This window comes from Lynx canadensis, chromosome A3 (genome assembly GCF_007474595.2).
Source record: "Lynx canadensis isolate LIC74 chromosome A3, mLynCan4.pri.v2, whole genome shotgun sequence".
In the NCBI taxonomy this organism is placed as follows: domain Eukaryota; kingdom Metazoa; phylum Chordata; class Mammalia; order Carnivora; family Felidae; genus Lynx; species Lynx canadensis.
Window position 1 is genome coordinate 73,335,361 of NC_044305.1, and position 288,358 is coordinate 73,623,718.

At 36.7% G+C, this 288,358-nt stretch overlaps 5 protein-coding genes and 1 pseudogene across 20 annotated transcripts; 3 read left to right on the plus strand and 3 right to left on the minus strand.

The window, feature by feature from the left end:
* Positions 1-6,606: 6,606 nt before the first annotated feature.
* Positions 6,607-47,719, minus strand: CLHC1 (clathrin heavy chain linker domain containing 1). 5 transcript variants are annotated; one of them, XM_030310610.2, is made up of 12 exons: positions 47,629-47,716; positions 42,704-42,962; positions 38,403-38,590; positions 34,712-34,845; positions 33,084-33,285; positions 32,860-32,972; positions 31,676-31,760; positions 30,066-30,172; positions 22,299-22,473; positions 15,343-15,545; positions 8,687-8,866; positions 6,607-6,915 (listed from the first exon to the last, which is right to left on the minus strand). In XM_030310610.2, exons 2-12 carry the CDS (start codon positions 42,878-42,880, stop codon positions 6,719-6,721), a joined length of 1,761 nt encoding a protein of 586 aa, XP_030166470.1. In that variant the 5' UTR covers positions 42,881-42,962; positions 47,629-47,716; the 3' UTR covers positions 6,607-6,718. The 5 variants fall into 5 exon arrangements, with proteins under 5 accessions (XP_030166470.1, XP_032448533.1, XP_030166477.1 ...); XM_032592642.1 differs by lacking the exon at positions 47,629-47,716 and adding an exon at positions 40,472-40,762 and having other exon boundaries at positions 38,403-38,680; positions 42,704-42,765; XM_030310617.2 differs by lacking the exon at positions 42,704-42,962 and having other exon boundaries at positions 38,403-38,680; positions 47,629-47,719.
* On the plus strand, positions 36,181-50,738 carry RPS27A (ribosomal protein S27a). 2 transcript variants are annotated; one of them, XM_030310625.1, is made up of 6 exons: positions 36,181-36,185; positions 48,231-48,295; positions 48,956-49,010; positions 49,406-49,491; positions 49,859-49,990; positions 50,553-50,738. In XM_030310625.1, the coding sequence occupies exons 2-6, from the start codon at positions 48,248-48,250 to the stop codon at positions 50,700-50,702; spliced, it is 471 nt and encodes a 156-aa protein (XP_030166485.1). In that variant the 5' UTR covers positions 36,181-36,185; positions 48,231-48,247; the 3' UTR covers positions 50,703-50,738. The 2 variants fall into 2 exon arrangements, with proteins under 2 accessions (XP_030166485.1, XP_030166484.1); XM_030310624.2 differs by lacking the exon at positions 36,181-36,185 and adding an exon at positions 48,046-48,101.
* Positions 50,739-51,721: 983 nt separating this feature from the next.
* On the minus strand, positions 51,722-81,499 carry MTIF2 (mitochondrial translational initiation factor 2). Of its 7 annotated transcripts, none has more exons than XM_030310603.2 (15): positions 81,388-81,499; positions 80,940-81,093; positions 78,879-79,104; positions 78,400-78,511; positions 72,244-72,415; positions 71,623-71,783; positions 70,308-70,484; positions 68,370-68,509; positions 65,084-65,208; positions 62,928-63,132; positions 57,061-57,313; positions 56,125-56,265; positions 53,824-53,988; positions 52,563-52,703; positions 51,722-51,921 (listed from the first exon to the last, which is right to left on the minus strand). In XM_030310603.2, the coding sequence occupies exons 3-15, from the start codon at positions 79,095-79,097 to the stop codon at positions 51,749-51,751; spliced, it is 2,184 nt and encodes a 727-aa protein (XP_030166463.1). In that variant the 5' UTR covers positions 79,098-79,104; positions 80,940-81,093; positions 81,388-81,499; the 3' UTR covers positions 51,722-51,748. The 7 variants fall into 7 exon arrangements, with proteins under 7 accessions (XP_030166463.1, XP_030166467.1, XP_030166461.1 ...); XM_030310607.1 differs by having other exon boundaries at positions 80,940-81,026; positions 81,388-81,485; XM_030310601.1 differs by having other exon boundaries at positions 80,850-81,026; positions 81,388-81,485.
* A 10,564-nt stretch (positions 81,500-92,063) lies between these two features.
* On the plus strand, positions 92,064-93,806 carry LOC115510590 (prolyl-tRNA synthetase associated domain-containing protein 1). Its single transcript, XM_030310626.1, has 2 exons — positions 92,064-92,223; positions 93,285-93,806. The coding sequence occupies exons 1-2, from the start codon at positions 92,140-92,142 to the stop codon at positions 93,714-93,716; spliced, it is 516 nt and encodes a 171-aa protein (XP_030166486.1). The 5' UTR covers positions 92,064-92,139; the 3' UTR covers positions 93,717-93,806.
* Positions 93,807-95,674: 1,868 nt separating this feature from the next.
* CCDC88A (coiled-coil domain containing 88A) lies at positions 95,675-239,012 on the minus strand. Of its 5 annotated transcripts, none has more exons than XM_030310629.2 (33): positions 238,121-239,012; positions 237,924-238,024; positions 201,802-201,910; positions 188,364-188,433; positions 186,338-186,396; positions 179,161-179,244; positions 177,459-177,599; positions 169,490-169,662; positions 156,032-156,113; positions 153,464-153,622; positions 151,877-152,023; positions 151,144-151,288; positions 147,448-147,632; positions 142,835-142,972; positions 140,593-141,663; positions 139,071-139,198; positions 133,452-133,593; positions 130,116-130,280; positions 125,602-125,763; positions 124,020-124,297; positions 123,692-123,835; positions 120,385-120,571; positions 116,180-116,325; positions 113,009-113,101; positions 112,672-112,886; positions 109,086-109,169; positions 107,892-108,095; positions 107,199-107,270; positions 106,144-106,224; positions 103,492-103,760; positions 102,842-103,304; positions 99,262-99,361; positions 95,675-98,708 (listed from the first exon to the last, which is right to left on the minus strand). In XM_030310629.2, exons 1-32 carry the CDS (start codon positions 238,181-238,183, stop codon positions 99,297-99,299), a joined length of 5,625 nt encoding a protein of 1,874 aa, XP_030166489.1. In that variant the 5' UTR covers positions 238,184-239,012; the 3' UTR covers positions 95,675-98,708; positions 99,262-99,296. The 5 variants fall into 5 exon arrangements, with proteins under 5 accessions (XP_030166489.1, XP_030166492.1, XP_030166491.1 ...); XM_030310631.2 differs by lacking the exon at positions 95,675-98,708 and adding an exon at positions 98,715-98,952; XM_030310632.2 differs by lacking the exon at positions 109,086-109,169.
* Positions 171,744-174,699, plus strand: LOC115509807 (annotated as a pseudogene).
* Positions 239,013-288,358: the final 49,346 nt, after the last annotated feature.

The window sequence follows — 288,358 nt, forward strand, 5'->3', positions numbered from 1 at the left end:
TAGCTGTGGGCTTTTCATAAATGGCTTTTATGATGTTTAAGCATGTTCCTTCTATCCCAACTTTCTCGAGGACTTTTATTAAGAAAGTTGCTGAATTTTGTCAAAGGCCTTTTCTGCATCAATTGACAGGATCATATGGTTATCTTTTCTTTTATTAATGTGATGTATCATGTTAATTGATTTGTGAATGTTGAACCAGCCCTGCATCCCAGGAATGAATCCCACTTGATCATGGTGAATAATTCTTTTTATATGCTGTTGAATTTGATTTGCTAGTATCTTATTGAGAATTTTTGCATCCATATTCATCAGGGGTATTGGCCTGTAGCTCTCTTTTTTTACTGTGTCTCTGCCTGGTTTAGGAATCAAAGTAATGTTGGCTTCATAGAATGAGTCTGGAAGTTTTCCTTCCCTTTCTATTTTTTGGAACAGCTTGAGAAGGATAGGTTATCTCTGCTTTAAACGTCTGGTAGAACTCCCCTGGGAAGCCATCTGGTCCTGGACTCTTATTTGTTGGGAGATTTTTGATAACTGATTCAATTTCTTCGCTGGTTATGGGTCTGTTCAAGCTTTCTATTTCCTCCTGATTGAGTTTTGGAAGTGTGTGGGTGTTTAGGAATTTGTCCATTTCTTCCAGGTTGTCCAGTTTGTTGACATATAATTTTTCATAGTATTCCCTGATAATTACTTGTAGTTCTGAGGGATTGGTTGTAATAATTCCATTTTCATTCATGATTTTATCTATTTGGGTCATCTCCCTTTTCTTTTTGAGAAGCCTGGCTAGAGGTTTATCAATTTTGTTTATTTTTTCAAAAAACCAACTCTTGGTTTCATTGATCTGCTCTACAGTTTTTTTTAGATTCTATATTGTTTATTTCTGCTCTAATCTTTATTATTTCTCTTCTTCTTTTTTTTTTTTTAATTTTTTTTTCAACGTTTATTTATTTTTGGGGCAGAGAGAGACAGAGCATGAACGGGGGAGGGGCAGAGAGAGAGGGAGACACAGAATCGGAAACAGGCTCCAGGCTCTGAGCCATCAGCCCAGAGCCTGACGCGGGGCTCGAACTCATGGACCGCGAGATTGTGACCTGGCTGAAGTTGGACGCTTAACCGACTGCGTCACCCAGGCGCCCCTATTTCTCTTCTTCTGCTAGGTTTAGGGTGTCTTTGCTGTTCTGCTTCTATTTCCTTTAGGTGTGCTGTTAGATTTTGTATTTGGGATTTTTCTTGTTTCTTGAGATAGGCCTGAATTGCAATGCATTTTCCTCTCAGGACTGCCTTCGCTGCATCCCAAAGCGTTTGGATTGTTGTATTTTCATTTTCATTTGTTTCCATATATTTTTTAATTTCTTCTCTAATTGCCTGGTTGACCCACTCATTCGTTACTGGGATGTTCTTTAACCTCCATGCTTTTGGAGGTTTTGCAGACTTTTTCCTGTGGTTGATTTCAAGCTTCATAGCATTGTGGTCTGAAAGTATGCATGGTATGATCTCAATTCTTGTATACTTATGAAGGGCTGTTTTGCGACCCAGTATGTGATCTATCTTGGAGAATGTTTCATGTGCACTCGAGAAGAAAGTATATTCTGTTGCTTTGGGATGCAGAATTCTAAGTATATCTGTCAAGTCCATCTGATCCAATGTATCATTCAGGGCCCTTGTTTTTTTATTGACCATGTGTCTAGATGATCTATCCATTGTTGTAAGTGAAGTATTAAAGTCCCCTGCAATTACTTCTTATCAGTAAGAAGTAATCTTATCAGTAAGGTTGCTTATGTTTGTGAGTAATTGTTTTATATATTTGGGGGGCTCCCGTATTCGGCGCATATACATTTATAATTGTTAGCTCTTCCTGATGGATACACCCTGTAATTATTACATAATGCCCTTCTTCATCTCTTCTTACAGCCTTTAATTTAAAGTCTAGTTTGTCTGATATAAGTATGGCTACTCCAGCTTTCCTTTGACTTCCAGTAGTATGATATATAGTTCTCCATCCCCTCACTTTCAATCTGAAGGCGTCCGCAGGTCTAAAATGAGTCTCTTGTAGACAGCAAATAGATAGGTCTTGGTTTATTTTGTCCATTCTGATACCCTATGTCTTTTGGATGGCGCATTTAGTCCATTTACATTCAGAGTTATTATAGAAAAATATGGGTTTAGAGTCATTGTGATGTCTATAGGTTCCATGCTTGTAGCGATGTCTCTGGTACATTGTCTCACAGGATCCCCCTTAGGATCTCTTGTAGGGCTGGTTTAGTGGTGATGAATTCCTTCAGTTTTTGTTTGGGAAGACCTTTATCTTTCCTTTTATTCTAAATGACAGATTTGCTGGAAAAAGGATTCTTGGCTGCACATTTTTTCTGTTCATCACATTGAAGATTTCCTGCCATTCCTTTCTGGCCTGCCAAGTTTCAGTAGAGAGATCAGTCATGAGTCTTATCAGTCTCCCTTTATACGTTAGAGCACGTTTATCCCTAGCTGCTTTCAGAATTTTCTTTATCCTTGCATTTTGCCAGTTTCACTATGATATGTCGTGCAGAAGATCGATTCAAGTTACGTCTGAAGGGAGTTCTCTGTGCCTCTTGGATTTCAATGCCTTTTTCCTTCCCCAGATCAGGGAAGTTCTCAGCTATTATTTCTTCAAGTACACCTTCAGCACCTTTCCCTCTCTCTTCCTCCTCTGGAATACGAATTATGCGTAGATTATTTCTCTGTAGTGCATCACTTAGTTCTCTAATTTTCCCCTCATACTCCTGGATTTTTTAATCTTTTTCTCAGCTTCTTCTTTTTCCATAATTTTATCTTCTAGTTCACTTATTCCCTCCTCTTCGTCTTCAATCCGAGCTGTAGTCGCCTCCATTTTATTTTGCAGCTCATTAATAGCATTTTTTAGCTCCTCCAGGCTGTACCTTAGTCCCTTGATCTCTGTAGCAATAGATTCTCTGCTGTCCTCTATACTGTTTTCAAGCCCAGTGATTAATTTTATGACTATTATTCTAAATTCACTTTCTGTTATATTGTTTAAATCGTTTTTGATCAGTTCGTTAGCTGTCGCTATTTCCTGGAGTTTCTTTTGAGGGGAATTCTTCCGTTTCATCATTTTGGATAGCCCCTGGAGTGGTGTGGAACTGCAGGGCACTTCCCCTGTGCTGTCTTCAATAACTTGTGTTGGTGGGTGGGGCCACAGTCAGATCTAATGTCTGCCCCCAGCCCACCGCTGGGGCCACAGTCAGACTGGTGTGTACCTTCTCTTCCCCTCTCCTAGGGGCGGGATTCACTGTGGGGTGGGGTGGGGTGGCCCGTGTGGGCTACTTGTACACTGCCAGGCTTGTGGTGCTGGGGATCTGGTGTATTAGCTGGGGTGGATCGGCAAGGTGTACAGGGGCGGGAGGGGCAGGCTCACCTCGCTTTTCCTTTGGTGATCTGCTTCGGGAGGGGCCCTGCGGCACCAGGAGGGAGTCAGACCTGCCGCTGGAGGGATGGATCCGCAGAGGCACAGCACTGGGTGTTTGCGTGGTGCAAGCAAGTTCCCTGACAGGAACTGGTTCTCTTTGGGATTTTGGCTAGGGGATGGGCGAGGGAGATGGTGCTGGCGAGTGCCTTTGTTCCCTGCCAAGCTGAGCTCTGTCCTCCGGGGCTCAACAACTCTCCCTCCCGTTGTCCTCCAGCCCACCCGCTCTCTGAGCAGAGCTGTTAACATATAACCTTCCAGATGTTAAGTCCCGCTTGCTGTCCGAACACACTCCGTCCGGCCCCTCCACTTTTGCAAGCCAGACTCAGGGGCTCTGCTTGGCCGGCGGGCTGCCCCTGTCCCGGCTCCCTCCCGCCAGTCCATGTAGCGCGCACTGCCTCTGGGGCCTTCCTACCCTCTTCCGTGGGCCTCTCGTCTGCACTTGGCTCCGGAGAATCCATTCTGCTAGTCTTCTGGTGGTTTTCTGGGTTATTTAGGCAGGTGTGGGTGGAATCTAAGTAATCAGCAGGACGCGGTGAGCCCAGCGTCCTCCTACGCCATCATCTTCCTCAAGTCTTTAGAACTAACTTCCATTTATAGGAAATATGGGAAATAGAATAACAAAGTAATACCTTAAGGTCAAATAGCAGTCAGACAAATCTAGCAGGTGGAACATTTTTGGTAACAACCACCCAGTCCAACCAGTCAATAGAGAGAGAAAAAAAGGTGAGGGGGGAGGCATACTCTAGATACGGAGATACAATAACCAAACAGAACACACAAACCTTGTTTAGATCCTAATTAGAACAAATCAACTATAAAAAGGTATTTTTAAGCAGTTGGTGAAATTTGAATATGGAGTGTATATTAGATGATACTGAGGAATTATTATTTTTAAAAGTAAAATAAAGTAAAAGATACAGCTGTGTCTCCACTGAAGCTGTAATTTTGATAGCAGAGACCATACACAAAGTAGGTATTCAGTATGTGTTATTGATTCTGATGTTGAATCTATCTTGCTTGGTGTTTCAAATTTACGCAAAAGGTCAAAAAGTACTGGGGAATCATTTGTACCTTTGCAGAATTACAGAATTTTTGAGTTATAAATGATAAGAGGAATTATCTAGTCAAAATAAACTTATGAAGAAAAGGACACAAAGCCAGATTGTGGTAGAGCTGGTCTCGCATGCAGGGTCCTATGCCAAGAGGCTCATGTTATGCATCTCTTCAGTGCAGCCTACAGGAGGCTCCGACTGCTTCCAAACCTTTTGTAGCTCACAGCTCCACTCCTCCTCCTCCCCCCCCCCTTGACTTCATATTCTTTCTTGCTCTTCCTCCCAACTCCATCTCTAGACATTTTGATTTATATTCACTTGACAAGTTTCGCATTCCTTGGGAAAACTGCCGCAGGTAATGCTAAACAGAGGAGGAACAATAATGAGTGGAGGAAAAACATTTTAAAATAAAAGCAAAATTAACAGTAACAACAACAGCTGCTGTTCCAAGCTTTTTCCACATTTAAGTTCCTACTTCATCCTCCTGGCTTTCAGGGATACTTTTTCCCCCTAAGTTCTGTCAATGGACACATAATAGCTTTCTATCAATTATACAAGTCTCAAAGAAAAAAGGTTTCATTGGTATATTAAAAATCAATGCTGCTAAAAATAAACAAAAATTCAAAATTTTTTTAAAAATAAAAAATCAATGCTGCTGAAATGCCTTTTCTCTTTCCCTTTCTTTTTTCCATCCTTCATCTTTTCTTTTCAAAAAATCACAGCTAATGTGATGGCCAGAAATAAAAATATTATTAGTTACTATAAGCCTTTTAGTAATACGTTGCTTTTTAAATTATGTACATATATTACTTTAAAAAATATTGTTTTAGAAAACTCAATTATAATTATGCTTTACTGTGTTTAGCAATGTATGGAAAAACTGAGAACGCAGCCAGTACCCTCTGGATTTATAAGATAAGCCAAGAAACCCTAGCATAGACAGATCACTTACTTTAGGAATAAGGTATGTCAGTATTATCAAATACACCAAAGAAGGATAATTATACAAATAAAGACAGATAGATATGTGGGATTTAGTAAGTTTAAGCCAAGCAGAGGAACATATATTTCTGGGACCTATTACATAGAAATAACAGTTACCTTCTGCAAAATTCCTCTATTATGTTATATACTTCTATTATACACACATATCACTAACCTTCATGACAAACCTTTGGAGGAGTATTACCGCCCATATTTTACAAAGATGAAGAGGTAAGACCAGAATTTAAATACGAGGCTACCTGATTCCAAGTTCATATTCTTTCAACTATAGAGTAAAAAAACAGACATTCAATTTAAATTTAGGAGGGGAAAGAAGCTTGACTTTTTACTCCTACTCCATCTCATAGCAGCTCACTGTTACCAAGTTCCATGATCAAGGCTGACATTTAGCTGGTATGCTCTGCCGTGGCATAAGGGCTGAAAGCTGTTAAGATTAGCTGGGGATCTGTTCTGTTTGACTCATGGTGTCCGTACCATGTGGATCACTAAATATGTTGAATATCCTACCCATCCATGACACAACCTGAGTATTACAACAAATACTTACTCAGACATTTGAAATCATCCCAAACCACCTATGACATATGTTCCATACCTACAGGTATCTCAGGTCTACATCCATGCAAAATTTGGCTGGTCTTCTCTCTAGGTAAGAACATGCTAGGATTCCCAACTTTTAGAGTAGAAGCCTAACATTTGCCATTTACATTGACCAAAGCATGGGGCACATCTTTAAGTCAGTAGTACAAAATTACTATACTTGGGATTTCACCAGTGAGTCCAACCTCAAAATGGCATCCTGTCTTTCTTGTTAAAAATCAGGCTCATAGCATTCAATATTTGGGAAATTAGTCTGACAGGATATTACCCACACCTTCCCCAGTTCTTACTATGAAATGTGATCACCAGAAAAGAATATATCTAGATGTTAGCTTATGCCTTTAGATAGAAGTATATACCTAAACTGAGTTACATTCTTGGATTTTATCAAGATTCAATGTAAGAAATGACCATATGGAGAAAAAGAAAGCAATAGTCTAAATGTTTGAAGGACAAATCTAAATGTCAACATAATAAGAGCAGCATGATTTCTGAGAGCTTCACACTTTGGATTTATTTATAAGTTAGTTATGCCAAAATCAGTTTGTCCAACCAACACACATAAAATGTTATACAAGCTCCCTCAACTGGTTAAGATGTAGCACTACCAAAAAACATGTTCCATTAAGTTGACTGTATCATCTTCTTGAGAAATTTCTGTAACTCCAGCCTGAGATCGAAGAATGGACATGATGTCACGAGATAATTTGTCAAAGCCATTCTGTAAACATATATTTGCTACTTCTTGCCAGTTTTCTAATGAGCAAAATGGATCATTTATCATAAGATGTTCGACTATACCTAAGGAAAAAAATTATAATATTATAGTATGTCACCTATTCTTATTTGAAAATCCATATTTAGCAATTCTTCAAAAATAGAAAGGGGTATCATTTCAACTCACTTACTATTAAACCTGATTCCTATAAGTTTAATGTGGAGCGCTTCATCCAACTCATGGTAAGTAATCAAGTGTTAGTTTCTTCTGCTTTTTCATGAACCTTTTCATGCCTCACTTCAACCCTCTACCATGTCTCACATTCCCACACCTTTACTCATCTCCTTCTTGGTAAGGCTAGCAGATATTGAAAGTTACAAGGAAGGGAGCTTAGAAAATGAAGAATGAGGGCTCAGCCTTATTCAGAGTCTACAAGGTACCATTAGACACTATCATGTAATTGAGGGCTTACAGGTCTAGTTTTCATGATCCTTCAAATTCTTTTATAAATTCCCTAGTAGTGCTGACCCAAGTGCTTAAAAACCTCTTCGGTAAGCCCTCCATCTTATCTCTGATAGAGAGAGACCTCTTAATGATGGGGCTTCTGTAACAAATATTTTTTCTAAGGATATAAAAGAATGAGTTTATTAAATAAAACTAAGGAGATTATTTCCTTTTGAAAATCAATTACAGTGACCCCCTTGGAATATATTTATTTAGGGAACTCATTTCTTATCTATTACCTGCATTACTTATGATACTTAATGAAAGATCTTCTTAAAACATTGTCATCACTACTATTTTATTTCTACCATAACTCTGTCAAATAAAATAATTTAGTTGATATCTATAATTTCAAAATTATCTTCCCAAATATGTTTTAATGTAATCTGCTATTCATTCTTAAACCCCATGTAGTAATTTAAAGTCAAATTGTCTGCTCAAGTTCCTATATTAGAGAAAGGAAAGAAAAAAATGAGATTTCATTAGTAATTCTTGACCCTACTACAGAGTTATGTTCAGAGTAAATATCATATGTAAATGACACATACATATATATTTAGTTTAAGATTAAAATATAGAAAGATTATTTCCAAGAGCACCTGGGTGGCTCAGTAGATTAAGTGTCCAGTGCTTAATTTTGGCTTAGGTCATGATCTCATGGTTTGTGAGTTCAAGCCCCTTGTTGGGCTCTGCACTAAGAGCACAGAGCCTGCTTGGGATTCTCTCTCTCCTCCCCTGCTTACAGTCTCTCTCTCTCAAAATAAATACTTTTTTAAAAAAGATTATGTCTAAATAACACTTAAAATATATAAAAAGTTATTAAATATAAATATTTATTAATATACGTAAAGTTTTTAGAGTAGCGTTAGCTAATATAATTATTAAAATGTTCCCCTAAATCTTCACAAAGATTCTCTCTTCTTTGTAATTCCCTCAAGAAATAAATACTATTGGGGCACCTGGGTGGCTCAGTTGGTTGGGCGTCCTACTTTGGCTCAGGTCATGATCTTGCAGTTCATGAGTTCCAGCCCCACATCAGGCTCTATGCTGACAGCACAGAGCCTGGAGCCTGTTTCAGATTCTGTGTCTCCCTCTCTCTCTACCCCTTCCCCACTCACACTCTGTCTCTCTCTCTCTCAAAAATAAATAAACATTAGAAAATTAAAAAAAATACTATTGTTAACAGACTATTATTGACATGGTAGTCTTTACATTTATAAACTCCTAAAGTCAATTCCTGCCAAGAAGGAATTCTTAGGAAGAATGAGTTACCTCAAACATAATAATCTTGAACCTTTCCCTAAATAACCCAATACTTTTTCTTCTACAACAACATTTTACTATACTTACCTTTCCCACCTTTACTTATCTCTTGAAGTAGCTTAATGCCAACTTTTTTCATATCTACAGAGAACAGATGAAGTATAGCAAGACCAAAAGATAAAGATGGTGGTTTCCCGTTCCATTCTCTAGTGAGACACTGAATTAATTCAGTGTGAGGACATAACTTGATTAGGTCCATCAGGTCATCTGAAAGCAAAATTCAAAAACTATGTCTCAACATCCTAATATGATACATCACCTACAAACTGGGATTAGCTAATATCTATACCTGCCAATCAACATTTCTTTTTCCAATCCTTCCAAAGTCCTCAGTGAACTCAACACTACTATCTCCAATCAAGAAGAAAAAAAAATCATGCTCAGCATAGCAAAAAACGAAAGAAAACTACTTATAGCAAGGACTACCAGGAAAACAAATTATCAAAGAACTGTGGTAGAATAGAAATAATTAGATTGGCAATCAGGAAACCTGATCTAACCACAATTCCATCAGTCCCTTATTCTTTTGGATCCCAGTTTATGCATCTTAAAAGTGCTAGCATTAGGGCTCCTGGGTGGCTCAGTTGGTTAAGTATCGGACTTTAGCTCAGGTCATGATCTCACGGTTTTTGAGCTCGAGCCCCACATCGGGCTCTCTGCTGTTAGCTCAGAACCCACTTCAGATCCTGTCCCCCTCTTTCTCTGCCCCTTCCCTGCTCTCTCTCTCAAAAATAAATCAACATTAAAAAAAGAAAGTGTTAGCATATCCAATTTCTAAGGTTCCATCTAACAATATTATGTTTGTCTATATCTTGCTGTTCATATTTGGGCCAACTTCTAGTGAGTATAATTTCTTTCTTCCTGTGCCTTGCACAGAAAAAGGGGCTCAGTAATTTTTTTCCTAAAAATATTATTTTAGAAACTCAAAAATGAAGACTTTAAGAAGCCATTAGCCCGTTCAAGTAGCTAGTAGCTGAGCCATATGAAGTTGCCTACGTTTGACCATGCTTTACTACAAAAAAGGATATTTCATATGGTTTAATATATTAGATAACTACTGAGTTGATACTACAATTATGATTTACATTTAGAAAAAATTTTTTTAATGTTTATTTATTCTTGAGGGAGAGATAGAGTGTGAGTGGGGGAGGGGCAGAGAGCGAGGGGGGAGACACAGAATCTGAAGCAGGCTCCAGGCTCCGAGGTGTCAGCACAGAGACCCATGCGGGGCTCGAACTCACAAACCATGAGATCATGACCTGAGGTGAAGTCGGACGCTTAACCGACTGAGCCACTCAGGCACCCCCATGATTTACATTCTTAAATTTATAAACTTTGTATTAACTAAAGTTTTTCAAGTAAAAAATTTACTTTCTCAGGGTGCCTGGAAGACTCAGTGGGTTAAGCATCTGACTTTGTCTGAGGTCATGATCTCATGGCTCATGGGTGCAAGCCCCCCCCCCCCCCCCCCCCCCCCCCCCCCGCATGGGGCTTGTGCTGACAGCTCAGAGCCTGGAGCTTGCTTTGGATTCTGTGTCTCCTTCTCACTCTGCCCCTCCTCCCCAGCCCACACTCTGTCTGTCCCTCTCTCTCTCAAAAATTAACATTAAGCATTAAAAAAAAAAATTTTGTTTTTAATATTATTCTTTGGTCACAACAGAGGTAGTATTCAGAATAATTCCTGAAAGCCTTTTAAGAACTACCATAAACAGGGGCGCCTGGGTGGCGCAGTCGGTTGAGCGTCCGACTTCAGCTCAGGTCACGATCTCGCGGTCCGTGAGTTCGAGCCCCGCGTCAGGCTCTGGGCTGATGGCTCAGAGCCTGGAGCCTGTTTCCGATTCTGTGTCTCCCTCTCTCTCTGCCCCTCCCCCATTCATGCTCTGTCTCTCTCTGTCCCAAAAATAAATAAACGTTGAAAAAAAAAATTTTAAGAACTACCATAAACATAATTTGCAATTTTTTGACTGATAATCAGACTGATAATCTAGTGTTTATTAAACACATATTTACTGTATTAGGAACTTACATATATCAAATCACTGCATTTAATATTCAGTATAAGTGAGATATTATTATTCTCACATTAAAAGTGAGGAAACAGGCTTAGAGAAGTTAATTTTCCCAGAATTATACACATGATATAAAGGAGAACGAAGTTCATCTAATCCACCCAAGTCCATGACCTTCCAATCTTTAGCGATGCTCCTCCAAAACAATAAGTATATGTGTGATGCACTGTATGTATGTACATATACACACACATGCACATACACACATAAATAAAAGAGAGATAAATGATAAAAGAATAAGCAAGGAATAGCAGAATATAATTCTGTATCAATAAAGTCAAACAATTTTTTTTAATTTCCCTAGAGAAGAGGTAGAAGAAGTTTATGATTTGGGTCACTCAAACTGGCCTTCACTAAGGTGAAGCTATTTATATAGCATCCCCCAGCCACCAGCATTTCGTAACTCACACATTTTGCTGTTTCATTCAATCAGGCATTCAAATTCCCCTCTCCTTGAATTGATTAATTAACCACTATTTACTTAAGTATGTACAAGATATGGCCTCTGACTAGTTCAAAGGAACACAAATTCAAATCCTATGACCTTTCTCCTCTGCTTACCATGGTTTGGAATCCATTTCGTCATTTCTTAGTTTGACAGGTTATTAATCAATTTTTATCTCATGGATGTTCTTGGGGTTTTTCTCCAAATTTTTATTTACATTTTACTTAGCTAACATACAGTGAAATATTGGTTTCAGGAATAGAATTCAGTGATTCATCATTTGCATACAACACCCAGTGTTCATTCTAACAAGTGCTCTCCCTAGTACCCATCACCCATCTAGCTCATTCCCCCCCCCCCTCACCCTTCAGTTTGTTCTCTATCATTAAGTCTCTCATGGTTTCTCTCCCTCCCATATGTTCATCTGTTTTGTTTCTTAAATTCCACATATGAGTGAAATCATACGGTATTTGTCTTTCTCTGACTGACTTATTTCTTTAGCATAATACATTTTAGCTCTATCCATGTCATTGCAAATGACAAGATTTCATTCTTTTGGATGACTAATATTCCATTGTGTATATATATCACATCTTTATCCATTCATCATCAGTCTGGACATTTGGGCTCTCTCCATAGCTTGGCTATTGTTGACAATGCTACAATAAACACCAGGGTGCATATATCCCTTCAAATTTGTATTTTTTTTTATCCTTTGGGTAAATACCTAGCAGTGCAATTGCTAGATCATAGGGTAGTTCTATTTTTAACTTTTTTTTTAAGTTTATTAATTTATTTTGAGAGAGAGAGAGTATGTGTGTGTGAGCAGGGGATGGGCAGGGAGAGAGGGAGAGAGAGAATACCATGCAGGTTTTGTGCTGTCAGTGCAGAGCCCAATGCAGGGCTTGAACTCACGAACTGTGAGATCATGACCTGAACTGAAACCAAGAGTTGACGCTTAACAGACTGAGCCAGATGTCCCTATTTTTAACTTTTTGAGAAATCTCTATACTGTTCTCCAAAGTGGCTGCAGCCATTTGCATTCCCACCAACATTGCAAGAGGGTTCCCCTTTCATGGATATTCTGTTTTAATATGATTATATAAAGGCCGATATGCCAAGTGTGATAGATGTTTAACTCACGAACATCTAGAGCAATGGTTCTCAAAATATGGTCTAGGGTTTATAAAGTCAAAACTATGTTCCTAAAAATACTAAGCTGTTATTTGCCTTTTTCATTCCCATTCTCTCACAAATATACAGTGGTGTTTTCCAAAGACTATATGACATGTAGTCTTACAACAGACTGAATACAGGAGCAGATATAGGAAGCCAGCTATCTTATAGTAATCCAGATATTGTAGAGATTTGCAAAAATGTAGAAAATGCAACTCTTTTCATGAAATTCCTTGGTTTTGGGAAGTTTTTTTGTTTTTTAAAGTTTATTTATTTATTTTGGAGAGACAGCACGTGCATGTGTGGGAGGGACAGAGAGAGGGGGAGAGAGAGAGGATCCCAAGCAGGCTCCCCACTGTCAGCACAGAGCTGGATGCGGGGCTCAAGCTCATGAAACCTTGACATGATGACTTGAACTGCAATCAAGAGTCAGACGCTTAACCGACTGCACCACCCAGGCGCCCCAAGGAAAAGTTATTTCTTATAAAAAATATTTTATTATGATAACAAGTGATGGGTTTATTGTTGTTTTCTTTAAATGAATAAATATTTTAAAATTTTGTTTTAATTTCTAATAGGATAAATATCAACAGATATAACCTATATAAATATAAGCTCTTTGGGATGTTCAGTGCTTTTTTAAAAGTGTAAAAGAGGGGTGCATGGGTGGCTCCGTTGCTTAAACATCCAACTTCAGTTCAGGTCATGATCTCACAGTTTGTGAGTTCAAACCCCTCACCAGGCTTTCTGCTCTCAGTGCCAGAGCCCACTTCGAATCCTCTTGTCTCCCTTTTGCTGTCCTTCCCCTCCTCACTCACTCACTCACTCTCTCTCTTTCAAAAATAAATAAACATAATAAATAAATAAGTAAATAAAAGAAACCTGAGACCAAAAAGTTTGAGAGCTTCACATTTAGAATAACCCAATTTCCACTTAAGTATATTCACTTGTTTAATGATAATGGGGAAGGTGAACAAACAAATCATTTCAGGTTTCATTCTAAATATTATTGGGGGGTGGAATAATTTTTATTTCTAAAACAGATGCTCCTTTAGTCAGATTTATGCTTTTGGAACAAAACTTTCTTATAATTTTTGTTTTTGTTTTGTTGTGGTTTTGGTTTTTGTTTTTTAATTTGTAAATGTATAACTGATAGTCTAAATCTGAGAACATTCTTTTCTGAAAGTATAAAATTAAGTCTTTCCCTCAAGGCCCCATGATACCATGGAAAGCTGTAGTTGTTTCCCATTAAAAAGTAAAATAAGCAAAGCAATTTTTCAGGGTTTCTACTTTTTCTCAAGTTATTATTTTCATCTTATGATGTGCTAAATAAATTCTGAGGATAAATATCAAGGTTCTAATTATAGAGAGTGTCATTACTTCTTAAATTATTATAATAACATATAATTATTTTAGATTATAATGCAGGAGCAGAACAATACAATAATGAGTCAATCACATTTCTATGCATTTATGCAAGGCAAATTTTGCAAGCAAAACAGAAACTTCATTCACATTTCAGTCAATATAAATTCTAGAGTAATCATTTCTTACCTGTGGAAAAATAATACTTAAAACAGAAACTGAACCTGTATACTTAGATAATAAAAATAAAATATCTAATTCATTCAATAAATATTGAGTAGTACCTACTATGCCAGATTCTATCCTGTTGCTGTGTGTACGTAGGCAAATTACTTACCTCTTTGAGCCTTAGTTAGCCTCTCTGTGGAAAGTTTTTTTTTAAATCTATAAAATAGGGATAATAACAAAACCTACTTTATAGTTAATGTAAGTATTAAGATAATGCAAGTAAAAAGCCAAACTATAGTATCAAGTGTGCTGTTAATATAACAAATGAAAAAATTCATAACTTTAAAAAATAGATGCTAAGTAAAATTAAATTTATTGTTTGAAAATAATCAGATTCAACTGCCATAAATGATCCTCTTTCCCGGAAAAATATGAGCTAGAAGTGCTGTAGTTTGTCTTATTTGCAACTTCTTAGAATTGGGGTACAGAGCCTGCAAATAAGAATTCAGACATAGACCTGGGATATGCGAGAGGTCAGGCTGCCGGTACACGTAGGTTAGTGCTGAACTAGATTCATAAGAGATCAGCTCATTCAACTATAGTTACCCTAAGGTTGACAATGCTCTCAGATCACTGCCTACTTGTAACCTAAGTGTTTCAAAATTTTGAAATGAACATTATTTTACTAGTTCTTCATTTTTAATGCTCATATCATAGTTTACATACACTCATATGTAACAAATAAGTGCAGCTATTTAAAAAAATTCTCTAAATAGCATGGTCTAAAATATCTGCAAAATAAACTGTGTACTTCAGAGGGAGAGAAGCAGAGACACCCAGACATCTACCTTCTTGAAGGCTGCCAGGTCGTCCCCTCAGGACAGCCTGAGGCTGTCCCTCATGCCTCTGCCAGACATGGGAGAAAAACAAGATCTCAGCAACAACTGACCTTAAGGCAAAGACCACTCTGACTGGGCTGGCCACAGCTACCCAGGACCCTCCGTTAGCACCAAGGACTTGGTGAACTTCACTCCCTCAGCTCAGTGTTCCCTCTGTGGATCTCAGCATCTCCACTTGTACGACAGGCCTAGCAATGACTACCTGATGGGACTACTGTGAGGACTGGCTAGAAGGGTGTGAGAACATCTGGCACATAGTAGGTTCTCAATAAAAGCTAGGTTTTTTTTAAAAACAGACAGACAAAAATTGTATGTTTCAGGATTCCACAGTTTACTAAACGTTTATGTAGTGAAGAAATACTAATGTATTTGAATGTCTAGCATGAAAGTCAATCAGTTCTAGCTTAACTGTTTTCACCAAAAATTATTAAAATCTACTTATTAGTATATGTAAAATAGACTTTAAAATGTAAATCCAAAATATTGCCTACTATCATGTGTGATCTTACCAGTAAAGTCTAGAATTCGAATACGTACCAATAAGTAGGCTTTTTCACTTACCGGAAGTAAAGTCCTTGAACTGTTGTATGTATTCCATGGCCCCATGAATCTGACCCTGTTTACATAGGCAAAGAAGAGCTTTCTTGTGCAGGCCACATTCAGTGTAGATCATCTGAGCTAAAGCCAGGCACTTGGCCTTGTTATAAGTATCCTGCTCCCCATAATCATAAATGACATCCCCAGCCTCCTCAGAAAATGTGAGCCTAGAGCAAGCAGATCAATAGGTATACTTTAGAGAGTTCATGGTGAGTGGATGAGAATAAAATATTTTAAAATTCAGCACAGTAGAATTGGATTTTCCATGGTCTGTAAGAATTACAAGTTAATAGACAATTGATGTAGGAGAAATTAAACATATCCAAGATTTAACAAAAACAAAAATAATCACATATTCTTTTGTGGTGGGGGAGGGGGAGGAGACATTTTGGTGAAACTGACCTCAAGTTTTTTCAAAAATCTACAAACATGGTTAAAACTCTCCTAAAAAAGACTGGTGGAATTTAAAGTAACAAGGTAAATAAAAATTATTTTATAATTGAGGATCTCAATGTTCTCAGCAGTTATACAGATTTTAAACCCTGCAGAATGTAAGAATTCATTAAATGTTGGTTAAAGATAGTGACAACAAATTTTAGCTCAAAATTAGTGACAGATCTTGCAAGTGTTTGCAAGAAACGTGTGACATCAGTGTTATTTTCTAAATTGTTATAGAATTATAAAAAACAATAGGGGTAAAAAAGGATTTAAGATGTCCCAATTTCCCTTGTCATCACATTTTAATGCACATCTTCAAACACAACTGGAGTGAACTATCTGCACATTAACTCCACCTAGAAACGATCAGCATAGGCCAAAACACATTTGGGTATAATTTAAGATATCACTTCCAATCACTGGTTGTACGGACACTGTGCTTTAGTTTTATTTTAAATTAATAGCTACAGAGTAACAGTAATCATGTAATATTGATATCTGTACACATGTAACAAAATACCAGTAACATTCAAATAAAATCCTGAAATCCCTATAAAATGTGTTTACTGAAAATTCAGTAAATAAAGCCTGCCATGTTTATTGGGGTGGCCAAAGAGAAGTGTGTCTGAAATCAAAAGGCAGCTTCTGAGTATAAATCAATTATTTAATAAGCAATTTACCTAACTTTTACATTTTAGTACCAAAACATAGGTTTTGGTAGCTATAGCCACGATGTTTCCGAAGGCTGAACAAGGAATTATTTCAGTCATTTTAGTGACTGTATAACCAGAGCAAGATGATAATACCAGTATTATAGTATTTCTTTCTCTTATTAATACCATTATTTTATTTTTGTAAGAGGTCACCGCTAACATGATGTGGTTCCACCTGAGAAAAGGGCAGAGCTGAGGACTAAGGTTGCTTTATCCTGGTTTGTCATTTTCCAAAAGGATGATGTATGATTTAAAAAATATATATATTGAAAGGGAGGAAGAGGGGGCGCCTGGGTGGCTCAGTCGGTTGGGCGTCAGACTTCAGCTCAGGTCGTGATCTCGCAGTCCGTGAGTTCAAGCCCCGCGTTGGGCTGTGCTGACAGCTTGGAGCCTGGAGCCTGTTTCAGATTTTGTGTCTCCCTCTCTCTGACCCTCCCCCGTTCATGCTTTGTCTCTCTCTGTCTCAAAAATAAATAAAGGTTAAAAAAAAAAATTTTTTTTAATAAAAAAAATTTAAAAAAAAAGAAAGGGAGGAAGAGGGTCAAGCCCCAAAAGAATGGAACTGGCCCTGAAGAAAAAAGGGGGGGGGAAAAAAACAGGGATTCTAGCCCTGGGGAAAGGGAGGTAGTCAAGCACCCTGTACCCAACTGGAAAATGAGCCTGGGAACCTCTGTCCCTGTTTTGCCCCTAATCACCTCATTACATCCCTCTTTCTGTTTTCTCAAAGTCTCCTTCTTGGCTCTCCCATCCCTGTTTCCAATTCTAAGAAGACTTCTGAAAGTGGATCTCTAGACTGGCTCTGGAGAATATATATGACTAATAAATAAATAAATAAATAATGTGCTTAACTCCATTAGTAAACTAAGGTATATTTGATTATAAACCAGATTATAGATTTTTTTTTAATGTTTATTTATTTTAAAGAAAGAGAGAGAAGACACAAGTTGGGGAAGGGCAGAGAGAGAGTGGGAGACACAAAATCCAAAGCAGACTCCAGGCTCTGAGCTGTCAGCAGAGCCCAAAGTGGGGCTTGAACCCACAAACCTTGAGATCATGACCTGAGCCAAAGTCAGACATTCAACTGACTGAGCCACCCAGGCACCCCAGATTGTAGATTTTTTTAAGCCAAAATAAAGGTAATATACAATCACTAAATCTATGCATCATATTTATTTACTGTTATTTTGTAGGATTGGGTTTGTCAAGTTAATATTTCAGAGGATATTTTCCTCTTCTGGGAGCAATATCTGCAATTTAGAGAGCCAATGCCAACAAAACATTTCTTAAGTTTAGGCTTTCTGAGTCAAGTGATTAGACTTTCCCCAGGTAAGAATGACTACGAGAGCCAAGATTAGTCTATAATCCAGGCTGTTTTATGGCTGGCTCTGTGCAGGGCTTCAAGGAAAGAACTGTAGAACTTTTTAAGGTAGCCATATGGTAGAGGCCAGGTCACTGGAGTCAGAGACAAGAGGAAAGAGGCTAAGAATAAAGAATGTGAATTACCTTCAGTATTCTGTTACATCATCTCAGGATCCTTAAGACTGGTGGTATTTTCCAAATTTATGCAGTCAAGGAATTGCAGAAGAATTTAAATTCTTATAATTAAGAGGTAGAATTGGCCAAGAACAATCACTATATGTGGGGAAATTAATCTTGTCTTATGTGTCTCTGCACGAGACAACAGGTGTTAATGAACACCATTTCTAATGGTGTTCTCATGTCTGAACCATTTCCAGTGCTCCCTGACAAGTACTTTCTGTAGAGGGCGTAGAAGGTGGGACCAGGTAGAAAAAGAAAGAGGCAAAGGGTAAAAAGAGGGGTATATGTACGAAGAAGTTTCCTAAAACAGAATTAACTATTACGTGAACAGTAAGTGAAGGCCATAACAAGAGGGGGTGGGAAAAAGATACTTTGCACTGGTAAACAATAGTGCCATCAATCTAGGACAGTTTAGGACTCCCCGGTGTCATGCAGGGGAAATGGTGAATTTGAAATGGGTGGCAGTAGGCACTAGTATGCAAACTTGCCATTTTTAAGTCTGGGACATTTAGAAATCATGAATTTGTTATTTAGGGAGTGCTTACATTAGTCCTTCCATCTCCCTTATGATATACTTCTTAAATATGAGAACTGTAACTACTCTCTAATATGTAGCCTACATCTGTATGTATCTAGAACCAAGCAAGCATAGTCCTTAGACTGAAAAATAAGCAGGCTGTGGCTACCAGACAGATGACAGGACTTTCCTCACTCTGCCTTCCAATACTCACAGCCCAACCCATGTCCACCAGACCCAGCAAAAGTAGCTTGATCTTCATAAATAGGCAGACACTGTTTTAGTCCCCTTTACTGGACCAGTGACTCTTCCCCAGCTGACTACTAACAGCTCACAGCTGTTGCCTTCCCCAGAGAACAGCCTTCCCCAGCTGTTGCCCTAAGCTGACTAGCTACCTTGCCCAGAAAATTATGCTTATCTTTCAACCCCCCAGTAGTGTAGAGCTGACAACTGATTAGTAAGGAATACAAAAGGTCAGTACCATAATTCAAAAAGAAGCAAGTCTGGCAGGATTTATGTTCCATAGTCCTCCCCCTGTAATACTAGCTAATACTAGATTTTAACCTGAGTTCACATTGTAGCTTGGTTCTTTCCGCTTCCCTATCCCATCTCACTCCTTCACTTATATTTCTCGAGGAGTAGTCTATCAGTAAATGACATGCACTCAAATCCAATTATCACGCTCTCTTTAAGGGAATAGGGAACCTGAGGGCCAAACATATTCCTCTCTGCCTTGTTATGTAACAATCTTACCTTTTCATGATAACCCAAGTTGACTATGACTCACAGAACCTAAATTTGCAGGCATGAGAATTTTATGTGTCATCCTGACTGGCCCATAGAGTCCCCAGATATTTAGTCATATATTATTCTGTGTGAGTCCGTGAGGATGTATTTGAAAGAGAGTAACATTTGAATCAGTAGACTGAATAAAGCAGATCGCTATGAATGTGGATAGCTCTCAACCCATCAGTTGATGGCCTGGAGGGTACAAAAAAGGCTGACCCTCTTTCATATAAAGCGGAACTCCTCCTGCCTGACCGCTTAGCTGGGACATCAGTCTTTTCCTACCTTTGGACTCAAAAAGAAACATTGGCTCTTCTTGGGTCTTGAGCAGCCTGAAACTTACACCATTGGCAGCTCTCTTGGGTCTCTAGCTTGCTGACTGTGGATCTTAAGACTTATCAGCCTCCATATTCACAGGAGCCAATTTCTTCATGGGTGTGTGTATGTATATATATCCTATTGATTCTGTTTCTCTAGAGAACCTTGATTCCACCAAGTGGGTTACTGGGGAATCAGCTGAGAAGAGCCACTCTTTTATCTCCCAGACCCAAGTATTCTACATACTGGAGATATACCATACAATCATCACTAGTTTAAAGTGTACATTTCATCCTGAAGGATGTTACTATGTCTTCAAAAGATGGAGCGACAAGCTGGCATCACCTGGACACAACCTGAACCATTCATGAACCAAGTTTGGGTTTTTTTCTTCCTTGCCTGCTGGTCTTAGGTCACCCCCAGCCCTGCATGAGGCTTTAGGTGTGAGCTGTGGAAGTTGTGTTGGTCAGTTGGTGGTAGTTGACATGAATTCTGGGCCACCTATTCCTGAAGCTAACTTGTGTAGTCTGGATCTGCTTGAGCACTATCTTCACCGTACCTGATTTTAGATGGACTCTCTGAGCCCACCTGACCTCATGACTTGGTGTTTCTGTCAGAATCCAGTTCATGATGAGCTGTTCTAATTCTAAAGTCATTGGTGTTCTCTGGATAAACACTCCAACTTTAGCAGGACTCAGTAGGCACTTTTGGAATCTTAAGTGCCTACTTTGGAATCTTAAGTATATGGTTGCTTGTTACAGGTGGTAGATGATCTACTGGGATATTGCTGGGTAGTCCCGGGCCAGTTAAAAACTATTAGTGGGTAAATCAATAATCATGGTTTGATAAATGCATGGAAACCACAGTCATCCTACCAGACAAGCCATTAGGACCAATAGAGTGAGAAGAATATAAAATGGATGACAGAGGAGAAAAATGAGTAATAATTAATGTGGATGAATCTCAAAATAACTAAAGCAAAAGAGGCAGAACAAGAAAAAAAGAATACATAATGTATAATTCCATTTATATAAAATTCTAGAAAATGAAACCTCATCTAAGGTGACAGAAAGCAGATCAGTGGTTACCTGGAAATGGTGGTGGGGGTTGGAATGAGGTTGATTATCTTGACTGTGGTGATGATTTCATGGGTGTATACGTATGTCAAAACTTGTCAAACTGTACACTATAAATATGTGCAATTTATAATGTCAGTTATATCCCCATAATGCTTTCTAAAAACTCATCATAATGTACACTTTAAATATGTAGAGATTATTGTACATAAATTCTATCTCCATAAAGGTGTAAAAACCAAATTATAGCCCTATGATCAATTGTCATGACAAGGGCTATATATAGTTCATTCTACTAACCCTTCTAAGTTTCCCCCCAGAATTTTAACCACAGAATCCTAGAGAAGTTGTGCCTAGATGGAATGAAATTAAAGTGAGAAGAAAATACATTTGTGTTGTGCAAATGGTTGACTACAGTAGATGCTGATTTAATGTTCTGCCCGGATCCTCATTACTGAGACAGCATACCCTTCCCCTCTGGGTGCTGGCTGTCAGTGGCTCACATGTCTCTCCCTTCTGTAGCAAATTGCCCTTTGCTGATGGGAGCCACGAGGCCTAGGAAGTTATGCCCCATCCAGGCAGCCTATAGCCCTAATAGAGACTAACAGAGAGGTACAAAAGACTGATCCCTTGCCTCAAAGGGGGCAGCTCTTTGGTGTGGTTTATGCTCCAGAGCCATCCATCTACAAATAAGACCAAGATTAGAACGTGCCTAAGATCACAACCTTTCTTGGCTTCCCAAACATACACATACTCTTTCCTATTTTGCTTCACTCACTCCCTTATAGGGTTTTCTTGACAAGCCCACCTTCTATCAATCATGTCTGAGGCTTTGGTTATAGGAATCCAACCTAAGGGAGCTCTAGTACAAATCTGCCTACATATACTGAAATCCAACTCCAAGAAGCATTTCCTGCCTGTCCTTGCTGGTGTATATGTTTTTATTTTTTTTTAATGTTTATTTATTTATTTTGAAAGAGAGAGAGACAAAGAGAGGGATGGGGAGGGGCAGAGAGAAAGGGAGAGAGAATCTCAAGTAGGCTCCACACTCACCATGGAGCCCGACACCAGGTTCACCATGAACCAGGATGTCATGACCTGAGCCAAGATCAAAAGAGTTGGATGCTTAATGGACTGAGCCACCCAGGCGCCCCTGGTTTATATATTCTAAATGCAACATGGGTCCATATCCATCCTGCTTATAAGTTTTCTCCTAGGTATATCCTTCACATGTAACCATAACCTCTCTGGATCCAAGTTCCTGCCTTATCCCTCTCAGTAGCATGATACTGATAAATCCTTTTCTGTCCTGACTGATGAATTCATGGGTCATGAATAATCCCATGAACCACTATTACTCAACTCCTGATCTGGGTTTATGTGACTAGGCCCCGTTACTCCATGAATGTTTAGTAAATCGTCTCTGAAGGATTAATTGTTCAGGATAATGTGCTGATAAAAAACTACTGAAATGTTGAGAACAACCTCATTAACCATATATCAAAATTAAGTCAAAAGTTTAATTTTGCTTACCTTTCCTGAGTGACCCAATTGATAACTAAATCTAAACGTTTTTCAGATAATCCACATTGGATTCCTTCCAGGGTCAGTTCTGCATCAATAGGACGTCTGCATGCATGACTTGTGCTAAAGATGGCCTCAAAAAATAAGAGTAATGGAAAAGGCTTTCCTCTAATTTTTCCAACAGCTACAGAGAGAAGAAAAGTTTTGAGTTGAATACTTTAAGTAACAGTTTGCTTTTTCTTACTTCATATTATTACTTTCATCTCTTTGCATTTTCAAAAAATTTCAGTCTACAATTATGTACTGATAATGTTTAACTAATGCTTATGGATTAAACTTTCATTGTGGGTAATAACTAAATATTACATGCTATATGAAAACAGAGGCAGAGATTAGAATGATGTGTCTCTAACCAAGGAATGCCAAAAGTTGCCAATAGCCACCTAGAAGGTAGGAGAGAAATATGCAATGTAATCTCCCTAAGAGCCTCCACATGGAACTTTTAAAAGTTCAAAGAATATACCACCAGCAGACCACTGTAAGAGATGTTAAAAGAAGTCTTTCAAGCAGAAGGAAAATAATACCAGATAGAAATATGAATCTACACGAAGGAATAAAGACCAGAAATGGTATATCCCATGAATGTAAGTATTTAGAAGCATACTGTTTTATATAATACATAAAGTGGTATAACATCACATAAGGGTAGAGTATGAGAAGTAAAAGTTATGATCTATAAACCTTAAAGCAACAAACAAAACAACAAGGAGTTACAGCTTATAATGAGCAAAGGAGAAAAATGGAATCATGAAAAAATTCAACTAATCCAAAAGAAGGCAGAAAAAGAGGGAAAAACAGTAACAAAGAAGAGATAAGAAAAATAGAAAACAAATAAAACTCAACCATGTCAACAATCACATTAAATATAAGTGATCTAAACACTCCAATTGAAAGGCAAAGATTGTCGGAGTGTATAAAAAAAGTAGAATCCAAGTATATGTTGCCTAGAAGACACTGACTTTATTTATTGGTCTGTTTATTTTTATTTCAAGTTATTATTTTAAATTCTAGTTAGTTAACACATATGGTAAAAATGGTTTCAGGTGTAGAATTTAGTGATTCATCACATACAAATAACACCCAGTGCTCATCACAAGAAGTGCCCTCCTTAATACCCATCACCCATTTAGCCCATCCCCTGCCCACCTCCCTCCAACAACCCTCAGTTTGTTCTCTATAGTAAAGAGTCTCATGGTTTGCTTCCCTCTCTTTTTTATCCCTTCCCCCATGTTCATCTGTTTTGTTTCTTAAATTCCCATGAGTGAAATCATATGGTATTTTTCTCTTATTTCACTTAGCATGATATACTCTAGCTCCATCCACATCACTGCAAATGGCAAGATTCCATTCTTTTTGATAGCTGAGTAATATTCAACTGTGTATGTATATACCACATCAGTTGATGGACATTTGGGCTCTTTCCATAGTTTGCTATTGTTGATAATGCTGTTATAAACATTGGGGTGCATGTAGAAGACAATGACTTTAAATACAAAGATACAAATAAATCAAAAGTAAGAATATGGGAAAAAATACACCATGCTAATACTAATCAAAAGAAACATGGAGTCACATTTCTATTTTCAAAACCTACTACAAAGCTACAGTAATCAAAATAGTATGATACTGACATAGGATGGATATCTAGAGAAATATAACAGAATCAAGAGTCTATAAATAAACTCTAAACATTTATGGTCAATTGATTTTTGACAAAGGGGCCAAACAATTCAGTGGATACAGAACAGTCTTTTCAACAAATGGTGCTGGGATAACTAGATATCTATATGCAAAAGAATGAATCTGGACCATTATCTCACACCATACACAAAAATTAACTCAAAGTAGATCACAGACCTAAATGCATAAAACTCTTAGAAGAAAACACATGATCTTAAGTTAGGCAAAGATTTCTTAGATACAACAACAAAAGCACAGCCATAGAAGAGAAGAGGGTAAATTAGTCCCCATCAAAATTAAAAACTTTTGTGCTTCAAAAGCCACCATCAAGAAAGTGAAAAGAAAATCCACAGATTGGAAGAACATATTTGCACATCATCTGTCTGATATGAGATTTTTATCCAGAATATAAAAAGAACTCTCACAACTCAATAATAAAAACACAAATAACATAATTTTAAAATGGGCAAACAGTAGACATTTCTCCAAAGATAAATAAATGGCCAATAGGCACATGAAAAGATGCCAACACTGTTAGTCATTACAGATATGCAAATCAAAACCACAATCAGAGGGGCGCCTGCCTGGCTCAGTCGGTTTAGCGTCTGACTTCAGCTCAGGTCATGATCTCACACTCCGTGAGTTCAAGCCCCGCGTCGGGCTCTGTGCTGACAGCTCAGAGCCTGGAGCCTGCTTCAGATTCTGTGTCTCCCCCTCTCTCTGCCCCTCCCCTGCTCATGCTCTGTCTCAAAAATAAATTTAAAAAAACATTAAAAAAAAAAACACAATGAGAACACTTATCTTGATGAGCATTGAGTAATACATAGAATTGTTGAATCATTATATTGTACACTCAAAATTAATATATAACAATTTTGTTAACTATCTGGAATTAATTTTTTTTAATTAAACAAATAAATCCACAATAAGATACTTCACATGGTTTAACAAGGCTATAATCAAAAAGACAGACATTAATAAGTGCTGGTAAGGATGTGAAGAAATTGAAATCCTCATATATTGTTGATAGGAATGAAAAATAGTGCAAATAGTTTAGCAGTTCCTAAAAGCGTTAACACAAAGTTACCATAGAGCCATCCATTCCCCTCCCAGGAATTTACCCAAGAGAAATAAAAACAAATGTCTACACAAAAATTTGTACACAAATATTCATAGCTGCATTATTCATAATAGCCAAAAAGTAAAAACGACCCAAATTACTATCAACTGGCAAATGGATGAACAAAATGCAGTATATATCCTGCAATGGAATATTCATGTTCAGCAAGAACGAAACTCAAAAACATTATGCTAAGGGAAAGAAGTCAATCACAAAAAAACATGTTTTGCAAGATCCTATTCATATGAAAGGTCCAGAATAAGGAAATCCACACAGACAGCAAGTGGATTAGTGGTTACCTAGGGTTTGGAGAGGGAGCAGGAGGTAGAAAATGAGGAGTTAACGGTTAAAAATTTATTTTTGGAAGGATGAAAATGTTCTAAAATTAAGTTATGGCAATGTTACACAACTCTGTAGTTATAGTAAAATTATTCAAAAACATGGAGTTTTCTCCAGGAACACAGTAAGTTATATTAATAGGCTAAAGGACAAAAACCACACAATCATTTCAATAAATGTAAAAAAAGTATTTAGCAAATCTAACATTCATCCCTGATAAAATTCTCACCAACCATAGAGAGGAATTTCATCAACGTTGAAAAATCTACAGCTAATATGATGAAAAGCTAAATACTTTATCTCTAAGATCAAAAACAAGGCAATAATATCTGCTCTCACCACTTCTATTCAACACTGTAATGGAAGAGCCAGTGCAATAAGGCAAGTAAAAGAAATAATAGGCATCCATACTGGAAAGGAAGAAGTAGAACTCTTTCTTAACTGATGACATGATTATCTATGTAGAAATTCTAGGACTATACAATAAAAGTATTAGAACTAATAAATAAGTTTAAAGATGTCACAGAATACATGATCAATACACAAAAGTCAATTGTATTTCTATATACTAGCAACAAACAACTTTGGAATGTGAAATAAAAATTATAATAATATAAAAAATATAAAATATTTAAAAATAAATCTGACAAAAGATGTATAAGACCTAAACACAGATTAAAAATCATGTAATTCTTTTTGTTCCTGTGTCCCTTACAAAACTACAAAGGCTCTATGGTAGAAACCTCTTCTGTCATTACATTTAGACTTTGGCTACTTTTATAAACACCAATTTAAACCTCAGACTTATAAAATTAAGTTGTTTTTTTTTTTTATTTAAAAATTTTTTTTTCAACATTTATTTATTTTTGGGACAGAGAGAGACAGAGCATGAACAGGGGAGGGGCAGAGAGAGAGGGAGACACAGAATCGGAAACAGGCTCCAGGCTCTGAGCCATCAGCCCAGAGCCCGACGCGGGGCTCGAACTCACGGACCGCGAGATCGTGACCTGGCTGAAGTCGGACGCTTAACCGACTGTGCCACCCAGGCGCCCCTAAAATTAAGTTTAATACCCAAAATGCAGAATGTCATCATTCACTTCTGCATGGTAACATGACCTCATAATCAGTTATCAAATTGTAAATAATTGTTGGAATGGTTTCTTGACTTTGAGTTCACTGAATAAAAACTATAAAATTACACTGCTACATCCACTGGGATAAAATATTGAAAACTGTGCATGCAAAAATGTAAGATGGGCCATTTACACACAATTCACAATCAAGCAATCTCTGTAAATACATATGATCATATGCATTATGTATATGGCAACAAATTTTTGTGTCCTGATAAACATAAAAGAACATTTTTTTCAAACTGTTGAATTTAAAGGGTTTTTTGGGAAATTTTTATGAAAAACAATCTGTATATATTTGACATCAAAAATTTCCATTTAAAATGAAAATAATTAGAAAAATTATCTGTATCTATAAGCTCCATTGAGTATATCTCTCCTGTATTTATACCTCCGTATTTCCTTCTGAGCATCTCATCTTTTAAAAACAGTTTAGTTTTGGGGCGCCTGGGTGGCGCAGTCGGTTAAGCGTCCGACTTCAGCCAGGTCACGATCTCGCGATCTGTGGGTTCGAGCCCCACGTCGGGCTCTGGGCTGATGACTCAGAGCCTGGAGCCTGTTTGCGATTCTGTGTCTCCCTCTCTCTCTGCCCCTCCCCCGTTCATGCTCTGTCTCTCTCTGTCCCAAAAATAAATAAACGTTGAAAAAAAATTTTTTTTTAAATAAAAAAAAATAAAAAGTTTAGTTTTAAAATAAAAGGATTTAAAAAAATTTTTTTTAACATTTATTCATTTTTAAGACAGAGTGTGAGCAGGGGAGAGGCAGAGAGAGAGGGAGACACCGAATCTGAAGCAGGCTCCAGGCTCTGAGCTGTCAGCACAGAGCCTGACACAGGGCTCAAACTCAAGAACCATGAGATCATGACCTGAGCCGAAGTCAGAAGCTTAACCAACTGAGCCACCAAGGCACCCCTAAAAGGACTTTTTTAATTCTGAGCAATACTCAGTTAAGTGCCACCTGTCTAATATTGGTGAATTTCTCTTTTTTTTCTTAATATTGGTGAATTTCTCAGCATAAGATCCACATGCCTAGAAAAGTAATAAAAGTTGGCTGTTTTCCAATTTTGCTGGTAATTACACCTATTTGGGTATTAATTGCAAGCTTTGATTTCTACTAAAACTTATAACCCATACTTTGAACAGATCCAGTCAAGGGGAGAAGAGAAAAAAACCTTAGGAATGTACTAATATCACTTTTGACTTCACCAATTTCAGAACACATCCAAAGAAAGAGTACCTGGGTATTTGTAAGATGCCTGACTTTTTTTTTTTTTTTTTTTTTTAATTTTAGAGAGAGAAAGTGCAAGTGGGGGAGAGGGGCAGAGAGAGAAAGAGAGAGAGAGAAAGAATCTCAAGCAGCCTCCATATTCAACACAGAGCCTGATGCAAGGTCGTCCCATGACCCTGGGATCAAGACCCGAACTGAAATCGAGTCGGACACTCAACCGATTGAGCCACCCAGGCGCCCCATGGATATCTGAAAATTTTTAAGTAAAATACTAAAATTTTCAATGTTAAAAAAAGACCTGAAAACTGAAAATTACAAAATACTGATGAAAGAAAGTTTTGAAGACTAAATAAATGGAGACATATACCAAGTTTATGGGTTCATTGAACCAAATAACCAATATTGTTCAGTGTCTATTCTCCTGAAGTTGATCTATAGATTAAATGCAATCCCCAGCAAATTTTTTGTGAAGTTTACAATCTGATTCTAAATATTTAAATAGAAACATGAAAGAACCAGAATAGCCAAATTAAATTTGATAAAGAAAAACAGAGGTTAAAGTCTAACACTCTCTGTGACTTCAACACTTACTATAAAGCAATAGTAATCAAGACAGTGTAGTATTAGCATCAAGATAAACAAATAGATCAACAAAACAGATTAGACCTAAAAGTATACAGACAATTGATTTTCAACAAAGGTATGAAAGCAATTACGTGGAAAAAGTCAACTATCCGGGAACAATTGGATAGTTATAGGCCAAAAAAATACTTTGACCCATATGTTACATCACATATTAAAATTAACTCAAACTTAATCATAATGTAAACCTAAAACCATAAAATCCTTACCAAAAAAAAATAATAGGAGTTAAAAGCTGAAGATTAGACACAGATTTCTTATGTATAACACTAAAGGCATGATCCATAAAAGAAAAAAAATTCAGAAATTGGATTTCAACAAAATTTAATACTTTTCTTAGGAGGCACCTGGATGGCTCACTCAGTTAAGCATACAACTCTTGATTTCTGCTCAGGTCATGATCTCACTATTCGTATGATTGAGCCCCATGTCTAGCTCTGCACTGACAGTGTAGAGCCTGCTTGGGATTTTCTCTCTCCCTCTCTCTGCCCCTCCCCTACTCCTGTTCTCTCCCTCTCTCTCTCTTTCATGTGTGCACATGTGCTCTCTCTCAAAAATAAATAAATCAACTTAAAAAAACAACTTGTCTTAAAAAGATACTTCCAAAAGACTGAACAGACAAACCACAGACTGGGAGAAAATATTTTTTTTTTTTTAATTTTTTTTTTCGACGTTTTTATTTATTTTTGGGACAGAGAGAGACAGAGCATGAACGGGGGAGGGGCAGAGAGAGAGGGAGACACAGAATCGGAAACAGGCTCCAGTCTCTGAGCCATCAGCCCAGAGCCGGACGCGGGGCTCGAACTCACGGACCGCGAGATCGTGACCTGGCTGAAGTCGGACGCTTAACCGACTGCGCCACCCAGGCGCCCCGAAAATATTTTTAAATCATATATCTGATAAAGGATTTGTATTCACCCAATGGAATACTACTCAACAATAAAAAGGAATGAACTATTGATAGACACAACACATGGATGAATTTCAAAATAATAATGCTGAATGTAAGAAGTCAGTCAAAAAGATCACATACTATTGTAATTCCATTTATATAAAATTCTAGGAAATGCAAATTAATCTACAGTGACTGAAAGCAGACTAACAGTTGCCACTAAGGGGAAGTGGCCAGATAGAAGGAGATGGGAGGGGTGAGGATGAATCAGAGAGGGATAGCTGAGAGCAATGAGGGAACTTTTGGGTGATACAAATGTCAAAACTTATCAAATTGTGTACTATAAATATGTACAATGTGTTGTGTATATGTCAATTTATAACAACAAAGCTGTCTTAAAAGGAATTAGAGCAAATTTGACAAAATATTAACATTTACTAAATCTTGATAGTGAGTACATGGCTGTTGTATATTTCTTCATACTTTTCTGTATACTTGAAATATTTCATTTAATTTAGAAAAACTAATCATATTCTTCAATGTGACAGCTAAAAAAACAGTAAATGGAAGAGATAGGGCTGGAAGCCTAGCTCTTTAGTCCCCACTTCAATACTCTTTCCATTCTATCAGGGTAAAAAAATGCAATTTGCATACATACATAAGGTTCAAAGAAAAGTGCTTACCCTTAAATTTATTCACTGTCCCAATGTTTTGAAGAATTCTTCTAGGACTGTGTGCTGCAAAACAAGCTGCTTTTTCATATTCACCAAGCAACATTAATTCATTGAACCTACAACCATTGAATTTTGTTATATATTATAATAAATAGTACACACAAAAAAGAAATGATTAGAAATATCTATAACAGACTAAACACAGTAACATAGAAAAACTATAACTACGTTCATTCATTCTGAAAGATGCCCTTTCACTTCTTTCTGTAATATTCTGTCATTTTTTACAGCCTTTGAACCTTACCCTGTACTTTATTCCTATAGTACTTATTGCAAGACACAGAAAATGGAAAAAACTTGAACTGAATTTACAATGGGCTCAGATTTTTTTCTCTCGTGTTGTCTCTAGACGAAGAGATATTGGGAAAAGAAGGGCAATCTGCTTAGAGACTCAACGTAGGGGAAATAGTAATTGAAACACAATAGCTGCAGAACTGGAGATCAAGAGGTGAAGCTTATGTTGCTCTGCCACGAATCAGACTCCCAATTAAATATGAGACTAACACAAGAAGAAAAAATAATAGTTCAGATAACTTAAGCCTCTACTCTTCCTAGGGTAAAATGTCTTCAAACCAATCCTTACCCCACAATTAACAAAACTATGGCAAACAGGATTTACAGTGTTGCAAATGAATTTGAAACCCTAGAGGAGAAAGACCAAAGTCATACTAATGAGCAAAATACATAAAACTTTTAGCCTCAACAAAGTTTCTTCCCTCATGTCTAAAGCTGGTAGACTTGAAGAAGCATACAGTGTAAGGAAATAAAACAGGCTTTGGTGCTGTCCCAAAATGATCTTTGCCCCTTCTCTGTACCACATCAATAGGACAATTAAAAATTATTTAACATATGAAACTAGGAATATTACATATGTTCCTTACATACTGGCCTCACAGGCTATGAATTAACCTCTTAAAGAATAAAGTCTTAGATCTCCTTAAGCCTCTATTATGCACTATATAATAACTTAAGTATGAGGGAGAAATATACCTTTTTAAAACATCATAGGATGGAAATGATGAGGGAAAAAAATGACTAAATTGGTTAGGATAATCTGACTCAAGAAGACATTCTCAAAAAATTTTTGTTAACATCAGACTGATTGTTAGGAAATGCAAAAAAAAAAAAAATACAGTATACATAAAATTTAAATCAACACTCAAGTCACCTATATCCTCTGAAAAATTTCCTAGACTACCAACCTAATATTTTTTACATAAAGAATTTTTTAAATTCTAGTTTATTTTCTAATTTGTTTAGTAGAGTAAAACTGTAAAAATACAAAATCTAGACTATAACTCATCAAGATGCTAAATAAGTGCTATACATTTAATAAATATTAAGTATTTACTTAATAAATAAATAAATATTACATAAACGTGATAACATTTTCACAAGGAAAACCAAAGCTTTTAAAATAATTTGTCTTTCATAGGGTGCCTGGGTGGCTCATTTAGAAGAACATACAACTCTTGATCTCGGGTCGTGAGTTCAAGCCCCATGTTGGATGTAGAGATTACTTAAATATTTTTAAAATTATTTATTTATTTAATATTTGCCTTTCAATGTAGGAAAGCAAAATTTCAGCTTCTTTTGCCTTGCCTGGATCATCTTCAAGCAGTTCCTCAATAATGCCTTGGTCACCTGTAAATATTGAAAGTACCACAGAATATTTAAGATCAATCAATAGAAAATGTCAGCAACTTAATGCTATGGTTTCTAACAGCACCAACCTCTTTTTCTTTTTCTAATTAACTCATCTTTTGGGGTATTTTTCTTAAAGTTTATTTATTTTTGAGAGAGAGAAAGAGAGGGAGGGGCAGAGACAGGGGGAGAGAGAGAATGCCAACCAGGCTCTGCACCATCAGCGTGGAGCCCAAGGTGGGCTCAAACTCACAAACCATGAGATCGTGATCTGAGCTGAAATCAAGTCAGACTATTTAAGTTTTTTAATGTTCATTTATTTATTTTTATTTTTTAAAATATGTATTCATTTTTTAGAGACAGAGAGACATAGTGTGGGGGAGGGGGGGGAGCAGATAGAGAGGGAGACACAGAATCTGAAGCAGGCTCCAGGCTCTGAGCTGTCAGCACAGAGCCCAATTCAGGGCTGGAACTCAAGAACTGTGAGATCATGACCTGAGCCAAAGTTGGACGCTCAACCAACTGAGCCACTCAGGTGCCCTAAGTCAGACTATTAACTGACTGAGCCACCCAGGTGCCCCAACAGCACCAACCTCTTTTTTTTTTTTTTTTTTAATGTTTATTTATTTTTGGAGAGAGAGACACAGAGTGTGAGCAAGGAAGGGGCAGAGAGAGAGGGAGACACAGAATCTGAAGCACGTTCCAGGCTCCCAGCTGTTAGCACAAAGCCTGATGCCAGGCTCAAACCCACAAACCGTGAGATCATGACCTAAGCTGAAGTCAGACACTTAACCGACTGAGCCACCCAGGTGTCCCCAGCACCAACCTCTTCTTAAAATGAGTGGCCTCCCTGTCCCTCTCTCCTTTATTATCAGGTACATTTTTAGCTTTCTCCCTTTGGCTTACCACATCCTCTATTTACCAATTATGTGTTAGCTGTTGAAGGAAGAAGCCCATAGGGTAATAGAGAGCTAACAGAAGTAAGTACATTTTTTATTTCTTCAAACTTAGCCTAGAAAAGTCATCACCCTTTAGCTTTCTGGGGGAAAAGATGATGTTTTCCATTATTTTTGGTAATTAAAAAATACAGATAAATTACCATGTAAATCTTTAGTTTTCTGAATTTGCTCCACGAAATCTTGAAATGAGCTGCTCATATCAGATTTTACCCATGAAGTAAGTGCATTTGAAATAATCTGCAGTCTTTGATGACTACAAAGAAAAAAAAAATCAACAATACACTGAACCTAAAATCAAATACAATATTAGAATAAACATAAATAAAAGCTTCAAACTTAAAAAATATACAAGCAATCTTCATACCGAAACTGTAATTCTTTGTTTAAATTTTCAGCTAAATCTCTCCGTTTTAATGTCACCATCATTTCCTCATCTAAATCTGCCTTCCTCTGAACCGGTACATATTTTTTCAACATAACCTGTTTAATTTCGGCATATTTATCTTCAAGATGTTTCAAGTATTTAGTGAGAGCATCTAAACTGACGGATTCTTGGAGAGTCATGCCTAGGGAAAAGGGAACAAATCAAACAAGCCAAACCATGCGGGGTAACTAGTGCTCAAACAGCAAGTTTTAGCAAAATAAATCAGTTTACTATGTTATGAAATAATTAAAAAATGATAGCATGAACTTATAACTTACAGAACATAAACAGAATTAGCATACAATTTTAAATGTGTAGCAGTTTTAAACATATCATCAATGAAGACTGTCCAAACCTGAGTATCTTAAAAAGTTTTAATGACCTCATTGACACACCTTGCAAGCCTCTTAAATATCAATGCGACTCAATACCACTAAGAGTTTCTGCCTAACGAGTCAGGATTTTTGTCCGAAGATTTCTCTCTAGCCAAATCTTTCATTCATCTACTATAGTAAGCCCCAGGGTAATGTTTATTCTTTCCAATGCAAAGCTTATAACATTTGCTAAACCTTCACTCCTCTCTTCCTTATTGCCCCCTGTATTCGTTATTCTTAACAACCCACTCACACATACTTAAAATGATTCTCTTATTCAGGCCAATTGTTACCCTTATTATTATTATTTTTTTAATGTTTATTTTTGAGGGGGTGGGGAGAGGGAGAGGGAGAGAGAGAATCCCAAGCAGGTTCTGAGCTGTCAGTGCAGAGCCTAACTTGGGGGTCGAACTCATGAACTGTGAGATTCCAACCCTAGCTTAAATCAAGAGTCGGATGCTTAACTGACTGAGCTACCCAGGCGCCCCCAATTGTTGCCTTTAAAAGGCAAACCTCAAAATTCTCTCCCAGAAACTCCCCTGGATTAATGCTACTCGATTTTTAATCATTCCCTTACCCTGAATCCTCTCAGCATTTAATCAATTTGACTTATTCTCTCCTTATTCATATGTACCTTATTTGTAATTTGATAATCATAATTTTATATTTGAAGTGAATCTAGTCCCTGCTTCCACCAAACACAGGATGATCAACCAAACTCAGGTGAAATGCTATGTTATGGAGCAGCTCATTGTCTTCAAGACATAGCTTCTTCTACTGAAACCAGAGTGACTTCCTAAAATTTCCACCTATGGACTCTGCCTCTGGATAAACACTGGTTGAAACGCTTAAAAGTTTTTAATACAGTTATCTATTCTCAAAGTCGTCCTTTTCTTCAGGATGAATATTTGCAATTCTTCTATCCATTCATCATAAAAACTTGTCAACTCCTGATGAATTCCAGGATATACTCCAAAGTTTCTTAAAATGTGACTTAGCTGAAGATGAAGAACCAGTGAATACTGACATCAATGTCAATCAACCTGGAGTCCTGTCTAAAACTGTTTGTAAAGTCTGGCTGAAGTCCTGGTACACTTCAAGATATACACACTGCAGCACATATATACTAATTTGTGTAATAGGTAATAACTGAAAACAGTTGGAATTTTAAATATTTTAAACAAAATACAGTACCTGGAATAGGTTTTGAAGGATCTTTGGAGAAAGTGTGATATTTTGCTTCTTTTGCATCATACTCTGCCCTAAGTTGCTTCATTTGGTCTATTTGCAATTGAATTTGTGAGGAATTGTTTTCAATAACCCTCATTCTGAAAAACAGAAAGGCTTTCTTATATTTCTCTCAATGAATTTAGTTACTTAATCATAAGATTTAAAGTAAAACAGGTTAAATCATTATTTTGGCTAATTATAATTTTGAACCATTATGGACTTAGGTGGAGGTTTATAAAACAATGCCCATAAATGGGGCGCCTGGGTGACTCAGTTGGTTAAGTTTCTGACTTCGGCTCAGGTCATGATCTCATGGCTCATGAGTCTGAGCCCCACGTCAGGCTCTGGGCTGACAGCTCAGAGCCTGGAGACTGCTTTGGTTTCTGTGTCTCCCTCTCTCTCTGCCCCTTCCCTGCTCATGCTCTCTCTCTCTCTCTCAAAAAATAAACAAACATTTAAAAAATTAAAAAAAAAAAAAAACAATGCCCGTAAAAAGTTAATTAACCTCACTAGTGAGGAACAGTTTTCTTTCAGAGCATCAATAAAATCTTACACTATGATTCACAACCTCACTGGAAATTTGTATGTGTAAAACATAATAATCTGGCCACAAAGTACTATGTCTACTTCCAATAGTTGAAAATTACCTTTGCAATTAAAATTATTTTTATAATTGTATTAGTTTCCTGTGGCTGCTATAACAAATTGCCAAAAAACTTATTGGTAGCTTAAAACAACAGAAATTTATTCTCTCACAGTTCCAGAGATCAGAAATCCAAAATCAGCAACACTGGGCCAAAATCAAACGGCTACACTTCCTCTAGAAGCTCTAGGGAAGAATCTGTTCCTTGCCTCTTCCAACTTCTGGGGGCTGCTGGCCTTCCATGGCTACATCACTTCAATCTCTGCCTTAGTGGTCACACTGCCTTCTCCCCTTCTGCCTGTCAACACTCCTTCTGCCTCTCTTTTATAAGAACACTTGTGATTGTATTTAGGGTCCACCTGGATAATCCAGGATAATCTCCCTATCTCAAGATCCTTAATGTAATAACATCTGTAAAGGCCCTTTTTCCAAATAAAGTAAATTTCCAGGTTCTCAGGATTAGGACCTGATATCTTTAAGGCAATTATTCAGCCTCCTATAGTAATTTTGATCCTAGCGCAGGAGGAACGATGGTTACTTGAGATAAAACTGACTTATTCCAGAAATGGGGATCTTAAAGACCAAGAGGTAGATATAAATTTCTTTTAAGCATTATTTGAAGTTCACTGCCTATCTTATCACTGATATGTTGGCCCAGGGAAGAAGTAACAGATTAAAATAAGTTAGATACATAAATGTCAGAGTTTTTGGCAAATTAAAAACACATTTGTCAGTACAAAACTGCTGCCTACATCTGATTACTATACAGAATTCCTGGTGACTACAGATGGCTGAGTAAGAGCCTGCAGCATTTATGAAAGAGGGACTGTAGAAATAAAACATCCTTTGGCTTTCATCCAATAAAGTTAAGCTTGTGGAAGAAGAGCATATTAAAAGTAAACAGACTTCCAAAAGAATTGAAAGCAGGGACTCAGATACTTGTACATAAATGTTCAGAGGCATTGTTCACAATAGACAGAGGTAGAAACAACCCAAGTATCCATCAAAAAATAAACAAAATATGGTATATTCATACAATGGAATATTATTCAGCCATAAAAAGGAATGAAATTCTAATATATGTTATAACACTAATGCAAAGGTATCTAATTGTTGCTCCTTTCTATAACTACTTTTAGGATCTTTTTATCTTTGACAGTTTCACTGTGATAAATCTAGTTGAGAATCTCTTATTTATAATGCTTGGGATTTTGGAGGCTTCTTGAATCTGTGAATTGCTATCTCCCACCAGGTCTTGAAAGTTTTCAGCCATTATCTCTTCAAACATTGTCCCATTATTCTTTTTTTTTTTTTTTTACTTTAATCCATTATAGTTAACATAGTGTTATTTGGTCACAGATGTACAATATAGTGATTCAACAATTCCGTACATCACTCAGTGCTCATCACAAGCATTCTCTTCTGAATTCTTTTTTTTTTTATTTTTTTTAATGTTTATTTTTGAGGCACTAAGAGACAGAGCATGAGTGGGGGAGAGGCAGAGAGAGAGAGAGACAGAATCGGAAAGAGGCTCCAGGCTCTGAGGTCTCAGCACAGAACCTGACGTAGGGCTTGAACTCACGGACTGCGAGATTGTGACCTGAGCCCAAGACGGATGTTCAACTGACTGAGCCACCCAGGTGCCCCTCTTCTGAATTCTGATTAGCCAGGACTTTCTCACTCCATCCTCCATGGATGGATCCTCCTTTTTTTATAATAGCTATATTGAATATCATTCATATACCTTAAATCCACCCTTGTATACAACTCAGTGAATTTTAGTATATTCAGAGTTCTAAGACTATGACTTCTGGATCCAGAATATTTCATCACCCTAAAAATAAGACCCACATTCATTAGCATTCTGCTGAACAGAAGGCAACTTTCTATGCAGTCCCCAAGGGTTGAGCAGTTTACTTCTGGTTCACTCTACAAGGGTATAGCCCTTTAATGTCCCAGCTTTATATGATGAGGATTTCCCAGTAGACTGGACCCTTGGGTAGATCCTAGGCTTTGTCTTTTGTCCCCCTGAAGCTTATAGTCACTAGTTTTAACAAGGGCTCTCAGGGCCAAAGAAGCATTACTGCTCCTCTTACCTTTTATTACAATTTCGCGCTGATAATCTCTTACTCATTTGCCAGCTTCCTGTTTACTTTTAAAAAGATTTTTAAAAAATATTTTAGGTAGCATTTTCCCCAAATAAAAAGATCTATCTCAACATCTAGCCAACTTTATTACCAGAAATGGAGGTCAAATTTTGCATAGTTTTCCAAGATGATTTGATATAATCTATAAAAATCATGTACCCATTATTTACCAAATGGAACACTTGAAAATATAACACTACTCAACAAGAAAGCATCTTATCCCTTCCCAAATTACGTACTGTTGTGCTTCAGAGGATTAAGTGCTCTAATTCCGACAGTAATCGTGAAATTGTACTATCAAATCTTCGACATAAGAAATTACCTGGAGAAATTATCCGCATCCTTCATTTTATAATACTACAATGTGCCTCCAATTATCCTAAGAGATATTAAAAAATTCTCCAATAAAATTATTATTTTTCACTTGAAAGAAGTAAAAAATTTAGTTATTTCAAGTTGGTAGGAAAGGTCACCTAAAAATACAGCTTTAAAATAAAATTGAGGGGTGCCTGGGTGGCTCAGTAGGTTAAACATCCGACTTCAGCTCAGGTCATGATTCTATGGTTCCTGGGTTCAAGCCCTGAGTCCGGATCTATGGTGACAGCTCAGACCGTGGAGCTTGCTTCATATTCTTTGTCTCTCTCTCTCTACCCCTCTCCCACTTGCACTCTCGCTCTCTCTCAAATGGATAAACATTAAAATAAATAAATAAAGCCATATCCAAAAAAACCCAAATCTGTTTAAAACAAATAAAATTAAATTAAATAGAAATTCACAAAGACTGAGAACCACTGGTTTTAGTTACAGTGACTAGTTAATATAACCAAGTAACATCATCTTTTGGGCTACTTACTAATATACTTACTTTGCTTCAAGTTGGATTGTTCTTTTCCTGTGATATACCAATGCTATGGGCTCTGCTGCCAAAGCTTTAAGTTTTCCATGAAGACAAAATGCAGTCTTTTGGCTTTCCTTTATTGTCTCAATAAAGTAATCATATTCTTTTTTGATTGAAGTAAGAATGGATTTGTATGCAGTGACATACTCTATTACCTGAAATATGATTTTTCTGCCTATGGTACTCAATTTTTTTCTAGAAGATGATGGAACAAAAAGCCTTGCAAACAGCATTGTAGATTATTTCTTAAATAAAACATGATGAGCAATTAGAAGTCTTAAACTTTAATTCCCAGTCAAATGTGACTATTAAAGACAATTAACATTTACTGAATATGTATTTTGTGAATCATAATACTGTGAGCTTAAATATTTTTGCTTTACTTAATATGAACACAAACATTATATGATGTCAGTTAAAACCAATATGAGATCTAATTTTTCAATTATAGATATTTTAAATATAATTACCTATCATCCCTTACTATTTCTAAATTTAGTTTCTGACTTCATTCAGATCTTAAAATCTTGGATTCCCTTTACCTCTCTGTTTTTCTAACCTATGAGCTCCTACTAATACTCTCAATTACCAAATGGTACCAAAACCCACTACATATTCATGGTTTCCTATGGTGTATACAGGTACAGACTATCTCAAGGATAACAAAAGAAAATAGAAACAGTGGGTGCCTGCAAAGAAGCAAAGAAAAAGCAGGGTCTGAGACGAAAAGGACCTGACTTCTTTCCATTGTCTATTCTTTACTGGTTTTCTAGTTCTTTTCCTTTCTTTCCGTGTTTCTTTGTTTCTTTCTTTTTCTTTCTGTTAATCTTGTGTATGCATTACCCATGCAAAAGTAAATAAGAAACATTTTAAGAAAGTTAAAAAACAAAAAAAGTTATAAATTTATGGTTTACAATTTCTATGTACAGGGAATAGATGTGATCAATTCATAATTTTCTCTGAAAGCTATAATAATGCTATCTATCCCTGCTACATCTTTAGTCTCTGTTATCCTCCATTGGTTTTCTGTTAAACAATATCTAGAAAATATTATCTGGTCTACAAGATATCTGGTCTATCAAGAAATAATGTAAGGAGATTACTGATCAATGGTAAATACCAGGAGAGGATATGTGAGTGGGAAATACTGGTTGTCTTTTTTTTTTTTTTTTAATGTTTATTTATTTGTGAGAAAGACAGAGACAGAGTGTGAGTGGGGAGGAGCAGAGAGACAGAGGGAGACACAGAATCTGAAGCAGGCTCCAGGCTCTGAGCTGTTAGCACAGAGCCCAATTCAGGGCTCAAACTCAGGAATGACGAGATCATGACCTGAGCCAAAGTCAGATGCCTAACCAACTAAGCCATGCAGGCACCCCCTGATTGTCTTTTTGACATATTTACCATATTTTTGACATACTTTACCATATTCCCCAGCTATTCAAATCAGGAGAGCAGCCACCCAGGAACTTTTAATAAGACAGAGGGCATTAGTCTGTAGTCTTCCAAATTAATACCCTCCTGTTCCTGGCCATCCTCCACTTCCCATGCCTCTAGGACACGCCACAACAATCCAATATAACTAAGATACATTAATGGTAAGAAAACAGACGTTGTGACACTACAATCAGCTCCCACATCTGTTGCTAAAAGACACAGATTTCAGAGGAACACTCATGGGAACCTTTAAGAATGCATAGAAAACGCATAAAAGTCAAGGAAGCACACTGGCATGCTACAGGTAGAATCCAGTTTTGCTTGACTCACAGAGTATTTTTAAATGTAGGAAATTTCACCAAAAACTGTATTTCTAGCTTCTCTTGAAAATTCTGAAACATCTACCAACAAGAACCACCATTCCTTAACGGCAATAAAGAGCTGGAGCTTTCAATTGAATTTGTTCATTTTACCAGAGTCCTCGTGATTTCTTTTCTTATAGCCAACCCACGTAACTCTTTTATATGGCCTATTGGCCTCTATATCATTTAAGTTTGACACTCAAATTTGCATTAAACTCAAGAAGCCAGAGCTATACTTACCAAGTACAGAGATCTGAGGGAGAAGAGGAATGGCAGCCATTCCACCTCAGCCCCTACTGATGAACACAGACTATATGTACGTGCTTCCAGAGACACAAAAGCTAGCCACTTTCCAGAGCAAGTTGCCTCCATAATTCACCATTTCTGTAGAAGCTCACTCCTCCTAGCTTTGGTCTTCCTTGCTTACTAAGTCTTTGCCTCTCTCTAAACCCACACTCAATTCTTATTATCAGAATAGAATCTCAGGTGCTCCTTGTTTTGATTCAGGCACTGTTCTCCAGGTCAAATCCTCTGTGATTTTAAGCAGAATTTCGTATCAGTTCTCTGATTCCAAGTATTCAGAGATGCAAGTTAATACTTTCATCTTTTCCCAATTAGATCCTTCCAAGAGGGAAGGAAGATTAGAGAAGGCAGTCATTAATAGTTAATTAACAATCAAATATGCTGGAATAACATGAAAATGGAAAAACAGATTATCTAGATAAAGCAGAAGAAAAGTTTCTTTAAGCACCAAATAATTTCTATTTCAGATACCCTCTCAGTCCTGAAGAATAGGATTCTTTACAAGGCACAAACGTATCATTTATAACTGTACAATGGACAGATAGTCCACATGGAAATCTTGCTAGAAAACACAGATTTCAGAGGAACACTGAAAAGGCTAGGGAAAACAGGACTATAGATGTAGTCTATTACCTTTTATATAATCTCATGTCTTTTCTCTAAGAATTAAATTTATCAACACCACCTCCAGAATGACTTCACTAGAACCATGCTAATTTAAAGCAGACAATTCTTCATGTATGAAAACTTCTGACAAATTAGCAGAGCCCTCTGCAGGTCCTCTGTCCCCCTCTCTCTCTGCCCCACTCACACTATCTCTCTCAAAAATAAATTAACATTAAAACATTTTAATTAAAAAAGAAGAAGAAACCTTCTGACAAGTGCCAGCATTTGGGCATGCAAAGATAAACATGTCACAGTTATAACTCTCCTCTGATTTCAGATAAGTAGAGTCTTAGTATGATTCTTGATATTTACGAAACCCATTCAAAACACTACTTTTAAACATTTATCCAATACATTCCTTAATGACTCAAAAACCAAAAGCAGTATCATTGATCATAACATACAAAATGAAGTTAATTTGCCAATGTATCAATTCTGAAAGATAATTTTTCTAGATGACTTAAAAGAAAAGACTTGTTTCTGGAATGCCTGGTGGCTCAGGTGGTTAAGCTTCTGACTTCAGCTCAGGTCACGATCTCACAGTTTGTGAGTTCAAACCCAACAACAGGCTCACTGCTGTCAGTGCAGAGCCCGCTTGGGATCCTCTGTTCCCCTTCTCTCTGCCCCTCCCCAGCTCGCACACACAAGCCGTTGCTCACGTGAGCTCTCTCTCTCTCTCTCTCTCTCTCAACAGTAAGTAAATGTTAAAAAAAATTTTTTTAAAGAAAGAAAAGATTGCTTCTGGGGTGCCTGGCCGTGTCAGTCAGTTAAGTATTGGACTCTTGCTTTCAGCTCAGGTCACAATCTCACAACTCCTGGGTTCAGGACCCAAGTTGGTCTCTGCACTGACAGTACACAGCCTGCTTGGGATTCGCTCTCTCAAAATAAATAAATAAACTTAAAAAGAAGACTGTTTATACTCTTATGTATCTGCGTGAATTCTATTTTTAAAAAACATTTATTCATTTTTGAGAGAGTGCAAATCAAATGTTATATAAAACCATAACATTTTCTAAACTCATCTCTGTATTTCCAGTGTTGAGTCCAGTCAAACCTCTTGTTTACTGGACCTATCTAGACCTCTAACTCACAAGGGGTTCCAATTTAATATGCTAGATCAAATCTAAGCCAAGACTCTAGCGATATCAGAAACCCAAAACACCACCAGGTTCCTGCCTTGCAGCCCAATTCCTAACAAGTAAGATATTTTCAGATAGAAGGCCAAAATGATGTTAGAAGATACCACTAAATTATTGTTCAAACACTGATAGCCTGCACTTAAGCTAAAACAATCAAACCACTCGATATCTATGATAGAAATCCAGCACTGTACTTTCCCCATTAATCCCTTTCCAATACACTGGATGAACTTCTCAAAATTGACAAATGAAGTTTAATCAAATAATCAGTGATGTTACTAAGGCAGGAATATTGCCTCAGTTGTCAAGACAGACCATTTCTACCACAAGAAAACTCCATAATCTTAAAATAGCATTATGATACCTTATCAAAAACATTTCGGTATATGATGTAATATTCATCAGCAAGTCCTTCCTCATTACAGCCCACTCTTTCAGTTTCTGTAATTATGTATCTTTGCATACTTTCCAAAAATTCCTTGTCACTTCTACTAATGATAGGAGGGAGAACTGCATGTTTATTTATTTCTTGGACTGACATATGTCACAATCTGCACAATGGTTCACCAGAGAACAGTTAAGCCTCGACCAGCTTTTGCAACAAAGCCAAAACTTTGATAAGCCTGAAAGAAAAAAAGACCAACGATTAATCTGAAGCTTAAAATTAATATTTATTTATTGAAATAAATTAAGTCATTTCTAATAAATTTATAAAAAATTAAATCTGGCCTAAAAATGTATTTTTCATGGGAAAAAACTTCCCATGAAACTCTGAGATAAATATTTCAACCTATGAATTAAAAAGTCTATTTACTGTCAAGTGCTATACCTCTAGGGTAGAAATACCAAACACCAGTCAATAAAGAGCTCTTAGTAACCAAGCCTCCGTATCATGTAATTGGATGATTCTGTATGTTTAATTTAATATCTCTAACAGAACTTTTACCATTTTGTTTCACATGGGAAAACTAATTTGGAAGCCTCCTCGTGACACAAACAAGGTCAAATACTTCTCTACCTGTGTGCTTAGTTGGCCCAGGCATAGTCACGATAGCTACAAATAACTCATGACTTTATTTTATAATAAACTTTATTATAATTCTATCTTTAATATAAATGTACTAACTAAAAGTACGAAGTCAGACCTTCTGCTAAAATCCATCCATCAATGATACTGAAGACAACAAACAGTCTTTTTCTGAGTACAGTTTCAAGCAGCTACATTCCATTGCTCTTTTAGTAAAGAATCAAGGGGCGCCTGGGTGGCTCAGTTGGTTAGGCATCCGACTTTGGCTCAGGTCATGAGCTTACAGTTCATGGGTTTGAGCCCTGCATCAGGTTCTGTGCTGACAGCCTAGAGCCTGAAGCCTGCTTCTGATTCTGCATCTTCCCCCTCCTTGCCCCTTCTCTGCTTGCACTCTGTTTCTCTCTCTCTCTCTCTCAAAAATAAACATTAAAAAAGAAAATAAAGAATCATTATCCAGTTAGAGTTAGATACAGAAGTTGGTTCCTGAAAACTATTCACATTAACATCAAACAGAATCCATAGCTTGCTCAAAAATGCCTAACTCTTCCCAAGTCCCATGAACTTGCTCTCTTACCTGAGGGTCTCATGTAATTCTCTACCCATTTCTGTATTCCTTCTCTCCATCCTTACCACGCCCTGTCCCCACCAAGATACACTCGTACTACCACTCTCATTCACTTGCCTTTACTCATTTTTCAGATTTCAGTTTACACAGCTCTAGGAAAGCTACCCTGAATTCCCTTAAACTTGGTCAAGTTGTATATTCTCCCATAATACTGTGAACTTGCTCTATCATGGTATTATCACTTAGCCACTCTGTAATAGAAACTTTCTGTTTATATTCTCTATCTCTACCAGTAGGCAGGAACCAAAATGTTCATATTTCCCAATATCCTTCCCTACCTATAAGCATTCCAGTGCATAGTAGTTTCTAGTAGAATATGTACTAAAAACATGATTAATAATCAATAATTACTGAGCAATAATCTGGTCTGCTCAGAAGACATGACTTGTGGTGCTCTCAAACCAGAACACGGCTAAAGTGACTGTTCCTCAGCATGTACAAAATGCCCCAGAGCCACATAAAACAACTCAGATTACCTTTCACTCATTCATTCATGTTAGACACATAAGGATACAGAGAAAACAAGTGACAAATGTTCCCAGTCAAACCTATTGGGTCTAGTTAAATGAGCCATTGCTACAGAGCAGAGAGGGCATTGTGACAGAGGTGGACACGTTGCACTCCAAAAGCCCTGAGAGATACCTCACTAGTCTGTGGGAGAGGGCAGGGAAACATCAGGTAAAATACCTAATGGAATCGTCCCAAGTGCAATGTTTATGTTGGGCTGCATGTATTTATTCAATAAATGTTTGGGCGGGGTGGGGGGGGTCACCTACTGTGTCTGCCACTATTCTAGACATTAGAGATACAGCATCAAACAAAATAAAGTCTCTAACCTCCTGGAGGTTACATTCAAACCGAGAGACAGACAACACACAAAATACAGATGACACATGGGAGTAAAAATTGTATAAATAAATAAATAAAACAAGGAATGGGAACTAGAAAGAAAGGTGGGAGGATGCTACTTTATACAAGGCATTAAGTTGGGAAAGAGGAAAGCCCTCACTGGTAAGGTCACATCTTAGAAATCTGGGGGCGCCTGGGTGGCGCAGTCGGTTAAGCGTCCGACTTCAGCCAGGTCACGATCTCGCGGTCCGTGAGTTCGAGCCCCGCGTCGGGCTCTGGGCTGATGGCTCAGAGCCTGGAGCCTGTTTCCGATTCTGTGTCTCCCTCTCTCTCTGCCCCTCCCCCGTTCATGCTCTGTCTCTCGCTGTCCCAAAAATAAATAAACGTTGAAAAAAAAAAAAATTAAAGAAATCTGAAAAAAGTAGTGTGAAGATTCCTGAGAAGAGTGGTTGATGCATACAGAGCAGCGAGCCCAAATCTTCAAAGCAGGACAGCATGTGTGACAAACAGCAAGAAGGCCAGCAGGGCTGGGAGAGAATGGGAAAGGGAGAGAAAAGATAAGGTCAGAGAGGTAGCTGCCAGATCACGTAAAATAGAAGCCCTCGAAGGCAGGACCACTCCCAGCCCACACAGCACCTTTGTGCAGGTTAGAAAAAGGTGCCACTTTCACTAGGCAGACTTGGCAAGAGGAATAATGAGCTGGATTATGGCCTTGTGGTTCCAGGGCTGGAGCAACAACCTCACTTATAGGAATTTATTCTTAACTCTGAATGAGATGGGAAGGCACTGGAGGGCTGTGAGCAGAAGAGTGACATCTGACATACATACATTTCCTGCTGCTCTGTGAAGACAAGGGTCAAAGCTGGAAGCACTGTTAGGAGGCTATGCAATGATCTGGGCAAAAGATAAGGGTGGCGTGAATCGGGGTGGTTAACAGTAGAGGTGGTGAGAAGTGTTCTGTACATTGAAAATAAAGCCAAGAAGATTCACTGTGCATATGAGGGTAGGGGGATATGAGAGAACAATCGAGGATGACCATAAAGTTTTCGGCCTTAGTGATGATAAGATAGGAATTTATCAGTCATGTGCATACAAATGGTATTTAAAAGTTATGAGACAGAATGAAAATGACCCGGGAAATGTCAACAAAGCAGAAGTCCAAGGAATGGGCCTTGGAAGCACTCCAAAGTTTAGAGGTCTGGTAGATCAAGAGGAAGCAACAAAAAAGCCTGGAAAAGACCGTCAAGGGAAGGAGAAGTGAGAGACGTATCCTGGAAGTCAGGGGGAAAAGCATTTCAAAGAGGGAGGGAGTAATCAACTGTGTCAAATGTTGATTTGATCAAATAAGATTAAATGACCAGTGAATTTAGCAACATGGGGGTGATTAGTGACCACAAGAGCTATTCCATTGCTTGGTAGAGACAGAAGCTTGATAGTAGATTCATTTAATGGAAGGGGAAAACTGGAGACAATGAGCACAGAAAACTCTTTGAAGGTCTTTTGTTGTAAAGATGGGGACTAGCTGGCAGAATATGAGACGAAGAATGTTCTAAGAAAAAGAAATGGATTTTTTAGAAGCGCCAAAGCATGAGAAAGCATAAGTTAGGTACCTCAATTAGCTCAGTCATTAAAGCGGAAAGTATGTAATGGGTGTGATAGATTGGGCTATAAGGAAGGCAGAGTCTGAATATCATATTGAAGAATTTGGATTTTATCCTTGAAGGTGAAGTAGAATATGACATAATTACCTTTACTTTTTAGAATGTTTTGGAGGCAAAAGTGAGGGTCGGTTAGAAAAGGAGAAAGACTGAAGGCAGGTTAGAAGTTAGATTGACCCGGGGCACCTGGGTGGCTCAGTCAGTTGGGTGTCCGACTTCGGCTCAGGTCATTATCTCATGGTTCGTGGGTGTGAGCCCCAACTTGGGCTCTGTGCTGACAGCTCAGCTCAGAGCCTGGAACCTGCTTCAGACTTTGTGTCTCCCTCTCTCTCTGCCCCTCCCCCACTCATGCACGCTCTCTCTCAAAAATAAATAACCATTAAAAAATTAAAAAAAGAAAAAAGAAGTTAGATTAACTTTTCCAGGAGAATAATAAGGACGGCCTGAATTTGAGGTTGAGGATGGAGATGCAGAGAGGCATGGAAAGATAAAATGAGAAGGCATTAGGGAAGGTACGTTAACAAAGGATTCCGTGGTTCGCACAGTGAAGAAAGGCCAGAGGAAGGTGTAACTTGCTTCTAATTGGTCCGCGGAACTAGGAGAGAACCCTACACATACTCCAAAATCTTCCTCTTGGTACCTTCACAAACGAAATGTCCCCACCTGGAAATTCTACAACTAAATAGTCATTCTGCAGTTTCTTTCCCACATGACTTCATTTGAAAAGTTGAAAACTCCTGCGATTTTCAACATGTTAAACTGTTTCTCACTTAGGAGTCCTACACCACCTACACAATGCCCAGAACCTTACTCAAACTAGGACAGATTTGGGGATTGAAGACGAGGAAGGACTACAGGACAGAAAAAGATAAACCCAAGGGTTTTAAGATACTACCTATCTTTCGGTCTGCCTGGAGCTGGCCACAGGAATTCCCTTCTCCTGGAGGCCAAATCATCTGATGGCTGGTCGCTTATCCTCCGCCCCTCACCACCTCTGTATGTAAGTGAACGGTACCTTCGTTCCCCGATCCCTTCTTCTCCCGACTCTTAACCTTTCCTCCTAGTCATTTCCGACCCGTTTCCACCTTCCCCGAAACCATTACTCCCCCTGGGCCTTGCACGCTTCTCACCTTAATCCCTTTCTCCAAACACTGACTCCAGCGCTTGAAGACAGTAACTAGGGAACGGCGGGTGTGGAACTGCATCTTGGGACAAGTAGTCCAAACTAAAAGAAACCAGTATAAAACTACAATTCCCAGAAGACACTTCCTTTTCCTCCCCTTTCCTCAATGAGGCCCCCTCAACCCCACCCCCTTTTAAAGACCCTACTAGCCTCGTGGCTTGTATGGCAAAAGCCTTTTAAAGCCATTGTTATTTGTTTAAATCTACTATTTCGACAGCATTCTGAGGGTTAAAGTGAGAAATAAGTTCATGGTAGAGAGGAGAAATGAGGTTCGCGCCCTAGTCTGGCATGTTGTTAGACAGCCGCCGTGACAGCAGTACGGCATTTGGTGTGGCCACCTACGAGGTGGGGCCTCTGGCGGGGGCGCCGGGAAACCCCGTGGGCCGGCGCGTAGCTTTCTTTTCCGATCCGCCATCTGCGGTGAGTGTGTGCTCCTGGGCCTCTCTCCGCCCAGCGGCCTACAGGGCGCTCTCTTCTGTTTCCCCAGGTCTGACTTCTCTCTTTTTTCTTTTCTTTTCTTTTTTTTTTTTTTTTTTGGCTCAACCTCAGGTGGAACCGCCGCCAAGATGCAGATTTTCGTGAAGACCCTTACGGGGAAGACTATCACTCTTGAGGTATGGCCAGGTGGCGTGAGGAAGTCAAGGCCTGAATGTGGGCCTGAAGTGGATTTAGGGATACGTGCCGCTTTCTGTAGCAGAATGTTTAGAAGTCTGGGTTCAGAAGACTGGCTCTGAGTTGAGGCTTTGCTGAGTAGGGGCCTAGGGCTGACTTTAGATAACTGAAGAGTGGGCACTCCCCTCTCCAGTGGTTCTGGCCAGGTAGTCAAAGTCGGGCTCCTGTGGAGGGGGAAGGAGGCGCTCCCACGGGTGGTGGCGAACACGTTGTGGCCCAGCCGCCGCCGCCCGCCTGCCCTGGGCTCAGGAAGTGTGCACGCCAGCAGCGGACCTGGCAGGGGTTGCTTGCACCCTGGATAAGTGGTCAGCTCTGTTGGGTAGGCTTCCGCCCTCCACCAGCTTGGTTTGGGGGTAACTTTAAAGTTGAACTGGGTAAGAGGGGTCTGGGTGGTTCAGTCGCTTAAGCTTCCGGCATGGGGCTCTTTGCTGACTGCTCAGCCTGCAGCCTGCTTCGGACTCAGTGTCTCCCTCTAGCTTTCTGCCCCTCCCCCGCTCGATCGCGCTCTCTTTTCTAAAAAAAATAAACATTAAAAAAATTAAATTGGCCATTTATTCTAGTTTCTTAATATTATCAATATATTTCCATTTTAAAATTCCTAGGTCGAACCTTCAGATACAATAGAAAATGTGAAGGCCAAGATTCAGGATAAGGAAGGCAAGTAATACTGTCCAGTTCAGAGAAATTAACCTGTACTGGCGCCGGTCTACTTACTAGACATACCTGCTGTGGGTGGGATGGAAAGAGGTCGAAATGACAAAGTCAAATGCTTTTGAAATAATAAACAAATATTATGAGCATGGAGCCAAAAAGGGGTGCACTTCACATGTGTGAATTTGGGCGAGCTATTTAATTCTCTACATGCATTTGTTTAGCTGTAAAATGAAGATACTATTAATACGTATGGTCATTAGAATTAAATGAGTTAACTTATACAAGCATTTAAAACCATGCCTAGCTTATAGTGACTGCTATTAGTACCCTTTATTTGATTAAGGATTATTTATAAATCTTAAGCAGATATGCTTTTTCTGATGTGACTGTTTTATTAGGAATTCCTCCTGATCAGCAGAGATTGATCTTTGCTGGCAAGCAACTGGAAGATGGACGTACTTTGTCTGACTACAACATTCAAAAGGTCTGTTTGGAGGACAGAGCAGTCCTTTAAATGTAAATCTTATTTTGTAAGTTTTGACCACACAAAAGTGGGGGCGAATCGCATTAGATTAGCAGTAGGTCCTTAGTGATCCCTGTGTTAACATTTCACAAGCACTGTTATAGTTTCTCACATTCTGGATTTTGTGGATTGCATTCCTGGTGTGATACAATGTGTTCTTTGATCTCCCTATAAACAAGTAGTTAATATTCCCTCCACAACTTCCTGTTCTCTGGTATTGTGTCTTCTTAGCCATCCAGTTATAAGATGCATGATGCTAGTTGCCCTTTCTTAATGGAATGTGAACATTAATCATTTTAAAGCCTGTTTCATACTCTTTCATTAATAGGAGTCCACTCTTCATCTTGTGTTGAGACTTCGTGGTGGTGCTAAGAAAAGGAAGAAGAAGTCTTACACCACTCCCAAGAAGAATAAGCATAAGAGAAAGAAGGTTAAATTGGCCGTCCTGAAATACTATAAGGTGAGCCAACTTAGAATAAGTTTCTATCTGTAGATTTATAAATTTTGTTTGCACCTCTGGTTTCAAACTCTGATTAATTAACTTGTAATATTGGTTTCAGGAATAGGATTTAGTGATTCATCACTTACATATAACACCCAGTGTTGATCATAAACAAGTACCCTCCTTAATGCCCATCACCCATTTAGCCCATCTCCCACCCGTGTCCCTCCATCAATCCTTTTGGTTCGCTATAGTTACAGTTTGCTTCCCTTCCCCCCCCCCCCCCCCCCCACCCCAACATGTTCATCTGTTTTGTGGTATCAAACTGTTTAAAAGCTTTGTTCCTGTTTGGTGTTTGAACAAGCTTCATATGATGGGCTTCACTTTAAGCTGCTTGTTCCAAATTAAAGTTCTGATTTTGAAGTCAGATCTGGGTTTAGGTCTTAGATCTGTCCACCACTTGCAAGACTGAACTGTACTGAGTGTGTGAACTTTAATGAGGTTGAATATTTTGAGTCCCTTAACTTAGACATCAGAATACATTGTAAAATTACCTTAACAGCAGGTTTGTACTTTTTAGGTGGATGAGAATGGCAAAATCAGTCGCCTTCGTCGGGAGTGCCCTTCAGATGAATGTGGTGCTGGAGTTTTTATGGCTAGCCACTTTGATAGACATTATTGTGGCAAATGTTGTCTGACCTACTGCTTCAACAAACCCGAAGACAAGTAACTGTATACGGGTTAATAAAAGACATGAACTAACATTCAATTGTTGAAATTTTTTAGTCACTTAAAGAGTGGTTTTTAAGTGTCAAATTGAAGATCACACCATTTTCTTTGATAAACTACATATACTTTGGCAGAATTAGGTTGTATTTAATATCAACTGTCTAGATACAAGCCAGTTTGTATTTCTGTTAGTTTTTAACATCGGCACTGTTAACATTTGGACCAGATAAATTTTTGTTGTGGGGGTTGTGCATCATAGGCCTCTCTCTACCCACCTGATGCCGGTAGCACATCGTTTCCACCAAGTGTATCCAAACACTGCCAAATGATCCTGGGATGGTAGGGTGGAGGCTCTCCATTCCCCCCACCCCCGCCGACTTGAGAAACACTGGTATGAATGGGTGTTACACCTTGCCTTAAAAAGAGACTACAACATAGTTGTTTCATATATAAGAAATATAAAGGCTAAGTTCTCCTGAGTCCCTGGGTGGTTTGGCTGGTGTATTTGCAGTGTACAGTACATGGGAACATTCTTATTGAATGTTGAGTGTGAAATCTTAGAACTTTATGTTAATGTTGAGACAGTTTTAAGCAATATTTGGCACTATAGTTTGCCCATGAGCTAAACTGAGGGAGTTTTGCTTGTTTTGATACCACTCAACGAAAACATGCAACGGACTTACTACATTCAATGGCACTGATAATGAACAATTCCCTTTTACCATGTCATACCATTCTTAACAGGATTTCTACTTGGAGGCATCCTTAAATAACGTTTCCTATCTCTGTAGCGTTTTGACAAGTTATCCATGTTAACACCTGGTAGAGCTACTTGGGTATTTTTTGGCCAGAAGTGAATTCTTCCCTTCACTAAAGCATAACTAGTCGTTCTATAATAAAGCAAGATACTTGTTTTTAAATTTATTTTTTAAAATAATCTCTGCACCCAACATAGGGTTCAAACTTCAGACCCTGAGATCAAGAGTCACAAACTACCCACTGAGCCAGCCAGGCACCCCATTAATTGTTTACATTTTTAATGTAATTTTAAAATCCTGGATTCCAAGAAGTCTTAGCTGGAACTTCTTTTTCTTCATAACAAACAATTTCATCTCCCACTTTAAATTCTACCTTTTCTTCATCCAAACTGAGACCACAGTCCATTCCAGTTTTGATGACTGAAATGTCATCTTTATGGTGTTTCAATGAAGTTAATGAGCCTTAAAATATAAAAACAAAAAAACAAGGTAGGTATATTCAACAAATTATACCTGCTAAGTGCTATACAGTCTGGTGTTAAAAGGAAAATTACCCTGAAAGTCCTAAATTTTACAGTCCTATCATGTTAAATGATGGAACTAAATACTAGGGAAACCAAAGAAAAATGGTTTGCTGTAAGCAAGATGTGGTTTATAGGGAAAGAACTAAATCTCCCATTTCAAAGGTTAGACTAACTTTGCAGAGGATGGCATTGTACTCAAGATTTAAAGAATGAGATAATCCAGGATAAAAGACATTGCAGGCAAAAGGTCAAGGTAAGCCAAGTACAATGCTGTAGATCAGGGGTAGGAGACAGGTGGAAGGGTAATTTGCGGCCAATTTTTAGAAGCTTAGGAAACTAGATTACTGATTTATCAGCCTTGTTACAGGTTATATAGATTAGCAGGCAGGACTAAAAACCCTGGAAGAGACATCAGGACTAGTAAGGGAGGGAGCCTGTCACCTGGAGACGAGGTTTGAGTTAACAAAAGGTAACAGCCTGAACCAGGATATGGGAGTGAGATTTTAGGTGGTTACATGGAATCAGTAGGTTTGGGTGACTGGATTTAATATTACAGAAACAGATTGTGATCTTGCTTACCCTTCCAAACAACATGTCCATTACGGATTAATTTAAATTTTTTCTGTTTTTCTAACTGACCCTTTTGGACTCTGCAGCCAGCCACAGGAACTTTTTTCTTCCCTTCTGTTACAGAGAAGGTAGCTAGTATACAAGCCTCACCTTTAGAAAGAAGAGAACATTAGATGCACACAAAACAAAAGATTCTGAGAAATACATAATTTCACATATTCTGCAGAGCAAGAATTAAAGGTGTGAGAAAAATACAAACTCATGTACTGAAATCCTGTTTTTCTCTGACTCTACAACTTTATTTTCCTGACCGCTCATAGAAACAAACATGAAAATCCTTGGGTTTTCTTGGAAAAGAACCTGCTTGCCTAAAAAAATGAACAAGGGAAAAAGAAATTCACTTTTTTAGCTGAAAATGCACTAGAAGATAACAGTTTACTGCTTTATGAAAACCTAGTTTTCACCTGTCCCTCAATATATTATTCTTGAAGAGAACATCTGTCATCACCTAATTTTAATCTCCCCATTGATAATTTATATTCACTTAAATACTGATTCTGTGACTCAGCTTAAAGCTTAATTAATTTTTCACTGAAAATTAAATTCCAATAATGACATGGTTATCACACACTATAATATACCGATTTACTGGGGTTAGTGTTACTTGGCTGATGGAAACCCTTGTATGACTCAAGTTTTCCAAATTGTGCCTTAGCACAAGAACATACAAATCTCTGTATGGTCATGTTTAGCACATCAGAAAAGCATAAAATAAATCTCTGGACCATAAGAACAGATAAAACGATTCAGTCCATCTCAAATAAATTTAGGCTTCCATCTGGCCAAGGGATATGCTAGAAAGAATATTTCTAAATATGTGATATTTAAATGTAAAATTAACTACTCTCATGGTGGACTTCTCGGCCAACTCCAGGACAAAATCAGTGGCTTCTTCCAGAACACTGTATATAATCTTTATGCATCCCATCCCAGTCTAATTTGTGTTATAATTAGTTGATGTCTAAACCTTAGGGCAAGTTCTTACTGCCTAACTTGCCTTTGTATCCTCAGGGCCAAAGCATAGGCTGCAGAGGGCAGGTTTATAATACATAGGAAGTTACATTGAATATATCATTTTTTCTAGGACACAGGCCATTTATTGGAACAGTGAAGGTATTTCAACAGTGAACTATAATTCCCCTAAACTTTGCTTTCAAGTGTTCTTCACAGCACCTAAGATATGAATGTTTAATATTCAGTGAACACTCACCAATTGGATGCTCTTCCACAATGCAAGGCAATCTGCTGCTCAGTTCTTCCTGCAAATCTTCAATTAGGCGGTAAATGATTTTGTGAAGTTTAATTTTTACTCCTTTTTTTGTAGCAGACTTCTGGATAACATTGCCTGCATTCACATTGAAGCCATATATAACACCTGGGAAGCAGAAACAGAATCAATAAAGTAGCACAAATATTGTATTAAGGACTTTTCTTTCAAGCAGAAACTTAAATCTAAATAGTTTTATTTCGGGCAGCCTGAGTGGCTCAGTAAGTTAAGCTAAGTGTCGGACTCTTGGTTGCAGCTTAGGTCATGATCTCTTGGTTTGTGGGATTGAGTCCCGTGTCTGGCTCTGTGCTAACACCATACAGCCTGCTTGGGATTCTCTCTCTCCCTCTCTCTCTCTGCCCCTCCCTTGCTCACTTGCATGCTCTCTCTCAAAATACACTTAAAAACAAAAAGGTTTTAGGGGTGCCTGGGTGGCTCAGTCAGTTAAGCGTCCAACTTCGGCTCAGGTCATGATCTCACAGTTCATGGGTTCAAGCCCCATGTTGGGCTCTCTGCTGACAGCTTGGAACTTGAAGCCTGCTTCAGATTCTGTGTCCCTCTCTCTCTGCCCCTCCCCTGCTCATGCTTTCTCTCTCAAGAATAAATAAACATTAAAAAAAGTTTTATTTCCTTCTATGTAAATTAAGAGGGGTGATGAAAAATTCTGTAATTTTTTCTCATGAAAACTAGTAAATTTTCAAATTAACCAAAGGATTTTATAAATACTATTGTAGCTTGTTTAACAAGGAAAACTTCTTTATAATTTTTAAACCCATTAATTTAAGAGACAAAAGTACCCATACTGTGCAAGGCAGTACGCTAAACAAAACTTTGATTTTTATACCAGAGAAATAAGAAAACGAAAATTGAATAGGGCTGAAATATTTTTACATTATTTTAATAACAATTGTATTACTAAATTATAAACTTATTGTCTACAACTTTTTGTGGTTTATTCTTAGATATTCAGCTGGCCAAAAGATGCTCCAAAATAGTTACTAAATTGGTAAAGTTTAAGAGTTATTTAAGAAATGAAAGAAATTCTATGGAGTTGACTATTTTGCCAAAGAACAAATAATATATTTAACAGCAAATACCTTAGAGGGAATAAAAAGCAAAACACTCCTGGCCTTAAACAAGTGATAAAAATGAAAGCAAACAAGTTAATCAAGAGAAAAACACAACCACCTTGAAAGTTTTATCATTAAGAAATCATTTAACACACTACCTGCATTACATAGTATAGTGCTAGGCTGGTCAATGCCTAGAAAATACTTTGAATTAGCCAGTACTGGGGCACCTGGGTGGCTCAGTCAGTTAAGCGTCCGACTTCAACTCAGGTCACAAGTTGGAGCCGCACATTAGGCTCTGTGCTGATAGCTCAGAGCCTGGAGCCTGCTTCAGATTCTGTGTCTCCCTCTCTCTGCCCCTCCCCTGCTCATGCTTTGTCTCTCTCTCTCTCTCAAAAATAGATAAAAACATTAAAAAAATTTTTTTTAATTAAAAATAAAAATTAAAAATGAATTAACCATAACCAGCATTAGTATTTAGTAGAAGTAACATCTAATTCTAAATAAGTACAGTCATTAAGTACCTCCTTCCTAAGTGATTCATTAATTAATAAAATGTTGGTGCCTTGCTAGGTATTAAACTTAAAGTGAGTCATGAGTCACCTTTTTGTATATCGTAAGTTCAACTAATAGTCCAGTCCCCCTACCTTCTAGGCATTTAATTAAAGCTAAAAACTGTTTGCTTCAATAGTGCATATACTAAGCTAAAAACAGCTTTTAATCTAAGAAAGATTTATATAATTATCAATAGACAAAAAACAGGTAGACAAAAGTAAAAGATGAAGTAAAATACTGAACAGGCTGATTACAGTGTCAGGAGCATTCAAAAGTCTAAATAAAAGATACAGAGAACCAACCTTGGATTGGGTGGGGAAATGGGAAAGGCAGTAATTATCTTTATTTATAAATAAATAAATAAATAAATAAAATCAAAAAACCTTCTGGGACTTGAAAGAGTTCCCCAAGGTTGTAGTGTGAAAACAATGAGTGAAGTTATGGCTGCAATACTGCGCATCCCACTGAGCTCAAAGGCTGGGACTCCACTAGAGCAGGAAGGGTGATGCTGATAAGGGCAAAGGGCAAGTTGATTAGCCAAGCTACAAAAGACTGAAGGTAATGGTTCACAGTGTGTTCTAGGGAACACAGTTAAACAAACAGGAAATAGAAATCTTACCATGAAATGTTTCAGCAAGGTTAACATCATTTTCACTGACATCACCCACACCAAAATGTACTAATTCAAGTTCACACTCATGTGAAGCATCATAGGTATCCATAATGTTCACAATGGCCTCAACAGAACCATCAACATCACCTAAAAAAGTTTGAAATTACTGGTGTTAAGAGTTAGACATTAACAGACACAAAATGACAAAAATCTATTTAAAGTCATAATAGGAATGGCATTTACCACTTTTATTTAGGTTTAGCATTATAAACATCTATTTAACTTAAGTATTTAGAACCAAAAGTACATTTACAACAAAACATCAAGAAAAATGTTTATTAAAATCTCTCCCAGTGAGTCATCCAGAGTTCATGAGTTCAAGCCCCATATCAGGCTTTCTGCTGTCAGCACGGAACCCACTTGGGATCCTCTATCCCCCTCTCTGCCCCTCCCCTGCTTGTGTTCTCTCTCTAAAAAAGAAATAAACATTAAAAAAAAAAAAAAAAAAAAACCTCTCCCCCAGTGAGACATGGGCAAAAAGGAGGGCAAAAGGTACAACCTTCCAGTCATAACTAAGTCATGGGGATGTAATGTACAGTACAGTGACTATAGTTAATAATACTATATTATACATTTGAAAATTGCTGAAAGAGTAGATCTTAAAAGTTCTTATCACAAGAAAAAAAAGTTTTGTGACTGTGTATGGTGATTAGACTTACTGTGGTGGTCATTTTGCAATATATACAAATATCAAATCATTGCTATATACCTGAAACTAACATAATGTTATATGTCAATTACACATCAATAAAATAAATCTCCCCCAAAATACCAAAATAATTTTAGCTTAAATTTAATGGCCCAAATTAATTGTGAGAATGAAGAAATATACATATTTATAATACAAAAATGAGTAATGAAGTAAAATCTTTCCAAAGTCACCTTTAATAATTATAGGAAGTACATTTGAATCCTTTTCTTCTTTCTCTTTTGTCTTTAAGGGTTTTTGTTCTTTTTTTTCTTGGTACTTTAGAAATGATCTCTCCTTCCAATGCAAAGTGCCATATTTCTCACGGGCTTTCCGATGTGCTTCTTGGTGTTCCTTTCGCTTTTCTTCTATTATTTTCAGATTCTCTTTGTTTTTCTCCTGTTCTTGCTCATACTTCCGCCAGTCAACAACTTCACGTGCCCTAGGCTTTATAGGGGAAAAAACAGGCATTATTTAACTAAATAAAAACCAGCATCTTATGGATTAAAAATCTTGATGTTTTTCCCCAACTTAGCTTGGTCTAACTCATATATGAAACCACTAATTTTATAAATTTTGATAAACTTATAAAACTTTAATCTAGAGTCTTTGTATACACAGATGATTTAATTTTTAAATATTACCTCAAATTTTTAAAAATTCCATAGCCAAATTATAAAATGGCACCACTGGCCCTCTCATAAGCCTTTATAGTCTATACTTATTTGTTAACACAAATATACTTATTTGGTAGAAAATCAGAGAATATTTAAAATCACTGTATCCCACGATATATCACAGTGAAACTGGCAAGATACAAAAAAAAGAGAGAATTCTGAAAGCAGCTAGGGACAAACAGGTCTTACTTAACCTACAAGGGAAGACACATAAGGGTCATAGCAGACCTGCCCACTGAAACATGGCAGGCCAGAAGGGAGTGGCAAGAAATATTCAATGTGCTGAATAGGAAAAATATGCAGCCAAGAATCCTTTATCCAGCAAGGCTGTCATTCAAAGTAGAAGGAGAGATACAGGCTTTCCCAGACAAACAAAAACTGAAGGAGTTCATGACCACTAAACCAGCCCTGCAAGAAATCTTAGGGTTACCCTCTGAGTGGAAAGCAGCAAAGACTACAAAAGACCAAAGACAACACCACAAGCATGAAACCTACAGATAACACAATGACACTAAATCCATATCTTCCAACAATAACTCTGAATGTAAATTGACTAAATGACCCAATCAAAAGACACAAGGTATCATTGTGTCTAAAGACACAATGGATAAAAAAAGAAGATCCATCTATATGCTGCCTACAAGAGACTCATTTTAGACCTGAGGATACATTCAGATTCAAAGTGAGGGGATGGAGAACCATCTATCACACTATCGGATGTCAAAAGAAAGCCTGAGTAGCCATACTAACATCACACAAACTAGATTTTATTTATTTAAAAAAATTTTTTTTAATGTTTTAATTTTATTTTTGAGGGAGAGAGACAGAGTGTGAGTGGGACAGGGGCAGAGAGAGAGGGAGACACAGAATCTGAAGTAGGCTCCAGGCTCTGAGCTGTTGGCACAGAGCCTGATGTGGGACTCGAACTCACAGACCGTAAGATCATGACCTGAATTGAAGTCAGACGCTTAACTGACTGAGCCACCCAGGTGCCCCCCACACAAACTAGATTTTAAAACAAAGACTGTAAGAAGAGATGAAGAAGGGCATTATATCATAATTAAGGGGTGTATCCATCAAGAAGAGCTAATGATTATAAATGTTTATGCCCCTAACTTGAAATGCCCAAATATAAATCGGTTCATCACAAACATAAGCAAGCTTATTGGTAATAATACTGTAATTGTAGGTGACTATAATACTCCACTTACAACAATGGACAGATAATCTAGGCAGAAAATCAATAAGCAAACAATGGCTTTGAATGATACACTGGACCAGATGGACTTTGACAGATATATTCAGAACTTTTCATCCAAAAGCAGTACATTCTTCTCAAGTACACATGGAACATTCTCCCAAAGAGATTACATACTGGGTCACAAAACAGCCTTCAACAAATATAAAAGGATGGAGATCATACCATATATATTTTCAGACCACAACGCTAAGAAACTTGAAATCAGCCACAAGAGGGGTGCCTGGGTAGCGCAGTCGGTTAAGTATCCGACTTCAGCCAGGTCACGATCTCGTGGTCCGTAAGTTCGAGCCCTGCGTCAGGCTCTGGGCTGATGGCTCAGAGCCTGGAGCCTGTTTCCGATTCTGTGTCTCCCTCTCTCTCTGCCCCTCCCCCGTTCATGCTCTGTCTCTCTCTGCCCCAAAAATAAATAAACGTTGAAAAAAAAAAAATTAAAAAAAAATATATTAAAAAAAAAAAAAAGAAATCAACCACAAGAAAAAATTTGGAAAGCCTCCAAACATATGGTGGTTAAAGAACATACTACTAAAGAATTAATGGGTCAATCAGGAAATTTAAAGAAGAAATTAAAATATATATGGAAACAAATGAAAATGAAAACACAACAGTCCAAACCATTTGGGATGCAACAAAGGCAGTCCTCAGAGGAAAATACATCACAGTCCAGGCCCATCTCAACAAGCAAGAAAAATCCCAAATACAGAATCTAACCTCACACCTAAAGGAACTAGAAACAGAGTGCAAAGAAACCCCAAGCAGAAGAGAAATGATAAGGATTAGAGCAGAAATAAACAATATAGAATTAAAAAAACAAAACAGTAGAACAGATCAATGAATCTAAGAGCTGTTTTGAAAGAACAAACAAAATTGATAAACTCCTAGCCAGACTTCTCAAAATAAAAGAGAGAGGACCCAAATAAATAAAATCACAAATGAAAGAGGAGAGATCACAACCAACACCACAGAAATACAAACAATTATTAGTGAATACTATGAAAAATTATATGCCAACAAACTGGACAATCTGGAAGAAATGGACAAATTCCTAGACACCCACACACTCCCAAAACTCAAATGGGAAGAAACAGAAAATTTGAACAGACCCATAACCAGTGAAGAAATTGAATCGGTTATCAAAAACCTCCCAACAAGTAAGAGTCCTGGTCTAGATGGCTTCCAAGGGGAATTCTACCAGACATTTAAAACAGAGTTAGGGGCGCCTGGGTGGCGCAGTCGGTTAAGTGTCCGACTTCAGCCAGGTCACGATCTCGCGGTCCACGAGTTCGAGCCCCGCGTCGGGCTCTGGGCTGATGGCTCAGAGCCTGGAGCCTGTTTCTGATTCTGTGTCTCCCTCTCTCTCTGCCCCTCCCCCGTTCATGCTCTGTCTCTCTCTGTCCCAAAAATAAAATAAACGTTGAAAAAAAAAATTAAAAAAAAAATAAATAAATAAAACAGAGTTAATACCTATTCTGCTCATGCTGTTCCAAAAAATAGAAATGGAAGGAAAGCTTCTGGACTCATTCTATGAAGCCAGCATTACCTTGATTCCCAAACCAGACAAAGACCCCACTAAAAAGGAGAATTACAGGCCAATTTCCCTGAAGAACACAGATGCAAAAATTCTCAACAAGATACTAGCAAATAGAATTCAACAGTATATTAAAAGAATTATTCACCATGATCAAGTGAGATTCATTCCTGGGCTGTATGCCTGGTTCAATACTCACAAATCAATGTGATTCATCACATTAACAGAAGAAAGGATAAGAACCACATGACCCTGTCAACAGATGCAGAAAAAGCATTTGACAAAATACAGCATACTTTCTTAATAAAAAGTCTCAAGTAAGTTGGGATAGAAGGAACGTACTTTAACATCATAAAAGCCGTATATGAAAGGCCCACAGCTAATGTCACCCTCAATGGGGAAAAACTGATAGCCTTTCCCCTGAGATCAGGAACACGACAGGGATGTCCACCCTCACCACTGCTATTTAACATAATCTTGGAAGTCCTAGGGTCAGCAATCAGACAACAAAATGAAATAAAAGGCATCCAAATTGACAAAGAAGAAGCCAAACTTTCACTTTCCACAGATGACATGATACTCTACATGGAAAACCCGAAAGACTCCACCAAAAAACTGCTAGAACTGAAACATGAGTTCGGCAAAGTCACAGGATATAAAATGAATGTACAGAAATCAGTTGCATTTGTATACACCAATAACAAAGCAACAGAAAGAGATATCAAGGAATCGATCCCATTTACAATTGCACTAAGAACCATAAAATATTTAGGAATAAACCTAACCAAAGAGGTAAAAGATCTGTACACTGAAAGCTATAGAAAGCTTATGAAAGAAATTGAACAAGACAAAAAGAAATGGAAAAATATTCCATGCTCATGGATTGGAAGAACAAATATTGTTAAAATGTCGATACTACCCAAAGCAATCTACACATTCAATGCAATCCCAATCAAAATAGCACCAGCATTCTCCTCAGAGCTAGAACAAACAATCCTAAAATTTGTATGGAACCACAAAAGATCCCAAATAGCCAAAGTAATGTCGAAAAAGAAAACCAAAGCTGGAGCCATCACAATCCCAGACTTTAGCCTGTACTACAAAGCTGTTATCATCAAGACAGTACGGTATTGTCACAAAAACAGACACATAGACCAATGCAATAGAATAAAGAACCCAGAATTGGCCAACTAATCTTCGAGAAAGCAGGAAAGAGTATCCAATGGAAAAAAGAGTCTCTTTAGCAACTGGTGCTGGGAGAACTGGACAGCAACATGCAGAAGAATGAAACTGAACCACTTTCGTACATCATACATAAAAATAAATTCAAAATGGATGACAGGCCTAAATGTGAGACAGGAAACCATCAAAATCTCACAGGTGAAAAAAGGCAGCAACCTCTTTGACCTCGCCCACAGCAACTTCTTACTTAACATGTCTCCAAAGGCAAGGGAAATAAAAGCAAAAATGAACTATTGGGACCTCATCCAGATGAAAAACCTTCTGCACTGCAAAGGAAACAATCAACAAAACTAAAAAGGAACTGACAGAATGGGAGAAGATATTTGTAAATGACATGTCAGATAAAGGGTTAGTATCCAAAATCTATAAAGAAATTACCAAACTCAACACCCGAAAAACAAATAATCCAGTGAAGAAATGGGCAGAAGACATGAATAGATACTTTTCCAAAGAAGACATCCAGATGACAAACAGACACATGAAAAGATGCTCAACATCACTCATCATCAGGAAAATACAAATCATAACCACACTGAGATACCACCTCACACCAATCAGAGTGGCTAAAATTAACTCAGGAAACAACAGATGTTAGTGAGGATGTGGAGAAAGGGGAACCCTCTTGTACTGTTGGTGGGAATGCAAACTGGTGCCCCACTGTGGAAAACAGTGTGGAGATTCTTCAAAAAATTAAAAATGGAATTACCCTACAACTCAGCAATAGTACTACTAGGAATTTATCCAAAGGATACAGGAGTGCTGATTCACAGGGGCACATGTACCCCAATGTTTATAGCAGCACTATCAACAATAGCCAAATTATGGAAAGTGCCCAAATGTCCATCAACTGATGAATGGATAAAGACGATATAGTATATAACAATGGAATACTACTTGGTGAGGAAAAATAATGAAATCTTGCCATTTACAACAATGTGGATGGAACTAGAGGGTATCATATGTATGTCTTCACTCATATACAGAATTTGAGAAACTTAACAGAATACCACAGGGAAAGGGAAGGAAAAAAGTTACAAACAAGAGGGAAGCAAACCATAAGAGACTCTTAAATACAGAGAACAAACTGAGGGCTGATGGGGGTGGGGGGTTGGGGGTGCAGGGAAAATGGGTGATGGGCATTGAGGAGGGCACTTGTTGGGATAAGCACTGGGTATTGTATGTAAGGGATAAATCATGGGAATCTACACCTGAAGGCAAGACTATACTGTATACCCTGTATGTCAGTTAACTTGACACTAAATTATTAAAATAATAAATAAATAAATAAATAAATAAATAAATAAATAAATAAATAAAATCACTGTATCATGTATATAGGAATTAAGCTTGATATACCTCAGATTCTACTTCAAGAATTTCATCTCCTGCAGAAGGGAGGTCTCTCCAGCCTACAATTCCCACTGGCATGCTGGGACAGGCCTCATGGATTGTTTTTCCATTCTCATCAAACATTAAGCGTACTTTTGCCCAACTCTTTCCAGCAACCAGAATGGAGCCTCTCCTCAAAGTTCCTCTTTGAATTATAGCTGTAGTAACAGGCCTAAAATGAAAATAAACATATATATTCGTAATGCCATAATCAGGAAGTAAGCACTTTCTTAAGTAGAGCAAAGATATCTTTACGAGACTAAAATATATATACTATGTACACACAGGGTTAACCCCACTACTTCTCAAGCAGTTTTTCATACTATAAAAACATTTCTACATAATTGCCAAAAGGTAGAAGCAAACCAAATGTCCATCAACTGAATAATAAAGAAAATTCAGTGTATACATACAATGGAATATTATGCAACCTTAAAAAAGAAAGCCCTGTCACATGCTCCAACATGAATGAACCTACCATGAGGACATTATGTTAAATTAAATAAGCCAGTCAAAAAGGACAAATGCTGTATTATTCTAGTCATATGAAGTACCTAAAGTAGTCAAAATCATAGAAACAGAAAATCTAAAGATAGTTGCCAAGGGTTGGGGGTTGGAAGGAGGGGAAATTACGGTTTCGTGGGTATAGAGTTTCAGTGGGGGTTTTTTGGTTGTTGTTGTTTGGGGTTTTTGGGGTTTTTTTGGGTTTTTTGGTTTTTTGAGAGAGGGTGTAAGTGAGTGAGGGGCAGAGAGAGGGAGAGAGAGAGAGAGAGAATCCCACGAGGGGAGAGAGACAGAGAGAGAGACAGAGAGAGAGAAGAGAGTGAAGCAGGGCTCACCCAAAGCGGAGTACAAGCTCACCCGAAGCAGGGCATGAGCTCACCTGAAATATGCACAAGCTCACCTCGTGTGGGACTTGAACCTAAATTGTGAGATTATGATGTGAGCCAAAGTCAGATGTTTAACTGACCGAGCCACCCAGATGCCCCAGAGTTTGTTTTACAAGATTAAAAAGTTCTAGAGATCTGTTGTACAACAATGTGAAAATACTTAATATTACTGAACTTAAACATGGTTAAGACAGTAAATTTAATGTTATGCTTCTTTTATCACGCTTTTTTTTTTCCAACGTTTATTTATTTTTGGGACAGAGAGAGACAGAGCATGAACGGGGGAGGGGCAGAGAGAGAGGGAGACACAGAATCGGAAACAGGCTCCAGGCTCTGAGCCATCAGCCCAGAGCCCGACGCGGGGCTCGAACTCGTGGACCGCGAGATCGTGACCTGGCTGAAGTCAGACGCTTAACCGACTGCGCCACCCAGGCGCCCCATATCACGCTTTTAAAAAAAAAGGAAAACAAAACACATTTCTTATCAGCTTATGGCAGTGGAGGATGCAGTTAGCTGAGTGTTCTGACAGAATGCTAATGCTCTTTCCGTAACTAATTTGTTAAGAAGTGAAACCTCTTGCTGATAGGGAGAAAAATTAAAGAGAAGAAAAACCCAAAGACCTTCCTGGATAGAATATTAATGGGTAAGGACATAAAGAATTTAGAAACCCTGAGGGCAACATTTGCTATTTCATTCCAATTTGTTAGTCTATGAGGCTTTATTTATCAATTCAGTTAAGTCAGTGGAGAAAAATATTCAAACAAACTGAACTACTTACACCATTAAATGTGACTAGGAGATATATAGATAGTTGCTATGGCTACTGGTAACTGCATTTAAAACAAATTTTTTAATGTTTATTTATTGTTGAGAGAGAAAGTGTGCAAGGGTGGGGGGGGGTGTGCAGAGAGAGAGGGAGACACAGAATATGAAGAAGGCTCCAGGCTCTGAGCTGTCAGCACAGAGCCCTATGTGGGGCTCCAACTCACGAACTGTGAGATCATGACCTGAGGCGAAGTAGAACGCTTAACTGACTGAGCCACCCAGGAGCCCCTGATAACTAAATTTTTATGTTCCATGTGCTAATGCAATAAAATGCTTTTCAAAACAAATGCTTTGAAAATATTGTCCATGTCTAACAATAATATGCAATAAAATAATGCATTGTTACATAATCAAGCCACAAAAACAATGAAACAAATTATTAAAAAGCAAGCATTTTAACAGTCCTACCCTCTTCCTTTGTCCGTGAAAGATTCTATTACTGTTCCTTCTACTGGACCATTGAGGTCTGCTTTCAGTTCTAACATTTCTGCCAGAGCAATTGTTGCCTCTGCCAAAGCCATCAGATTATCGCCCTTTAATAACAAAAAAGGGTGTTAAGATACATAAATAAAATATTATCTGTAAATGTAAATACCAGTGTCAGAAAGCGAAATAATCCTAAACAGTTATATCATACTTTTCTCTTTAAGCATTAAAAGCATGAATCACCCAATCAGAAAGAAGGAAGGAGGCCAGGAAAGGAGGAAGCAGGGAGGGAGGGAGGGAGAAAAAAAAAAGGAAGGAAAAGCAAGAAAACCTGATCCAGGGACATATCTTTCAAGGAAGAATGGCGATTTTCTTTCCTTTTCTTTTAATGTTTATTTATTTTTTAGAGAGGGAGAGAGAAGAGAGAGAGACAAAGCACGAGTGGGGGAGAAGCAGCAAAACAGGGAGACAGAATCCGAAGCAGGTTCCAGGCTCTAAGCTGTCAGCACAGAGCCTGACGCGGGGCTCGAACTCATGAGCCATGAGATGATGACCTGAGCCAAAGTGTGATGCTCAACCAACTGAGCCATCCAGCCACCCCAAGAATGGTGATTTTCTTAAAAGGAAGCCCACTAGTGGTGCTTATTAATACCCCTTCATAAATACATGCTTCATGCATTCTCCTCCATCTGTCTCTACCATTGCGTTCTCTTCCTCTCGCTTTCTTTACAATGCTACTTGACATTTGAAGTTCTAGCCAACTGAATAAGCTTTCACATCTATTATTTCATTCGATCCACTCACAAATGCTGTAAAATAAGTAAATCAAACATTACTTACTCTTATTAATAAGGAGAAAAAGTACAAACTAGACCCAGTGTCTAAGATACACTCTGTAATTACCCAGCTGTGTAACCTTGAAGAATCAGTTCACCTCCCTGGATCGCCTTTCCTCAACTGGAAATGAGGAAGCTTGATTAGATGATTCTCTCACCTTTAATGATCTATGGTTACTAGGCATTCTAGGGCTCCAAGATCACACAGCTGATTAACTGACGATGGAACTCAAACTGATGGGCAAGGGATTTTTCCACTCTCTGTCAGTTAAGACGCTGCTCAGTTGTCAGAGTATAAAACAACGGAGACAAGTTGTTTGTAAACAATACAAAACAATACTTTCCTTACCCATCCAAATATTCCCAGTATTGATTTAAAGTTACAAAATGCTACTCTGAAAAGTAGAGCTGGGGTGTTTCTTTGCATGAAATAGTCCTCTATCTCTACTTGGAAAAAAAGGCCTCATCTTTCTTTCTGCCACACCCTCCCAATTCCCTCCATTCCCCAGAAATCATCTCTGCCATGCGTAAGCAGCTTTACATTTACCTACTCATCTCAAGGTATCTGGGCAGAAAAGGTGGCTGTGTCTTCAAATGTTTTAATCTTGCCATCTGGCTTTCAGAGTGCAACAGCAATTGAGGTATAGTGGAAACATAATAAAGCAAGGTGGCATTTCAAAGTTTCAGAGAAAAAGAGGCCTGGCTTCAGTATCAATGAAGGCATGATTGCTAAGCATCCTAGAAGTAACAAATTTAGGAAAATTAAAGATAAAATGAGACTTAATTAGAGGAAGGTGGCCAAATACAGTACCATCCCCTCAGTAAGCGATCTGGAAAAAAAAGTATTGTAGATTATATATGAACCATGGAACATGATAAGAATGGACAAAAAAGGAAATTGTTACTTAGCAGCAACCTGTACAGGAAAAGAGAACTGCAAAATGCTGCACAAAGCAGGTACTCAGCTTCCTTGGTGTTTTTCAATCAGAAAAGAATAATTGGTCATTTAAAGGAAAATGGAGAGGCACCTGGGTGGCTCAGTTGGCTTTAAGCATCCAACTCTTCATTTCTGCTAAGGTCATGATCTCACAGTTCCTGGGATCTAGTCTCACTTCAGGCTCTGCACTGACAGCACGGAGCCTGCTTAGGATTCTCTCTCCCTCTCTCTGTCCCTCTTCCACTCACTCTTTCTCTCAAAATAAATAAATGTTAAAAAAAAAAAAAAGAAAATGGAATTCATCATAAATAACAAAACTTATGGCAATTTAATTCATGGAAACATTGAATCAATCAATAACAAACTGAACCCAAATGTTTTATCTTTGTATTAGTGAAATTTTTATGTTTAAATATCTCTTAAATGCCCTAAAACCTATTCTGTAATTTTTCAGTATAAAAACAAGTACTTTTGGGGCGCCTGGGTGGCGCAGTCGGTTAAGCATCCGACTTCAGCCAGGTCACGATCTCGCGGTCCGGGAGTTCGAGCCCCGCGTCAGGCTCTGGGCTGATGGCTCGGAGCCTGGAGCCTGTTTCCGATTCTGTGTCTCCCTCTCTCTCTGCCCCTCCCCCGTTCATGCTCTGTCTCTCTCTGTCCCAAAAATAAATAAACGTTGAAAAAAAAAAAAAATTAAAAAAAAAAAAAAAACAAGTACTTTTTATTACAAATTGGATTTCATTTCTGCTTAAAATAGTCTTCAGCAGCTTACTATTACGCTATGCCTACAACATCCACCATGTGTTCTCATACTTAGAATAAGCATTAGGAGGCACCTGGGGTGGCTCAGTCAGTTGGGCATCTCACTTTGGCTCCGGTCAGGATCTCACTGCTCATGAGTTCGAACCAGCATTGGGCTCTGCGCTGACAGCTCAGAGCCTGGAGCCTGTTTCAGATTCTGTCTTCGTCACTCTGCCCCTCCCCTGCTCGCTCTCTCTCTCTCAAAAATATAAAAAACGAAACATAAAAAAATTAAAAAAAAAAAAAAGAAAAGCATTAGGTCTGGACTTGATCCCTGACTGTTTGTTGTATAACCCTAGACTGGTGACTGACCTCAGAAAGCCTAATTTCTTTTTTTCTTTCTTTTAATGTTTATTTATTTTTGAGGTAGGGGACAGAAAGAGAGGGAGAGAGAGGTTCTGAAGCAGGCTCTGGACTATCAGCGTACAGCCCGACAGAAGGCTTGAACTCACGAACTGTGAGATCACGACCTAAGCCAATGTCGGACAATTAATTGACTGAGCCACCCGGGCACCCCAGAAAGTCGAATTCCTAATCTGCCAAACCAAGATAATGATGCTAGCCTTGCCTAGTACACAAAGGGTTTTTAAACAACAGAAATTATATATGTCCAGATGTTCTTTAGGTATAGTCCCCTATGTGCATTATGAACAGCAGTCCCAACCTAACACATCATCTCTGAGATGCCTGCACTTACCGTGAGTGCAGAGATGTGCACTGCTTGAACGTCACCTCCATAATCCTCACACACTACATCATGAGCTAGCAGTTCTTTTTTCACTTTTTCAGGATCAGCCTCAGTTTTGTCACATTTGTTTATAGCAAGGACGATAGGAACTGAAGAGTTAAAAAGAATGCAAATGAGGATACCTTCAATTCCAGGTATTCACAGTGAAAGACACCAACCTTTTCTAGCTTTCTCTTTACTGAGTAGATGTACTAAACTACAAGAAAGACCTAAAAGACCTGCTTTAGACCCCCTCATCTTTCTGCACATAAAGGAGGATTCTGGATGTGAGATGTCAAAATTGTAATTATAAGCAGATTCTGAATTAAGAATAGATACCTAAGATGAAAACAAACAAACAAACAAAAACAGAATTTGGGTAGAAAAAGGCCTATCTGTAAGCCTGAAAGCAAGATCAGCAACTACACTGAAGATAATCTGCAGAAAGAAAATTAAAAAGTCCAGAAAAGATTCTAATTCAATTCTAACACCACTAGATCATTTGCCTCTTCTTTTGAGGAGCTATTAACTCATTGAAACCCAACATCTTACCCTGGGCTGAAACGAAGTAGCACTGTTGTAAACTTTCTTTCAGGATTTACGGCAATTCTTTATTAATATACACTTTAGTGACTGACATATAGCAGATTCTCAATAAATGTTTACTGAACAAATGAACCAAATAATCTTATAATCTACTTGTCTTGATCATTAGACAAATCACATAAAATGCTAGGAGATAATTCTCTGGTTGGGTTTCACCAACTGTGCTACAATTTTCTCAGGTATCAAAGGAAGAAAAATTGAAAACAGAAACAAAAAAGTTATCCACAACCTACTATTATGAAAAAGTACATTCCATATGGATGAGATGGAACTTAAGGGACAAGAGAACAGGAACAGAAAGCATGATGTAAGAAATTTATCCTATCTCAACACTGCTTTGCTATGGATCCCTGGCAAATTTATCACCCTCTTCTTTTTGTTATATTCCCTATGTTCATTAAGAACATAGTCCATTCCACAAAGGCAGTTTTGAAGAATTAAAAAGAAGAAAGTAACACTGGAAGCTAAAAGAGCAGATTTCAAATGTGGACATGTTGCAAATTAACTGTAACTGGAGGCAGTTCCTGCCATTCTCGGTTCTTAGTTTTCATGCTGTTAAGAACTGGCGTAGACAGTGATTCTCAAACTTTTTTTTCTCTTGCCAACAAACATAAGGGAATATGATGCACTCCATCAAGGTACATTTTCTCAAGATAACAGTAGTTTCTTAGTGAGTGTAGGGTAATATCAGAATAAGAATGAATGAACAAAGTATGTGTGTGGGGGGGGGGTAGTAGCTATTACCACAGTTTCTAAATGGAGAAGCGATTTTTAAAAAGTTTCAATTTTATACCTCTAAGAATTTATGTAAAGCATACGAAGAAAAAGTTTCTCTTTAGAGAAGAATTCAAGATAATAAATGAATAAGGAATAACAGAATTAGAATATAACCATTTTGCAACTCCTAATGTTAACAGATGATGGGTATGTAGTTTATTATTCTATTCTTACCTTTACAATTATTTAACATTTCCATAACAAAAAAGTTTTTAAAAAGTCATTTGCAGTTATTACATTTTCACACCATGCCAACTAAGTAAACAGTATTAGAAGGACTGTATTTATGGTCACAGGTCCCCAGCTGACTCCTGCTACACTCTTTTTAGTAGTTACATCTGTGGGAAAACAATTCAATCATCTTTGAGCTGTATCTGTAAACAGGCATAATAATCCTGGAATTGCCAGGTAGATTAAATGAGCTACATGTACAGGGCACCAGATTAGTGACTTTTTGTAGATCTTTAAAAAAAAAAAAAAAAAAAGCAACTGCTTTCCTGATACACATAATCAGCCACACAGTACCTTGAGCATCTTTGGCATGCTTAATAGATTCTACAGTTTGTTTCATCACTCCATCATCTGCAGCTACGACCAATATGACAATGTCAGTGACCTGAGCACCTCTGGCCCTCATTGCTGAGAAAGCAGCATGTCCTGGAGTATCAAGAAAGGTGATCTTTTCCCCAGAAGGCAGAGACACTGTGGAAACAGAAATCCAAAAATACTAAGGACTCAAATGTGCGCTTTTTTTTTTTTTTTTTTTTTTTTAGCGTTTATTTATTTTTGAGACAGAGAGAGACAAAGCATGAACAGGGGAGGGTCAGAGAGAGGGAGACACAGAATCTGAAACAGGCTCCAGGCTCTGAGCTGTCAGCACAGAGCCCGACGCGGGGCTCGAACTCATGGACCGCGAGATCATGACCTGGGCCGAAGTCGGCCACTTAACCGACTGAGCCACCCAGGCGCCCCGCGCTTTCTTAATACAAAGGAATATATGTGAAATTATCAAATAGAATCAATAATTCCTTAAAATAATTTATTCCTCCCATTAATTTTAATTGGGAACAATACAAATCATTATTTCACACTGAAAAATGATAACAAAGCAGTGAAACCTTTAGTGTTTTCTTTTCATGTTATAATTTCAAAGTAAAACTTTTTATATTTTTAGAACATATTTTCATAAATGTACCAACTGGTATCTATTCTGGAGAGAGAACAGACTGATAGTTATATAGGAAGTTTCCCCTTCATTAGCTACACAATTGCCTTAAGCAAAAGGCAATTTAGTACATAGTAGCTCAGGATTTGAGCCCAAACCCAGCCCAAACCCAGCCCAAACCCAGCCTTGGATGTAAATCCTAGCTTTGCCATTTATTAGCTGTATATCTCGAACAAATAACCTATCCAAGCCTCAGCCTCCTTATCTGTAAACAGGGGTATTAATACGTACTTCGTGATGTTGTGAAGATAAAAATAAAGCATATAAATAAGGGGCTCACCACACCACACACCACAGTGCTGGGCACATGCTAGTTGCTCAGTAATGGTAGCTGCTATTTAATTATTATTATGAACATTATTGTAACCAGGCATTGAACAATTTTAAGTTCATTAAGCCAAACTAAGAATAGCCAGAATAAAAATATAATTTTCTTCTTATAGAATGTACAAAATAAGCTTTATTAGCCAGCTGCTCGATATTTCATCAGACCAACAGCCTTAAGCTTTAGACTTTCCTTTTACTTTTAATTTGTGTATCTCATGTTAGGACACTTGGTTTAAGAAAACAGTATGTGGGATTCCCAAGCACACTGTAAGGTAATTTGGGTCATACCAAGAAAGGCACCAATGTGCTGAGTGATGCCTCCAGCTTCCATTGCTGCCACTTGAGTTTTTCGCAGTTTGTCGAGTAACGTCGTTTTCCCATGATCAACATGGCCCATTACGGTAACAACTGGGGACCTTGGGGTTAATAAAGCTGGATCTGCCTGAGGCCTACAATTAACAGCAAAGGAGTTTCATTTCTTAAATATCTTTATAGCCAATGAATTGGTTTGCAGTCATCTCTGTGAACTACCACTAACAATACAATCCAACATTCAGCTTTGATTAGATATAACTATCTTCCCCTTCCACACATATAATAACCTATGACAAAACATGTAATGACTGCCCATGCACAGTTGGCATCTTCAAAACAACAAGCAGAACTGAATAAAATTTTTAAATTCAGGGTCAATATATACACTCAACAAACTAAGAGAAACAACCCTTAGAGTTTGATAACCTGAATATATTTAAACACTCTGATGTTTTAAACACTTTGAAGAAAAGTTTAATCTATATTCCCATGTCACTTTAATTGCAAAAAAATTTTTAAAGCAAATCTTTCCATTATAAAGTGTAAGTAAAATTAAGTGGTCTTCTTTCCGCAATATACATGGTTAAGTTTTACCTTCTTACAGCATCTTTATTTTCTCTGACTTTGTCCTGTTTTAATTTGCTCCATTTTAACTTCATCCCCGCTTTCTTTACCACTTCTTTGATCCAGACTTCATCTAAATGTGAGTGTGCTTCTAGTGAATCTATGTCAATAGCAGTGTTCATTAAAGCTTCATACACACAATCTGGGTGGGACAGAAAAACCTTTTAGGATCATGAAATAAATGTTCACGAAAGTGACCTCTATTAATAAATCTCAATATAAACAGTATACTCAATGAGAGGAATTAACTATGTAAGCTGTTCCTCTGTTAACAAACCACAAGTAAGCTGAAAAGAAAATAATCTTTAAAATGATTCATTTATATTAATATTTCTACATATTCATAAATATGTGAATATGTACCCTATGAATGATCTGAGCCACCAATAAAACATTATTAGGCATATTGTATACATTTAATACTGAGCTACATATGTCATGTCTATACAAATGTGTATGTATATATAGTTGATATTCATTATTTGCAGCAGTTCTGTTCTATAAACTTGCCATGAATATTGAATTAGCAACTACTAAACCATCATTCCAAGGAAAAATATAAGGTTAGTAGGTTCCTTCAGCTCCTGGTCACATCTTCATTAGCAATCAATACATACCTAGTTTTATGTGTTTCTGTTTTTTTTTTTTTATTTTTTTTTTCAACGTTTATTTTATTTTTGGGACAGAGAGAGACAGAGCATGAACGGGGGAGGGGCAGAGAGAGAGGGAGACACAGAATCGGAAACAGGCTCCAGGCTCTGAGCCATCAGCCCAGAGCCCGACGCGGGGCTCGAACTCACGGACCGCGAGATTGTGACCTGGCTGAAGTCAGACGCTTAACCGACTGCGCCACCCAGGCGCCCCTATGTGTTTCTGTTTTAAGACACCTTATTTAATGTATTCTGTTGATTCATTAATACTGAACGCCCAGCCAAAAGCACTAAAAACAGCGCATGAACAAAGCTTATCTAACACATGCATTTTCTCTGTAAAGCACACTACAGCCTTCTTGCAGTTAGTAACACTTCACCACTATGCTTAGGAGCCATTTTAATCAGCAAAATCAACAAAAAGCATAAAAATGTAAAAATGTGGCACTGAATAAGCCACAAAATGACACTTGTTTGCAGCATGAGAGCTAAAGCAAGAAGGCAGAATGTTGCCTTGTTGAACCTCAGCTAGGAATGTGTAATTGGGTAACTCAAATTTTTCACTGCTCCACACATGTCCAGGAATGACTGCAAAAGCAGTGTGAATACTGATTTTGGGGCTACAAATACATTTTAGAGAATCTTCCATTACAAAATCCTCAAATAACGAGGATCAACTGTATGTACACACACACACACACACAAACACAATCTCCGTATATACACACACATATAATTAATTAATTTACTTATGTTATCTATGGTCTCCAAAAAGTCTTGAAATGTAAGAAAAATATTTACTTGGTATTCTATTTTACATACTTTGTTTTCATTTCAGTCATACTTCCTTGTGGATGATAAATGAATGTATCGGTCAATGAAATAAGTTTTATGTTTGCAGATGTTCTATCACCCTTTAAATATATATTTTGAGGGCCACCTGGGTGGCTCAGTCATTTAAGCATCTGACTTCAGCTCAAGTCATGATCTCATGGCTCATGAGTTCCAGACCCGCATTGGGCTCTGTGCTGACAGCTCAGAGCCTGGAGCCTGCTTCAGATTCTGTGTCTCCCTCTCTCTCTGCCCCTCCCCTGCTCATGTCTGTCTGTCTATCTGTCTCTCTCAAAAATAAACACTGAAAAAAATTTTAAATATGTATTCTGAGAGACACATATGAAAGAAAGGCATCCTCAAATAAACAGGACATTATACTAAAAGAATATCCTATGCAGTAGTGCGCAGGTAAATGTTTACTCAGAAGACTCTCCAAAAAAAAAACAAAACAAAAAAAAAAAAAACACCCTGATTATTATAGCATTTCCCAATTTCCACAGTGCAAATACTCCCAGATGGTTGATTTCAGCTATCAACATGAAATCACTGAACACAGAGATGTAAAGAGATGCACAGTAGCATACCATTATATAGAATTTCCACCATATAGGTACATAGGCATAAATCACCTCAAAAACACATAGCAAAATGCAGTAAAATAAAAAGAGGTTTGTTTGTTTTTTTTAGTTTACTTATGTATTTTGAGGGTGGGGAAGGGCAGAGAAGGAGGGAGAGAGGGAGAGAGAGAGGAAGGGAGAGGGAGAGGGAGAGGGAGAGGGAGAGGGAGAGGGAGAGGGAGAGGGAGAGAGGGAGGGAGAGAGGGAGGGAGAGAGGGAGAGAGGGAGAGGGAGAGAGGGAGAGGGAGAATCCCAAGCAGGCTCCAAGCTGTCCTACATGGGGTTCTATCTCACAAACCATGAGATCAGGACCTGAGTCAAAATCAAGAGTCATATGCTTAACCAACTAAGCCACCCAGGTGCCCCAAGAGTGAAGGGGTTTAAGGAGTATTTATTACCTTTGTTTATGATTTATGTTACCTTTGTTTATGTTTATGATTTTTAATGGAAGCTCACATACTTCCTTATAAATTAGCAACTGGCTCAAAAGTTGGTGCAAGCCAGCTCCACATATCACTGATCCTATTCTGTAATAATGCCAAGAAATCCTTTCCTATATATAATCCCACAACATCCTTTCCCAAGAAAATATATTTTAAAAGAATGATACAGGGGCATCTGGCTGGCTCAGTTAGAAAAGCATGCTACTCTTGGGGCGCCTGGGTGGCTCAGTCGGTTGAGCGTCCGACTTCAGCTCAGGTCACGATCTCGCGGTCCGTGAGTTCGAGCCCCGCGTCGGGCTCTGGGCTGACGGCTCGGAGCCTGGAGCCTGCTTCCGATTCTGTGTCTCCCTCTCTCTCTGCCCCTCCCCCGTTCATGCTCTGTCTCTCTCTGTCTCAAAAATAAATAAACGTAAAAAAAAAAAAAAGAAAAGCATGCTACTCTTGATCTCAAGGTCATGAGTTCAAGCCCCACACAGGGTGTAGAGATTACTTAAATAAATAAAACTTAAAAAAAAAAAAATGATACAATGCAAATTTTCTATATGGATATGCTCTCATAGAACAATAAAATTCTAAACATATACATTATAATGAATACAATTCTAACAATGCTAAAATCCCTAATAATCCAGTAAATACTTTTCCAATATAATATCCTAAACTTTTTTTTTAAATGTTATTTATTTATTTTGAGAGAGCGCAAGCAAGTGAGTGGGCATGCACATGAGCAGGGGAGAGTAAGAGAGAGGGAAAGGGAGAATTCCAAGCAGGCTCTGCACTGTCAGCACAGAGCCCTATGCGGGGCTCGATCTCAGGACCCGTGAGATCATGACCTGAGCCAAAATCAAGAGTCAGATGCTTAACTGACTGAGCCATCCAGGCACCCCTGATATCCTAAACTTTTGAAAGGTAGCTTATACAAAGATAATCTCTTTCCCTTTATATTAAATGCATTTAGTATTAACATATTATTTTATCTTTATCTAAGACTTAAATATTTACAAATAGAAAAGTACCCAAAGCATTTCAACCACAGATATTACATCCTAAGTTATTTTAATTGACATAAAGGAAAAAATATATACTCACATTGCTAATTTAGTAGTTAAAAATATTCACCATCTTTAATTCAAATGAGAAGTAAATATAATATTAAATAAAATTCAAATAGAGAGCTTTTATTTAAATCATGGCATATCAGTTTTGGGTCTAGAACACTGATCTGTGATTAAATTCATATTTCAATTATACTATTTACTTGGTAACACAGAGGAATTATTATAGTTATGGGAGTGTGTGAGGGGGGAATGTTAAAAAAAAAGAATCCTCATCTTTTAGTGATAAATACAGAAATATTTATGGAATAAATGATATATTAATAATTGTCACTGGCTTCTGCATACATTATACTTATATTCCATTCTTACAGCTTTCATATATGTATGAAAACTGCCAACAATAAAAGTTTTAAAAATCAAGTATATTATCAATATTATCTATAAAATCCTACCAATATAGTTTTCCTTGGAAAAAATGTCAATGATACAGTCATATCTATTTGTTCTCTTAAAGTTTTCTAATAAAATGATTATATAATCCAACTGCAAAGTTATAAAAATGCAAGACTGGGCCAATTTTCTATTCTTTGTGAGGATGCACATATACAAAGAGTGGTGGCACTTTCAGGCTGGAAACATATTACAGTTCTAGCTCTGCCCTAGAGCTCTGCTCTAATTTACAAAATAACAATTCTTGAGAGATAATTTGGTCTGTGAATAAAAGCATGACCTCTGTAGCCATACTCCCTGAATTCAAATCCTACTCTACCATATACTAACTGTGGCAAGTATTCATCCTCTCCATGCCTCAGTTTCTCAACCTACAAATAGGGATAATAATTACACCTAACCCTTGGCATTATGAGAATTACATGAGTTAATATAAAGTATTGGTACATGGTAACAGCTCAGTAATATGATTTACTATTATTAATTGTTTTTCTTTTTGCCAAGAGTCTGCTTCACTTGTCACTTTATTTCGCTACAATAATAGGCTATTTCTTATTTACTGAATTTTATTGTCAGCTTATAATGAAAACTCAAATTTTGTTCCAATAATCTTAAATCGGTAATAAATGCACCAAGAGTGCAATGAAGGAATTTAAAAAATGACAATGATGCTATACATTTATAAACAAAAACAGTATTATTAAAAGTTATTACTATAGGGTGCCTGGGTGGGTCAGTCAGTTAAGCACCCGACTCTTGGTCTTGGCTCAGGTCATGATCTCATGGTTCATGACTTTGTGCACTGTGTCCAGGCTCTGTACTGTCAGTGAAATTCTCTCTCTTCCTCACTCTCTCACTCTCTCCTGCGTTCGCACTCTCTCTCTCAAAATAAATAAACTAAGCTTTAAAAAAAATTTACTACTACAAATATTTTTCTGCTGGCACTACAGATATTGTCACAATGAGTGAAAAAAGAAAATCAGGGGCGCCTGGGTGGCTCAGTTGGTTAAGTGTCTGACTTCCGCTCAGGTCATGATCTCAGGTCATGGTCTCACAGTTCATGGTTTGAGCCCTGCATCGGGTTCTGTGCTGACAGCTCAGGGCCTGGAGCCTGCTTCAGATTCTGTGTCCCTCTCTCTCTGCCCCTCCCCGGCTCGTGCATGCACACACGCTTTCTCTCACTCTCTCTCAAAAATAAACAATAAAAAAAACAAAAAGAAAATCAGAAAATTATAGAACAACAAAAGGATAGTGAGTATAAATAGAGTACTTCAGACCAAAAATATTCCTTGGACTCGGTCTGTGTTGAGCGTGGAGCCTGCTTAAGATTCTCCCTCTCTTCCTCCCTCTGCCTTTGCCCTTCTCCGGAGTGCTCTTTGTCTCTCAGAAGAAAAAAAAAAACAAAACAAAACTCGGGGCACCCGAGTGGCTCAGTTGGCTAAGGGTCCAACTTTGGCTCAGGTAATGATCTCTTAGCTGAGTTCAAGCTCTACCATCAGGCTCTGTGCTGTCAGTGCAGAGCCTCCTTCAGATCCTGTCTCCCTCTCTCTCCACCCCTCCCCAGCTCGTGCTTTTTCTCTGTCTCAAAAATAAAAACATAAAAAAAATTTATTTTTTAATTAACCCATTAAAATAGTCTGGGGTACCTTGTTGGCACAGTTGGTTAAGTGACCAACTCTTGATCTTGGCTCAGGTCATGATCGGACAGTCTGCGACATCGAGCCCTGCATAGTGCTGACAGCATGGAGTCTGCTTGGGATTCTCTCTCTCCCCTCTTTCTTTCCACCCTCCCTCGCTCATGCTCTCTCTTCTCAAAATAAATAAAGAAACTTAAAAGCCTACAGAATTTCTGAGAAAGAAGGGTTACTCCAGATAAAATCTTTTCCACCATTTTTGGCAAAGACAGAAGAAACTAATTAGAGTTTGTGACCTAAAGTGAAAACTAGTAGAATGATTTGATATCTTTTTAAACCATCAGTCTAATTTTCATCTTTGAATGCCTTAGTCTCAATGAAAATAAGATACCAGGTATCCCATGTTCCCATATTTTTCCTTATAAAAGTATCTGACCCACCTATGTCTTTTTCCATTGCTCTGGCCAGTTCCTCAACAGTCATTCCAATCCATACCTCCACTTCCTTTTTGAATTTTGGTGAGGACAATGGAGATTTCTGTGCTCTTTCTTCCTATTAAAAATTCAGAATGCAACAGAAGAAAGAAAAAAACTTTAAGTGACAATGTAGATTTATTCTGGAATATCTACCACAATCACAGCTCCTATTTCTACCAAGTAACACTCCCATAAGTAGTTAAACCTTAGACTAAAATTTAAAATCCTACATCCTTAATTCACTATCATACACTGATTTCCAGGTAATCAAATTCATCCACATTACTGAACAACAAAATAAAACTTCCTTTCTTCACAAAGATGTACTGCCTCAAGTGTAGCATTAAGGAATAAAGACAAAACACTCAAAATGAATTTCTACTCAGAGCTATAGGAACTTTCACCTCAGACCAAGTAATACAGCAACTAAAATCTGTAACTACCTTCTTTGTTACTAAAAGCCTATATTGAGATAGAGCCGCGCCAACGAATGGGTCTATTTGCCAGGGTCGAATGCAGAGCTGAGCTGTCCCCACTGGGTAAGCAGATGAAAACACAGGACTCCACTGTGCTAACATTCTTCTTTGACACAGGCCGTGCAGCTGCCTAAAGACAGTGTGAAATCGTATCAAGTTCTCCAATTTCAGTATCTTCTGGTTCATGTTTCCCCTGGAAAAAGTTTTAAAATAATATTGGGTTAATATTAAAATCAAGTTAGCAAGTATTAATTAGATATCTACTACATGAAAAGCATTGTGCTAGAGTTACATGAGTAAAGCTGGGTTTCTGCCCTGAAAGAATTCACAGTCTAATCAGATGGAATTCTAGTCAGGTACAATATCTAACTACTCTTTTTTTTTTTTTTTTTTTTTAATTTTTTTTAACGTTTATTTATTTTTGAGACAGAGAGAGACAGAGCATGAACGGGGGAGGGGCAGAGAGAGAGGGAGACACACAGAATCGGAAGCAGGCTCCAGGCTCTGAGCCATCAGCCCAGAGCCCCACGCGGGGCTCGAACTCACGGACCGCGAGATCGTGACCTGGCTGAAGTCAGACGCTTAACCGACTGAGCCACCCAGGCGCCCCAACTAACTACTCTTTAGATGTTAACCATCATTATTGTTAATGTCTCTACTATGATAGAACTGAAATAAAACTTACAAAGGGATTTTTTCATTCTTGAAACATCAACTAACAAAATCACGAGAGTGATTTTTCTAAAATGCAAATTTGAACTCATCAGCTCTTTTTGCTGAACATCCTCCAGTGGCAGGCCATTATCCCATTTCACGTGCCACTTCAACACGTGTTATTAAGGATTATTTATCTGCCCTCTGCTAACCTCTCATTGCATCGCTTACACCCTTATAGCACCTCACTCCTATCTCCAAGCTTTCGTTATTTTGACGCCCTCCCCCCCGTAATCGTCAATGGCTTGCCATCTCATTTTTGAACCTTTGCATATGCTCGACTTGAAATTGTCTTCTTTCAACCCTCACCATTTTTCCCTCTTCCTACCACCCCCTCCCAAAAAGAAGATGCTTTAGAGTGGGAAGAGAACACTTCATACATATCTATTGAATAATGCCTTTTGAATATCATTCTTGGAATGACAGAAGACTTACTTGAGAGAAAACTGCAACAGAACTCAGTGTAGTTCAGAACTAACAAAAGTATAATTACTTTCCTCCTCGAATTTTCTATTCCTTCTGCTCTCAGGACTGCATTTCTACAGCTTTGCTTTACAGTTTTTGAGGAAAGGAGCAACTAAAATAATGTGAGGTGTACACATTCTCCTCAGCAAACATTTCCTGAGTACCATCTTTCAGACATTGTGTATGAGGATGTTGATTCAAAGTTTAATAAGCCAGAGTCCTGTCGTTCAGAGTTTACTGTTCCAATATAATGATTATCAGGCACATTAAACACCTCAAGAATGGCACATTTAAAAAATTTTTATTTAGGGGCGCTTGGGTGGCTCAGTCGGTGAAGCGTCCGACTTCAGCTCAGGTCACGATCTCGCGGTCCGTGAGTTCGAGCCCCGCGTCGGGCTCTGGGCTCATGGCCCAGAGCCTGGAGCCTGCTTCCGATTCTGTGTCTCTCTCTCTCTCTCTGCCCCTCCCCCGTTCATGCTCTGTCTCTCTCTCTGTCTCAAAAAATAAATAAACGTTAAAAAAAAAAAAAAACTTAAAAAAATTTTTATTTAGGTATGAGTCCGTGGACTAAGAAGTAAAGGGATTCCTTTAGGAAACATTTTTAAAATGAGTCTAAACCCAGACCTGACAAGGGCATGGATTGATGGAATGGGAAGAAAGGCCCTACATGGAGATTAACCAAAGTACAGAAAGCTAACTGAGGCAGGAATTAGAAAACACACTGGTGGCAATAATCCAGGTGTGGAAACTGGAAGTTACCTCATTTACTACTTATTCCACGCTCCTCATTTTATAGAAAAGGAAAACGGGGAGTCCAGAGAGGTCAGAAAGATTTCTCCAATGTCATACCACCAATTAATGACAGTCAGGCCTAGAACCCAGGCTGTCTGACTCCCAATTCGGTGTTCTTTCGCAGCTAGGATCTCGTCATGGAATCTGAAAAAAGATGTTGGTGCGTTGGTGGAAACGTCTGAATGTAAGACCTGTCAGCCTTGGACCTTATCTGAAAGGTAAAAAGAAGTCATTGTATAAGAATGACGGCTCTGGGGTGGCTTCGCCTCGAACCGGGCCCAGAAAGCCTTGGGCCCAGGGCAGGAGGGACGTGCGGGAAGAGGGGGGCAGCGGGCCGCTTCTGGGCAAATAACGCTTTCGCTAAACCTCAGCTGGGGTCACGCAGGGATTAAATGCAACGCGGAAAGGCTTCCGATTGCTCCGTGTTTACGATCGGTGCCACTGACACTTCAGGGCAAACAATACACGCCCCCTCGGGACGACCCGGCCAAGGAACCCCACTCACTTTGCTGCTACGTTAAGTCCGGGGTGTCTGGATTCTGAGGTAAGGCGGAGATCACCTTGCGGACCTGGACTGCAGTCCCACGGTCCGTTCCCGAAACGGTCCCCGTGGAACTTCCGGTACCGCCGGAAGCGGTCCTTTCCGGAATTCGGAAGTCCGAATCAGACATAGTGGCTGCGCCGGCGATGACTGGGGTTGCCAGAGGTGTCCCGTTGGAGGCCGCGGAGTGGGGTTGGGGGTGGGGGTGGGTAAGCGCTACTTCAACCAGTGGCCGCCTCCGTGGATCAGCCGCGCGCGTCGTCGGCAATCACTTGTACACTTCCCTTCCATTTCTGAGAAGTTACTATTACTCTGGGGTTTGAGGGGCCTTGGTGCTGAAGTGTGGAGAAATAATACGCTTTTGAAAGACACATACCTAACAAGAAGGAAAAAATGCGAGGAAAGTGGTGATAGAACCAGTTTGTATATTCAGTTAGGCGCTTTCTCTTTCAAATGTCGCCTGATTTGTGGATACCCAGAGCTGGTTCCTGTGTCAGCTCCTTCCCTGTGCGTAGGCTTGGGGACGTTATGTAAACTCTGTGCTTCGGTTCTGCACTCTGGCAATGACAGCAGCTACTTCATAGAATAGCAGTAAGGTTTATAAGAACACCTGGTTCAGGGGCGCCTGGGTGGCTCCCTCGTTAAGCGTCCAACTTCGGCTCAGGTCATGATCTCAGGGTTCGTGGGTTCGAGCCCCGCGTCTGGCTCTGTGCTGACAGCTGGGAGCCTGGAGCCTGCTTCGGATGCTGTGTCTCCCTCTCTCTCTGCCCCTCCCCCGCTCGCACTCTGTCTCTCTCAAAAATAAATTTTTAAAAAAGTTAAAAAAAATAATACCTGGTTCGTAATAAGGGTTTGCTGTTGCGAATATTACAGCCTCCTCCCAGAGCATTTCCACACCTTGAATGGACATTATGTCTTTTGGCCTGTCCCCTTGACCACAACCTCCACCTCTTCTCAAGAGTATAAGTATTGTTTTATCTCTGTCCTCAAGGTCTAACACTACCCTAGGCTAATGATACGGTACAGAAGAGTTTCTTACTCAAAAGCATACTTACTGTTACCTCCCTCCCAAAATTTGGCCTCTTAACTCATGCCCCCTCTCCCCTTTTTCATTTTTGTCTTTCCAGTGCCTGCCACAGGTGTGCAATTAGTGTGGCTGAATGACTGAATGGAAACCTCTGTCCTGGAATTTTTTTTTAAATGAACCTGACACCCAAAAACTTGAAAACTGTAAAAGTTCATTCCATTTTCTATCATTTCACTTACATTTACAAACATCCACTGCGGTGCAATTTCTGCAAGAAATTGTTCTTTGCTCTCTTATTTGCTTTACCGAGCACTTGAAAAACAAGCAGAAGTTCATTGGTAGAATACCAAAGTAGGGGTCATATCTTTTTTCCCCAATTTTAAGTGAAAATAATTGATACTTTTCTAATGAAGATAATACTAAGATAGAAAGTTCACACAGTACCCCCCCCCCAAATATAGAAAGAAAGTGGCTAAAAAGCAAACAAAAGAATGAGGGCAGTTAAAAGAGCAGAGGAGCCAACCTGAAAGACCTCCCAATGGCCAAAGTTGGAAATGTTTGAGCAACAAAATAAAATAGTATTAGATTATAACCCAAAGCATCAAATAAGTATACATGCATTCATGCTGATATGAATGAATGAATGAATGAATGAATGAATGAATAGGGGAGAAGGGACAAATCCTCTCTACAGAAGAATTCTATATAATACATGTATATAACTGTCACTAGGAGGTTAAGCTTAATTCCTCTCCTCTTGAGTGAGGGCTGAACTTAGTGATTTGCTTCCAAAGAATAGAATGTGGAAAGGGAAAAACAGTAACACCACCTTAACCAACTATGTCTCCCTCTATTGCTGCCCCTCCCCTGCTCACACTCTGTCTCTTTGGCTCTCAAAAAAGAAAATAAATGAACATTAAAAAATACATACATACATACACACAGCATTATAAACTAGAGCCACATTTTTATACATTAGATCCTCAGACCTTACTGAGAGAATGAATGCTTGAACAAGATTGCTAATTTATTTTTAAAAATTATTTTAATGTTTATTTATTTTTGAGAGAGAGAGAAAACAAGAGAGAGAGATAGAGAGAGCAGGGAAGGGGCAGAGAGAGAGGGAGACAAAATCTGAAGCAGGCTCCAGGCTCTGAGCTGTCAGCACAGAGCCAGACGCAGAGCTCAAACTCATGAACTGTGAGAAAATGATCTGAACCAAAGTCGGACACTTAACTGACTGAGCCACCCAGGTGCTCCAAGATTGCTAATTTAGATACAAAATTGGTTAATATCCTAAAGCACAATAAAGCTATAACTTTTGGGGTTATCTTTTCTGTGGGACAAAAATCATTTGCATCTCTTTGGGACAAAATTCATTTGCCTTACTATCTGTTTTCTACACGTTAAGATCTACCCTTACAGAGTTATACAATACCTGTATACTAAAAAATAATAAATACCAAGTCAAAAAGGTGAACATTCCTAGAGAATCAGATAATCCCTAGAAGTGAGTGCCTGCTAAACAAAACCCAGCAGGACACTGAAAGGGCAAACAGTAATCCCTGCACTTATTTCCAAGTTTTGGGTAATTTTTCTTAATAGAACTCAGCATCCTACAAGCTTTTAAATTCTTTTAGGAACCAGTGCCAAAAATGTAATGCCACTAAGAATTACAACTCTAATACATGACCACTGAGCACACATTGATTAAGTGTATTGTAATTAGGATTGCCAATTGCTATTTTAAGCCACCCAGGACAAGTGAAAGGCTAACTATAGTTTCCTGATATTTATTGCTTCAGGCTATAAATGTATTTTTTCATCTTCCACCAAAATTAGAGAGTTAATTCAATAATTTATAAATATATATTATGAACCCATCATGTACCCATCACAGTTTTAGGATAAAAGAGAGAAATAAAATAGTTGTAGACTCTTGTCCTCTTGGAGATTACATTCCTGTGGTGGGAAAGTCTATATGTATTAAGTGTTCAAATGTTAAACAAAAATTAGAAGATAATGTAAATGATATTCTCCATAAACTTATGTGGGGAAAACCTTTCTAATCATAATTCCCAAACCAAAAACTATAGGGGGAAAACTGTTAGATTATACCAGCAGTTCTCAAACTTGAGGAGGCATCAGGATCACCTGAACTACTGGGTGAAGCACAGATTGCTGGCCCACCCCCCAGAGTTTCTGAGTCTATAGATATAAGGTGAGCTGTCACTGGTAATGTCACAGATGACAGTGGTACTGATCTGGGGACTACACTTTGAGAACCTAGATTAGACTACAGTTGACCCTTAAACAACACAGGTTTGAAGTACACTGGTCCACTTCCATGTGGATTTTTTAAAATAAATACAGTGTAGTACTGTAAATGTATTTTCTCTTCCTTATGACTCTCCTAATAATATTTTCTTCTATTGTAAGAATACAGTATGTGATACATATAACCTACAAAATGTGTGCTAATCTACTGTTTATGTTATCAGTAAGGCTTCCGGTCAACAATAGACTATCGGTAGCTGTTTTGGGGGAGTCAAAAGTTGTCCATGAATATTTGACTGTGTGGGGGTGGGTGGTGGTGTTCAAGGGTCAACTGTAGATAAATATTTTAAATATTATACTATCAAAATACTAAAGGGGTGCCTACGTGGCTCAGTCAGTTGAGCATCCGACTTCGGCTCAGGTCATGATCTCATGGTTCGTGGGTTTGAGCCCCGTGTCGGGCTCTGCGCTGACAGCTCAGAGCCTGGTGCCTGCTTTGGATTCTGTGTCTCCCTCTCTCTCTGCCCATGCTCTGTCTCTCTGTCTCAAAAATAAATATAAACATTAAAAAAAAAAGATTTAAAGATACTAAAAACAAAATTAAAAGAAAAGCTACAACTGGAAACACATTAGTAATATATAAACAATTAGGAATGTAAATTAGGAACATTTCTTCCCTACTCTTGAAGTTCTTTCCTGTGAAGGGAGCTCTTTTCATGCAATTTTGGCTCTTTTTCTACCCCTTTACACATTCAGATTCTGAAGGGGAGATGGATCTGATCACTGAACGTGGGGCAAACTCAAGTTCCTTTCTCTTGGGAGTGTTGCCTGTCATCAGGAGCACAGCAGACAAAAATTGCTGCACTCTACTGAACTTACTTCTCCTTACAGTCTAGTGGAGAAGTTTATATTTTATCTTGATGGCATTAAGTTGATATTTAATATGTATAGATATATCATCCTCCATCAGTAAGCATAATATTGATACTTGTATTTTCCTAAAATTAAAAACAGTGCAAAAGCATGTTTGCTTATTTAATATCCTTGACTCTGGTAATCAAATAACTGTTAATTAACATGTGGAGAATAGAACATTCTTATACTGTAAATTGATAAAACCATTCTAGAGGGCAATAGACAATAGCTATCAATTTAAATGTATAAATTGTGTAACTTTGCAGACTCTGGGGATTTATTCTATGGAATAAATAAAATAATTATGCAAACATAGATATAGGAATATAGATATTTATGATAGACTTATTTATAATGTGGAAATTTTTGAAATTATTTACATGTAAGTCATTGGACATTGGACATTTCCAAATTTGGGGTTGGGTGAATAAGTAGAATACTAAAGAAACATTGCCAGTAACAATGTTGATCTCTACTGACTTGAAAAGATACCTATTGGGTGAAAATAAAAAGCAGATCATAAAATATCATATGTTGTATAATTCTGTCTTGATCAGGTAAAATTAGAAATAAACAGCATTATATAGAATTTACATACACATTATATGTGTGATGTGAATATATGTATAATACCTGTGACATATTTTTTAAACATTTTTTGATGTTTACTTATTATTGAGAAACAGAGAGAGACAGAGCATGAGCATGGGAGGGGCAGAGAGAGGGGGAGATACAGAATCTGAAGCAGGTTCCAGGCTTTGAGCTATCAGCACAGAGCCCGATGCGGGGCTTGAACTCACAAACTGTGAGATCATGACCTGAGCCGAAGTTGGATGCTTTACCGACTGAGCCACCCAGGTGCCCCTGTGACAAATATTTTTTAATCTTTTTTTGTGTGTGTGATCTAATTTTTTTTTTGGTAAAAACACATATATTTTTAACTTTTGTATTTATTTTTAAGTATGATTATATAACATTTATTTAAAAAATAAATTCATGGGGTACCTGGGTGCTTCAGTCAGTTTAGCATCCAACTCTTGATTTCTTGATTTCAGCTCAGATCATGATCTCATGGTTCCTAAGATTGAGCCTGAATCAGACACCATGCTGACAGCACAGAGCCTGCTTGGGATTCTCTCTCTCTCTCTCTCTCTCTCTCTCTCTCTCTCTGTCCCTCCCCCTATTCACACGGCCTCTCACCCTCTCTCTCAAAATAAATAAACTTTTAAATTAATAAATACATACAAATTGTTAAAAACATTAAACAATATTTTTATACTCTGAAAAAACTAGTTATTTTATATTTTGGAGATATAGTGAATATGAGGTTCTTTCTGATTGAACTGGCCCTTTTTGTTCTTGCGTTACATCCAGTACATTTCAAAATGTGTTTATTAATATTTACTCAAATCAACATTCGCCATAAATAGGTAAATCAAATCAGCAGGAGTAGAGGAATAATATGTGATTTCTGGTCTCAATGTTATATTTTTATTGAAATTTTTGCAAACATATTCCACTTGCAAGTTAATTTAATGTATTAAAATCATGGGAAATTTCTCTTGTTAGCCAGTAAGGCAAGGACAAAAATTCCAAAGTAGTTCCTTGAACCGTATCCAATCAAATTAATTATTCTGAAATGCTAGACTTAAAATATCCCAAGTCCCTATGCAAGGTAGGAAAAAATAATCTATGTTATAGTACTTTTGTAGAGAAATCAATTTCCTTGGCTTGCTGTGAGAACTGCCTACAGACCACGTAATAACACTGAATATAAAGCTCTTTTCATCTCCACTCATTAATCTGGTGATCTAAAGTTCACTTGGTCCAGAAAGTTAGAACTGGTTTGCAGAGCAGCTAGCACGGAGCTCACTTCGATGGCCAGGCCTCCCTCGGCAGGGGATCCTGAATGACAGTAATTGCTGCCTAGGGTCAGGAGGCCAGGATTACTCACAAGGTGTTTGCAGCAGGGCCTGGGGCTCAGGTCAGCGTCTGGAAGCAGTTCTGCGTCCAGAGCAAAGCTTCCTTATGACCACCTAACTTAAAATGAGTGTTGAAAGTGAACAAAAAGGAAACATGTTATTTCTCTGCTTAATCGGCTGTCATCTACTACATGTGTTTTGTTTTGTTTATGTTGTATGAAACCAATATTTTTCCAGGCAGGAAAACTGAATGTTTTCACCCATTTCATATTTTAACTTAGGGGTAATTAAATTCAGTCTGCCCACTTACTAATTTTTTTACACTGTAACTTTCTTCTGTTTTGAAGTCTTTGTTGAAAATAGCTTCATGTGATCTTATTTGTGGAGACGTGGTTTGCATTTCTTTATTTTTAATACCTTATTGATTCCCCCCTCCATTATAAAAATAACATATGTTCAACATAGAAATTTTCAGAAGATAGAACTACAAAGAAACATTTTTACAATACTTGCAGTTCCATTAGCCAGAGATAACCACTTTGAGAAATGTATTTTTAGCAGGTGAGAATTTTAGTTCCCACCCGCATTGTGTGTGAAATGGAGCCATGACTCTCCTCCCCTTGCCTGTTGCACGCCAATCCCACTGACCCTCTTCCAATGCCTTTTCCTTGGTTTGCTTCCTCTCACCCTTGCACACAGGGTCATGCTGTTTCCTCTGCCTGATTCACTCTTCTCTTCTCTCTCTGCCCTCTTAATTCCATTTCAGTTTAAGCTTCACTTCCTCAGAGAGGCCTTCCTTGATCTGCTCCTCAGTCCCCAGACAAGGTCGGCTTCCCTGATTATGGACTCTTAGCATCGCTTATATGTCTTTAGCACTTGCTACCCATGCAATTTAACACTTGTTTCTGTGACTATTTGACTAATATCTGTCTCCTGCAATATACTGTTTGCTCCACCAGGGCAGAAGCTCTGCCTGGTTTTGCTCATCATTACACCTTTAGCCTGTAGCTGATCTTCAATCATATTTTGAGTTGAATATAATACGGCCCATGTCCCCACATATTGGAACTGCAAGGAACATTAACCTGAGGCTATCAACTGAGATTTCCTCTCTTCTCCACGGAATCATCCAGGAACCTGAGTCTCTGGAGGAGCCAGGGAACTGGACTGTGGGGTTATTGTCTTTTTTGTCACGGCTCCTCATTGAGCAACGATACTCAGATGTACTTGTGGCTCATCTGCTTAGGTAGTGCTGGCCCAGGTGGACTGCCTTCCACTGACAGTGGGTGTCTATCTTTCTACCCACTGGAGGGACAAAATGCCAAGAAAGGGACTGTTTTCTACCCTTCCATCCTTCCCACTCTGGTCTTCACCTTCTCTTCTGACTTTGAGGAAACTTCAGTTTCCTCCTAGATCCTCTCTTATCTAGGAACTAACCTCCATCTTCTCCTGACCTAGGAATAATCCTATTCCATAGACCTTTAGAAGCCAATTTTTGTGAAATAGGTTTAGGGAACAATTCTAGTACTAATTAGTTTTTAAGCTACTCTGTTATATAGGTATGTGTATTTAGAAGCAAAAGTGGGGCTGTGTTGTCTATCCTCTATAATTCATGTTCTCCATTTAGTAAATTGTGTTTCCCTCTATTTTCAAATATTGAGAGCATGATTGAGAATATGGAATTCCCTAGGAAGATGTCACCTAATTTATTTTGCATGGCCCTTTATGGTGGGACATACCTGGTTCCTTAATACAACAGGTAACGATTCTTTGTGCCTACTTCTCGCCTTCTACTGACAGGCTTCTAGTTCTGCTCTACTGCCACAATGAATTATACTGCCCCAGGACATACTGTGCTTTTCCTCCGCCATCTCTCAGCTCCTGGGTTTCCTCTTTTTTTCTGCAGACTCCTACTTATTCTTCAAACTGATGCCATGTTTCCCTAATGCTTTCCTTGGTGCACCTGCCCAGTCTTAGCACCCTTCCTCTGGGCTCCTAAAGCATCCACATTATGCTACTATTGTTGCACTAGTCACACTTTCTTGGATTTATTCTCTGTGAATGTTTCAGTCCTCTTTGCCAGATTTTAAGGTCTTTGAGAGCAGAGAGCGTGGCACATAGAGATGTTCCAAAAGATATGTTCAAGAGACGTAGATTGCAGCAAATATTTTTTTCCCGATTGTTTCACTTTTTTGGAGTATGTACTGCTTCTTAGGATGGCTTTCAACTTATCTGACCTGGAATTGCCCTTTGTTTCACTCAGTAATGGGGATCTCTAACATACTTCATCTAATAAATGCAATGATACCCAGTTCCCATGGTGCTGATAAATGTTTTGGCCTTTTTATTTCCTTTGTCAGATAGGCTACAGTTGTAGTTATTTCTTTACTTTGAGCAGACCTATATGTGGACCTATATGTGGTCCGTTTTCGTGGACCCTAGTGTAACTCCATTTTCCACCTCCCTATTTCAGATTCTGTCCTTTTCTGTCCAGTATCCACACTCCTCCTAATGACAAAAAGTCTTTCCCTCAATACTTTCTTGTAGAAATGCCACAAGACTTCTTGCTTATTCTTTTCCTGTTTGTAAAATTATTAAATAAAATGTATTTATCAGATATGAACCCTCTCCTAGAATTGTGAGATTTCTATAACATTTTAAAATTCAAGTTCTGTGACTAGATATCTAGTTCCTCAAGCTCATGCTGATCATTTTTAATATAACCTGTTTCATGTTGTGTCTGGTGTAAATGTGAGATTGTATTTGCCTTGAAGACAAAGGACGATAGCGAGGATAGCATTTCTTTTGTAATTAATACAATGCTGACATATTGCAAGATAAATATTGTATTAACCCTGGGCTAGGATAGTTTTTAAGCAGTTACTGCATTAACCCTGGGTTAGGATAGTTTTTAAGCAGTGATATAAAGTTCTTTTACCATAGACAGATTTGGCTCCATTTTATAAAAAAATCTTTGGTTGTAAGGCTCGCTTAAAGCAGCATACTTGGTCATTCCACCACAAGTAGACTAAATTAAGAGAACATTAGTGTCAATCAAGTGGGAAAATGATAGTAGTTTAGGCTGGGGTGATGGAAGTGGTAAGAAGTGGAAGGACTTTAGAAAATGAACAGTGATGGAGTAGCTATAGGGGTGTGTGTGTGTGGTGTGTGTTGGGGCGAGAATTCATGTCTCAAATAACTGATGGATGGCAGTTCATTTCCAAAGAGACTTCTATGACAGAAAATTCAATTGCCTAGACAATGTGTGAGATGCAAATGCCAGTTTTTGCTCTTTGTGTTCTCTTTTGCAGCTGTCATGGAGATCTTACCCTTGGTTAATGTGTTCCTACTTTTGGACATACTTACATGTCTTAGTTACAATCAGATTCCAACTCTTCTTTCCCGTGTTTACTCTTAGCTCACCATGATTGGATTTGGGGTTTCTTGAACATCTTCAAATATTTAAGGACAATTATTTGGGATATGCCATATCTCCAAATGGGTGATCTTTCCTATTCTGCTTCCTAATTTGATTCTTAGAAAGAAACCTAGTGGGAAAAAAAGTGGTGAGTGAGGGTTTCAGAGGATAATGGAAAACATCCCACCAAGAGGTAGGCAAACTGCCTCTGAAAAAGGTGAGATGCAGTTGCCATCGTGAATTACTTGTGATCGAATCATATGGAAAGTAACTTTCAGGAAAGGTCAAATGTAAAATTGTAATTTATAAATGAAAAGTTGAAAAGTTGTTGAAGAATAGGGATTTTGGAGCCCTCCTCTCTCCCTTTTGGTTTAAAACCTCCTAAGTTCCTCAGGTAAAATCTGAAACTGCTCCTCTCCCCACACATAGTAAACGCAAGGAGAAAGACTGGAAGAAAGAGGCAGACCATTCTATACTAATTAGTGACAAGTTTAATAAGCAACGAAACTTAATAGGAGGCTTGACTTGGGCAGCCACAGGACAGCGGTGATCTCTGCACGCACCTGACAGAATCTTGAGTTTATACAGAGGCCTTAAGGGAATTTCAGGCAAAAAACTGTCCCGATGGTTTCAATAGCACATTACTCTCCCAAGTCAATGTCCTTTAAGTGGCTCCCGGTACAGGAGCAGTGGGCAGAAGGTACATTTCGAAGGCAGGGGAAGAGGTAAGGAGCTTCTCTGCCTGGGGCCAGCCCACGGTCACATACTCTCCTGATCTCCAAAGCTCCCCACACTTAACTTTGTTAGGTGGCCCTGATTCTGTTTAAATGAAAGATATGCTGCACCTAGGGAACCTCAAGAGGAGTTAGGGAAGGCTATGAAAAGGCAGGTGCCTTCCTCCTGTGGAACGCGGAACAAGGAACGCCGCAAGTCTCGCGCAGCAGTCCCAGAAGACGACTTCCAGAGGGCGTGGCGTCCGTAGGAAGGGCGTGCGAGCACTGCAGGACCCCGCCTCCGGAAGGCGCCGCACTGGGCTTCCGGGGTCGCGCGGGTCCCTCTAGGCACTTCCGCTCCAGCCTCCAGTCGGCCTGCCGCGCGGGAAGTCAGGCCTGTTTGTTGCGCTCTTCCGCCCAGTGTCTGCGGGCCACGACAGCAGCATGGCTGGTGCCGAGTTGCGGGCGGCGCTGGATGAGCGGCTCGGCGCCTTGGCCATCCGCACAGAGGTCGTGGAGCACCCGGAGGTGAGGGGCTCCTGCCGGAGGGGTGGGCTCCGCTGCGGGGTCTTGGGCGGGGCCGTGAAGACCAGATGCCCCAGCGGGAATGTGCCGCAGAAGCGACCGTTCTAGGACCTTTCCCGGGTTCCAGAGCACAGAAGGGACCCGACAGGCACATCAAAGGCCTCTCGGGACTAATGTTATCGTGGGAAAACTTGAGTTTTCTCTTGGAGCGACCTGGTCACATTCTGAAAACTAGTGCATCTTAAATTGGTCTGGAATATTCGATCAGTGTGTCCACTTCATGTGTATATAGTTAGCAGGCAATAAACTGTGTAGTGCCTACCATGTTTCAGGCATCATGCATATAGCAGGACACCAAGCTTATAGAGTTTGGTATTAACATAGTATATTGATGTGAAGATTTGCAAACATTTCACAGAACCAGTGTAACTTGAGTGGTGCAGGGACATAGTTTTTATTCCAGGGCTGAATGACAGCTAATGATAACTAAATATGGTGACCTTTAAAGGGTAGACAAATACAGTGTCTTCAACCTTACACATTTAACATCAAGACTTTTACCATTTTTTCTGACCTTCTCTCCTATATAGTATACGGAACTCTCCCCCTTCTTTACCTGTGCATATTGCCAGCTCTTTTAATGTTGTTAGTCCAGAGTCTCATTGTCTTCCCTGCTCTCCCACTCTCATTATGGTTTTAGATTTGTAAAGTGGAGGTTGCCACATGGTCTGGATGTAATGGGATGCTAAGGAATAGGAATCTGGGCTGCTATAAACTTTCAGTACCAGAAACTTAAAGAAAAAAATAATCACTTGAGGAATGTGAGGGCTTGGCCAGCACATTGAATAGAGAACTGGCCTAAGAGGTCCTCACAGTAGGGATTGAGGTAGCAAGGTGTGTTATTTGGTAACGGGCTGGAAATGGGTCTCTACCAGTGACAATCTATGGCATTGAGTACTCCCCTAACCTTGCTGTTTTCACCCAGCAAGCAGAGTACATATAGCTGTGTATATGTGCAGTGTGTACATGCATTATTTTAAAACTTTTCGTGTGATATTTTACAGGTGTTTACAGTTGAAGAAATGATGCCTCATATCCAGCATTTGAAAGGAGCACATAGTAAGAACTTATTCCTTAAAGACAAGAAGAAAAAAGGCTATTGGCTGGTGACAGTTCTTCATGATAGACAAGTTAATTTAAATGATCTTGCTAAGCAGTTAGGTGTTGGGAGTGGAAATCTTCGGTTTGCTGATGAAACAGCCATGCTAGAAAAACTAAAAGTTGGCCAAGGCTGTGCCACACCTTTGGCACTCTTCTGTGATGATGGAGATGTGAAATTTGTTCTGGATTCTGCTTTTCTGGAAGGTGGACATGAAAAGGTGTACTTTCATCCAATGACCAATGCTGCAACCATGGGATTGAGCCCTGGAGACTTTCTCACATTTGTGAAGAAGACAGGACATGATCCCATAATACTAAATTTTGATAAAAACTAATTGGACTGATATTTAGAATACACTTCTTTCTGAAAGTTGTTTTTCTTATTTTTTATTTATACAAAGCATTAAAAGTGATAAGAATATTTAGCACCTTTGTTTGGTGACTAATTTTAGGAGGGACATTTCATCTAAAAGGAGCTGCTTTTTAAAATTATCTTTTAAGTAATATACACCCAATGTGGGGCTCAAACTCACAATCTTGAAATCCAGAGTCACATGCTCTACTGACTGAGCCAGCCAGATGCCCTCTAAAAGGAGCTGCTTTTGAAAAGAGGTATTGAGGGGCTCCTGAGTGGTTCAGTCAGTTAAGCATATGATTCTTGATTTCATTTCAGGTCACGATCTCACAGTTCATGGGTTTGAGCCCCATATCATGTTCCGTGCTGACAGCATAAGCCTGCTTGGGATTCTCTCTCCCCTCTCTGCCCCTATTCCTCCCCCCTCCCTGCGCCCCATAAATAAATAACTTAAAAAAAAATGTATTGAGGTCGTTTTAGCTCAGATTTCACCTCCTATCTCTCCCATGACAACTACTCATTAAAGGAATGGCTTCCACAATTAAGAGTAGATTAACAACAAAATTAAGGTTAGTTTAACTAAGATCAACTATTTTACATCTTTAGGGTGTTTACTGTACTTGAAAAAAGCAACTTGCAAAAACAGCATATATGAAATTATACATATACTGTACATAGAGAAAAAATACAGGAATAGATTAAATTATTGATAGTGGTTATCTTAGGGGAATGAGGATTAAGGAAAGATCTGTTTAGTCCTTGAGAGGTTAGAAATGTAAACATACTTGGAACAAGTTTTTTCTGTCCTAAATTTTACTCATTTCCCCCTTCAGTTGTGGAGAAACATACTTTTTCACTTGAAACAAAACATTAGTTGAAGGTCTGAGGTAGACTAAACTACACAAGTAGTCTAGAGATCTCGTCAAGAAAATTTTCACATTTTCCTCCAGTACAATCAAATGGGATAGTCTATTATCATATTATTATGTTTGGTCAGTCAAAAGTAATTTCCATCTGGTAGTGATAGTGTACTCTGTACCAATTTGTGTTATTTAAAGGCAAAATGAGAGTAAAAACTTGTCAGTTCTTGATATATATGATTAGAACTACAAGTTTACTTGTGGCAGAGTTTCTATAAAGAATGAATTTAAGAAATGGGGAGTAAGAAATATTTTCCATAAATGATAACTTATTTTAAGGTGCCATGTTACTTTTTACCTACTGTTTACTACATCTCTAAGAGGAAATTTTAGGTTGATTTGCACATAAAATGAAGGCTTAATGAATAATAGAGGCAAAGACACTAAGGCAGTTAGTACCCTCCTCATCTTATAGTGACAACAGGCTCAGAAAGACTAACCTGCCCAAGAAAACACAGCTGGGAGCCTTCTCTAACATTTTGCCGCCCAAAGTCTTACATACGTGAAAATGAAATTGCTTCCTGCAATGTATTACTGTATTGACACCTATGTGAAGATTGACAGAACTGATAGATGCGATTCTCTTCCTAAACCTCCAATACTCATCCCTGAAAGATTTAGACAGAATCATCTAAACAAAGTTATGGGTTATGTCTGAAAAAAAGTTTTCCAGGGTAAAGGAAAAGGAAAGATAATACTTAGCTAAATTGTATCTTACGATTTTTAAATGATTATTAACCACTTGTTATAAAAATCACCTCTTTGTTTTATTTCTTTTTGTATCAATCAGTTTAAGTGAATGTTAAACCAACTTAATTTTTTTTAGGAGTAATAAAGTTATAACTAAAAAGTAATGAAATGTTTTTAAAAAGACAAATCAACCATATGATGGTTTGTTACGAACTGGATTTCTGTGGCTGATAATAGGTATTGTCAAGTAAAAATCACTGCCATTCAACTCCAAATCCCTTAGTAGCATTACTTTTAAAGGAAATGTTACAGCTTTTGTATTATTTGATTTGGTATTTAATAACAGTTGTAAGTACAATGGCAAACATTGAAAGAGAACCCTTAGAAATGAAAAAGACAATTTAAAATCAGGTTTTGTTAAAGGGTGCTGTTATAAGTGCAACTTTATCCATAAGCATTCCTTTTAAGGCATTTTCATTGTTGTCCCAATATCTCAACATGTACATCAAGGTTTATATCACAACATGGGCTCCTTTTGTATTACTCATTCAAGGCTTAAAGAAAAAATACATCTCAGGACTAAGTGAAGCAGAAAAAAACACAAAAATTCACTTTTCTCATAAAAAGTCACTTAAAACACAAAGTCATTTAGCATACATTATTACTCCTCATTGTAATTCCAGATTTGGTACAGTATCTTTTTCACTTCCTGACATAAACTGTTAAGACAGTGCAGGCTCTAATACTTCATTTGTGAGGTGGCTGCAATTCTGTAATATGCACAGTGATTTTTTAATAGGCTCTTACCATGCCTTGCATGAAAGGTGCTACATACAAACCTGTTACGTGAACTCTTTGGTAACCACCAGTTCAAAACGTGGACCAAACATTTCCACATGGCCAGATCTGAAGCACTTTATTGGAGCTCTTTGCCGAAGCTATTACCCTGTATATTAATTTTTCAGTTTCCTAAGGGGTTAGGTGTTGATTTAGAAGACAGCCAGATAAAAGCATGTCAGGCCCCCTTAAGTTTCTAGGTGGCCAAACATTTTGTTTGGTAGAAGCAGTTTAAGGGAAAAGAGTGACCTCCTAGTAAGTTTGCTTCTGAATCTTTTGGAGAAAGTAAAGTATTCATGAGGTTATTATCTAGTCCTTCCTTGAGATGGTATGAAAAAGGTTATGAATATAATTGAGAATATTCCTACTTTTGCGGTCTTAAGTATTTCCTTGGTTGTCTCTAACTGCACTTTCTCAGGGTCAGCATACTGAGTCTCAGTACTATATAGGCTGTCCCTAAGCATTTTCTGCATGAAGCAATAATGTGCTGCTTAAATCAACAGGTTCTCTATTTTAGGACATTAGTGTTCTGGAGAGGTCAAGCTGTGGTATGATTCATCTCACTGGGCAAACTCCTACTCATTAAATTCCAACTTTTAGTAACTGTCCTGGGATGTGTCCTAGTTGTGCAAATTAGATGCTAGTTAATATAAATCTAAGTTACCCACTTACTGTATTTAGCTAAAACATAACTTCTATATTTACTTTCAATTTATCCACCTAAAAATGAATTTACATTTTTTACATGCAAGTATCTCTAGACTGCCATGATGCCCATTATCAATTTGATACTTGAATCTAGGGAGTCACAATGGAGATGTTTCAAAGTCTAGAGATTAAGTTTTAAATATGTCTGTTGTGCAATATTTGTATTTTAGTAAGAATCCTTTGTATTTACATTTACATAGCACCTTTCATCCAAGAGTTTACAGCATTATTTGGCGGCAAAACCTAAGTTAATGGTGGCATTAAGATAAGTCCAAGTTCTCTAAATTCCTTTTTAATTTCTGGTCAACTATACATGCTGTCTTTCTTTTCATTAGTAAGTCTTTCTGAAAGTAGACTATGAACACAATACTGCTACTGGCCTACCAAAAACAGAGAGGGAAAGGGATAGAGAGTGGGAAAGAGAGAGAGAGGGAAGGAGAGAATGGGGTGGGGGGGAGAGAACATACACATTTCTCACAGTTACTAGGTTAGTGATGAAACACACAGTTCCTAAACCACACACTATGAATATGGAGTTGTTCCAAAAAGATTTTTTAGAGCTGGTAATGAGAGCCTAAGAAGTACACTGTTAAAATAAAAAAGTCACTATCTTTCTCATTTCAGACCTTTAAGATTATTCTGATATTTATGTTAAATAATGAATTTGCATTAATAAGTATCAATGCCTTTTTTGATTTCATAAGAAAATAAAACTGTGATATAAAATTGGAGCTACAAAAAAACTGATGTTTCCCTGGGTTAACTAAATCTACTTTTTTTGTGCTTCTTTCAAATGTTTAAGGTAACAAATGCATACAAATATTTCAAAAGTACCAATAACAGTTACCAACTTTAATGCAATATTATAAAGGACAAAAACAGAAAAGTTCTTATTAATATGTGATAACCTTAAAAATAAATGAGTTCCTGGCAAAATGCAGATCATAGTAAATTATTTACATTTTTTTTTTGCCATAAGAAAACTTCTTAAGCAATAGTCAGCTCTCATGTTAAAAAAACAAACACACATATATAACCCAATACTAAAGAAGGGAAATGAATTAAAACACAACAGTTTTATCTTGGGAATGCAATTTGCTGGAAAACCACCTTACTAAAAAAGTTTCAGAAAAACACTCTCTTTAATTACCTTGGATTGTGAATGCTTAGTGTTGCTTAATGAGGAATATGGAAATATTAATATTACTGTAAATTTTTTATAACTCCTATTTTTCAGATTTATCTTATAAACTGAATTTCTTTTGCAGTGCATCAAAATAATTAGTTAAAAAAAAAAAAAAAGAATACCAACACATGCAGTCTGCTAACCAAATAAGGCTCTGACATGCCAAAACAATGTTCTCTGTATCTTGATATATAGTACATTCCACAACATACAGCATTTTAGATTTACACAACTAAATATAAATGGCTAGATTCTGGCTAATACTTAGCAGAAGCATTAAGCAAACATGGATAAATTCATAAACAAATGACGAAAGAAGTAGATTGTTCTTGGAGTACTTCTTGAAACCTTAAAACACTTGGTCCTTAGAGAGAGAACATCCTTTATTCAGTAGATCTTAACAATACAATGTATAGTAAGTCCTAAAACCTTCTAAAAATTTTGGCAGTTGACTCCAGTAGTGCTCCTTGATTCAAGGAAGGAATGAAGGTTTTGTATTTCTTGCCTGCTCTAGTCACGAAGGATTGTTTAAAGTCTCCTTAAAGATTTTTAAAATGATTCCTATAGTTGGGTGTCTTGTTACTTCAGAAATAAAGGCTTCACACTGAGAAACTGAAGGACACTTTTCTCTCTGTATTTAGTTGGAAGGTAGAAAGAAGAAAGAAAATGTAAGAAAAGCTTGAAGATAAGAGAGATATAAAATACAGAGCAGGCACTATACGAACAACATGCACCAGATAGGTCTTCTATAGAAATGAGAGAGTGACAGAAAGAGACAATTTTTCTTTGAGTGGCTCTTCACAGAAAAGGTACGTAATTTACTGTTTATTCTCAATTATCAAGAACATTGTGGGGGGTGGGGGGGGAGTGGATTCCTATAAAAGAAAAAAAAAACAACTTCAAATTAAAAAAGGAATTCCGAAAACATTTACTAGTAAAATTAAATTTAAATTAAGAAAAAAAAATAAAAATAATTTTTAAAGGTTTGTTTCCTGCACTGATAGGCAAAAGCTTACATCAAGCAATAAATCTTCCTCAACTAGTAAGTAGGACAGAAAGTCGTGAATTAAGCAAGCAATATTTACATCTGTTAATGCAATGTGCACTTGTTCTTGTACGTAACATGGTTAGTTTGTATAAATGAGACAGACTAATCTCATTTACATTGTAAGGAAGAAACTCACCACTTGGCCCACATGTCATGTAGTGGGTAATAGAATTAGGAGCTTTGTTGCTCCCTAGACCTGCTTTTTGAATTTCTGCTTTCTTGTACTTTGTCCACATCTGCAGGAGAAAAGCATTTCATGTTATTTAATCAAAGGTTAAACATAATATAATTCATGAAGATAAGAAACTAATGAGCTCTTGTTGAGTAGGGCAAGAAGAAAGAATCTAACTGGGAAATTTATTAATATTATAGACATCTTATTATATAAAGACTGATTGTTATAGTTCAAAAGCCAGAAATAATATACTTGTGTCCTCTTACTATGTTTATTCACTAAATAGTCACAAATAGTTTTAAAGTAAAAAATAATCTTGCATGCAGCCACAGAGACATCCACAATGAAGTATTTATTTACTGAGAAAACCAGGTCTTATGGCAAATTTTATAGGCAAATAATATACCTACTTTCACTGTTACAGCTAAAGTTGTTTTGGTCAAAGGGAACCCAATACCTAACAATGTCAGTTTACAATGTCAGACAAATAATAAGGGTATAATTTCTAGAAACCCAGGCCAGGAATGTGAATGCCATGCAGTTTCATCTAAAATCAGGGTAGTGAATCTCCAAATAGTTTTCCAAATAACCCTTTATGAATCATAAGATATTTATGAGATGTCTTAGAGGAAGAAAGTACAGCTGCTCAACTGGGTCAGAGTTGCTTCATTTTTATCTTAAAAAAAAAATTAAAAAGTTACAATATTGGTGCTTCTTTGTAAGACTCATAGCAAGTAGCATGTTGATTTCTTACAGCATGGGAAATGCTGGCTGAATAATATTTCTAAGGTTCTTCCCATGCTAAAAATTTGATTCCAAGTGCTATGCTAGTGTTTTGAAAAAAATTTAGGCCTCCACAACTGGTGGTAGTCTCTAGAGGAAGTGTAGCCTGTATTCTCAAAATCCTCAAGACCTATGGACATGGTATGGACCTGTCTTACAGTACAATGTGTATGTTCCTTTTGAAAACATGTTATAATATAAATTATAAACTATAGCCATTTGTTTGTATTGGAAATACTTCTTTCTGGTAAGTCTAATTTTGTAAAATAATCACAATTTTATGATACAACAATTTCTGTATTTTGCATAAATAAATTTAATATTTCAAATTTAAAGTGCATGGCCAGATATATAATATCTAAAGAGTTGAAATGGTGATGAAATAATTCTTGGCTCAAAGTGGAAAAGTAGTAACACTAATTATTCCATTTTAATCTATTTGGCTCCAATCTAATCTCACTTATATTTACCATTAAGTTTTATTATTAGGTTATTAATAGGTTATAAAAAAGAGATGCCAAAAACATTTTTAATGTTAGGACTGACTGTGAAACAACCAGCAATAAAACAGACGGATGTATTCATGGAAAAAGTATATTAGGTGGTAGTAAAAAATATGAAAATTTTCTGATTGGAGAGGGCCTACTCCCCACAATGACCTTTTGTAAGTACAAGAGAATAGTTTAATTTACAAAGGATACAAATTTCATTATGCAAAGATTCTTTACAGATTCTATTTCCACGGCCCAATTAATAACCATAATTTAATATAACAACATGTATGAAATAGTAATCCCCCTCACCCCCATTTAGAAAGTTACATTTCAAAGCATTTCTTCCAGATGCCAGGCTGAGTTATTAGCAGTAATATTTAGGCTGAATCAAAATGTCAAAAACATTCCAGAGAAAGAGCTAAGGTATACTTCTCTCCAGAAGTAAGTGAATCAAGTACGTGTTTTGTTTTGTTTTGTAAAATTCTGGGAGTTAGAGATTCAAGTTTAGCTTATTTTACTTTAAAAGTGTTTTGACCACAGCAAGATAATTTTAAAGTTTATTGACACTTAAGTCAGAATTATGAAATATTTTATCTTATATGGTTATTTTTTTAGCTAAAAGTTTATATTTATTTTTAGTTCTAAAATTTGTTCCACTAAAAACACACTTGTTTATTTAAATAGTTACAAATTCTAACATTAATTTTATTTTAGCACAATGTACTCTTTTAAGAAATTATTTTAAGGACAGACACGTAATTTAATAGATTATTGAAGCAACAATCTTTACTACTTTGTAAACTTGCTATCCTTTTTGAACAGAAGTAAAAATGCAAATTTTCAACACACTATTATTTATTTCTTTTACCCTATAAAAAAAGAACTGGCAAAACTAATATATTAATTGATTCCAATTTAAAAAGTCATCTTGAAGGAAAGATGGTCCTTGAGCTCTTACACTTAACAGATGAAGGAAAGTGAAGAGAAGAAACAGAATTAATACAAATGCTCCTAGTCACTGTGTAAGTAACAGGTAAATTTGATGGGGTTTTTAAAGAATTACACTCAATTTATGAGTAACAACAATGTTCTAAATCTGAACAAGTTTATAAATATGGGCAGTAGTTAACATTTGCTACAAAAGTGTTAAGGGAGTGACTATTTCTTTGAAAATAAAACAGGAGGACAGAAGACATTAAATGGCAAAAAAAAAATGACATCTTTTTACGTATTTTCCTTAATGCTGTACATGTGCAATGTGAAGTGCACATTTGGGGGGGGGAGAAGGAGTGAAAAGAACAGCGAGGGAAGAGGAGCAAAGAGGAGGGAAGGAGAAAATGAACGTTCCTTTTTGGGAGTAACAAAGTAAATATGACTTGGAAATGCCTTCTTGGTAATTATAGCATGCAACTATTTTAATATGCTTCCAAGGTATCAAAGTAACAATCTCTTATCGGGTGACAAGAAATGAGAAAGAGGAGCATGTATTGTTAAGGATTTTAAAGTCATGCAAAAAATGTACAATGTAATTAATATTTCATGCAGGCTTTGGTGTGGTTACACATTCATATTTATATACATGCCACCATGTACAAATGAACACTATGCCACAATTTAAAAATAAAAATATAAGCCTAGCCAAATGATACTTTTCAACAGCAGCTCTTCAAATCAGATTAGAGAAGCACAGTGCATATCAAGTAACATCAGTATTATATTGTGCAGTTTTGGTCATACACAACCATATTCATACCAAACAGTCTGATTATCCTCAGAAACCAACAATGCAGATTCTGTGTCATCAGGATAGAGGCATGCAGTAGTGATAAGATTATTGCTATCTGCAGAAGACTGTGGGTTACTGTTACTAGGGTTCTGATTATCAGAAAACTGTTCATTATCTTTCTTTGCAGCTTTATCCAAAATGGCAGAAGCCTGGTCAGTTACTCTGGCGATTGGCCTGGGAGGTAACCCACTTATGTTACTAACTAGTTCTGTATTCAGAGATAAAAATGGCTGAGATGGATTAGCCATAGTAAATGACTCTACGCTATCTTTAGCTGATATTCCAAATGCATCATTAGACATATTAATAATGGCAAAGGTTTCGTTTAGAAAATGTGACTTTTCTGTTCTTGAGTTTCTAGCCTGGGCATATAGCGACTTGGGCTTATCTGGAGCTGAATTGTTTTGTGCATGAGAACCCACAGCATGGGTTGTACTGTGAGGTGCATGAGAGGACCACTGGAGTAAATGGTACTCACGAGATGCTGCAGTGATGTTGCTATCAGCAGTAGCTGGTGGAGAATCAACTGATATAGGTAGTCTACTGTCCTTGGTCAGAAAATCATGGATGCTTGTCCTTCGAGTAGTTCCTTCAGCAGTAGAGATCACACTGCTTGCACGAGGTAAAGTGGCATAAGGATTACTATCTTTTGATTGTCGTGACAGAGAAGTTTCTTTCACTAATTTTATCTTTCCTTGAGTGCCTAAGGTAGGTTTTCCTGGAGAGCTAATGAAGTAGGCATCTTCAGTCTTTCGAGGACTGGGTCTCATAAATTGTTCAGGCTTACTTGTCCGTCTATCGTAGAAGTCTCCTGGGGTTTTTCCACTTACTGACCTGGCCAGACCACAGCTAACTGGTTTGTTTTTTCCCAAAAAGTCAGAAGAGACAGACAAACTTTTCATTACTTCATCTAAAAGATTCTCTTGACTTGAGGACTTTATCTGTTAAAAAAGATACCACAGCAGATTAGTGAATGCAGCCAAGCTTTTACTTTCCTGATATATTACACTGTGTGCTATAAAATTGCTAGTATCTCTTTATAAACATGTCTTGATAGAAGCTCTATAGTTCAAAGAATTTTAACTTCTAGTGTCCATCTAAATGAATGTTACCATAGACAAAACTAACCTGTATTGAGGTAAGCTTGTTGCTTTCTTCCAAAAACTGTTGTAGAGTAACAACTTCACTTCCAGGAGAACCAGTTTTGATCTTGTGATGTGCTCGACTCTCTAACGTTTCAGGCATTTTGTGCTGGAGCATTGGACTTGATCTGGTCTGTCTTTTCAAGTATTGGATTGGACTGCTACCACTGCTGGACCAAGCTTCATGATCATGAAGCAGGCTAAATTCTCCACTGCTGTGGCTTTGTGGCCTGCTTTGGATATTAACTGCACCTGCTTTTGGAGTAAATGCTGTGTTAAGAGTTTGGTAACAGAAATGAGATTAAAACTATATAAGTAATCACATTTGTGGACTGGATTCTTATGAATAGCTAAACTGACTTTCAAATTTCATTTAGATATGCTTACTAAACTGTGTTCATCTTTCAACAGTCTAACACTATCTACCACAGTCTCTTTATTTTGTTAAATTGACAGACAGTAGTTCCACAAGGACAAATACTTGCTTTTACCACTACACCCAGAGCCAAACATATGACGCAGGCACTCATTACATTTGATGAGTAAGTGAATAAAAAAATAATACATTTTTTCATTTTTATTAAAAAAATTTTTTTTTAATGCTTATTTATTTTTGAGACAGAGTGCGAGCAGAGGAGGGGCAGAGAGAGTCACAGAATCCAAAGCAGACTGCAGGCTCCGGCCTGTCAGCACAAGCCCAACATGGAGCTCGAACCCACAAACCATGAAATCATGACCTGAGCTGAAGATGGATGCCCAACTGACCAAGCCACCCAGGTGCCCCAATAATACATTTTAAAAACTCAGTTCAAGTCACTGTAAAACACCTCACAAGTTAGAACAAAACAGGATGATATGATTTTTAAATTACATCAAAATGTTAAAACCAGAATAAAAATTCAGAGGTTAAAAATTCGAATTCCTTGCCTCTCTATGAAATCTTCATTCTTTACTTGAAGCTTCCTCATTCATCCTAAATGAATAACCTTAAATAAATTTTTTTAATTGAAACAGCAGGCATATATAAAGGAAAATCAATGGAGATATGATATAGTTACTTAGCAAATTCCAGTAAAAATATCAAGTCAAATATGTTTTATTTTGTTCTTTAATGTCTGAATCACCTGATTGTTCCTGCTTTACACTGTTGGTATGGTGGCTATGTAGTCTTAAAAAACTCAACTGAGGAGTACCTGGGTGACTCAGTTTAGCATCCAACTTTGGCTTGGGTCATGATCTTATGGTCTGTGGGTTCGAGTCCCACCTCTGGCTCTGTGCTAACTGCTCAGAGCCTGGAGCCTGCAGCAGATTCTGTCTCTCCCTCTATCTCTCCCCCTCCTCCACTCATGCCCGTGCTCACTCTCTCTCTCAAAAATAAAAAAAAATTAAAAAAAAAAAAGGCTCAACTGAGGTTAAGCAACTGTATAGAATGCAAATTACTAGTTCTGGAAAAAAAACTCCCTAATGTTTATGTTATTCCTTGGATTCTAAATGACAGCAAACTGTATAGATATAATATCAAGATGGACAACACAATAATACAAAGTAAAGTGGGTCACGAAAGAATTTGGCTCAAGTTATGTAACATTTTACAAAAAAAAGATTTCCTTGAATTTTCAAATCAGAAAAGAAATACTTCAGTTTTCAGACTGTATTCTTCTACTACATACAAGAATATGATTATAAAAATGAAAAGATAATCCCTTCTTGAGATCAGATTTTTCAGACCACTACAACAGAGTCATAGCATTAACGATAAAATTACAACTGAGACAAAATGATTTTATAATACAAAAAGCAGAGGCGCCTACATGGCTCAGTTGGTTAAAAGCATCTGACTTTGGCTCAGGTCATGATCTCATGGATGGAGCCTACTTCTCCATCTCTGCTTCTCCCCCTCTCCCACTCATGCTCTCTCTCTCTCAAAAATATAAATAAACATTAAAAAATTTATAATACAAAAAGCAACAGAACACATGCACTCATTATAATGGGACAATTCTGGACTGTAGAGAATACTTTAACCAACTTTTATAATCAATTAAACAATTCCAGAATCTGAGTAGGCAGTATACCTTTAAGGAAAAAAGTATTAGTCAAAGCCTCTAGACATTTACATAAAACCTCACCTTGGAATGCATATTAAAAAATTAATTTAAAAAATCTTGCATTCTTTATAGAAGCTATGTGCATCCATCTGGGTCTTGTTCTACACACACACACATTTGTTTTCTTTAATTAAAAAAATTATTTCCCCCTATTTCATGAATAAATAAAGCTGAAAGTATTTCTAAAGCACCTTCTATAGAGTTCAATGTACATGCATCATGAGAAAATTAAGGACAACCATTTTCATGACGAAGACAAAACATAAGAAAAATAAGGACCTACAGATATTTTTGAAGTTAAAGATGCCATAAAAACATTTTATCTGTGAAGATGAAAAATGGAAAATAACTGCTCCTGTTTTTACATTTATATACATGGTATCACAATGCTAAGTATAAAATATTCTAAGGAACTATGTTCCAAACATAGATGATTTGGATTTCATACTTTACCCCAGAAACTTCATCGATCTTCTATTATAAAATCTGGAAATGGATGGACAATATTAGTAAATTTACCTACAGCGTACCTTTGACTTCATGGAGTGAAGCATTATTATTACTATTGCTAGTGGATGTTCTGCTACTATCAAGGCTGGCTGGTCTTGAAGCTAAATGAAAAAATCAGGAGACAGTGTGATAAACTTCCAGCTAATGACATTGAACTTTACATTCTGATCACAGAATGCTTTGAGGAAGCAATCATGCATACTTTCACAGGCTAAGCATGCCCACAGAATTGAATCTTACAGATTAGAGAAGAAAGGCATTTACAGCACTTTAGAATAAGACATTTCTGAAACACTGAGATTCAAAGAAAAGAAAAGAAAATATATATTTAGATTTGGAAATGTTTTCTAGATGGATACCAGAACTGTTTGAATAGGGTGACACGCCAAAAAAATAAAAATAAATAAAAAAATAAAAATAAAAAAAAGTGCTAATGATTAGGTCACTTACAACAGATCAGAAAAGGAACCCTGCACACTGCAGAAATGCCATGAACAGGAGGAACATGAGCATCTGCAGTTGATGTCCTGTATTCCTACCCGCACAAGGGAAAACAATTGCACAGTTAACACAACCCTACCCTGTTTCTTAAAATCTTGCTTACATATGAAATCCCCTGAACATGTTATCCATTTATTATTAATAATTTAGTTTGGCAAGATATGACTTTGCAGATCTCTCCAGAAACTTAACAATATGATATACTCAACACTGCAGAAAATGTGGTTTCAGAAGAGTTCATCCCTTTACCTAAGTATTTTTAAAACCAATAGTAAAATGTGTTTCTCATAACTTTAACCTTATAGCATAATGGCAACAAAATTACATTTAAGCATTGTGCAGGTATATTTTATAAATGACCTTGACCAAAACAGAGACTACCTAGATGAAGCAACAACCTCCAGAGGGGCAAAAGGGAGTATTAGGTTTTGAAGAAATGGCAGAAGAAGCTATGAGATGCAGGTTAGAGAACACATGCTTGCTGGCAATGCAACATTCACCAAATTGATGCGAAAGTCTTAGCATTCCCATTCTGTATGTAACATGTGCTCTCTAAATAAAGTTCATATCTTACCATGAACTCTTGATCCCGTACTAGAATCATCACTAATACCTTGTGGACTTATGTCTTCAAAGGATGTAGTATCTACATAAAATAACAAAATGGATATAAAAATATTTTTAAACAAACAAAAAAAAACCCTTATAAAATTTCCCTTACGCAGTTATGGATACTGTTTTTCAAGCACATATAATACATCTTGGTTTAACATATTTCATAGACTCAACCAGAAACTGGAACTAGGAATAAGAACAGAATGGCTGTGATGAAAGTTGACTCGCTTAGGGAAAACACCAGTAGAGTGAAACAATCTCCCCAAGGACCCTGCAAAGCAAATCAAGAGCCTGGGCTGTTCTACGTGGTTCTCTCTGTTTAAAGTTTTAGTGTTTTTAGTTGTTTTTTTTGTGTTTGTTTTTAAGCTCCTATCATCACTTTTTCCCTTTCTCACTTTTTACATGGTTTACTTTTCCTTTCCTTGTTAGTTCACAAGCTGTTTATTATGAAAGGCCTAGGAAAGATTTTAATTATTTGTAAGATGTTTTATATTTTTGAAATGAAGTGAAATTGAAAATTCTCTCAAATTAAATCGATTATTTTGATAATTATTTCAGGTTGTTGCTGTCAAAAAAGTACACATGGGAAAGTCAAATTAAAATTCCTGTTGCCAACAGTTACACCACAGTGCAAAGAGCAGACGGCCTATACCTTTATTATTAACCAACTGCTTGGATCTGAAGCCTGTAGAAGAGTTGACAGTTGAAAAGTTGATGGCTGTAGTAGAGAAGGCCATAGCTCCCAATTCTTTTCTCCTTTTACCCGTTGAAATATCATCAGGAACCTCCAAATTCTCAGTACTACCTGTCCACTGTCCTCCTGCTAGGACCATGGACTGCACCAGGTCATTCATGGCTGGGATGCAAATGAAAGCAAATGAATCAGCATGGTTAATGTATCTGCTTTTATTCCTATCTTGTATTATAAATGATCTGGTTTTTGTCTATGGATTAATGCAAGTGAACATCGAAAACTATAACCACAGGTCATTCAAATTATGACATGCATTCAGCTGAATGAAATGAGTAGGCCAAAGGCTGATAAATTTCAGTCAATACTTTTATCCCACCTCCACCCCCTTTAAAGATAGGAAAAGGAATTTTACTCTGTACAACTGCCATGCTTTTGCGCAGTGATGTGCAAATATAATTAGAAGCCTTCATAATGTGGTTTTGTGATGACAGAAATGGAATGAATAAAGGTAAGATGGAGAGCAGTTCTTATACAGCATCATTATTGAAAATGACAAAGAGTCCTTGGTCAGAGCAGGTTACTGAAGAAATCATTCATTTTGTGAATCAAATAAGTATACCATTCAATAAAAACCTGAAAGAAATGATATCCAAAGTGACAGACATTTAATGTGATTATGTAATTACCCATTCTTCTTAAAAAAAATAAAACTAGAGTATTAATATATAAAGAATGACAAATGTTTTCAAGGGTTACAGGCCATTTTATTTATTTATTTAATTTACTTCATTAAGAAAATAAAGTCCTAATGCTAAAGGTTTTGTTATATTTTAAGTAAATTTCTTTGGGAAAAAATTTCTATGGCATAGAAAATTAAAGTTTTTTTTTCTGCCAACTTTTAGAAAGGACTGGAAATGTATATTACATGTATGACTAAACATATGCATGTATATGTACCAGTGAATATACATATAATGCAAATTAAGTGCCAGTTTTGAAAAAAAAATATTCTTCCAGCTCCTTGGATTAGAGGAAGACTGCACTTTTGCAAAATAAAGACAGTTGGCACCGTCCAGAGAAAGGTTAGTGAAAAATTAGTAATGGAAGCCAGTGTGGTCATTTGAAAGAAGCTGAACTGTCATAAAGTCTTACACATGGAACGACGGTAGCAGGCCTTCATTTTGTCTTTATCCTTCGGTCTGTTCCTCAAAAAGGGCAGTCTTTTCAGTGCAACCACTTTAATGTCAGAGCATGAGGAAAAACAGAAACAGAAAAATGAAAGAAAAAAGGGAGAAGAACAGATGGCAGTTAAATGTTGAAATTAAGGACAGAAATGAATGTCTGAGTTTCAGCTATGTATGCTATACTAAAGCTATTACTTTTGTGCTGCTGAGTGATAATGAAATATGAAATATGTACTCTGATACTTTAAAATACTTGGAAAGCACTGAAGACAATGATGAGGAACATATACTTTGAAAGCTTGGGTTGGCTAAAGTCCTACAAATATAGGAACTGTTTAGAATTACTGAAGGAATATTTTTCCTAGTTAAGTTGTAAAGGTGTACCTTTAAAATCAGGGCTATTGGTGGGCCACAGTATACATGATGAAAATACACAGGGCTTTTCAATCCTCGGTCTTTACTTTTCAAATTATAAGACTTTATTTTGGAAAAAAATTACTTAGGAAGATGCACATTCTATAAGAATATTCTAGCAATATCTATCAACAAAAACTAGGGTGCCCCATCGATGTTTAAAACTTAATCTAAAGAAACTTTAAAAACTTTCATTATTTTCATGAACCGTAACAAAGAAAGTAGGGAATTATTTTTTGGGATAAACTGAATTCTGGTGCATTATTTAGTAGCACCATGAAAATATATATTCTGAGCAAAGTCTTTCAAAAGATGACATGAGTAATTATATTCATTTCATTTTGCAAAAGGTTGGTGAGGGAAAAGAGAAAAACTAGCACTAAGTTCTTTCTATTAAGTCTAAAGGAAAAGGAGGCACCCTAATGCAAGAAAAAAATGACAGAAAATATGTATTTATAACATTTTTAGGTATTTTGATGGGCTTTTTTGGTGAGTTTATTTAAAAAAATCAAAGGTAGCACTGTGCAGAAAAGTTCTGTAAGTGAAAATTAGGGTTGTAACTACAGTAGGTGTCATTAGCATAGACATCCAATGTTCACTAGAGTCACTAACATTCTTGAATTATATTTTAATAAGATTTGAAAACAAAAAATTGTTACACCTTTTCGGAACTGCAATTTAGGAGTCAGGGCAATGATGTGAATAAAGACCTAGCCTTACACAGCCTTAATAACGATGATCCTTCTCAGGGTTTGTCGTCATCTTGTAAATAATCAAAGTTCTTCCAACAAACTGACAAGTGTCATCCATTAAGGAGAATGCAATGGACATACAGTTTTTTTTAACTTAGTTAACAATCATGATTCATTTAAGCTTTTAATTTGACCTATTTCTTTTCTATCTTGGTAAACACAGCTGTTTTTAATGATTTAAAAAAGAAATGAACTGAAAACAATGTAAAAATGGACACTTAGCTAAAACAAAGCTGAATGGTTGCAACATGCACATGTTGTCTTATTTAGATACTGCTGTTTCAACTGTTTTCCAAAGACTGCTTTACTGACAGACACTCTTCCAAAAACAGACAGGATAAAAGGAGTTTTAAACTTGCCAATGGTGGAATGTGATCCTTCTTGTGTCAACTAGTTTGTAGATATACAATGTTCTTTTTCCAACATACTAAAATTAAGGGAACATTAACATTGCTGGGTTTTGTGTTTATTTAAAAAATTCTAAAACTGGACAAATGCAAGAAAGGACAGTATTACTGCCTTCTGATCCTTATTCTGGATGTTTCAATTCTGGATCCAATTCTGGATCCTTATTCTGGATGCAGGAATGTCAGATTTATATTTAAAACAGGCAAGAAGACCTCAAAGAAAGACTGTCATGCCTTTCTTGTGTACGTTATCCTATCTGAATGGAAACATCTTTTTTTAGGGCACCTGGCCTGCCTCAGTCCGTAGAGCAGGCAATTCCTAATCTCAGGGTTGTGAATTCAAGCCCCATGTTGGGCATAGAGCTTACTTAAAAAAAAAAAAAAAATCAATCTCTTATGAAATATCTTTCTTTAATTGGAAAAAAAATAATTAGACCTATTTCCATTTCTCATTTAATAAGATGTCAGATAGTTTATATCTAAAGGTAGCAGTTAAAACTGAATTATCTGGCATCTTTTTAAGGTAAACCTGATGATCTCTCCATAAGAATGCTCAGAGATTTCATGTAGATTTGGCTGATAAGACTAGATTAAAAACAAAACAAAACAAAACAAAAACACCACCACCCAGGTTATGATAATCTTATGTGGGATTTAATAACAAGAATTTAACAACCTTCTTGAGACTAACACACACACACATATGTATGTATGCGTGAATATTTATGGATTCTAGTTTTTAGGGTGGTATAAGTTGTATTCTGAAATACACCTTATAATACCTAATCTATACCCTAAAATACTGTCTTTTCAGAGATAATTCCTCTGAGGACAAAACACTATAGTTTTTTGAGTGTTTTGAGAGTTGCAATAAAGAGAGACTATCCCTGGGGGAAGAAGAAGCAGTTTTTGCCTATTTACTTCAGAAGAATGGCAGTGAGATTATATATATAAATATACCTACATTTAATATAGATATACATATACACACACACATAAATATGTATTTTTTAATTTAGTGACTCTGGTGATAGTATGAGTGGATTCAAAGTTGTCTTGTTTACATATTCTCTAAGAACATTGTTAGGAGTCAGCCTGTTGGACACCTTCAAAGGGCCTAGCACTGAAAAGACGTTCTTTTATTCTTTTCTCTTTCTCTCAAAATATACTTCTTTAGGCTCTTACTTTGTTCTTAGTTAAGCACACTAGTAATAAAATAAAAAGATCATAAATTGTATAGGGCATGTTATGATGTAATACTTCTGTATCTGTAATTTAAAAATTACGTTTATATACCAGTTTATAAATTTTATACACAAACTTTTATCTCCACATCTATTTTAACTGATCCTTAAATTAATTAACCAAGCAATTGTTCAATAATTTTTATAACCTTCAATTACCTCTAAATCATTGAATAACATTCTCTTCAAATTCATATCTAGTTTTCTTTGCTTCTCCCCAATGTAGCTTTACTCCAATTCGACACCAAAGTATGTGAATAGAACCCCATTATAAAATGTCTTATTATAAAATGTCTTATTATTCTATTTCATTACAAATAAGCTCATAAATGATGAGCTCAAGATGAGCTCAAAAATATTTCTCACTTGCTCTTCAAAATCACCCTGTATAGTAGGACACAAAGGTGAAAGGCGTGCCCATATAAATAGAACTAACAAGTGGCAGAGATATTCTGGCTCTTATTTCAATGTTCTTTCAACACTTGTTTTACCTTCCTGGCTAAATGATGGTAATTCTGTGTTTGGTGTATCTCTAAACACATAATATATAAAATCATGTGGTTATGCAGTATTGCAGTATTTAGTGAATTTTATAATCATATAGAGTTAAAAAAGAAATGCATTCATCAGACTATTACCCCAAAGGACTATGGAAGTTACAAGTTAAAGAAATCTTTTTGAAAGGATTCTAAAGCAATACTAGAGATCACAAATGTTTAAAGAGTTTAAGCACTCACTGCTGCTTTTCTTGGTCCCCAAAGTTTGGCCATCTTCTAAAGAATTTGAGCCTACTGAAGAACTATCTTGACTATCTTGATGGGGGAGTTGAAGAAATCCTTCACTGGAGTCTGAGCGGGTAGGTGTTAATGTAAGAGATTTCTGACGTTCCCGATTAATATCTTTCTTAGATTTTATCAATTTTCTCATTTTTAGAGTAATCCAGTTGCCTCTCCTAATAGAATAATTTAAAAAGCTCTTATGAGTCTAAAATTCAACATATAAATTCTTCACAAAATTAGAAGTCTTAACTTTTTTTTTCCAAAATAAAAATGAGTAAAACTTGGTTAACAGTACCTTCTAGGGGGAGATGGGTCATAAAATTTGTATTGATCCATTATTTTCTCTTCTAATTTCTCCTTTTGTCGTCTTAATTCATTTAACTTATCGCTATAAAAATAAAAACTGCATTTTAGGACATGCACCATTATTTTGTACAGTTATGAATATTAAATTATTTTGTGACTAGAATCTAATTTCTCTCCAAAACATAAACAAATACAGATGCCATAGTCGACAACTAAGAATTTATTAGGTATTCACAATGGGATTTTTTCCAAGTTTCTCCTTTTCTTTATATTTTCAAACTTACTTAATAAAAGGATATAGAATTCAATTCTTTAATACAACTTACTTGTTTGAAGAAAAATTTCCTTATTACATTCTCATCCTGACAAAGGAATTCTCTCAACATCTTTTAACAGCTATCAAGCAACACCATATCAATAGTGACTATTCTCTTATTCTTGGATCTTTAGTATCTCACATCACTGTTGGTGATTTAGTATAATTTATGTAAGTAAAAACCTTTTCAATGGTTTGCTTACAACTGTAGATATGATAAGTGATCTTATAATCACATCTTCATGAAAACAGACTTTTTTCCTTATGGCAGAATTATTTAGGCTTAATTTATGTCTAAAGAACTATTTTCTGCCTCTAGCAATACATGAATTACACTAGTTTCACCACATCTTAGTGTCATTTATGTTCTTGGTAGTATATATTATATAGGGAAACATCAAAGACCAAAGTAAAATGATCTTTCTAAAAAAAAAGTGTGATGCCACAGTGATGCTGTTTACTCAAAAACATTTAGTGATAATTTACAATGAGGAAGACACAGAGGTCATATAAAGACAAATAACAAACAGCTCAACTCTGCTTATAATACAGTAGGAGAGAGAACATAAACACATAAATGACTATTACAATCCAAGTCAGTAGTGGTACCAAAAGAAAAGCTCTGTCTAAGTATGAAGAACTTACAAAGGCAAAATATTTCTATCTTGGATGACCAAAGAAAGTCTTGTGGAGAAAATGCCCATATTAGAAAGACTGAAAAGATAAGAATGCTAAATTAAGCAATTTAGTTGAGGGGAAGCAGTGAGGGATTTTCAGGTTTAGATTTTGCTCAACAGGAAATCAGAAGCACTGAAGGTTTCATTACAAAGTGACATTATGAAATCTTTGCCTCAGGTACCCTTAACTCCCTAATGAAAAAGAACTTATCAAAAAGGATGCGGGTAAAGAAAGCAACCAGGAGGCTAATGAAGTAGTCAGTATAGTTGAGCTGTCAGGCTGAATTAGGAACCAGAATGAATGGAGCCGGATCTGAAAGAATTGTTTGAAGATGCTTTGTGAAAAGGCATCACCAACAATTATAGCACAGCACAACAGCAGATGGTCTATACCTCCCAACTGTTTTCTCTTTTTATCTGTTGAAATATTGTCAGGAACTTCCAAGTACTACCTGTTCACTGTCACTTCTTCTAGGACCATGTGACAGAGGCATTTAGCTAAAACTGACATAGAATATGAATATTTTTAATTTAAATTCAAAAAGTCAGGGGGTGCCTGGATGGCTCAGTCAGTTATGCATCTGACTCAATTCTAGCTCAGGTCATGCTCTCATGGTTCATGGGAGCAAGCCCTACTTTGGGCTCTGTGCTGACAGTGTAGAGCCTGCCTGGGATTCTCCCTGCACCCCCCCACCCCGCACTCTCCAAAAATAAATAAATAAACATTAAAAAAATAAATTCAAAAAGTCAGAATAGATATTAATGTTTTTTGTCAGTCAACAATTACTGAAACTTTGGAAATGGGTTATTCATCGAGGGCCAGAATATTAAGATGATAAAATTTTGGAAAATGCCTCAAAAAACTCAAATGTCAAGAGCTTTACATACAGTTACTACTTCTTAAGCTAAAAGACCTCTATGGCAGAGAGTAAAAGCATACATACCCCTGAAATGATTAAAGGTGTAGTCCAAAGTGGCCAGCCACTTGGACTTGGACATTTCTTTGAAGTTTTGCATTTATCTTAAGAGCTCATGCAAACTCTGCCTTTTGCTCCATAAACATGTGTTAATATAAAGATCATGTTCCCTGCCTCAAATTTTATAAGAAAACTGATGCTTCAAAAAATGTCTGATATATCCTGGTTTCATATGTGCCCCAGCTCACCATCTAATAGATTAGGAGATGCCTCATTTCATCATCTGTGCTATTTCTATTATACTGTAGTGTTTTACATTCAGGGAGGGAACGGGGGAGAGAAGAATTTAGTAAAGCTGAATCTTGGTGTAATACAAAGATCATCCACTGAGCTGCTCAGGCCCAAATCCCTGATTTAGCAGATCCCTCTACTTAATGGAAACATAACTCACCAATATGAAGCCTTGCCAATCTCTCTCTTACAACTCATATTTGATCTCAACTACCACTGCTTATGAATTATGTTTCACTAGATTATTGCAACAGTCTTTCTAAAACTTACTCCTTGTCTCTCTATTCTCAGAACCTCCAATCCGTACTCTAAAATGTCATCAGTGCCTTTTAAAAAAAACACAAATCTAATCATTTTACTCCCCGGCTTGATTTTTTTCAGCAACTCCTTTGTATGGCACAGAAAAGCCTTTGTGAAATGGTTACTAAGTTTTTAGCCACTTCTCTATTGCTCCTTATTCCTCAATTTTGCTCCAGGAGGAACTATTAATTTTTAGGTTCTATATCATACCATAACACCCCTTCAATACACCTCCATGTTACTTCATTTGTGCTCTCTGGCCTGGTATGTCTCCTCAGGCAAACTCCCATGACCCTTTAAATCTTAGCTCAAGTAATCATCTTTGGAAAGTCCACCTTGCCTCTTTCAGACTAAGTTACTCCTTCCCCCTATATTTGCTATATTTATATGGCCTCATATACATACTTCCGTTACAGCAATTATTTGTATTTCTTGCTTTATGTTACTAGTTTCTTAGGAGTAGGACCTATGTGTTTTCATATTAGCATTTCTGGTTACTAGCAGAGTGCCTGGAACATAAGCATTAAAAAAAATTTAAGTAGAAATAATAATGTCGAAAATTAAAAACAGTAGCAGTGACTGTGACAGTACGGTGACTATCTCTGTCACCATATGGCAATGATAAAATGATGAGCAATATCTTAAAATTTGGTACCTACATGTATTGTCTTTGTTCAACATGAAAGAGATCTTTGCTTTCCATATTTTGCTCCAATAGTGTTCTGTTCTGTAGCATTAATGTCTGAATTTGATCTAGTAGATGTCGATTTTCTTCTTCTAAATTTCCTTTAAGTTGGCTTAGCAACTGTTTAAACACAAACATTTTTAAAAAATCAACATTTACATTTAACAGAAATCAGCTGAAACATCTGAAAAATATAAAGGGCTTCACAAAGATTGCAGTCTTCTGCTACTTGAATAATTAGATGGTTGCACTTTGATCAGAACATGAGTGATTATTTTAGTTATAATGACAGCCAAAATACTGAGTTATGTGCTGTGCACACATTTTTAAAAATTCTTACAAATAGTGGGTTTAACATACAATAAATTATCTAGTTTCACAAACACCTGCTTTCTTCAAACCGTTTAACTTCTAGTCCAAAAGCTACCTGGCCTTCTATTTAAGGAGCTATGAAACACTGGACAAGTTAATTAATTCTCTGGGCTTTAATGACCTTATCTATAAAATGATAATAACTCCCACACCAGACTGTTGCAAGGATTAAATAATATATGTAAAGTATCTTTTGTCATACCTATAACACAAAGTAGGTACTTAATATACCTCATTCTTTCCTCAACCACTGTTTTTTAGGAATCTTAAAAGTGTATAGTCTTTATAGCTTGATCAAAGGGACTCAGGTAGTCGTGTCAATGGCTGGTGTTACTAGGCTGATCCTATTGGTAGTTGGGCTGCCAGCAGCACTGGGCTGCTTCTTTGTAGCTAGAAGAAATTAGAAATATGCCTTAGTGAGGCTAGAGGTTCCCATAGAAGTCAGAAAGCCCAAAGTAGTGACTTTCAAACTTTAACATCACTTGTAGAGTTTATTTAAAAATGTGGATTTCTGGGTCCTAGCATTCAAATTCAGCTGGTCTGGAGTAGAGCCCAGAGATCTGTAGTTTAAAAAAAAAAAAAAAAAAAGCCAACAACAAGCCCTCCTGTGGGGGAGTGGGCGGGGGTGGGGAAGGAAAAGAAACATTTTGAAAACTCTCATAAGATACAGAAAAGCAGATAGTATAATACTATGAATATCCATAAACAGACATTTAGATCTAACTGCTATTAATATTGTGCTGTATTTGTTTTATCAATATATTGTTAAATTGAAATACAACATGTGGTAGATTCGCTGCAAGATTGAATGCAGTTATTCTCCTCCCTGTACCTACACCTTCTTGTGCTGCGACTTCGTACTTTTACCATCAAGAAGTGGAACTTATTTTCTGTCTTTTTGAATTTGGAAAGTCTTTGTCCATGAAAAGTAAGTGGTAGTGATGGAGGCTCCAAGCCTAGGCCTCAAGAGCCTTCTGTGCTTCCACTTGGAATTCTGCTGGAGGATGAGAGACAATGTGGCACAGAGAAGAGTTATGCCAGCTAGGGCTACCTTAGGCCAGCCAGCCCACTCTCAAAGAATGTACCAGTTAAATGCAGATATAGGAGCAACCTCTACTAAGATCAAATGATCTTGGTCCACACATCAATACATGCTATCAGCACATCTGCTCAGCCAATCCACAGATCATGAGCAAAAATAAGTATTTATTGTCCATTACCAAAGGTTCTATGTTGTTATACAGCATTAATTACTGTGTCAATAGACAACTGATAAAGCATATATATAGAAAAGGGAAGAAATTTTAAGTAGATATAGCTCAGTGAATTAGAGCAAAGTGAACACATGTGTGGAAGGAACCAGCACACTGATCAAGAAACAGCTCGTTAACCGTATTCCAGAAACACCTTGTGCTCCCTTCCAATCACCATCCCTTCCCACAAAGATTAATTGCTATCCTGGCCTCTAACACTATGGATTGATTTTCTCCCTCTAAATAATGTTATTATATGACTTAACCCATAGTCAAGGGTTAACATTTGACTGGGTTGGGACAATCAGCCAGAGATAAGTAGTTCGCTAGGGCCCTGTCTGGTCTCTCCTGGATAGCTTTTTGGACCACCAGTGTCATGTGGAACTTGATCAAGATTCACTGTGGCTGAATATCTCATTCCTTGATTCTCCTAGTGAAATTTTTGACTAATTTGCCAATCTATTACTTGCCTCAACCAATATTCCAACCTCAGGCCATCTGAAAGTTGACCTTTGACAACTCTCTTGGGGATGGGGACTTTTTTGTGCTCTGCTCAAATCAAATCAATCTGCTCTGGTAGCAAAGTTGATGGTTTTCACAGTATGCCCCTCACCTAAACTACCAGGTGTTGGAACTGGGAAAGGGGGGAGGGGAATGGGAGAAATCACAAGATAAAATGCCTCAGACAACCAGAGTTCCTATCCAAAGTTGAGTAGCTGTTCTTGAATAAATGCTTCTCAATTTGTTGAACATCTTTCCTTGAGGTCCAGAGTCCTGTATTGGTTGTTTTTGACAATTCTGCCCAATTTTATTGTTTCTTAGGGAGTTGATTTGCCCTATTCCTCATTCTGTAAGTCCATCACTCCATATATATTTTATTTAGACTTTTATAAATCACAGGCAGAATGAATTTTCTGTACTTTCTGAGCCTTGTTGGATAATTAAATGTATATGATTTTTATTAAACTAATTTTTCTTTCTATTGGTTTATCATTTCAGACAAAAAACTTGTAAGTACTATTTTCTGAAAATCTATTCCTATTTTCCTTTAAAGACTAGCTTAAGTGCTTGTTTCTTAAAAGTGCCATGAAATTCAGGTGTTAAGCTATATTCAAACGTCAATGATTTGGGGACCAACTAATAAAATTTAAGGATTATTTAAGGTTTTCAGTATCCTTTTATATTTTAAAACTTTTATTGCTTTATCAAACCATCACAAAGAGAGGCATGGGGATGTCTGGGTGGCTCAGTTGGTTAAGTGTCCAACTCTTGATTTTGGTTCAGATCATGATCTCACAGTTCGTGAGTTTGAGTCCAAAACTGGGCTCTGCACTGACAGTCTATAGAGTCTGGTTGGGATTCTCTCTCTCCCTCCTTCTCTGTGCGCACACACACACTCTCTCTTTCTCAAAATAAATAAATAAACTTCAAGAAAAATAAATAAAACCTAAACAACAAAGAGAGGCATGGAATTATGTTAAGAACACAACTGTATACATAAGGCCAATGTCATTTCTGTTCAAAATGCTCAAATGGCTCTGGTGTTTTACTCTGAATAAAGTTATCTTTGTTCAAGGATGCCTATTGAAATCTCAATCTATACTCCTTCATCCACCCTGGAAGTCCTCCATATCCCCTTTTACTCTACTTCATTTTTACTTGCACATAACTTATCTACCTTGTAACATATCATATGTTGCAGACTAATTTTCAAAATAGGTAGAGCAGTATTTCCAGTCCATATGCTCTTGTAGAACCTTGACATTCTCCACCAAGAGGCTGAGTCTATTTTCTCTTTCCCTTAAATCTGAATGGAATTTTGACTGCCTCAGTGAATAGAATGCAGGGGAAATGATGCTGCATGACTTCTGAGATTTGATCATCAAAGCAAAGATGGCTTCTGTCTTGTTGTCACCATGTTGTGAGAAAGCCCCAACCAGTCCTCAGAGACACTACGTAGAGAGAAAACTGATGCCTCCAGCTGATGGCCAGCATCAACTATCGAACATGCATTCACCTTTCAATCTTCAGGCTAGGGGCCCAGTGGCAAGTGAAGCAGAGATAAACTGGTCCCGCTATCCCTGTCCAAATTCTGATCCACAGATCGGTGAGCCTAATAAATGATTGTTTTACCACCAAGTTTTGGGGTAAAGTGCTATACAGCCATGTTACAAAACACTGAAACACTATGTAGTTCACTTACTTGTGTTTGTCTATTTCCTTCCACCAGAATAAGCTCCACAAAGGGAGAGATTTTTACCTTTTTGGTTTCCTAGTACATGCTAGGTGGTAAGTAAACATTTTTTTCATTAAACAAGGGCACAGTTTTACATTTTCAAAGTATCTGGACATGTCAGTTTAAACTAATAGTAAACAATGTTGATACTAATAATAACAGAAGTTTTTCTGAATTAGTTGTGAATTTCAATTATCCCTGATCACTTCTTTTAGAAATACCCCACAAAATATATACTGCTATCATCATTTTAATATGATTGTTTACTTTTTAGGCATGTCTTGACTCCCAAAATGAAAAAAACTTGGTAAAGCTCACCTCACACTGGTTATTGAGCTTGGTGGATGTGATGTCCAACTGTTGGTATTGTTCCTTTAACTTTGAAAATTCAGCTTCTAATCTGGTTTGTTCCAGTTTGGAATTATTTAGAAGACTTTTCAAGTTTTTATGGTCAGTTTGTAAAACTTCAGTTTCTTTTACAAGCTGATTATATGTATGATTCAACCTATTTAGAAATCATGACAGAAATAGAATTAGAATCCTTAATAGCTTTCATTGTAATTTACACAGTGTGAAAATGCTGTGGATCACAGACATACTTAAAGAATTTAAGACTCTTGCCAGTGACTAAACTCTTAAAAAATCAGCTTCTATTCTGTAAAACTAGATTAAAAAATTCAAACTCTCTTCTTTTGAATCTTCCAGCATTTAAATGTTTAAGAAGACACTTATAATTTTATCATTAAAATGTGAAGTACTAATAAGAAAATATTTAGCTTAAAGGACAAAAGAGAAAATAACCAATCCTGTTTAGATCTCATAGAGAAGTTTAAAATTCTAAAATTCAACGTGAAAATTCAAGAAAGATCAAGAGAATCAATCAATGCAGTACAAGAAATGATAGTCCATCAATCTGTTGCCAGATAATGGACTTAAACCAGAATTTTAGTTATTGAGATTTCCAGAGCTGTGACAAATTATCCATGTTTATGTAGTCTCCACTTATTGAGAAATTGGAGATTTTTTCTGAAAAAAATTTTAGATTTTTTATAAAAAATCAAACCATACACCTAACTTATCTGTTTCTTTCCATTATACCCTCAGAACAAAGTCCACTGACATCTAAGAGCAGAGGTCAGCAACTTTTTCTATAAAGGACCAGAGTAAATATCTTAGACTTTGTGGGTCACATGCAACATACAGCAAACTCTTTTCCTCTATGTGCTCCCCCGCAACCTTTTACAATGTAAAAACTATTTTCAGTTTGGGAGCTGAATCAAAACAGGATGGAATTGTTAAATTACTATATTGTACTACTGAAACTAATATAACACTGTATGTTAACTAACAAATTAAAATAAAAACTTAAAGTAAAAAAATAAAAAACAGAAGAGCTATATAATAAAATTTGTTTTTAAATGTGGAAAACAAAAACAAAAACAAAAATCAGAATGCAGCCTGGATTTGGCCCGCTGAGCTAGCTGCCTGTAGTTTAACAACCTTTATCTTACAGCATTAAGAACAGGATGGGACTTGTTCAAAACACCTAACAATCTGCTTCAACTCATTCCCCAAAGAATTGAGTAAGCTTACAAGAATTATAAATAACAAAATAGTATGTTTAAAAATCAAGACTTGGTAAAAAATAAATAAATAAAATGGCAAGACCAGAAACATACAGAAAATGTTCCATAAATAAGTTGAATCCATGAATGAATGTATGCCATGAGTTATTAACAGCTGGTCAGATCTGAGACACACAATCAGCTACATGGTATATGTCAATATCTATGGAGATCAAAGATTTACTTAGACGCTTCATGGGGGTGGGATATGAAGAGATACAATATACAATGTCCTCAACACCATCTCCCTGGCAAATGCTAAAATGAGCTCTTTAAGAGAGTTTTTTACAATATCCCTTAAAGCTGAGAACATTAACACCAAAATGCAATTCAGTGAACACAATACTAAAGAGGCCAAAACAAACCAGTCCATATAATAAACATTCCTGATTTGGCATTATCAAAGATTAAAACTTAGGTTATTTAGAGGAATGGATAAACAAACTATTGTTCTTCAGAATTTTTTTTTTTTTTTTTTTTTTTTGTGAAAGAGCTCTTTCAAGGTTTTGCTTAAAACCTTTTCTTCCTTTACAACATAGACATGCATGCATAAAAGCTGGGATAGAACAGCTTTGAGAGAGAATACTCAGAATCACACTTCCCTTTCAAGCCTGCAGAGTCTTCTGGTTCAAGATCATCATGCTCAATTTCTTCTTATCATTTAGGCTAAGCTCCTTCTCAGAAGGCTCCTCAGAAATGAATACAATTAGATTCCTAGAAGGCCTATCCAAACTCACCAACTGTCCCAGTTTGTTGCAAATTCCAACAGTGGAAAAAGGTTAGGTTCAAGATGGGACTTTGATATTAAATGCCTTCCTCAATGTTATGTGCGTAATAAAAAAGACCCTGTCTTGGGGTGCCTGGCTAGCTCAGTTGGTTGAGCGTCCAACTTCGGCTCAGGTCATGATCTCATAGTTTGTGGGTTCGGGCCCTGCGTCGGGCTCTGTGCTGACAGCTCAGAGCCTGGAGCTGCTTTGGATTCTGTGTCCCCCTTCTCTCTGCCCCTCCCCCAATGGCACTGTCTCTCTCTCTCTCTCTCAAAAATAATAAAATAATATTTAAAAAAATTTTTAAAGACCCTGTCTAAAGGTATTCTATAACTTGTCACAATTTAGTCTTCTACTGAACATACCTTAATATCCTTCTCGATTCTAGCTTGGTGTTGAGCTTATTGAAATTCAAATCCCCTAGTACACTATTTCTAGTTATAACAATTACTAAATTAAAAACTATTGAGCATGAATATGAAAATGGCTCCAGAAACTTAGAGGGATTATTTTTTTTGTAAAGGAAAAGAAATAGAAATCGAAAAATGGATTATATTAAATTCATAACAGGACAATAGTCAATGAATGACCCCCACTTGAATTTTTTTGTGCTGCCTTTTAGCACTTCAGCTATGGTTAAGTCTAAGTGCAGTGCCAATGTTCAGACTGCTTACACTGTCAAAGGTTTCTAAAAACCCTTTGAAATGTACCCTTATGAAGCAGGCAAATTACCAGTTGGCAAGTTTTGATTTTCCCAAAGCTACAAATTAAACAATAATTGCCCCATGCAATATGAGAACCATTAATGCCTAAGACAGTTAAAAATAAGAGTTCAAATCAGTCAGCTAGAAAACAGGAGGCTGCTTACTTGTAGCAACTTTGAAAGACAAGAACTGAGATATCAGACTAGCAAAAAGACAGACAAAGAATCAGATTTCATTACATTCTGTAGCAATAAAGCACTGTAAATGCTATCAAGGTACAGATTTCTTTATATAATGTGGCTTAAAAAATTAATTAGTTGAATAAATCAAGAGAGAAACAGTAAGAGAAAACAAGGGACCAAGGTTTTCAAGCCATTTTATAACTAGCTGCATGATTTTGGTGGGTAATTTACATGTTGTTCTGGGGACTTTTTAAAAATTCTAAATTACAGATGGTAATGCAAAGGGGGCAGTATACACTCTGGATGTAATGAATAATATAAAACTAAAATATATAAATATTTATTACCTATCATTTTCACCACAAAGTTTCTTATATTCTGCAGCTATAGTCTCATGGTTTTTGTTTTCAAGCAGCATTTTTTCCTGTTCTACTTTCAGTGTTTTTTCCAAATCTTCCAATTGTCCTTTCCGTTTTAGTAACTGATTGTAACTGGGAAAAAAAGGTATTTGGTTTATAATATTTCTTTAGAAAAAAGAAAATACTTTAGAAACAAAGAAAACAAGAGTAATTTATTAGTAAGTATCACATAAACATGATAAATTTCCTATATAAATTATCTTAGTTCTGTTTAACATAAAATTTATTATATTGTCTAAAGAAGATAACAAATTACCGATCTTCAAGGTCTTTATGTTCTACTTCAAGATTTTTGTGGGCAGACTTTAGAGTTCCATGTTTAGCGATGAGAGACTCATACTCTGAAGCCTGCCGTTCATGAAGAAGTTCCAGCTTTTCATGATCTTTGATCAGAGAATCATAGAGAGATTTCAGGTCTTCTCGCTCTTTGATTACAGCTTCATTTTCATTTTCTAAGGAAGACTGCTGGATTAGGAGTTGTGCATTCTGGTTCATCAGTGAAGTACTTTGGGAATTAAGGGTAGAATTTTCAACCTGTAAGAACGCATATTGTTATCAGACATAAATAGCTACCTGCTCTTTGAGAAGACACAAATATGTGGTATGTGTTTATTACAGATAAAATAATTTTCCCATGTTAAAAATTATTCAAAAATATAACTAATGGCAACATAAAAAATATAAAAGATAACAGTGACTTTAAGGAGCTCTATATAAATCACAACAGATCATTTCATATTATACTGAGAAAGTTTGGTTTTTATAAGTATCCCAAAGAAAAAGCCTACAATTTAATTTTTATTTTTGGCAGATGTTATTAAAAATTATTATGAGATATATACCATACATGTTTTGGATTCAATTATTTTAAATGAAGGTGATTAGAAACAATTTGTATTCCACTCATGAAAAACTACAGAATCCAAAATGCTAATTTATCACTTCCTAAAAGTTGAGGGTTGACAGAACTGAAAAATTACTTGTGACATTTCAACTGGAAATTTTCTTAAGAGTCTACATTAACTTAGCATGTGTTTTACCATGTGGAAAAGAGTTACAGAAAGAACTTTCAGATTTGGAGATGGAATTTTTTCCTCTGGCTCTTTAAGAGGTTTCAAAGAGTTACACTTTCCCAGACCTGATCGTTCTATTTGAAAAGACACTGCAGCATTAAGTGCAAGATTGATCCTCTGAACCAAGGAAAAATCTGAAGACAAAATTCTCATGCTTTGTTGGTTTCTAATAACTGATATGAAAGCTGTAAAAATGAAATAAGCAATGGTATGTTGCAACCATATTCTAAAGCAAAGGTTTCTGCTTAATTACAGTCAACTTGCTGAAACAGGTAAAAGGCCATAAAGTAAACATAAATAAAATAAAGATGAAATTATATTTTAACTAAGTATTTTATTTTGCTTATTTATTTATTTTGTTTAATGCTGGGCCTTTCTGGCAGGTGCTGCTGAAGCTCCCGTGGCTCCTTGTGCAGGCTCCTGTTGTGCTCTACTATGGCCCTGGGCACTCCCATAAATAAGTATTTTAAATAAAAATTTTTCAATATAAACAAAGTTTTTTAGTAATTTAAATAAAGATAAAATTACCTTTATTTTACTTATGTTCATTGAATGAATTTGTTAGTTAATATTTAGAGGCTCTGACATTTAAAAAAATGCTGATATATGAAAGTCTGGTATAGCACTAAATAGATTTTATCATCCATTAATTTATCTCCCATTAAATTCACTCACTAAGAAACAATGTTACCATGTCCAGTTATCCTTATTTTAAGAGCATAATTCAAATATTTGGTTGCACATCCCCAAATATTACATTACAACCTGAAGCTTCGCATTCTGTGTTTGAAGAGTAGTATTCTGCTCTTGTAAGGACACTGTCTGCCTCTGAAGTGCAAGAATCTGAGCCTGCAAATTATTGTTCTGTGTCTCAAGTTGCTTCAGTTGAGTTTTCAGTGCTTGCTTCTCTGCTTGCAATGTAGCATTCTTAATAAAGAAAAGACATTTTAAAAAGCAACAAACATTTCTGTTTAACAGATATTACAATTTCATAACAACTATTACCATTATAATCCAAAAAAAATCCCAACAACCTTAAAAGAGTTAAACAGTTCCCTACTATTCCAAATTATAAAGATTTAATCTAAGAGAAAGAAAATGATAATACTAAAACCTTACCATACTATTGTGTCTCTGTACTGTCTGCTTTATAGCGTCCGAAAAATAAAATATTCCATTCTCAATAATTAACATAAGAAACTAGAATGGAGAGAGGGAGGCAAACCATAAGAGACTCTTAAACACAGAGAACTAACCAGGGTTGCTGGAGGGGAGTAGATGGGGGGATGGGTTAAATGGGTGATGGGCATTAAGGAGGGCACTTTTTGGGATGAGCACTGGGCATCATATGTAAGACATGAATCACTGGATTCTACTCCTGAAGCCAAGACTACACTGTATGTTAACTAACTTGAATTTAAATTAAAAAAAAAAAAAAAAGAAACTAGAACGGGGTGTTAAATCCTTTTTGTAGTGTTCAAAAGTGCATGGGATTGTGTCTAGCCAATGAAGTGCACATTTTCTAATTGCCCAAAGGTAAATACATATAGGCGAGTGCTGGTCCCAGGGGTAGCAGCAAAACTATTTTATAAACACAAATTTAAGAGAGAAGCAGAACAATTTCAACTACGTGTTTAAAAAATTTAGGCCATAATTGACCTAACAGATGTTATATATTTTCTGTAGTGATTTTTTTTTCCGTAGTATAAAATACTCACTAAAACTCTATCTCATCTATAGGACTTCTGGAGCAAATCCAAACAAAACATACAATTTTCAATTTTTCCAGTACATTTGAACATATTTCAATTTTATAGTTAAACAGTTGAATTACTATGCAAATAATAGATTATTAATTTAATGCAATATATATTAAACTCTTTGCCATAGATACTGTATTTTTAGGATTATTTCTAAATAGCACTTCATAAAAAAATAGTATCAAAAAGTATAAACAAAGAACCCTCTAAAAAACTGAAATAAAACTTTATATATAAAAAGGCCAGAATTTGTTGCATATAACTGTGATATGCATAAAAAGTTACACTGAACCACAACAGATCACTTTTATCGTACCTACACAGGGGACAAAGGAAACATTCATTTTATACGCTTTCATGTTACATATACTACATGTCACTGTATGAAAGGCAAGTAATGATTTAACCCATACATTATACCACAAAATCAAAGCTGAGGAAGCCAAAGGCTTTAAGATGGGTTTTGATATTGTCCTTTTCTTATGCTAATTTGTTTAGATAAAAAGGATAAAAAAATTTACACTGGAAGAATGATATGGAACACTAATGTATTTATATGTCATCTTGATACACCAAAGAAGTGAACCATTTTTCACTTACGTACGTTAAGTACCTTGTAGTTCAGGTCTTAATAAACCAAAATGTGCAAGCTCTAATGTTAAGTCTGGCTATCCCTATAGGAATAAGAAAAATTCCTATAGTCTATAAAAGAATAAAAGAGAGTTGAAAGGATATCTCAGAGCAAGAAAAAATTTACAATGGAGAAGTTATGAGGTCAGTAAATACACTGGCAAAAACACCAAAATTACCAGTCTAATATAGGGCTAGCCTTCTTTATAAACCATTAATGGCTAAAATATGACAACCAAGTAGTTTTTTTCCAATAGAAATTTATAAAGGAAGTCAGTGGGATAAGAAATTTACCTTACAGAACTTTACAAGTCAGCCAAATTTTTTGAAATATAATTATTAATCCAAGTGATGGAGGTGTGTGTCTATGTGTATATATATAAAATCACTGAATAATTAAAAATAGGCATTCATTACAGCTGATAAATATATAAAGATGTAAAATAGCTCGCCAATTTAAAACATGAAAATTAAAATATTTTCTTTTTGCTTTAATAAAAATTAAAAGACTAGTAATATCAAATGTATATCTAAAAAAACAGGTACTCTATTAGAAGGACTGAAAACGAATGTGATTTTCAATTTTAAGTGATGATATCATTTAAAATTACACACATACACAGATATGTATATATACCCTTTGGCCTATCAATTCCACTGTCAGGAATTTACTACCCTATGAACATATTATACATAGATTTTCATTGCAGCAAAATCTGAAAATAACCTAAATGCCCATCAATGTGGGTTTTATTTAAATAAATTAGAGTAACATCCATACTATGGAATAATGTGTTCATTAAACAAAATGAGATAGATCTATATCTGTCTAAAATACAGAGATCCTCAAAATATTGTATAGCATGATCCCACAGATATAACTGTAAAAGAAATACACTCCCAGACATACAGATGGCTAACAAACACATGAAAAAATGCTCAACATCACTCATCATCAGGGAAATACAAATCAAAACTACATTGAGATAACACCTCACACCTGTCAGAATGGCTTAAATTAACAACACAGAAAAACAACAGATGTTGGAGAGGATTCGGAGAATCCACACTGTTGGTGGGAATGCCAACTGGTACAGCCACTCTGGAAAACAGTACAGAGGTTTCTCAAAAAGTTACAAATAGAACTACCCTATGATTCAGCAATAGCACTAATGGATATTTACCCAAAGGACACCAAAATACTGATTCAAGGGGATACATGCACCTTGATGTTTACAGCAGCACTATCAACAATAGCCAAATTATTGAAAAAGCCCAAATGTCCATTGACTGATGAATGGAGAAAGAAGTTGTGGTATATAGGGGCACCTGGGTGGTTCAGTCGGTTAAGCTTCTGACTCCAGATTTCAGCTCAGGTCATGATCTCACAGTACATGAGTTTGAGCCCCACATCAGGCTCTGTGCTGACAGGGCAGAGCCTGCTTGGGATTCTCTCTCTCCTTCTCTATTTGCCCCGCGCCTACTCTCTCTCTCAGAATAAATAAATAAAACTTAAAAAACCTATGACCCAGCAATAGCACTGCTAGGAATTTACCCAAGGGATACATCTCATTCATCTTTAAAGGATAGATGTTTGGTGAATTTATTTGATTACTGTTTCTTGTCAAGTATTTCTCCAACTCATTCAGGGAATATTTACTGTGTCTGCTATCCACCAGGCTTAAGTCTACATACGGAAGGCATAGTGGCAAAAAAGAAAGACAGCTTTCTGCTTTCAAGGAGCTTTTTTCCAGTAGACAACCAAGAAATAAAGAAATAATATTTCACTAGTGAAACGCATTATGAAGAAACTAAATAAGGCAGTGGCTTATTAAATGGCTTAGGTTGAGAATAGCTACTTGACTGGTGGAGGGGTCGGAAAAGACCTCTCGCAGGAGATGTGTCAAATGAGGCCTGAATCCTGAGGGAAGCTAGCCATGTGTTCTATGTAGAGGATGCGAACATAAAGGTCTGGAAATAGGAATAGAGAAGGCCAATATGACTAGAATTAATTGACTATATATCAGGCATTGTTTTGTGTTTTCCAGGTATTCACTATAGTAATATTATCTCCAGATAAATCAACAGAGGGGGTGGAAGAGTGCTATGGTATAAGGCCAGCAATATAGGCAGGACAAAGTCAGGAATGATCTTACAAGACACTAAAAAATTTGGATTTTATTCTAATTGGAAGGGGAAGCCAATTAAGACTTTAAGTAGGAAAGTGGTATGACTAAGTTTTATGTTTTAAAATAAAAACTGCCTAGGGGCGCCTGGGTGGCGCAGTCGGTTGAGCGTCCGACTTCAGCCAGGTCACGATCTCGCTGTCCGTGAGTTCGAGCCCCGCATCGGGCTCTGGGCTGACGGCTCGGAGCCTGGAGCCTGCTTCCGATTCTGTGTCTCCCTCTCTCTCTGCCCCTCCCCCGTTCATGCTCTGTCTCTCTCTGTCCCAAAAATAAATAAACGTTGAAAAAAAAAAATTAAAAAAAAATAAAATAAAATAAAAACTGCCTATTGTAATAGGAATGGGTTAGACTGAGCCAGGAGTAGAAGTGGGGGAAGACAGCACCTGAGAGGATATTCTCTCATCCAGATGAGAGATGATGGTACCTTAGACTAGAGTGGTAGCAGCAACGATGGGACAGAAGTAGATGGGCTTGGGATGTATTTTCACAAGAGTTGACAAAGCTTGCTGATGGACTTATATCAGGGTAGAAAAGTATATTAAATTATTAGTTCTTCAGCCCTTTATTACATTATAAAATCAGTCGAGAAAGTATAAGATGAACAAAGCTCCAAAACCAGATTAAATAAATTTTCTGAATTATATATCCAATGCTACTTTACTTCTAAAAAATCTTATTCCTACAAAAATTTAAAAATACTTACATTTCTTTCTACTTCAATTAATCTGTCTTTAACCTTCAGAAGCTCTCTAGTCGTTTCTTGACTTTCTCGCTCCCATTTATTATCTTCACCAGAAGTTGGAGGAGAGCTCTGTACCATCCTTTCTTCATCTTGTCTCTGTTTGAGAGCTTCATAGTTCTTTTTCACCTAATATTTTATTTAAAATATTTTAATGGGGAGAAAAAAATCACCAAAATTATTACTTCTCACAACTAGATTCTGCACTAGTCTGGTGAATAGGAGAGACACTTCATTTAAAACTATGATAAATAATATGTATGACTATCATTACTATCATGATCACAATTTATGCTTTGTCAATTGCAAATCCTTTCCTTCTAGAAAATATCAAATATACTCTGTTTATGTGTCATACTCCAATTACATATTCTGTAATTTCAGATCCTATTGTTTATGATGAAGAATATATTAACTGGAAATAGACATGTTGCTAAATATTAGTAATTGTTTTTTGACATAACTATCGCTGATTTAGAGATTTCAGAGATACCCCATGTAAAGAACAAATGAAGACTTGACATACATAATAATTCCTTCTAAAAAAAAGATACCTAAAGTTGAAGAAGTATCTATAAATGTCTGCTCTTGTAAGAAGGATATGTTGCCCAGAATGCGTTATATTAATAAAGAAAATTAATGACTTCTTTATTCAGATCCTAAACCACATGTAATGACTACATTTTATAAAAAGTGAGCAATCCAAAGATATATCTTATCCAGGGTTTTCTGGTGTGATTACAACCAAATCCTACTTTAAGAGAGTCAACTCAATACTAACAACTGGGTAATCTTACAGTACCAAAATTACTGATTAACTTAATAGCTCTCTTTAATTTAGACCGATTATTATTATACTTATCTTGAATCATTACTTTTTCCTAGGAGACATTTATACTAAATTTCTAAATTAAAGCTCAAACTTTGTATTAAGGCAAAAATATAAATGTCTAAAATAATTCAACATCTAGGGGTGCCTGGGTGGCTCATTTATTTCAGCTCAGGCTATGATTCCATGGTCCATGAGATCAAGTCCAGCATCCAGCATTGTCAGCGTGGAGCCTGCTTGAGATTCTCTCTCCCTCTCTCTGCCCCTTCCCCACTTGTACATATGTACATGTACTCTCTCCCTCTTCCTCTCTCTAAATAAATAAACTTAAAATAAAAACAGAAATTTAAAATAATTCAATATGTAAGGCAAACCTTAGGAAACTTATGACTCAACAATAAACTTTGCCACTATTGAGTTAGAAAATAATGAAGTGAGACTGAAGAAAAAAGATGCCCTAGATAGAATATAATTTAAAGCATGGCTGAATGATTTAATAGGTATTTTGGGATCCTAATTTTCCAGTTTTGAGGGTTTTTTTAAATTACTTTTAATACCCTAATAACATGAGTGACATCATTTCCTGTCTCCTATTTTACATTAATTTTCCACAGGGTTTTTCTAGGCTTATAAAGACTACAGATATATGCCATTATTAAGAAGGAGAGCAGAGAGTGATACACAAAGCTTATTTTTAGCACATTGTTCTTATAAGTATGTTTCAAAATTGGACCCTTTACCTTATATATCATTAATCAGAATCTGTGATTTATGTTCACATAAAAAAATGACATATTTTCCATTGAGGTTTCTTAGAGACAGCATATAGGTGTGTCTTGCCTTTTTACCTTACTTATTAATCTCAGTCTCTCAATTGAGGTGTTTAGACCTTTTATATTTAATGTGATGATTAATCTGGTTTTGTTTAAAACTGCCATTTTGCTATTTGTTTTCTATTTGTCCAATCTGTACTTTGTTCCTCATTTTTTCTTTTTCTGTTTTTTTTTTGAATTTTGTATAATTCTATTTTATCTCCTTTGCTGGCATATTAGCTATACCTTTTTTGTCATGCTATTTTAGTAGTTACTTCAGGCATTCAACTCATACTTAACTTTCATAGTCTTCAAGTGATATAGTATTAAAATCCAGAACAATCTAATTCCAGTTGAATGGTAGGAAGCTAGTCCAGTAATAGCTATGCCAAAATGGCTGGAAGTGGAAGACGATGACATTTTGAATCTCTGTTCTCTAGACTTGAAATACATGCAATACTAACCCACACCCATACCCAATTATTTTCTGGCTGAGTAGCTTTACGAAGTTGACTTTCTTTGTAACCGACATACTGGAGATTAATTAACTCTGGTGCCAAATTTTACTTTATTTTTTGGATAATTCTTTAGGTTAACTAAGCAAAATTCTAGAGTTTCTCCTGTAATGATATATATTTCATGGTATAAATACCAACAATGATGTTATGGGCAAATGGGGAACAAAATCTTTTTCCTTTTCTGCATGGGAAATTCATCTTTGGTAACTGTGCCTTTGGAAACCTGTATATCCATTGTGGAGATCTTAGATCTATGCCTTAAGGGTTTCTGCAAGAGATGATGACTACTATGGAGCATACAGTCTCAAAGCAAGGGCAGCTCCTGCAAGTTCAATGTGAATCTCATCATCTTGCACTTGAACTGTCATATGGTGTGAATATGACTCTAGACAACTATATGAAGAGGGATCCTTGACAATGCCCTGCTCTATACTTGTACTTAGAACCAAGTAGTTCTAAATGTGGCCCGTAGTAATCTTGTCAATCTGAATGTTTAGTTGATTGTAAAATCACTCTTGGTGGTACTACAGAGATGAATGAAGGGAAAAAAAAAAAAACAGAACATGATTCTACCAATCTACCATACACTAACCCTGGGAAATGGGCAAGCCCCTTTGATTTCAATTTATTTATGTAAAGGAAAACAGACAATCGCTCTTGCCTTGCGTATTTCACAGAATTATTCCAAATATCACAAGAAAACGGGTCTAGGAGAAAACCTCAAATTTATGAGATCAAGTGCTTTCACATACCACACATACTATTTGCCTCTACTTGGTATCCTCATACCCACATCTATGCCTACCAAACTGTTACCTGGATTTTCAATAGGAGTAGGGTGTTAGAGTGAAGTGTCAGTATCACACTGAAAGCTTTTCCCAATAGAGTAAGACTGCCTCTTCACCACCCCATTCCCACAATACTGATATGCCTCTAACTGAATGGTGGAAATGGAATTTAATAAATTACAGTGGATAAACAAAATATAGTTGTAATGAACTAAAAGACAAAGATTTGTTACTCTCAAATTTAAGAAAAAGAAACAGACACAATACTAATGATGTTGCTTTTTTGTTTCCTACTTTACATTTTTCTGTCAAAATATTCAACAATTAAAATTCCTTCCAAGGAAATCACTTACTGTTTTAAGTTCTTGGCGCAACTGCTGGTTGTAATTTGTGGATTCTTCTAATCGAGCTTCTAAAGCAGCAATTTTTTCTTCTTTAATTTCAAGAGACTTCTTTAGAGTCGATTCTAATTTTGATTCCAAAAGTTTGTACCTACTATCCAAATACAAAAATAACATAGTTCATCACTGGAGGTCAAAAATTATTTTTAAAGATCATTATGACCATAGACACTGATGCCATAAAGAGGTCTTATGAAACAATATTTTTTTAAGAGGTGAATTATTCTATTGCCCCACTCCCCCCTTTAAACTCTTCCTGGTTATAAAAAAAAAAAATCAACTAGGTAACCAGAGCTTCAGATTATAGCCTAGGTTGTCAAAAGCAAAAATTGATGCTCAAAAAAAGGCATCTGGAAGATGTAAATCCCAAAATATTCTTTTTATTTTAAAAAAAATTTTTTTTTCAACATTTATTTATTTTTGGGACAGAGAGAGACAGAGCATGAACGGGGGAGGGGCAAAGAGAGAGGGAGACACAGAATCGGAAACAGGATCCAGGCTCCGAGCCATCAGCCCAGAGCCTGACGCGGGGCTCGAACTCACGGACCGCGAGATCATGACCTGGCTGAAGTCGGACGCTTAACCGACTGCGCCACCCAGGCGCCCCATACTCTTTTTATTTTTATAAGGATAGAATCCATAGGAAAAGAAGTAGATGGGTTTATTATATTATTAAGCATTTGTCTATGATATGAATGTGTTAAGATACTTGTACAAGGAGATAGGTATAGTTAAGCTTAAAACTCACGGAAGGGTACAGAGTACTTACAGAATATTTTAGAAAGGGAATGATATACCAAAGATACTGGATACTGGTAACAGAGTAGGAAGAGGCAAATGCGAATGTCAGTATTTTAGTTAAGTTTTTGAATGGTGATTTCATAAAAAATTATATTATTTACGGTTAAAAACTTTTTTTAAATTAAAAAATGTCTATTTTTTTATTTTATTTTATTTTATTTTTTTTAATTTTTTTTTCCAACGTTTATTTATTTTTGGGACAGAGAGAGACAGAGCATGAACGGGGGAGGGGCAGAGAGAGAGGGAGACACAGAATCGGAAACAGGCTCCAGGCTCTGAGCCATCAGCCCAGAGCCCGACGCGGGGCTCGAACTCACGGACCGCGAGATCGTGACCTGGCTGAAGTCGGACGCTTAACCGACTGCGCCACCCAGGCGCCCCAAAAAATGTCTATTTTTGAGAGAGAGACAGAACATGATCAGAGGAGGAGAAGAGAGAGAGGGAGACAAATAATCTGAAGCAGGTTCCAGGCTCTGAGCTGTCAGCAGAGAGCCTGACGTGGGGCTCGAACCCACAAACTGCGAGATCATGACCTGAGCTGAAGTCATATGCTTAACTGACCGAGCCACCCAGGCACCCTGTGGTTAAAATTTTTTTACAAAAAGGACAGTGCATGAACACAGTTTGAGAGTGAATCACAAACTAGAGATTATGACTAATTCTTATACCTGAGAACCTTGATGACTAAACCAAATAAATAAGTACATATATGAGAAATTTTATCACATTCTGCCTTTTACTGTAGTTAATTTGTGTGTATGTGTGTATATATACGTTTTACAATTTTTTTCTTGCTCAATCAGTTTTTAAGTTCACTGAGCACAGAGAACAAATCTCACTCGTTTTGGTACTGGCTTGAGTCAACAGATATTTTTAAAGCATTTTATGAATCTAACTTTGGATATATTTAATGTTGGATGCCTGAGTTGCCTCTAGACTGTCCAGATAGAGATGTCCACTAAGCAAAAAATAATGTGACTATCAGGTAAGATGATGGATGGCAATGCATAGCATACACAACAAAGAGGCCTGAGAACATAACCCTAGGAAACTACAGTAAAACCTTGGGTTGTGAGTAACTTGTTCTGCAAGTGTTCTGCAAGCTGAGCAAACATTTCTAATAAATTTTAACTTGATAAACGAGCGATGTCTTGCAATACAAGTAGTACATGATGCCGAACATCACGTGATCACAACTGAACCAATGGTTCTTGAAATTCACTTTGATATGTCAGTGCTTTGGATTACAAGCTTGTTTCCAGAATGAATTATGCTTGCAAACCAAGCTTTTACTGTATATTGAGACACAGGAAAAGAGCTGTTAAAAAAGAATAGACAAGAGTGATCACTTAGCACTCTATTTGTAACTTTATCACTAAATTTACTTTGTTGCATTCTACCTATTTGTACATACAAATCCATAACTTAGACTACCTATTCATTTATGGCAAGAATAATATCTTAATTATATCTTAAAAGGGTCAGAGAGAATGACGCCAGTGAGAAAGATGAAAAGGTTAGACTGTTAGAGATACCATCTGAGATTAGAGGTAAACACAGAGGCAGATATACATAAACTCCAAGACAGAAGGGATAGAATATTAAAGGAATTTATGTTTGTGAACTTTTTTTTCTTTGTGATGCTAAGGTTAACGTAATGGTTGAGAAAGAAGCTGGTTTAGTGGCTTAAGACACTTCTTTTCCTGATCTACCAAATTTGATCATGGTCTCAATTTCATTTCCTAAAACACCGAGTTCAACATATACCTTTATCTCTATTTCTAATGCTTTCATTATATATATAAATGTGCAGACTAATGAACACATCAATTACATCTTGCCTAGCCTATTTCAACAGCTTCCTAACTGATCTCTGTGACTCTAATTTGCCCTTTTTCTAATCCATATTCCTTTTTTTTTATATATTTATTTTGAGAGAGAGAGAGAAAGAGCACACACACACAAGTGGGGGAGGGGCAGAGAGAGAGGGAGAGAGAGAATACCAAAGAGACTATACTGTCAGTGCAGAGCCTGATGCAGGGCTCGAACTCAATGAACCATGAGAACATGACGTGAGCTGAAATCAAGAGAAGGATGCTTAACAAACTGAGCCACCCAGGTGCCCCTTTCTAATCCATCTTTCACATCACTCTAAAAATTACTCAAAAGGGGTGCCTGGGTGGTTCAGTTGGTTGAGTGTCCAACTCTTGATTTTCAGCTTAGGTCATGATCCCAGGGTCATGGGATTGAGCCTCCCATTAGCCTGTGCTGAGCTGGAGCCTGCTTGAGGCTCTCTCTGTTCCCCTCTTCCTCTTTACTCCTCTCCCCCATTTGCAGGTTCTCTTTCTCAAATTAGAAAAAAAATTCTCAACATAGCTTTGTGCTTTATTTGCATGGAATGCCATCTCCACCAATTCCACCTTGCACATTTCAGTCATTCTTTATGGCTCAGCTGAAGCATTATCATTTCTTTGATGCTTGATGGTCAGCAAATTTTAAGAGCTCAATTAACACTGAGTAGCTGTTTGAATTAAGGTTTGAAAAGAGCCACCAAACAATATGAAGGACCCACCTACAACTGGGTTCTAAAAGGGTTAGGGTAGTTACATCATTTACTGTTTTTTTCCCCTCAACTATTTAAATGTCTTACATACACACACAGGTAATAAATGTTTGAATAAAAAAGCGATGCATATTCAGTATCTATATTAAGAAGTAGTCAACTAAATTGGGCCTTAACTATTTATTTAACTCAAATAAAAATAGTTTCTCATATGGGAATGCAAGCTGGTGCAGCCACTCTGGAAAACAATATGGAGGTTCCTCAAAAACTAAAAATAGAACTACCCTATGACCCAGAAACTGCACTACTAGATATTTATCCAAGGGATACAGGTGTGCTGTTTTGAAGGGACACATGCACCTCCATGTTTACAGCAGCACTATCAACAATAGCCCAAGTAAGGAAAGAGCCCAAATGTCCATCGATGGATGAATGGATAAAGCAGATGTGGTATACACACACACACACACACACACACACACACACACACACACACACACAAATGGAGTATTACTCGGCAATCAAAAAGAATGAAATCTTGCCATTTGCAACTACATGGATGGAACTGGAGGGTGTTATGCTAAATGAAATTAGTCAGAGAAAGACAAAAATCATATGACTCCACTCATATGAGGACTTTAAGAGACAAAAGAGATGAACTTAAGGGAAGGGAAACAAAAATAATATAAAAACAGGGAGGAGGACAAAACAGAAGAGACTCATAAATATGGAGAACAAACTGGTGGGTTACTGGAGGGGTTGTGGGAGGGGGATGGGGTAAATGGGTAAGGGGCACTAAGAAATCTACTCCTGAAATCATTGTGGCACTATATGCTAGCTAATTTGGATGTCAATTTTAAAAAAATTAAATTAAATTAAAAGCAATAAAATAAAATGGCAAAAAAATAGTTTCTCATGAAACAGTTGTATGATTAATCCAATTACAGTTGCTTGAATTCAATGCTAGAACTAATGCCTCAAATTACTTCTATTTGTTATTACAGAATCTATGAGCATCAACCAACCTATTCTTAACTTTGAATATTTTCAAAATGACAAAAACAAATCTCTTATAACAGCATTAATTTTCCCTATATACATTATTTAATATAGACTATAAATACTATAACAGTAATAATGGGTAGACAATAAAATAAAAATTCTATTACAAAAATTCCAATGAATTAAAATCTAGTCTACATAAAACTGTATTTTTAACAATATATCCTTCCAGTCTAGCTGGAATCACATGGCTGACTAGATGCTAAACCATAGACTACTTGAAAAATCTGATTGTTTGATAGATTGTAATTACCATAGGAGAATAAATTTTTTTAACCTTATATTGATCATTCTCAAAATTAAAGGGCATATAAAGTAAGGTTTTATTGTTTCTCACCTTACTTTTCCACATTATTATTATTTTTTTTTAAGTAGGCTTCATGCCCAGTGTGGAGCCCAACATGGGGCTTGAACTCACAACCATGAGATCAAGACCTGAGCCAAGATCAAAACTCATATGCTTAATAGTCACCCAGGCGGCCCATTCCACATTTTTTTAAATGTTTATTTCGAGAGAGAAAGAGAGAGAGAGGCAGAGAGAGAGGGAAAGAAAGAATACCAAGATGACTCCATGCTGTCAGCACAGAGCCCAACACAGGGCTCGAAACCATGAATCATGAGATCATGACCTGAGCCTAAATCAAGAGCCAGATGCTTAACTGACTGTGCCACCCAGGAGCCCCTCCATATTATTTTTATACCTTAGTTACCTCAGCATGTTTTCCTTTGTTTCATATTTCTCCTTTCTGTAAGTCCACTTTTGCACACAAAATAAATGAAAGAATTGAGGCATTGAAGCACATGATTCAAATAAAAACTAACTTTATATTTCAAGAGAGAGGGGTTTGTTGTTAATGTCTCATTCTACTTTCATAGGTAATTATAGTTTCTGCTTTTCTGCTACATGAGTGGCTTCCTGTTTTCCTATTATGTAACTATTTATAGTAACATTTTAGCATTTTTCTTGTATTAGGTTGTGTTTATCTGAGTTTTTACTTTTTTTCTCATAGAACTTTCTCTATGGGAAGAGAGGAAACAGAAACAGGGTGACATATGTAAATATTCTATAGCTGATACAGGAGAGAAGGTTTGAGCAAAAATATAACAATAATTTAAACTGTTTGCCGAATAGACTTAATACTCACCTGTCATCAGTACTCTGCTCATCATGCAAGAGTCGCTCTTTATTTAGCCCTATCTTTTCAAGCTCATGAGTTAATTTTTCAAGATCATTATTCATTTGTTGAGTCTTCAATTTTTCACACACCAAATCCTTATTTTGAAAGGAATGCAAGACTCACATAAGTGTCATGACCATGAACATCTAGGAAATTCAGTCACGATTTTAACTACCACTATCCAGGAATACATATATATAATTCAAACCAGGAAAAACAGAAATCTTGTTGAATTTTTCCTTCATCACTAACAAGTAGTTAAGCAAAAAAATAAACTAGTTCAAACAATATGGTTTTCCTTTTTTGTTTTTTTTTTTTGCTAATATTACTTGTAATTTTTTGTATTAAAAACTAAAAGGAAAAACTCTTTACTTGTGAACTCTTGAGGATTGAAAGCTGTGAGAAAAAGAACACATATCTACTAACTTTTTAATAATAAGCTAGAACCTTAGTGCATATTTCTATGAATATATGCTGGATGCAACACCCTTCTCCCACCTCAAGCATCCCTCTGCCAGTGGAAGAGGTCTAACATATTGATCTGAAGAACTAGGGGACACTGTTAGAAGTTCAGACATGAGGAACCTTGTTCCTGTCTGTAGGATGGTACAACAACAGAAAGAAAAAAGCAAAAAGCTAATAATGGGCCCCTCTCAATGCCTCTTTAGCAGAAAGGCAGACTTCCCAATGTGACGTTCTGCCAGGATGCAAAGAAACTTTTTAATTGAACTTAAAAGAGTTATCATACAGAGTATATAGCATAGGGGTAGCAAAAAAAGGCCAAGCATGCTATGAAGAGCATGAATATGATCTACACCATGTTTCACTTGGATCTACGGCCAATCTACTCCAGAAAATTTCACAACTCTTCTCAACACACAGATCTAAGCAACTACCAATTGTGCAGTGTTGACTCCTAAAGTTCAATATGATTTGCATTCTAAGGCTTAAGAGCATAATTCACGGAGATTTGGAGTTTGAAAGATCTGGATTTGAATCCAGCAATCCAACTTTGCCATTAGCTGAGAGATCCTGAGTAAGTTACTTAATGTCGCTTATGCTTTCTAATCTACTGGACATAACATCTATAGAGGATTACTGTAAAAATTATATAAATAAATTTCTGAAGTCCTTAGCCCAGTACCTGGTACATGGTTGGCATTCAATAAATAGTAGCTATTATGGTTCCTATTATTCAGTAACAGTCTTGACCAAATATTTTATTTTGAAATAAAACATAAAATTATAATGTAATAAAGGAGATACCACATGGAAACCTTATTACTACAATATATTAAAAATAAAATTCACATGTACTTCTTGGTATAACAAAAGTAGGAAAATTTAGAAACTCTAGTTCTAAATGCCAATTTCTATTTTGAACCATAAGCAGATGATGCAAATTTCTGATGGGTTCCAATAAAACTTAACAATGCCTTGAATTAAAAATATAAAAATATTTTCCTTAAATTTAGGTAACTATATTTACCTCTCGTAATGTAACCAAAGTTTTTACATCAATAGTTGCTCTTTTCACAAGCTCCTTATTTTCTTTCTCTAATTCTTTCAGACGAATGCAGGATTCTTTAAAAATACTGATCTCTTTGAAAAGGGTTTTGTTTTCTTTTTCCAAATTCCCAATTTTTACATTATTTTCTTCCAATGTGGTATCTTTTATTTCTGCTTGCTGTCGGAGTCTTTTATTTTCTTTCTCCAGTTGCTTCTTATCTTTTTCCAGTTGAGAAGTCTCTTGCTCTAATGATTTATTTTCTTTTTCTAGTTGTTCTAGTCTTTTGCTGGATATTTTTAACTCCTCTAGGTTTTTCTGCAATGTTTGATTTTCCATCTCTAAGTCTTGTAGTTCACTCTCTAACTGTTGAATTTTTTTATTGCTATTTTCTAGAGCTTTCTGTAGCCTCTGATTTTCTGTATCTAAACCCTGGTAGCTAACTTCTAAGCGTTCTGTTTTCTTGAAAGATGCTTTCATGAGTTCTAAACCCTTCTTAAGCTGCTCTTTTTCACTTTCCAGTTCTTTATTTTCTAGCTGTAGCTGAGCCATTTTCATGCTTGCACACTTCAAAGATTCCACATTCCTTCGCAGTTCTAAGTTTTCCTCATCTAGTTGGGAATTCTCTTTTTCTAGGGATTCTAACTGAAAAGTAAGGTTTTTAAAACTATCTAATGTTTTTTTTAATTTTCTATTTTCTCTTTCTAGCTCTGAATTTTCTTGTTCTAAGGCCTCAATTTTTTCACAAGTAATTTTTAAATTGGTTATCTTTTTCTGTAACAATTCATTTTCTTTCTCAAGATGATGCAACTCATTTTCAAGTTCTTCTGCTCGTTCTCCTTTTTCTTTATAATGTTCCAATTCTTTCCTAATTTGTCTTTTTTCAAATTCAATCTTACTTAACTTGCTACTTGTTTCTTTGATAGATTCATGGAGAATTTTATTTTCTTTTTCAATGTCTTTCACCCTCGCTTCAGCACTTATCTGGGATCGCTGCCTTAAAGAAGACACGGTTTGATTCAGATGTTCATTTTCCTGTTCCAATATTTTAATCTAATTGAAAAAAAACAAAAGAGAAAATTAAAAATATAAATTAGCATAAACTAAATATTTTAAATTACAGTTTTTCCATTTCAAAAAAACTAACAATGAAATAAGAACATAAAAGGGTGCTAATATGTCTTACTTTTAATTGTGACAAATATTTGCTGGCAGACCACCGTGTACATGTACTTTCAGGTCATAAAAGTTCTGTCTTTAGGGAGTTCATAATGTAAAGAAATGGTTAGGAGAACTGTACTTAATATTAATCAAAGTGATCTTCAGATTATTTATAGTTACATGTTTCAAATTCAAACAGGAATATAGGTGAAATGCACACACATATCTCTTTATGACTATAAGCTTTTACTTTCATTAAATAAATTTTGCAAAGCATACACGCAGTGGGTTCTTGATAAATATTGCTATATTTTATGTGTATATACGTGGGTGTGTATTCATTCTCCCAAGAATTCTAATTTGAAAAAGATCAAAAAACACAAAATACTCTGGTATACCTGAAAACTAATTTTTTATGACATGGCCTAATTTTGGTAAACAATCCCCTGAGAGCCTTGTAAAAATACAGATTCATGCTTAGCTCTAGAATTTTTATTCTGTAGCTCTATGGAAACCTTTATTTTTATAGGTAGCCTAAGGACTATACCTGGATAATAAAAAACAAACCATTTTACTTCTAAAAAAGTAACAGAAACTTTAAAATAGCAAGTCACTCAATATATCCAGTTCTCAGTTTCCTAAAGCATAAAGTGAGAATGACCAATAAATACTTGAAAGCAAATATGAACGCATTCTAGAGAAGGCTGCTGTCAACACATCTCCCTCTTTCGTAGGGTCTGAATACATACAGCTGCATCTCTCCCCAATTCCACACAGTAATTTTATAATCTGCAGCCCTGTTCTACAGACACTTGAAATCCAGGTATTGTAAAATTTTCTACCAGATAATTATTAAACATACTGGCAACTTAAAGAATTCTAAGCTTTCGCTTCAACCTTCCCATGTATATGGATAGAAAATGAAAACCACAGTTACTCTAAGATCTAAACAATTCTAAAATTATTTCCCTTTCATGTTACATGAACATTTTTGTTTACCTAAACATTAAAATAACTTGCTAAGAGAATTTAAAATATATTGCTTAATAGGAAACTTATGAACCTGTCTTTCTGAATTTTCTCTAAGTGTTTCAATTGTTTTTTCAAGTTGAGCCTTCTCCTTCATTAGATCCTTGCTTAAATTCTGACAATTCTGAAGACTTTGCTTTTCTTGAATAATCTCGTTTTCAAGAATTTCAACCTAGAAAAAATTAAATCAAAAAACAATGTAATATTAAATATTTTACAACAAAGGAAACATGTCAAAAGATAATCTTGGAATAAAAACTAAAATACAATTTTAATACTCAAATGGTGAAATTTAAGAACTGAATACAGAAATTCAAGTAATACTCCATGCTAATTTTAACAGCTATATAAAATATGCAGACATGACTATCTTTCTTATCCTCTGCATCTCTGAAGGGCACATTTCTACTTCTAAATACAAAAAATAAACCCAACTGAATATATAATTACATACTATATGAAGACCATGCAAATTTTATTGAAAGACTCTCCTGGCTTGGCGAAATTTATAAAGATTTTAATCACAGTCAAGTAATTTTAGGGAAGAAGGAAGAAGAGAATATAAAAAACATGAAAAAAGATGAGAAAAAGGTAAGTTTAATGAGGAAACAGAAAGGAATTACGTTTAAAATAAAAAGAAAGACAGGGGCCTGGGTGGCTCAGTTGGTTAAGTGTCTGACTCTTGATCTCAGCTCAGGTCCTGATCTCAGGGTTGTGAGTTTAAGCCCTGCATTGGGCTCCATACTGGGTATGGAGTCTACTTAAAAAAAAAAAAAAAAAAAAGGAAAGAGGGAGAAAAAATAATAATAATAATACTAGAGAAAAAAAGAGCTGAACAAAGCTCAGGTAAATGTTATAGTTATAGTCTAGGTTTAAATTTATCTTCAATTATACATTTCAAAGATATGATCAAGTATGTGGTTAATAAGCATAAAAATAGCAAATTCCAGTTTAAATTATGCCAAACCATTGATTTCCCATTATGATATAACATATTCAAATCAGGTAATAAAAGAAAATAAAGATTTAGCTATATAAAATATTCCACTTCAAGTTTAAGTATTACTTAAATCCTTATATCAACAGTGAAAAAGTCTCAGGCGCCTGGGTGGCTCAGTAAGTTAAGCATCCAACTTCAGCTCAGGTCATGATCTCAAGGTTTGTGAGTTTGAGCTCCAGGTCAGGCTCTGTGCTCAGAGCCTGGAGCCTTTTTTGGATTCTGTCTCCCTCTCTCTCTGCCCTCTCCTGCTTGTGTTCTCTCTTTCTCGCTCAAAAATAAATAAACATGAAAAAGTCTTTTAAAAGAATAGTAAAGAAGTCTACGAATTTTAATAGTCTTTACATAAAGCAAGCTGAATTTTTCTATTTTATTTTTTTTAAATATATTTTTTTAACATTTATTTATTTTTGAGACAGGGAGAGAGAGCATGAACGGGGGAGGGTCAGAGAGAGAGGGAGACAGAGAATCTGGAACAGGCTCCAGGCTCTGAGCTGTCAGCACAGAGCCTGACGCGGGGCTCAGACTGACAGACTGCGAGATCATGACCTGAGCCGAAGTCGGATGCTTAACCGACTGAGCCATCCAGGCGCCCCTGAATTTTTCTATTTTAATGTCAATGGAAGATAACCACATATGGAAGACAACATTCCAGTAATATCTCAAAAGCATCAAGTCAAATCTTTTTTTTGAAAGAGACAGTGCACATTGTGCTGGGGAGGGACACAAAGAGAGAGAGAGAGAGAGAGAGAGAGAGAGAGAGAGAGAATCCCAAGCAGGCTCTGCACCACCAGTGCAGACAGCCCAGTGTGGGGCTCAAACCCACAAACCGTGAGATCATGACCTGAGCCGAAGTCAAGAGCCAGAAGCTTAACTGACTGAGCCACTCAGGTGCCCCTCAAGTCAAATCTTATCCAGTTACTCAATTTGACGTGTTCAGGAAACTTTTAGCTATTTATTACTGATCTGGTTCTCCCACTTAAGATTGAAATATATGGGTAACAGTTATTTAATTAAACTCATTTGTTGTCTTACATCGATGGAATTCAAGTGAAACATTTAGTTTACAAAAGATACCTTTCATACAATGAATTTATAAAACAATGCTAGAATCACTAAAAATTTATTAGAATTCAAAGCTACTTTTAAAATCAAATTACAATTTCCAGTCCCAATTATATATAATGACAACCAAAATAAAACTGTTCCAAGTTCTATTTAGTTTTAATTCACTCTTACTTTTATACTATACTGGTTATAAAGTGCTTATTAAGATTATTTGGTTAATGGATAAAAGATGATGCTGTGGGAGGGGAGATGGGCTAAATGGGTAAGGGGCATTAAGGAATCTACCCCTGAAATCACTGTTATACTATATGCTAACTTGGATGTAAATTAAAAAAAAAATTAAATTAAAAAAATTATCAAAAAAATGATGCAAAAATGTCTTAAAAGACTAAAAAACTGGCAAGATAATCAAGAGGTCTACTTGCATAATCTAAGGCAGTGGTTCTCAAAGCATGGCTTTTTTCCCCCCAACAAAGCAGGAAGACCATCACTTAGGAATTTCTTAGAAATGAGAATTCTTTGCTCCTACCCCAGACCTATCAAATCAGAAGCTCTGGGTATGGGGCTCAGAAATTTGTGTTAAACAAGTCCTGAAGGTGATTCTGAGGCATACTATAGTTCAAAAACCACCGATTTAAAGATTAGGGAGATTTTCATAACTGAATCTAGAAATCCAGAATCTAAAGAAAAACCAGACATGGCTGACTACATATAGAAATAATAACAAATTCATAATGGCTTATGTATAAGAACATTTATTACAGTATTATTCACTGTGACCAAGACCCAGAAACACATACTGCGAAGGAGATGTGATAGGAGATATTCATGATAAAAATATCATGTATGTTGTCATGATATGATTCTATTTATCTACAATAGGTATATGTGTGTATGCAGAAAGATACTCAAAAATAAATTACTTGGTCTGTTGCCCAACTGGAATATTTCTGTTGAACTAAAACCTTGTTCAAATTCAGGTTTCACAGTGCCTAAATTGTGGTCTCTAAATACCATTTTCCACTAAAAGGAACAAGGGCTTTTTGGAGAAGTGGCTGTTTCCAGATCGGGGGCAGGAAATGTTTAAGAAGAACTGAGTTACGGTGAAAAGCACAGAGGCTCACAAGGAGTGCTAAGATTGTGTCACAGGGACTCAGGAAGTAGCTTAAAGAGGTGGAACAGTTGGAAAAACAAATGCAGTAGGCTGAAACACTTCAAATATTTTTAAATCCATGAATTCATAAAGACAGTAAAAAAAAAAAAACCTCACTCATTAATTATCTCAGGAGGATAGGAGAGAACTAATTCATTACCAGGAAACTGGTAAACAAAAGAATCAAACATTCATCCTGCCTTTTCCATGAGAATTCCTGAGAGTAAATGGATAGTTGTTTTTTTGAACCAATTTTTATTTTTATTTTGTTTATTTTTAGAGGATTTGGTGGTATTTTACTTATTTTGTTTTTAAATATTATTTTTGAGAGAGAAAGATTGGGAGAAGGGGAGGGGCAGAGAGAGAGAGAGGGAGACAAAGAACCTGAAGCAGGCTCCAGGCTCAGAGCTGTCAGCACACTGCCCAGTGTAGGGCTCAACTCATGAACCTCAAGATCATGACCTGAGCTGAAGTCGGTCGCTTAACTGACTGAGCCACCCGGGGACCCCTAAGCAAACCTTTTCCATGACAACCAACATGACAAAAGAGACAATTAGGCACGTACCTCATGACTGAAATAGACTCCTTATGAATATTCTCACTAAAAACTCACTTTGAACTTGATTAAGCCTACAGATAAAATAAGACCCACAGGGAACAAAAGAACTTGCTAAGGGACACAGAGAAAAATCTAGATTGTGGGAAAACTACAAAACCACCTGGTTTCTTCAACAGAAAAATTGCTATGTAAGGAGTAAACTGGGCACCTGAGTGGCTCAGTTGGTTGAGTGTCCAACTTCAACTCAGGTCATGATCTGTTTGTGAGTTGCTGGCAGCCTGTCAGTGCACAGGGCTTCCTATCCTATGTCCACCTCTCTCTGACCCTCCCCTGCTTGCAATGTCCCCAAAATTAAAAAAATTAGAAAAAAGTTAACCTTACACTAAAAAAAGACTTAATAGACACATCAGTAGATTGAATGTACTGATATATTTCAATTCATATTTTAACAAAACGAAAAAAAAAATCCCAATGACTTGGAAAAACTGAAATGCTAACCAAACTCTATTAAATTTTTCAATGTGATAAAGTCACTGTTCTTGTTTTTTTAAAAAAAATCCTTACTTTTTAGAGATATATAATGAGGTATTGGTGAAAGGATACCAAGTCTAGGATTTACTTCAAAATCCTACTGGTTGTGAAGAGAGCAAGCAACGGTAGAAGTAAGAGTGGCTGTAAGTTAATAATTGCTAAAGTTGAATGAGTATAGGAGTTAATTCACTTCACATTTATATATGTTTGAAAATTTCCATAAGTTAAAATAATATTGAGAATACATTACATTAAAAACTGGAAAATAAATGATCTAACACAGGGTTATTTACACTTTACATATATTCAACATTACATTAAACATTAATTTTTATTTACCTTTTTACTTAGTCTTTGATTTTCTTTTTCAATTTTCAGGATTTTGGAAGTGTTGCCTTCGGCAGAATCCATAGTACTCCGAAGTTCTTCCACAGTTTTTGTCAGACTCTGGTTTTCCATCTCCAACTTCAATAATCTACTTGATGTTAATTCATTCACTTCATGGCCCAAGGATTTTTGTGGTGCTATAATAATGACAAATATTGTCATTGGTAAAAACTATATTTACTCAATACTATTTAAAATAATGAGTGTAAATGCACTACATCACCTGGTCCTTAACTTTATAAAAAACTTATAGAGTTATATAAGATAGACACAATGAAAAAACATAGATAAAAGATAGGTAAATCTTGAGTTTTTAATGTACCCACAAGCATTCTAGAGGAAAAAAGGTACAAAATTTAGACTGAACAGACTACAGTTGCAGTTCCAGTTCCATGAGAAACTGCTTGACAATGCCCAAGCCATTTTAACCACAAAACTCTTAGATTATTTGTACAAAATATGGTTATTGCTCTGTGTGTCTGACAGAGATATCATGTGATTCAAATAAGAAGTATAACGCATATCCAAGCTACATATCAAAAATTAAAGGAAGACAGTCTAAGGGGAAAAAAAATCCTAATTTCCTAATCCTGATTCTGAGAAAGGCAAGACAGTATATACTGGTTACCTTGAAAAAGTCTTTCTCTAAACAAAGAATCTCTGCTAAACTTGAGTGTAAAAACAAACATGTATACCATTTTGCCAAAAAAATCGTATTTCTAAGTCAATTTCAGCATAATTACATTTTCTAACATAAGAAAACTCAGTTTCTGGTTCTATATATGATGTAAGTCCAAAATAACTATTTTTAATAACCCTAAAGCAGATTCATTATTTGATGATATAAAAATTAGGATTTAAAGTGAAATATAATACCTAGAATTCACTTTGAAACCCCAGATTTCAGGAAGGGAAATGGAGAAGTACAGGAAGGCATTCTAGGTCTATCTATTTTTGTGTATGTTTGAAATTCTCCGTCATTTTTTAAAAATTTATTTATTTGGGGAGAGAGAGAGGAAAAAACACGAGTTGGGGGGTCAGATAGAAAGGGAGAGAGAGAATCCCACGCAGGCTCTGCATTGTTAGCACAGAGCCCGAAGCAGGGTTTGATTTCATGCTGTGAGATCATGCATGACCTGAGCTGAAATCAAGAGTTGGATGCTCAGCCAACTAAGCCACCCAGGCGCCCCAGAAATCATTAACACACACACACACACACACACACACACACACACACACACACACACCATATCCCCACAAGCACACATTCTTTTCAAAATCAGGTATGATAAAATATCCTCAGACTGTAAACAAAGAAAGCCTCAGTTCTTCTAGCTTTTGTTCCAGTTAGCATATTATTAATCTTTTATTAAAAGCTGGTACAACTGATAGTCACTTTTTTTATTTTTATTAAAAAATTTTTTTAATGTTTTTATTTATTTTTGAAGGAGAGAGAGAGAGAGACAGAGCATGAATGGGGGAGGAGCAGAGAGAGAGGAAGGCACAGAATCTGAAGCAGGCTCCAGGCTCTAACCTGGTAGCACAGAGCCCAATGCCCCAGACTTTTTACATTCCATTAGTTGTCCAAGTCTTCTTCAGTAAAACTTTGCTTCATGATCTGTTAGATACGATACTCAATATACCTTAGTAATACTTTCAATACTATCACTGTTTCTTCTTTTTTTTTAAGTTTATTTTTATTTATTTTGAGAGAGAGCAAGCAGGGAAGGGGTGAAGAGAAAAGGACACAGAATCCTAAGCAGGTTCCATACTGTCAGTGCAGAACCCTATGTAGGGCTTGAACTCACAAATTATGAGATCATGACCTGAGCCAGAGTCAAGGGTCGGACGTTTAACCAACTGAGCCACCCAGGTGCCCTATCACTGTATTTCAAAGATGCTTCAGGTCAGACTACAAAGAATTAAAAAGGATGCTTACAAACATTTTTTAAAGTAATCTCTATGCCCAATGTGGGGCTCAAACTCCAGACCAAAAGCTGCATGCTCTATCCACTGAGCTAGCCAGGAGCCCCCTTAGAACACATATTTAACAACATGGAAAAATGCCTACGTTATAATCTTAGGTGAAAAGAAGAACCTGAATTGTATATACAAATTGATCTGATGATGTCTAAAATATCTATTTGTAGAAAAATTCTGGAGGCCATTTTTTTAAATGCAAAGGGGTTTCAGAAATTATTAGGAACTTTAATTTCTTCCTTTATATTTTTCCACATTTCACAGATTTTCTGCAAAGCAATTCTCTTGTATAGTTAAAAAACAAAACAAAACACACCATATTAAAACAAATATTCAGATCTATGACCCCAGCTAAGATGAACTGCAAAACAACTGTGATGGTGATGATGATGATGATGACAATGACGACAACAACGATGATAAAAATAATAAACACTCAAATAACTACCATTTACCAGGTACTCTACTAATGGCTTCATAAGCAGTAACAAATTCAATCTTCACAATAACCGTACAAGGTAATACTATTTTATTGTTCCCATATAACTGATGAGGAAACTCTTAACACTGTAATTTTAACTAGCAGTAGAAAACATTTAAGTTTGAATTGTTTTTTAATAACTCAATTTCACAAAAAATACAATAAAAAAGTTCCACAAATATTTTAAGTAATATATCTCAGCAAGTTCACGGTCTGAATATCATCACTTACTGTGTAGTCAATTTACATGGGGGTCCCAGAATTTGAAATTAGGTTCTCATGTGTAAAATTAGGAAAAGCCTAATGGTAAAAAAAATATGATAGGTCATCTGTAGAAGTAAGTATCCTATAAATATCAGATTATAAGCTCTCTCAGACCTCGTCTACCTCAGCATCATATCCACAGGGCTGGATATAATTATTTTACACATGGTAGATGCTTAATAAATATCTGGAAGGAAGGAAAGCAGGTGAAATAATCTAATACTAGGTAACTGAGGAATTCTGGAACGAATCTAATTCAAATAAATGTGACCTGGACATAATTTCAATAAAGTAAATCAGTATCAGCATACTGAAGGCTATAACCCAAATAAGGAAAAAAGAACAAAGTTAACAAGTTATCTGAGGGTCTTTCATTATCTCTAGGGTATAACTGGGCTGGACTGCTTGGTAGATACAGTGCTAAAATGGAGAGAGAGTACATATATTGATGAAAGTAGCCATAAAGATCCTTAACTTGCTTTTTTCTGGCTATATACTGACCTAAGAATCTTCCCAATATGTTTTGACTTCTTGTTTAGGTTTGTCTATAGTTAAAGAACACACTGACCAGCTAATATGACTTTTCTGTTCTATTTAGTAGATGGCTTTATTTCTCAAAATAAGTTAATAAACTTGGTATCTCAGCTTCCTATGATGTTAATGTGAAACAGTGCCTAAAAAACTGATCAAATCTGTTACTACACTCATAAAGTTGAGTTGTAAGATGTGTAAAGATAAGGACAAGACCCAGGAATGCGGCCATGAACATACTACTCTGTGAACTATCTAGGGAGACATCTGGCATCTTAGACATCTCCGGCTGGGGAAAATAAAAAATTGTAATAAAATATCCAAAAATGTAAGCATAAATACAACTTCATGCATTCATTTATGCATTTACATTAAAAAAATATCGGGAATACCTTCAGAGAGTTCGCTAGTTCTAGATATTTGTTCCAGCTCCCAGCCAAGATGTAATGATTCATCCATACTTTGTTTCTGTGCCATTTCCAAAGTCATATTTTCTTCCATTAATTCTTCAATCTTTTTTCTATCCATATCACGTTCCTTTTTTATTGTCAGGGAGTAGGAAAAGAAATGAAAGCTAAGAAACAGTACAATTTCAAGCTAAATATGTTCTATTACTTATAACTTTTATTTATCAGAAACTGAATAATATAGGATAAATTTTGAGTTCCTTAAAATTTTCAGTTTGAAGGCAATAATCAGTTATCATTCTTAATACTAGTCATTATATTGACCAGGTCTTTGATATCCTTTTAAAGTGATCCTTGGGAACACTGAAAACTTTTCTTCATATATTTTAATATATTTACTGGTATAATAAATGATACCTAACCTAATGCTAAATTTTAGCAAATTGTTTACCTCCTTCTATATTTTAAAGGCATGTTTACACAACAACTTATTAGGGTGTTTTCAAAGGAGAAGACAAAATTAATAACTAATATGTCTAACAAAAGCAGAAATTTTTACTACTCCTGTTTTTATACAGAATTGGAAGCTTCTAATTTACTTAGCTACCTCTTCTCTGTTAAAGCCACAGGAGCTAGCCATTGTTGTCATTATGGGGAAATCAGATCAATCTGAGATTTCCTTGGAGGCCACGCAACTGATCAACCTTACATTACTTACCATTTCCATATCATGCAGTTTAGCTTTCAGTTGTAAATTCTCTTTTTCTAATTCATGTAATTTATCAGAACGAGCTCTAGTTCCTTCTAATTGATCTTCCAACATGGTTTTTGTTTCTAATAAAACTTGATTATCTTCTTTTAATTCCTATAAAAATTTCAAATAGGCTTTATCACAAATATATTAGTATCTGTTAATTTTTCAAAGCTCTAAAACATGAATTCTTTATTGTAAGGTAAGACATTAAGCTGTCTCTATCAACAGTTCTTTATGCAAGAGTAAAAGCTACTGAAAATAGAGATACAGTTAATGTTTTCCTGGTTTCATTTTTTCCCTCAGAATTTATTACGCTATTGCTATTATGCAAACGTAATACTCAATACTTATGCTAGGATGAGTAACACAACTACAATTCACATAAAATTGTCAGCGTACATTTAAATTCCTTTAGTCACAAGAATAAGGAACTAAGTATAAGTAGTCTCTCTGATATTTAAGACACAAACAAATCGCCATAGAATCAGGGCTTAATTTTTTTGCTGAAATAGATTTAAAGATTTCTCTCTACTTAAACTGTAACTTGAAAGTAAAGGGCTTGGGTTTTTGAGTAAAATACCAAGACCTGTGCTAAGACTCACAGAGACCATAAACTAAGGCTCTATTAATAAATATTTTACACAAACATCTTGAGAAAACGCTTAAAATCCATACATGTTTTGAAGACATGTGTTCACAAATCTGTCTTGCTGAACTATATGCTAGTGGTTTATAAACTAAAGTCAAAAGAAAGTATATTAAAACAGTGGCATTTATAAGGATCTCTTAACAGTGCCATGCATATATTGTTTCAATAAACGGCAAAGAATTAATAGGCACCTTATCTTTGCTATCTACTGGGTCTATTTTCTGGTAACTTTCAGGCTAAAATGTTCTAACTACTTTCTGTTGTAATGTTCTCACTTCTTGATTTTGCATACTCCTTCCTTCTTATCACCATACTGAAACTGATAAAACTCTCCTCTGAAGAAATGAAGAAGTTAACTCGGAAAGAAAAACAGAATGTAGAAGCAAGTACTGTCAAATTCTTGCTGTCAAACTCAACTTCATGTAACACTGAACTGCAACCATTAAGTAAGAAAAATTGTCTTTTTCTACACACACACACAAATACACCCACACACATATTATTAGGGGAGAGATTGAGAGAGTGCCTTCATTAATCCTAGTTTAGCATTCTGAGTTGAACAGTGATCAGAAACATGCTTTGCTTTCGCTTCTAGAAACAAGTTTGAAATTAGAAGTATATACTTTATTTTGACTTTGAGGGAAGGACTTCAAGTCTTTCCTACCTATAAGACTAAATAAAAGAATGAAAGAACTTGAAACAGTTCAATAAAATTAATAATGTCCAGAGATCCCTTTTTACAAGTATAAGCAATATGCTGATCTACCACCATAAGATAAGCACCTAGAGGTATTTACAGTTTGTTCAACATTTCAAAAGTTCCTTAAGTTTATTACATGCAGTTTGAAAAAACTTAACTTTTAAACAAAATAATTGTGAATGGTTTAAATTATGCAACATACCTCAACTCTTGCCTTATAAAATTCAATATCATGTAGTCTTTCTTTGTATCTGCTGACTTCACTTTCAAGCTTATCCACTCTGATTGCCTTCTCCCGAAGTGCATCTAATTCATCTCGGTACATTCTAGCGGAACGAGCATCCGAAAGCAAATTCATGTTCTAAATATAAACAATTAATATTTTAAATATTATTTTCTATTTTCAAATTGATAATCTCTGGTTGCACAATTCAATGAATTTAAAAAACAAACCCAACAAATTGTATGCTTTAAAAGTGTGAATTTTAAAAGAAGCTGTTGATGAGGGCCAGTATTGACCAATGCTATACCTTGGCCAGAGGCTGCACTGTCACCCTGGCTGGGCAACTTCGCCAAGGCCACTTCTGATGGCATTTCCAAGACCTACAGCTATGTCACCCTGAACTCTGGAAAGAAACTGTGTTCATCAAGTTTCCCTATCAGGAATTCACTGACCATTTTGTGAAGACCCACATCAGAGTCTCCATGCAGAGGACCAAAGCTCCAGCTGTGGCCACCACATAGTTTTATACAAGAAAAATACAGCAAGTTAAAACCTGTTAAAAAAATGTATATATATAAAATAAAATGGGATGGGGAGATATATGAGGTCTTTTTTAAAAAAATCAATATAAATTATTTTAAAATATATATTCATATGCAAATAAAAACACACCTACATATAAATTTTTATGTAATGATTATTTAGGAATGTAAAAAATATCAGGATATTTCAAATAAGTTAACCTCTAGTTAACATAACCATTTGCAATTAATTTAAGGTGTAAAAGTTAACTTTAAAATACAGGATAATGAAAATACAGAAGAGGCAAACAGTATTACTAAAGTTGGTCGTTAGTTACTTTAGAGAAATTACGTTTCCATCCAGATGTATTATAATATACCAAAATTCTGCTGAGTTTTTCAAAACTTCCAAGTGAATGATTAGTTGCATATGATTAGTGTGTATCTTAATAACATTTAAGACAAGTATTAAAATTCAATATTTAATAGCTCTCTCGTAATCTTTTAAAACAAGTTATCAAAGTATGTTCCAGAGATATCTGTGGGGCCCTGAAAGGGTTTCATGTTCATGAGGTCAAAACCATTTTCATAATAACACCAAACCATTATTTGCTTTTTTCACTGTCATTCTCTCATGAGGGCAGAGTGGAGTTTTCCAGAGGCTACATGGCATGTGATAATACACCGAATGAAAAACAGATACGAGAATTTAGTAGTTTTTAGTTAAGCCAGGCATTAAAGAGATTTGCAAAAATGATTAAAAAAAAAAAGACTTGCAAAAATGTAAGAGTACCAACATTCTTTTTTTGTTGTTGTTTTGTTTTGGAAAATAATGGTTATAAGCATGTAATTTTTATGTTAACATGGAATAATTATTTTTAAATAAACATTTTTCAAATTCTAAGTTTTAATTTCAAATATAGAAAATAGATATAATCTACATCAAACAATCCTCATTAATTTTTAATAGGAGAAAAGAGCCTTGAGACCAAAAGATTGAGAACCACTCACTGCTTTACAGTAAGCACACATACAAAAACCCATACTATTAAGAAACAGAATAGCAGCCACAGCATATCTAGAAATGAAGATTTTGATTCCCATCTCATTCATCTAGAAAGGTCCAAGTTTATGATCCTGCAAGTAGAGTATTCCCTGAATTAAAAATAGCAAGTTAGGGGAAATAAGGAGAAGAAATAATTATCTAGCTTCACCATAATCCTTATCATTTACGGGTAAAGGAAGACATTGTGCACTACCACCAAATAAAAATGAAACATAACAAACATTTAAAAAAGTGAATTTTTTTTAAGTTTATTTATTTATTTTGAGAGAGAGAGAGAAAAAGAGAGGGAGAAAGAGGGACAGTGCGAGTGGGAGGGGACAGAGAGAGAGAGAGAAAGAGAATCCCCAAACAGGCTTCACAGTTAGTGCAGGGCCTGACACTGGGCTCAAACTCACAAACCATGAGATCATGACCTGAGTTGAAATCAAGAGTCAGACACTTAAATGACTAAGCAACCCAGGTGGCACCCCCCCCACCCCAAAGTGAAGTCTCAAACAATCTTGCTTCGAGATGAAAAAAACCACAAAGCTTTAGTAAAATAAAAATAATTTTTAAAAGGTAAAAAAATTAAAAAGCACTGTGTCATATATAAGTTACCATAACTATCAGAGAGACCAGAGACCTAGGGAGATACACATAAAGCAGCATAGTTTACAGTAGGGTTATTCTAGCTTCCAAGCCCACACAAACCAAATACATAAAAAGAGAAACTTGGAACTACCTGAATCCTAAGAGTTTCTTCTGAATTCTAGCAAAGTATGAGCAGCACTGATAAAGAAAAAGCAAAGTCCAAAGACTATGAATTCCAGTTTTGGGATTTTAGAACAGAAAAACACTGAAAAATCATCTTTAAGCCTCAGTGACCTCATAAAACATTAAGATAAAGGCTATAAATTATAAGGAGTAAAATCAATTTCTAATTACATACTGGTCCTATATAATAAAGTTTCTGGTACAAACCTCTTGTTGCAGCCTTTTTAGTTCTATTTCCATTTGCTCAAGTTCTTGTTTACAGTCCAACAACTGTTCAGTCTTTTCCTCCCTTAAATGAAAAAATTGTCAATTAAATAATCAGTTTAATGTTTTTGAAAACTGTGATCATCATCTGCATCAATACAAATATATTATCATTACTAAATATCTAGTTGAAAACCGAATTAGCCATATGCTAACAGAGGGGAAAAAGACAAAGAAATGGATATTAAGAATGTATATGATTTGATGACATCAATCAGACTCCCCTTTAAAGTTCCCCAAAGGCTAATCTTGATGACTGACATCCTCATAGTTTATAAGGTAGTTTCTCTCTCTTCATCTTTCTTCCCATCCCCCATTCTCACTCTCCTTTTTGTCTTTCTCACTCATCAAAGACAAATACACTGGAAGAGTTTTTAAGCAAGGCACTACTATGTGGGTCTGAGTCATTTATATATATATATAAATATAATGCAGGGGAGGAGCAGAGGGAGAGGGAGACACAGAATCCAAAGCAGGCTCCAGGCTCTGAGCTATCAGCACAGAGCCCGACACGGGGCTTGAACCCACATAGTGTGAGATCATGACCTGAGCCAAAGTCGGATGCTTACCTGACTAAGCCACCCAAGTGCCCTGGGGGTGGTCTGAGTCTTAAAAGGATCTCCAACTATTTTCAACATTTACTGTGGCCTAAAGGAAAAGTACACACTGCCACACAAATACCTAAAATATTTATGTCCCTATTGGTTTCTTCCCTGTAGTCTATAAACATCTTCCAATTTCTATTCTTTTCCTTCTCTTGATACTACTTTAATTCCCCCATTTTCTATCTCCCTTTCAGAGCCAAGCTGCTCAAACTCAAGTTTCCATTCACTAACTCTACTTTTCCACCTTCTGTTCTTTAATTGAAAAGGTAAAGCATTCACTGCACAATCTGTTGCTGACCTCTCATAATACCTGTACTTTTTTGAGAACCATAATTTTTAATTGAAAAACAGTCCCTTTGTGGACTCCATTTTCATTGTAATGAATAATGTTTTGGTAAATAAACTCATTATGCATAAGATACTGTGTATTTAGGGGGACCTAGCTGGCTCAGTCCAAAGAGCATGTGACTCTTGAACTCAGGGTCATGAATTTGAGCCCCATGTTGGGTGTAGATTACTTAAAAGGGGAAAAAAAGCCAAAAAAACACAAAGAAAACCTCGTATATGTTTCAGGACAGATTTCTAAAAGTACATTACATGTTTAAAGGTTCCTGAAATGTACTGTCAACATCCCTGCAGAAAGGTCATTACCAATTTATAATGCAAGCATCAGAGGATAAAATTGCCTACATGAGAAACAAGTTAACAATTGAAAATTTTTGAGTTATTATTCTAATTTGCATTTATTTGAATACTAGGACAGCCTGGAAAAAATGGATAAATTCTTGGAAATATATAAACTACCAAAACTGAAACAGGAGAAACAAAAAACTTGAACCAACTAACAGCCAGCAAAGAAGTTGAATCAGTAATCAAAATCTCCCAACAAACAGAAGTCCAGGGCCAGATGGCTTCAGAAGTAAATCTACCAAGCATTAAAAAAAATGTTTTTAAGTTTGTTTATTTATTTTTGAGAGAGAGACAGAGAGACAGAGAATGAGCGCAGGAAAGGGGCAGAGAGAGAGGGAGACAGAGAATCCCCATGTGGGGCTCCAATTCACAAACTGTGAGATCACGACCTGAGCCGAAATCAAGAACTGGACACTTAACCAACTGAGCCACCCAGGTGCCCCAAATCTACCAAACATTTAAAAAAGAGTTAATACCTGTTCTTAAAACTATTCAAAAAAATAGAAAAGGAAGGAAATCTTCCAAATTCATTCTATGAGGGAAGAATAAAGAATAAAGAATCCACTAAAAAACAGATAGTGAATCCACTAAAAGATAAAGAATCCACTAAAAACAGAACTATACGCCAGTATCCCTGACAAACATGGAAGCAAAAACGGTCAATAAAATACTAGCAAACTAAATCCAACAATTCATTAAAAGAGTCATTCACCACAATTAAGTGGGATTTATTCCTGGGTTGCAAAGGTGGTTCAATATTCACAAATCAATGTGATACACATTAATGAAAGAAAGGATAAAAACTATATGACCATTCTAAATACATGCAGAAAAAGCATTCGACAAAGTACAAATCCATTCACGATAAAACCCTCAACAACGTAGAGTTAGATGGAACATACCTGAACATAATAAAGGCCACATGTGAGTAACACAGTGAATATCATGCTCAATGGGGAAAAACAGAGCTTTTCCCCTAAGGTCAGAAACAAGGTTAGGAACAAGACAGGGACTCTCACCACTGTTGTATGACACAGTACTGGAAGTTCTAACCACAGCAATCAGACAACAAAGAGCAATAAAAGGCATCCATACAGGCAAGGAAGAAGTAAAACTTTACTATTTGCAGATGACATGATACTCTACAAAGAAAACTCGAAAGATTCCACCAAAAAACCTGCTAGAAATGATACATGAATTCAGTAAAGTCACAGGATACAAAATGAACATACAGACTATCTGTTGCATTTCTATACAAAAATAATGAAGTAGCAGAAAGAGAAATTAAGGAATCAGTCCCATTTACAAAAGCACCAAAATATTAAGAAACCTAGGAATACACCTAATCAAGGAGGTGAAAGACTTCTGCTTGAAAACTATATAACACTGATGAAATAAATTAAAGGGGACACAAAGAAATGGAGAAACATTCTATGCACACGGATTGGAAGAACAAATATTATTAAAATGTCTATACTACCCAAAGCAATCTACATATTTGATGCAATCCCTACCAAAATACTAACAGCATTTTTCACACAAGTAGAACAAACAATCCTAAAATTTGCATGGAATCAGAAAAGACCTTGAATAGCCAAAGCAACATTGAAAAAGAAAAGCAAAACTGGAGGCGTCAAAATTCCAGACTTAAAGTTATGAACAAAGGATCAAAAGGTATAGTACTAGCACAAAAACTGATGCATAGATCAAGGGAACAGGACAGAAAAATGCAGAAGTGAACCCACAACTATAAAGTCAATTGATCTTCGACAAAGCAGGGAAGAATATCCAATGGGAAAAAGACAGTCTCTCCAACAAATGGTGTTGAAAAACTGGACAGCAACATGCAAAAGAATGAAACCGGACCACTTTCTTACACAAACACAAAAATAAATTAAAAATGGATTAAAGACCTAACTGTGAGACCTCAAACCATAAAAAATCCTAGAGGAAAACAAAGGCAGTGACCTCTTTGACATTGGCTGTAACAACTTCTAGATATGTCTCCTGAGGCAAGGGAAACAAAAGCAAAAATCAATTATTAGGACTTCACCAAAATAAAAAGCTTCTGCACAGCAAAGGAAACAATCAACAAAACTAAAAGGCAAACCTATGGAATGGGAGAAGACATTTGTAAATGACCTATCTGATAAAGGGTTAGTATCCAAACTACATAAAACTTGTAAAACTCAACACCCAAGAAATGAACCATCCAATTAAAAAATGGGTAGAAGACATGAACATTTTTCCAAAGATGACATACTGACACATGAAGAGATGCTCAACACCACTCATCATCAGGGAAAAAAAAAAATCAAAACTACAATGAGATATCACCACACACCTGTCGGGAAGGCTAAAATCAAAAGCACAAACACAACAGCAAGGATGTGGAGAAAGGGGAACCCTCGTGCACTGCTGGTGGGAATGCAAACTGGTGTAGCCAATCTGGAAGACAGTATAGAGGTTCCTCAAAAACTTAAAAATAGATGGGATGCCTGGGTGGCTCAGTCAGTTGAGCATCCAACTCTTGATTTCTGCCCAGGTCATGATCCCAGGGTTGTGGGACTGAGCCTCGCATCAGGCTTGTGGAGCCTGCTTAAGATTTTCTCTCAGGCGACTGGGTGGCTCAGTTGGTTAAGCGTCTGACTGGCTCAGGTCATGAACTCATGGTTTGTGAGCTCAAGCCCTGCATCGGGCTCTGTGCTTACACCTCAGAGCCTGGAGATGGCTGCAGATTCTGTGTTTTCCTCTCTCTGCTCCTCCCCATTAGCACTCTCTGTCTCTCTCTCTCTCTCTCAAAAATAAACAAACATTAAAAAAGAAAATTAAAAAACTCTCTCTCTCCCTGGCTTGGCTTGTGCTGTCTCTAAAAAAAACTAAAAATTTAAAAGCAGAACTACACTACCAGTCAGCAATTGCACTACTAGGTATTTATCCAAAGAATACAAGAATACTAATTCAAAGGGACACAAGCACCCCAATGTTTACAGCAGCTTATCTATAATAGTCAAACTATGGAAACAGCCCAAATGTCCATGGAGAAAGAAGACATGGTACATACATATACAATGGAGTAATACTCAGCCACCCAAAAGAATGAAATCTTGCCATTTGCAACAATGTGGATGGAGCTAGAGAGTATTATGTTAAGTGAAAGAAGTCGGAGACAAATACCGTATGATTTTACTCATAGGTGAAATTTCAGAAACAAATGAGCAAAGAGGGAAAGAAAAAAGAGAGAGGCAAACCAAGAAACAGATTCTTTTTTTTTTTAATTTAAAAACAAGTTTTGTTTTTAACATTTATTTTTGAGAGAAAGAAACAGAGCGTGAGCAGGAGAGGGACAGATCGAGAGGGAGGCACAGAATCCGAAGCAGGCTCCAGGCTCCTGAGCTGTCAGCACAGAGCCGGATGCGAGGCTCGAACTCATAAGTGGTGAGATCATGACCTGAGCTGAAGTCGGATGCTTAACTGACTGAGCCACCCAGGCGCCCCAAAAGATTCCTAACTATAGAGAATAAAGTGATGTTTACCAGAGGGAAGGTGGGTGGGGACATGGGTGAAATAGGGGATGGGGATTAAGGAGTACACTTCTTGTGATGAGCACCGGATGATGTATGGAAGTGCTGAATTACTATATTGTACACCTGAAACTCATATAACACTGTATATTAACTAACTGGAATTAAAATAAAAACTTTTTAAAAAGCTATTAACTTCTACCATTTTTTTAAATATTCATTTTTGAGAGAGAGAGAAAGCGTACAAATAGGGGAGGGACAGAAAGAGGGGGAGACAGAGGTTCAGACGCCAGCTCTGTGCTGATAGCAGAGCGCCTGAGGCAGGGCTCGAAATAATGAACTGAATCCTGAGACTGTGACCTGAGCCAAAGCTGGGCACTTAACTGACTGTGCCACCCAGGCGCCCCTACCTTTTATGATTTATAAGATATTTATAAATATTTCTATACAGTTGCTGAATGCTTTTTTAAAAAATTAAAAACAAATTTTATTTTTATTATGGTAGCATATTTTTAACATAAAATTGCAATTTTAGTCATTTTAAGTGAAAATTTAGTGGCACTGGACCCACAAACGTATGGCCAACTAATCTGCCAAAGCAGGAAAGAATATCCAATGGAATAAAGACAGTCGCTTCAGCAAGTGGTGCTGGGAAAACTGGACAGCGACATGCAGAAGAATGAACCTGGACTACTTTCTTACACCATACACAAAAATATACTCAAAATGGATGAAAGACCTCAATGTAAGACAGGAAGCCATCAAAATCCTTGAGGAGAAAACAGGGAAAAACCTCTCTAATCTTGGCCGTAGCAACTTCTTACTCAACATGTCTCTGGAGGCAAGGGAAACTAAAGCAAAAATGAACTACTGGGACCTCATCAAAATAAAAATCTTCTGCACAGCGAAGGAAACAATCAGCAAAACTAAAAGGCAACCGACAGAATGGGAGAAGATATTTGCAAATGACATATCAGATAAAGGGTTAGTATCGAAAATCTATAAAGAACTTATTAAACTCAACACCCAAAAAATAAATAATCCAGTGAAGAAATGGGCAAAAGACATGAATAGACACTTCTCCAAAGAAGACACCCAGATGGCCACTGACACTTAAAAAATGCTCAACATCACTCATCATCAGGGAAATACAATCAAAACCACAATGAGATACCACCTCACACCTGTCAGAATGGCTAACACTAACAACTCAGGCAACAACAGATGTATGCAAGGATGCGGAGTAGAGGATCTCTTTTGCATTGTTGGTGGGAATGTAAGCTGGTGCAACCACTCTGGAAAATAGTATGGAGGTTCCTCAAAAAGCTAAAAATAGAACTACCCTACGACCCAGCAATTGCACTACTGGCATTTATCCAAGGGATACAGGTGTGCTGTTTCGAAAGGGCACATGCACCCCAATGTTTACAGCAGCACTATCAACAATAGCCAAAGTATGGAAAGAGCCCAAACGTCCATCGATGGATGAAATGATAAAGAAGATGTGGTATATATATACAATGGAGCATTACCCGGCAATCAAAAAGAAGGAAATCTTGCCATTTGCAACTACGTGGATGGAACTGGAGGGTATTATGCTAAGTGAAATTAGTCAGAGAAAGACAAAAATCATATGACTTCACTCATATGAGGACTTTAAGAGACAAAAAAGATGAACTTAAGGGAAGGGAAACAAAAATAATATAAAAACAGGGAGGGGGACAAAACAGAAGAGACTCATAAAAAGGCAGAACAAACTGTGGGTTACTAGAGGGGTTGTGGGAGGGGGGATGGGATAAATCGGTAAGGGGCACTAAGGAATCTATCTACTCCTGAAATCATTGTTGCACTATTTTGGATGTAAATTAAAAAAATAAAAACAAGTTAAAAAAAAAAAAGAAAATTTAGTGGCACTAATTACATTTACAATGTTATTAAATAAACTATCACTACAACCTGTTCCCTAATCTTTTTCATCACCCCAAACAATTCTGTTTTCATTAAGCAGTAAGTCTCCAATTCTGTCATACCCCTAGCAACTCCCTAATATATGAGTCTCCTAATTTGCCTATTAAAGATTTTAAGTGGAATCATACAACATTTGTCCTTTGTATATAGCTTACCTCACTTAGCAAACTATTTTCAGGACTCATTCATGCTATAGCAGGTAGTAGAATTTCATCATTTTTACGTCTGAAAGATATTCCATTGTATACTAACAGCACATTTTGTTTATTTAACAACAATCTGTTCATGGACACTTCAGTTGGTGCCATCTTTTGGCTATTGGGAGTAATGCTGCAATGAACAATGGCATACAAGTACCTGTTTTGAGTCTGTTTTCAATTTTGGGGGAATATATTTAGATGTGGAATTGCTAGGTCATATAAAAATTCTTTGTTTAATTCTTTGAAGGATATTTAAACGCTTTTAATTTTATTTTTTTCTGGATGTTTACATATTTAGCATCTTTTATACAAATAGAGAACCACTTCTTTTATAAATACTTCTTATGCTCTTTTGCAAAGCTCCTCACCATCTAGAGAACAAATACATACTCATTTATATTTCTTTCTGATTCTTTCACCATTATTTCATTTTTTACATTTAACTCTTTAGTCTATCTGAAGTTCACTTTGATGTATGTGAAGTATGAATTTAAATAATTTTTCCAGAAAAGTTATCCATGAGTTCCAGCCTCATTAAGAAATAATTCCTTTTTGGGGCACCTGGGTGGCTCGGTCGGTTAAGCATCCGACTTCGGCTCAGGTCATAATCTCACGGTCAGTGAGTTCGAGCCCCGCGTCGGGCTCTATGCTGACCACTCAGAGCCTGGAGCCTGTTTCAGATTCTGTGTCTCCCTCTCTCTCTGCCCCTCCCCTGTTCATGCTCTGTCTCTCTCTGTCTCAAAAATAAATAAACGTTTAAAAAAAAAAGAAATAATTCCTTTTTGCACTCATTTGCCCATTCTATGCCCAACAATGAGGCTTCCATTTACACCTCCCTACTAATACTGTTTTTCAGTACAGTCAATTACCTCCTTAGTGATGAATCCAATGGATTATTTTTGGATCTTTTACAAGAAGTCAATACAATTAACTCAGTTCTTCTTGACACCCTCTCTCCTTTGGCTTCCACAACTTCACACTATAAGGTTCTCTACTCCTCCTCTATATATTAATTCTCTGACCTTTTTGCTGATTTCATGTGGTGTGCCCATCTTTTGGCTAACAATTATCAAGCTCTTACTATCTGTGTCAGGCACATTTGTAAGCACTTTTCACTTTGCCAAGCACTCAATCCTCACATAAGTCTCTAAAAAAAGTACCAATGATATCAGCTTAAATTTACTGGTCACTTTAGATATTTACCACACACAACAACACTACAGTAGGCACAATTATTATTTCTACTTAATGGGCTAGCAAACTGAGAGCCTTAGATCAAGTTAAGTTGGCAATGGTCACTCAGTGAAGGAGTGTGTTGAGCCAGGAATCACACTCAGGCAGTATGCCTCCGAAATTCATTTTTTCAATGTGAACATTCACCAAGAGTCAACCACTAGACTTAGATTAAAAAAAAAAAAAGTCAACTACTAGGCTAGCATCTCTTCATTAAAACATAAAACTGATGTTATTCTCCTATTCAAAAAAATCTTCCACTGATCCCCACTGTTTAAAGTCCAACCTTCTAAGTACTGCATACATGACCTTCCATGTATCTACACCTTCATTTTCAACTTAATTTCTTGTAATGCTTGTCCTTATAGCCTACTGAACTTGTTGCAGTTCCTTTTTAGAATAGCCAATAAATGCCTAGGTTGAAATGTAATTATCTCTATGAAATCTTCTTGACACACTTCCCATTTCTCTTCCAAGTCAGAAATGACCAAAACTCCTATGGTTTCAACTGCAGGCTATACTGACTTCTAATACACTTCCAGGGGTTCACATTATTTCATCCATCCACTTAAAAGTTTATCTCACAACTCAATTTTAAAATGGGCAAAGGATCTGAAAAGACATTTCTCCAAAGAGGATATACAAATGTCCAACAGCACATGAAAAGATACTCTCAACATCTTTAGTCATCAGGGAAATGCAAGTCAAAACCACAATGAGGTATCCCTTCATACCCACTAGAATGCCTATAATCAAAAAGGTATATAATAAGAAGTATTGGTGATGTTATGGAGAAACTGAAGCCCTCATACATTGCTGGTGGGAATGTAAAAATGTGTGCCAAATAATTTGACAGTTACTCAAAAGGTTAAACATAGAGCTACCATATGGCCCATCATTTCCATTCTTCAGTATATATCCAAGAAAACTGAAAACATATGCCCACATAAAATGTTCACCATGAATGTTCTTAGGAGCATTATTCATAACAGTCAAAAAGTGGAAACATTCCAATTATCTACTGACTCATAAAGGGGTAACCAAAAGGTGGTATATCCATATAATGGATTATTATTGTAAAAAGGAATGACATAATGATACATGCTACAACATGGATGAACCTTGACAACATTATGCTAAGTGAAAGAGGCCAGACACAAAAGGCCATATCCATTTATATGGATGTCCAGAATGAGTAAATCCAGGGAAACACAAAATATATTAAAGGTTCCCAAGAGCCAAGGGCAAAGAGGAATAAGGAATGACTGCTAATGGGTATGGGGTTTCTTTGGGGTTGATGAAAGTATCTTAAAATTAGATACTATGTGATGGTTGCACAACTCTATGAATATACTAAAAACCACTGAATTACATTTTTTTTTTTTAAATTTTTTTTTTCAACGTTTATTTATTTTTGGGACAGAGAGATACAGAGCATGAACGGGGGAGGGGCAGAGAGAGAGGGAGACACAGCATCGGAAACAGGCTCCAGGCTCTGAGCCATCAGCCCAGAGCCCGACGCGGGGCTCGAACTCACGGACCGCGAGATCGTGACCTGACTGAAGTCGGACGCTTAACCGACTGCGCCACCCAGGCGCCCCTGAATTACATTTTTAAAGGATGAATTTTCTGATACATAAATTACCTCAATAAAGCTGTTATTTAAAAAAGAGTTAATATTTCCCTGATGAGGAGTGACGTTGAGCATTTTTCATGTGCCTGTTGGCCATCTGGATGTCTTCTTTAGAGAAGTGTCTATTCATGTCTTCTGCCCATTTGTTCACTGGATCATTTGTTTTTCAGGTGTGGAGTTTGGTGAGTTCTTTATAGATTTTGGATACTAGCCCTTTGTCCGATATGTCATTTGCAAATATCTTTTCCCATTCCGTCGGTTGTCTTTTAGTTTTGTTGATTGTTTCCTTTGCAATGTAGAAGCTTTTTATCTTCATGAGTTCCCAATAGTTCATTTTTGCTTTTAATTCCCTTGCCTTTGGGGATGTGTCAAGTATGAAATTGCTGCGGCTGAGGTCAGAGAGGCTTTTTCCTGCTTTCTCCTCTAGGGTTTTGGTGGTTTCCTGTCTCACATTCAGGTCCTTTACCCATTTTGAGATTATTTTTGTGAATAGTGTAAGAAAGTGGTCTAGTTTCATTCTTCTGCATGTTGCTGTCCACTTCTCCCAGCACCGTTTGTTAAAGAGACTGCCTTTTTTTCCATTGGATTTTCTTTCCCGCTTTGTCAAAGATTAGTTGGCCATACTTTTGTGGGTCCAATTCTGGAGTCACTCCTCATCAGGGAAATAAAAATCAAAACCACACTCAGATATCACCTCACGCCAGTCAGGGTGGCTAAAATGAACAAATCAGGAGACTATAGATACTGGAGAGGATGTGGAGAAACGGGAACCCTCTTGCATTGTTGGTGGGAATGCAAACTGGTGCAGCCGCTCTGGAAAATAGTGTGGAGGTTCCTCAAAAAATTAAAAATAGATCTACCCTATGACCCAGCAATGCACTGCTAGGAACTTACCCAAGGAATACAGGAGTGCTGAGGCATAAGGGCACTTGTACCCCAATGTTTATAGCAGCACTCTCAACAATAGCCAAATTATAAAAAGAGCCTAAATGTCCATCAACTGATGAATGGATAACGAAATTGTGGTTTATATATACAATGGAATACTACTTGGCAATGAGAAAGAATGAAATACGGCCTTCTGTAGCAACGTGGATGGAGCTGGAGAGTGTTATGCTAAGTGAAATAAGTCATACAGAGAAAGACAGATACCATATGTTTTCACTCTTATGTGGATCCTGAGAAACTTAACAGAAGACCATGGGGGAGGGGAAGGGGGAAAAAAAGTTAGAGAGGGAGGGAGGCAAACCATAAGTGACTCTTAAAAAATGAGAATAAACAGGGTTGATGGGGGGTGGGAGGGAGGGGAAAGTGGGTGATGGTTATTGAGGAGGGCACCTACTGGGATGAGCACTGGGTGTTGTATGGAAACCAATTTGACAATAAATTTCATATTAAAAAAATAAAGGTAGGTAACTATGGGAAAAAAAAGAGTTATTAATTTGTATGAGAGAAAAACTTTGAAAAATATGGGATCCATGGAAACAGAGAGAACTATTTTTTTGTTTGTTAGTTTCAGTACAATTTTATTTATAAATGCAAGCAGTGGGAGGGGGGTGGGCAGGTCTGGTGCACACACTGTAGTTTCTTGACTGCTACTCTAGTAGTGGGCCATATTCTCGACTTTGTTCAAATCTAACTTTCTGTAGTGTGATGATCTGACCAAATTTAGCTTGGAAGCTTAACTTCTTACGATGCAATCAATATACAATGGAGGATAATGCATAATAGTATCTATATTAATCATGGTCTGTAGCAAACATGTTTTTTGCTAGGCTGACACAGAGAGAATTATTAAAGGAAGTCTTTGATAGGGTATTAACTACTACATAAAAGTGAAATTTATAAGGAATTACTTCTTCCATCCAAATTGCAAATTATATTTTTTATTCTGTATGTTAATAAACCAAAAGCAATTATAGTATAATGTACCACCTGTAACTAATATTCTATTAGTTAATTTGCATGTTCTCATTACAATTATTTATTTCCATTAGGTAGAAAGCAACCTAAACTATTTTTATCCACCATGATTTCCATGCTTCATTACTTCAGTAAAGATCTATCCCAACAAAAAAGACTTAGAACAAATGTTAATAAAAGATATCTGTGAAGGAACACATTTTCAAAAGACAAAAGATGGTATTTGAAGAAATGCTAGTTATTGGGAATATCTGCTGTATCTGACACATTTATTTACTCATTAATAATATTCATTTACATTTTCCAGTCAGCACATGAGAAACCAAATTTTACCAATCTCTCTAAGTTGTTTGGAATTTTAATACACTCCATGGCCAAGTAAATTTCATTTAAAAATCAAATTCTAATATAGTGCAAAATGTTAAATGAATTCACAGCCATCATTGCAGTTCTAATTGCATGCTTTATCTAAAGACTAGAGAAGATTGTGCTAAATTATATGGAACGAACTAGTGTGCACTGTTTAGGCTATCCATTAACTGCCAGTCAAACTAATAACAGCAATCTCTTCTCTAATTTTCCTGGTGCAGCTGTTTATAGAATATCCTGGGCGTGTTCACTTCAATAGATACATAATAGCACAGACATCCACAATGAAAGCTGTAGTTTTTTTGTTTTCAAATTTTCCTAGAGACTGTATATTTTTTCTACCTTGCATATTCAATCACTTTCTTAAACTAACTGCTTTAAATAATCTGTAAATAAAGTTAATTGTTATATTGTAGCTTTAAATTTTAAATCTATACTCTGAAGCCCAAATTCCAGGAAAACAAACCAAAAAAAAAAAAAAAAAAAAAAAAGACAGAAAAGAAAGAAAAGAAAAGAAAAGAAAAGAGAAGGGAAGAAAAAAAGCCCCAAATATAAAAATCCTTTGTTCTTTTTACAGTACAAAATATCTCCAGCCAGAGACTGGTTATGTCTTTACATGTGATTCACCAAGGAATGCTTATGTGAAATTTATACTGACTTTTCTCAAATTATCTTTAAAGCTAAATAATGTAATTTCATCATCACTAACCAATATGAATATTTACCATATCTAAGCCTATGACTCAGGCATTTTAATTACTCAACACAGAATATAACACAAAATTATTTTTTGTAATACTGTACACCAACAATTCACTCTTTTATAACATTAATTTTAAAAGAGCTAAACTTAATGACCTTATTGCCTGACTGGCAACCAGTGGTTGCCAGTATTTTAGATCTCAAAGAATATAAAAATTAAAAAAATTAAGGAGACCTCCCCAAAGATTAAGGAGACCCAAATTTGCCAAGGAAGAACAATATTTTGTAAAAGAAAGATCATTTTAATATAAGAAAGATAAAAAGGACATACATTCAGAATAAAGGACAACCTTTAAATTGGTAAGATTTAGGATTAGGAAAACTTTCTGCCAGTCTATTTATTTTTCTCATTTTAACAAATGGTAGTGAGAACTCTGACTGAGAGTCATGCTAGCAGCTGAAACAACTGATCTATATTCCATAAGACGAAAAACATTTTTAGGTCACCTTTGCAACCGTGTAAATTCAATAAGCCTTGAAAATCAGCAACTTACAATTCCTGCCTAAGCCTTCTTATCTTTGCCTTAGCATCTGCCAGTTCCACTGACAGATGTTGTCGACTTTCTGTTCGCTTCATGCCTGGAGAACCACAGGGTGACTGTGCAGATGAAGAGGCATGGGGTAAAAAATGAAGACCATCCCGTTCTTCAGAGAGTTCTACGATAGTCTAAGGAAATATGAAAATAAACACAGAATCACTGTTAGTATTCTACATATCAGAGAACTAAACACACTAACACTATTCATTAAGTTTAAGTACTATACTGCAATACCAAAACAATTCATTGGTCAAAAATATCTAACTTTGTAATATTTAGCTATCTTTTTAAAAAGTTTCACAGGGGCGCCCAGGTGGCTCAGTCAGTTAAGCGCCGACTTTGGCTCAGGTAATGATTTCCCAGTTCTTGAGTTCCAGCCCCATGTCGGGCTCTGTGCTGACAGCTCAGAGCCTGAAGCCTGCTTTGAATTCTGTGTCTCCCTCTCTCTCTGCTCCTTCCCCATTCGTGCTCTATCTCTCAAAAATAAATAAACATTAAAAAAAATTTTTTTAAAGTTTCACGCAACAGTTCATGGATTAGCTATTACTAGATAACACTAGAATTAAGACTTAATACTTTTTTCCCTCCCTAATATTTTAATAAAGGAATCAAATTTGGTAAAATAACTATACTAGATAGCAACTATTGGAAAGGTGTAAAAGACTTGTTGACAAAGGAAAGAAATTAACCCAAGCGCAATATGGCTAAAACCATGCTGTCCAATAAGGTAGCCAATAGCACAAATAGTTAACTACAAATTTAAAAAGTCAAAAATACAGTCCCTTAGTGACACTAGCCACATTTTAAGTATATAACATCCATATGGAGCTAGTGGTTACTGTATTAGCACAGAAATGCAATCTTGCCATTTTCACACAACATTGCTCTAGAATTGTAAACAGGGACCTCAGCAGGACCTAAGAGAACCTCTGAGGTTTAGTTCAATTGCTCTCTCTTCTTAAAAAATATTTATTTATTTATTATTTGAGAAAGCATGCACTCGCACGAGAGACCAGACAAGGGGCAGAAAGAGAGGGAGAGAGAGAAAGATTCCCAAGCAGGCTCTGCACTGTCAGCACAGAGCCTGAACGGGGGGCTCTGCGAGATCATGACCCAACCCAAAATCAAGAGTCAGATGCTCAACCAAATGAACCACCCAGGCAACCCTAGTTTAATCTCTTAATTCTGCAGTAACGTAACTGAGGCACAGAGATTGATTTGTCCATGATCACAAAACTAATAGCAATGCCAAGACTCCAGGGCCAGCCTCTTGACTTCATATCCTTTCTATGTTCTCTTTCTTAAGACTAGTTCTAATCTGCATCCCATCTCAATGCTTCCTTTATTCCTTTCTCTAGAGTCTCTCCAAGGGACATAAATCTCATTCTACTTTCCCTAAACCTGAACTTTAAGGGCTACCTAACCTACATTTACCTGACTCAATAATTTTCCTTTTACTGAAAAATTCTTATTCTAAACCAATTACTCAGCTTTTCTTTCAAACTTCTCGGGCAAACAGAAATTGTCTTTGTTAGTAATTTCAACTGTCTTACTCCAGGCAGAATAGGTAGGGTAACTACCTTGGGACAATGAAATCACCATTTTTGCTTTCTTATCACCAAGCCTTCTAATGCCCTCACTGAATCATTACTTTTATCCTTCTTTTTTCTTCTTCTTTTTCTTTTTTTAAAAACCACCCATCAGAATTCATTTCTTTATCCTTGGGATATATTTCAGCACCTGAATCAAGGTCTTTTCAACTATTGCTTTCACAGATTCCAGTATGCCTATTGATAAACTATAGAATGTGACTTCTCATCAGTTCCTTTTCTCTTTACAACTCCACATCTGCTCTCTGTTCAATATATTCAGATTTTTCCAATGAAGGAACCATTCCTCTCTTGTGCCATGCCTCCTTTACTACCATTACTCCCTTGGCACATATACGTATGCCTGAACCTTTAACCACTCAACTCCTCCTTTCTGCCCAGATTTTCCTGGCTACTCTATAGAGTTCCTACTCAGAATGAAACTACAAATAAGCCCTTAAATGTCATCCTTACTTTCTAATTTAACACTACCATGCCATTCTCTAACTATAGCCCACTCTCTGGGGAAAAAGAAATGGGAATGAATATTTATTGAACTCCTAGATAGAGGATTTTCCAACAAGATTTCATCCAATACTATAACCTGCAATAGAGGCATTATGTCTATTTTAAGACATAAGGAAACCGTTCTTAGGTATTTACTCACAGGATACAAAAATGCTAATTCAAAGGGATATATGCACCCCAGTGTTTATAGCAGCATTATCTACAATACCCAAACTATGGAAACAGCCCAAATGTCTGACTGATGAATGGCTAATGTTGTGGTATGTGTATAAACACACACACACACACACACACACACACACACACACACACACTGAATATTCAGCCATCCAAAAGAGTGGAATCTTGCCATTGGCAACGATGTAGATGGAGTTAGAGAGTATTACACTAAGCGAAGTTAAGTCAGAGAAAGACAAATACCATATGATTTTACTCATGTGGAGTTTACGAAACAAGACAAATGAGCAAAGAGGAAAAAGAAGAGAAAAAGGCAAACCAAAAAACATTCTTAACTGTAGAGAATCAACTGATGGTTACCAGACAGGTGTGTGTATGGGGGCGGGGGGGAGCGAAGATGGGTGAAATAGGTGATGGGGATTAAGGAGTGCACTTCCTGTGATGGGCACAAGGTGTTGTGTGGAAGTGTTGAATTACTATACTGTACACCTGAAACTCCTATAACACTATATCAACTAATTTTTTAAATACTTAAAAAATTTAAAAACTCAATTATTTTTTTAAAAGTTTTTAATGTTTATTTATTTTTGAGAGAGAGAGAGAGAGAGAGAGAGAGAGAGAGCAAGCACATGAGCAGGGGAAGGGCAGAGAGAGAGGGGGATACAGAATCCAAAGTGGGCTCCAGGCTCTGAGGTGTCAGCACAGAACCTGATGTGGGGCTCAAACTCACAAACCCTGAGATCATGACCTTAGCCAAAGTTGGATGCCTAACTGACTGAGACACCCGGGTGCCCCCAAAACTCAATTATTTTATTAAAATAACTTCCCTATTAGATTGTAACGATCTTTGATCCTTTTTTGAAAGTGTGTCAATTTGTTGCTCCCAAGCACTCTTAGCACAGGATCTTGCAAACAGCAGATATTTATTAATATACATCCAAGTACGAACATAAAAAGATGTATCAAAGCAAAGAAAAAATTCAGAAGATTTAATAATTCTTACAGAACTCCCAATTGAGGAAAAGAATCAGAGATGTGCTAGCACATTCATGGACTTCGGCAAAGGTTTTATACAACAGGAAAACAGGCATTGGAGTTAGACTCAGCAAATTACTTAATTTCTCTGAGCTCAAGTATCTTCAATCTATTAAAATGAGGTTATTATACTGACTTACAAAGACAGCATATTAAAACGTAACACAAAGCTTGGCATAAAATAAACAGTGACAATAAAGAGATCTTAAATTCATTAAAATCTCCTATTTGGTTTTTAGTAAAAGAAGAGGATTTAAGAAATACATGTTACAAGGAATTAAGAATAAGAAAGTTAAGGGGCGCCTAGGTGGCTCAGTCAGTTAAGCATCGCACTTTGGCTCAGATCATGATCTCAGGGTTCACGAGTTTGAGCCCTGCGGTGGGCTCTGTGCTGACAGCTCAGAGCCTGGAGCCTGTTTCAGATTCTGTTTCTCCCTCTCTCTCTGCCCCTCCCCCACTCACAGTCTGTCTCTCTCTCTCAAAAACAAACATTAAGAAAAATTTTAACCAGAATAAAAAGTGAAAAGTAATTAAAAACAGAGTGATACATTCTATACATTCTATACACTATACATTCTAGTAAAACAATTACAACAAAAGATGAATCAAAACAGAAAAAAAAAAAAGGCTCTGTTTTGACAAGGAAGGGCATCCTGTGAGCAGCCTGAAGCTTCTTAATACTGACTGAAAGGTAATGTCCTACTTTTGCCAGGCCACCAAATGGAGGGTATTTAAGTGCATAAACGGTACCTGCTTTAACTCCTGGGATACTACCGCTTACCAGGATATACATGTATGGGCAAAAAGGCCTGGAGCAGGCAAGTAGTCGCCTTTGTGGCTATGGAACCTTCTAGAATTAAGTGGCCAAGTGTGAAGGAATGTATTGCTTAACTTAAGCTGACAGTCTGGGTTCCACAGAGACCCTCCCAAGGGAAGATACAAAGCAGAAACAATTCTAATTGATGTTATTCTAAAAGGTGTCTCCCCCCGCCCCAACTCAAATTTTCTAGTAGGTCACAAGAGCCAGTAGTCTATGACAGAGCTAAGGACATTAGCATATTTCAAGTTAAAGTCAGACAAAAAGGTAAACTCAACACAATAGAAAACACTTACATGATATGTTCCAGCAGCAGCAGTAAGAGCCACCTGTGAGTTCTCCTGCATCAGTGGCTATGAGCTACAGGGTAGCCCTGCATGATTCTACCAATCCAACCTGGCCTGAACTGGCACAGAGCCCACCTGTGTAGCTATGAATGTCAATGTTGGTGTCAGAATAGCAGTTTTATGACTTCTATACCAGTTTTATGAGAAAAGGATCACTGTGTCCACATCCATAGTTCTCTTCTACTGGCTGCAAATGGGAATGCTTCAGCAAGCACAGTGTGGCCTGGATCTTTGACACATCACCGCAGTGGACCTGGTAGGCACGTTCCTGGCCCTCATCAGCAGGATAGGAGCAAAGATTATGTCTGCAGCATTAGCTCTGCAGTTCAGGCTATTGCTGCAAATCCTACTCTATTCTTTAATTTTTTTTTTTTTTAACATTTATTTTTGAGACAGAGAGAGAGGGAGACACAGAATCTGAAACAGGCTCCAGGCTCTGAGCTGTCAGCACAGAGCCCGACGCGGGGCTCAAACTCACAGACTGCGAGATCATGACCTGAGCCGAAGTTGGACGCTTAACTGACCAAGCCACCCAGGCGCCCCCCTACTCTATTCTTTTAGCATGGTGCTTGTGGATAAGCATAGTGTGGACAAGGAGCACTAGTGACGCCTATGGCCCTCTTCAACCCGGGTGACACCTTCCCCTTACAAGGAGATGGGTCTGCAAGCTGAAAAGAGGCAGACCTATGTGTAACACCTGCTGTGATGGTTTTTCTCTTGGAAGTTCCATTCTTCTTTCTACATAGTGCTATGCACATGGAAGGGCCTTGAAATATCCTTATGTACAGATTTTTATTTGTAATTTTGAAAGTCTAATTTTATTATAGCTTTCTGTGCACTTAAAAATGAGCATGATGCATTTTGTACTCTGAAGTGTTCCAAAAAATGTTATGAATATGATACTTACTCCTTCTTTCTTTCCTCTAGCATGCCTGGTAAGTTTTGTAGAAAAGTTACAAACCACAACCATACATATGCTTTCAATGTGTTTATTCAGTGTGACACCAAACTTTCCTCTGTTTTTTTTACATAAAATTTTTATATAAAATAAAATATTTTTATGGGGTGCCTGGGTGGCTCAGTTGGTTAAGTGTCTGACTTCAGCTCAGGTCATGACCTCACAGTTCACAAGTTTGAGTCCTGCATCAGGCTCTGTGCTGACAGCTGAGAGCCTGGAGCCTGCTTTGGATTCTATGTCTCCCTCTCTCTCTGCCCCTTCCCTGTTTGCACTCTGTGTGTCTCTCAAAAATAAAAAACAAAATATTAAAAAATTTTTAAAATAAGTAAATAAATAAATACTTTAGAGGGAAAAATATATTAAAATATTTTGGAGGAGAAAACAGAAGAGCTAAAGGGAAAATCTAAATAAGAACTTGTTTCAATCTAGTTGAATAATACAAAGTTATTACATTTATGTATTATTGTATTACACTTAATATTTTTCACAATTATTATTTTTTAAAAATGTTTATTTGTTATGAGAGAGCAAGAAAGTGCAAATGTGAGTTGGGGAAGGGCAGAGACAGAGGGAAAGAGAGAATTCTCAGTAGGCTCCATGCTGTCAGTGCAGAGTCCAACACAGGGCTCAAACTCACAAACCATGAGGTTAATGACTTAAGCCAAAATCAAGAGTTGGACGCTTAACTGACTGAACCACCCAGATGCCCCACAATTATTTTTAATGATCTTTTCTTTTTTTTTTTTTTTTAAATTTTTTTTTTTCAACGTTTATTTATTTTTGGGACAGAGAGAGACAGAGCATGAATGGGGGAGGGGCAGAGTGAGAGGGAGACACAGAATCGGAAACAGGCTCCAGGCTCCGAGCCATCAGCCCAGAGCCCGACGCGGGGCTCGAACTCACGGACCGCGAGATCGTGACCTGGCTGAAGTCGGACGCTTAACCGACTGCGCCACCCAGGCGCCCCTTAATGATCTTTTCTAATTAGTCCACTGGTGGCCCAAACTGAAAAACTTTGCCCTAGAGAATGGGGTTTAAACCAGCTAGCAACTTGTTTCCCAAATAGCTTGAGACAAGAGAACACGACCAATTTTCGCTTGTTAAAAAAACAAATTCAATGAAAATGTATAGTCAGGCATGATAGGATAATACATCAAACAATCACTATAGTGTTTCATATTCCTTAGTTTTGACATAGATCATATAATGACAAATATTTTGTTCACATTCTCCAAAATAATATCCTTCTTCACCCAATATTAATAACTTCACAGAGTGAGATCAAACAATTCATACATGTCCTCAGAAGTCGGAGGACACCTTATCAAAATACAAATATAAGAAATAAAAATGGAAGAATGTTTCAGAAAAAGAATAAAGCAGTAGAAAGATGTTAATATAAAAAGAAGATAAAGCACATGGGTCAAAACTCAGACTGAAAATAAAATAATCTTAGTATTTCAGGATAAGCTTGGTGTATACTAGGGACATTTTTCAATTCTCTCTTCTTTTGACCTGTCTTAGATTTTTTAAAAAAAATGTAGTTGTCACTCCAAAATATTTCTTTATTTCCTCTATTTTCTTCTCTTGTAATGCCTGAAAAAAACCTGAAAATTCCCAACTATACTAACATGAAAGTTTTGTTCAGAAAAAAAAAAAAAAAAAAAAAACCTTTAGGAATTTCTTTTTTCATTAGTCTTTCAACAAGTCTTTCATTAGTCCAAAGAGTAATCAAATTCTCTATAAATAAGTTCAAAACTGTCTCTCCCATGTAAATGGAACAACTGATCAAAGCTATACATTCTTCTGAATGGCAGAGTACTTTGGTCTGCTATTAACAAAATATTACTCACCATCACATGCACTGAAGTCTAGACTCCTATAAAATTAGCTGTTTTCAGAGAGTGCAGGCAAAAATCCTGGTGCAATTTTACTCTTTTAAAAAAGCCAAGTACTCTTACAGGAGCCTATAATAATTCTTTTTTAAAATCACACCTCATTTACTGACTACAAAATTTGAGACCTTTTGTGAGACATTTTATTTAGAACACCTGTTATTCTCCATTTATTAACACTTATTTTTCCAACCTCAAAATGTGGCAATAAAAGTAAGAAATTAACCTTAAGCAAATTCTCATGCTTCGAGGCAATGATTTTTCCATTTGCATCAACAGTATTTTCAGTTTCACACTATTGTACTGTTGCCAGAGCTATGGAGAGGACTTAAAAAACACAAAGGAACAAAATCAGAATAATAATTTAAAAGAATGGAAAAAAGAATATCTAATTGCAATCTCTTTACTGGTGATTTGGGGCTCTTAAATATCCTTTTTTGTTCCTGTGTTGCAAAAAATAAAGACATAAAGTACTTTATTACCTGTCCCTAAGAAACAGAGTATCAATTTGAAAACCCTCTGAAATTGCCTTTTCTGGAAAGCAAACCTTCACAATATTCTGAAAGGAATTTACAAACCTCTGAATGTTCATCTCTTTCATCTATAAGTCTTTTTAGATGTAATGCCATATTTTTCAAGAGTGGCTCTATTTCCTCCTGAGACATATCAGTCACTTCCATCCATTGCAGATCAAACACATTTTCCTGATTATGGGTTACCTTTAGGAAAGAAATCAAAATCAGCAATTTTTCTAAATGGCTAATACTTAAAAATTGGTTTCACTTTACTGCAATATTAGCTTAAATATCATACATTCCATATCATAAAAATGAGAAGCAAATATGATGCCTAAAGAAGACCTGGTAAAAAGGCTAATACTAAGAATTACTTTTACTAAATATAATCTTTAAATAAAAAATTTATATTTGTTTTCCTGTCAGCTAAAAAGCAAAACATTTAATTCAGGCATTACTAGGGGAAGGTAATATTGACATGTTTGATAACTGCTTTAACAAAATCAATGAATTTTTCTTTAGGTAAGACTAAATTGTGCTGGATTCAAAAGCAAAAGTTTTTTAATCTTGTAGGATATATGTTATTGCACTTTTATACTTGAAAAGCTTTTCTTTACAGATTCTGTAGATGACACTGTCCCAGAACCTTAGGAGAAAAGGGCTACCAACATAAAGATTTTTAAAAAATGGAAAAGCTATATAAATGAAATACTTATTTCTTGCTTTCCATTTCTCACTGTGATTCTGATATTCTGCTTTAACTTTCACAAGAAACCGCAAAAATAATAATAATAAAAAAAAACACTTTCAAGAATGATGGCAAATTTAGTAACTTGCAATACTTAGCATTTATTCAAAATAAAATACAAACTATAAAGCTAGCATAAACAAACAAATAAATATAAGGGGAAACTTCCAAAAAAAAAAAAAAACAGAAACAAAAACCCTGGTATCTTGTGGAGTACTAATATGCTTACTGTTGACAACATTATTACTGACAAGAAGGCTGGGCTCTATGAACGCTAACAAAGAGAAAAGATGATACAGAACACAGGTTATTCAAATAGAGAATTATTTTAAACACTACTAATTTTTACTATTTAAAAATTCTCTCTCTTATCTTAGTTCTCTAATCAACATGTAAAATTTAACATGATCTAGTTCTAAAAAGTCCTCTTAAGTACACAAGATTAAAAGCTCAAGACTAGATAGATGCAGAAATTAAAATCCATCTGTTAACTGTATCAATTACTTAATATTGCACAATATGTCCTAGATTTGAGTTCTTATATAGATGTTAAAATGACTAATGTGTTATAATTCAAGTAACATCTTCAATAAAAATTATACTGTGTCCATTCATTCAAAAGAAAATCACTGGAATGACTTAGTACTCGGGTTATCATCTTACTTCACATTAGTTTTGAATTACAGGCAGTGATCCATTTTCTGCTGCTTCTATTTACTATGTACTGTTCATTCTGTGCTGTCTAACAAAGACATACACTTCATTCCTCAGACACTTTCTACCTAATGTCCCTATGGATAAAGGCAACAGTACATTGTAGTTAGTTAGCACTGTGCCATGAGGATTCATTTAAGAAACTATCTCTAAAGAGAAGACACTTTGTCTAATAGCAGAGTTCATCTAAATCTGACTTTGATTTGTTCTTGCTCATCATAGGACTTCAAGTCTTTGGGGACATATAAACACACCACAAGCTTTATAAAAATTAGTATATAAAAACCGTATATAGGTTATTACCTCTTGAATATGTGCGGCAACTGCTGCTTTTGTATCAAAATCTAAACCTTGAATTCTTTCAATAAATTCTTCTTTTTTCTGACACTAAAAGAAATGAATAAAACAATCATTCACATTTTATGGGATATAGTCCTTAATATGTTGTAAATAACTAAAAATTCAATGGGCCAGAAAGTTTGGTTATGTTTTGAACACTACAATGAGGGTTTTGTTGGTTTTGCATTTAAATGGTCTAATATACTCACTTAACAAAAAGATAACAATTTAGAAATATTTATTTAAAAAGCATGGCACTGAAAACCCATACTATTTTTATGCTGTAAAGTTCTAAAGCGGGAAACCATTACACAACCCATGTGAGGTCAGTACAATATTATTATGCTAACTTTACAAACAGAAAAGTAAAGAATCAAGAACTTGTTTCAGGGAGGATAAGTTACTTGCCAAAAAACACAGTGAGTCAGTGGCAGAATTCGGAATACAGCCAAAAAGCTCAGTCAGTCTTTGGCTATCATCAAACAAAACAGCCTTTCTTCTTGGAAAAAAAAAAAACTGTAAGCAATTTTTACTTCAAGCTTACAATCCATTCTCACATCTTCATCCTATCAATCTTAATAAAAGAAACCTACTTTTGTGGCCCAGTTCAACATTTATAAGGTAGTACAATAAATATTTGATTTGTTTCTACAATAACATAAAGTTACCAGGGACAAAATTTAAGAATATATATATATATATATATATATATATATATATACACACACACACACACACACGTGTATCAAGTGGAATAAATGCAGCAATTATTTATTGTGTAACTTTAAAAAAAATCTTTATATAAACTAAAAATATTATGATGTAAATCTAATCTTTTTCTTTCTCAGTACTAAGTAACAGTTTAACATGCATCTTAGTATTTCTGCCTCCTGGGTCTACATCTCTTAAACTACAATCCAACTGCTAGTATAAATGTATTCTTGCAGCTACCAAATGAGAAGTGCATACAAAATAGAATGCACTGCCTTGTCTAGCTTAAGCTGCATCTCCTGGGCCAATTACCAAACTACTAGTGAAGAGAATAGACTCACAAAAAGAAAAATTGGTTCTTAGATCATTAAGAAACTTAGCAAGGTTATGATTTACACTCTACATATTTATTATATCAAATTGTAACATTCTACTTCCATTGCCTACAATTTAACTTAACACATTCCCATCAGTGCAAAAAGTTCTGTGTCCTATAAAAACAAAATTATTAGAATGACATAATAATATTAAAATTATGGGGTGACGGTTGGCTCGGCAGGTTAAGCATCTGACTCTTGATTTCAGCTCAGGCCATGATCTTACAGTTTGTGAGATCAAAGGCTCTGTGCTGACAGCATGGAGATGTTTGGGATTCTCTCTCTCCCTCTCTCTTTGCCCCCCCACCTTACACATGTACTCACTTGCACAGTCTCTGCCAAAAATTAATAAATAAACTTTAAAATTAAATTCCTGAGAATGTACAATTTCTAGCTGTGACTAGGAAATCAGAGTTTTGGGGGAATGGGATTAAAACTAGTCAATTTAAAAATAAGATTTTTTTTATCTAGTAAATAGTATGTGATAGGTCTAGTGACAATTAAGAATAACTTTCTGATAGTACATCTGTGGTATATAGTAACTACCTTTTTAGTTACGATATGCCCAATTTTTAAATTTAATGCTTCCAAAGATGTTGACCTATACGTAGTTTTTGAGTGAATGATCATATAAAATTGGCAGGGTTATGATAACTATGACTCACTGAAAGGTCCCCCGATTTCAACTGCCGTATCTTTGTCTGCCTTCAACACATATACCTCCCTTTTCTAAGCCCTATAGCCATTATTTCTTTATTTATACTATCTTTTTTTTAATTTTTTTTAACGTTTATTTATTTTTGAGATAGAGAGAGACAGAGTATGAACGGGGGAGGGTCAGAGAGAGAGGGAGACACAGAATCCAAAACAGGCTCCAGGCTCTGAGCTGTCAGCACAGAGCCCGATGCGGGGCTCGAACTCACGGACAGTGAGATCGTGACCTGAGCCGAAGTCGGACGCTTAACCGACTGAGCCACCCAGGCGCCCCTTATTTATACTATCTTTAAGAGCTCATCGTTTAACACAGTCTCAACACAAATCAATGAGATTTTCTTCTTTTACTCTTAAAATACCCACAGTTTCTACTAAATCTCATCTTTATTCAAACTCTGTAAGTTTCAAGAATTCCAAATATGCTTCATAAATACGTTAGGCTTTTTTAAAGAATGCAGAATGAAGGTTGTAGGATCTTGAGGGATAGACTATCAAGATGGAAAAGAGAATGAGAGAAGATACAACTCTGAAGTTCAATTATCAGACCAAAGTTTTATTTAAGTGCTGTCCAATACAGTAATACAGCTGTCCAATATACCTGTCCAATACAGGTATACAGCTACTGAATACCAAAATGTAGCTAATGCAACTAAGAAATTGAAATTTTCATTTTAGGGGAGCCTGGGTGGTTGGTTAAGTTCGTTAAGTGTCCGATTTAGGCTCAGGTCATGATCTCACGGTTTGTGAGTTTGAGCCCCGTATTGGGCTCTGTGCTGACAGCTCAGAGCCTGGAGACTGCTTAGGATTCTGTCTCTCTCACACTCTTCCCCTCCCCCACTCATGCTGTTTCTCTCTGTCAAAAATAAACATTACAAATTTTTTTTAAAAAGAAAATTTCATTTTATTTAATAGTAATTGATTTTAATTTAAATACCCACATGTGGCTCACAGTGGCTACTGTATTGACAACCTAGTTCCAGAGCATAAATAAAAAAGTATGGTGTTGGGGCTCCTATTGGTTAAGCGTCCAGCTTTGGCTCAGGTCATGATCTCGTGGTTCTTGAGTTAAAGCCCTGCATTTGGCTCTGTGCTGACAGCTCAGAGCCTGGAGCCTGCTTCAGTTTTTATGTCTCCTTATCTCCGCCCCTCATGCTCTCTCTCTCTCTCTCTCTCTCTCCTTCTCTATCTCGAATGAATATACATTAAAAAAAAAAGTATGGTGTTAAAAATAGGCCTATAAATAATTTTACTTCCAGAAGACTAAATAATCATTACAAATTGTTTTTTTCCACTTAAAATGAAGCTCTCTTTTATCTTTATATAAAGTTTTGAATGTGTTATGGGCACTAAAGTTATTTCTAACTCTATAATAGCAACTGATACTTAAGTCAGCAGATTACCATGATATTCTAAGAATACCTGGGAAGCTGGGATATAGGAAAAGAGCAGAAAAGTTATGTGGGTAGGAAGTTGGAGGCCTGGTGGGGAGAACTGCATTAACCCTAAAGTTCTGCATCTTTCACCAGAGTATCATCTCTTAATATTCCTCAAATTCCTTATATTTTTACTTAGTACTCTCAGTGCTTTCTCTTATTAAAGAAAACAGGTTTATGTTTAAAAATCATACAAAAATAAGGAAAGAGTACCCAAAACAAGCTACTGAACAATAAAACAGTAAAATGAGGAACACATGACAATGTTTTCGGTAAGAATAAGAACACTAATGACTGAATAGAGAATAGAGATTATAGTTCCATCAAAAGTAAAACCAAAATAAGCCATGTAAAATAAATAAAAATAGAAAAATTAAAATTCCCTCTTTAAAGAATGGTTCTCCCACAACCCCAAATAGAAAATAATCAATGATGGCGAGGATATGGAGAAACTGGAACTCTATATACTGTTGGTGGGAATGTAAAATGGTACAGACACTATGGAAAACAATATGGCAGGTCCTAAAAAAGTTAAAAACAGACCTACCATATATGATCTAGCAGTTCCACTTCTGGATAGACACCAAAAAAACGGAAAGCAGTAACTCAAACAGCTATTTGTGTACCCATATTTACAATAGTATAATTCACAATAGCCAAAAAGTGGAAGCAACCCAAGTGTCCATCAATGGATGGACCAACAAAATGTAGTATATACATACAATGGAATATTACGTAGTCATAAAAGGAAAGACACTCTGACACATGCTACAACATGGATGAACCTTAAAGACATTACGCTAAGTGAAGTAAATCAGTTATAGAAGGACAAATGCTGTATGATTCCACTTATGTGATGTCCTAGATTAGTCAAATTCATAAAGACAAGGTGGAATGGTGGTTGCCGGGGGTTGGAGGTAAAAGAGATATAGGGAATTACTGTTTAACAGGTATAGAGTTGCAGTTTTGGAAGATGAGAAAAGTTCTGAGATGGGTAGAGGTGATGGCGGCACAACAATGTGAATGTACTTAATGCTAATGAACTGTATTTAAAAATTTAGTAAAATAGTGAATTTTATGTTAGGTATAAATTTTCCCATGACAAAAAAAAAAGTTTCAGCAAAAAAATTCCCTCTTTATATTAAGCTACATTTGCTATTTTCATGTATTCTCAGAAAAATAAATGCCTCAACTAGAAGCTATGTATTATTTCCCCAAATGTAATGGAATAATTAATGTTCTAAAATGTTAATTTTTAAGATGGTTTACGGATAACTGGTAGAAAAACATCAGAGTGTAGCCCTCAAGCTGAGCAAGTTCAAAAACAGTTTTCTGAATCAAATATGAGTCTTGTAATTGCTTATGAGGGCACACATAAAGATCAAAATTTTAATTCCAATCACACTTGACACTCAGTTACTTTCAATACTATGCAAACTGGTGAAAGTCCAAAATAAATAATATTTTTGGAGACTGAAGAGCCAGCACTAATATAAACCTAAGTTCTGCTGAATTTTACATGGTCTTTGAAGAAAGAAATTGGGAATCTTCTCTCAACTATCTCATGGCTCAGATGCAGAGCTATGTGTCCATAAAAATTTTAGCTAATACTCAGAACTGGTTTAGAAGATTTGTTACCCACTGAACAAGATCCTGTGGAACTGGACTGGTTTAATTAGTCAATAATGAAAATATATAAGCCCTGGCCTTGAAAAGTCTTCTTTGTATTCAAAGTTATTCCTGTGGTTTATATTTATGTATAACTGAAGATAAAAAAGTCTTAATGTTTTCCAATTTTCTTATGCTTCTTTCCATTTCTATTTCTTTTTATGAATATAGCATCTTTTAAAACTTGTGGCTCACTCAATTCTTGAACTTTAGTATCATATCAGCAAACTTTGCTATTTCTACCTATGAATCACAAGTATAACAAAAAACTAATCCTGATGTGGAAAAACATATTTATGCAAGTTATAACATTAAATGTCAGACTTTTAATCTGTTGAATTACACAGGAATAGATTTTCTGTAATTCAGATTATGTTTTAGACAGTGTTTAAACAATACTTGTTGGCTATTTGGCTTTGTCAACAGTTTCTTCTCCTGAAGTACATTTTGGCTCTTCAGTATCCACAAAGATTTCACACTGTTCATACAGGAACTTAAAGGGGCTGACAGGGAGATTCTGATTGTTACCCATTTGATGTCATTAGCATCAGCAGCTCCCAAATACCTACAGGATGAAATCTAAATTCTATCTTAAATATAGGATACGAGAGAATTATAGAAAATAGGGTAGGGGTTAGCAGCTTAGATTTTATAATATTTTTTTATTGTTTTTACAAATGGCAATAATGGTTTCTTTAATATTTTATTTAGGCTTTCCCTAAACTGTTCATAAAAAGTCCTTAGTTCTGCTCTGTTTCTCCTGTCAATTTTAGTAACCAGCAATAACCAAATAGTAACCAGGAGTTACAACCAAATTTATGCTGTCACTATGTTACTTAAATTTACATAACGCTCATCAGTAGTGGGTATTTTTTTTATTTTTTATTTTTTTAATTTTTAATGTTTATTTATTTTTGAGAGAGGAATGCACAGAGTGTAAGCAGGGGAGGGGCAGAGAGAAAGGGAGACACAGAATCCGAAGCAGGGTCCAGGCCCTGAGCTCTCAGCACAAAGCCCGATGCAGGGCTTGAACTCACAAACCATGAGATCATGACCTGAGCTGAAGTCGGACGCTTACCCAACTGAGCCACCCAGGCGCCCCAGTAGTGGGTATTTTTAAAAGCAAATAAAGTATTTAAGGCTGTAAATAATTAAGGCTGTGTTTCTAATTTAGGATCTGACGACCAAATTAGAATAGCAATGACTATAAACACTGTATTTGCTTAATATTTAGACAATTATAAAGTAAACACCTGTATATTACACAGCATGAAACTTAAATAACATGCGATGTGTAAGTATATAGCTCCCAAGCAATCAGCTCTAAAAACCACACTCTCTCGGATATATAATTTCTGGCATATGTATGTAAAAACTTACTCACGGTCACAATATTTATTTGTTTACAAATAAATTCATTCCACAAATAACTGAGATAGTTTAACACTGTAATCACTCATCCAAAAAATGGCTGATTAAAGGAAAAATCAGCATAGAGAAATACATTTTGAAGTCAGACAAGAGTTTAATCTTAACTCTCTGGCCTGTTGGAAATACGAATCTAGAGCAACCATCTTGGTTTGTCAGGTACAGTCCCAGTTTACACATGCAGTTCCACCGTAATTGTTAACAGTTCTCTTTTCCTACTCTCACAAATGTCTTCATTAGGGGAACTTACATATCACCTGACCTAAATACCAACCTCTTCGTGTGAAAAAAGAAATTACAAGAAAACCTATATAAAGAATCATACCTGAAAGAAAGTAGGCTTTCGATAAGCCACAGCCTGCTCTTATTATTATAATCAGTTATCAAAAGGGCAATATAATAACCCAGACTCCTAAATAACGTTTTTCATAATTTCTGCCTCTTTCTGTTGCTAATCCTTTCTCTTCTGTAGCACACATACATAAACACATAAATCATAAGGATATTTGGGAGAAGTTTTTAAGAGTACCTCTAAGAAAATTTGAAATACCTGGGGTCACTAGAAGCCTCAGAATTAAAAAAATATACACAGTTTTTAAATGATACAGCTAGCTGATAACATAACTAAAGTTTGAAATGAAGTAACAGAGTGTTTTCCTTCAAAATGTCCTTAGGTTATAGTTATTTAAAAGTTCCTAATGTAGACTTTGAAAAGCAATAGCCCATCTTTAAGTCTTTCAAAAACTACAGCCTGAAAAAATATATAAAGAAGTTATTAAAATGAAAATATGAAGAAATATTTTAACTTACCTGAACTGCACAACCCAGTAAAAGTAAAAGCAACTTTTTAACTTCTTCTGTGCCTTGTTCTGAAATAAAAATGATTGCTAAGTACTACATTTCACTTTAGTTCCACTCTCTTTCTTACATTGGTAGAATTCATTGTTAAGTTACTATTCACAGCAACTTGACCCAAGGATTAAGTCTGCAAGTATAGTGAAGAATTCAAAAAAGCAGCTCTGTGTGCACAGTGTGGTAACAGCAGAAGAAATGACCAAGGATGTCCATTTTGAAGGGTTACAGTATAGACAAAATGCACTTCAATGCTCTATCCAATAAAGTGTGCTAATTATAAATCCACTAGTTTTCCATAAATTATTATACCACACCAGTATACCAAATGAAGAACAGCTGATATAGGGGCATGCCATAAATTCAGTCAAAATGGTTCCTCATAGGTCTGGCTTCTTTTTAGGTCTATTAATGTTCTCTTTCTAAAACACATATATGATCCATCTACCTATAAAATTTAAATGGCTTTACACTGTGTAGACTCATGAGAATCCAAACCTTAAATGTTATAGCCAGGCTGGTAAAAATGAACATTTATAATAAACTGGATAAAATTAATGGTCTGTAACAGAACTGGATAGTACATTTGCTGTGCAACAGCACTCAATTCAGATTTTCTCAAAACATATACATCTGACAAAAAAAAAAAAAAAAAAGTAACTTCTTTGGGTAGAATTTCACCATCAGGCCAATCTGTCCATAATAAAGTCCAAACCTTCTTTTCAAACATTTCCTCCTACTCTCCAGGAAACAATCTATTTTCTTAGCCACACCTGATCACCGTTCCCCAAATATATACACATCTACACTCCTCTGCCTTCACTTCTGTTACTCTCTCTGCTTGTCTTTCTTCCCTACACCATCCCTCTAGTGAGCTACTTATTAATCACGATCCTAGGCACCACTCTAACATCTCTGTGTAGTCTTCCCTGACCAAACCAGCCACCAGTGGTCCCCAACCCTCTCTTATCTGCCAACTATAAGAATAACGGCTCCATATTTCACATGCCTTAATACTTTTACAGAGCTCTATTTTGTATTAATTATTACATGGTTTCCCAGTCATCTGTGCATCTCTCACCAAAACACAAGATTCTGCAAAGTACAGACCATTTTCTTTATATTCCTGGTCTTTATAATTTGGTAGGTAATTACTAAATGCATGTGAAACTGAAAATAATTCCATTTCACATATAATTTTTTTCATTTTTTAATTTGTATAGTCAAACATCCCAGAATATCTCTAAAGACCGTCTAAACTGATTCACCTCACCTAAGTGGTAATTTCCTCAGGAAAAGCAGCTGCTTGATTTTAGTTTTTATTTCAGCTTTATTTGTGTTTTGAATGAGAATGGAGGGTGGGGTTTGGAGAAGATATACTTGGAGCTGGATTACAGACAGCCTGAAAAAGTAAGTCCATTGTTGAATTTGTTAGTAGTTGCTAATTTCCCTAGTTGTTCAAAAATTAAAACTCTGAACAGGTCACATTTAAAACCTGGCAAAGGGCAGAAATTTCTGACAAAAATAATTTAAATGACCTAAGAAAACTGCTTCTCATCTTTCTATTTAGAAGTAGTTTAATTTAAACTACAACATCAATCACTAAAATCTTAAGATTCAAACAGCTCTGGCAATGAGAGCAGATGTATGAATACAAACGTAGAAATTATTTCAAAATCACTTCTTTTCTAAGGTTATGTTCCTTTAATCATGTTCTATATTGTTTATAATGAGATACTAAAAATAATTACAGGAAAGTATCAATGTGGTAGAGTTAAAACAACACTGGCCTCAACGTAAAATGAATGTCTGTTCCGTCCTACACATTACAAATATTCTAAGCTTATTGCCTCTTTATAAAATGGAATATCACCTCTGATTTTACCTAGAGCCATTGTATTCATATAAATAAGCAAGATCTTGATAAGCATTATAGCATTACACAAAGTTAAGACTATCACATTATGCTAATTTTAATACTTACCAGAAAAAGGATTTTTGCCAATGATTAAGACATTTGGCAATGACATCATGATCAATTGCTGCAAAGTCTCCTGTAAAAAGATACCCCAATGGTTGTTATACAGGTAATGCTGATTAATTAGTCAATAAGCTGTAACTTATGATTTGTGCACTTCTCTGTGGATATGCTATACTGCAAATAAAAAGCTTTCAAAAAGGTGAAAAAACTTACCCAAGGTCTTAAAAAGACATCTAAGATCTTAAACTTTTTGTAACTTTAAGTTAATGAATTAAGTAACTAAAATTATAGTATCAGCCAGACTTAATAATATATCAAATATCTACAAAATAAGTGTCCAAGTGAACAGGTCTAATATTGACTATTTGGAAATCTGAGTTTTAGGTATTAGATGATGATTTAAAGATGATTAAATAATATTCCTCAATAAAAGATCAAGCATGATTACTCTTTTTGGTCTTTTGTTACTTCTCTTTAAGGGAATTAAAAACCTCTATTAAAATTAAGGAAATTATGGAGCGCCTGGGTGGCTCAGTCAGTTGAATGTCCGACTTCCACTCAGGTCATGATCTCACGGTTTTTGAGTTTGAGCCCCATGTCAGGCTCTGTGCTGACAGCTCAGAGGCTGGAGCCTGCTTCGGATTCTGTGTCTCCCTCTCTCTTTGCCCCTCCCCCACTCATGCTCAGTCTCTCTCTCTCTCAAAAACAAATAAACATTAAAAAAATTAAGGACACTAGTTACTTCATTAAAAATTGTGTCTTAAGATCATTTCATGCAAGTGAGCTCTTCCTCAGTGAATCATTATTTCTCCCCTCTATCTACAATAGATGTTTTAGTTCAATTTCTCTCAAATTGTCCGTGACAAGAATATATACACATTCTGATACTACGGGATGATTCAGAAGAATTGAATGCTTTCAAATTACTCATTTTAGTTAATACATCAACTATGCATCTTCCATTTTTATTATCCTTGTTTTGAGGAGATGAAGGAACACAATGTGTCTGTCATTACTATCACTAATAATGACATGCTACAAAGGGTCTGCAATGAATTAAGACTACAGGATGACAGGTGTCCCGTGATATTGCTCAATGCTGTCCCGTGATATTGCTCAATCTATGCAAAATTATACAAACAATTGTGAATGTCCTTATAATTTGGCTTTCACTATATATTCAGACATAACCAGTTACTGAGGAATACATTTTTAAAAGTGTTTAATTCTTTCTGAATCACTCTTTACTTAATACTATGATGAGGGAGCAAATATCATGAAAATTTAACTTGTATTGCTTTTTAAAGATGTGTAATTCTAGATCCCATAAAGCATTTTCCCATAGCCAGTGTGTAACATGTACCAGAGGTTCATTAGAATTCATCTTTTATCTATAATTCCTTATAGGTATGTATTAGAAAGACTCAAAACATTTTCTTCAGTGTTATATATAGTGGCTCTTTAAAAAACTATTACCAAAACATGGATACAGGTTATTTTTTTTAATGTTTATTTATTTTTGAGAGAGAGATAGCACGAACACACACGTGAGTGGGTGAAGGGCAGAGAGAGAATCCCAAACAAGTTCCTTCCTGTCAGTGCAGAACCCAACACGGGGCTCAAACCCAGAACTATGAGATCATGACCTATGCTGAAGCTGGATGCATGACTGAGCCACCCAGGTGCCCCAAAACATGCACACATTTAAAGAAAAAGTATACACTCAGTATGTGTATCATGTCAGATAAATAATTAAGAGTGTCAAGAAGTGCTAAAATCACTTACTCCAAAGACTGAGTCTGGTTATTTAATAAATAAAATTTCCAATTCAAAGCAAGTTACCTCAGGACAGAATATGCTATTAGCTAAGTATGTAACAGCTAAATGGACCTAAAGAATCATTCTTTGTTTCCTTGCCTTGAAGCAAAATTATCAAGACTACATGGACATACTGTTGTATTTTCATTTTCATTTGTCTCCATATACTTTTTAATTTCTTCTCTAATTGCCTAGTTGACCCATTCATTCTTTAGTAGGATGTTCTTTAACCTTCATGCTTTTGGAGGTTTTCCAGATTTTTTCCTGTGCTTGATTTCAAGTTTCATAGCATTGTGGTCTGAAAGTGTGCATGGCATGATCTCAATTCTTTTATACTACGTAAGGGCTGTTTTGTGACCCAGTATGTGATCTTGGAGAATGCTCCATGTGCACTCAAGAAGAAAGTATATTCTGTTGCTGTGGGATGTAGAGTTCTAAATATATCTGTCAAGTCCATCTGATCCAATATATCATTCAGGGCCCTTGTTTATTTATTTATTCTCTGTCTAGATATTCTATCCATTGTTGTAAGTGAAGTATTAAAGTCTCCTGCAATTACCAGGAGACTTATCAATTCTTATCAGTAAGGTTGCTTATGTTTGTGATTAACTGTTTTATATATTTGGGGGATCCCAAATTTGGTGCATAGACATTTATAATTGTTAGCTCTTCCTGATGTATACACCCTGTAATTATTATATAATGCCCTTCTTCATCTCTTGTTACAACCTTTAATTTAAAGTCTAGTTAGTCTGATATAAGTATGGCTACTCCAGCTTTCTTTTCATTTCCAGTAGCATGATAGACAGTTCTCCATCCCCTCACTTTCAATCTGAAGGCATCCTCAGGTCTAAAATGAATCTCTTGTAGACAGCAAATAGATGGGTCTTGTTTTTTTATCCATTCTGATACCTTATGTCTTTTGGTTGGAGCAATTAGTCCATTTACATTCAGTGTTATTATTGAAAGACATGCATTTAGAGTCATTGTGATATCTGTAGGTTTCAGGCTTGTAGTGGTGTCTCTGGTACTTTGTGGTCCTTGCAACATTTCACTCACAGAATCCCCCTTAGGATCTCTTGTAGGGCTGGTTTAGTGGACGAATTCCTCCAGTTTTTCTTTGTTTGGGAAAACCTTTATCTCTCCTTCTATTCTGAATGACAGACTTGCTGGATAAAGGATTCTTGGCTGCGTATTTTTTCTGTTCATCACATTGAAGATTTCCTGCCATTCCTTTCTGGCCTGCCAAGTTTCAGTAGACAGGTCTGCTACTACCCTTATGGGTCTACCTTTGTATGTTAAGGCCCATCTATCCCTAGGTGCTTTCAGAATTCTCTCTTTATCCTTGTGTTTTGCCAGTTTCATTATGATATGTCATGCAGAAGATCAATTCAAGTTGTGTCTGAAGGGAGTTCTCTGTGCCTCTTGGATTTCAATGCCTGTTTCCTTCCCCAGATCAGGGAAGTTCTCAGCTATGATTTGTTCAAGTACACCTTCAGCCCCTTTCTCTCTCTTCTTCTTTTTCTGGAATTCCTATGATACAGATATTGTTCTGTTTGATTGCATCACTTAGTTCTCTAATTCTCCCCTGGTACTCCTGGATTTTTTTATCTTTTTCTCAGCTTCCTCTTTTTCCATAATTTTATCTTCTAATTCACCTATTCTCTCCTCTGCCTCTTCAATCCGCGATGAAGCCTTGAATAACTGGGGAGGCGGCCATATTCCTGGAGATGGCTGAATGTTGTAAAGAAATTTATTTCCCACAGGGGCGCCTGGGGGGCTCAGTCAGTTGAGCGTCCGACTTCAGCTCAGGTCATATTCTCACAGATCATGGGTTCAAGTCCCACACTGGGGTCTGTGCTAACAGCTCAGAGCCTGGAGCCTGCTTCGGATTCTGTCTCCCTTTCTCTGCCCATCCCCCACTCATGCTCTGTCTCTCTCAAAAGTAAATAATAAACATTAAAAAAAAAAAGACTACCTGTACATATATTTAAAAGAAATCATAAATATCAGATGCATTAAAAAAAAGCAATCACTGTTCTGTCTCTATCCCATTTAGCAGAGATAGTCTAAGAACAAAGAACATTCAAATTCAGTATTATTAAAGAGGTATTAAATTTTAAGAGATCCTGAATTATTAGGAAAAAACCTTTACCTCAGTTTTAAGATAAAGGATAATTCTCATTTATACCACTTGTTTTGGGATAACATGTGTGAAAACTGATAAATCATACCAGAAAACATCAACTTAGATTTTCAAGGTAATTTATTATATTGTTTTGCCATGTAACATTCCATGTTGGTATAATGTTATAAGGAAACTGTCCAGACCAATAGTAATCTTCAATACGTCCACAACCTCACTCCTCCACCCTCTTCCTCAGCTGGCTCCCCACTCCTGCCTACTCTGTTATCCCATGCCTCATGGTAACTCTGTCTGTTCAAAAAGATAAAAGCAATCTCATTGATCCTTTCACTGTATGGTATCATCAATAACCTAATGTGTTTGACTTTTATGCTATGTAACTCTAGTAGTTCGATGATGCAATTGCTACAAAAAACTGCTATATTCAAACTTAACTCCATGTGTCTGAAAATGTACTTTAGTGTAGCAGAATCTGATACCTAGTACAGCATACTCTGGTAGAGTACAATCTGAATGTCTAGGCTTAAATGTCAGCTCCATGACTTACTGTGTATGTGACTTCTGTTGGGAAGGGCAGGAAATAAAACAAAAGTATAAAGTTTTTTTTTTTTTAGTGGTCGTTATGAAATACTAGTTAATGGGAAAAAATCTATCTTTTACGTTACTTCCAAGTATTAATTTAGTTATGTCTGAAAGTGATAATATTAGGCAAGGCAGCTAAAAACTACACAAATTTTAAAAATCCAATTATTCTAAAACCTCTATTTGGCTCTATGCATCCAGAAGATTTGTAAAAATTCCTATTTCCCTATTCTAATCTTACAAGTAACACTGAAAAATAAACAAAACATAAAAGATATCAGAGACTAAAAAAACCTGATTGCTATTGTTGAAACTCTATTAAATATCATCCCCAGATTTCCCAGACATCACCTAGTTCTAAAGATGTTCATTATTAAGGTGCTAAAGAAATGGAAAAATAATATATATTTGAGCCCAAGATAAATATGACTTTAAGTAGGAGGAACAGATTAATTGAAGAGTTAAGGATGATAATACATACGTATATGAATTAGTGAAGATACTTCACTTTGTTAGCAAAGTGGCAAGAAAAGGGGCACCTGGGTGGCTCAGTTGGTTAACTGTCTGACTTCGGCTCAGGTCATGATCTTATGGTTCATGGGTTTGGGCCCCATATTGGGCTCTGTGCTGACAGCTCAGAACCTGGAGCCTGTTTCAGATTCTGTGTCTCCCTCTCTCTCTCCCTCCCTCACTCATGCTCTGTCTCTCAAAAATAAATAAATGTGAATTTTTTTTTAAAAAGTGGTAAGAAACATAAAAAATGTATAGAGAAAGAATTTTAGCAATATAACTGAAAGAATTGAGAAAACCAGAGCAGTTATTCATTCAACAAATATTTACTGTGTGTTTATTATCTGCCAGACATTGTTCTAGAAAATGGAAATACAGCAGTAAACAAAAATCTGTGCTCTCATGGGGTAGACAGAAAATAAGTAAGTGATTTTGATGATAAGTGCTAAGTATAAAAATAAAGCAGGGAATGAGACGGCGTACTGGAGATTGTGTTGTTTCACAGAACAGGGAGAAATTCTATCCTGGTATGAAAACAGCCTGGAGAACACCAATACTTAATAAAAAGAAAAAGACCAAACAAGAATGAACTGGCAAAATTTGCAACTACGTGGATGGAACTGGAGGGTATTATGCTAAGTGAAATTAGTCAGAGAAAGACAAAAATCATATGACTTCACTCATATGAGGACTTTAAGAGACAAAAGAGATGAACTTAAGGGAAGGGAAACAAAAATAATATAAAAACAGGGAGGGGGACAAAACAGAAGAGACTCATAAATATGGAGAACAAACTGGGGGTTACTGGAGGGGCTGTGGGAGGGAGGATGGGGTAAACGGGTAAGGGGCACTAAGGAATCTACTCCTGAAATCACTGTTGCACTATATGCTAACTAATTTGGATACAAATTTTAAAAAAGAAAAAAGAAAATTAAAAGAAAAAAAGAAAACTGTCAGAGATTACATTAAAAGGAAAATAACAGTAAAGGTGCTCTGATAGGTACAAGTAATTTTATTCCTAGTACTTTTTGTTGACTTACAGTTTTTCTATAAAAAGTGGTATATTAACTACATTTTTACTTGACCATCTAAAAGCTTTATTGATATACACACAAGCTTCTGTGAATTAAAGTTCATATTGCTAAAACACTGTAAGAAAGGCTATTTCATGTTTGTGCCAACACAGACAGTATTTAGTTAATCTTTAAAGATAACTTGAACTACGGGGTACCTGGGTGGTTCCATCAGTTAAGTGTCCGACTCTTGATTTCAGTCCAGGTCATGATCTCGTGTTTTGTGAGATTGAGCCCAACGCGGGGCTCTGTACTAACAGCATTGAGCCTGCTTGGGGCTCTCTCTTCCTCTCTCTCTTCCCCACCCCACTTGTGCTTGTGCATACTCTTTCTCAAAATAAATAAACTTTAAAAATGTATCTAAGCTCATTTAAGAAAAAAAAGATAACTTAAACTAGGCTTCTTCTTCCTAGAAGTTATCCAGAAACTAATTTCACAATAAGAAGTTAAACAATACTTCTGGCAAAGGTCTGGGCTCATATCCCTTTCCTGAATTACACACTGAGCAAAATGCTGTTACTAAAACTGCACATTACTATAGTACTAAACATAAGTTTCAAAGATTTCTAAAATATAAGAGTCTCTTCTCTAAGACTGATGATATAGGGCACCTAGGTAGCTCAGTCAGTTAAGTGTCTGACTTTGGCTCAGGTCATGATTTCACAGTTCATGGGTTCAAGCCCTGTGTCAGGCTCTGTGCTGACAGCTCAGAGGCTGGAGCCTGCTTCGGATTCTGTGTCTCCCTCTCTCTCTGCCCCTCCCCCGCTCATGCTCTGTCTGTCAAAAATAAATAAAACATTAAAAAAAATTTTTTAATGAATAAACATAAAAAATATTTAAAAAATAAGACACAATCTATTTTTTAAAATTCAAACATAATTACATTTATAATATTTGTATTTATACTTTTATCTGTGTTACTAGTGAAAAGAATTAAGACATTTTACATTTTAGTAGCCTATAAAAAAAAAGTAAATGAATGGCATTAAAAGGAAAGAACATTTCGGGCACCTTGGTGGCTTAGCTGTTGGGTGGCCGACTTTGGCTCACGTCATGATCTTGCAGTTTGTGGGTTCGAGCCCCGCATCGGCTCTATGCTGACAGCTTGGAGCCTGGAGCCTGATGTAAATTCTGTGTCTCCCTCTCTCTGCCCCTCCCCCGCTCATGCTCTGTGTCTCTCTCTCCAAAATAAATAAACATTAACAAAAAAGTTTTTTTAAATTGTTTAAAAAAAAGGGAAGAACATCTGACCAAAATGTCAAAAATACGATATCAAGTATGTGTTGTATAAAAAACAGAGTCTCATTTCCTTGGCTACTATATTTTATTAATAATCCAAATATTGGCTATTATAACACATATTAAACAAAAACCTTAATAAGTACCACCTTTCTCTGGCAACTAGATTAATGGTACCAGACCATTTCTTTTTAGTAGTAACGACATTAACCATACAAAAACGTCCCAATAAATTTAAATTTCCTAATAGTATTCTTTTTTTTCTGAGCCTCAAATGATTCAGCTTATTATTTTAGTGGTAGTTGAGGAACCACCTTGCTTCATTCAGTACTTATTTAAACTGCAGGCACAGTAGTCAAGACAAACACTGCTGCTGACAGAATTATAAAAATGGACTAAGATTTTATTAGCAAAGTGTGTCTCTGATAATCAAGTTCACTATTCATTCACAGGAATAAAAATAACGCTTTTTAAAAATTCAAAGAGCCTAGGTAATTTTACATGATAGTTATAGCTTACTTATTTCTGACTTGAAAATTTCAAATATTTATTTGCAAGACAAAAACACTTGCCATATATGGATCAAGTGGTTATCTGAAAAGGTCTAACTGCCACTAAACATGAAGAAGTGCATGTTCAATGAACTTCTCACAATCTATTCTCACCAGTTATTTCTCTCAAGACCTCTTATTATTACTCCCTCATTGTACTTATTTATCACAATCAAAAGTATTTTATTTAGTCATTTACTTGTCTATTATCCCTCTAATAAAACCGCTAAATTCCATGAGATGAGGGACATGGTTTGTTGTGTTCACCACTGTAGCCCTAATGCCTTAGCATTCAATAACACGTAGCAGAAAAGAGAGGAAATCTGAATGACACTGTAATTCTTACTGAGCTTGTACATATTCCAAATCATTAAAATGAAAAAAAGGAGTAATACTGACACTTAAGTTTACCTATCATTACTAAAAAGATTCAATGAAATAATTCCTTCCACTAATAATCATTTCAGGGTATTCTGTCAATCTTCTTTTCTCCCTGGGAACCATTTCTACAAGATGACCCTGATTCCTACCAACCCATTAAAAAAATTTTGGAGACACACATTTATGAATTTTAGCGTACCCAAATTCATTTTCCTTTTGTGAAACAGACCCACCATAATGTGTGACAATATTTTACCTCAATACTTTTTCTGAGGAGCATATGAGATATAAATAAATATTTTTAGTAGTTTTAATAGATTTCAGGGAAAATTTTGATTTTTCCAAAAGACAGGTAATTTAACAGGTGACAAAAACTGCAATGATTTAGACTTTAACTTGAAATCTGTCTTATATTAAACCAGGCCATGTGTGTCTTGGTTACATATATGAGGAAAAAAATTAGCAAATCAATTAATTGTGTAAATAAGACAGTTGATCTATTCCTGAAGATACTTTAGAACTGTCCTGGGGGCGCCTGGGTGGCTCCGTCAGTTAAGTGTCCAACTCCTGATCTTGGTTCAGGACATGATCTTATGGATCATGGGATCAAGCCCCGCATCAGGCTCTGCGCTGAAAGCATGGAGTTTGGGATTCTGTCTCCCTCTCTCTCTGCCCCTTCCCTGCTTGCTCTCCATCTCTTTCTCAAGGTAAATAAGCATTTAAAAAAAAGTTTAGAAGTGTCTTGGAAACATTTTATCTAAGAATATGAAGCACTGGGTTGATGGCAGAAATAGTTTGGTAACCTGGCTCTACAGGAAAAACACAGGGGAGTAATACAAGGAGAATTTCAATCTTCAGTAATATTTTGTGTTTTAAGTATCTGAAACAACACTGACAAAATGTTAAGATATTCATTCATGTCTAACCCTAAGTTAGTCCATTGGTATTCAAACAGATTAATAAAAAGAAAAGAATATGTAAGTGGTCATCCAGCAAATGTTAATGAAATATTACAGATGTGTCTAAAAAAAAGGTGTCAACTCAACACAAGTCAAAATACTAATAATAAAATCACCAGGCATGATAAACATTTGGGCTTTTCAATTCTGGCACTATTAACGTTTTGGGCTGGATAATTCTTAGTTTTGGGAAACTGTGCTGCGCACTCTAAGACACTTAGCTGTATTCCTGGCTTCTACCCACTAAACACTAGTAGTATTCCTAGGTGTAAGAACCAAAAATGTCTCTAATCACTGCCAAATGTCCCCTGGGGCATAAAAGCACCCTCCATTGAGGACCACTTATTTAAACTATTGAACTGATGGATTTCACAATTCTATCCTTCCCAAATTTCTTGGTGACTACAACATCGTTAGATTAACATGATTAATAAAAAGGTAATTTCAACACTTAGCTTTAGGCAGGAGGAAGACAAAGAACAAGACAGGAGTAGTTTAATAAAAAAGAAATACTACTTCATGCTACAACATGAATGAACCTTGAAATCATTATGCTAGGTAAAAGAAGTCAGTAACAAAAGACCACATAGTGTACAATTCCATTTTTATGAAATGTCCAGAACAGGCAAATATACAGAGACAAAAATAGATTTTAGCAACTGCCTAATGCTGGAGTGGTGGTGGTGGTAGTGGTGGTGGTGGTGGTGGTAAATGTGTGTGCAGGACAGGGAAAATAGGAGTAACTGCTTTTAGATATAGGGTGTCTTTCTGGAGTGACAAAGCTATTCTAAAATTGGTTATTCTAAATATACTAAAAACCTCTGAATTGGACATTTTTAATGGGTTAATTATACGGTATATGAAGTACATCTAAATAAAGCTGTTTAGAAAATAAAAGCAGTGGTATACAATACAGAATTAGGTTGCACTGACAACGGATTTAAGATTCTGATGCAGAAATCCCTTTGCCTTCCAAGGAGTCTCATTGAAAGTTTCAAGGCAAACTTCCATCTCTCTAAAGATAGTGTAAAACCAAAAATCCAGCATTGTTTTTTTTTTAATTTTTTTTCAAGTTTTATTTATTTTTGAGAGAGAGAGCATGAGTTGGGGAGAGGCAGAGAGAGAGGGAGACACAGAATGAGAAGCAGGCTCCAGGCTCTGAGCTGCCAGCACAGAGCCCGATGCGGGGCTCGAACTCACAGACCGTGAGATCATAACCTGAGCTGAAGTCAGACGCTTAACCAACTGAGCCACCCAGGTGCCCCACAGCATTGTTTTAAAGAACAAAACTGAAGACTGTCAAAATAAGCCACTGTATCACTTAATCTAGTCATTTGTTTCATATCTGAAAATACTGATATCAAACAACATTAAAAGACAAAACAGATGTATCATAAAACCTAACTTACTCATATCAACTGAAGGAAAATGACAGCTGGAATATTGGCAAATAATAAACAAAAGTTTATAAAAAATCTAGCACAGACTTATTTCTGACAAGGAGTACTAGATATTAGAAAGGAAGGAAGGAATCCAAAAATGCTAGATAATTTTTAAAAATTTCTTTTAAAATGACTGAGCTCAAAAGAAAATAAAAAGATAATCCTCAGTTAAAAGATAAAACAAAACAAAAACCTGAACCCTACAAAGGAAGACAAGAAAGAAGCTGTTTTTCTTGGCCTTTGGTAGAGACTGAGGAGGGTTATTTCCCTAAGGATTTGCAATAATGTAGCACCAGCTTAAAAAAAAAATGTAAACACATAATTTACATACACACAAATGCAGAGAAAGAGATTCAGAAATCCACATATTCAGGCACTAATAGAGGTACTCTCCAGGCATTAGAAGTATGTTTGTATTTTGTCATCTTTTCTAGTTTTGTATAGTATACAAGTATTGCTTCTAAGTATAGAGCTGCTTAAAATAAAATGGTTCTGGGATTGTTGCACAAATAAAACAAATTCTCTCTGGAGCAATACATCTTTGGCCCAGACACAAAGTATTCCCACAGACAAATCCCCTCCCACCCAAAATAAGGTCACAATTACACACACACACACACACACACACACACACCATTGCCCCTGCTGCCACCACCACCGTAACAAACAGCAAACTGAAAACAAAATGCAGGTTCAGATCCCCACGGATCTGACTTCAGATTTTGGAATTATCAGGCATAAAATCTAAAATAGAAAAATTTTTTTAATTTCTGAAGAAATAAAGGAATTAAAAGAATTATTAATAACAACATGAAAAGGCAAGACACAAAGAATCAAACAGAACTTCTACAAAGGAAGGATGTAATTACTGAATGGAAAGTTAATCAGTGGGTTAAACAGAACATCTGACACATATGAAAGGCAAAATTAGCAAACTGGAGAGATAGTCCTGAAAAAAATACTCAGAATACAGTACAAGACTGATAAGGTAAAAGAAAGTTTAATGAACATGGGGGATAGAGTAAGAAACTAATAAACATGTAATAGAAATACCTGAAGGATATCAGGCTAATATAAAAGGAAAGAGACATGAGAATAGACAATATTAGCAACCAGGAGATAAAGTTTAACCTAGGAACAAAAATTAGACTAATAGCTGACATCTCTAGAACTGAAAGGAATCCCGAGATAGAAGAATAAAATCTGTAAAACACTGAGAGAAAAGTAATTGTTAAAGAATTGCATACCCAATAAAATGATCTTTCAAGAACAAGGGTAAAATAAAGGCATTCTTGGACAAATAAAACATTGAGAAACTTTACCATCAACAAGCCCTCTTTAAATAAATATTTAAAGATATACTTCAGTAAGAAAATAATACCAAATAGAATTCTGAGGCACAAAAGAAAACCTTGTTGGGGGGGGGGCGGGAGGAAAACACATAGTTTGATCTAAAGGAACACTGAATCTATTTATTTAACACTACTTTCAGTATCTAATTTATGGGGTTTTTAAATTTATGGGGTTTTAATACTTTCAGTATCTAATTTATGGGGTTTTTAAAAAAGACAACACAAGACAAGAACAGCTTAAAGATCATAAAGGGAAATAAATGGAGTTAAAGCACTCTAACATCATGGAACTATTACATAAAAGAGTAAAAATACCAAGTAATTTTGGCCTTTTTTTTGCTAGGTAAGAATGGAAGGTGTAATTTCAAGAGTGGCCTATAAAAAAAAAAGAAGTAGGATAAAAAACATTTACACCAGTAGAAAAAAATATGAGGAAACACTTATAAATGGTACAATTCGCCATAATAATTTAAACATTTAAAACTCATTTGCATTCAATCATAGAGCTTTCAACTGTATAAAGGAAAACTTGACACATCTATCATCATAATAAGAGATTCCAACTCATCTTTCTCAATAACTGATAGATCAAGAGACAAAATTAATCAGGCTATGGAAGTTTGAAAAATGCAATTAACAAACAAGCTTGCTCTGACTCTGCCCCCAAAAAACTGGAGAATACCTATCTTTCTGAAGCACACATCAAACTTTAATAAAATGTGACAACATAATAGGCCAAGCCAAGTAATTATTAACAAATGTCAAAGAATCAGTATCACAAAAGCCATTTTCTTTGACCAAAAATCAAAACCAAAAAAGAGTGCTTGAAAAATACCCTATGTTCAGAAATCTAAAGGCATATTTCTAAATACCTCAAGTGGAAAAAGAAATCACAAAACGAGAAAATGCAAAAAATAAATATTTTAAAGAATACAACATACCAAAATTTGTGTAATGCACCTATGGTGATTTGTAGAGGTGTACTGATAGCCTGGAAAATGCTCATATTTAAACCACGAACTATGCATATAATTTAAGTTTAAACAAGGACAATAAAAAGTACACTTTTCAAAGGCATAATTCAAGTAGCCTAACAAAGTGTTGCACTATGCAAGCTCTCAGAAACTGGGAACTGGTTTTAAAATTTCATAAAGTACAATAATTATTTTTAAAATTAGGTAATATGAAGTGTTTGCTTGTATCTTTAATATTGCGTAAGAAATGGATTATGTCAATTCTACTCTATCTCCAGCAAATAAACCAGTATCTGACACATAATAATTAGCATTTAGTATATTGTAGGTAAATAATACCTTTTGTTATTATACAAAAAATATGAATACATAAACATTAATTATAATACTAAATGAAGAAAAAGGACCACTTACCTGGTAATAAAATTTTATCTGTCTCACCAAAATGGATAGATTATGAATTCTAAGTGATGCATCATTGTTGACCTTTTTATTTACTCTCTGACTCTCCGATTTAGGATTGCTGTAAGAAATTTTAAAAAAATGCTTTAAACTAAAATTATACTCAAATACATGTATCAACCTATAGGTGACTGAAAATAACCACATTAAAAAATGTGTATCCATCTGCATTAACAGAGATGACCCAAAGGACAGATGATGTGTTCTGTGCTTCTAATTAATATAAACGCATCTGATATTTCTAAGACAATGGCAAAATAAATTTGAAACATAAGTTACATATTTCTCTTCATTCTCATTTTGTTTCCCCATCTTCCTGGGATGAATAACCTCTTCTTTCTTTCAAATATATTTATTTCCATCACCCAAAATACATCTATTTAAATCAAGACTGTAGGACACCTGGGTGGCTCAGTCAGTTAAGCATCCAACTTTGGCTCAGGTCATGATCTCACAGTGCATGAGTCTGAGACCTGCATCAGGCTCTGTGCTGACAGCTCAGAGGCTGGGGCCTGCTTAGAAATCTTTGTCTCCCACTCTTTCTGTCCCTTCCCCGCTCATGCTCTGTCTCTCTCTCTCTCTCTCTCTCTCTCTGTGTCTCTCAAAAATAAACAAATATTAAAAAAATTCTTAAATAAAAAATAAATAAATCAAGATTATAAAATATGAGCTAATAACCAAGAAATGGTGTATCTCCTCAATAGATAATGGAGACTATATGTGAGCAGCCACTGTTTCACAGAAGTTAAAGAATGCAGTTATGACACAGGTTAATACTTTAATATAGGTAAACTATACAGATTCAATGAAAGCAAATGGTTGAAGGATTCTGAAGGAGCAGAAACAGAAAAAAAAAAAAAGTTAGACCATGGTTAAGAATGAGAAATTCAATCACAACCAAAAAAAAGGCAATACAAGTTAAAATACACAAGTGTGACTATATAAAACCAAAAAGCTTCTGCACAGCAAAGGAAACCATCAACGAAATGAAAAGTCAACTTATGGAATGGGAGAAAGTATTTTTCAAATCATATATCTGATAAGGGGGGTTAATATTCAAAATACATAAAAAGCTCATACAACAACAAAAAATGAAACAATCTGATTTTAAAATGGGCAGAGGAACTGAATAGACATTTTTTCTAAAAAAGACCTACAAATGGCTAATAGGTACATGAAAAGGTACTCAACATCAGTAATCAAAAAAACACAAATCAAAACCATAATTAAGAATCACCTCATGTCTGTTAAAATGGTTACATCAAAAATGTAAGTGATAACAAATGTTTTGGCAAGGATGTGGAAGAAAGGGAACTCTCGTGCACTGTTGTTAGGAATGTAAATTGTTGCAACCACCATGGAGGTTCATGAAAAATTAAAAACAGAACTACCATATAATCAGCAACTCCACTTCTCAATATATATGCCAAAGGAAATGAAAACAGAATCTCAAAAAGATATCTGCATGTTCACTGCAGTATTATTTACAATAGCCAACACAGGAAAACAAACTGTCCATCAACAGATAAATGCATAAAGAAGATGAGATACACACACCTTATATATGTATTAAAATTATTACTCATCCATGAGAAAAGAAATTCTGCCACCTGCAACAGTCAAATGGACCTTGAGGGTGTTATGCTAAGTGTAATAAGACAAACAGACAAATACTTATATTCTTTTTAAGAATAGGAAATTCAAGTGGTTGCACTAGAACAGAAGAGTAAATCCATGCCAGAACATAAGCAGGTAAGAGCTAGTTCCTCATTAGGGCAAAGAGGTCAGGCTGGATAAAGACATTGCAAAGTGAAACGGCAGACAATAAATCAGGACTTCCTATGCAAGGGCTGAATGCATATCATAAAGCAGGAACCTAAGCAGTTATTGGGACAGAGTACTATCCTATGATTATGACTTTAAATGCAGTACCTCCACATAAGAATGCAGAGAAGAAATTGATAGCTATACAACAGAGAATAGGAACTGAATAGAAACCTCTCATTCCTTAATCCTTCCCTTTTGTACTCAGTCCATTACAATCCTAATGCCTACAATTCCTTCCCCAGACAGATTAGACTCTACGGTGCTATATTTTGGTAATTCTCAAACTTTTAGGCTCCAAACAACTTTTGTTTTCATGGGCTATATTTACTGTAACAGAAATTAAAACTGAGAAGATATCACAGTTACTTATTAAGTCATTTTTAAAAATAATAAATTTCACACTTAAAAATATCAAACAAAAAAATTAATGAGAATAGCATTGTTTTACTATTTTTACACATCTCTTTATTTTTTTATATAACTTATTGTCAAGTTAGCTAACACACAGTGTATACAGTGTGCTCTTGGCTTTGGGAGTAGATTCCCATGATTCATCACTTACATACAACACCCAGGGCTCATCCCAACAATTGCCCTCCTCAATGCCCATCACCCATTTCCCCCGCCCCCATCAACCTTCTGTTTGCCCTCTGCATTTAAGAGTTTCTTATGGTTTGCCTCCCTCTCGGTAACTATTTTTTTTTCTTTCCCTTCCTCAATGGTCTTCTGTAAAGTTTCTCAAATTCCACATATGAATGAAAACATATGGTATCTGTCTTTCTCTGACTGACTTATTGCACGTAGTATTAAATACCCTCTAGTTCCATCCACATTGTTACAAACGGCAAGATTTCATTCTTTTTCACTGCCAAGTAGTATTCCATTGTATATATAAACCACATCTTCTTTATCCATTCATCAGTTGATGGACATTTGGGTTCTTTCCATCATTTGGCTATTGTTGACAGGGCTGCTATAAACATTGGGGTACATGTACCCCCTATAAATCAGCACTCCTATATCTTTTAGATAAATTCCTAGTAGTGCTATTGCTGGGTCATAGGGAAATTCCATTTTTAAGTTTTTGAGGACCCTCCACACTGTTTTCCACAATGGGGCACCAGTTTGCATTCCTACCAACAATGCAAGAGGGTTCTCCTTTCCCACATCCTTGCCAACATCTGTTGTTTCCTGAGTTACTTTTAGCCACTCTGACTGGTGTGAGGTGGTATCTCAATGTGGTTTTGATTTCTATTTCCCTGATGATGAGTGATGTTGAGCATCTTTCATGTGTCTGTTAGCCATTTGGATGCCTTCTTTGGTAAAGTGTCTATTCATACCTTCTGCCCATTTCTTCACTGGATTATTTGTTCTTCAGGTGTTGAGTTTGGTAAGTTCTTTATAGATTTTGGATACTAACCCTTTATCCAATATGTTGTTTGCAAATATCTTCTCTCGTTCCATTGGTTGCCTTTTAGTTTTGTTGATTGTTCCCTTTGCTGTGTAGAAGCTTTTAATCTTGAGGAGGTCCCAACAGTTCATTTTTACTTTTATTTCCCTTGCCTTGGGAGATGTGTGAAGTAAGAAGTTGCTGCAACCAAGGTCAAAAAGGTTGCTGCCTGTTTTCTCCTCTAGGATTTTGATGTCACATATTTATGTCTGTCATCCACTTTGAATTTATTTTTGTGTATGGTACAAGAAAGTGGTCCACTTTCATTCTTCTGCATGTTGCTGTCCAGTTCTTCCAGCACCAGTTTTGCTAAACAGACTGTCTTCTTTTCCATTGGATACTCTTTCCTGCTTTGTCGAAGATTAGTTGGCCATACATGTGTGGGTCCAGTTCTAGGCTCTCTTCTCTATTTCATTGGTCTCTGTGTCTGTTTTTGTGAAAATACCATACTGTCTTAATGATTACAACTTTGTAGTACAGGCTAAAGTCTGGGATTGTGATGGCCCCAGCTTTGATTTTCTTCTTCAACATTACTTTGGCTATTCGGGGTCTTTTGTGGTTCCACACAAATTTTAGAATTGTTTGTTCTAGCTCTGTGAAGAATGCTGGTGTTATTTTGATTGGGATTGCACTGAAATGTATAGATTGCTTTGGGTAGCATCGACATTTTAACAATATTTATTCTTCTAATCCATGAGCATGGATATTTTTCCATTTTTTTGTGTCTTCTTCAATTTCTTTCATAAGCTTTCTATAGTTCTCAGCGTACAGATCTTTTACCTCTTTGGTTAGGTTTATTCCTAAGTATTTTATGATTCTTGGTTTGCACATCTCTTTAACATCTATTTTAAATTTAAAAAGCAGTCTTGCTCACCTTTTGCATTCATCTATTGTTTGTGGTATTTTGATTGAGATACATGAAGAAAATTTAGCCTTACCAAGATATGTACTCTGAAATAAAGCGATAATTCTCTCCATAGGAGAACCTATGGAACCCCTGAGAGGATCCTCAAACCATATTCTGAGAATTACTGCTTTATTTCAACTATTATCTTGCCAGCACTCCCAACATATTGATCCTTTGTCATGTGACCAAACTCACACTGTCAATCTCCAACACTGAGCCAGTTCAACCATATTCAGTGGAATTGTTCACAACACTAGATGAGAAAATAATACAACCAAAATAAGCTGAATATCAAATAGGATAGAACAGCTAGTACTAAACTTGCCCTCTTGCGATAAAGAACTAGAAAACTAGACGAAACATAAAATAATTGTTTCAGACTTTGGACAGCAGGTAATACAAGGTTATAATCCCTAGTGAAGTAGTGAGGCACTTTACAGAATGAGGTATCAGGAGGTGTAGCCCAAGTCACACCAAACTTAAGGACACAGAGCTTAGACTTCAAGGAAACTTAAGTAACTAAAATTTTCAGAAAATAATACTAGAGACAAGGGAACTATCCTAATACACAAGAAAGCTCCAAATATATGCCCTTGAGATTTTCACTAAATACTAAGTTTGCCTGTGTACCCTAAATTCCACAAGACTGAGCAGAGGACGACCACAGGAATGCTGCAAACTAAGTAACAACCAAAGTTCACCAAGTGCAGGGAGAAATTCAAGTTCTGATCAGCCAGAGTGAAAAAGGAATCTTGAATAAACATCCACAACATTTAGTAAAGACCTCAGAAATATGTCTTAGAAGTAGGACTAATCTAGGGGTACCTGGGTGGCTCAGTTGGTTGGGCATCCGACTCTTGCTTTCAGCACAGGTTGTGATCTCATGGTTTCGTGGGTTCAAGACCCACATTGGGCTCTGTGCTGGCAGCATGGAGCCTGCTTGGGATTCTCATTCTCTCCCTCTCTCTCTGTCTACTCCCCACTTGTGCTGTCTGTCTCTCTCTAAATAAATAAATAGACTTAAAAAAAAAAAGCTAGCAGTTAAGTAAAAGCTATTCCAGAACCTCCCCAACAAAGCTTGTAAATAAGCCTTGAAAGGATCAAGATGATTACAAGCAACATGACAATCTGCCAAAATAAAATTCATCACTCCTTAAAGGATAAGATCCAGATACTCCATAATATAATGATCAAAATGTCCTCTCTACAATCAAAAATTACTCGATATGCAGAAAAGGAAAAAAAATGATTCATGACCAGGAAAGAAAAATGGAAAGTCAAAAGAAACAGACCCAGAAATGAAAGAGATCATAAGGAGATCATGAGAGATAAGAACTTTTAAAAAGCTATTATAAATACAGTGGACCCTTGAACAACATGGGGATTAGAGGTGCTGACCCCTTGGCATGGCCAAAAATCCACATATAACTTCTGATTCCCCCAAAACTTAATTACTAATAGCCTACTATTGATCAGAGCCTTACCAATAACATAAACAGTCAATGAACACATATTTTGTATGTGTATATATACTGTATTCTTACAATAAACTAGAAGAAAAAAGAAAATTATAAGAGAAAATACATTTACATTACTGTATTTGTTGAAAATACCTGTGTGTAAGTGGACCCACACAGTTCAAGCCTATGTTATTCAAGGGCCAATTGTACATTAAAGGACTTAAAGGAAAGCATTAACATTATGTGGAGAGAAATGGAAACTACTCAAAAAAACCCAAATGGAACTTCTAAAGCTGAAAGAAAAATTTTTTAAATAATAAATATATACTGTATCTGAAATGGAAAATTTACTGCATGTGTTTAATAGTAGACAAGAAACTGTAGCAAAAGATTAGAGAACCCAAAAACACAACAATAAAAAAATCCAAAACACAGGGAGAAAGAGGGCGAAAAGAAAAAACAGGCTGAAAAGAATGAAGTCTAAGTGATTTTGGGGGCAATATCAAACTTAGAGAAAAGTTGCAGGGATAAGTAGTCTTCTTCCTAAACTTCCTAAGAATAAGTTGCTAACCTGACACCCAATAATTCCCAAATATTTTAGTGTTTATTTTCTAAAAACACATATAATCACATATAAAAACACAAAATCATGAAATCAACAATAATATATCACTACCATCCAATCTTTAGATTCCATTCAAGTTTGTTATTCCCAAATAATAATGGATGTCCTTTACAGGAAAAGGATCTAATTCAGAATCACACTTTTCATTCAATACTCTGAATTTCCACCGTTAGTTTCTTTCAGCTTGGAAGAGTTTCTGTCTTTCCTTGAATTTCACGACCCAAACACTTTAAAAGGTTAAAGCCAGTTATTCATAGAATGTCCTTCAATTGGGTTTACTTGATTACACTGTGTCTGAGTTATAATTAAGTTCAGGTTGTGTATCTTTGACAGCAAAAACACAAAAGCGATGCTGTGCTGTTCTCAATGCATCCTAAGAGATGGTGCATGATTTCAGTTTGTCCCATTACTGATAATATTCCCTTTTATCACTTGATTAAACCAGTAACTTCCAGTTTTCTCCATGACAATCATTATTTTTCTTTAGTAATTATTAAATATTTTGTGAAAACATACTTTGTAACTATGTCAATAATCTGATCTTCAATTTATTTATTTATATCAATACACACTCATGGTTCCCTATAATATTCAATAGATCACCATCTATTAATATAATTACTCTGATAACTATTATAGATTGCCTTTCCATTTTGTTGACTGTTCTTTTATTGTACATAAGTTTTTAGTTTGATGCAATCCCATTTGTCTAATTGTGCTTATGTTGCCTGTACTTTTAGAGTCATATCCCTAATTGAACTCTTTTTCAAACCAATTTATAATTTTCTCAGTGAGGGGATGGAGAACTATTTACATTGCTACTGGAAGCCAAAAGAAAGCTGGAGTAGCCATACTTATATCAGACAAACTAGACTTTAAATTAAAGGCTGTAACAAGAGATGAAGAAGGACATTATATAATAGTTACAGGGTCTATCCATCAGGAAGAGCTAACAATTATAAATGTCTATGCGCCGAATACCGGAGCCCCCAAATATATAAAACAATTACTCATAAACAGAAGCAACCTTATTGATAAGAATGTGGTAATTGCAGGGGACTTTAACACTCCACTTACAGAAATGGATAGATCATCTAGACACACGGTCAATAAAGAAACAAGGGCCCTGAATGAGACATTGGATCAGATGGACTTGACAGATATATTTAGAACTCTGCATCCCAAAGCAACAGAATATACTTTCTTCTCGAGTGCACATGGAACATTCTCCAAGATAGATCATATACTGGGTCACAAAACAGCCCTTCATAAGTTTACAAGAATTGAAATTATACCATGCATACTTTCAGACCACAATGCTACGAAGCTTGAAATCAACCACAGAAAAAAGTCTGGAAAACCTCCAAAAGCATGGAGGTTAAAGAACACCCTACTAACGAATGAGTGGGTCAACCAGGCAATTAGAGAAGAAATTAAAAAATATATGGAAACAAACGAAAATGAAAATACAACAATCCAAACGCTTTGGGACGCAGCGAAGGCAGTCCTGAGAGGGAAATACATTGCAATCCAGGCCTATCTCAAGAAACAAGAAAAATCACAAATACAAAATCTAACAGCACACCTAAAGGAAATAGAGGCAGAACAGCAAAGGCAGCCTAAACCCAGGAGAAGAAGAGAAATAATAAAGATCAGAACAGAAATAAACAATATAGAATCTAAAAAAACTGTAGAGCAGATCAACGAAACCAAGAGTTGGTTTTTTGAAAAAATAAACAAAATTGACAAACCTCTAGCCAGGCTTCTCAAAAAGAAAAGGGAGATGACCCAAATAGATAAAAACATGAATGAAAATGGAATTATTACAACCAATCCCTCAGAGATACAAACAATTATCAGGGAATACTATGAAAAATTATATGCCAACAAATTGGACAACCTGGAAGAAATGGACACATTCCTGAACACCCACACTCTTCAAAAACTCAATCAGGAGGAAAGAGAAAGCTTGAACAGACCCATAACCAGCGAAGAAATTGAATCGGTTATCAAAAATCTCCCAACAAATAAGAGTCCAGGACCAGATGGCTTCCCAGGGGAGTTCTACCAGACGTTTAAAGCAGAGATAATACCTATCCTTCTCAACCTATTCCAAGAAATAGAAAGGGAAGGAAAACTTCCAGACTCATTCTATGAAGCCAGTATTACTTTGATTCCTAAACCAGACAGAGACCCAGTAAAAAAAGAGAACTCCAGGCCAATATCCCTGATGAATATGGATGCAAAAATTCTCAATAAGATACTAGCAAATCGAATTCAACGGCATATAAAAAGAATTATTCACCATGATCAAGTGGGATTCATTCCTGGGATGCAGGGCTGGTTCAACATTCGCAAATCAATCAACGTGATACATCACATTAACAAAAAAAAAGAGAAGAACCATATGATCCTGTCAATCGATGCAGAAAAGGCCTTTGACAAAATCCAGCACCCTTTCTTAAAAAAACCCTTGAGAAAGTCGGGATAGAAGGAACATACTTACACATCATAAAAGCCATTTATGAAAAGCCCGCAGCTAACATCATCCTCAACGGGGAAAAACTGAGAGCTTTTCCCCTGAGATCAGGAACACGACAGGGATGCCCACTCTCACCACTGTTGTTTAACATAGTGCTGGAAGTTCTAGCATCAGCCATCAGACAACAAAAGGAAATCAAAGGCATCAAAATTGGCAAAGATGAAGTCAAGCTTTCGCTTTTTGCAGATGACATGATATTATACATGGAAAATCCGATAGACTCCACCAAAAGTCTGCTAGAACTGATCCATGAATTCAGCAAAGTTGCAGGATACAAAATCAATGTACAGAAATCAGTTGCATTCTTATACACTAACAATGAAGCAACAGAAAGACAAATAAAGAAACTGATCCCATTCACAATTGCACCAAGAAGCATAAAATACCTAGGAATAAATCTAACCAAAGATGTAAAAGATCTGTATGGTGAAAACTATAGAAAGCTTATGAAGGTAATTGAAGAAGATATAAAGAAATGGAAAGACATTCCCTGCTCATGGATTGGAAGAATAAATATTGTCAAAATGTCAATACTACCCAAAGCTATCTACACATTCAATGCAATCCCAATCAAAATTGCACCAGCATTCTTCTCGAAACTAGAACAAGCAATCCTAAAATTCATATGGAACCACAAAAGGCCCCGAATAGCCAAAGTAATTTTGAAGAAGAAAACCAAAGCAGGAGGCATCACAATCCCAGACTTTAGCCTCTACTACAAAGCTGTCATCATCAAGACAGCATGGTATTGGCACAAAAACAGACACATAGACCAATGGAATAGAATAGAAACCCCAGAACTAGACCCACAAACGTATGGCCAACTCATCTTTGATAAAGCAGGAAAGAACATCCAATGGAAAAAAGACAGCCTCTTTAACAAATGGTGCTGGGAGAACTGGACAGCAACATGCAGAAGGTTGAAACTAGACCACTTTCTCACACCATTCACAAAAATAAATTCAAAATGGATAAAGGACCTAAATGTGAGACAGGAAACCATCAAAACCTTAGAGGAGAAAGCAGGAAAAGACCTCTCTGACCTCAGCCGTAGCAATCTCTTACTCGACACATCCCCAAAGGCAAGGGAATTAAAAGCAAAAGTGAATTACTGAGACCTTATGAAGATAAAAAGCTTCTGCACAGCAAAGGAAACAACCAACAAAACTAAAAGGCAACCAACGGAATGGGAAAAGATATTTGCAAATGACCTATCAGACAAAGGGCTAGTATCCAAAATCTATAAAGAGCTCACCAAACTCCACACCCGAAAAACAAATAACCCAGTGAAGAAATGGGCAGAAAACATGAATAGACACTTCTCTAAAGAAGACATCCGGATGGCCAACAGGCACATGAAAAGATGTTCAGCGTCGCTCCTTATCAGGGAAATGCAAATCAAAACCACACTCAGGTATCACCTCACGCCAGTCAGAGTGGCCAAAATGAACAAATCAGGAGACTATAGATGCTGGCGAGGATGTGGAGAAACGGGAACCCTCTTGCACTGTTGGTGGGAATGCAAATTGGTGCAGCCACTCTGGAAAGCAGTGTGGAGGTTCCTCAGAAAATTAAAAATAGACCTACCCTATGACCCAGCAATAGCACTGCTAGGAATTTATCCAAGGGATACAGGAGTACTGATGTATAGGGGCACTTGTACCCCAATGTTCATAGCAGCACTCTCAACAATAGCCAAATTATGGAAAGAGCCTAAATGTCCATCAACTGATGAATGGATAAAGAAATTGTGGTTTATATACACAATGGAATACTACATGGCAATGAGAAAAAATGAAATATGGCCTTTTGTAGCAACGTGGATAGAACTGGAGAGTGTGATGCTAAGTGAAATAAGCCATACAGAGAAAGACAGATACCATATGGTTTCACTCTTATGTGGATCCTGAGAAACTTAACAGGAACCCATGGGGGAGGGGAAGGAAAAAAAAAAAAAAAGAGGTTAGAGTGGGAGAGAGCCAAAGCATAAGAGACTGTTAAAAACTGAGAACAAACTGAGGGTTGATGGGGGGTGGGAGGGAGGAGAGGGTGGGTGATGGGTATTGAGGAGGGCACCTTTTGGGATGAGCACTGGGTGTTGTATGGAAACCAATTTGTCAATAAATTTCATATATAAAAAAAAATAATTTTCTCTAGGAAGAATTTTTATTACATATGCTTAAATGCTTCCTAGTTTTTGCTATTACAGTGAATGTAATATTTTAAAAATATATTTGCTAATAGGTTACTACTGATCTATGAAGCTATCAATTTTTATGGATTGCTCTTATCTTTAGAAACCTTGCTAAACTTTCTTATTCTAATGGGTTGTCTGTTGGTTTTTTCGGAGGTTGTCTTAAATTTGTAGTTTTTTCATACTGGTAATCAGTTACCCCAACACCAATTACTAAAGAGCTTATTTCCCCCTGATCTCTATGATATATTAGAATCCCATATAAGTGTGGGCCTACTTTTGGAGTCTGTTGTGTTCCATTAGCCTATTTGTCTATTCTTGTCTTTAAAACCTTATTAATATCACTACTTTTATTATTTTCTTGATTCCATTAGAGCAAGCCCCCTCACTATTATTTTCATGGAAAAACCTTGAGAATTATCAGAATCTTATTAATAATAATAATTTGATAAAGACTGACATTTCCATCAGTAACATTTTTAAGTTTTCCCACAAAAGTCTCATACACTTATTTTTTTCTTATTTAGGTTTTTGTTTATGAAATGGATTTGTTTTCTATTATACTGTGTATTTGGTCATTGCTAGTATGTAATAGGAAAGCTGTTTTTGTATATTGCACTTCTGATTAACCACCTTTCAAAATTTAGTTTATTCAGTTCATTTTCTTGGGTTTTCTAGGTATAAAAAAATTCTATCATCAGCAAGTGACAGTTATCTCCTCTTCTCTAATCCTATATCTCGTTTCTATTTCTTTTTTTTTAAGTTTATTTATTTATTTTGAGAGAGACAGAGACAGCACAAGTGGGAGAGGGGCAGAGAGAGAAGGAAAGCGAGAATCCCAAGCAGGCTCCAAGCTGTTGGCACAGCCAAAACCGAGAGCTGGACGCTCAACCCACTGAGCCACCCATTCGCCCCTCATTTCTATTTCTTTATTTACTTTATTTAATTATTGCATCAACAAACAATAATGAAGAGCTATCCTTATCTCGTCCTCAAATTTAATAAGACGGCTTTTAACATTTCACCATTAATATATGTTTGCTGTAATTTTCTGATAGATACCTTCCTTCAAGTTAAGTTCCCTCCTATTCTTTATTCAGTATCTAAATGGGTGCTGAATTTTATCCAATTTTTCCTGCATCCATTCCCATCTGATTCTTCTTTTTCAATATGCTAATATAGTGAGTTGCACTGTTACATCTTATAATACTGAATTACCCTCACAATCCCAGATTATTTACTCCATCAGCTCCACCCCATAGTATAACAACTATTCCCTTTTTTGGTACATAACTCTATCATAGGCCTTCTAGTACTAAATTGCCTTTATGCCTCTCACTTTCTCGCTAGACTAAAAGCACCCTGACAGCAGAAACCTTATCTTATTCACATTTTTATCTCTAAAAATTAGCATATATCTTAACAATGTTGTATGAATGAATAAATAAAAATAATAATCTGAGAGTAAGCATAGTGCTTCAAAAATGGCTCCTTCCTAATAAAAGTTATGAGATGACATTCTCCAAGCTAATAACTCACTTGGCAGTCTAGAATAGATACCCCCCACTAAGGTCTGTGTACCAAAGATCAGTTGAATAACAAAGTCCTAACCTACAATTTGAGATCTACAGAAACAAGGGAGAATATGGTACTAAATAAAGCAGGCCAAATCTGACCTGTGACTGATTTATGCCTAGTACAAGAGAATTAATGAATAGCCCAAGGCAAATGAGTCTAACTAGAAAAGTGGGTCTCTGAGGTAAAAGCACCAACCAGAACTAGTTATTTACAAGGAAACTGTATTGCAAAAGTCAGATTATGTGTGATGGCAAACAAAGACAAACAGAAGCATGATCAAGAAGTCATGGTTAAAAACACAGAATGCTGAAGGGAAAATCTTGTTTTATATAATCCACTCTGGTACACTTAGTGCGTTAAACAAATCCTGAGTACCTACTGTGGCCATATTAATATATAAAACCTTAGTTTAGTCAATCTATCATTGTGGAGAAAAGTACACAGATAACTGTAATTGGGAGAGGAGAGTAGGAACAACCCCAGTAACAAACATGTTAGGTAAACCTACAGTTAGTTACGTAAACATTTCATTTGCAATCACAGACATTCAGTAAATATCTTTTTCAGCCTTCTTCTATCTCATTTTTATTTTCCTTACCCTATATTTGAATCTCCTTACATACCTTTCACCTGTGACTGCCTCCTATTCACACACTGGTAACAGACCTAAAAAACACTTTAGAGATTACCTAGTTTTTCACTCATCTAAATCAGAAAATCTAAGTCCAAAGGAGTAATTTGCCTAGACTCCTTGACTTTTTTTCCTTCGCTGTCTTTCAGCCTTTTCTCAGATAGGCTCATTCACGAAAACAAAGAAAAGACCAAAAAGAAAAGATTTTAGCAATGTTATCTATAAAACCCACATGTACAGTAAATCACTGTTTTTATTGTATTGGTTGAACATATTCTTAATTCTGTTTTCACAGTCAGTAACCAAACTAAAGAATATTAATTTCCTCTTCATTTCAGTTGATATTTTAATAAACCCAGATATTTAATTCTGACAACAAATATTTAAGAAAGATTTCAATATTACTACTAAAAGTATAAACTAAAAAATTGTACAAACTTATAATGTAAGCCCATTATTACGTGATAATATATAATTTGGATTATACTTTAAGATGAAGATGGATGTGTAATTTCTTTTTAAAAAAAAATTTTTTTACATTTATTTATTTTTGAGAGACAGAGAGAGACAGAGCGTGAGTAGGGGAGGGGCAGAGAGAGAGGAAGACACAGAATCTGAAGCAGGCTCCAGGCTCTGAGCTGTCAGCACAGAGCCTGATATAGGGCTCGAACCCACAAACCGTGAGGTTATGACCTGACCCGAAGTCGGACGCTCAACTGACTGAGCCACCCAGGCGCCCCTGGATGTGCAATTTCTAATAAACATGAGTGATGTCATTCCAACTTTAACAACTTTTATAATGTAAACATTATCTTTGACAGTGTTGGTACCAAGTTTCTTTGTCTTAAGTTGATGTATTCTTTAAAGTTTAAAGGTTCTTTTTAAATTTTTTATTCCCAACATTCCTTACATGGTATTTCAAATTCTACTCAGTTGCCAGAAAAGCCTTTGGCCTCCTTTGTATAAGCTCTTCTAAAAATTAACAAGTTTTAAGAATTTAGAATTTTGGTTTGCTCAAAATCTTTTAAGAACTTTTTCTAAAGATAAATTTAATATTAAGTTCTTTAAACCGTGAGAAAGATCCCTTGAAACAATTAAGACAATCCTGAATACAAAAAGAGGGAGCAGTTTAGTTTTTATACACTAAGGATAGCACAAGAAATTTTAGGAATCTGGGAAAAAGTGAAAAATGCAACTTAGAAAAGCTAGAGAAAGTATTTTGAAAAATTTGCAGAATACTTCAACACCAAAAATTAACCTCACATTCAACAGGGATTATTTAAAGATAGGGGGATGAAAGTTTCTTTATAAAACTGTGGTGCTTTGTGTTTATAAATCTTTGCTGTGAATACATGGAGTTTGAGAGGAATCTGTGATCTACTAGACTCATTTGGAAATCCAATAAAATAATAGAGTTCTTCGATAGAACAGGCTGATACTAGGTACTCAAAGTTTCAGTTTCAGTTTCTAATCTACATATGTATTGTGAGTTATTTTAGAATGTGCAAACAGAACTGGAAAGTTCCTACTTGTTTAGAATCAATGAATAATACATCACAGCCTACCCATAAACTTTCTGGACTTGGGAAACCAGGATAACTGCTAAGCACTCTAGGCATGGACCTAGAAAGCAATAAACTTTCAATTGGTTTCCCATTTGATTCATGCCCAATTTGAGTTAGGGTCACAATGACAGATGTTAGGATCACAGAAAACAAGCCCTTTCACCCTGAGAATGCAACCTCTTTATGTGAGAGGGACAGACTACCCTCAGGTGAAACTGTCTGAAAACTCCTAATCCCCACTCTGATGAAAGATAGCTTAAGAGTTAAGGCCAGATGTCCTGAAAATTATGTACATCAAAAAAAGTAGTAATTTCAGAAAAAATAGTATTTTTTTCAAAAGAAAAACATAGGCTCTGCAGAAAACATTATATAGTTATATTAATGTGAATACTGGTTACTGATTTAACTCAACTTGTAATAAATACATTAGAAGGACAGGATAAGAAGATATACAGACGGCAAAAAAAAAAAAAAAAAAAAAAAGCTAAAATCTCATCTACCATTATGCAAAAGTCAATAGACAATGTCTAAAAGGGATAAATCAAGAAATATGAAGGTAGGCATATTATCACTATAAATGGCAGTACATGACAGACGAAATTGCTTTACAAAAGTTAAAAGTTCTTACTCTAGGAAACAGAACTGAGAGGTAAATTAGGGTATGGATTGCCATTTTTCAATATGAACCTTAGTATTAACTAATCCTTTTAACTACGTAAAACATTTCTTAAAGAGAGTAAAAACACCAGCAAAAAAAAGAAAAAAATCGTTTCATGAAGGCTGTCCATTTTATTTACTTCTAGGAAAAAAGGTAAGTAATTGTATTTGACTGTTACTGAGCTGCAGCACATTTAATGAGGCTGTACATGTAGAAGTCAGTGCTAGAGATTCAGAGTCATGAGACAATTGTCAGGCTATGAATGAACTTAAGAAAATAAAACAGTATAAAAAATTTCTTCTGTAAAAATATGCATTCCATTAAAGACAGAAAGCACTCCACTCCTGCATGTATTTTAAGGTTCATTTTTTTCATACAACAAAAGGCACAGTATAATAATTTAAACAAAGTGGGTATAGTATGAATCCAGAATTCTCTAAAAAGAAATTGTACTCTTATTAAATATTCTAAATACTGTCTTTCATGTTTAACATTTAAAATGCTAAACAAAGATTAATTCAGAATACAGAGTCATGATTAATGAAGTTTTCATTAAACTCTTTTTGAAAGCATACTTTTTTTTTTAGAATTTGTCTGGAAAGACCTTTTACTAAAATAAAAGATGAGCTACTAAATGATACACATGTGATATGTGAGCAAGTAACTTTCTAACCATACATAGCTATTTCCAAGCCAACATAATCCCAGATCAATCATTTCCTTTTACAAGATGAAAACTAAGAAATGTTTTAAAGAAAAATAGCCTAGCAATATAGTTGAAATTTGTCCAACCAGAAGTTAAATGCAACATGGCAGTGAAAGAGGGCCTTGAGCAATTTCACATTTATAAATGACCTACTTATGACAAGATGCTTTAATTTCAATAAGCAGACAACAGTATTATCTACCACTGTATACAGTAATTTTTAAATTAGGGTAAAAGATGAAGAGAAAGTTAGCAATTCCATAATGCTAAGATTTTAAGATTTGGTCCTTGTATAACTAAGGATTATGTCTTTACTTATTCATTGACTAATATCTATGAGAAACAGAAATCTGATAGTTTTAATGGCTTTTTGCTCTTCTACCCAGACTGCAAGCCTGTTATGTATCCTCCTGAACCATCTGTTTAGTGTTGGTGCTTAACAACTACATGTGCTCATGTTTTTGATCATACCATTCTAATCTGAAACTAGTTGTACAAAGACATTTTTTTAATTTTTGAGATATTTTATATGGTAACATATAACTATATAACATTTGCATGTCACTATGAAACATCTGAAGTAAGTTATTTCCATATCTAACTTCAAATGTGCATATACCAGAATGATTGCTTTATGAAAAATAATTAACTAAGTAAGCATCATCACCATATAGGGTTATCCAAGTAGTAAGGTATCTCAGTCTTGAGTACAATCAGGGAAATAATGGTTTTTAAAAAAGAACCACTTCACCTTTCTCTCCCTTCTCACAGCAATCACTGTGCATGATGGCAAACAATAAAATGTAATACTAATATAACCTTTTATATATTTATAGGATATTTTCACATATCTTAACTGATATGATCTTCACAAAGACTGAACAGTAACTTTTGGAGAGGTGTGTGACATATAATTACCACACAGAGATCATCAACATAGCCCTCCTTCATGTACTTTCTCACAATTTAAGATACGTGGGGAGCCTGGGTGGCTCAGTCGGTTAAGCCTCCAACTCCTGATTTCAGCTCAAGTCATGATCTTGCAGGTTATGGGATGGAGCTCTGTGTCTGGCTCCATGCTGACAGTGCAGAGCCTGCTTGGGATTCTCTCTCCCTTTCTCTCTGCCCCTCCCCGTGCTCCCACACTCTCTCTAGTAAAATAATAAACATTAAAAAAAAAAGATATATTAAGTTACCTCTTCAGAAGTTGAAGAATATCTATGACATTTTCTAGGTAGCCCACAACTGAGTTAGCAGGACAGCATTATACTCACTGATTTAACAAAGAGAATTAATGCTTTAATTAAAGACAAAAAGGCAGATGGACACAAAAAGAATAAAAATCCAATACTATACATATATTTAACTTTGATTTTATCTGAATTGGATGAAACGACTGAATATCTATCTACCTTTTACTTCTTATAATGAGCCAACATGGGCCCTTCAAATATTAAGCTGTTTTTCAAATTTTCAGTTTGAGAACCCCTTCCCACTCATAAACATTACTAAGGAGTCTAAAGAGCTTTTGTTTAGGTGAGTTATATCTATGTATATTTACTACATTAGAAATTAAAATTAAGAATCAGAAATTAATTTATTAATCCATCTAAAAATAACAAACTCATTGTAAGCAAAAAGAACATTTTTATGATAAATAACTCTTTTCCAAAAACAGAAAAAATTTTAGTGGGGAGTGACATTTCTTTACAACTGTGTAAATCTCTTTAATGTTTAGCTTAATAGAAAACATCTGGATTCTTAAATCTGCTTCTGCATTCAATGTGTTGTGAAACATTATTATGTTCAAACTATGTGAAGAAAATTAACCTCACACATATATGCAATCAGAAAGAGTACTTTAATAGTCCTTTAAGATAATTATTGATATTCTTCTTTGATACTACCAAACTTCAGTAAAGTCGTACTTTCTTAAAAGCTAGTTGCAATATGGAATCTGAAATCCTATCAGTGAACTCTTCTTACTGTTATACATTAAAATCCACTGGTGTATCTAGCATTTTGAATACATGTTTTACATATGCATGATTTCTTTTTTTTTAATGTTTATTTATTTATTTTGAGAGAGAGAAAGAGAGAGAGAGAGAGAGTCAGTCACCACAGAGCCTGACATGGGGCTCGAACTCACAAACCATGAGATCATGACCTGAGCCAAAATCAAGAGTTGGACACTTAGTCCACTAAGCCACTCAGGCACCCCTAACATATGCATGATTTCTTATCATGAATTATCATTTTGAAAATATTTATTCATTGAGTTATATGTATTTTCCAAACATGCACATTATTATTCAATATAAAAATTCACATTGAATAATATCACCTATATTATCATCAGAACTGTCTTTATTGAGAAGCTACCAAGTGCGTGTTTTCTGTAATTCAAATTTTATCACTGACAACAAAATCATTTGTTTTTCTTGAAATGGCCGGCCCACTTTGTTCATTTTTGAAAAAAATGTCTGCCCAATACTCAAACCTGAATAACCAGTTTGTCTGTCATTTTTTCACATCAAAAGTGTTCCACAAAACAGAGACTTGTTCAGCTTGCAACTCAAAAAAATTGTAAGTGCTTTTCCTTGAGATAATCATCACATTTTATTATGCAACAGAAGTGTTTTATGCATACTTTTCATTTTGTCCTACAGAATATTAAAAAGAAATGTACTCAAGGGTCAAGACTCAATAAACTAACTTTTACTGCTTCACCAAGAACATTTTTTTTAATATTTATTTTTTGTGGGGAGAGAGAGAGAGAGACTGTGAGCAGGGGAGGAGCAGAGAGAGAGGGAGACAGAGAATCCCAAGCAGGCTCCACACTGTCAGCACAGAGCTGACTTGGGGCTCGAACTCAGGATCTGTGAGATCACAACCTGAGCCAAAATCAAGAGCCAGACACAACCAACTGAGCCACCCAGGTGCCCCTCACCAAGAACATTTTTAAGTGAAACGTGATTTCTTTTAAACTCTAGGAACGCGACAGTGTGAAGAATACGATGACTATCAGAGTACAATTTGGTACCACTCCTTGATTCAAGCTAAGGTGTCAACAGTTTTACCCACCTGTGCTTTTCCAACATAGGCCCCAAAGGCAAATTACATCTTAATATTATTATAAAACTAATTTTGACCTGGCAGACTGGCAGGGGTCTGTTGGTCTCACTCTGAGATCCACTGTATTAAGTAAATCAATTCCTGTTCTTGGTATGGAGGCCTGAGGACTTAGTATTATGGCTAATCAGTACCTTCATCAAGTAACAGAACCTTCATTTATATGGTGGTCAACCACATAGCCAGTAACTAAAATAAAGTTTATAGCACCAATGAGCATCACTCATCTGTGACAGAACCTCCACCCACTGTCTTTAAACCTTATCATAGGTCAGAGAGGTTTGTTTAAATTTGTTTTCATCAGTATTTTGGGGTAGTATTTGCTCCAAATCCAGACAGTTCTAGAAACTCAAGAAATCTCAAACTGAGCTGATACCTAATTAGATATTTTCCTGGATCAGTGACAGACTTAACTAGTACAGCTTTCACTCACATACTATCAATTCAATAGAGAAAGAATTCTTAACCTGAAGTCCAAAAACCCTCCAAGGTAATTTCAATAGTGCTCTTAATTAATTACCAGTGACAGGGGCGCCTGGGTGGCGCAGTCGGTTAAGCGTCCGACTTCAGCCAGGTCACGATCTCGCGGTCCGGGAGTTCGAGCCCCGCGTCGGGCTCTGGGCTGATGGCTCAGAGCCTGGAGCCTGTTTCCGATTCTGTGTCTCCCTCTCTCTCTGCCCCTCCCCCGTTCATGCTCTGTCTCTCTCTGTCCCCAAAATAAACAAACGTTGAAAAAAAAAAAATTTTTAAATTACCAGTGACAGGTATCATGGTTATTTTGAAAAGCAAGAAAGCTCTCTAAAGTTAAAAAAAAAAAAAAAAAAAAAAAAAAAAAGCTTTAAAAAGTATTTTCCAAAGTACAGTCGCTTATTAACAAACTAAAATATACGGTCATAGAAATTTACCTCAAATAAGAAATTGTAAAATTCAGTAAGAAAATCCTTTTGCCGTCAATTCCTCTAATATTAAAAAAAGTTCCCATACAGAATTACTCTAAGAATAAGAATTCTATTAAGAGCAGAATAAAAGTACCACAATATTGGTTTAATTTGCCCTTTTCAGTGTACCATAAAAGTACTCCCAAAGGGATCACAAACCTCCTCCATAATAAGCCTGCCAATTAAAAGAAAAATAAGATGGGGCATCTGGGTAGCTCAGTCGCTTGAGCGTCCAACTCTTGGTTTTGGCTCAGGTCATGGTCTCATGGTTCATGAATTCGAGCCCTGCATCAGGCTCTGTGCTAACAGCACAGAGTCTGTTTAGGATTTTCTCTCTCTCCTTCTCTCTCTGTCCCTCCCCTGCTCACTTACTCTCTCAAAATAAATAAAACTTAAAAAAAATTTTTTTTAATAAAAACATAAAGGAAGATACTCATTCAAAAGGCACTGCTAGGGCACCTGGGTGGCTCAGTTGGTTTAGCATCCGACTTCGGCTCAGGTCATGATCTCTTTCACACACAGTTCGTGAGTTCGAGCCTCGTCTCAGGCTCTGTGCTGACAACTCAGAGCCTGGAGCCTGTTTCAGATTCTGTGTTTCCCTCACTCTCTGCCCCTCCCCCACTCACACGCTGTCTCTCTCTCAAAGATAAATAAACATTCAAAAAAAATTTTTTTAAAAAGGCACTGCTAAAGACAGAAATGAAAGAAGAAATACAAGAAAAAGAAGTAGTAAAATAGAGAAAAAATGCCACACATACAAACCAAGTATTGCACTGGAAACAACATGATATGCTGGAAACCAAGTTAGAGGAGAGGTACACAAGCAGGGAAGTATGGAATTATTAACAAACAAGTTAAAGGAATTTGTAGCAGGGTCTACAAATGGCTCAAGAGAAATAAACTGTTTTAGGGACCTCCAGTTTAATAAAATTAAATTTAGAGGGGCGCCTGGGTGGCTCTGTCAGTTAAGCGTCTGACTTCGGTTCAGGTCATGATCTCACAGTTCATGAGTTTGAGCCCCGCGTCGGGCTCTGTGCTGACAGCTCAGAGCCTGGAGCCTGCTTCACATTCTGTGTCTCCCTCTCTCTCTGCCCTTTCCCTGCTCATGCTCTGTCTCAAAAATAAATAAACATTAAAAAAAATTAAATTTAGAAAACAGAAGAATAAATGACCTAGGATTTTAGAATATTTTGAAAGCAGCTGAGAATGCAAAGTTGATAGATAATGGGATATTCAAAAGAAAAATGTACACTACTCAACAAATACTGGACTTAATCTATGTGTTGGAGAATTAAAACAAAAATAAAAACAAAAGCTCTGGATAACTATGCAAAGACCAAAATTCCCTTCCAGAATAAATAACTCAGTAACACGCTATGTCTTCAGAATAAAGTATAAAACAAAATAATTATATGAATACTCTCAGATAACAAAAAATTTACTGAGAACAGCACTGTCCAAACTCTGAAACACTGGTCTGAGTTCTTTCTATAAGCATAGACAGAAACTCTGAATCCTTATAATTAACAGAAGTGTAACACAAAGATGGCTAAATTCTAACAACCAAGTAGTTGAAATGCAACTTAATCTTCAGGGAATTGTTAAATATCCTAGAGAAATTATATCCTATAAATGCAGACTTTAAAGCATTCTGACAGATCAAAAGAATTATAATAACACATCCTCAAAACTATTTTACTAAATATGAAAATGAAATATATACTTACAGTAATGAAAATATGAACAAGAGTATAAATACACAGCTATTGAAATGTTTCTCATATAAAATTAAGCATCATTGTCAAAACACATTGCTACATTACACATTTAAATGTTTCCAGTTGCAAGTCTAGAAAAATAAACTAAATGTCCTTATTTTTTCATGCATAATTAAGTATCCAAACTTAACATCCTTTTCTCGAGAAATACATAAGTTTAAGTCTGTCTGCTCAGCTTTAATCTTGACATATCATCCTTCATTCTTCCCTTTCACACACTATATCTAGAATTCCATCAATTCTTTTGCAAGTTCTTGAATGTGCTCCTCTTCTCCACTCACACAGCCCACACTGACTAGGACCTCACCACCATAAGCACAGATGACATCCATCACTACCCATCTATCTTCCTTACTTGTTCCTGCCTATTCTCCACCTTTGTTCCAAGCACTAATACAACGTAAGTTTCATTGATTTGCTCATGGAGTCTCAGTACCTGCAATGGTATACATAGTATATGCTTAATAAACATTGGATGAACAAATAAAGTCCATACTTAATCTTTTCTACAAACTAATGCTAAAGTCATTTTCCTTGTATTTTAATTCCCTAATAAGTAATTTTAAATGGTTCTCCAATGCCTGCCATGTGCAGTTTAAATTATAATAGTTATTTTTTAAGTTTCCCATAATCTGGCCTACTCTACTTATGGAACTTTATATTCAACTATTTCCCAACTTGGATGAATCCTCTACCAAGTCTCGTCTCCTTACCACCTCCCAAATCATAAATATGCTTTTTCTTCATGCTGATTCCCTAGCTTAAAATACCCTCCTTTCCTCATCTATGGCTACCCAAGTCCAATCATTCTTCAAGGTTTAAATTAAATCTAACTTCCTCCCCTTGACTTCCCTGACTATCCATCCTATCTCTAGAGACCAAACCTGACTTCTAACTAATTTCTAAACAGCAGGGCTCCCTAATCTACCCACACTATCATACACACTCCATTTCACTCAAAAAAAAAAAAAAAACCCACAAAAAACAAAAAACAAATAAACAAATAAATAACAAAAAGCAAACATACATACAAAATACATACAAATTAAAAAAGAAAAACAAACAAGCTAATAACAAGAGATTTGTTTCCAAATACATACTTGGGATCATTCACCATTCATTATAGATTCATCTTAATTATATACATTCAATACTTAACACAAAGACTTAAGTTGAAAACAAATGAGGTACTACAAGATTCTGAATCAATACTTGTACATATCCTATTTACAAAGATGGAAATACAGTTTAATTCACTTGCAAAGATTTAAAATGTGGAGTTGGAAAAAAATTAAAATAACCTTCAATTATGAGAAAACTCAACACTCCAATTTCCTTCAACATTCAAGTTAACTGAGAATTTACTGTGGTTTACCCTTTTTTTTAACCAGTCTTGGCAAAACAGAATTGGAGTACTGCCTCCAGTGGTCTTTCCCCACAACTTCTCATCCTTCCCAATTCTGTAGTTTTGTTTTGTTTTTTTAATGTTTATTTATTTATTTTGAGAGAGAGAACACACTCAAGCTGGTGGGGGAGGGGCAGAGAGACAGGGAGAGAGAGAATCCCAAGCAGGCTCTGTGTTGACAGCAAGATGCTCAAAAGACTGAGCCACCCAGGTACCCCTCCACAATTCTGTAGTAATCCAGGCCTTAAGCAAGGACTAGGACCCATCACCTAAAACTAAACTATCTTCCGTGGTGCTCTGAAAGGAAATAGTCATTTCGTCAATGATATTATGGAGTTTACCATTTTTTTGTCACCTTCACTATGAAAGTAAATTTCATTAAGAACACACCATTTTGTAAAATTTCCTGAAAAACTATTAAGATAGCCCACAAAATTTCCTGTTTAATACAAAAAGCATGGTTTTTTTATATGAAATTTATTGTCAAATTGGTTTCCATACAACACCCAGTGCTCATCCCAAAAGGTGCCCTCCTCAATACCCATCACCCACCCTCCCCTCCCTCCCACCCCCCCACCCCCATCAACCTTCAGTTTGTTCTCAGTTTTTAAGAGTCTCTTATGCTTTGGCTCTCTCCCTCTCTAACCTCTTTTTTTTTTTCTTCCCCTCCCCCATGGACTTCTGTTAAGTTTCTCAGGATCCACGTAAGAGTGAAAACATGGTATCTGTCTTTCTCTGTATGGCTTATTTCACTTAGCATAACACTCTCCAGCTCCATCCACGTTGCTACAAAAGGCCATATTTCATTCTTTCTCATTGCCACGTAGTATTCCATTGTGTATATAAACCACAATTTCTTTATCCATTCATCAGTTGATGGACATTTAGGCTCTTTCCATAATTTGGCTATTGTTGAGAATGCTGCTACAAACATTGGGGTACAAGTGCCCCTATGCATCAGCACTCCTGTATCCCTTGGGTAAATTCCTAGCAGTGCATTGCTGGGCCATAGGGTAGGTCTATTTTTAATTTTTTGAGGAATCTCCACACTGTTTTCCAGAGCGGCTGCACCAGTTTGCATTCCCACCAACAGTGAAAGAGGGTTCCCATTTTTCCACATCCTCTCCCGCATCTATAGTCTCCTGATTTGTTCATTTTAGCCACTCTGACTGGCATGAAGTGATATCTGAGTGTGGTTTTGATTTGTATTTCCCTGACGAGGAGCAACGTTGAGCATCTTTTCATGTGCCTGTTGGCCATCGGGATGTCTTCTTTAGAGAAGTGTCTATTCATGTTTTCTGCCCATTTCTTCACTGGATCATTTGTTTTTCGGGTGTGGAGTTTGGTGAGGTCTTTATAGATTTTGGATACTAGCCCACAAAGAGCATGTTAATATAAACATTACAATTGCCAGTCTTCTTCCTTCCTTACTGTTAAATTTTTCTTTAATTATAACACTGTTATAATTAGCTATTTATTTCCCAGCTTTCCACTTTAATTCAAAATACTCATTTCTACCTCTAGTGGTAATCAAAAGACCATTAACCTTATATATTTTTAAAAAAAAAGGAAATAAATTCCTTCTCAACTTTAGTTATTTTCACTATACTCTATTTTATCCACCCATTAGCATGGTCTAACCCTGGCCCTAAATCACCATTCAGAATTGCAACTTTCAAAATCTCAAACTCTGAAAATCCCCTATTCCATCTCTTCTCACCTTCTCTAATCCTACTCATCTTTCATCCTATTGCAACCTCTCTAATCTATCAGCCTCCTCCTGATGACACTTGCTTTCCTCCTTCACTTTAATGCTCACACTCTATTCATTTCAACTATTCACCTGGATATCCAACCCTACATCTACATTATAGATCCCCAAATCTGAGAAAACTCTACAGATCTTTTTGTTAGTTTCTGAGCAGCTAAGCATTATTGGGTAAGTTATTCAACCACACTGATTGGCTCCACTATAAATCTGTGGTTTCCAAATCGCAGATAAGCCATCAACCTCACATGACAATACATCTTTATGCAAGACAATTTGCCTTTAACTGACTCCCTTTGTGATCTCCTCCCAGGAGTCTTGTGAATTTTCCTACTTTTCCTCAAACTTCCAGCCTTTTAATGTTACGGTTTCCTAGGATCTATCATCGGTTCCCTTCTGTATTTTTTCTGGCACCCATGTCCTTAGATTCTCATATCTCTATCTCTATTCTAGACCTTTTCCCTGAGCACCACCAGACCTATGTATATCTATCAGCCCACAAGATACTTCTCATTGTTCACCAGACCCTCCAAAATAAACTCAGTACTTATTTTCTATACTTCCCCTCCCCTCAAATTTTCATCCTCTTGTAATGTCTTACTTTACTAAGGGTACTACCATCTGCTCTTTACCCAAGTAAAAAGTGTGGCAGTCATCCCAGACTCATGCCTTTCTCATTCTTTGTATCAAATCAGTAACCAAGTCCCATCACTTTCATACTGTCTCTCTTCTATATCACTTCTACATAAATGCTGTTAATATCTCTATTCTTGCCTCCATAAGCACCAAATTTAATCCTTCTAAAATGCAAATGCTATCTGTTTCAATTCCTTTCATGATTTCAATAGCCTATATTACTGTTTTTCAAGCTGGAGTACAGTAGTGACACCTTTTTAAAAAACAAAATTATCAAGAATCTCTGAGCATTATCCTATAGATATATATCCTAAGAATCCATGGACCCTGTATGAGAAAGTGACTTAAGAAACTAGTCTTATTCTATGAAAAAAAAAAATCAATTGTGAATTATCACTGCAAAAGAATTTCTTGTTTTTATTACCTCTTGAAAAAAATTTGAATTAATGAAATTAAAACACAAAATTAAATTTCCTAAATTACCACAGAACCCCCCCCACCAAGAATATCTGTGGACCTAGCTTAATAAATACTAGTTATGATGGTTAATTTTATGTATCAACTTGGGTGGACCACAGTGCCCAGATATGTGGTCAAATATTGTTCTGGATGTTTCTTTCAATATGATTAACACATAAATCAATGGACTTTGAGTAAAGCAGATTACCCTCCGTGTGAGTGGACCTCATCCAGTCATTTGAAGGTGTTACTGGAACAAAGGCTGACCTCCTTGTAGCAAGCTCCCTTTGAACTCAATGCAATTCTTCCCTGAGTTTCCAACCCGCCTACCAGCCCGCCAGCCTGCCCCATCAGCTTTTAAACTAGCTAAACCTCCACAATCTCATGAGCCAATTCCTTAAAATAAATCTCTGTATACACACACACACACACACACACACACACACACACACACACACCCCAAGGGCTACCAAGGGCTAGCTCTATTTCTCCAAAAAGAATGTGAAGTAACACATGTCTCCACAGGAAAAAAATCCAACCTTCTTAACATGGTATCTAAGGACAGTCTCCCAATCCCCACCTCTTCAAACTCATCTCCTATGTGCAAGAAGAATACAATCTCTGCTTCAGCTGTACAATACAACCTATAGTTATTTGAGTCTACTATTTTTAGTCATATCTTCATGCCTCTTTTTATGCCATTTGCCTCCTACTCCAACTGTTTATGATTCCTATTTACCGAATTGGTCCTATTCAACTTTCATGTCCTAGTTCAAATTCTCCCTCTTCTAAGTGAATAATCACATCTCTCTTTGTGCCAACATTATTTCAAGAACATAATTCTACCATATAGCACATGTATCACACTGCAATTTATCTGCATGTTGTTCTCGTTACTAGTGAGGAAAGACCGTATCTTATTCAGCATCATATCCCCAGTATCTAGCAGATAGTTTATCATATAGTGAGCACTCGGGAACTACTCACTGAATAAACTGACCTTTAAGGAAACTATCTCTTCAGCCTTCTCATTCACTGAGTACTGTATTTTAGATCCTGACAAAACAGATCTCAGCCTTGAGTGCCACTCTGGCCTTCCTCAGGCCATGCCCCTCACCACTGAGCAAGCAACCCATGGAAGCAAGAGGATATACCCATACATAGATGGCACTGCAGTTACGTAGAACTCTGGAAATTCTTGCCCAAATACCTCTACCCAATTACAGGGCCTGCACAGGACTCTTTCCTAGGTCTGTCCTGAGAATGGACTATACAGATGTATGTATCACTGGGTCAAGAAGAGCTGTTTGGAAGAGCATGGGTCTTAGGCATGCCTACAGGATGCCCACAGGTATGCACATGAGACCCCTCTGTGGGGCTAGACAGAGCTAGGGATGTGGGGAGGAGGTTGAGCTCCACTATACTCTGATAAGAAACTGAGTTTTTGAATTCTAAATTACATAAATTCTAAATTTGAATCTTTCAAGTCATCATGAAGGTATATTTTTCAGATATACCTACTTTTCATGATAAAAGATCAGAACATAGTCAACAATTTCTTAGTCTGGTTTATAACCTTTAAATATTTAGGCCTATCGTGGTAAATGAATACTTGCCCTGAGTCTCACAAATGTCAGAATAAACTTGATGAGTTTCATCAACCTAGTTTTATTAATTATTGAACTAGCAAAATAGAGCTAAGATAGAATAGGAATAAAATCATGAAGAAAGAGAATACAGACATACCACATCTTATTGTGCTTCACTTTACTGCACGTTGTAGATAATTATGTTTTTCACAAATTGAAGGTTTATGACTGTTAATCAAGTCTGTTGGTGCCATTTTGCCATTTTTTTCCAATAGCATTTGCTTACTTTGTGTCTCTGTGCCACATTTTAGTAATTCTTGCAATATTTCAAACTTTTGATTCAATATTACTGTATTTATGATGGTGTAATCTTTGATGTTGGTATTGAAAATGTTCAGGGGTGCCACAAACCACACCCAAGTAATACAACCAACTAATCAACAAATGTGTGTGTTTTGACTGCTCCACCAACCAACCAGCCTGATCCAGGAATCAAACATAACTCTCAAGGCAGTTTCTTCCTCTATACCACACCACCTTTCTAAAAGTAGCTAGCTTAGTGATTACAAAATTGAGTATTAGGTATCTTTTAATATCAATTAAATCTCAATTATTTTTAAATATTGAAACTTTCTGCCTATAGTGGTACCAATCTATGTCACAAATCCTAAAAGAAGGTCAAATGCTGTTCTGAAAGAGTATAGTTAAGAACTGATGTTTCCTGTGGGCACCTGGCTAGCTCAGTCAGTTGAGCATGAGATTCTTAATCTTGGCATCATGAGTTCAAGCCCCATGTTGGGTGGAGACATTACTTAAAAAAATAAATAAGTGGAGTGCCTGAGCGGCTCAGTCAGTTAAGCATTTGACTCTTGACTTCAGCTCAGGTCATGGTCTCATGTTTCTTGAGTTCAAGCCTCACATTGGGCTCTGTGCTGACAGTGCAGAGGCTGCTTAGGATTCTCTCTCTCTCTCTCTCTCCTTCCCCTCCCCTGCTCTCTCTCTCAAAAAATAAATAAACTAAAAAAATTTTATATATTTTTTAAATGTTTATTTATTTTTTGAGAGAGAGACAAAGACAGAGCATGAGTGGGGGAAGAGCAGGGAGACGGGGGGACACAGAATCCAAAGCAGGCTCCAGGCTCAGAGCTGTCAGCACAGAGCCTGACATGGGGCTCGAACCCACAAACCGTGAGATCATGACCTGAGCTGAAGTCGGATGCTTAACTGACTAAGCCACCCAGGCACCCCTAAAAATTTTTTTTGAATAAATTTTAAAAAATAAAAATAAGAATTGTTCCTTTTTGAGTTTCCCATATTAATACACATTACAGAAAAAATTTTCAGTTTAAAAATTTAAAAATACTCCCATATATAGCAACTAGTTTCTGTTCTCTAGGTTCTCATCGCTTTTTGTAGCTTAACTAGATATGGCTCATACAGCAAATCAGACAATGACTATGGACTGTTAAAGACATCAGTCCAATATAAGGCTGTGGACAAAAATCCCAATATTTGGACATGATCAGTAACATTATTGGAAACCAAACTGAAGTCACTGTATATTCTAATACCATTCAAAAGCATGGACTATGACTTGTTCTTACAAAGTCAACTCAAGCAAGACATAACATAGGTGGGGAAAATATTCAATAACGGTAATTAAATAATGGAACAGAGAAAGAACAAAAGGAGAAATAGAAGACAAACTAAAAAGTAAAGCAAATTAAATTCTACAATACTAGAGTTTTCAAAATTTTTTAAGTCAATAAAATTATGAAATGTTTCATTTATTCCTTAACATTTAATGAAAACTTATACCAAATCTATGCTAGGTACTGGTGATACATAACAAAAACTTCTAGCCTCTAAATGCTATCTAGTTGCTGCAGCACTTTTAACAATTTGGTAAAGATAGATATTAGATGATAGGGGAGAGAGCAATTAACTCTCCCAAGGGACTTCAGAGGGTATTAAAGAATGAGTTAAAATTTGCTAGGCAAAAAAAAGGGAAAGGGCAGTGTAGGGAAAAATGATTATTATGATAATAGGAATAAAGCAAAGATCAATAGCTAACAATACCTGAATCTTGCTATATGCCAAGCATTGTACACAAATTATCCTATTTGATTCTCATAACTCTGTGATTCTTTTTATCTTGTTTATAAATGAAGAAATTGAGAAGTAACTTTCTAAAGATTTTATATCTACATAGATGTGATACCAATAGGAATTATATAAAACTAAGCTGTGAATGATCATTTGTTTGAAGAAACATAAAAAAGCAGGTTTGGCCTACTACACAACAATACTAATGACAGCAACCAGCACTGGGAATACAGTGGTCAACAAAACAGAAAATAGATACTATCTGTACATTATTAGAGATTAAGTCTACGCCGGGAAGGAAACACTATCTTTCATCTCATAGATGTAGGAACCGAGATTTGGAAATTTAAGTAAATTGTTTAGGTCATAAACTAGTATGTAGCATAGTGAGAATTAAACCTTGTCTGACTCAAAGCCCAAATTCATCCTACTTTACCACATAACCTTGCTATTATTCATTCATTCAACAGTAGTATATCAAGTACCTACTGTATGTTAAGCATATGCTAGAAATAAAGATGAAAGAGATAATAGATGGTTTCAAGAAATTCACAGGTTAGTTAGTGGAGTCAAACATACCAAAAACTGCAATACAATGAGATAAATGCTATCAGACAAGAGTCATATATAAGTACATGTGATCACAGATTGAGAAGACAACGTGAAGAGGGGCAAGCCCAAAAGTAAGACCAGTCAGGGCTCCCACATTAATCCAAAAGTCAGGGACACATCTAAGAAAAATTTGGGAGGTAAATCACAAAACTTAGTAATAAGACAGCAACTATGACTGTATCATAAGTGTGTTTTTAAAAAAGCAACAAACAAAAACAAAACTAAACAAAAACTATGAGGCCCAATGAGAAAACCTGAGATGACCACGCCAAAATTCAGAGTCAATGCCATACTTGGTAAGAAACCCATATATATATTTTAAAATATTTATTCATTTTTTGAGAGAGAGGGACAAGAGTGTGAGCAGGGGAAGAGCAGATAGAGAGAGAGCCACAGAAGCCAAAGCAGGCTCCAGTCTATGAGCTGTCAGCACACAGCCTGACGTGGGGCTCGAACCCACGAACTGCAAGATCATGACCTGAGCCAAAGTCGGAGACTTAACCAAGTCACCTAGGTGCCCTGAAACTCATGTATTTTATAAGTCACTTTAGGGTCATTATAAAGTTAGCACAACCTACTTTTGAATCTTATTTTTCTTTTTTTTTAATTGAAGTATAATTAACATACTTATTAGTTTCTGGTATACAGTATAATGATTCAACAACCCTATACATTATTCAGTGCTCATCAATGTAAGTGTACTCTTTCTTGATACCCTTTATCTATTTCATCGTCCCCAATCTACCTCTCCATACTTTCGAATCTTAAACACTCAAAGAACTAAGAAACACTTCTCAGTCAACTTCCTCTATTAGATAAATGCCTTCTGCTAGGTATAGTTTATGAAGGTGCTTCTCAGGAAATACTTAAGGAGAATCTGCATGACCATGTGTCATTTAATTTTTTAAATTAAAAATGATTTTCATAGTAGAGGACTCCTAAAGTTCCTTCAAGTTCAAGATTCTAAAAGAAGAAAAGCCAGAACAAGTATATAGTAATTGTCAGGTATTTCAAGTATAGATCTCTATAATTATCTAATGGGGCTGAATCATTTTTCTGACACCATTAATAATTTTCTCCATACTTAAAACCCTTATACATATCTTCAACTGCTTAGGTAATATAAATAGCATACTTTTAAACTTTAGAATTATGAAATTCACAACCATGTCATAAATTCCTTAAAATTTCATAGCAAGTAATATGCAAAATGGGTTACGGAACTGCATGACATCTCAAACAAGAAAATGATTATTTCTAGTGTCACCAAACCCTATGAGTGGTAACCAGAAGTGAGAAATAAAGATTTCACTTGGCTGAAATACAAAAATGCCCTGCAGCATACAGAAGAGCTGGCCCATCATTCCTGATCTCTAAAGAGCTTCCCCTTCCCCATTAGTTAAACAAGATTGATGCCATGTCACAAGCTCTTACAGAGATTCTTTGATTCAAGGAACTACTCAGTGAAATCCAGGATTTATCTCTGAATGCAGCAAATCCCAAGTCAGTGAACAGACTCCAAAATTATAAGGCAGAGTTAGTAAACAGGCATGAAGAAAATGTAAACAAAGTCCAAAATGGCAAATCCAAAGTCACTAATTAATATTCTCACTTTTAATAAAGACTGTAGATGAAAGAATATATATATACCATAAGCTTTCTATAACAAAATTCTATGTCAAACTGAAAGCAGGAATAGCAAGACTGCCAGGCCAAAAGTGTAATTATAAGTATATAAACAGATTTCCACTTTGGCCAAGATGGAATGTCAGGAACCAAATTACTCTCCTGCTTGAAAAAACTAGAAAAAGAAGGACAAAATATATTGTGTTTTTCAAGGCAATGGACATGAAAAAGCAAAGGACAATAGATCCCTGATAGATGGGAAACATACAAGATGAGTCCTACCATTGCCCCAACTTATTACCTTGAAAGGGTTCCTAGGCCATAGAACAGGGATGGGGAACCCTGACAGAGCAATTACCTCCCTGAATTGAGGAGACAGAACTTAATCTAGAGACAACAAGGTGACTGTCATATACAAGGTAGAGTACATAAGAGTAGAAATGTTCACAGGAAAACCCAGAGATCTGCAGAAGGTATCCCTCAAGTCTTCAGCTGAGTACTTATTAGCATATACATGTGAGGAAACTACCCAAGAACAGTGGGGGGTCGGGAGGGTGGGTACGGATAAGAGGGAATACCACCCAGAGCTCACACAGGTCCAGAAATAGCTCCTGTTCCTACCATCGAGAGTACTCAGAAGGGTTTTGCCACTAGAGTAACAAAGTAGTACTGCCTGATACAACTTAAAAGCAGGACCTGAGAGATCAAACTGTTTCCAAGTAATTTAATGTATCCCAGAAGAAAGTTCAAGAATATGTAATGAAAAACAAAAATATCCAGCACCCCACAAGGTAAAATTCCAAATGTCTATCATCCAATCAAAAATTACCAGGCATGCAAAAGCAAAGAAACGCAATCCTTTATGAGGAGAAAAATCGATCAAAACCAATCCAGAAATGATACAGATAGAATTTGTAGAAATAAATATTAATCCAGTTATAACTGTACTCTATATATTCAAGTGGCTAGAGAAAAGACAAAGCATGAAAGCTATACACATGTGAGATACAAAAAGAACTCTATTTCTAGAATAGAATCATAATGTCTGAAATGAAAAAGAAGCTGGATGGAATTAACAGCAAATTAAACATTACAGAAGAAAAGATTAGTGAAGTTGAAGACGTAGCAAAATTATCCAAAATGAAACACAGAAGACTGAAAAAACATGAACACAACATCAGTGAACATCAAATGGCCTGATTTACATGTAATTGGGACTTCCAAAAGGGGAAGTGGGGGCAAGAATATACACACACACACACACACACACACACACACACACACACACACACTTATATATTCTAATATAAATATTTATTTCTAAAAATAAAAAACAGCCAAAAATTTTCTGAATTTGTTAAGAACCGCACACCCACAGATCCAAGAAGCTCAACAAACTCCAAGCAAAACACACATGAAGAAAAATAGTTTCATTTTAGAAAGGGTTCTCACTCACAAATTCTGTAAACAAATTTAATCTAGTGCTCGCTTCGGCAGCACATATACTAGACAAATTTAATCTAGAGATGACTTAGACTAAGGCTACCTTTTAGGTTAACTTACTGGGTACAGTTCAACTGACAATTTAATAGAGTAGATTAAATCAAACATTAACTCGAATAAAGTACTTAACAGAAATCTTAATGATTTTAAAGTTAGCAAAATACAGCTTTAAAAACAATGCATATTTTGTTGCCCTATTAGGTAAATAATTAATTAAAATACATTTATCTTATTTAAACAAATTATTTTTTAAAAAGCTAAAGCCTACTTCTTCCTTTTTTTCTAATTTTCTTTCCCTTTAATTTATATAGGTCATTCAGAACAGAATTAGGACACTGAAAAAACTTTTAAAGAAACTGAGAGGTGGAACTGAAAACAGAAGTAGATTTGAGGTTTGGAATGGAGCTAGTCCTCTCCCCACCCCACCCCCTCCCAAAAACAACCTGGCAACCACTATTTTGAAACACCATTACTTTCAAAATATACATATATATTTTTAAATATAAAGTTGCACTCAATTCCACTCAAAGTGGAAACAAGTGTCTGTTTTTAGTACCTTGGCTAACTATTCAGGGCTCAAAAAAATCTAAATATTTTTTGGAAAAAGAATCATTCAAATAAAAAACATTGAAGTGGAAAACTAAAAGTGTCTGGCTGGCTCACTCAGTAGAGGATGCAACTCTTAATCTCAGGGTCATGAGTTTAAGCCCCACGTTGGGCATGAAACCTACTTTAAAAATAATTAAATAAAAAAGTAAATTTAAAAAAAGTGGAAAACTAAAGTATTTTCCTATTTTGTAAATACACCTATTTTTTTTTAGGGTTCAGCATACAAATTCAAAATTCTCCATCTAAAAACAAGAGAGGGAACAAGTTCTGAGTATCTACTGTAATGGCTACCCTTCCTGTCATGTGTGTTCCCTAAAATAGAAGTCAATTTAATTATTCTACCCTTTTGCTTATGAAATAGTGGGATATTTCAAAGATAAAAAAATAGTTCCACTGGGAGAGCTGCCAAAAATATATTTACTGTCCATGGAAATAATTGTCTACATTCCTTTTTCCTTTCTTAAGAAAAAAACATACACACATTTAGTGCCTATACAAATAAAACACCTATGGAAGCACATAGTAGTACAATGCTTCTCTGTAGGATCAATACATACATGAAAAACAACACACAAATCTCTTTGAGCACACAGACTACCAATATCTCTGGGCACACAGACTGAGAAGTTACACTGGAACATTTATGGTTTTGACTTCTACCTCTTCTTTTATTTAAAAAATCTAAAAAGAAACATAATTTCCTACAAAATACAGAAATGACACTTCATGTGATTATTCACAGTGGACTTATTCCTTAGTAACAATTATTTATTAATAATGCACTAAACTCCCACATACATAAAAGGTTAAGAATGCTTTGAAATTGAAGGTTCCAACCTACGCTTGTATTCAGATTCTATTCAAGAGAGATTAGGCTAAATACACATTATTTTGAACACAACAATAACATTCAGAGTTTGATAACCTATGCTGATGTACTTAGAAAGCTTACACTGATGTACTTAGCTTGAATGCTACAATACCTATAATGATAAAAATGGTTTTTATTTCACTGATCTACCAATATGATTTGGATATTCAACTCCCATCTTAAAAGTACTTCTCTACTTAATACAAACCCAAGTATCATAAACATAAAAGACAAAGATTTGCCTACTAAAATCATTATCTAGTTGTCATCAAGATGTCAGTTACCCGCATTTCAAAACTAGCTTTAAAAATACTTTAAAATGATCCCCCCAATATTAATCTAACAAGTCACATAATAATCTAATCAGACTTGAGTTACTGTACCCATTTAAATTACTTGCCACAGCAACAGTTCTCACCAATCAGAACTGTTATTTGAAATTCTTTTTTTTGAAATCTGTTATTACTTCACCAGTTTCAAAATCTCAGCCACTTATTTTTAGATACAAGGGTTAATAAGACATTTCTGCATCTAATACACATAACTTCACAGTAAAGGCTTTATTCCCCCTTAGGAAACTATTCCCATATTCTCTTTTCTCTATTTACCAATTAGAGGACACAACGTGATTTGGATTTCAACACTTAAAGACAGTAAGTGACAATATACGGTTTGCAGAATGAAAAATTAAAGTTTCACAATTTTAATAGGCGTAATTACTAGACTGTGATAAATGGGCTGGGCAGGTAAGATTATCACTCCTTTCAAGGTCCAATTCTTAAACCACCTGAATTCTTCTGGCCAAAGCAATTAGGAGCTTAAAACATAAAATCTCTAAGTTTACAGTATGCCCTTTTTCAAAGAAAACAAGTTACCCTAGTAAAGAAAAGAACACTTACATTTGGAGCATGACCTGGTTCAAGAATACCCCATCAACCAAAGCCACATATTCATCCAGGTTGGTCCCATTTCCTGCAGCCAGAGGTCCAAACGTTTTAACCTAGAACGGAATGATCGTCAGGACACGAACGCCCATCTCCATCTCTGCAGCCACAAATAATGCAGCAAAAGATACAATAAATAACACCCTACTTACCCAAGTGACCAAGGGGCTGGTCATAAACTGCTCCAGGAGGGGAGTAAAAATTTCATTCTCCATTTTACAGATAAGTATTTGAAAAAGGGAACTACCACAAAAATACGCCTAGGGAATTGATCACTAAACGTTGAAGAAGTAAGTAGAAATCAGTGAAAGTCCATTTTGGCACAGGAAGAAAATCCCATCGTGGAGGGGAGAAAAACTCTCCCTCCTCAAAAAACACCCCAGAGGGGAACAAGCCGAAATCCCGAGAAGCGGCTTCGACAGCAGCCACGAGCGGCAGCTTGCGCTGGAAATGTCTGTACCGGGCGAGGAGGGGCAGAGAAAAGGCATCTGGAGGAGGAGGAAGGGAAAGGGGGCTGGAGCAGCAAGACAAAAAGCCCGTCAAGGTTGCCCAGCTCCTGGAGGAGCCAGACCAGCGAAGCTGCCCGCAATGAATTAATCCCAACGTGGGCTAAATGAAATACCACGTTAGATAGTATGTTGAGGGTTCCGAGCGGCCACCAGGCTCGACCTCCGCGTCCCGCTCAACACGTTCCACCCACCAGTGGGCATGGAGCCGCTACGACCCGCGGAGCCTCGCCTGCCCGCAGCCCCTCACCAACGACAGGCAGGGCTCGCCCCTTCCCCCCGAACAGACACCATCCCTCCGCCGACCTCAAGCCTCGCTTCCAGCCCCCTTCCCCTCCCGGGGGGTGGGGGCTTGAATGTGTGTCCCTAACCCCCCAGTTTCCTCAGCCCGTAGCCTTTTCAGCGCGCCTCTGGGAAGCCCTGGCACAAAATCACCACCGCGCTCCAGCCTCCTCCACCGCCCTCTCTGGAGGAGCCGGAGTAACGGCCTCAGAACCGCAGTGCCGCATCACACCCCGCTCCACGCCGCCCAACCAGTGCCGTGAACCCTCCGTCAAAGGGAGCGCGCTTCTCCCTCCGCGCCCATATCCTTCCGCCGACTCTCCGCCCCTCCCGCGCCGCAGCCTCTGGATTGTGGGAGAAGAAAACCGCTGCATGAGCGCGCTCCCGAACGAGCGCGCCCCCGGGGACGGCCCCGCCGCCGCCCAGATTTTGGCGGCGGGCGCAGGCGTGGACGCGCGCTCCATGCAGCTGCTGCGGTGGCCGGCCCTAGCTCGCGCCCAGGACTGTTGCCAGGGCGTGGGGGGCGGGGATGGGGAAGGCAGAGGAAGGGGTCTGTCTGCTTGGTCGCTCATGCTTAATTATGGTTTATTTCCTCCCCGAGTGCCTTCTTTGATGTGTGAAGGAGAGGGAACGAAATCCTTCTCTTTTAGACATGAGGGATGCAGACAGCCTTTTTCGGACAGTTTGATTTGATCTGTTCAGCGTGCTTTTGCCCGCAAAGAGTAGAAAAAATGCAGCAAATAGCAAAGGAGGGACTTGAGACTCAAACTTGGTTTTATTTGTTCTTCTTCTCCTTTTAAAAATCCAGTCACTAAAGCATGAATGCTTTTCAAAGTTGCAAGTGAATGTAGTAGGATTTTAAATAACCAAAGCTATCTTTCAACACGTTGGTTTTCCCTGATGGGAGCAAACGTGGTTCAGACAATGTTGTTTGACTATTTGGCCATTGAAAAAAAATCTAAACAAAATCAAGAACTACTAAAAGGAAACATTTGGAAATCATCCAAGCTGGGTGACAAACAGATTACATACTTGTCATAAACCTCTATGCGATGCACGACTGGAATCATCAAAGTAATTTTAACAGTTCCCCAGCAAAATCCCTCATTTTGAAGGAACATAAAAATCTTTTCCCTGGTACAAAATGGTCATGTAAAACAATTTTTTTGAGAAAATAAAGATAGTATTACAGTGTTGCTGTGTGTGTTGTTTACATAAATCTATTTTGAATACGTGATATTTTAAAAAGTAGCAGGAAAAATGTTTTATAACACTAAGTTATGATACAGAAAATTTTCTTGATTAGGTGAGATCCTCTAGAGTCTTCCTGCCTGCTTCAAATCCAGGCTCTGATACTTACCAGTTGCGTGAGCCTCGGCGAGTAAGTGAAACTCTCTCTGCTTTACTCTCTTCAAAGTGGGACTAATAATAGGGTTAAATTAAATGGCAACCTATAGTGAGTGCTCCATAAATATTATTGATGTTTTCATCATTATTTCCCCCAAATGAAGGATATTTAGGAAATAAACTTGAAATGTAACCTTCCTACTTTAGTTACAGGAGAAAGGATCTTGCTGTGGAGACCAGAGAAATGCCCTTCCAAAATTGTCTTAATTAAAAGGAGGTTGCATTGATGTGGCACTTTGCAAGTTGTGTACATAGTAGAATCTCGCATTACCTGACCAGTACGCAGCTTTGGGTCATACTGATTGCTAGCAATCTTTTCCTTCTGCTCTTGATTTTTTCTTTCTTTTTTCTTTAAATGTTTATTTTTGAGAAAGCACACGCGCATGAGAGAGGGGCAGAAAGGGAGACAGCGAATCCCAAGCAGGCCCTGCTCTGTCAGTGCAGAGTTTGATGCGAGCCTCTAACCCACAAACTGTGAGATCATTACCTGAGAGGAAATCAAGAGCCAGATGCTCAACCAACTGAGCCCCCCAGGCACCCCTTGATGACTGTTTCTTAATCATAATCCTTTGTTTGGAAATGCAGACCAAGAGAGAGCTGACATCAAGAAGAAAGCATGGCTTTCAGAGCAGCCCAAAGCTTGACTTGCCCACTTTTCTTCGTAATCCCTCAGAAGGTCAACCAAACAACATGGAAGTATTCATGCCTTATACTGTTTATCTTCAGACAGACCCACCTGCTTCACTCATAAATGAAAAACTCATAGTATTAACACAAAGTACAATAAGTTAGGGGCATTTTGGACAGATATAGATAGCATTGTGTATCCAGTTTAGTGGATAGCTAGCCCTCAGAAATCTGGATTCCCCTCTACAGCCAAAAGGCCCCAGATGCTTCCTGGTCTATCTTTAGCTTTTACACACACACACACACACACACACACACACACACACACACACTCAACAAAGAAACATGAGGAGTTAATTGTAAAAACAGAAAGCTTTAGACCAGACTGAGGTCTGGAGTAACTTATTTGAAAACCTACCAATTCACAATTCTCTAGTTCAACAGCAACCTTAGAAATGCTTTATAATATCTCAAGAGTACAATCAGGAAACTTCTTTGTCTGGCACAAAAGAGATTGTACATTATACACAATTTAATAGTCCTTGAATTGCAACATCCTGTAAGATAAAATCCAAAAGTTTCCTCCTAACCTCCTTTCACTTAGGAAGAGATTACTCAAGATTCCTTCCAGGTATTTTTGTTTTGTACTTGGTAGTCATTTATTTGTCTTGAATTCATTCTTTCTTAGAATATTGAATCCAACAGGAAAGGACTTTGGAAAAATCATACCCATCTGACTAGGGTCTAAGTTATTTGCTCTGCTCTCTTCCAATCAAAAGTTAAATGTTTGGAATGGACCATGATCCCATTTGGGAATCACTGGAGAAAGATTCTTCCCTGAATTTTGTAATTGAGCCTTCCCCCGCAGATTGCACATATATAATACTACCTGTATACCAAAAGTACCCACATTTACATCTGTCTTGACCTACTATGGGAACTGATAGACTCACTGCAAACCGGGTTCCTTGGTGGCACATATTTATAAAGCTAATCACATCCATAGGCTAGTATAATAAAAATAACACAGAGGGGCGCCTGGGTGGCGCAGTCGGTTAAGCGTCCGACTTCAGCCAGGTCACGATCTCGCAGTCCGTGAGTTCGAGCCCCGCGTCAGGCTCTGGGCTGATGGCTCAGAGCCTGGAGCCTGTTTCCGATTCTGTGTCTCCCTCTCTCTCTGCCCCTCCCCCGTTCATGCTCTGTCTCTCTCTGTCGCAAAAATAAATAAACGTTGAAAAAAAAAAATTAAAAAAAAAAAAAAAAACACAGAGGCACCTGGGTGGCTGAGTCAGTTGAGCATCTGACTCTTGGTTTCAGCTCAGGTCGAGCCCCAAATCAGGCTCTGCGCTGACAGTGGCAGAGCCTGCTTGGAATTCTCTCTCCCTTCTCTCTGCCCCTCCCCCACTCACCCTCAGTGCGCACGCGCACACGCGCGCGCGCGCGCGCGCGCGCTCTCTCTCTCTCTCTCTCTCTCTCCCTCTCAAAATAAATAAATAGGAGTGCCTGGGTAGCTCAGTCAGTTAAGCATCAGACTCTTGATTTCTGCTCAGGTCATGATCTCACAGTTCATGAGTTTGAGCCCTGCACTGGGCTCTGAGCTGGGCTCTGGGCTGACACTGAGGAGCCTGCTTGGGTTTCTCTCCCTCTCTCTCTCTGCCTCTCCCCTGCTCACGCTATCTCTCTCTCTCAAAATAAAAGTTAAAAATAAATAAATAAATAAATAATAAACTTTAAAAAATAACACAAACACAATAGTAGAATGGCACCATTTTTCATAATAGCCAAAAAAATGGAAAAAGCCCAAATGTCCATCAACTGATAAATGTATAAAATGTATTATATCCATACAATAGAATATTTTGGCATTAAAAAAGAATGAAATAGTCACGTAGGCTACAGCATGGATAAACCTTGAAAACATTATGCTAAGTTAAAGAAACAAGTCACAGAATACCACATATTGTATGATTTCATTAATATAAAATGTCCAGAAGAGACCAATCTGTATAGACAAAAAGTAGATTAGTGGTTGCCTAGATCTGGGGCAGTTGGGAGGAAATGGGGTTAGAGGCTTAAGGATGCAGTGTTTCTTTCTGAGAAAATGAAAATATTCTTAAGTTGTGATAGATGCACAGTTCTGTGAATATACTAAAAATCATTGAATTAGATATCTTACATGGCTGAATTGTCAATTAATTTTCTTTTTTTAATTTTTTTTTTCAACGTTTTTTTATTTATTTTTGGGACAGAGAGAGACAGAGCATGAACGGGGGAGGGGCAGAGAGAGAGGGAGACACAGAATCGGAAACACGCTCCAGGCTCCGAGACATCAGCCCAGAGCCTGACGCGGGGCTCGAACTCACGGACCGCGAGATCGTGACCTGGCTGAAGTCGGACGCTTAACCGACTGCGCCACCCAGGCGCCCCTTGTCAATTAATTTTCAAAAAAAAAAGCTGTTTTTTCAAAAAAAGAATGGCACCATTACTTCATGAATATTTAAAAAGAAATGCCATCAAAACTCCATTCTCTCATACAGTTTTCAATAAGGTCTTTAAGTCCTCTGGAACTAATGAATAAGATTTTAAACTCACTTGAGAACATAGAAGGCATATGTTTTAATTTTCTAGTTTTAAGACAAGTATTATACAATGAGAGAGAAAGAGAGGAGGATTAGGTATGTGGTTTAACTTTTCTGAGCATCAGTTTCCTCAGCTGTAAAGTGGGCATACTGCTTTCAGTTTTTACTGGGCATCTGCTTAGACACTGGACTTGCTCTGTCCCATATGTCAACTGCACAGAAGGAAGGAAACTTGAAAAGAGATGACAGGGCAGAGAGAGGGGTCCTCCTCTCAGCCCTCTTTCAATGGTTCCTCTCAAATGCCCTGATGCTGTGTTGCAAACAAAGTGAACTATCACAAATTCACCACTATATTCTATGCTATCACACCCATCTGGAATGTTCTTTTCTGCCTCCTCACCAGGTCAACTCCCATTTGTCCTTCAGGTTTCAAGTGCCACTCTGTGAAGCATTCATTCCTCTTCCTCGGGTCGAGTTGACCACTTCCTCTTTTGTGCCTTGCATAGTATCTAACCACTCTTTATTTCTGTAACTTGCTTTCTGTAATGGCACGTATTTGCTGATGTGCTCTTCTGAGAAGATGGGGAACTCTAGGAGAGTGACATTTTAAAATTCATCCTTGTGTCCCTGGCATTTAGGACAGTGCCTTGCTATTATGGGCACCTTCTATCAATGTGTCAGTCTTCTTTCAACCATGGTGACGACTTTAAATTCCTAACAACTGGCAAGAGCTCATAGCAGAGCAACTTCTGAGAAAGACTATTCTAATTAACTTAATGACCTGAAGGAGGCATAAGCTGGTGGTTACTGCTTGCCAGTGAATTTAAAGAACTAAAAAGACATTAAGATCATAAAATAAATGGCTTTCGAGATAAGTTTTTCCCAAGTCTATATAGTCTTTTTTTTTTTTTTTGAGAGAAAAGCTTAGGAGAAAACATCATGTATTCTTTCATTTCTCAGCATCATATAATGGTATTTATCCTTTTCAGCACACAAATTGTTTTTCACTTGTTATCATTTTGATGCAAATCTTCTAGAGAGTTGTCATAATTGTCTAAGCTTTATTGGACAGCATATCCTGAAGAGAAATTGACCTTTTATTAATCATATATGTCCTCACAATTGACCTAAATGATTGTGTTGTGCTTTCAATATAATTACGCATTCACGGGCTCTTGAGAAGTGCATGAATGTTTGACCTACATTCACAGGCCCAAGACAACTATGTTTTGAGTTTTTAATTTTACATTGAATAGCTTTCCTGTTTTCTCTCTTGGCTTTTGGTTTTTGTTGCTGACAAGACCTCTACTGATAGTCCCCATTCTAATTTGCTGCTTCTCGTTTTCTGTTGTGCAGGGAATTCACAGATTGTTAAAATGGGCTAGAAGAATTAATAAGTTTTGAGCGAGAACTTAATGGGCTCTCTTATGACTAAAGTGCATGAATTTGTGATATGCCTAAAAGTGTCTCTCGGTGTAATGTTTTTGCTTACTTTCATTCTCTTGGTCTTATTTAGGTGAGGTAGTGCTACCCTATTCCTTTAACTAGTTTGCTGTGATAGGACATGAAATAATCTTGTAAATTAACGGTTACTTACCAGGTATTTCCAGGGTATGACTGTCCTATCATGTGATCAGTTCCTCATGTTTGCTTGGTTCCTCCTTTAATTCCTTAATCCCATGCAGTAGGTGGTGACTCATTCCTATTTCCAATGCTGCTGATGGAAAGTTACTAAGCAAATGGAAATCTGATTACAGGAGAAAATCACAAGTATAGAAAAGGACAAATTTTATAAAATGGATCTTTAAAAAAAATTGTTTTTAACATTTATTCATCTTTGAGAGATAGAACATGAGTGGGGAAGGGGCAGAGAGAGGGAGACACAGAATCCGAAGCAGGCTCCAGGCTCTGAGCTGTCAGCACAGAGCCGAACGCGGGGCTCGAACTCACGAACTGTGAGATCATGATCTGAGCCAAAGTCAGATACTCAACCGACAGAACCACCCAGGTGCCCCAAAATGGATCTTTAAAAGGTAAAAAAACCCATTCTCTTATTCTGACTGTAAGCCTATTCCCAACCTCTACTTTCTACCCATTTACACCCTAGAGACAGGCATCAGCAATACCTATTAAAACCTAGATAAAACAGAACCTAGCCAGAGCACCTGGCTGGCTCAGTCAGAGGAGCGTGAGACTCTTCATCTTGGGGTTGTAAGTTCGACCCCCACATTGGGTGCAGAGATTACTTAAAAAAGTAAAATCTCAGGGGCACCTGGGTGGCTCAGTTGGTTAAGCATCTGACTTTGGATCAGGTCATGATCCCATGGTGTGTGAAATCGAACCCCACATTGGGCTCTGTGCTGACAACTCAGAGCCTGGACCCTGCTTAGGATTCTGTGTCTCACTCTCTCTCTGGCCCTCCCATGCTCATGCTCTCTCTTTTTCTTTCTCTCTAAAAAAATAAAACAACATTAAAATAAATAAAATCTTTTTAAAAAAAACAGAACCTAGCCTATGTCAAAATAAATGATGGTTCATTAATAAAACAGACTCATTCCATGTGGCAGAGACTACCCTCACAGTAAAGACCATGGAAATATAATTGACAAATTACATACCATAACATGAAAGCTTAAGACCTTCTAATAAAAAAAATATGAACTGGTTATTCTTAAGTATAATAATACCATTTTTAGAGCATCATTTGAATATGCCACATGGCATTCCCTTCAAGGTAAATCAGGAAGTGGGTTTCTACATAAAACACTGGTGCTTTTAGGCTACTAAAAATAAGTGTGGGCTAAAACAATTAAATGCTTCTAATCGTAGAAAAACTGTAGATTTGTTCTCATACAAAATAATGCAAATTAAAAATGATAATAACCATTATAAATAAGGAAATTTGAAGACATTTTATTTCCTTCTATTGAATGAAAATATGAAGATATATAAAAAATGTATACACTGATATATGAGATGATGTATTTGATGTTCTGCTGTTGAAAGTTAAAATTCACATTAAATTTAACAAATTGTTTAATGTAAATGTTTTTTATTTCCTAATTTTCAATCAATATGTGTCAGTTGGATGTTTTATTTAATTAGTAGCTTGAGAAGAATTCTCAGATTCAATTTTATTTTGCAGATTTCATAATTTAAATACCTGTTTTTGGTTTCTTAAACTAAAATTGCAATATAAAATATTCAGTTGCATGGAACTAAACATTTTTTTGTTTTATTTTGTTTTTAAAGTTTATTACCTATTGGGATGAGCACTGGGTGTCATATGGAAACCAATTTGTCAATAAATTTCATATTAAAAAAATAATAAATAAATAATAAATAAAGTTTTATTTATTTATTTTGAGAGAGACAGAGAGCAGGGGAAGGACAGAGAGAGAGGGACAGAGAATCCCAAGCAGGCTCCATGCTGTCAACATAGAGCCCAGTGCAGAAATTGATCTCACCAACCGTAAGATCATGACCTGAACTGATATCAAGAATCAGACGCTCAACCAACTGAGCCACACAGGCACCCCTAAACATGTTTCATATTTTAAAAATTACCTTATTTTCTCATTATGAAAATAATACATTTCATTGGCATGTTTGGAAAAATCAATGATATAAAGAAAAAAACAAATAAAAAATCAAACCCATAATTCTACCACTCAGAGATTAATATATCATTGCATTTATTTCACATTATTTTTAAAAGCCTTACCACTCTCACAACACCATTAGAAAATATAACAGTGATCAAAATTTGAATATGTCTCTCAGCTTAAATTAATTCATGATCCTGAGATCAAGAGTCACATGCTCTACCAACTGAACGAGCAAGCACTTCTCAATTGCATTTTTAATAATGATATTCATCATATGTTAAATATGTAGAACTGCCAGCTTACCAATTTTTATTTATGTATTTTTAAAAATTTGTTTATTTGGGGGAGCGTGCAAGCAGGGAGGGGCAGAGAGAGGGGAACAGAAGATCCAAAGCAGGCTCTGCACTGACAGTCTGACAGCCTGACAGCAGCAAGCCCAATGTGGGGCTCAAACTCACAAAACGTGAGATCATGACCTGAGCCAAAATCCATCACTCAACTGAACGAGCCACCGAGGTGCCCCCAGTATACTGATTTTTAAAACATCAAACTTCAAATTCCCACAACCATATCTAAAGCTTGGCTAATACATCTTGCAAAAGAATAAAAATGTATTCTCTGGGTTTAGAATAAAACTGAGGTTATGAGTTCTATATTTGTCAGAGCATTCTCACTTTCTTGATTCATGAATCAATATTTATTGAGCTATCATATGTGTGAGATAGCATATGGAGCAGACAAGACACAGAAAAGATAGTATCTAAATGAGGCCAAAAGAAATAAAATGGCAAATATATCATTCAATAGGTTAGTTCTAGAGGGGGACAGACTTTTTCTGTAAAAGGTCAGATAGTAAATATTTTAGGCTTCGTGGGCCATAAGGTCTCTGTTGCAACTAACCACTTTCATGGTAGCATAAAGTAGTCATAGATTGTGTGTAAAGAAATAGGTGTTGTTGTGTTGTAGAAAAGCTTTATTTACAAAAAAACAGTGGGTCAGATTTGGCCCCTAGACTATTGCTTTTCAACCTCTCAACTAGTATTCACTGTATTTACACTGGATACAAAACAAAACAAAAAACAGGACTGAATTCTTTTCCAGTCAATTAATTAACTTTAAGAATAATTAAATTGACCATCCAAGTGTATTGTATAATTATGTTCTGGAAGTGCAGAAGAGTTGGTCTTCAAGTTGCTTGGAAATGGAATTCCATTATTCTGGTGCATCAGGTATAGTTCAAATTGCTTTCAATCTCTCGTGTTACCATTGAAAACCTTTCCCCAGATATAAAATTATTTGGGGAGGGGGTGGAATTCTCTTGAGTTCCAGCAGGAAACAGGGGGTACTCCGGAAGTGCCTAACTAAACAGAAGTTAGAAAAAGGGTAACTTAGGTGTGGGATGTTAAGTGAACCAACAGAGGCTGGTAAAGCACCCAAAGATGAGCAGTAGCAGACATCTGCTTCACCCCTGGGCCTGAAGAAGCAAGAGGAGGACACTGTTATCAGAATCCTGGAACACCATACATAGTCTTGTAAGAGGAGCCACCGGATAGGAGCTATGTCCACAGAGAATGGGGCCAGTGCCATCATCATGATGCAGAAGAAAAAACTAGCAAAGAATATCCCAATCTCTCTGTCCTTCTCACTCATATTGCCAGCCAGTGCCCCCCACTGCTGAATACCATGAGAAGCAGAGAGCAAGAGAACCCAGATGATGCGGTCCACGGAGGTCAGCCTCCTGGCACAGAGAAAGAGAGATTGAAACTAAAGGCCCCAAAAGAAAACTATCTAGCACAGAGCTGCATGTGAAAAATGAGAACACCTAGCACTATTTTTACAGATCCTTTGATGGCCATACAAGATGGCAATTCTTTTCAAATTAGAAGCTTAAATCTTTGGTGGAATGCCATGATGAAACACAGGGAGCTGATAAGCGTGTTAAAAATAAAATGCCATAAAATTTGTGGCTTATAGCTTGACATATATGGTCTATTAATGTGAGGTATAAACCAAATCTTTTTTTTTTAACTGACAGATATATACCATCAGAGCCCTGCAGTGTCTTGCACACAGTAGGTGTTCTATATTAGTTGAATGAATAAATTTGTGAAAATAATTAATTTTTCATAACTTTCATTTAAATAACTTGATTTGTAAGTAGAAGGAAATATAATTTATTAAAAGATATTATTTTAAAAGAAAATAACAAAACTGGGGTAAACAAAACCAAGGGGTACTTGATTCTCTTATCTGTGTCCTCTACTCAACAGAAACTGGAAGCACTGCATACAAACCAACCTTCGCTAAACCCATTTATCAACGTTTATTTAGAATGTATTCCTATTTCAGGGGCACCTGGGTGGCTCAGTCAGTTAAGCGACCCACTCTTGCTTTTGGCTCAGGTCGTGATCTCACAGTTGGTGAGATGGAGCCCTTGGTGGGGCTGTGCGTTGACAGCACAGAACCTGCTTGGGATTCTCTCTCTCCTTCTCTCTCTGCTCTTCCCCTGTTCTCTCTCTCTCTCTCTCTTCTCAAGATAAAAAAACATTTAAAAATTTTTTAAAAATAATGTATTTCTACTTGAAATCCTTATTCATCATTTTGTTTAATAAAAGTAAAATGGATAACAAATCAGAATTAGGCCCTTTACTTCTACTTGATAAAGTTCAATTAGCATCTTCCAAAATCATTGTGAAATAAACATAGTGGTCATGGTACTGGCTGCAATAATGTTAGTAGGTAATATCAGCTACATCTTCTATATTTCACAATACATTAATCATGTGAAAACTTTGAGTCTTAATTAGGAAGATATTGTATGTTAATGTCACCTTTCATAAACTCATGCCCAGCTTCTGTGGAAATTTACTAGCATAAGTCTAAAAAAACAGATTTCCAAGTCCTGCATTGGGTATATTTTGATTCCAGATGGTTTTAGATCTCACCCCTCTTCTTTTTAGTTTAAGATATGGCAATAGTATGTCAATTATATTACAGCTACAAATAATTTTTGAGTTTTGGTAATTCTGAATTAGTTACCCAGCTATTTCTGCCTTTTATTCTCTCTCTCTCTCTTTTTTTTACTATGGCCCTATCTAACTCATACTTGGATTTTTTTTTTTTTATTTAACAAGGGTCATAAGAACAATGGCCATATTTTTCCTGTAGCACAATGTGAAAGCACTTTTCTTTTACTCATTTTGCAAGGGCATATCAAATTACATGGAATTGGCAAAAGTCAACATGATTTTGTGAAGAGCAAGTCCTGCCAAACTAATTTCTTTTCTTTTCTTTTCTTTTCTTTTTTAACCAACTGCAGAACCTGACAGATGGTATAGTAATGATTACCTCTACAAAACATCATCTGTGTCTACTTACTGGCATATATATCATGTGTTTTTAAACATAATGTGGTGCTCAAGTCTGAGGTGGAATCACGAAAGGAATGCTTCCTCTCCCCTCATTGCCTCTTAAATGCTGACCTCAGCATAAAGGCGTAAATGAGACTGGAATTGGTTATTGAGTGCGCCAAGTACACACACATTGTAGATCATCCGTTGTCTCCAGAGAAGCAGGAAAGTGGAATTCTACCTGTCCTAGAAATCAAGTGACTTGGTGCTACCAGGATGTCTCACAGTGTAAATAACATAATATCCCTGTACTTCTGCATTAAAGGATCCCCTCTTGACAACTACTACAAAAAAATCTGGCCATTGAGAAGAGGTGAAGAAATTAAAATTCACCAAAAAATTCCTGCATATTTCAAAAATAACCTTTTTAGTAACACTTGATGCTTTCTAAACTTGTGAGAAGCACCATTCACATGCTGCAATGTCAATATTAAATTTTATCTGATGTGGTTTTTTTTTCAATGAGAACTTCCTGCTTGGTTCCTTTTCTTTTGTCCATTCAGTGAATATGCATTTTGAATATTTATTATGCACCCGGCACTAGGGATATAAAAATGCATAAGATATTTCCTTATGACACATGTACCTTTATGGACATCATAGTCAGCTAGGAAATATAAACCAACGTTATTCTAAAATACTGCAATGCATGATATGTGCTATTTACAGGAAGATTTGATGGAAAATCAAGAAAGCCTTTACAGAGAGGTGACTTGTAGCTAGGCCTTGAATGAAAAGTTGACATTCAATGGGGAGAAGAGGTTCAGGGAATTTGAGGTGGGAAAATGATAGAAGCAGTGCATCAAAATACAGAAGAGCATGATGTGTTTGGGGAGCCATGAATAGCTTCCTGTGGCTAAACTATACTTTCCCAGGGGTGGAGAATGGTGGGAAATGAAAATTGAATTCATATTGTAAGAAAGTGAAATATCATACTAAAGAACTGGCCTTTATCTTAAAGGCAATAGGTTCAAGTGAAGCTTTAAAAAAAAAAAAATCAAGCGAATGAGATCAGATTTCTCCTTCAAGAAGAAAATTCTAGCAGCGCCATAGTGGGTAGTTGGAAACAGGTGAGACTGTAGGCAGAGAAACCAGACAGGAGTTCCTCCTACTAAAGTTTTATAGATTCAGCTTATGCTGCTTTTTTTTTGTTGCAAGTTTAATAGTGACCTTCTTGAACTTTGTTGGTAGACAGGAGATTATGAACACTATCACCAGTCCAGCAACTTGTTCATGTTGCCCTCTATTGGCAGAAAAGAAAGGAAATTACTGTCTAGGACATTATCTCATACTTCATTAGCTGACAATATTTCAATTTCTATTGCAACTGTGTGCCAGTAACGGTGCTAAGAGTAGAGGATACAAAAAAGAATCTCAAGAAACTCATAATATAAGAATAAAAATAAAATTAAAATACCATTAATGTAGTGCTCCCAATTCATAAGTAATATTAATATGTGTCATACAAAATATAAACACAGCCAATTCACATCTGTGTATTGAATACATCTCAATATAGTCAGTATTAACCACACTAACAAAAACTATAACTTATATTTATGTAAGTTAACTTGTAAGAATATGTCTTCATTGCAGGAAAATCTGACACTACAGATAAATACAAAAAAGATAAAAAAGAGAAAGGAAAACAATTGGAAAAAAATTCCACTCACAATCTCATCTACCTAGATGCTTTCAAATTGTCATACTCGCACACTCACACACACACACACACACACACACTAATATCATAGGCAATATATATTCTTTTTCCCCACTTAACAATACAGACATTACATACAATTTTATATACGTACATGTATTTGTACATATACATATACATGTATACATATATAGAACACATAATCTACAATATACATACAATTCCTGCTTAACAATAAACCTATATTTGCATGTCAATAGAAAAGCTTTTAGAATATGATTCATATGAGATGGAAACAAATTAAAATTTTTCCAGGTTTTACAGATATTAACATATAACATATGTAAGTTTAAGGTGTACAATGTGATGATCTGATACACATATATATTGCAAAGTGATTACCACAATAAGGTTAGATAGCACCTCCCTCCCCTCATATAATTACCATTCTTTTCTATGTGTTGATAATGTTTAAGATCTACTCTCTTAAAACTTATAAGTATATAATAAAGTATGTTGATTATAGGCACCATTCTGTATGTTAGATCCCCAGAGCTTTTTCATCCTATAGCTGTATCCATCTCTCCATTTCCTGCACTCCCCAATCATTGGTAACCACCATTCTATTCTCTAATTCCAAAAGATGTTTAGATTTCACATGTAGGTAAGAACATATAGTATTCATCTTTTTCTGACTTATTTTGCTTAGCATAATGCCCCCAAGGTCCATCCATGTCATCACAAAGGGCAGGATTTCTGTCTTTTTTTATGGCTTAATAATGTTCCATTGTTTAACATTTGTCTGTAGTCAATGGACACTTAGGTTGTTTCCAAGTCTTGACTATTGTAAATAATGCTACCATGAACATGGCAGTACAGGTATCTCTTCATGATCCTGATTTCCTTTCCTTCGGATACATACCCAGAAGCGGCATTACTAGATCATATAGTAGTTTTATCTTCAATTTTTTGAGGAACCTCTACAATGGTTTCCATAGTGACAGTACTAATTTACATTCCCACCAGTGGTGCTCAAGTGTTCCAATTGTTCCACATCCTTGCCAACACTTGTTACGTACATATTTTAGACATTAGCTCCTCATCAGATATATGGTTTGCAAATATTTTCTCCCATTCTGTAGGTTGCCTTCGCATTTTGCAGATAGTTTCTTTGGCTGTGCAGAAGCTTTTTAGTCTGCGTAGTCCCACTTCTTTATTTTTGCTTTTGTTGTTTGCACTTTAGATGTCATATCCAAACAATCATTGCCAAAACCAAAGTCAAGGAACTTTTTCCTTATGTTTTCTTCCTCTAGCTTTACAGTTTTAGGTATTAAATTTAAGTTTTTAATCTATTTCAAGTTAATTTTTGTCAGTGGTGTAAGACAGAGGCCCAGTTTCTTTTTTTTTTTTTTATGTGAATATCCAGTTTTCCTAAAACCCTTTATCGAAGACACTATCTTTGCCCATTGAAGATTCTTGGTTCTTTTGTCAAATATTAGTTGAGTGCATATGTGTGCATTTATTTCTGAGGTCTGCCCTGTGTTCCATTTGTCTGTGTGCCCATTCTTATCCCAGTGACATACTGTTTTAGTTACTATAGCTTTTGATAAAGCTTAAAATTAGGTATTGTGATGCCTCCACCTTTGTTATTTTTTCTTAAGATTGCTTTGGCTATTTGGGGTCTTCTGTGGTTTGATACAAATTTTAAGATTATTTTTTCTATTTCTATGAAAACTTCCAGTGACAGGGATTGCAATGAATCTGTAGATCACTTTGGGTAATATGCACATTCTAACAATAGTAATTTTTTTTTAAAGATTTTATTTTTAAGTAATCTCCGTACCCAACGTGGGGCTCAAACCCACAACCCCAAGATCAAGAGTCACATGCTCTACTGACTGAGCCAGCCAGGCATCCCAATAGTAATTCTTCTAATCCATGAACATGAGATGTCTTTAAATTTGTTTGTCTTCCTCAATTTCTTTCATCAATGTCTTACAGTTTTAAGTGTACAGATATTTCACCTTTTCGTTACATTTATTCCTAAATATTTTATTGTCTTTGATGCTATTGTAAATGGGATTATTTTCTTAATTTCTGTTCCAGATTATCTTTGTTAGTTTATAAAAATGTAACAGACTTTTGTATGCTGATTTTGTATATTGCAACTTTACTAACTTTATTTAGTAGTTCTAAAATGGTTTTGATGGGCTTTCTATATATGGGATTATGTCATCTGCAAATAGACAATTTTACTTCTTCCTTTCTGTTTTGGATGTCTTTTATTTCTTTTTCTTCCTTAATTGCTCTGACTAGGACTTCCAGTACTATGTTGAATAAGAGTGATGAGAGTGGGCAGCTTTGTCTTGCTCCTGATCTTAGAGAAAAAGCTTTTACACCGTTGAGTATGATGTTTTCTCTGGCTTATCATACCTGACTTTCATTATGTTGAAGTATGTTCTTTCTATATGCAATTTTTAAAGAGTTTTTATCATGAAAGGATACTGGATTCGTGAGATGCATTAGTTGCATTTATTTAGATAATTTTTTAAAGATTTTATTGTTTTTAAGTAATCTCTTCTCTACACCCAACATGGGGCTTGAACCCACAACCCTGAGATCAACAGTCATATATTCCATCACCTGAGCCAGGCAGGTGACCTGAGATCACATTTTTTAAAATCTTTCATTCTATTAAAGTGGTGAATCACATTTATTTATTTTCATACATTGAGCCATTCTTGCATCCCAGTGAGAAATCTCACTTGGTCATGGTCCATGACTCTTGTAATTTTTATAAAAATTGTTATTGTGGTAAAATGTGAATAACATAAAATTTACCATTTTAATCATTTTAAAGTGTACAGTTCAGGGGCATTAAGTACATTGACATTGTTGTGCAAACATCACTACTATACATCTCCAGAACTTTTTCATCATTCCAAACTAAAACCCATTATATAATAGCTCCGTTCTCTCCCCCTGACCCCAACCATGGGAACTGTTACAGTTTCTGTCTCTATGTAGTTGACTAATCTAAGTACCTCATATAAATGGAATCATACAACATCTGCCCTTTTGCTCTGTGTATTTCACTTAACATAATGTCTTTAAAGTTTATTCATGTTGTAGCATGTATCAGAATTATGTATCAGGGGAATGAAACTCGGCTCCATTGTCTCAATCCGAGACAAACTCTAAGGTATAACTAACATCCCAGAGTTCCCCTGTGGGACAGGCTGAAACTACCCTCCGTGAGACTTTGCCTAAAGTCGTACCTTTGGTTGGCTTCTTCCCTTTCCGTATTCTGCTTCTCATACTCCCATATTCTTTACTTCTAGGGAGCACTTTCTCAATAAATCACTTGCACTAGAATCCTCATCTCAGGGATCTTCTTCCAGAGAACTCAACATAAGATATCAAGAGACAACTCATACCCAGAATACTAAAAGGAAGTCCTTCAAAAAGAATAGAAAAATGTAAACTATCTAATAGGAAAAGGGTAAAAGACTTGAATAGATACTTCATAAAATAGCATATTCAGATGGTCAATAAATATATGAAAAGGCACCTAGGGGCGCCTGGGTGGCGCAGTCGGTTAAGCGTCCGACTTCACACGATCTCGCGGTCCGTGAGTTCGAGCCCCGCGTCAGGCTCTGAGCTGATGGCTCAGAGCCTGGAGCCTGTTTCGGATTGTGTGTCTCCCTCTCTCTCTGCCCCTCCCCCGTTCATGCTCTGTCTCTCTCTGTCCCAAAAATACATAAACGTTGAAAAAAAAATTTTTTTAAAGGTACCTCACTTTGATGATCATCAGGGAGATGCAAATGGAAATCATTGTGGTATACCACTATCACCCACCTGAAAAGCTAAAATGAAATTACCAAGCGTTGGTGAGGATATGAAGCAAACAGAGCTCTCATAGTGCTGGTGGGAATGTAAACAGATATTTTGGAAAATTGGTTAGGAGCATAGACTAAAGCCAAATATGCATACTCTATAATACAATAATTCCGCTCCTAAGTAAATATCCAACAGATACATGTGTCTGTGTGTCCCAAAGGCATGTTCTGGAATGCTCAAGGCAGCACTATTTGAAATAGCCCTTAACTGGGAACTACACAGATGCCGACCAACAGTTAAACGGGTAAATAAATAGAATACTATACACCAACAAGAATGAATGATCTACACAGAGCGATATAGATGATTCTCACGATATAACTTGAAAGGAGCCAGATAAAAATGAGTGCATATTGTAAAGAACTAATCTTTAGTCTTAGAAGTAGGATAGTGGTTACTTACCATAGGGGATGGGAATAGTAACAGGAAAGAAGCACAAGGCAGGCTTTTGAGGTACTAATAATGTTCTGTTTCTTGACCTGGTTACTGGTTACCCTTGTGAGTTCAATTTGTGAAAATTCACTGAGCTGTACACTTTGATATATGCTTATAATTTGATATGTGGAAATTTGTGTAAAAAGCTTTTTTAAAAAATGTATGTAATTTAAAAGTAACTCCTTTTAGAGGCACCTGGGTGGCCTAGTTGGTTGAGCATCGAACTCTTGATTTCAGCTCAGGTCATGATCCCAGGGTCGTGATCAAGCTGTGCATTGGGGTCCATGCTGATCGTAGAGCCTGCTTAAGATTCTCTCTCTCTCTCTCTCTCTCTCTCTCTCTCTCTCTCTCTGTCTTACATGTGTGCGTGCTCTCTCTCCTTCTGCCCCTCCCCCCATTGCTTGAGCTCTCTCTGTAAATTTTTCAAAGTAACTCCTCTTAGAATAATTGAATTAACTATTGCACAGCAGCCCAAAGGCATATTATACAGTTATAAAAGAGGAAGATCTCTATGAACCTGTAGGGATTGATTTCAAAATAAAATTTTAAGTGTAAAAAAGCAGAGTGAAAAAGAGCATTTACCTTCATGTAAGAAAAATAGGAAAATAAAATACATCTGTATCTGTTTATTTGTGGAAGAAGGAGAAAGAGGAGGAGGGACAGAAAAGGAAAAGAAAGGAAGCAGAAGGGGAGCGAGGAGAAAGGAAGGGAAGAGAAAGGAAGGGGGGCATGGAGGAAGAATAAACCAGAAACCAATGAGGTTGATTACCTACAGGGAGTGGGTGGGAGCAAAGTAGAAATGATGGAGGAGGAGTAGGAACAGGGTAGAAGGATTGAGAGGGTACTGATACTTTTGGAGGTTAACTTCCTTGTATAGCTCTGACTTTTAGAACCATGTTAATATTTCACACACTCAAAAAATAAATAATTTAAATCAACCAGGATATGAGAGGCATACAAATAATATGGAATACAAATGGAATACAAATAGTAACAAATGAAACCAACTTTATTACAAATGAATAACCTAATCATACTGAAAGACCTAAGAGAGACAAAAACTCACCCAGGAAACTCTAGACTTCAATATTTTGACTATATATTCTAAGATAGTGTTTGACACATTAAGGCCTATAGACCATATCCAGTCCACTGCCTATTTCTGTAAATTAAGTTTCATTAGACCCCACCATGCTTATTCATTTATATGTTGTCTATAGCTGCTTATGCACTATAACTGCAGTTAAGTAGTTGCAACAGAAAGCGTACGACACCCAAAGCTGAAAATATTTACCATCTGGCAAAAAAGTTTGCACACCTATTCACTAAGGCTAAAAAGAAAAAGAACTATGCATGAATATTGTATGTAGTCAATAAACTTGTTTTTTAGAAGGGAATGAGGTACAAATTCTGTAACTACTTTATGTCTATTATGGGATTAAGCCAATAAGTTAATATACTGTGAATATTGAGAGCAAGATTTTATGTAGTAATGATGTCAAGTGATTCTGATTTAATGGATTATTTTAATGAAATCTTTAAGGGAATTTCTTTTTCTCTTATCTTTTAGCATGGAAAATATCAAACATAAAGAAATTAGTATAATAAACTCATGATGTAGCTTCAATAGTTAACACTATTTTGCTGGTCTTGTGTTATCTATTTATACCCCTACCTCCGTTTTTCCTGGTTTTGGCTGGTGTCTTTTAAAGCAAATCTTAAACATGTCATTTCACCATAAAAATACTGCCCAGTATCCATCTTTAACTTATAAACTGTAGCTTTTTACAGGAACTTTTCAAATCTTTGAAAATGATATTTAAATGATCTGAGTGATTAATCAATAAAATTTTTAAAAATAAGAAAATATAGGAAAACTTGACCCTCCAGGTAATGAAAATGTATAATATTTTAAAGCTACAATAATTAAGACTAGGTATTTGGCCAGAAATGGAAGAATAGGGGATAGGGAAGAAACAATTTCGTATGCTATTTAATAGGTGTAAATTGGTGCAATTTTTCTGGAATGCATTTTGGCCATATGAATTAAAAGCCTTAAAATGTATACTCTTTTATGCTAAGTGAAATAAGTCACTCAGAGAAAAACAAATACCATATGATTTCACTTATATGTGGAATTTAAGAAAAAAACAAGTGAACAAAGAAAGAGAGACAAAACAAAAAACAGACTCTTAACTATAAAGAACAAGCTGATGATTCACAGAGGGGAGGTAGGTGGGGGGATGGGTGAAATAGGTGTAGCTGATTAAGAGTACACATATCTTGATGAGCACTGACTAATATATGGAACTATTGAATCACTCTTGTACACCTGAAATTAATATAACACTGTGATAACTATACTAGAATTAAAATTTTAAAATGACTCTACAAAGTATAACTTTTATTATATGCAAATCATTCTTACATGATTCAGAGAAAGAGAAAGAACATAAATGTGGAGAAAGTCAATAATTCTTGAACCTAGGGTTCATTTGTATTACTCATGTAATTTTTCTGTAGATTTGACAAAGTTTAATACCCAAAGCTTTGTGGCTTTTTTAAGGTTTATTAAGGTTTTTTAAGGTTTATTTTGAGAAAAAAAGAGAGAGGGAGAGAGAGAGAAAGAGAGAGCAAGTGAGCTGGAGTGGGGGTAGAAGCAGAAAGACAGAGAGAGAGAGAGAGAGAATCCCAAGCAGGCCCCATGCTATCTGTGCAGAGTGCAACTTTGGCCTTGAACTTATGAACCATAAGATCACGACCTAAGACTAAATCAAGAGTCAGATGCTTCACCAACTGAACCACCCAAGACTCCCAAAGCTTTGTTTTTTAATGTGTATCTATTTGACCTACAAGTTCTAGGAAATTATTCAGAGAACTGAAGATACATGTGAAGATAAATGTACAATGAAGAATGTGGAATGATGTTCACAACGTTGTACACGATAGTGAAGAACTAAAAACAACCAAAAAATTTAAAAGCAGAGGCCTGGGAATCACTGGGGTGCATGCATATAATTTAGTACTGTGCAACCATTTGAAATCCTCTTGGAGAATGTATATATTGCTATGCAAAATTTTCATAAAATATTTTGTGAGTTAGAAATTTGTTTGCAAGTGACAGAAAATGATCTGAGCTGACAGGTCAGTTATCATGTGACTGTCTCTCTGATTCAATCCTACCCTTCCTTAGTGTGCTTTGTGATGCTGGGACTTGGGACCCTCCAAGCATTTCTTCTGGTGCTTTCTTCAAGCTTTCAAGTTTTAATAGTCCCAACTATGTTCCTTTGTTCTATCCAACCTTAATAGTGGTATCTGCTTCCTGCAGTTGTTACCTCCCTGATACCTTAATGTTTTCTTTTTGCTTTTTCATTTCATCAATACCTAGTTAGCAATTCTTTATATCAAATCATTCTGTAAAATAACTAGTGTGGCTTCTGCCTCTTGGCAGCTTGCCTGAGCCTAAAAGGAGAATATAAAGCCCCAATGTGTCTTGTAGACTCTGAGGGCAGAAGGATCTCAGGAGAGCATAAAGATAACAAAATGAGGGGCGCCTGGGTGGCGCAGTCGGTTACGCGTCCGACTTCAGCCAGGTCACGATCTCGCGGTCCGTGAGTTCGAGCCCCACGTCGGGCTCTGGGCGGATGGCTCAGAGCCTGGAGCCTGTTTCCGATTGTGTGTCTCCCTCTCTCTCTGCCCCTCCCCCGTTCATGCTCTGTCTCTCTCTGTCCCAAAAATAAATAAAAAACGTTGAAAAAAAAAAAAGATAACAAAATGGTTAGCAACCAGGAACCCAGGAAATGCCTTCTCATATCCTGTCTTTCTTTGCTTCTCTGTTTAATTGTCATCTCTCTGCCTAGGAAGGGTCTCAGCTGTTCAGTTCACCCATCAGGTTACAGCCACATTCCAGCTCTGAAGTTTTAAACTTTCCTTCACTCAAAACCGTGGCTCAGTCTGGGGGCACCTGGGTGGTAAGCATCTGACTTTGGCTTCAGGTCATGGTCTCACAGTTTGTGGGTTCGGGCCCCGCGTTAGGCTCTGTGCTGACAGCTTGGAGCCTGGAGCCTGCTTCAGATTCTGTGTCTCCCTCTCTCTGCCCCTCCCTCGCTCACACTCTGTCTTTCTCTAAATATTAAATGATCTGAGGTGAAGAATAACGCACTGAAAGTCATGGAAGTATTAACACTGTTATTTCAATTAAATTCAAAAATAGAAAGTAAAAAAAAAAAACAAAAACAGTGGCTCAGTCTGAAAAAGAATATTATGGCCCCAATTTCAAATTCCTGGTAGAAAACAACTGACAGAGAAAGTTTGGGTCAGATTTCTACCCATGATGTGATCATCTGAGACCAAGGAATGAAGTCATACAAGTAGTGATATGATTGTCCGGGGCCCATCTTTAAGGAGAAGGAAGTTAAACTAGGTCATTGTGAGATGAGCCAACACCCAAAAAGAATCGAATACAGTTGTTGAGTGGAAACAAAACAAAAGAGCCATGTATAATACAATCCAATTTCTGTAAAACAGAACCAAACTATCTGTATACAAAATGTCTATTACTAATGCATATATTAGAAGCATCTGGAAAGATTTTAGTGAACAGGAAAAATTTTTTTAACTTTTCATTATGAAACAATTTCAGACTTACCAAAGAGTTGCAAAAATAGTACAAAGAATTCCTGTATACCCTTAATTCAACTTCCCCAAATGTGAAATGTTGCATAATCGCATTAAAATTATCAAAAACAAGAAAGTAACACTAATAAATACCACTAACTAATCTACAGACCATATTCAAGTTTTGCCAACTGTCCATTAATGTCTTCCTTTCCTTGGGCCAAGAGGCAGTAACTCAAGATCACACAATGGATTCAGTTATGTCTCCTTAGTCTCTTTGATCTGGAATGGTTTCTCAATTTTCCTTTGTCATGAGCTTGACGCTTTTTCTCTTTGCCATAAATAAGTATCTTCTGGGAAAATACTTTGACGTTATGTATAAATCCCATTTCTCCATACTTAAGCCCACTAATTTTAGTATCCATTAATGATTCTTGTCTGAAACAATGTTCACTATGTGTTTGGCAAATGGTGATTTCCTATTTCCATCACTTCTTCAACATTTATTACTTGGAATTCTACCGTAACAAAGAGATTTCCCTACTCTACTGATTGTTTTTATTTAATGTTTTATGATATAGCCTTATGGACATGATTTTTATTCCATGGTTTATAATATACCATTATCATGGGGCACCTGGGTGGCTCAGCCAGTTTAGTGTCCAACTCTTGATTTTGGCTCAGGTCATGATCCCAGTGTCGTGGGATTGAGCCCTTCATTCGGTTCCGTGCTGAGTGTGGAGCCAGCTTTGAATTCTCTCTCTCTCTCTCTCTCTCTCTCTCTCTCTCTCTCTCTCTCTCACACACACACACACACACACACACACACACACACACACACACTTTGACCCTCTCCCTCGCTCTTGCTAGCTCTCTCTAAAAAAAAAAAAGAGGGGCGCCTGGGTGACGCAGTCGGTTAAGTGTCCGACTTCAGCCAGGTCACGATCTCGCGGTCCGTGAGTTCGAGTCCCGCGTCGGGCTCTGGGCTGATGGCTCAGAGCCTGGAGCCTGTTTCCCATTCTGTGTCTCCCTCTCTCTCTGCCCCTCCCCCGTTCATGCTCTGTTTCTCTCTGTCCCAAAAATAAATAAACGTTGAAAAAAAAATTAAAAAAAAAAAAAGAAAAGAAATCTTTAAAAAATATTATAATCATTATTTATTTTGTTGCTTAAATTGTCCCAGATATGGCCATTGGCACCATCTCCATACTGGTTCCTATGTTCTTTCAACGTGCCACCATCATTTTTTGACCACTTCTTGTGGTCTTTTTCTGTCTTAGCCATTTCTTTGAGGAGCTTTGGTTTCTTTTTATTTTTTGGAAAAGTGTATTAATTGAACAAAAGCTGGGCACTGAGTATGTTTGTTGCTACTAGGATATCATTGCTTCTAGGCCCTCTCAGCAGACAGAGCTAAGAAGTGTATACACATAATACACATAAATTAATATCTATATATACATGCACACACCTCTATTTCTACATTTTTCCAAAATCATTATTTTATACTGATACTTTTTTATATATACTGATACTTTTTAAACCATTTTTATTACATTATAATTGACAAATGAAATTATATGTATTTAAGGTGTACAACATGATTTGATATATGTATACATTATACATACATCAATTAATACATATGTTACCTTACATAATTATCTTTTCTGTTTGTGTGGTGAGACTACTTAAGATCTACAGACTTGGTGGGGTGCCTGGGTGGCTCAGTAGGTTGAGTGTCCAACTTTGGCTCAGGTCATGATCTCATGGTTCATGAGTTCGAGCCCTACATCAAACTCTCTGCTGTTAGCAAGGAACTGGCTTCGGATCTCTGTCCTCACCTCTCCCTGCCCCTCCCCTGCTCACACACACAGTCTCTCTCTCTCTCTAAAGTAAAAACTAAACATTAAAAAAAATCTCCAGACTTGGCAAATTTCAAGTATACAATACGGTAATATTAATTACAGTCACCATGCTGTGTATTAGATCCCCTGAACTTATGCAAATAAAGTAAAACTGTTCTTCTTGCCCTCTTCATTGTGTCTACTCTCAGATTTTCTGTTCCAGTGATGTGCTGGAACTTCTCCAATGGACTGCCAGATACCCACAAAGGTATTCTCACCTGTGAGTGATTGTCAAGATGGATGTTCTATGGTGGGACAAGAGTAGAAAACTCCTATTCCACCATCTTGCTCCTGATACTTTTTATTCCAATCCAGCATCATAGGGGTCATGCTAGCCTTCCTTCTTTTCATATTGTAATTTCTTCTGATTCTGCAAATACGAATAAAATAATTAAAATTTATTGATTACCTACTCTCTATCAGAACTGTGCCAAGTGCTTTACATACAGGTCTCTTTTAATTCTCATGACAACTCTATGGTAGGTAACATTTTTACACGTATTTTATAGAGAAGAGAGTGAGATATCAAGAGGTTAAGTAATATTGCTACTTATTAGGTGGTAGAGCCAAGATGTGGACCCATGGAGTCTGACTCCAGAATTCATGTGCTTGACCACTATGCATAGCCTATTAATAATACCTGAGGAAGCTAGCACAGTATAAACCAATCTCACCTAGGCATAAAGACAAAATAGTTTAACCAGAGAGATTGAATAGTTACATGTAAAATTTCAAATAAATAAATAAATAAATAAATAAATAAATAAATAAATAATTTATTCAATGTCAGGATGAGAGAGAATTCTCTGACCTTACAAATGTCCACTCCCTAGCTGCATCAGTCACTTCAGGAAATACCATCTTTTTCAGCAGAAGCCAGGTTAAAAAAGAAATTGTAGCTGTATGTACTTTTGTCAGAAATCATTTTTGGCTCGTCTGCCGTCCTCTCTGTTTGAACTCTCTTTGCATTGCCTGCTCTGTCAGACAGATCAGCTTTGAACTTGAGATTCCTCTTCTGGTTGTTCTGTCTGAATTTGGCATCCTGACCCTAGACTATTGGTCTTGGCACTACTGACCCAGTAACTCCATAGGAAACTGACCTGGTAATTATCCTCTTGGCTCCATTTATCACAGCCTCATGCCCACTTCCAGCCCAGGAACTCAGGGCTCTACGATGACTCTCAGCCCCCCATCTGTCCAAGACAGGAGTTCTTGCCAAAATACACATGAAACAAACAAGAAAAGACAGATTTGACTAAACAGTGGAGTATAAAACTTCTATTCTTCAAGACAACGTACAATTCTATGATTTTATATATATATATATATATACACATACATATATATATGCCCTTTCACATATGCGATAATTGATTTTTTTAATTGCTAACATTTCTTAGCACTTAGTATTTTCCCAGTACTACCATTTTTTTTTACAAATTTAGATTTTGAAAAATTCAAACGTACAGGAGATTTTACAGTACAGTGAACACTCACATACTCTTTACCTGTATTCAGCGATCAAGAATTGAATTTTCCCACCAGATTTAAATACTTAATGTCTCTACCCAAAAAAATTCATGTGCATTTTGAATTTTGTTGTATGCCATAGGGTCTCATGACCGCCTCATGTTTGGTTTTTAGCTAGAAGGATTTATAAGACTCAATATCAGGTTATACTCATGGCTAAGGTTTACTGCAGCAAAGGGTACACTGCAAAAGCAGCAGGAAAGAGATATGCATTGGGCAGAATCCAGAGAGATTAGATACAGGCTTTCAAGTCCTTCCCTATTTAGAGCCACGTAGGATGTGCTTTCTCTCTAGCAGAGGACATGTACAGAATGCCTTCACTCAGGGGAGTCAGTTCAGATGTGAGGGTCCAACATTTCTATGAAGGTCTGGTCACATAGGCACATTCTGGTACGTGACCATTCTGAAACTCAGGGCCCTAACAATGAAACCAGTGCGCACCAGCAATCTTGGTGTTTTTGCGAAGCTATTCTGAGAAGTTGGTAAATCATGACCCATTGCTCCAGGTGTGTATGACAAAATCATCAAAATTCAACATCAACTTACAGAACCTTCCAAAGACCACACACCCAGGGATCGGTGATGGTCATTTATGGGTCTAGGTGAGGAAAAAGCTGACAGACCTACTCTATTAACTCCTCATATCATACCTTTGCTTGTGCTGTTCCTGCCATTTGGATCGCCTTTCCCAGATGCCTAGCTCAAGTTCTACATCCTCTACAGCACCTACACAAAGCCCTTCCTGGAGCAGGTATTTTGTAAACATGTGCTCAGGGAAGGAACCTTGAGTGAAACCTTCCCAGATTTTTCAATCCAGTGATCTCTTCCTTTCCACTGAATTTTCTGTTGATTTTATAATCAATCATATAATGCCTAACAATATCTCTTCTACTCCTTTCTGATACTTGTCATTAAATTTTTCAAGTTCATATTTTCTCCTTGACCAAATGTTAAATGACGATAATGTCTTAGAACCTTTATATATATTCTACTAGTCCTAGAACAGAGTATCAGTTGTAACCTACACTTAAGTATTTGTTGATGCTGATTGATCGCTGGTTCAAAAAGTACCTTCCTGCAATTTAATTTTTAATTAATATATGAATAGTAAGGAGTGAATTGGTTAGAACACATGTTGAAATGAATTTGCCCTAGTACTAAGTGACATAGAAAATTCAAGCCTTCCAGTCTTGTGAAAAAAATAATTTAAAATAAAAATGGGTTTTTAAAGACTACGTGTCATAGAAAATAGAAGACTTAGTAGGACTAACTATCAGAGATGGCATTGTATATATCATATGGCATTGATGAAAGATAACAGAGTTATCTCTACAACAGAGAACAGATAACAGAGAACTCTACAAGTGAAACCAACCTAAGAAGTTCTTATTGATGACTTATAATAATTGATGAAAATGAGAGTATTTCAGCTCATCTCATGGTGTGCGGTGGAGGTTTAGGTGAAAGAAGTCACTGCAACACTGGAGGTCTCCTGGGTTGGTTTCTTGCTGCAAGTAATGACACTAGACAAGGGAGACCTGTGCATCACGTACACCTACGTCATCAAGTCCTATTGCTTGGGCAGTTGCACAAGCCACCAGGAGAGTGCTTATCACCAATTAAGATGATGCTCCTCTGACTTTGGGGTGTACCAGAAGCATGCAGAAGACTTGTAAAACACAGATTGCTGGCCTAGCTCCCAGAATTTTTGATTCAGTAGGTCTAGAGTAGGGCCAAATAATTTGCATTTTAAACAAGCTCCTGGGTGATGCTGATGTTGCGGGTCCATGTACTATATTTGAAGTATCCAGGTACTATACCATTCGTGCACACACAACAGTATACAATTTCAGTATCCCAAGTGCAATTCTCAGCAACCAACCAGGTCCTAAGTAGCAGAAGTTAGACTTTATGGCATGTCGCTCCACCCACCTCCATCAGGCCACTGTCTTTTGTATATGATTAGGAATGTGTCTTTTTGCTGTGGTGGCAATGCTCTTCAGAATATATTTAATAATAGAATTGCATGCCAGAAGCTTGCTAATAATCACATCAAAGTATTTTAACACTTAAAATTGCAACTGATACATTTGTCACATTTTAATCCACACTGCCATAAATTAGTCATCATACTATAATGGTAAGATATCTCGCCACAATTTATTGTTTGAGTAGTGTTCTTGCAATTTGTTCTCTTTGTTCCTCTTTGAAGCTTCCTAGTAACTGAGAGGAGTGGAAAAACAATGGTGTCCACATTGCATGTGGTCAGTTTTTGACCTGGCACATGATGTCTGACAGACATTATGTGGAGTGAGCTATTACCAGCAATCTGTTCATTCTACCCTCCAGTAGGGACAGCAAATAGGATGTGTTCCAACTGGGCTGTAGGTCTCTTTGAGAGCTAAATACCACATATGGCATTTGTTGAATCATTTTATTGTCCACAAACCAGAGAGATATTTATCAGGAGCATCATTCACTGGGAAAATCCAGAGCTTCTTATCTATAGATGATGATTAAATGTGTAAACAGGTCATCTTAGCCAGCCTCCAATTCAATTAATTTCAATGTTTTAAGGACATTTACTTAGGTTATGATATTTGCTGCTACGGCATATTGGCTTTTTTTTTTTTTCAGGTCAATGTTAGATCACATCTGCTTATGAAAATGTTCAGATTTCCATTTTAATGGTGTCATCCCAGGGGGAGGGGGGAAGTCCCAGAAAGTTCTTATGCCAGCTGTTTACATGGTCTCTGCTAGTGAAAAATAGGAGGCGGATCAAGGTTTATGTGCTACAAAATGTTAAGATACAGAAAGCTTTAATTTCTCTTGTTTTGTTTTTTTTTTTTTTTTTTTTTTTTTTGTAATATCCAATTTAACACACACAAGACAAAGAAAGCAGGGAAAGAATAGGAAGGGTGGGGAGGCTGTGAAAACTACGGTTTTGGGCAGTTTGGCTCCACCCTTTCTTTTGATAACAGTCCATGAAGCACAGAGCAAGTGACCCAGACTTAGAGTACGCCAGCCTCCTGCCAAAAGGATTATCCAGGGGCTATTATTCAGGCCAGGTGGCACAAATTGAAATAATCCACATCTTTCCTCATCAGGTACTAAAGGGGCCCCCTGACTCTAGGGTCACAGAGCTAGAAGGAAGTGAAACTAAAGGGGCTGGTATGCCTTGTAAAAAGTCTTAGAAATAGAAGAGGGGCGCCTGGGTGGCTCAGTCAGTTGAACATCCAACTCTTGATTTCAGCTCAGGTCATGATCTCAGGGCAGTGGGATTGAGCACCACCTTGGCTCTATACTGAGCATGGAACTTGCTTAAGATTCTCTCCCTCCCTCTTTCTCTCTGCCCCTCCCCTGCTCGGACTGTCTCTCTCCCTCTCCTCTCTCTCTCTCAAAATAAATAAATAAACATAAAAAAAAAAGAAATAGAAGAGAGTGAGGCCAAAACACAGAGAAATACACCTGTGAGGAAGAAACACAAAGCAGAGGGGAAGAGAGAAAGAGAAAGAGAATGAGTAGAGATTTCAATATCCTTTGAGTCCCTGTGTCCAGAGTGCCTTTAGTTGGATCCTTTCCTATTCTTGCCAGGACCACGATCCGCCAACATCTGCTCTGCTTAAATTAATTTGAGTAGGATTTCTGCCCTTTGACTAATAGTAAGGCATATTACATGTTCTCCATTTCTGAGTCATGGTAACTATTTTTAAAAGTCAATCTCACTTCCACCCCAGGAGGAAAAAAAAATGCTGTGAGAAATAAAATTAGATTTAAATATTGTTAGTTAAAGTTGTCTGATATTTCATCTGGAATTTGCTTGAAAATACACTAGTTTGATGCAGAGGTGTTCGTAAATTAATCTATATCCCAGGGACAATGATTTAACATTTAACAGTCTGGTCAGGAGTCCACACCCCAGGCAGAAGTGGTTAGTTAGCAGGTCCAAGGACCCTAATCACTAGTTCAATCTTCAAGGAGGCTCGTGCAATACTTTACATATTGCTATCTGAACATGCACCAAGAGATAGCAGGTATTTTTTTTCTTATAGTGAAATGAGTATTATCCTAGGTACTTCCTAGAGCAATTCTTCGGGCATAACTACACTATCCAGGTACCACTTTGCACAAATAGAGGATAAGCACCTGGCAGCCCAGGACCCTGAGAGCCTTTGAGCCCCCAGAGCTTCTAGTGCTAACTTGTTTCCTTCTGTGTCACCCTCCTTAATACAGAATTCTTTCACTTGAGTTGATTGGAAGGGTAGCTCATTCTGTCAGCATCCAATGTTTTGGCATCCAAGTGAATCTTCCAGGAAAGTTATCTCGTTAGAGTGCTGAGAACAAGAAGTGTGGACTTCACTAAGTTTGGAGGAGCTGTGTGTGCAACTACTGTAGTCTCTTTGGCCAATTGGCTAATACATGTTTGTATCTGTGGGACATTTAGGTCTGAGTCTAGGTTACATCATAATAAATCACAGTAACAAAATTGTAGGGGAGGAAGCATTATCCTAAGGAAGGTCCTTACCCACCTTCAGTATCTGGAAGCTACTGTTATTTTTGCTGGATGAAGCTGACAATTACTGAACTGACAGATTGGCTTAGATCAGACCTCAGTGGTGAGGGAAGCTGCCCCATGCCCCCTTATGACTTAGATTCTCAAACTTTCTCTGGGATTTTATCCAGTTTGGTTTCTTGACTCCTATTTCTAGATTCACACTTCTATGATCTCTTTTTTCTGCTCTAATCCAGTTTAGTTTCTGGCTATCCATTTTTATGCTTGCTTGCTGTCCACCTCTGGTTTTGCACTTGGACCAGTTCACACATTTGAACACTGCACGGATCCATCCCTCCCCTTCAGCCCCCAGACCTGTTGCATCTAATACTGAAAGAGTTTATTTCTATTTTGAATATGGAAAACCTTTATCACTGTACATATCACTAGCAATAATCTGCTCATAATTAGAGTATCCTGAAGTTTTACATAAAAATAGAATTTATAGGGGTACCTGACTGGCTCAGTCGGTTAATCATCCCACTCTTGATTTCAGCTCAGGTCATGATGTCCTTTCTGGTTCATGAGTTTGAGCCCCAAATCTGGCTCTGCGCTGCCAGCATGGAGCCTGCTTGGGATTCTCTCTCCCTTCCTCTCCCTGCTCCTCCCCCACTCTCTCTCGCATGCGTGTGCTCTCTCTCCCTGTCAAAATAAACTTAAAAAAATTTTTAAATAGAATTTATACAACTGAGAAAGTCTTCTATCTTTAATACTATTTCACCATGTAATTTCTTGAGCTTCAGCTATAAGTATGTATTCTTCAAGCAGAGACCACTTTCTTCAGAGGCAGATTAATTTATTCATACAGCAGCATTTTCTGCCCAGTTCTTAGTTACTCACCTTAAGAGATTGAAAAGAATAGAAAGGTTATTCCACCTCCATCAGGAATACTACATTTGGGCTCTTCTCACCTATCAGAGAGTATTTCCAATGTCTTTGTATTGACCTGAAGAAAATACACATGAACCTAACAAGCAATTAAACTGGAGCTGCCCCCAAGACGATAAAGGAGGAGGATTTGATTTTGGCAGAGAACTGTGTCCCACTTTTACATGATAAGTGGATGGGGAGAGATCTGCATGGGGTTCCAGAAGAAAGCTAGATATTAGAGGCCATGCTTGGGAGATTTGCCCACACCCAAGTTTGGCATGGAGGGAGGGGAGCCACCTGCTTTCAAAAGACTGTTTCAGGTTATGGAACACCAGAAATGGTAACCACAATGGCCTTCCCTAAATGTTTTAGACTTTCTAATTCTGCTCCCTTCACTTTCAGTAGTATTATCCCAGGATTGCGGCAATGTTTATTGTACAACAGTATCATAGAACAAATTCACACCTATCATGAGTAAATCATAATTAAACAAATCTAGATAAAGCCATTTACAAGACATTTAAGCCAACAATGACTTCTTTTTTCCCCCCCAACAATGGCTTCTTGAGGATATTTTCTTTAAAGACTATGTATTATGGAAGTTTGCATCCACATGAAGTGAATGCATACTTTGGCTACATCATAGATTTCTAAGCAGCAAGCTTGGTTCTAGCTAACTGAGCTATTGACTGCCATCAGTTTCTGGAGCAACTGGTCAGAATCCCTATCTGGTTATCTTCAGCCATAAGGAGCCTTTTCTTGCCCCACTATGCTATACATATACTGTATTATTATTTCTATGTGTGCCATTTTGTTGAGAAGGATTGGGTCATATGATCTATAATAGTTTAGTGCAAAGGGCAATGATGTTCTATAGCTGCATCTCTCCTACTGACTAAATTATTTTATTTATTTTTTTGATCAAAAAATTTCAAACAGTAGCTACCTGAATTCAAGAGATAATTTATCAAATGGAAGGGTAGAGCCAGAATAAAAACAAGATTCATCCCAGGAGTTATCTATGTTATCTAAAGAGTTATCCGTGACATTAGAGACTCAGTAAAGTTTCGGGATAGCACTTCTATCCAGATATAAAGGTGTCAGGAAACAGTTTTCCCCCTAGCTCTAGAATCATAGAAAAGTGGAGATTAAAGTCTGAACAGAAGTAAAATTTAGAAACTGAGCAGAAGTAAAATTTACGAATTGAGTCCAACCATTCTTTTCCCCCCACGGAGGTCAAACCTATTATAGAGTTTCTGATTCCCCCTAGGACTCTATCTGACGTTCCTTCCTTCTTTCCTTCCTACTTTCTCATTCAATCGCAGTGTCCTGATTCAGGAGGGTCAGGCTTTCTGTACTCTCTGTTTCTCTATAATTAGAGAGGAAATAGTATTTGGGGAAGTAATTTTTCTATCCTGGCTGCACACTGAAAATCACCTGGAGAATTTCTTTCCCAACAATCTGTTGCTTGGGTCTTAACCTTAAATTGATACTTCTTAAATGTGGCCCCCCCGGAGTAGCAGCATCAACATTACCCAGGAACTTGCTAAAAATGTAAATTATTGGATCCCACATCAGTTCTACTGAATCAGAGATTCTGAGGCTGGTGCTAAATTATTACTTAGCAATGAATTTAACCAGGGAGAAGCAAAACTTACTGACTGAAAATTACCAAACACTGCTGAAAGAAGCTAAAAAAGACTTAAGTAAATGGAAAAATATCCTTTGTTTACAAAGACTTGATGCTATAAAGATAACAATACTCCTCAAAGTGATCTACAGATTCAATCCCTATCAAAACCCCAAGGCTTTTTTTGAGAAATAGAAAAGCCAATCCTCAAATTCATATGTGGTCTCAAGGTATCCCAAACAGCCCAAACAATCTTCAAAAAAAAGAACAAAGCTGGGGGACTTATACTTTCGAATTTCAAAACTTACTACAATACTGCAGTAATCAAAACACTGTGGTATTTGCATAAGGAGAGGCATGTAGATCAATGAAATAGAACTGATAGTCCCGAAATTAACACACATATATATGGCCAACTGATTTTTCACAAGAGCGCCAAAACCATCCAATAAGGGAGAGGACAGTCTTTTCAACAAATGGATCTGGAAGAGCTAGATATTCACGTGCAAAAAAATGAAGTATATTTATATATAAAAACTAATTCAAAATGGTTGAAGGACCTAAATATAAGAACTATAAAACTATAGGGGCACCTGGGTGGCTCAGTTGGTTGAGCATCCAACTTCGGTTCAGGTCATGAACTCACTGCTTGTGGGTTCTAGCCCCGTGTCTGGCTCTGTGATGACAGCTCAGAGTCTGGAGCCTGCTTTGGATTCTGTGTTTCCCTCTCTCTGCCCCTCCCCCCACCCCGGCCGAGTGCACATGTGCTCTCGCTCTCTTAAAAATAAATAAACATTAATTTTTTTTTAAAAAAAAGAACTATAAAACTGCAAACTACAAGAGTCTCAGAAGAAAACATGGAGGAAATCTTCATGCTTTTGTGTAGTCAATTCAGGCTTCTATAGCAGAATACCATAGACTGGGGAGCTCATACACAACAAACATTTATTTCTCACAGCTGTGAAGACTGGGAAGTCCAAGATCAAGGTGTGGGTAGATTAAGTGTTTAGTAGTCATTTTAAAAATGAGCAAAGGATTTGGACACACTTTTCCCCAAAGAAGGTACACAAATAGCCAACAAGCATATGGAAAAGATGTTCAGCATCATTAGTCATTAAGGAAATACAAATTAAAACCACAGTGAAATACCACTCCATACTCACTAAGTTGACCATAATTTTTTTTTAATAGAAAGTAAGTGTTGACAAGGGTATGAGAAATCGGAACCCTTGTATATTGCTGGAGAAATGTAAAATGGTGTATCCACTGTGGAAGATGGTTTTGCAGTTCCTCAAAAACTTGTACATAAAATTACCATGTGTCTTAGCAATTCCATTTCTAGGTATATATCCAAAGGAATTGAAAACAGGTATTCAAACAAATACTTGTATATAAATGTTCCTAGCAGCACTATTCATGATAGCTAAAGGGAGGAAACAACCCAACTGTCCCTTGAATAATGAATGGATAATTATCCATTCATTCAGTATATCCATACAGTGGAATATAATTCAGCCATAAGGAAGAATGAAGTACTGATGCATACTACAATGTGGATGAACCTCAAAATATTATATTGAGTGAAGCCATACACAAAAGGCCACATATTGTATGATCCCATTTATAAGCAAAAATAAACTATTGGGACTACATCAAAATAATAAGCTTCTGCAAGCAAAGGAAACCATCAATGAAACTGAAAACAACCTTCTGAATGGGAGAAGATATTTGCAAAAGACATATCCAATAAAGACCTAGTGTCCAAAAATACATAAAGAACTTATAAAATTCAAGACCAAAAAAACCTAATCATCCATTTAAAAATTGGTAGAAGATATTAACAGAACTTTTCCCAAAGAAGACATACAGATGGCCAACCGACACATGAAAAGATACTCAACGTCACTCATCATCAGGGAATGCAAATTGAAACCACAATGAGATATCACCTCACACCTGACAGAATGGCTAAAATCAACAACATAAGAAACAATAGGTCTTGTCAAGGATGTGGAGGAAAGGGAACCTTTGTGCACTGTTGGTGGGAATGAAAACTGTGCAGTCACTATGGAAGACAGTATGGACGTTCCTCAAGAAATTAAAAATAGAACTACCCTATGATCCAGTAATTGCAGTTTGGATGTTTACCCAAAGAATATAAAACCACCAATTCAAAAAAATATATGCACCCCTATATTTATTGCAGCATTATTTGCAGTAGCCAAACTAATTGCTTCTTGGCCTTTTGGCTAAGATCATGTGTACAATAGCCAAACTATGGAAGCAGTCCAAGTGTCCATCTGCTATTTGCAATGACACGGATGGATCTAGAGGGTATAATGCTAAGTGAAATAAGTCAGTCAGAGAAAGACAAATACCATATGATCTCACTAATATGTGGAATTTAAGAAACAAAACAAACAACAACAACAACAAAAACAAAAAAAAAAAAAAAAAAAAAAAGAAAGAGACAAACCAAAACACAGGCTCTTGACTATAAAGGACAAACGGATGGTTACTAGAGAGGAAGTGGGTAAGGAGATGGGTGAAGTAGGTGAAGGGGATTGGGACTGTACTTGTCATGATGAATGTTGGGTAACGTGTGGAATTGTTGAATCAGTATACTGTACACCTGAAACTAACATAACACTGTATGTTAGCTATAGTGGAATTAAAAATAAATAAATAAATAAATAAATAAATAAATAAATAACATTTTTAAATGATCAATAATTAATTTTGTTATGTGAATTTTGCCTCAATTAAACAAAACCTTTCAGGCAAATAGATATTAGGTAAGAGATGTAAAGGTGGATGCAAAGACATGATAGACGTTGTATGATGACTATAGTTCTGCAGTTGTTTGTGAGTATATGTGGTCCTCCTTTTTGGGGATGTCCAGACAAAGGATTATTCAAGGGGAGTTGACTCATACATATTCAAGTGGAAACACAAACAGGAACATTGTGTTTTGTAAAGTTAATGTGACAACATCTGTATACTCTTGGGCTGCTGAAGCTCAAGCCACATGAGATAAAGGTCTAATGTTATAAGAGCCTTGAGACATTTATAACTAAAGTTCGATAGGAATAAAAATGAAGAAGCAATTATATCTTTCAGGAGAAATCCAAATTAGGAAGGCAACTTTCAGTGAGTATTGGTTAAATAGTTCATTTCTTCAAATACAATAATCCTGATGACTTCAGTGATCGTGATCCCTTGTTGGTCCTGTTTGGGTACTCCTGTCTCAATGAGTGGACTCTGTCTGCACCTTCTTCCCTTATGTTGTACAGCTCGAAATAGTAAGACCCTGGTTGCACAACACTGTGAATGTACTTGATGTCATTGAATTGTGCACTTTAAAATGGTTAAAATGACAAATTTTATGTTACATATATATTACCACAATAAAAAATTAACAATGATCTGATATAGACAAATACTGAAAATTATCAGGAAAGTAACTTTAGAGCAATGAAACATAAGTATATAGCTTTTAATCTTTGTAGGGATTAAATGATATGTGATAATATGTAGACTTAAATAAATCAAGTTAAATAAAACTGATACAGCTATGTTTGACTTTAAGTGTAACACAGAGAGACAGACTTAGAGAAACACAAGTGACCAGATCTTGACATTTCTTCTTTGCTTCAATTAAGAAAAACAGTTTTGTTTTGTTTTGTTTTGTTTTGTTTTGTTTTGTTTTGGTGTTGTCAGTTTCAATACTGGGCACTGACAGGACTTTTAAAAACATCATTTTCTATGGGGTGCCTGGGTGGCTTAGTTGGTTAAGGGTCCGACTTTAGCCTGACTTCAGCTCAGGTCGTGATCTCAGGGTTTGTGGGTTCGAATCCCATGTCGGGCTCTGTGCTGACAGCTCAGAGCCTGGAGCCTGCTTTGGATTCTGTGTCTCCCTTTCTCTCTGCCCCTCCCCCACTCACACTCTGTCTCTCTTTGCCTCTCAAAAATGAATAAACAGGGGCGCCTGGGTGGCGCAGTCGGTTAAGCGTCCGACTTCAGCCAGGTCACGATCTTGCGGTCCGTGAGTTCGAGCCCCGCGTCGGGCTCTGGGCTGATGGCTCAGAGCCTGGAGCCTGTTTCCCATTCTGTGTATCCCTCTCTCTCTGCCCCTCCCCCGTTCATGCTCTGTCTCTCTCTGTCCCAAAAATAAATAAACGTTGAAAAAAAAATTAAAAAAAAAATGAATAAACATTAAAAACAAGTAAAAAAAATCATGTGTTTCAGAAAACAGTATTTTCATCAAACTAACTTAAATTAGTTTAATGTATTATATTAGTAATACAGGGGAAAATATTCCTTGATATTATATCTGTAAGATTTCCTTCAAAAAACCCTGGAGACTGAAGGAAGAGGAGAAGTGTATAGGTATGTTGGAATAGCCATGGATTGATCATTGTTGAGAATGAGTTTGGGGTCATAGAGAATAATATACTGTTCTTTCCACTTCTGTGTATGTTGAATTGTCCACAGTAACATTTTTTATTAAATCTTAAAAAAAAAGAGTTCTAAGACAGAAAGTGTAGTTGGTCTAGTTTATGTCTCATGCTCACCCCTTGACTACACAGAGTGGTGAGAGGGAAGTGTCTGGGGGGAAGCCGTATGGGGACACCTTTAATTTCTGTAACAGGAGAGCACTTGGATTTACCATTCTATCAGTGAGACCTAGTGGGGAAGAGGTAATTCCCTCAAGGGACATTGGGGTGCAGTTAGGAAGTGGGATGATAACTGATTGGCCAAATAATAACAAATGTCCATTCTTTTGCATGACACGTGGGGTACTTTATCAAATTTCTTCCCTCATTTCCTGTCACCCTGCTGCACCCTACACTCCAGCCAGCCAGCCACTTCCTGTGGTCATGCCTCTCCATGCTCTCTCGTGCCTCGATGCCTTTCCATATATTGTTCTATCTGTCTGATCGTTCCTGTTGCCCCTCGTCCTTCAGACGTCACCTCCCTTGACTTTCCAAGCAGGAGGTGGTAGACCTTGGATGGTTCTCAATTCTTCATTTCACAGCCATAAAGCAATGGTTCTGCCTCAGAATCAACTGGAGTGCTGGTTAAAAACACAGATTACTGAGCCCTACCTTGAGAATTTTTAATTCAATTAAGTCTGGGGTTGGGACCCAAGAATTTGCATTTTTAATGTCGTCCAGGGATCACACCTCTAGGAGCCTCTGCTTTCGAGCACTGTGTCTAAATCTGAAATTTCAGCCTTGCCTATAGAGCTGTTAAAAAATATTGCAGGCCCACAGGATCAGATACTCTGAGAGTGGAATTTAAGAATTTGAATTTTTAATAGATTTCACAGGTATTCTTTCTTAAATGGTCCTGACACAATTTTTGGATAGGCATTTGGGGATCATTGTAATAGTCTGTGGGCACTGATTAGCCAGAGTGGCAAAGTGACAGAGGAGCCTAACATATTTCTTCCTAGTGACAGTGTCAGCCCTGAAAAAAGAGTGACTTCTCACTGGTTAAAAGATTATGTAAGTAAAGATAAACATAACTTTATACAAATATTCAGGAAGAACTGATCCTTAAAAATTTAAATTGAAACCAGATATTAATGTCCACCTCTTAAATGAGCAAAACACTAAAATAATTTAATACATTACAAAGAGTGGGATGAGATGCATACTCTCATGCTGTTGGCATGGTACTGATACACTCTCTTTGAAAAGTAATTTGCAAATTACTTTGATGGCAGTCTCCATCAAGAGCCAGAAAATATTTGATTTTGTAACCTTGATTCAGTTATGTTTGACTCAATAATATCACTTCTTAGAATTAGTCCAAAGAAAATAATTCATAATATATTAAAATTAATGTAAATAAATAGATGCAAACATTCTTATTATAATAGTAAAACACTGGAAGCAATCAAAATATCTAAAAATAGAATATTGGTTAAGTAAATGTATGCACTTATGGAATATTATAAAGCAATTTAAATGACTGGTTATTTATTCTTTAATGAAAGAAATAAAATAGTTGCCAAGTTGTTCCCAAAGTGTTGAATTAATGTGTACCGTTCCCAGCATTGTATCTGTATCTTCAATGACATTACTCACATTATTATATTTAAAAAGGTATCAATGGTATCATGTGTTGCTTTATATATCAATTTCACAGTGGAAAAATGCTAAAATTATACTTTCAAAAGATTATGTCAATTAGGGAAGGATGTGTTATATATGCCATGGTTAAATATCAGTGTTTTTATATTTTATTAAAAATTTTTAAGTTTATTTATTTTTGGGAGAGAGAGAGAGAGAGAGAGAATCCCAAGCAGGCTCCATGCTCAGCACAGAGCCCAGTGGGGGGCCTGATTCCACAACCAGGAGATCATGACCTTAGCTGATATCTATCAAGAGTTGGCAACCTTATCAACTGAGCCACCCAGGAAACCCTTATTTTTTTTTTAATTCCTATAATTGTATGTGGCTTAAATTTTGAGTTGGGTTAATTTGGGATAATTTTTGCCCCTAAAAAGAACTATTCATAGAAGGTATAATAGCATCTTCTATTTTTCTTTTTACTTAATCTTATATATTTGATTCACTTAATCCTGATTGACCATGAAGGACAAACTTTGTGTATATTTGTATTCCTATGAATAAAAAATGATATTTAAAATATATCATGAGCCTTTAAAATGTTCCAATATTTAGTCCCAGTAATTATATTTCTAAAAACAAATGCTAGGGTTATAATCCAAAATAGTTTTAATATTTCAAAATTATCTAAGAGAAAATTTTACTTATAAGGTGGTTTAAGAACATGGGAAAATGAGAGCACCTGGGTGGCTCAGTTGGTTAAGTATCCAAGCCTTAATTTCAGCTCAGGTCATGATCTCACGGTCCTGAAATCGAGTTCCTGAGCTGGGCATGGAGCCTGCTTAAGATTCTTTCTCTCCTGGATGCGGAGAAAGAAGATCTCTTTTGCACTGCTGGTGGGAATGCAAACTGGTGCAGCCACTCTGGAAAACAGGATGGAGGTTCCTCAAAAAATTAAAAATAGAACTACCCTACACCCAGGAATTGCACTACTAGGTATTTATCCAAGGGATACAGGTGTGCTGTTTCGGAGGGGCACATGCACCCCAATGTTTATAGCAGCACTATCAACAATAGCCAAAGTATGGAAAGAGCCCAAATGTCCATCAACAGATGGATAAAGAAGATGTGGTATATATATACAATGGAGTATTACTCAGCAATCAAAAGGAATGAAATCTTGCCATTTGCAACCACGTGGATGGAACTAGAGAGTATTGTGCTAAGCGAAATTAGTCAGAGAAAGATAAATATCATATGACTTCACTCATATGAGGACTTTAAGATACACAAGGGATGAACATAGGGAAGGGAAGCAAAAATAATATAAAAACAGGCACCTGGGTGGCTCAGTCGGTTAAGCATCTGACTTCAGCTCAGGTCATAATCTCACGGTTTGTGGGTTCAAGTCCCATGTCGGCCTCTGTGCTGACTGCTCAGAGCCTGGGGCCCACTTCAGATTCTGTGTCTCACTCTCTGTTTCTGCCCCTCCCCTGTTAGCACTCTGTCTCGCTCTATCAAAATTAAATAAACATTGAAAAAAATTTTTTTAGTAAATTTTTTTAATTAAAAAAATAATATAAAAACAAGAGGGGGACAAAACATAAGAGACGCTTAAATAAAGAGAACAAACAGGGGTGCCTGCGTGGCTCAGTCTGTTAAGCCTCCGACTTCGGCTCAGGTCATGATCTCACAGTTTGTGCCTTGCATCAGGCTCTGCGCTGACAGCTCAGAGCCTGGAGCCTGCTTCGGATTCTGTGTCTCCTTCTATCTCTTCCCCTCCCCTACTTGTGCTCTGTCTCTCTCTGTCTCTCAAAAATAAATAAATGTAAAAAAAAAAAAGTAAAAAAAAGAGAACGAACAGAGGGTTGCTGGAGGGGTTGTGGGAGGGGGGATGGGCTAAAAGGGTAAGGGGCATTATGGAAGACACCTGTCATGATGAGCCCTAGGTGTTATACATAGGGGATGAATCACTGGAATCTACTCCTGAAATCGTTGTTGCGCTATATGCTAACTAACTTGGATGCGAATTAAAAAAATTTAAAAATTAAAAAAACAGATTCTCTCTCTCCCTCTGTCCCTCACCACTTGTGTGCATGCATGCACACACAGGCTCTCTCCCTCAAAACAAACAAACAAACAAACATGGGAACATGTTATAATATTAAATAGAAAAATCAGGAGATTAAGCTTGACTATTATGATCATAACTGTGCAAAATAAATTTATTATGATTATAACTATGTAAAAAAGCCATTTAAAATACTGCAAAAATCTCTAAAATGCTAGCCTAGTTATACCCAAAGCATGAGAGAATAATTTTCTTTTTTTTTTTTTTACTTACCTGTATCTTCCAAATTTCTTTTATAGTAAGCACGCATTACTTTTATATTTAGAAAAGTAAAAATACATAAAGACTACTTTAGTTGAAATTCACAGACACACAACTCTAATTTAAGCCAAAAAGGGAAAGGAGTTTAAGGGAGAGGGAAAAGGAGGGAGACAGAAGTTCGTGGAAGGATTTGGTTTCAGGCCCAGGTGGAAATCATATCATCAAGTCTCTGTCTTCACCCTCCCCCAAAATCTCAGCTCAGTCTCCTCTGTGTAGTGACCTCATTTTCTTCCCTCTTCCAGGCTGCCAAAGAATCAGGTTGCCCACAGCTCCAGGCCTGTATCATCTGCTTTAGGAATCTCAGTGGAAAGAGACCAACGTCTACATGTGAACTCCAGTGAAGGAATCATAGTCTCTGTGTGGGCCACAAGCCCACCTCTACACTAATCACAACGTCTGCTGAGTGCAGAATTAAGATCTGGTGGACTTCCGACATGTGCCCCTGTGTGTTCCAGAAGAGAGAATCTGATACTGCAAGAGAGAAATAGCATGATGGCCAGCCAAATTAAGGAAGGTATTGGGCAGCACAGTATGCTATCACAGTTTACTGTTATCATTCACACTCTTGCTTTTTTGAAAGTGTAATTCCAAAAATGTCTCATACTGAATTTAATGTAACACTCCATGCACTGTTCATCTCCCAACAAGACAACCCAAGATCTCATCCAGTGACCACCTTATCTTCAAGTCTAGTATCTCTGGGCCATATGCTTTCCTCCCGGTCAGGTGGAAACAGGACTCCTCCTTGGCCTGCAATACAAATATCCTCCAAATCACTTCCCTTGCAGTGAAGTACATTCTTTGTGATTCAATCTTACTACGCCTAGGTCTGGACGTGTAGGAAACAAGTCTCCCTTACCCATCATATTCTAGGATGGGACACCTTAGCCACCACCTTCTTGTTCATCTCATTATGGAGCCTGGATATTGCTGTAGGCTTTGCACATTCAAGGGCTTGTTTTCTTTCTTTTTTGCTTGTTTGCTTACTTTCAATTTTTTTAATGTTTATTTATTTTTGAGAGAAAGAGAGAGACAGAGCATGAGTGGGGGAGGGACAGAGGGAGCCGGAGACATGGAAACCGAAACAAGCTCCAGGCTCTGAGTTGTCAGCACAGGGTCCAACACGAGAATTGAACTCACAAACACAAGATCATGACCTGAGCTGAAGTTGGATGCCAGATGCCTAACTGTCTGAGCCACCCAGGTGCCCCCCTTCCTTCTTTCCTTCTTTTCTTTTTCTTTCTTTCTTTCTTTCTTTCTTTCTTTCTTTCTTTCTTTCTTTCTCTCATTTTCAAAATAAAGTTGATTTATTTATTTTAAGAGAGAGAGAGAGAGAGAGAGAAATAGCAGGGGAGGAGCAGAGAGAGAGGGAGAGAGAGAGAGAGAGAGAGAGAGAGAGAATCCCAAGCAAGCTCCATGCTGACAGCACAGAGCTGGATGCAGGGATCCAGGGATCAGTCTCTTGAACTGTAAGATCATGACCTGAGCCAAAATCAGAGCTGGTTGCTTAATCAGTTGAGCCACCCACATGCCCCCAAGGGCTTATTTTCAAGTTGGTTTTTCTGGTAATACAGCCGTCTTCAGATCTCAGCTGGATTTTTGCCAATTTCATACCTGGAGATTCCATAAACTAAGCACCAATACCAGAAATTTTACCCTGTCCTCCTAGTTTCATTCTCTTAATAACAGATCTCAGCTTTGCTCATCTTATAGCCTCTCAATTTACTGTCTCCCATGATGGTTAGCCTGACCTTAGGATGCAACCCAGTGGGTGGTGTTATGCCATGGGCATGATTTCTAATTCTACTTGGCAGGGAATAGCACAGTTTTATAAGAGAAAGGGGCAAGGGAAACAAAGTTCCTTAATTTTTATGGAGTCTCTGGTGTGTTTCCTGCTTCACTCTTTTGTATTAAACTTAGACTGAGACATAGTGTTCAGCTTTTTCAAATCAGCAAGAATTATTATTTGACCCTCAGTGGTTCTGGAATGCTGGCTAGAAGCAGAAGGGGCAAGCCAGTCTGCTGCTGCCTTTGTGCTTTCAGACAAGTGAACGTGAATTCAAGTTTGTCCCTTCCTCTTAGCTCAGCAGGGTTCTTCCTAGCTCCTCCATGTTTGGATCATCCTGGTTTGTCAGTATGTCCAGAGAAATGGGGTACCATGTTTGATTGGGCCTGGGTCATGTGCCCACCACCCCCAATTGTACACGGTTTACTGGCGAAAGAGAGGAGGGGTGGAAATCCATACTGAGGTCGACTACAAGGCACCGCTTTAACTTTGTTTTAAAAAGAATTTAGCACTTAATAGGAAAACTAGCAAATTTGAAACTGAAAATGTATGAGTAGAAAAGATTCTTAGGATCACACCCTCATGCTTAAAAATTGCAAAGTGATCTCAAACTGAATGAGAAAGAGCCAGAACCAGAGAACAAGGAGAACAGAAGACTTTGTCCCCCCACCCCATCCCTGTTTCACAACATCAGAAAGGCGAGAGTCGACTGTCTCTCTCTCTCTCTCTCAAAAATAAATAAACATTGGGGCGCCTGGGTGGCGCAGTCGGTTAAGCGTCTGACTTCAGCCGGGTCACGATCTCGCGGTCCGTGAGCTCGAGCCCCGCGTCAGGCTCCGGGCTGATGGCTCAGAGCCTGGAGCCTGTTTCCGATTCTGTGTCTCCCTCTCTCTCTGCCCCTCCCCCGTTCATGCTCTGTCTCTCTCTGTCCCAAAAATAAATAAAAACGTTGAAAAAAAATTAAAAAATAAATAAATAAATAAACATTTAAAAAAAATTTTTTTAAGGGGGGGCACCTGGTGGCTCAGTCAGTTAAGTGTCTGACTTCGGCTCAGGTCATGATCTCACGGCTGGTGAGAGCCCCGCGTCGGGCTCTGTGCTGACAGCTCAGAGCCTGGAGCCTGCTTCAGATTTTGTGTCTCCCTCTCTCTCTGCTCCTCCCCCACTTATGCTCTCTCTCTCTCTCTCTCAAGAATAAATAAACATTAAAAAAAAAAAACGAAAAGAAAGGCGAGAGTCGATTCTGTAAGTATTTAGCGACTTCTTAGCTTTCAACAAGTGACAGCTTCCACATGTTTGACAGGTACAGTCTAAATTATAAAAGTACTTTTAAAAGGTACGTCAGTGCTCTCTCCATCATTCTCACCCGCACGTTTTGTTTTTTAAAAATATTCTGTTATTAAAATCTTGTTTCTAGGTTTATATTAGCATTTAACAACTATATTGACAACCTAGAGGATTTCTTCTCTGGTCAAGAGCTTTCTGTCAGCTTTGAACCTCCTCACCTGGAGGCTCTTCTTGTTCCAGCCTTTCTGGTTTTGCTTCTTGGTTCTCTGTCTTGTTTTTCCCCATAGTCCTGAATCCAGTCCAGATCCCTGGAATTGTGGCCTGCCCTCCCCCCTCGCCTTATGCATGGAGATAGACTAGAAAATATAACTTCAACATTTTGCTAAATTTTTTTGAGTTAAAAAAATAACCTTTTTTTTTTTTTTTTCATTTCAGAGCAGTTTTAGATTTAGAGAAAAGTCACAAAGATATCATTCAGAGTCCCTGTGTGTCTTTCATCCAATGTCACCTAATGTTACCATCTTACCTAGCCAGGGTGCATTTGTCAAAACTAGGAAATTCACATTGGTACATTACTATTAACTAAACTCCAGGATGTATAAAGACTTTATCAGTTTTCTACTAATGTTCTTTTTCTATTCCAGGATCCAATGAAGAATAGCACATTGCATTTAATCTGCTAAATTTTAAAACAAATTATTTTTCAAGTCATTTACAGTTAAGCCATGGCAATTATGAAGAATGTGGCACTTTAATATTTAAGATAAATGATTCATTAGCAAAACAACACAAGTTGTCAAGGTGCCACTTGTTCTGTGATGATGAGCTCCTCTGGGGAAGAGTCTCTATTATTTGTTTGGCATATTTTAGCTATATATAGTTTCCTACATTCTCTTCAGGATGTAGTTTTCACAGAAGTAAGAGCTGAGAGAAGTACAAGAAAATTCCAAACATTATAACTTAGAATAAAACCTTCTAACTTAATAGAAAACACTTTCATTCTTCCCAATGTAATTAGTAGAGATGGGATTTTATTCTAGTGACATGCTATAAAGGTCGTGGGAATATAATTTCTGAATACATTAAATTGGATCCAATCATTACAGTCTAAGCCACAGAAACCACAAAAGACCACAGAAACCGATTCTTGTCCAACCAACTTCTCTGGGGGAAGGGCACTTGTCAACCAAACCCAAAAGTTCTTTCTAGGAAAAGAAAGCTCTCTCAAGAGTGATACCAGGAACAATTTGGAGGAAAGTGAAAGTGACTATGTGATTTTACACAAAGATCTTTTCAGAGCCATAGAAGCTATCTTGGCATAAGACTTTTTTTTTTTTTTAATTTATATGTGTCTTTCCTTTTAAGAGAACCATATTATAGGTATTATAACAAAAGCTATAAAGACTTCAACTTGAAGTCAACTCAAGGACTTACCCAAGCCGAGAGAAATACATGACTTTGCTAAGTATAATTCCATCTAGTTCCTACCACAATTAGTAGTTCTTTGCAGGTGTTGTGATCAATCACAGAAATCACATGTAAAATTCCTGTAGAACTCGCTCTCATTTTCCATTCCAGAAAAAAAGATTCAAGACTTTTCCAAATTATTTTGTAAAACTCAAAGAAAGCAAAGACAGGTGAGAAAAGCAGTAAGAAACAACAAAATATTTTGCCAAGCATTAGCCTATAAATAAAGAAGCCAAATGAAGATATTATGTATTCAGAGTTTCATTTGGCACTTTGTTTTCTGAAGGAATAGGGTATATGGTCATTTAGCTAATTAATTTATAAAAAAAAAAAAAAGTGAACACTTACATAGCACCTTACTGCTTCTTACTCATTTCTCATTATAATACATTGACTAGTTAATGGGAAACCTATAATTTAGGCACAGTTGCCCTGGGTGCTGGCACAAAGTATACAATGCCGAATTGTCCTCTGAAGCTGCTTCAAGATTTTTTTAAGTTTATTTATTTATTTTGAGAAAGAGAGAGAGAGGGCATGAGTGGGGGAGGGGCAGAGAGTGAGAATCCCAAGCAGACTCTACACTGTCACCAAAGAGCCTGATGTGGGGCTTGAACCCACAAACCATGAGATCATGACTCAAGCTAAAACCAAGAGTGGGGGCGCCTGGGTGGCGCAGTCGGTTAAGCGTCCGACTTCAGCCAGGTCACGATCTCGCGGTCCGTGAGTTCGAGCCCCGCGTCAGGCTCTGGGCTGATGGCTCAGAGCCTGGAGCCTGTTTCCGATTCTGTGTCTCCCTCTCTCTCTGCCCCTCCCCCGTTCATGCTCTGTCTCTCTCTGTCCCCCAAAAAATAAATAAACGTTGAAAAAAAAAATTAAAAAAAAAAATAAAACCAAGAGTGGAATGCTTAACTGACTGAGCCACCCAGGTGACCCTCTGAAGCGGCTTCAAATGTAACCTCCTCTGCTAAGTCTTCTGATTGCTCCCAGTCCCTCCATCAAAGAATCTGCACTCTTTCCTCTGTGTTCCCAAGATATGTGACCACTTTTACATCCTAGTATGAGAGCACTTATCACATTGTCACTTGTTTTAGGAATAGCATCTTATCCAACATTTTGTCTTTGTAGGTAAGTGGCAGTGTTACAGGCTGAGTTGTTTCTCTCCCTCTTCCCCCAATTCATACGTTGAAGCCCTAAGCCCCAGTAACTCAGAATGTGATTGTATTTGGAGATGAGCTTTTTAAAGAGGTGATTTAGGGGCGCCTGGGTGGCGCAGTCGGTTAAGTGTCCGACTTCAGCCAGGTCACGATCTCACGGTCCTTGAGTTTGAGCCCCGCATCGGGCTCTGGGCTGATGGCTCAGAGCCTGGAGCCTGTTTCCGATTCTGTGTCTCCCTCTCTCTCTGCCCCTCCCCCGTTCATGCTCTGTCTCTCTCTGTCCCAAAAATAAATAAACGTTGAAAAAAAAATTAAAAAAAAAAAATAAAGAGGTGATTTAGTTAAAATTAGGTCTTTGGGGTGGGGCCTAATCCAATCTGTCTTCATAGAAAATTTATACATGCAGAGAGTCAGAGGGGTGAGCATGCCCAGAGGAAATACCACATGAGGACACAATAAGGAGGCTGTCATCTGCAAGGCAAGAAGACAGGGCTCAGAAGAAACCACACCTGCTGACAACTTGATCTTAGACTTCCAGCCTCCTGAACTATGAGAAAATGAATGTCTGTTTAAACAATAGAGTCTGTGGTATGTTGCTAGCCCTAGCAAACTAGTACAGACTGTGACAGGTAAATGACATAGAGTAAGAGCTTAAAAAAATGATAGTTATTGGGGTGTCTGGGTGGCTCAGTTTGTTAAGTGTCTGACTTCTGCTCAGGTCATGATCTTCCGGCTAGTGAGTCCGAGCTCCACGTTGGGCTCTGTGCTGACAGCTTGCAGCCTGGGGCCTGTTTTGGATTCTGTGTCTCCCTCTCTCTCTGCCCCTCCCCTGCTCACACTCTGTCTCTGTCTGTCTCTCTCTCAAAAATAAACATTAAAATTTTTTTTAAAAAAAGAAAATAAATGATAGTTATGTGTAATCAGCAGTTATTGTAATATATATACTTCTTGTATATAGATTATTCATGCATGTGCTTAGCAAGTTTAGGAATTTATATGAATCTGCATTCATGCCATTAGGTCCTGTGGGTGTCTGTGCATTAGGCAGCTGAGTGAATTATTTTTCTAAAGCCTTGCATTCAAGAAATTTTGAAAGTATTCTTAGTCACTACAAAGACTTTATCATGGATAAGATTCATTCCCTAATAATTTTGTTCTACAATTCAGTTTTACAAACTTTTTATTCAAGCAAAGAGCACAGAAAATTTTCAAGATTCAAATTAATTCAGGAGATAAGTAGCTCTGGATTTAATTTTTCCAATTTTTATTTTATTTTATTTTTGCTGCAGAAAGGCCTTTACTGGGAACACAGGGATGCGTCTAAAACCAAGAGCCAGGGTGAGGGGAGATGGCACATCCTGCAGAAAAGCAGGGGTGGCATCCCTGCCCAGGGGTTTCAGTCTGAATGCACTAAGAGCTGGCCCTTCAGACAGGCTCAGGGGAGGTCTGCCCACAAGGGCTTCGGGCCCCTCCTTCATGAAGACACCATCCCTGAATGGGGCCCTTGCTCTCACATCTGCCTTGGCTACTCTCAGGAAGCGTTGTGGGGTGGGAGTGGGGGGCTTGGGAGAGCCCTTCAGGAAGGAAATTTTTTCCAATTTTTTAAATAAAATTTTAATTTTCTCAAGATTCATTTAATTTTTCATAAGACAAATAGTGAGAGTTGATAATTTTTGACAAAAGCACAAGAATAAAAATCCACAGAAAAAGCTGGCTCATGAAATTTCAGGTCTTACCTGTATGATTTGCGGACCCAAGGAAAATGTAAATGTGATTTGCAACATGCAAGAGCTTCCACTCACATTTACCTTGTCTTGAGGGCCTTGAATGATCTGGCTCCAGACTGCCTGTTCTGATTTCACTTTCTACCTTGTTGCCTTTTCTCCCTGTTCTTTAGCATTAGAAGCTTCCCTGCGGATCCTGAAACATGCTGAATTAATTCTACTTGCCTGGAGGACTGCTTTTCCTGAGAGTCCTATGACTCACCCTTTTCCTTTTATTCTACTCTCTACTTCAGTGTCAACTATCAGGGATATCTTCCCTAATCATCCAGCTAAAGAGCATCCCCTGTCATCCTCTGTCTCCTTACCTCCCACCCCCCTCCCCAGTGTCTATAAATATCATGGCAGTATGTCTTTGTTTATCTGCTTATTGTCTCTCTCCTCTCTGCCAGATTTTCAGCTCCATGAGACCAGAAACTTTGTCAAGAAATGTTGGTTGGATGGAAATTTGTAACATCAAACATTAAAGTCTGAGATATCAGCTTTTAAAAATAATTTTTTTCTAAAAATTTTAGAGACAGGGATGGAGCAGTGGCAGAGAGAGAGAGAATCTCAAGCAGGCCCCATGCTCAGCACAAAGCCCCACAAGGGGCTTGATCCATGACCCTGGGATCATGACCTCAGTGGAAGTTAAGAATGGGACACACAACCGACTGAACCACCCAGATGTCCCTGAGTTATCAGCTTTCAATATTCCTTAATGATATAATGAATATTGCAATGAAGTAGTCAAACAATGCTGAAGAGATGTTTTCCACTATTGATTAAGTACATTAGGTTATCCCAGAAATCTCTATGTGTTATTTGGTACTATGTGGTTGACTGCTTTGAAGTTATCTGTTCTGCAGAGATTTTTTTTATCCAGTATCTTGGAACTGCCCCTGGTCCTCAGAAACAGATCCTTTATAGTTGTACAGAGGAATGCT

What these genes read in the sequence shown, in the direction of transcription:
- MTIF2 (XM_030310601.1), bottom strand. An exon ending in TTCTTGAAGTAGAATCTGAG is followed by an intron (nt 57,314 to 62,927) that starts GTATATCAAGCT and finishes TCCCCTATAAAG; the next exon opens with CCTAGGGCACGTGAAGTTGT. An exon ending in TGGACATGTTGTTTGGAAGG is followed by an intron (nt 51,922 to 52,562) that starts GTAAGCAAGATC and finishes TTATATTTTAAG; the next exon opens with GCTCATTAACTTCATTGAAA.
- CCDC88A (XM_030310627.2), bottom strand. Translation starts at nt 238,183, where the DNA reads ATGGAGAATGAAATTTTTACTCCCCTCCTGGAGCAGTTTATGACCAGC. An exon ending in AAAGAGATGAACATTCAGAG is followed by an intron (nt 169,663 to 177,458) that starts GTTTGTAAATTC and finishes ATATTTCCTTAG; the next exon opens with ACTATCGTAGAACTCTCTGA. An exon ending in TACGGGATCAAGAGTTCATG is followed by an intron (nt 106,225 to 107,198) that starts GTAAGATATGAA and finishes TTTTTCATTTAG; the next exon opens with CTTCAAGACCAGCCAGCCTT.
- CLHC1 (XM_030310610.2), bottom strand. Translation starts at nt 42,880, where the DNA reads ATGTCAGTCCAAGAAATAAATAAACATGCAGTTCTCCCTCCTATCATT. An exon ending in ACCGAAATGTTTTTGATAAG is followed by an intron (nt 38,591 to 42,703) that starts GTATCATAATGC and finishes ATCATATTTCAG; the next exon opens with GTAATAGAGTATGTCACTGC. An exon ending in TTGCTTTCCTACATTGAAAG is followed by an intron (nt 30,173 to 31,675) that starts GCAAATATTAAA and finishes CAATGGTTGTAG; the next exon opens with GTTCAATGAATTAATGTTGC.
- RPS27A (XM_030310625.1), top strand. Translation starts at nt 48,248, where the DNA reads ATGCAGATTTTCGTGAAGACCCTTACGGGGAAGACTATCACTCTTGAG. An exon ending in CAAGATTCAGGATAAGGAAG is followed by an intron (nt 49,011 to 49,405) that starts GCAAGTAATACT and finishes CTGTTTTATTAG; the next exon opens with GAATTCCTCCTGATCAGCAG. An exon ending in CCGTCCTGAAATACTATAAG is followed by an intron (nt 49,991 to 50,552) that starts GTGAGCCAACTT and finishes TGTACTTTTTAG; the next exon opens with GTGGATGAGAATGGCAAAAT.
- LOC115510590 (XM_030310626.1), top strand. Translation starts at nt 92,140, where the DNA reads ATGGCTGGTGCCGAGTTGCGGGCGGCGCTGGATGAGCGGCTCGGCGCC. An exon ending in AGGTCGTGGAGCACCCGGAG is followed by an intron (nt 92,224 to 93,284) that starts GTGAGGGGCTCC and finishes GATATTTTACAG; the next exon opens with GTGTTTACAGTTGAAGAAAT.